The following is a 249,978-nucleotide window of genomic DNA, read 5'->3' on the forward strand; positions in this document are numbered from 1 at the left end:
AGTTCCAGGATTTCACTGGAACTGTATTAAGGAAGGACTCGCCCTGGCCACAGCTGCCCCCTGGTTCCCTGATGGTAGTCCACAGAAAGATAATATGACCTAGGATGGATTACCTTTTCTACTCCTTCCTCCCAGACCTTTGGACTGTGGAACAACCTCCGTGGGGTCTGAATGATGCAAAACTCTCTCCTGACTTCACTGGACTTTGTCTATGTAAGAAATACCAAGCGGAACCCACTACTGTTAAGTATAAAAGCCAATTAAGGACATCCTTGATACAGTATTTGGCACACTACGTTGGACATGTTTTTATGATTAAGTGTTAAATCTAGTCACTCAAAATAAACTTGCCACTTATTAGAAGTGCTCTAGTATTTGCAAACCATAAAGGCTTTGTGTTCAAGGATGTAATATCTTTCATATTTGTTTGAATTTTTAAAAAAGAAAGATAGACATCTAAATAACATCTTACATTAAGAAATACTTGAAAAGTGAAGCTAAAAACCAGTGTTATGTAATGCATTTAAAGGCACACTTAGCACTTCAAGTTTAGAGTGACTAGCCAGTCATAACCTGCGGTTGAACCCACAGCTGAACTCTATATGTAGAATTACTGAAGAGGGGGGGGTCGCTTTCTTTTTATACCTGAAATCTGATAACCATGGTAAAAGAAAGCCCCCATTCATTCTTTCTTTGTATGACTGTAAAGCAGCTACGAAGTACCAATAATAACCTTAAGTATACAGATCGAGCAAACGTCAGCCTAATGAACTTGCTTGTGGATTTGAGATTTGAACCTGAAAATGAAGAAACTAGATTCTGATATTAACATAGAGAAAATTAAGAACAGAGACATAAATATGTTTTTGTTCAGTGCATAGCACAGTGGAACCATCATCTCTGTGGGGTCTCTAGGCCCAATAATAATTAGTAATAATTAATAAGATTTGCCAAAAATAGTATTTGTGGCAATTGTCAGATTTTTCCTCAGAAAACATAAATATAATCCTGTTGCCTAAAAGAGCTTCTTTTACAATGATGCAGTATAATTAAATTAATTTCACGTCAGAATTGTTACATTCATTTAAAAGTGCATATTATGTTTTAATAACATATGTAAACAGTCATATTATCTGGAGCCATGCCATTTAAGGCTGGTAAATCTCGGTAGATTTCACAAGCTAAGTAGGGTTGGGCCTATAGTACTTGCATGGAAGACCTCCAAGAAAATTCCAAGTTATTGTATGAACTGTATTTGTGAATCAGTAGGCAACATTCCTTCCACTGACTCTGTAATGAAATGTGCCACAGCTTGGTGTGAACATCATCATCCTGTCTTTCAGATAAGAGGTAATACTAAGATTCTGACCATTGGTGGTCCTTAAAGAGCCTATGGCACTTTTGCAAGTGTAGGAGTGCTGTTCCTGGCCAATACCAACCTAGGATAGTTACATCCTGCCTACTTACATGCCCCTGTTGCTTTAAATTGGATACGGTATTATTTTTCTATTCTTCTGTAAAAATGGATTCCATAGCCCTCCTTGAGCTGCCCTTGGCCTATTCTTCATGATCTCATGTATGTTGGGCCAGCACAGGGAACTCACTCGGGTTGCATAGGCAGCCCACATGGCCACGTAGCTCACTTTATGGGATTTAAGTGACATGGAGAATGTTGTGCTTGTTCTTGCACTAGGTACCTGAATCCAAAACCTGTGGAAATCAAGAGGAGTCCTTTATTGGATTTCAATGGGATTTGAATAAGCCCCTAGATCTGAACTGTGTCCTCTACAATTAAATTGTTGTTCAAAGTCCACCTGTGGCACACATTCATAGTTATAATAATTCATTTAATTATCCTGTCAATGACCTCTTAATAAAGAATATTTGTTTCATTATGAAAACAATTCCCTTGGGGCTACATTTAGCATTCCTGATGTGTCAAAACTCCCATTGTCCTTTGGGCTTGTCTACATGAACATTTAGTTTGCTGCAATCGGGGGCATAAATCTACCTTGCACTAGCCTTGCCGTACACTAAGTGTCCTTATGGACCCTGCTGATGTGCACTAGCAGTTTCTCAGTGCACTGAATTGGGATGAAGTGCAGTGAAGGAACTGTTAGTGAGAGTCAGCAGGGTCCACGCCCCCTGTACAGCAAGCAAGTGCAAGACAGATTCATATTCCAGATTGCTGCAAACTAAATATTCATGTAGATAAGCCTGCCTGCTCACATGGAAGTCAATGGCAAACATCTATATTCTTCAGCAAGGACAGGATCAGGCCACTCAGGGTATGTTTACACTGCAATAAAATACCTGTAGCTGGTACCAGTCAGCTGACTCAGGCTCGTGGTCTTGGGCTGCGGGGTTATAAAAACTGAAATGTAGATGTTTGGTTCAGGCTGGATCCTGGGCTCTGGGAGCCTCTCCCCTCGCCGGGTCTCTGAGCCCAGGCTCCAGCCCAAGCCCAACATCTACACTGCAATTTTACAGCCCCACAGACTGAGCCCACGAGTTACGAGTCATCTGATCCAGGCGCAGCCACGGGTGTTTATTGCAGTGTATACATACCTTAGTAGGAGATTTGGCAGAGTAACAAATGAGCCAGGAATACCTAATAGGGGGGAGGTTTTTTTCCTCTTCAATTGAAACCTGTGAACAACATAACTAATGCATACTGCATTGAACAAAGAACATGCATATTCTTTTAAATCACTTACAGCATACTATTTTTATAGAGGGTGAACAGATGGTTAAAAGCTTGCTTTAAAAAGTGATGTGTCTATTAAAACAAGCCTTGTTACTATGTGATTGTTCACTGTAACAGGCATTTGCTTCACTAAAGTAAATTGGAAGGAAACCAATCTCAGAAAACCTTCATTACAGGGATCAGCTACTTTGTAGTAAATATACTGCTGTTCACAAATCTAATAGAAACAAATGAGTTAGCAACACTTTTTTCTTATAAAAAGTAGTCTGTTAATAGGATGGGTACAACGATCACTAATTTCATTCTGCATCAGAGTTGTCAATTTCAATTATTTTCTGCAAAATCTGATTTTTTTAACCTTTGGCCCCAGTTATCCTCTAAACTTCGTATTCAAAATGCACTTGATTTTTTCTGGCTTGTTTCTACGCTGTGTCAATTTAATGTGTTTTTTGGGGGTGGGGGAATAGATTAAAATGTTTTTCTTGCTGAATTCTTGAAGGTCAAAGAGTTTTCCAAGGCTGCTTCTCTCTTTGAGTGGCAAGTCTCTGAAGACAGCAAATATTGAGTTTTATAAACTTGTTTTCATGAGGAAAGAATTCCCTAGGGAGTTACTACTAAACCTGTGCATTGCATAGCTCATATAACAAACAATTGCACTAACATGGACATCTTCCTACCAAATTATTTCAGAGGTACGATGACTTAGGTCCAAATTTTCAAAAATAGGTGTCCAAATTAGGCTCCTAAATCCACCAGGCATCAAAATATAGAGACCTGACTTTCAAAAGCACTGAACACCTCACAGCTTCCATTGAAGTCATGAGTTACATAAGGACTGAAGCACTACAATCTGTACAAGTTGGTTCCCATCTACCTCCTACCTGCATTATATCCATTGGCATCATTAAGCAAAAATGGTTTGCTCCTTCAGCATGGCATCAAGTTTCATTACAATATTTTCCCTTTGCAGTAATTGGTTTACCAGTTCCCCCTTTGACATATAAATAATTGTAAAGTTTTTTAAAGTAATTATCAAGGACTAGATGGTCCTCGAATTGCCCACAAACATTCGTCAAAAATCCTAAATTGGGCCCTCAAAGTCATGGGATTGGTTTAAAAATAGCATGAGTTTAACATATGTTTAGGGTTCTTTATTTCCTTCTGTTTATAAGCCTTTTTAGGTTCATGGTTTCATATGTTTTTCACAAGGTAGGGGCTAGAACCTTGCTTTTAAACAAGTGAAAACTGAGATTTGTCATGTACGAGCACTACTGTAAGTGCTGGAGCTCGGGAAGAAAAACAAAAATATCATCAGACTCACTATAAACTGCAAGACTAGGTGAGGAAGAGGGGGGAGGGTGCAATAAGTCTTCCGCTCGTCCTCCTCCTACCCCTTGTGTGCAGGGAGCGGAATTAAACACAGTCCTTCAACTCCCAGCACATAAGGATTGGGTAAACTTTGCCCCCAGAATGCACTGGGCAAGGGCCCCCTTCCACACTGGCCAGGCAGAAAGAAGGGAGACAACTGCCAACGCTAAAAGGGTATAGTGGCAGGTGCTGTTGCACGTTTCCTCAGTGCTCCCCATGTGTATCTGCACATCTCTGCTTTCGCCTCCCCAAAGTAGAGAGAGACTGAGTTAGAGCCTTCCTTTTTTAGAAGAACTAGAGAGAAAACAGATTACAAAGCAAGGGCCAGCTTGTGGTACCTGTACTCATGTTAGGTATATTTATCTTACCTGAGGCTGGATTGTGATCTGTCCTGTGCATCATCAGTGCAAAGGAGTTGAGGAAGTTTAAGGCGTTCCCTTATTGCCTTGCACTCTAGCCACTACTTCTAGTGTACAGGGGACCGCGAAGGCTCTACACAGGTAGTTATGTGCAGGGGAGAGGAGAGAGTGGGTTGACGCTGCTTTTCCCAACACACCCAGCAACGGTGCTCCCTCTGCCCCCCCCCCCACCACCGCCAGTGCCTTGGGGGAGCTTATGCTGCACCTAAAATAGTCTATGCCCTGGGCAGAGGTAATCTCTCGAATCAGGGCAGTGCAAACAGTTTGCTGACTAGTGGGCCAGAGTCGCAAGTCACCTCGCCCCCTATGTAGTAGTGCCAATTGCATGTCAGGCAGCAAGGCACTAACTCACCCTAGTAAAGGTGGCACGAGGGGGAGAGAAAAGAGAGAGTGTTTGTAAATAACGAGCAAATGCAGCCCCCAGGTGCGTAATTGCTCAGTAGCTAAACCCCTGGGCAATCCTGCTCAGGGCGTCCAACGGAGAGGCCTGAGGCCGCGGTGAAGACGACAGGTCCGGGCTGGAGGGGAAGTCGAGTTAAGCCGTGACACCTGGGCGACGGGGGCTCTCCTCTCGCCGGCCCGTGCGTGTGCAAGCAGCAGCTCTTCCCGCGCTGCTCGGCGGGCCCAGGGTCAGCGGTGGACGGCCGGAGCGGCGGAGGGTGCCGGGGGGGGGGCGCTGCTGGGGCAGCAGCCACGTGCGCGCGCCGCGCGGGGGTGGGGTGGGAGGCGCAGGAGCAAGCCCCGCTCCGCACGCTGCTCGGTGAGCTCACTGGATACCCACGCGAGGAAACAACCAATGGCAACATGCAGCTCCTGGGGCTGCAGTAAATACGGCCACAGGCTCAGCCCCCCCCCCCCAGCACCGTGCTGCTGCTGCTGCACCCTTGCCCGGCTGCCTGCAACAGCTCCCTGCACAAGTGCAAAGCAGCGCCCGGGGCGGGGTTGTAGCGCGCGCGCTGTCCTCGCGCTTTGGGAAACCCGCACCCCATGGGGGTTCCTCTGTGTGAAATAGTTTCCTTGGCGGGGGGCAGCTGTGGGTGAGGGGGGCAACCATGTTGCAAACGCCCTAAAGTAAGGAGAGTGGTTGCTTTCTCCCTTACCAGCCCCCCTCCTCCCCCCTCAATCCCGTTTTGCTGTGGGTTGCGGTGTGTGGCGAAGGGGGGGGGGGGAAGAGCCGTGGAGGGAGGGATGTCCTGTTGTTTTGCCGGAGGAGCAGCGCAAAAGGGGAACCTCGACTTGAAGAAGGGGCGAGAATCAACAGCCCCGCGGCAGCCCGAACAGAGAGGTAGCGGCGTGTCCCCGCACCAGAAGGTGAGTGTCGCTGCTCCGCTCCCCTTCCCACGCCGCCCCCCTGTGTGTGTGTGTGTGTGTGAACGCGCGCGCGCGCGCCCGGGTTTGTGCCTGAGCCTTGGTTTCTTCTTCTCGAACCCGGCTTGCCGGGAGACGCGGCAGAGATCCCCGCCAGCAGCGGCGGAGGGCTCTGAGCCCTGCTGGGCACCGAGAGCGGGGCTTGTCCAAACCCAAGCGAGGAGCCTCCTCCCCGCAGGGGGAGAGATCCTCGCAGACTTCGGGTCGCTCCTGGGGCCAGGCTTTTCTGCCTCTCCCCAGGTGACCCGGGGCTGGCGGTTCGCCCCCACCCTTCGATACTGCTCTCCCTGGAGCCCCGAGGCCGTGCGGGTTTTGCCCGTTCCGATGCGGTTTCGCTAGCCCTGGGCTCTTGTAGCCGGAAAGGCAGATCGGTGATGCCGGCATGAGCGTATAGCAGGAAATTCCCCAGCCTTTTCTTGTCACCCCTCTTAGTGCCGCTTTTTGCAGGCGATTTCCCCCCCCCCCCCTCTTTCAAGGCACCTCCTCCCCGCCTTGTGGAAGTTTTGCGCTTAGTGGTCAGGGAGACCTACGCGGCCGAGTTTGTGTCCTCGCTGCTAGGGCAGGGAATGTAGAAGATGTGGTCAGAGATTGAAATTCACACGAGGTTTGTTGCGCTAAACTTGACTAGCGAATCCTGCCGCAACCTGAACGTGGCAGCGTGAGTTTTGTAGGACGGCAAACCCTTGGGGGAAGGAGAGTTGCCTTAATTTATGGCAGCTTTTGTAAGAACATGCTTAGCTTTCAGCACGGTAAAAACGCAGATGGTTCAATCTGGTCCGGAAAATATGCCCTTTTGTTCAGTTGTACATCCTCTGCCATGCAACTTCCAAACTCCCTCCTACCCCCCCAGACTCTGGCAGCATTTAAATCGAGTTCCTTTCTTAATAGAACGTTTACAGTTTGCAGTCATTAGAAAATATCTGCTGATGAAACGAGACGGTCCCACAGTGGCAATAAATAAGGAAAATATCTTCATTTCTGCAGCTTCTTTCGCAGTATTTGGAGGGAGTGGGGAGCCAGGGCTCTTGTTTTTGTTCCTCTCCCATTTTCTTTTTCTAGGGGAATATATATATATATGTGTGTGTGTGTGTGTGTATATATATATATATATTATATATATGTGATTTAAAGCCAGACACAACCGTATGTTCTCCCTTTTTCCCTCTCCCCAGTTCCCTCTAACTCTCCACGGTAGACGAAAGCACAGGAGTAATAGCCCGTTCCACCGAGATGCATCAGCACCGCATGCAGGGGCTTGTGTTTTGGTTGAAAACACTTTCCACGTGGAGGAGAGTCTGTGTGTGGTTTGTACTTAATCTGAGGTGGTAACAGGATTCTCCGTGTTTAAACGCAGTGGGCTGTTGGCCATTAATTTGCCTTTCTGGCTGTCATTACGGACGCTTCCAAAATCTGATACCTAAGAAAAACTGCAGGTTAGATTTCACATTAAGGACTCGTAGTTAACCGTTTTGTTTCTCCTACCTGTCTTTTTTGGCGCGGGTACATAGCATCCATTTAATCAATAGAGAGGAATATTAGTGGGTATGGCAATTAAACCCAAAGTCGCTTTGACTTTTTATTTTTAAGCCAAGGCGACTGTTTGCAGGGCTTATGTTTGTGTCCATTTCGTGTTATGCAGTGCAGGGGGTTTAGGTGACACCCAGGTCTTCAGCATTTGTAACAAAAGTGAAAGGGATCCCAGGGTAGAGTCGCTGCCAGTCAGTAATTGGCATCTAAAGTTTCATTTGTATTTATAAACTGACTACTATTAGAAACCAAGTGGATACATTGTTGTTTTCCCCGTAATCCTGTGAGCAAGATTCAAAAGAAAGCACAAGGAGATATATATATTTTTTTTACGAGTAATAATTATTTTGCATTGCATAGATCCGATTTAGGCAGGGTTACCTAAAAACCAGAGCATTTTAGGTCGTTCGAATTTAAACATTTTAAATAATGAAATAGTTTTGCATTAAAATAATAAGAAATCCATATACATTTTAATTTAAGGTCTGATTTGCACATATAAAATAGTAGAAGCAGTAATATAAGCAGACTAATTAAAATATATTTAACATAAAGCAATAGACAATTCAGAATTACATTGAAATTTACTGAGAAGTATGTTTTCACCATATACAGTTATAAATAAAGCATTTTATCTGATTTCTGTTCTCGAATCCATGTGATCTTTCACTGTATTATATATATCTTTTTATGTATTAAGGATTTGGATATAGCATAACTTCAGTTTCCAAATACAAGTTAATAGTGTTTTGTTTCATGTTCAACATTTTTCTCTGATTTCTTACCACAACTCATCACTTCTTAGTGACCATGTAAATCAAAATCTTAACATCACTGTAGACTTTCCACTTTTTCCCCCTTCAATGCACCCATACAGTGCTGCAGAATGTAGATCTTACATACCTACAACTTATGTTGTAGTATAAATGATATCAAGTAAGTGGAAATACAAATGGACAACTTCTCCCCTTCTTCCAGTACATTTTAACATTTAATGTTATCTGGGCTACATCTAAAACAAACAAACTAAAAACAAATCTTTCCTGTTTTGTTCTCTGAATGCTGGTATTCATGTTACCAACTGTTTTTTAATTAATTGTAGTATCTTAAAAGGAAAATACAAGGTGAAAATGTCAAATAGTTACTTTGTACTTGTTACATATTTTAATATTTTATTTTTTATATCTTTTAGATTGTTTAAATTATACTATTATATATGCAGTTGAATCATATGCTTAGAGGATTCTTTTATGTAGTAATGTCTTACAACATATTACTACTCTTCTGCAATAGAAATTTATTCTGATATAAGTGACTGAGAGATCATGGACAAAATTATAGATCAGGTTCCCAGTATCACCGAGTTCCTTGTTACTCATACTAAATAAAATGTATTGTGCATGACTATTTGAAATACAGAAAGACAATGTCCTATTGCATATTTTCAGCATCTGATACAAGCTTTGAAAGCTACTGTTAAGTTGTTTGCTCTTGTGTACCTTAGTTTTACTTACAATATTATAATAAAGAACTTTATGTATCAGAATTTTGTTGAGAATGGGCAAAGATAATTATGCACTTTTGAGAAGAGTTGATTATATTGAACAGTGTTCATTCTATTTTTCAGGTAATGTAAACTACTTTTTCTGTTTAATATAAAATTCAGTCCAGGGAATTTCCTCTCTCTTCTTCCCCCCCCAACTTATATCTGTCAAGTGCTGTTGAAGCAAATACTAATTATTTATGTGTTATCTTTTTCTGTTTGAAAGTGAGGATTTATGAACTCTGGGTAAAACGAGTCTCCCTTTTTATAAATGATAGTTTATTCAGTGTAGTTCTACATTGCAGCTGCTGATCATATTTCATAGAGCTGTTAAAGCACTTAAAATCTAAAATTAGGTACTGTCTGGTAGTAAATATTTCAAATCACTCCTTGAAGAAATAAATAGAAAAGTGTGTTTTCAAAATATGACATTTTGAAGTCTTTAATCATATAAAAGCAATCATACTTTGCTTTTATTAAAAATAATATGCTTACACCTTAAACTATACACAAAATGTGTTTTCAATTTCTTGATATCTTCTGAACTATCACCATATAAAGAATCTTAAACTAATTGTGTATGAGACCATAATTAGGTATTTGTTACAGCAGACAGGAGGCATCCAAATGAATTTCTAACATACCTGTATCTCCACTTATTATTTCTTACTGGTCTTAGAAGTGAAATGTATATTCAGTTGCTTGTTTTCATGAAAGTTTATGTAGGGCATTTAATAACGGAAAGTATAAAACTTACTTTTTTTTAATCCAGACCTGTGATCAGCTGTTTTATATAACTGCATTCAATTACTATATTTTGCTTTTGTTTTATAGTAGTTATTTTGTTTTCAGTGTGGAACATGGAGCCAAGCTCACCTATCCATTCATAATAATATAGTTTGGATTTCAAAAAGAACGTAACCCAGACAGAAAAAGTGAATGATTTGCAGATAGTTGTCAAGTGTTTTTAAAGCTTTATAAAAGCCTAGCAATAAACCAGGTTTAGTAGCAGCACCACATGTACTAAAATGCCTTATGATGATACCCTAGGTTTTACTGCATAGTTTAATGTTCCCTGTGATTTCTGGCCATCTCAGAGTACACATTTATTGTGACGGGCAGAAACAATTTATTTCAATTAATAAATGTTTTAAAAATTGTGCAACAGAAAAGCAACTCTGATACCATGTGAATTAAAGAGAATGTTTAACATTTTGATTGTTGTTTTAAAAGTTTATAAGTAAATGGGATATTAAAAGCAGTTTTGTGAAAGGCACTTTTCTTTTTTAGTTTTGGATATATTGTATAAATGTGAGTCCAACTGTAACCTTTCCTGGCATTGAAAAGCGCTAATTGATCTTGCGGACCCTGACATAATAATATAGTTTGATATTTGAAACCATTCAGCTTTGGTATGGCCCCTTAATCACCCCTGAGATTTCAGGACATGGTTCTGCTGAAGACATAAAACTATTACCCTTTTTGAAATCAAATAAAAATGGTTTTTAAAACTAAACTTTGTATGTGTTTTCTTCCTTTTGAAGTCAGTGGGAGTTTTGCCTGCCTAAACTCTGAACTTGACTGTTTAATTAGACTTTATTGTCTGCAGTTAAAAATACTGTTACTTGTATTTACATGTGTTTTATAATGATATTTTAGATATTAATGTATAGAAATAGGTTGTTGGGTTTTTTTGTGCAAGAGATTTTTTGCCAAGTCCAAGCTTCTGTCTGAATATAAAATTAAATCAGAAGTGCTTAAAGAAACCTGGGTCCATCTTACTTACCATAGCAGTGTGAAAGCTTAAATGTGAGGAGCACATATCTGGTGAGTATAAAGTAAATTTTATTTGGAAAGCAAGTTTATTTAATATTTTCATTTTGAGTGCATATTATAAATTATTTTTGGCAATATTACAACCTACTTGGGACACCCATAGGAGGTGCCTCCATCTAAAATAGCCATTCGACTCAAAACCTGAGAACTGTATTGGGCACATGTTCTACCTTCTGCTTAAATATTAAACGTTTTGTTTTTTCTTAATCCTGTATTAAAACAGACTGGACATTTCTGCACAATCTCGCCACTGAGCTTTCATGCTGACAGGTTTATATATACTACTTGTCACATTTTTCAGCAAAATGGCCACTGTTAATGGCAGGCTCAAAATGCCAAGTATAAGCACTTCATTTTCAAACTTGTCATAGTGTTGTATGGCAAGAAATGATTCCCATAAGAGCTTTCAGTGCTGTGTTGAGCAAGGTCAGTGCAGTTTTTCTGTTTAAATTCCTACTCCCTAGAAAAAGGGGGAAAATCATTGTGATTCCATACTGGGCAGCTGTTGCTAGAAGTACAGTAGAATGAGTAAGTTTATGGAAAAATGGTTAATTGGTGATTATGTGTTGCTTGAACAACACTTCTCAAGCAATTCATCTGTACAATAATGGAAGAGTATTGTAGCTCTGTTTTGATTGCCTTATACTGTGGCCAGACTATACGTTTTTGTAATTTGTCTCCTCCATTCATTATAAAGACGTGTCATAGACACTGTCTCCCACAAAATACTTGCAGGTAGGAGTAATTTCATACGTGTGATAGCTCTCAACTTTTTTACCTGAAGGTGAATATATTTTTAATTAATTTGACAATGTAATATTCATAGTGTTACACTTTGATACTAACCTGAGATGACCCACTTACATTGACGTTGTCAGCAATCTAAAGAATTACTGCTGCCTTTTTTTTAAATTGGGTTGAAGAAGAGAGTCAGTATTCTGCTACTGACACATCTATAATTTAAACCACAAAAATCTGAATCAACATATCAGTAAGGGTCTGACTGAGACTACAAAAGAATAGAAATATAGAGTTAAGCTTGAGACATTGAACAGAATTCTGCTGGTTATATGCATATAACTCTACTGAAATCAATGCCTTTGCATGGATGTAACTGGAAACTTGATTTGACTAGATCCTGAGCTGGTGTAAATCAGTATAGCTGTGTTTAAATCAGTGAAGCTATTCAGCTTTATACTAATTGAGGATCAGACCCTCTAGCTTTATCTTTAACCCAGTCTCTTATGCCTCAGATATTGTCGTACACTAAGGCTACATGCACGGTTTGGAGATTTCTGCAATATCTAGACAGAACAAAGTGAGTTAAAGATAAAGTTACAGTCAAATCTTTGAATTTTCTACTTTTTTGTGCTTTTCAGATTTATGAAGAAATATTTTGTTTTAATAATTTTTTACAACCATATTTAAAAGAGCATAAAACGGAGAACTGTGAGCCAATTACATCTCTGGAGCATTGGCTCCATTAAACATAGTACATCAACTGACTGTTTTCATTCGTTTTAGGTAATTTTGTACTCATGAAAGTGAGCAGTCATAGAACCAAGCATAATGTAGGTGGGTTAAATGCAAATTTCCTTGCCAAGTTCAGTCAATGCATCTCAGACCCAACCTGCTATTCCAGTTCTGGTCCTCTCAAATGCAGAGAATAATAATTGTGCTTAAAACTATAGTGGTTTTGTGAACTGGATAACTTTTTTTAGCTAATTCATTTTCAGTTTTCACTTAAACAAGATTTGGATCTACAGTAGGTCTCCATAGGTAAAATGTTAAGGTGGTAATCCATTCTACTGCTTACATTAATATCTATTTTACAATGGTGTGATATAAGGAACTGATAGTCTATCATGTTAATTTTGGTTAGTTAATATCTCTTTCACCTCTCAGCCAGATGATTATGTATTCAATTACCATACCAGGAGCTGGCCTTATAGCTGACTCTGCCACTTTAGAGCAATAATATTGGGTGTGACTGCAATGAAAATGGTAATGCCTTTCAGATGAGTTTCCATCTGCAGACTCTCCTACTCATTTCTGGTAGCTATTTAGATGGGTATTAACAGTTAACTTGTTTTCATATAAAATATTTTATACTTATGGTATGTGCCATTTTCATTTCTCTGGGGGGTAGCTGGTACAGTAATCAAATTTTGACTTAGCCACAAGTGAGATTGACTTTGGAATGCTCTACATAATCCTTGATGGATACTTAAAACTACCTGCAGTTTTTGGCTTATTTAGAAATCTATACTCAGGAAGTCACAATTAGACTAGAGCTCAGAGATGCTTCAGAATCAGGAGTAACCTGCATTGGGAGAGATCTGTATGGCACATTTTGGAGGTAACACTTCTGGGAAGTTCTGATAGGTTTCGTTCTTTTTTCTTTTTCTTTTTTTTTAAGGTGACTTTTTAGAGGTGGACAGTTCTAGGATTTATTCAATAACTGTGCAGAAATTTAAGTGCAATATGAGATGATGATGTAAATTTTCCATTTGGATTCACTTCTGTTTTGAACCTGTTCTTATGAAGGAAAGACAAAGCATACTTTTATTAGAAGAAAACTTTGTCACCAAAACTTATAGCAACAGCTACTGATGGGGTTCTTTTACTGCTGTCCCATGAAATGAAGTTGAATCATTTCTCAAAAGTGGCTGTTACTTATCCTTCACCATAGAAAAGGGTTTAATTTATGGCAACTATTTTTTATTAGTCTCCACTGTCGCAAAGTACTAACTTACACAATATCATATTGCAGGTGTGTTTTGTTTGCAGATAATATGGTACATCACATCATTTGTTCGTTTTTTATGAGAGCAATCAGAAACTTTCTAGTGGAAAATTGTAGTTGTCTGTCAGATGTGTCATTTTATGCTATGCCTACAGAAGGCACACAAATGGTATAGTGCATTTTAATATCCAATGCCCTAGCTGTTGCCTGACATCTAATATGATTATCTGTGTGAGACTTTGTATGCAAAGGTCTTGGAGGACTGACCATTTTTTTTTTAAACTTATGTTTGATTTTTTTCAATACACTGCTGTGCAATATATTGTAAACATATCTAGTTTTTATAATTACAGTTGCATAGTTAGTGCCCTTCTTTATGGTTTGAAATTCACCAGTGGTGTGGTACATTTTCCTAAGGACTTCCATATCACTTAAGTTCTGCACAGGGATTGCTTGGAGGATCTCCTAGGATCAGAGTGTCCACTGAGGGGATTCAGTATACCGTCTCTATGCCAAAGAAGGGGACTCTGAGCCATGGGTCAGTATGGAAAACCTTCATTGGAGAGAGAGAGAGAGAGAGAGAGGCCAGAACAAGCCTATTGGATTCTCGTTTTCATGGATTCCGTGGCCTCAACATCCCCCACAAGTGGAGCAGAGGAATTGTAACCACTGTTTCTGTTCACATAACTAGGGTAAAGGTGCTGGCCTTTTAGGTGGTGAGTGGATTTCACCTTCATAGAAACTCTGTTGTTCACCTACATAGAGCCTAAATATGGTATTTCAGTTTTAAAGGGTGGAGTGGATTTCACCCATTGAACCTAAACCAATCTTTATGGTTTTTGTGGGTTTGTTTTTTGTTCTCACAAAGTTGATCTCTGAGTACAGATTTATGCAAAAGCCATGTTACACAAATGAGAACCAGGCCCCAAGTGTGTGTGTGTGTGTGTGTGTGTGAGAGAGAGAGAGAGAAACCTTTTGAAAATCTCGATGTAAATTTAAGTGAAGGCTATTATATGCTTTCTGCATCAAAAGCCCATGATGGAAAAAATGTTCAACATCCAACACTTACTGATATTTTTATTAAAAATTCTTAGAAATGTCCATTAGTTGGCACCCTAACTGTTCTGTTGTTTTTATTCAGATTAATTCAATGCCTATCTTGAGGCTACTGTAACAGAAATGATAAATAATGATTTCCCTTGTTTTTCCTCAATTTCTCTAAGAAACAACCTCTGTTCTCCAAGAGTGGTTTTAACAAGAATTACTTATCCTGAGACTGTTTGTACACAGATTTTTACATTTCTGATTGTTTAAGGCTTCACAGAGAATGGAGCACCTTTATTCCCAGATCTGCTATTTCAGGAATACTGCCAACTTGTACTCCAATACATGTTTTTTTAAAGTTTAAAATAGTTACCCATAACTATTGAGTTCCCCAAAAACCTGAGTACGTCTGCCAATTTTTGTGGCTTTACAATCACATTTTTCTATATTTCAAAATATTTTCTTCTCTTCTGCTCTGTTAAAGACCCACACAAACAGTAGAACTGACCATTTAGAGGAAGAGTGAAACTGACTGTATGCAAAGTGTTGTCAAATGCTCAATGTAAAGAAGCTAAAAAGGAAACAGAATTTTTTTTTCCTTGAAACACTTTCATTTCTAGTAATCTTGGGTGTTACTTCAATAGTTTGTGTTCATGTTCCTCCAAGTCAGAGGATATTACTGTTGAATACCCATTAATATTGTAGTATACTGCTTGAAACAAATTGAATGTGTTCATAGTATAGTAAGTAGACTTGAACATGAAGATAAATGGTGGGTTTTTTTAAGTTATAAAAAGTTTGCTTTTGTTAGAGTTCACATCTGTTTGGGTTTCACAGAAGTTCCAATATGACATGCTAAGGGTTATTATCCTAGAAATAATTACATTATCATTTGATATTATACAATCTGAGTTGTACATCTAAGGTACTATTTTTTTGTATTTAAAAACTGTGGAAAAAAATCAGATGTGTGATTCTTTTTTTAAAAAAAGTTGATTGTGTTTAAGTATACAGGGTATCCAATGGTTATTTTCTCAGGGGCCTGTTTAAGAAAAACAAAAAAATGATTACCTTATAGTTATTTGTTGTCAGTTATTTTCCACAAAAAATAAGCAACATGCTTCAGAAAGTCTCCAAAATATGTAATTTTGGAAAACAAAACAAAACCATTGACCCACAAGACCAAAAATAACGTAACATTAATGTTTCAAATGGAGTTCTTAGTCTTCTCTTTTTGTTTCTCTGCATTACTCATTCTTGAAATTCAGCACATGCATCTAGATATAAAATAAATGTAGTAGAACATATTCATTTGTAAATTAGCTTTTCTTTATTTTTCAGGGGGAGAGCAATGGGATTACAGATTAGATTTGTTTTCAAGTAGTCTGGAAGAACTCCTAGGAAGTAGTCTAGAACTGAGGAGACCCAAGTTCAATTCCTTACTCCACCCCAGACTTCCTGTGTGACTTGGGCAAGGCACTTAGCCTTTCTGTTCCTCACCATTTGCAAAATGGGAATAATAACACTTCTCTATCACAGGGGTTTTGAAAGGATAATCACGTTAAAAAGTTGTGAAGCCCTGTGAGATCTACTGATTAAAAGTGCAATGTAAGAGCAAGGTATTATAAGAGCTAGGCACTGTACAAACAAAGAACAAAAAAAAATGATCGCTGCCCCAGAGAGCTTACAAATGAAAGCACTAAGGCATTGTTTCACCAAATGTAAACATCCATGCATAGTTTCAATGCTTTGGTAAGATTTCTTAAGAGATTTTTCTATCTTTCCAGCATCCTTTTTACTTGTCCTCTGGTACCATAGCCATGGACAGCAAGCAAAAAAAATTATTCTATGGGCATGCATTCTTCCAACTTTCCACCTCCCCGGTACTTGTATTACATATGGAACTGATGTATGGACTTCACTTCTTTGCACTCATTGATGACATTGTTACCAATACTGAGTTCATCTGTTTGAGTTCTTATTGCTGCTGCTCTACCAAGTGGCAGCAGATTTCAAAGCCTTGCAGGTCAGTTAAGGTCAGAATCAGTGATAGAGAGTATGGATATATTTTTTTAGCTTAATTTGTTTAGTCACACACACACACACACACACACACACACACAGAGTCCTTGAACAGACGGAACACAAGCAACCACCTCTTTCAGAGAAAACTCAGCCCAGACATCAGTGCTCAGATCCTACTATGCACAAGGGCAATGGACTCTAATTAGAGAGATGAAGGCAGAAAGCAAATTCTTATTATTTTCAAAAACTTCCCTCCTTCCAAACAAACTGAAATACAAAATTAACACAAGCATACAATAAGGCTGAGTACTGCTCGCACATTAAAAAAGAACTTGTAAGACTGTGTAACAATACCATGTAGTTATGCACGTTAACACTATGCTAATAATTAAATTGATGCAAAAAAACTTGGTGCCATGAACTAGATATTTACTTGTATTGCCATATTTCATTTTCTAGTATCAATTCACATGTCTGAAAAAGAAAGTGGAAAAATTAAGAGGCAAGAAAAGATTCATGGGACTATTTTTGTAGGAAGAATGCAGGGAGCATAGAATACTTAAATTACGGGTGTAGCAGGCTTCTCTGTCTACTTTAACATTCCTGGCAGTCTTACTGTAGGAAGTTCCTTTATTTCAAGGTGTAGGGATAACATAATTAATGGAAAATGTTGTTGGCTAGCTGCTAGGCTCCTCCCATGAGAACAACTACCAGGCAAAAGTAGTAGGGCAGTTCCAGACTTTCATTTACCACAGAGCCTTGAGGACACCATTTTTCTTTAAAATGTACTAAAAACTTTTTTTCCTAATAACTTTTATTTTTACAATGGGAAATGCCTAATTCTCCCTCTCAGGAGGGTCATTCCTCTGGTATGTTAGCTAAACTTGCTACCCCATTTCAGCATATGCATATGTTCATATACACATACATACCAGATATTATGTTGTATAGGAACAGGATGGCCAAGCAGAGCCCGAGGAAGTGTTCCTCCTGCACTACCTCCCTTCAGGCACTTATCAAGGAAGATATATGCTTATATGCTCATGTTCCCAGTGTAAGTTATCTGTTACTTCCTTTTTAAGGCATTTATTGATGCAGGAAGAGACTGGGTTTCTCTGTCATTGTGTAGGTCCCACAATGTCTCCTACACTCCCTCTACATATATAGTTAACAAGGTGGTATGCTTCACTCTGAGGTAGTGGGAGCCAGGGATGCACTCATTGGCAGGAGAAATTTTTTGGTGAATTCCTAGAATGGTTGCACAAGCTCAAAATAAAGAGGGAAAAACTCCTTTTGATAAGCAATCCCAGTTGGACTGCCGGTATCCTAGATGCAGGCAACTTTTCAAGGTTCTGCAGCACACAAAAATGAAACACAAGATGTTTTCTCTGTTAAGGGTCACTGGACAGATTCAGGGGTTAGCAGGGCTTGCTCAGATGAAATAGGCCCTTGCATGATGCCTTTTCCACTCAGTTGCATATCAAAGTCTAGATCGAGGGAAGAACCTCAACATTTTGCACGTCATTAGTAGACAGAGAAGTGAGTGTTAGAATTTGTACCAAGAGCTCCACAGAGCTTTCATACTCTTCCGATAGAAGATTCCCATCTCCACAAAATTCAGAATGTCTAAAATAAGAAAGATATGAAGGATGCAATATCTCATTGTCTAGGAATGGGAGCAACAGAATAAGTCCTGTAAGAGAATGTGATATATGCCATCATGTGCCAGCAATGCCCCTCTGCCATGTACATTGGTCAAACTGGACGGTCTCTAAGTAAAAGAATAAATCAGACGTCAAGAATTATAACACTCAAAAACCAGTTGGAGAACACTTCAATCTCTTTGGTCACTCGATTACAGACCTAAAAGTGGCAATACTTCAACAAAAAAACTTCAAAAACAGACTCCAATGAGAGACTGCTGAATTGGAATTAATTTGCAAACTGGATACAATTAACTTAGGCTTGAATAGAGACTGGGAGTGGATGGGTCATTACACAAAGTAAAATTATTTCCCCATGTTTATCCCACCCCCCACTGTTCCTCAGACCTTCTTGTCAACTGCTGGACATGGCCCACCTTGATTATTACTACAAAAGGTTCTCCCTCACCTCCGCTCTCCTGCGGGTAATAGCTCACCTTAAGTGATCACTCTGGTTACAGTGTGTATGGTAACACCCATTGTTTCATGTTCTCTATGTATATAAATCTCCCCACTGTATTTTCCACTGAATGCATCCTATAAAGTGAGCTGTAGCTCACGAAAGCTTATGCTCTAATAAATTTGTTAGTCTCTAAGGTGCCACAAGTACTCCTTTTCTTTTTGCGAATACAGACTAACACGGCTGCTACTCTGAAACCTCTCAAAACTGGATACTCTCATAAAAAAACAACCTTCCACACAAACTTCCTCGTGGCTGGACTTTACAAAAACTAGACAAGCCATTTACAATACACACTTTGCTTCAATACAAAAGAAAAAGGACACTAAACTATCTAAACTACTACATGCCACAAGGGGCCACAACAGTGGTTCCCTTAACCCACCCAGCAATATTGTTAATCTACCCAACTATACTCTTAAGACAGATTCTTCTGCTGGGCTATCTTGGGGCCTCTCCTTCTATCCCTTCACCCCCATGAACATGGTACAGTTCTGTGGTGACCTAGAATCCTATTATTGACGCCTCCGACTCAAGGAATATTTCCAACACACCTCTGAACAACATACTAACCCACAGAGAGCTTCCTACCAAGACTACAAAAAGAAGGATTCTGGGTGGACTCCCCCGAAGGTTGAAACAACAGACCGGACTTCTACATAGAGTGCTTCCGCTGACGTGCACAGGCTGAAATTGTGGAAAAGCAGCATAACTTGCCCCATAACCTCAGCCGTGCCATCCACAGCCTCAGAATGCCACACAATGCCATCCAGAGCCTCAGAAACAACTCTGACATCATAATCAAAAAGGCTGACAAACGAGGTACTGTCGTCGTCATGAATAGGTTGGAATATGAACAAGAGGCTTCTAGGCAGTTCTCCAGAACCACTTTCTATAAGCCATTACCCTCTGATCCCACTGAGGGTTACCAAAAGAAACTACAGCATTTGCTCAAGAAAATCCCTGAAAAAGCACAAGAACAAATCCACACAGACACACCCCTAGAACCCTGACCAGGGGTATTCTATCTGCTACCCAAGATCCATAAATCTGGAAATCCTGGATGCCCCATCATCTCAGGCATTGGCACCCTGACAGTAGGATTGTCTGGCTATGTAGACTTCCTCCTCAGGCCCTACGCTACCAGCACTCCCAGCTATCTTCGAGACACCACTGACTTCCTGAGGAAACTACAATCCATCGGTGATCTTCCTGAAAACACCATCCTGGCCACTATGGATGTAGAAGCCCTCTACATCAACATCCACACAAAGCCGTCAGGAACAGTATCCCCGATAATGTCAGGGCAAACCTGGTGGCTGAACTTCGTGACTTTGTCCTCACCCATAACTATTTCACATTTGGGGACAATGTATACCTTCAAATCAGCGGCACTGCGATGGGTACCCGCATGGCCCCACAGTATGCCAACATTTTTATGGCTGACTTAGAACAACGCTTCCTCAGCTCTCGTCCCCTAATGCCCCTACTCTACTTGCGCTACATTGATGACATCTTCATCATCTGGACCCATGGAAAAGAAACCCATGAGGAATTCCACCATGATTTCAACAATTTCTATCCCACCATCAACCTTGGCCTGGACCAGACCACACACAAGAGATCCACTTCCTGGACACTACGGTGCTAATAAGCAATGGTCACATAAACATCACCCTATACCGGAAATCTACTGACCGCTATTCCTACCTTTATGCCTCCAGCTTTCATCCAGACCACACCACACCATTCGTTGTCTACAGCCAAGCTCTACGATGCAACCTCATTTGCTCCAACCCCTCAGACAGAGACAAACACCTAGAAGATCTCTATAATGCATTCTTACAACTACAGTACCCACCTGCTGAAGTGAAGAAACAGATTGACAGAGCCAGAAGAGTACCCAGAAGTCACCTACTACAGGACAGGCCCAACAAAGAAAATAACAGAACGCCACTCGCCATCACCTTCAGCCCCCAACTAAAACATTTCCAAAGCATTATCAAGGATCTACAAGCTATCCTGAAGGACGACCCATCACTCTCACAGATCTTGGGAGACAGGCCAGTCCTTGCTTACAGACAGCCCCCCAACTTGAAGCAAATACTCACCAGCAACCACACAACAGAACCACTAATCCAGGAACCTATCCTTGCAACAAAGCCCATTGCCAACTGTATCCACATATCTATTCAGGGGAACCCATCATAGGGTCTAATCACATCAGCCACAATATCAGAGGCTTGTTCACCTGCGCATCTATCAATGTGATATATGCCATCATGTGCCAGCAATGCCCCTCTGCCATGTACATTGGTCAAACTGGACAGTCTCTACGTAAAAGAATAAATCGGACGTCAAGAATTATAACACTCAAAAACCAGTTGGAGAACACGTCAATCTCTTTGGTCATTTGATTACAGACCTAAAAGTGGCAATACTTCAACAAAAAACTTCAAAAACAGACTACAATGAGAGACTGCTGAATTGGAATTAATTTGCAAACTGGATACAATTAATTTAGGCTTGAATAGAGATTGGAAGTGGATGAGTCATTACACAAAGTAAAACTATTTCCCCATGTTTATCCCACCCCCTACCTCCCACTGTTCCTCAGACGTTCTTGTCAACTGCTGGAAATGGTCCACCTTGATTATCACTAGAAAAGGTTCTCCCCCAGCCCTGCTCTCCTGCTGGTAATAGCTCACCTTAAGTGATCGCTCTGTTCTCTATGTATATAAATCTCCCCACTGTATTTTTCACAGAATGCATCCGATGAAGTGAGCTGTAGCTCACGAAAGCTTATGCTCAAATAAATTTGTTAGTCTCTAGGGTGCCTCAAGTACTCCTTTTTCTTTTTGTGAATACAGACTTACATGGCTGCTACTCTGAAAAATGGAAAGGAGAGTATTCTATGTTAATCACAGTTCCCAGCACTTGGAAGTGAGTCTACTAAATTTTTTCCATCAGCTTGAATTTGTGGTGAAGCCTGTTTACCCCAACTAATTATAGGGCTCTCCTACAAACCTGTTTTCTGCCCCCTGCAGGAATCCTTATCCTTCAAAAGAATGTTGAGAATACCATATGAGGTAAATCTCACTGCATTTTCTGTGTACTTTCTCTCCATGTATTGGTTTTCCTCAAAAGAGCAGCATGTGCCTATACTATCAGACTGTCATGATAGCTATTTTTTTCTTTATCGATTATTTATTATATTTAAAATCTTTAATGTTCTTTAGTGATTTGTTCTCCTTTGCCATTAGAAATAGATAACATCTCATTTTGTTGTAGGGTTATTTTTAGTCGGGTCAGGATTTCTTTCTACAAAGTACAGCATTCACACTACTCAAAGGGAAAATATAAAAGTTAAGCCAAAAAGTTAAAAAATATTTAACTGCAAGCTATCCAAAAACAGCTATTCTAAGACTTCAGTATGAGACGCTAAGAGTCTTTATAAGAACACACTGTAGAAAAACTAACATGCTTTCTACTCTTGCTAAAAACAGGAAAGAGAGACAGCTGGACACTTTGCGTGGAGTTTCCAGAAGGGCTCATCTTTGGCCTAATATTGCTCCATGGCTTCCATAGCACATTTGAAAATCCCATCTTTTATGCATACATTTTTGAAGACTCTCCAAGTTGTGGGTAGAAGTGCCAGAACCCCTAACAGTGTGTAAAACTTAAGTACCCAAAGTGAAATCCTGATCTCTTGAAATCAAATAGTTTTGCCATAGACTTCAATGGCTCCAGGATATTGCCCTGAGATTTGAAACAGGTTGGAATATTTCTGGAGAGAGAGAGACAGAGAGAGAAGACAGAGGGTGTAGGATGAGCAGTGCAGCAGTAGGCATGCTCTGAGAAGCCAAACCAGAAGAGAGAGCTAGAATTGAACTTTTATTTTCTTATTGTTAGTTTAATTATTAGTCAAATTAAAACCCAGGAAAGGGGCAATTTTTTTTTACTTCTGCACAGTGTGTGGACATTGTTTAAAGAGCGGGTTGGGAAAAATTAACTGATAATATGTACAAGCTTTCCTAGGAGCACCAAGATATGAAGAGTTTAAAATAAATAAAAAGCTTCTATAGTCCTTGACTTCTAAGACATTTTAATCGGATTTAATTATTACACATGCTGATCGTGATCATGTAGTCATTACTGGACATGTCAGTGGGAGTTTTGGCTATAGCTTTAAAGTAGTGTTTTGTTTGTCAAGCTAATTGTTTTTTCCTTCCAGAATTTAGAGATGATAACTATTAGGTTTTTGTTTCCACAAAATCCTTTTCTTTCATGAGGTATGCTTTAAAATTGTATAGAATAAATATGACCCGTTGTTTTGCGTCTTACTAGTCGAGTTTAAAATGGGGAGTGAACAAAATAATAATTATTTATTATTGGTTGGATTTCAAATAAGTGGGGAATGGTTGAAAATAACACCTTATTTTCTGTTGGGTAAGAACACAAAGCTTTTTATTTTTTTTTCTTACACAAAACAATCATAAAAGAAGAATTTTAGTCAATAGGCAGAAAAAGTTTCTATTCTTACTTCTTAATCTACTACCCTCAATAACAAAACTATTGTTTACATTACTTTATATTTGTCCCAGACACGTCGCTCCCTCAAAATTACTCATCCTACTCCTCCTTTGAACATGATGCCATGGGAAATTCTGAGAAAGCAGCATAGTGCTTTTCTGCCCCTTCAAAAGATTCTTTTACAGTGAAATCGTTATGTTGGAACAGTATTTTTTAATTTTGTTGAATAGTATTCATTGCACTGGAATACACAGCTTCAGTGTTCAGTGAAATCAAAAGCTTTGAGTTGCTTCATGCACTTTATTTTCATGAATATTTTCTTTTAACACCAGGGTAAGTTAACATTACAATAAGTCACATATATATCATGTATAATATACAGAAAACTAGGTAAAATAATTTTATAAAATAGGCATTTCCAAGTTAGGACATGCCAATGTATGATTCCCTGTGCATCTTTAATTCCCCCTCCTGTGCATCCATTCTGTGCACTGAATAAGGCAGGCGTCGTATGAAAAAAATAGTATGTGATCACGTAATTAGCATATATCATCATGTCCCCCCAAAATCCTCACCAAAACCTTGCACCCCCCCTTTCTGGGGAAGGTTTGATAAAAATCCTCACCAATTTGCATTGGTGATCACAAACCCAAACCCTTGGATCTTAAGAACAATGAAAAAGTATTCAGTTTTCTTAAAAGAAGAATTTTAAGAGAAGAAAAAGTAAAAAGAATCATCTCTGTAAAATCAGGATGGTAAATACCTTACAGGATAATTAGACTCAAAACACAGAGAATCCCTCTAGGCAAAACCTTAAGTTACAAAAAGACATAAAGACAGGAATATCCATTCCATTCAGCACAGCTTATTTTCTCAGCCATTTAAACAAACAGACTCTAACGCATATCTAGCTAGATTACTTACTAAGTTCTAAGACTCCATTCCTGTTCTGTCCCCGGCAAAAGCATCACACAGACAGACCCAGACCCTTTGTTTCTCCCCCCTCCAGCTTTGAAAGTATCTTGTCTCCTCATTGGTCATTGTGGTCAGGTGCCAGCGAGGTTATCCTAGCTTCTTAACCCTTTACAGGTGAAAGGGTTTTTCTCTGGCAAGGAGGGATTTTAATGGTGTTTACCCTTCCCTTTATATTTATGACATGCCCCTCAAATTACAGATAAGGTGAAACGCTGGCTGGGATTTCTTCCTGGAGCTCTAGGAAAAAACAAAGTTAATAAGACACATGCACCTCTAAATATACTACCAAGTATATAAAGACTAACAATATTTTCCACATCTCAAGGACAATTTTAACCAGTTGATTCTGGGAAACTTTCACGGGAGGGTGCATCATCCACTTTGTTAGAAGCTCCTGAGATGTGTTGGCTGTCAAAATCAAAATCTTGAAGAGCTAAACTCCAACGAATAAGTTTTTTGTTATTTCCTATGGTGGTATGAAGCCATTGTGGCGCGGCATGGTCAGTTTTCAGGTGGAAACGCCGTCCCCAAACACATGGGCATAGCTTTTCCAGAGCGTAGACAATGGCATAACATTCTTTTTCACTGACTTACCAGTTGCTTTCCCTCTCAGACAGCTTCTTGCTGAGAAACTCTACAGGGTAGAATTCTTCATCCGGTCCTTCCTGCATTAAAACTGCTCCCACACCACACTCGGACGCATCTGTGGTTACTAGGAACGGTTTGTCTAAGTCTGGGGCCCTTACTACAGGGTCAGACATGAGTGTCGCTTTAAGCTGGTTAAAGGCCTTCTGACACTTTTTGGTCCACTGAACGGCATTTGGCTGTTTCTTTTTGGTTAGGTCTGTCAGTGGGGTGGCAATTTGGCTGTATTGCGGTACAAATCGTCTGTAATAACCAGCCAAGCCTAAGAAGGATTGAACCTGTTTCTTTGACCTTGGGACAGGCCACTTTAGGATAGCATCCACTTTGGCCTGTAGGGGGTCGATAGTTCCTTGACCCACCTGGTGTCCAAGGTAAGTCACTCTGTTTAGTCCAATTTGACACTTCTTAGCCTTAACAGTTAGTCCTGCCTCCCTTATGCGCTCACAGACTTTTTGTAGATGTTCCAGGTGTTCTGCCCAGGAATCTGAAAATATGGCCACATCGTCAAGGTAGGCGACTGCATAGTCTCCTAATCCCGCTAGGAGACCATCTACAAGTCTTTGGAAGGTGGCAGGTGCATTCCGCAGCCCGAAAGGGAGTACTTTAAATTCATACAGCCTGACATGTGTGGTGAAGGCTGACCTTTCCTTGGCGGATTCATCTAGCGGTACCTGCCAGTAGCCCTTGGTTAAGTCCAAGGTAGAGATGAACTGGGCCCATCCCAGTTTCTCTAATAGTTCATCTGTGCATGGCACTGGATAGTTGTCTGGGTGAGTTACAGCATTTAGCTTACAATAGTCCACACAAACATGTCCACACAAACATCTCTCCATCTGGTTTGGGAACTAGAACCACTGGAAATGCCCATCCACTGCCAGAGGGGCGGATTACCCCCTGTAATATATCCTGGATCTCCCGTTCTACAGCAGTTTTAGCTTGAGGAGACACCCAGTAAGGTTGGGCTTTAATTGGGTGAGCATTACCTGTGTCAATGGAGTGGTATGCCTATTCAGTCAGTCTTGGGGTGGCTGAGAATGTCGGCGCTTAGCTAGTGCACAACTCCTTGATCTGCTGTCGCTGCATACGCCCAAGGGTCAAGGAGCGGTTCACCTCTTCCATGCTACCAGCACTTTTCCCTTCGTAGTAGACACCTTCAGGCCACTCAGTGTCATCTCCTCCCTGGGCTATAAAGTGACAAACCTTTAATTCTCTGGAATAAAAGGGCTTTAGAGAATTAATATGGTACCCCTTAGGCTTTTGGTTGGAGGTGGGGAATGCTATGAGATAACTAACAGCTCCCAGGCGCTCCTGCACCATGAATGGCCCTTCCCACGACGCTTCCATTTTATGGGCCTGGAGCGCCTTTAAGACCATGACCTGGTCCCCTACTTTGAAGGAATGCTCTCTGGCATGTTTATCATACTAGGCTTTTTGCTCTTTTTGGGCATTCTGTAGGTTTTCTTTACTAAGGGCTAGAGAGGTTCGTAGGGTGTTCTGTAGGTTGGTTACAAAGTCCAGAATGTTAGTTCCTGGAGAAAGTGTAAATCCCTGCCATTGCTGCTTCACCAACTGTAATGGCCCCTTAACCTCGTGGCCATATACAAGTTCAAACAGTGAAAACCCTAAACTGGGATGTAGTACAGCTCTGTAGGCAAAGAGCAAGTGCTGCAACACTAGGTCCCAATCATTGGAGTGCTCATTTACGAATTTACATATCCATGGCTCCCAAGGTTCCATTAAACTTCTCCACCATGCCATTTGTTTGATGGTGGTAAGGAGTGGCAACCAAGAGATATACCCCATGAGCTTCCCAAAAGCTTTCCATAGTTCCTGCCAGGAAATTAGTTCCTGCATCTGTGGGGATGTCGGAGGGACCTACCCTGGCAAAAATGTCTGCTAGTGCCTGGCACACACTTTTAGCCCTGGTGTTGCTTAGAGCTACTGCTTCCGGCCATCGGGTGGCAAAATCCATGAAAGTCAGTATGTACTGCTTTCCTCTGGGTGTCTTTTTCGGAAAAGGACCCAGAATATCCACAGCTACTCGCTGAAATGGAACTTCAATGATGGGGAGTGGCTGGAGAGGGGCTTTGACCTGGTCTTGGGGTTTTCCCACTCTTTGGCATACCTCACAAGACCGGACATAGGTAGAAACATCCTTGCCCATTCCCTCCCAGTGAAATGACCTCCCTAACCAGTCTTTGGTCCTGTTCACCCCAGCATGGCCACTAGGATGATCGTGGGCTAAGCTCAAGAACTTGACCCGGTACTTAGTTGGAACTACCAACTGTCTCTCTGAGGATGCCAGTCTTCCTGGTGTCCACCAGAAAGAGTTTCGTTGTATAAAAGTCCTCTTTCTACAACAAACCTGGATCGATTAGAAGAGCTGAGAGGCGGTGGGTTGCTCCGTGCCGCTGTCCAAGCTCTCTGGAGGCTTTCATCTACTTCCAGTTCATTCTGGAACTGTTCCCTTGATGCTGGAGACATCAGTTCCTCATTGGATTGTGGACCTATGCTTGGTCCCTCTGGAAGCGATGTAGGGGATGGGGTGTTTCCGTTGACTGTGAACCACTCTCCGCTGGTGCACTATGTTGGGGTTCAGGCTCTGGCTGAGCTTCTTGTTATCAGCTGCTGCCAGTTCAGGTTTGGTGGAGCCCTCTGGTGTTGGAGTTGCAAGTACTGGATTCAGTGCTGGCAATGGGTCTGGTGCTGGTTGTTCCGCCAGTTCCAGTTCTGGGACTGGCTCTGTCTGGGTCTCTGACTGGATCCACTATTGCTGTTGCAGACATTGGCCTAGGGTCTGGGTCCTGGTAGAAGTTTCTGGAACAGAGCTAGGCATGACGGCTTGTTTAGCCTGACTGCAGGTGACCATTCCCACCCTCTTGGCTCGCTTCACATGATTGGCCGAGTCTTCCCCCCAACAGCATGGGCATAGGATAATCATCATAGACTGCAAAAGTCCACGTTCCTGACCAGCCCTTGTACTGGACAGGCAACTTGGCTATAGGCAAATTGAAAGAGTTGGACTTGAAGGGTTGAATCGTCACTTGGATCTCTGGATTGATTAAATTGGGGTCCACTAAGGAAGTATGGATAGCCGACACTTGTGCTCCAGTGTCCCTCCACGCGGTGACCTTCTTCTCGCTCACACTCAGTTTCCCTCCACTCCGAGGGTATCTAGGAGGTATCTGGGCCTGAGGACCACTGGTGTGATTCCAGTCCAATGAACTGTAATCTGTTGGGGTTCTTGGGGCAGTTGGCCTTTAAATGCCCCGGCCCATTACATTTAAAACATCGTCCAGTTGTCGGGTCACTGGGGCGAGGTGGGTTGCTGGAGAACACTGTGGCAGGATGATAAGGTGGCTGGAGGGTTCCTTGGGTGGCCTTGGACTGCCCCCGGAAGTAGGGTGTGGTCTGAGGTGGTCCCTTCTGGTATCCGCTCCCACTGTGACCAGTTTTTTTTTCTTCTCTGCCACCTCCACCCATTTGGCTCCAATCTCCCCCACCTCAATTACAGTTTTGGGCTTCCTATCTAGGATGTATCTTTCTATTTCCTCAGGAATACCCTCTAAGAACTGTTCCATTTGCATTAGGAAGGGCAAATCTTCTGGAGATTTAACACTTGCTTCTGATATCCAGGCATCCCATCGTTTCACAACGTGGTAGGCATGTCGGGTAAATGACAAGTCTGGTTTCCACCTTAGGGCTCTGAACCGCTGACGGGAATGCTCGGGGATTATCCCTAATCTGACTCTCGCCTTGGTTTTAAACAATTCATACTGGTTCGTTTGTTCCTTAGGCTTTCAGCCGCCACCTCAGCTAAGGGTCCACTGAGCTGTGGCCTCAGCTCTACCATGCTCTGTAGAGATGCTGTACCCAAGGGCAGGTGCTTTCGAAGTTTTCTAAGAAGGCCTTGGTATCATCGCCTGCCTTGTAGGTGGGGAACTTTCTGGGACGGGAAGTGGAGAAGGATTGCTAGGGTTTGTTGGTATATTCTGCTGAGCCTTTGCCTTCTCCATCTTGAGTGTATGCTTCCTCTCTTTCTTTCTCCTCCATTTCTTTGTCCCTTGCCTCCATTTCCTTCCTATGGGCAGCCTCCCTTTCTTTTTCCCTTGCCTCCATTTCTTTCCTCATGAGTTCTATCTATCTTTCATATTCCTTTTGTTTTTCTTCAGCCTCAAATCTGGCTAATTCCAGCTTTTGTTGAACCATGGAGTCTGTCATCCTAACCTCCCTGTTTTTAACTAACTTTACACCCGAGAGTTAAAAAACCAAAACAAAAAAACTTGGCTTGTAAAATTTTGCTGTGCTGTCCGGATACCTATGTTCTCTGTTAGTGATTGTCAGCCTACAGAGAAATCCTAAAAAAAAAAAAAAAAAAAAAAAAAAAAAAAGAAACCTAACACTTTTGTCTCCAGGCAAATAGGCAGACACTTGTTTTCATGCAGGTCCCCACATCTGTACCCTAGAGTTCAGAGTGGGGAAGGAACCTTTACACATGCCCTTCTTACTTCTGATGCTGTCAATTTCTGAAGACCAAAGTACCTTAATTCTAGTTCCCATTGACATCAGTTGCAGTTGAGTACTGAGAACTTCTGTATCTTTGTATGAGGTATCTCACGTTGGGCACCCAGGAAATGAGGAATGCACAGTTCTAGCCACCTGTCAAACTTTTATATGAAGTGGCTTCCTCAACATCAGATAGAAAGTCTGTGGAAAAGAGAAATCTCTCTGTGGCTGTCACCTGCCTTAATCATAAAACCAGCCTTTCTCTTTATTTCCCTGTCTTATTCTCTACTCAACTTCCCATTTCTAGAGCAAATGAGGCAGTGATCCTACAAACAGACTAATTCACTACATAACCCTTATTACTTCCCAGAGCATCTATCCTGTGCACTGAATGAGTCAGGAATCCCTTGGAAAAAATTGGTATATGACCATATAATTAATCACTACCGTAATGCATATTCATAATGGGGGCCAAATTAAGGTTGCATGGGCAGGTTATTATGGTAGGCCCCACAGAAGTACCTATACTTTTACTTTGAAAAGGTAATTTTTATTGAAGCAAGGGGAGGGCACATTCTCCTCCTAAATGATCTGTGTTAGAGGGAAAGGAAGGAAAGATGACAGCTGTTTTGGAGCTCCATTTACCTACGTTATTCTGGAGGCAATTTGAGACCCTGGAGCAGTCTAGAAATGGAAGGGTGCAAATGGCTGAAAGCTACCTTGGCTCTCCAGTCCCCATGGCTGAAAGTTGTGTTGCACCTCCAAGAAATGCAGCATAAAATCTCACCCTACAGGTTTTGGATCAACTGGAACACTCCCCATCAATCTGATTATTTCCTCATAACCCTAACTTTCTGCTGAATAGAAGATTACAATCAGTCACTGTTACTGGACAGACCACAACCTTGCTATCTTCTAAGCCAAAATCATTTTTTAAAGCATCATATGTGTTACTTACAAGCAGCTAAAGGGAGTTTATAAAAATTGTTTTTTTCATTGCTCTTAACTTATGTGTGCATCACTAGGAAGAAACACATGTTTCTGCTCTAGATCCAGTTCTGGATGTTGCAGCTTTAAACCTGATGAAGTGTTTTATATACCAAGATTAAAAAAAATGCATTTGTTGATCAGGAAGTCAGGAATCCTCCTAATTAAGACACTTCTTGCAAAGATAAAATTTTTATCTTGAAACATAAAACACTTCATCAGCTTTAAAGCCACATCTGTGAGGACTGGATCAAGAACAGAAACAGATGTTTTTCTTCTTACTGGCTTGTCTAAGAGTTTAAAACCATTAACAATTTTTTTAAAAAATGGTTGAAAACAGTTAAAACCACTTACAATATAATAGGGATAACAGTACTATCCCTCTTTTTAAATCTGGTTCTCTTGATAAGATAAACTACATGATTGAACTGGTAACTGGATTATTGGCTCATAAAACAGCACGAGGTTGCTATTATCCCTTAATTTTATAGCTTTATTAGGGAATAATGCAGGTCTTATTTGAATCACTGAGTTATCTAATAGCTTCCCCCCCTCCCCCTGGCCCCTTACAAATTTGTAGAACTAACTCTAAAGAATATGGTCTCAATGCAATTGTTATAGTCATCATTATAATATTATTATATAAACAATAATGTGTTTGTGGTTACTTACGATGATAGTTTTAACTTGGTTCAAAATGTAACATCATTTGAGCTCTTAAAATATTAAGAGTACAGTACAAGATATTTACCTGAGTATTAATTCAGGAATTATTTAATCATAACAGCTCACTTGAATTTTGAGACAACAGACAGATAAGCAACATAGCTCTCCTTATAGTATCTTAGTACATTTGTGCAAAATTAGAATAGATGCAACTGAGCCAACAAAAACGTTTTGAAATTGATTAAAAATATCAGGCATATTCAGAGTAATACAACTTATACAAGTGACATCTCTAATTATACATTCCTGTGGTATTATTTCACTTGTAAATCATTCAATAAAGACCAGTTAACTAATCAAATTCTTTCCAATTTCTACATGGCACTGGCACATATTTATTCATTTATTTGCCAGTGGTGACAGTGTAGATAGAATTCATTCATGTGTATATTTTTGGAAGTGTATACATAAACTGTCTAGGTGAAATCCTAACTGCACTTAAATTAATGGCAATAGGGGCAGGATGTGTATATTTTAAATTATTTAAAATATCAATAAGCTCTGTTTCTTTCAAGAAAAGGTGACACCTGTCTGTATTGACTTCAGTGGGATTTGGATCCAGCTCTTAAAGATGTGAAAATGAGCTCACTAGTTTTAGGTATTATGGTTCCATAGTTAAGGCTGAGTTGAGTTTTGCACTTAAAGCAGGGATTCAACCACTTTGTTTATGTATGAAGCATTAGTCTTTGAGTACAGAATTCATTTTCTAAGTGTTTACAAGTAATTGATTAATTAGTGTTTGTGGGGTGCAGGATTGGAGGTAGATTTGAGAGGTAGGAAGGGAGGGAAATGTAGAGAAGTGCAATTGGCAGCTGGAATTTGAGGTTTGTGTGCACAGGAGAATGTGCAGGGCAAGAGGGAGAGGGATAAAACCCCAGCTGCTTTTGCAGTGCTCTGATGGTGTAAACGCAGCTTAGCTGGCAGATATGCTCGAGCTGCTTTGTGCTGCCCCAGAAGGACATAAAGTAGCTGGAGCATACTGGTGAATATTGTCATAGAAGTTAAAATTTAAAATAAATTATTTAAAATTGCTAATTCTTATCTTCAAATGATTAGAAATATCACCTTGTAACTTTTTCTTTAGATTTCTTGTTTACCCTTCATGTATACAATTTTTGATTAAACACAACCAAAAGAAAGAAACAAACAAAAAAACAAAGGGCAAAAAGTACGTTCAAACAGACAATGAAGTATGTATTTCCCTACTTTAACATGTTTGGATTTCTTTGCAGGTTAACCTGACTCTGAGTTTCCTACATTTATTCTGCTTGGCTTGGGGATAATTCAATACTCCCATAATGTATTTTACTCTAAATTACTGCTGTGTACTCTCAACCTTAACTTCATGTTGACATCATTTTCTTTTTAATAAAATGGCTGTGGCTCTGTAGTTAGGGTTGCAGTAGTCATTACAACACTGATCTCTTAAGTCACAAAATCTGCATACTTGAAATTACATCATTTGATTTATTGATGTGTGTCACTCATCCTATTGGAGAAGGTATAGAGACAGAAGATAATTAGGGTAATGCCCATCATTTAACATACTGTACGGAGCTGCCTGCTTTAAATCACTCTGTGTATTTTGTTTAATCCAAAAGGAGTTTAATGGACGTTGGAAAGAAGATAACATCTGATGATTACATAATAATCTTTTTCTGCTAGCTGCGTAATGACTATCATTAATAGTTATCTTTAAATGAGTATTATGTGTTTTTGTTCTGTGTTCTATAACAACTTTTGGATGTAAATATTAGAAAGGTAATCTTTTGCTGTCTATTTAAACAGCTGCTTTCATCAAACATTTTTAGCTTTTCTACTGCTTTGTTTTCAGAATTGTTTTTTTTTTTTTTCTGGCAGGAGCTGAAGAGTTATTACTTAAGTGTGTGTTTCTGATTGTGTGTTTCAAATAGTTTCTGCTTTCCAAAATGACACTGGGCATGTTGAAACACAGAGAATAAAATCCAGGCCCAATTGGAGTCAGTGGGAGCTTTGCCATTGACTTCAGTGTACCCAGAATGTTTGTTAATACTGGACGTGCTTTAGAAGTAAGAATTAGATCATGACATTTTTTTTCCTTTTTTTTGAATTTAGAAACCCCAATTGTAATTTAAAGGGAAGATACTTCTATTGTGGGTGGAAAGAAAAAGAAAAGCTACCTCCATGGAAGACTCTCAGGATTTAAATGAACAATCGGTAAGTACAAATTCAGTGAAGTTTTATCAAAGAAATTGCCATAATGTTCTGTATGCCATGTTCAAAAGGATGCTTTCAGAAATTTCTCTTTGAGAATGGATGTGAGAAATGTATCAGTACTAGTTTCTTTGAACAAAAAGACCCTGGGGACCTTCTGGGAATCTAGGTTCAAATAACTTTTTAGGTCAGAGGTGAAGTGAGTTTTCTGGTCTCACCTTTGTCTATTCTTGCACATTACAAAATCACCACACAATTCAGCAGGGTTTGGCAGAACTGAAATAGTAAGCGTTGATGGACATAATTGAGGTACACTGGAAGAGCAGTATGTGAAGACCTTGCATAGCATCTGCCTGCATTGTGTCTGGCTCAAATCATTCTGTCAAAATATACTTTCATATTGTATGTATTGTGAATTCACACACACACACGGAGCTGTTTCAGTGAGGTTAAGATTTGATAAATGTTAACATTTATTGAAAATTAAGGCGGATATTCCTTGTCTTACTAGTTATGATGGATGAAGATCTTGCATACGGTGGGCCAAATTCTGTAGATATATTGGTACGTTCCTATTGAAACCAGTATATTGCACTGGTATAAGTGAGAGCAAAATATACGCTGCTATGCACAGGCCAACAATGTGAGTTCATGAAAGAACTGGTAGCTTTAACTCTGCAATTCATTGCTTTTACTTTGCTAGATCTTTTAGAACATAAGAACATAAACATATTATAAGCATGACAAAATTTTTGTGGGAGAATTTTAAAACACGAAGCATTTAATTTCGCAACGAAGGGAGCAATGTGTACAAGGTTCCTTACCATAAAGATAAGAACATTTATTCCTTAGGCTGCATATTAATCTCCCTTCCTACCAAAGACCATTCACTTTATTGCTGAATAATTAGCCTGCATATGTAATACCTATTCTAAATTAATAACTTGGGGCTCTATCATGACTCAAAACCCTTCACATGAACCATACAGAGGGAGGGCCCCCTGCTCCCCACAGAGGGAGATCCATGGTCTGGAGACCTATTTAAGGGGCGTAAGGAGATAGAGCTATTGGTCAATTGGGAGAAGTGAGCAGGCGAAGGGGGGAAGTTGTGCATCATCTTCCCTTGGTCCTGCAGAGATCATCCCAAAAGATAATACAGTGGATCTGCTCCATTGGCCAGGATAGTGCATGGTAGTGTGGCTACAATGGAGCTTAACTGCTAAGTACCAGGAACAAGAGCTGCAGAGTAGCTGGACTGCTGCAGAGATGCAGAATCATTGTATGGAAGGCTTTGATTCATTCTGATCTTCCTGGGACTCCAAGCATCTGAGGGGATCTGCAGGGATTGGGGACTGGTTTCATGTCCTGTTTTGCAGAGTGTACAGAGAATCCCGCCACATCCTCCTTTGACAGAAAGATTGGGAAAAACCTTGGAGATTTCTTGTCCTTTTTTTTTCCTAAGGACTAATCGGGTGGCACAATATTTTTATGTCTGATGCAGACAGTGTATCTGAATGTATAATGGACTAGTTGTAACATTTTATTATAACAAAGACTTTCGTAGGTAATAGGAGTACAGAGAAGAATTTGATAACAGTACCTTCAGTTTTTCATTCTTAAAATTTCAGTCAGAACAGAAGGGTTTCTTCATTATTGCATAGTGGGGAAAAATAATTCACTCCTCGACTGACAACCTTAAGTATGAGATTTTATGCTGAAACATGTTTTCATGGATGATTTAAATATCCTTTAAAATAATTGTCGAATCATAGTGGTGGCACTGCTTGGTACAGCTGTATTTATCTAACACAAGCGTTCTCCAGCTTCATTGTGCTGCAACTCCTTTCTGACAACAAAAATTACTATAAGAGCCCAGGAGGGGGGACTGAAGCCCGGCCGAGCCCTGCCTTCCTGGGCCGGGGGTCAAAGCCAAACCCCAAGGGCTTCAGCCCTGGGGAGGGGGGCTGTAACCTGAGCCCTGCCACCCAGGGTTGAAGCCGAAGCTTGAGCCCTGCCGCCTAGGGCTGAAGCCTTGGGCTTTGGCTCTGGGAAGTGGGACTCAGTCTTCGGCTTCACCCCCGGGCTTCAGCAAGTCTAACACCAGCCCTGGCAACTCCATTAAAATGGGTTTGTGACCCACTTTGGAATCCTGACCCACAGTTTGAGAACTGCTGATCTAACATATTCCCAACCAGAACTCTGGAGCATGTAAGAATTAAATGGCATCCTTATTAAATAAATAAAGTTATATAAAGGTCATAAAAGACTTTAAGTAAAGATTCTTGTCTTTTCATATCTAAGGTAATTACTCTGTGCAATTACGTAATAGAAATATTAACAGAAAATAGATCTGTAAATTTAAACTTAGTACAAAAAGATATATACTTCATGATGGTTAAACTGTTTTTGCAACATTGGATGTTTGATAAGTGCATATTTAACAGCCTTTTTATATTAAGGGTAGTTTAATTTCCATAATCTTCATAGTTCAAATGTAGCTTTCAACTATTATATGAAAAACATCTAACAAATTACAAGGTAAGGTGAAAGTTGAGTTGTGATAATTATTGTATATGGAGGCAGCACTTGCTGTCATTACACTGTTGTTAATGGTATAATGCTTAATGGCACAGAGGATCATACATTCAAGGCAGGATTTATGCTTTTTAGCCCTGCTGACATTATATGTGGTGGTGTTAGTATTTACACACCAATAGACCCCAGCAGATTTCTGGGTGCCATTATGCTAAGGCAGTATTCAAACATAGTAAGAAATAGTCCCTGCCCTGAAGAGCTTACAGTCTAAATCAGGGGTTCTTAAACTGGGGTTTGTGACCTCTCATGGGGTCGCAAGGTGGTTATGTGGGGAGTTGTGAGCTTTCAGCCTCCACCCCCAAACCCTGCTTCACCTCCAGCATTTATAATAGTGTTAAATGTGCTTTGAATTTGTAAGAGGGGTCACACTCAGAGGCTTTGCAGTATGAAAGGGATCACTAATACAAAAGTTTGAGAACCACTGGATAAATAAGACAGACAGGGTGGGAGAAAGGAAATACTGTTTCCTCTGGTGCCTAACAAAGTAGTGTCACGTTATTCCCCTATGCTGCCAATGCAATTGTTACGTGCTGGACAGTGGTCCATTTTAGTTCAGGACAGCACTATATTGGTATTGGGTGGGAATGCATTCTTTTGTAACTGTTTTTTAGTTACAGATGATGATGATGGATTGCTTTACTTTTAGAAGTTTCCGGAACTGATAGGTTGTTTGTTCAGAGTGATAGGAGGGCAAGACAAATAAATTTTAAACCTGTGAACCACTGCATCTAAATTAACCCTATTTTTATTATGCAACAGTCTCAGCAGGAATTTAAAGTGATCCCCTTTAGTTCTAAATTGCTTACTAGTGTATTTTTGAAATGATTGTCCCATCCTCCTGATTCAACCTTTGGAGACCGAAAACAACAAAACAAGGTAAAGGGGAAAAACAAAGCTATATAAATGTATTTACACATTAAATAATTCTTCCAGGTGGTGACAGCTGCAACAAGGGCCATGTTCAATATCTAGGGGTTTCTCTTAACATTACAAAACAGAACTGGCTTGAGCCCCCATCCAGTAATCTGGGAAAACTGAACACCACCCCGAGGCACCTTGAAGGGTATGTCTACAAAGAAAGACATACTGCTGGTCACTCAGCAAAGAAAAACCGGCAGCTGGCCCATGCCAGCCAACTCCGGCTCACAGGGCTCGGGCTGTGGGGCTGTTTCATTGCTGTGTAGACTTCCAGGCTCAGGCAAGAGCCCGAGCTCTGGGACCATCCCACTTTGCACAGTCTAGAGCCCAGGCTGCAACCAATACCTAAACATCTACACCTCAATTAAACAGCACCTTAGCCTGAGTCAGCTGGCACAGGCCAGCTGTAGTTTTTAATTGCAGTGTAAACATACCCTAAGATTTCAGTCTAGCAGGTAGAAACTCCTGTCCTCACCTTCTCTAATTTCTATTTGGCTTTGGCATCACCACCCCCTAAATTAGGGCATACTAAGTATAGTTCTGCTGCCCTTTAGTCATGCAATGAGGATAACAACATTTTATTATCCCTGCATTCAACAGTAAAGTGAATTGTTACCTAAAACAGCCAAAATTGATCACTTTGCCAAAGCAAGTCTGTCTGCTGGTCACTCAGGCACAGTAGTTGTGTCTATGCAAATATGGTCTGCTGCTGAGGTCTTTTCCCCCAGTTCATCACTTATGCATGACTAAAAAACCCATGAGCCATTTATGTATTTATGGACTGAAAAGAATGATAGAACCACCAGGTTTTCAAAAGTAATTACCATAAAATTAAAAAGAATCACTCTAAAATGGACAATGCTAAGCTTTCCAAGCCTGTCATAAGTATCAGCAGATTTTTATATCAGTGACCACAATGTGCCGTTGACTCTTTAGGGAGTAGAGAGACTATGTGGGTAAGGTAATATCTGTTATTGGACCAACTTCTGTTGGTGAAGGAGACAAGTGTTTTGATCTACACAGAGCTTTCCAGCTTCTTTGGGGAGTAGATTTTGTGTGTGTGTGTAGTGGTCCCATCCTAAGGTTTTAGGAAGTCACTGAAGAAGATTGTGAGGTATTTTGGGCTGCATTGTCATTCATAGGCTGATTATACTCATTTTGACTTTTTTTCATCAAACCCAAAATTCTGTAATCTCAATAATGTCTGACTGTGGATCTGAATATGAGTGAACCGGTCATAATTCAACCCAAATAAGGCAGGTGGATGGTGGTTGGAGGGGAAACTGAGCAATGGGTATGTGATGAGTTGTTTGGGTTAAACCTCATCTAAACTGTTGTGACCCTCCTCCACCCCCCCCACCGGCACAATAATTTAGGACAGCCAGGAGAGACAGCTAAGCAGTCCCACCTAAGATAACAGGGGCATGTATGTGAAGCCACCCAGATATTTGGACTTTGTGAGTGGAGAGCTCCACAGTGCATTGTCCCACACAAACAAACATAAGTTGGTTGAACGTTTCATGAAGATTAGCTGGGCTTTCTCATTGGAGAGCCCCCTTTTAAAATTCACTCCCCTGAGCAGTCCATTAGATCCATGTCCAGCAACCTGAGAACAAGACACATTTATTTTCATTAGCCCTTACATAACTGTTTTTGTGTGTTGTTTTTCTGTTATTCTGTCTATCTGTCATAGTAATAGTTGCTATAGGAATCGGTAAAATGCAATAGTGTGACTTCCTGGTTCTGTAGCGCAAAAAAAAAAAAATTAAAGTCTGCAGATAGCTGGTCTTCATGAAGTGAGACAGCCTACATTTGTAGCCTTAATTCTGATAGCATTTTTTGGGATTGTGAGATCACTAACATTGGGGTTTTTTGTGGTTCACTTTCTCTTTTTCTTTTTTTAACCATACCATTAAGAAAATAATGCCCCAGTGATTTGTATCCTTAAAAAAAAAAAATCTTTTAGGAATCACATTGAACTGAAATAATCCAAAAGGAACGCATATGGTTGAAGAATTGAGTCTTTCATTCCAGATAATGTGTCGGTCAAGTCTCCAGTATTTCCACTTCAGTTTTAAAGTTGTAAAGATCCTCCCACCTTTTGTCCCCATACTAGATTCTGCTATTCTTGGTACACTGTAATCTTGGCTCCAGGTACCAGTCCTCTTCAAAGAAATGTCATTTCATTTCAGATTATGCCAAACTACTATTGAGGTCTGTTCAGCAATGGTGATTCAGTAAAGTACTTAGGGATATGCTTAACTTTGTCACTATTCAGGAAAGCACTTAAATATATGTTTAAGTCCTGTTGACTTGAAGTAGTTTTTCTCTGCAGCCATGAAGGTTGAAATGGAAGCTGAAATTCTTGTATAATTACTCATCCAGGAATTGGGGCTTTCAGAAAAATAACAAATGATGCAAGATTTGTGATAAATTCACAGCAGTTGGTGTTGCTGAGTTAGAGAGAATCAGAGAGGTGCTTCCTGTCGTCCGTGCAAGGGAGACTGGCACTGCTGGATGAAGTCTTTGGTTGAACTGAAAAACATTGCTGTGTTTTAGAGACAATGGTAGTATGTTTACAGAGAAAAAGTTCTTCACCGGCTTGAAGCCTTCTAGCGCAGGTAACAATAGCAGTGAAGACTGCGCAGTGGGAGCTTTACAGTGGGCCAGAGAGCCAAATACATACTTGGGGTCTGCACTGAATCCTGCTTTGTAGGGTCTTCACTGCTCTTGTTACCCCCACTCGCTGCATTGAAGCTAGTGTAACTTGACCAGCCCATGCACAGCTTTTGTTGTGTAGACATTCTCAACAGCTTATTCATTCAGATACTTCTGATGCTACATTATGAAAAGAAAGCAATGGAGAAAGGTTAACATAGGACCATTTGAAAAATAAGGGAGGAATCCTTGATAAGAGAATTTGAATAGCTGAGAATTGAAGAGTTTTGCAAAATAGTTTGTTAATGTTAGGAGATGGAATATTTTAAAGCCAGAGCAATTAAATTAGAAATAAGGAACAAATGTTTAACACTGAGGGTGGTTAACCATTGGAACAAATTATCAAGGAAAGTGGTGGATTGTCCAGTCTCCATTTTTTGGAGTCTTTAAGTCAAAACTGGATGCCTGTCTGGAAGATATGCTTTAGCCATATGCAAGTTATTGGGCTCTATGCAGAAGTAACTGGGGAAATGTGTAGCCTGTGTGATACTGGAAGTCAGGTACCTTCTGGCCTTAAAAATCTATGAATCTATCTTCATATAATTCTGCTGAACATTGAGGTAGGGGCTGAAGATGGCCACAGGACTTGTGTACACAGCTAAAAGTCTTAAATCTTAATAAATAAATGTATGTCTTACAAATAGCTAAACAAGGATCTGGCAAACCCATTATTGAATATATTCACTCTGTATTACTAAGCATGCATATCAGAGAGAGTTCACATTATTTCTATCTTTATAAGGGATAACTGTATGAAGCAGGAAAATGCAAGTTACGTACTGTGCCTGGTTTTGTGCACCTTATCACTATCGAGATGTAAACATTCTGAGGCATGCCCAAGGAAAAGCAAATCTTATTTTTATTTATTGATCTAGTAGCATAGGTGTTCATGGTGTTTTACAAGCAGATTAAAAGGCCAGAGACCAAATTCTTTGTTGATTTTTATATCTCATCCTGTAACCCATTGGAACTCAGTGGTGATGAATGGGGTTTAACAAAGAACAGAATTTGGCCCAGGATCCATGTCCCCCTGAAGTTTATAGTCCATTAACCCTGTCCTGCAGAGAGCCGCACTGACTTCTATACTGAGGCATCTGTTCTAAATTTAGATCCATCAAATTGTGAAAAGACTATGATGGCTAGTAGAGAGGGGATGAATAATTTTGTCCTTAGAATTTATCACTGCTTTGTGCCTTATGTACTCATTTATACTACTGCAATGTGACTGTAAAATGCTGCCATTCTGATTTGGTAGTCTTTTACACCCCCTTCGCTCATTGTAAATGATTGGGCCATCAGTTTCTACCTTTTAGAAAAAGCTGCTAAATTGATCCGCATATGGAAGTTCTCAGCTGCTATAGGACAATAGGCAGAAGAACTCAAAAGGGCACCGGTTAAATTAAAATAACTTATTCTTAGTTTTGTTAATAACAATACGTTATAAACTTAAAACTACAATCTGTTTTGAAATGGAACGTTTTCCAATAATTTTGCAACTTTTTTGCTGAATTATTGCAAATGACTCACCGTTTGTGTATACATCCTGATATTTGGAAACTCCTCATACCAATGGGATGATAGCATGGTCACACACTGCTCCTGAAATCTATGTACACTCTTTCATTCAGACTCAGAAGGAATAGAATTTGATCGAGATGAACAGCTGTTGTGTTTGCTGAGATGTCTGTGTGATAGCTTGTAATAAATACTCTTTATTGTGTCGTGTCACTAATGCATTTATTTTTCCTATTATTTATGCTTTAAACTATGTACCCATGGTACATTTCAAATCTTTATGCACTGCTGAGAAGTTGCCTTCTCCTTGGGGCCATGGTGAGGGGGCTAGTGCTGTAGCCAAGACCTTCTATTTGTACTATCTTGGAGCGTAGTATGGAGAGAGCACAGTATCTGTACTGCCTGTTGCATGGTGGGAGAAAAGGCTCTCTTCACCCTATGCTCCAATCCCATGTGGCAGAGGGTCTAGCAATATCTAAACTCATAAACACACACATATATGAGACTCTCAGGCAACCAGGACGTGGACTGTCTAGCACAGTGATCAGTGTGGGGGTCAGGCTTAGTGATTAGAGTGGATGTCAGGAACTGGGCATCAGAAACCAGGAGCTGGAGTCAGAGGTGGTGGCTGTAGGCAGAATCCACAGCCAAGGATCAAGCCAGGGGTCAGGAACTGGGTTCCAGAGCCAAGGGTCAAGCTGAAGGCAGTAGTCAGAAGCCAGAGCCAAGGGTCAAGTTGGAATTACTTAGAGCAAGAAGATTAACAGGCAAGATAGGGGTCTCAGGCAGAGACAAGGCTGGGTGCAAGGCAGGGGCATCAGGAACAGGGCAACAAAGGAGTAGTCACAGTGGTGGGCATTTAGCATTGAGTAGCCAGTGAGATGCTGCTGCCTTAGGAGCCAGTCTTCTGGTTCCACAGCCAATCAGGGAGTCTGCGTGGGTTGCCTGGGGACTAGCTGTGATTTCTGCCAGTCTCTCTCTCTCTCTCTCTCTCTCACACACACACACACACACACACACACACCCCTTGAGGGTGCTGTCTAGGAATCTTGGGGCCTGTTGTTTTGGGGTATGTGTGGTGGAAGGCATGCAGGGATGGATGTGGTGTTCTTTGTGCTTACACATGTCAATCCCAATGTAGGTGTGTATGTGTCCCAAGCACAGTTGCCAGAAATGTTTCCCTCAGTGGTACCTGTCAGGTCAGCTCTGGGGCCTTCTGGGGCCGTGTGCTCATAGCACTGGTATAAAGGACCCGGCTGACGCCATGCCCCCTCAGTTCTTTCTTACTGCCCCTGATGGTCACTGGAACTGTTCTACCTTGCTGTTGAAAGTTTCTCAGTGGACTGCCAGACATTCAAGGGCCCTAATCCCTTGGATTCCTGGATCCAACGAAATGTTAGGCTTCCCTTGATTTGAGAGATGCCTACTTTTCTATATTGATGTTCCAAGGCCACAGAAGGTTTGTCACGAGCCATGTGCACTATCAATTCACAGTTCTCCTATTCGGCCTGTCAGTGTCCCCATGATTGTTTGTTTACAAAGTGCCTAGTGGAAGTAGCAGCCTACCTGAGGAGACAAGGGGTGCAAGTCTACCCGTATCTGGATGACTGACTGGTCAAAGGTCAGTCCAGGGCCCAGGTGGAGTCCAGCATCCACTCTATACCATCAACTGTAAAGGCCCTAGGCCTGATAATAAATGTTCAGAAATTCACCCTCACTCTGGTGCAGAGGATAGAGTTTATTGGAGTGGTGTTCAACTCTACCCAAGTTGGAGCCTTCCTCTCAGAAGGCCAATTTCAAACTATCATGTCCCTGACTGTACAGCTCAAAGACCACCAGATTACAAGAGCCCAGCATGGTTTGAGGCTTCTGGGCACATCAATGCATGTATGTACGCAGTGCAGCATGCAAGACTACACCTCAGGCCCCTCCAGGCATGGCTTGCCTCGGTGTACTTGCCAAACCACCACCATCTGGACTTGGTTATCACAGTACCTCTCCCAGTTCTTGCCTCCCTTGACTGGGGACTGGATCTGCTGGCGGTTTGCACAGATGTTCCGTTCTCATGGCCCCAACCATTGGTATCCCTGGTCTCTGATGTGTCAGCACAAGGTTGGGGGGCACTCCTGGGGCCCCTCAGGACTCAAGGTCTTTTGTCTTGGGCTGCTCAATCTGTCAGGTAACCACACTATCGGTGGTCTAGCCTAGTGTTTGGCATGGGCATCAGGCCTAGTGTTTGAAGCAGGCATGAGGCCTAGTGGTTGGAGCAGGTATCAGAAACCGACTGTCAGAAACTAGGAACTAGGGTCAGAGCTGGAGGCAGTAGTCTGAAGCTAGAGTCATGGGTTAGGCTGGAGGTATGGAACTGGGTACCAGAGCCAAGAGTCAAGCTGGAATCATCGAGAGTGAGTGGGGTAACAAGCAAGTTGGGGTCTCAGGCACGGTCAGGGCAAACAAGGATGGGTGCAAGGCAGGGTCAGCAGGAACAAGGTAACATAGGAGCAGGCAAAGCAGTAGCAGAGCACTGAGCAGTCAGCAAGCTGCTGCTGGGCCCTCCAGCCAATCTGGTGATGTAGCCAATCACACAGCCAGCTGCAGGCTAGCTGCACTAGTAGGCAGGCCTTGATTCCTGACATAGAAGGAGGGAACTTCTTGTTCTCTGGCAGTGGAACAGATATTGACAGCTCTTCATCTGTAATTCCAGTTAAAAGGGAAAAAAAGAAAACAAGGGGAAAGAAATAATTCTTTTTGCTTTTAATCTTTAAGCATTCTTTTGGCCTTAAAATAATTCTATGCCTCTATTTTTTTGTGGGTAGCTATTTATCCAGTAAAAGAAAAGTCACTGCCACAGGTTTCAGAGTAGCAGCCGTGTTAGTCTATATTTGCAAAAAGAAAAGGAGTACTTGTGGCACCTTAGAGATTAACTTTTTGTCGCTGCCACAGTAACTTGTTTTTGTATAGCCTTGCTAATCAGATATCCGGGGGGGGGAGGGGGAAGCTAGTTTTAATATTGTGCATGTAATGGGTTTTATGGACAGTGTTTTAACCTAGAATTGAACAATAGGTTGAAGTCCATAAAATGGGGGGTTCTAGCGGATGTGCACAGCTATAAAGTTGGATAAAAGTCTTTCATTTTTGTGAGGTGAGGACAGCATTAGAATTGTGCATTGTATAAGTTGTTTGTTTTCCATCATACTGTATAGCATATGGTGCATGCCACTTATATTTGTACAGTAGTTATGGCTGGACAATCCCTGGCAGCCCTTGAACCAATGTTGTTTTCATGTTTTTTATGAGTGAAGGTATTGCATGTGTTCCTGTTGCCATCAGTTTTCAGTTACAATTTGCAAGTTCTTGCTAATGCCCTGACCCTGCAATTTACAACAGACGTACAATGTTGCGTGCACACAGAGCCATATAGATAATGGGGGCCCCATGTAAGTGTGGCAGTCAATATCAGACATTGTAAATTGAAAGATTAGTGCCTTGAGTGAAGCAGATTTCAATAAAATTAGATTTTTTTAGTGTTTTTTCTTAATTTAAATAAATCATATTCTGCAAAACTACCTTGTATTTAACCATAGCAACAGTGTAGTTCGTAGTGACCGTATTGTTGTTCATAGTTAGTTACTATTTTTATAGTATTTTGTCATGTAGTCAAATTTCTGTCATGCAAAACTATTTCACTTAGTAGTAGTATTATGTCACTTTGTAAAAAGAATGAAGTTTCATTTAATTAAATATCAACAATACATTTTGAAAGAACATTCTGAAGAAATGATTAAAGTAGAAACAAAAAATAATGAATCTACAGGTGGTCGTTTTCTTTTAAAATTTAAAAAGATGTACCAAAGCAAAGTACTGTTATTTGAAAGACATTTGCAGAAATATAAATGAAACTTAGCACTTGCACAAAGCTTTTCATTGAAAGATCTCAAAGCACTCTCCAAAGATGAGTAAACATTTTGTTACCCTTTTACAGTTGAAGTAACTGAGGTACAAACGGTAAATGGCCTGCCTAAGGTAACAAAATGAGTTAGTAGCGGGAATAAAACCACATCTCCTGACTCCAGTTCAGTGTCCAGTCCACTGAGCTACAAATGTCTCCCAGATAGCAACATTGAATGGATTTTCCTAATAAGTAAAATTTCCACATTCCATTAAGACTGAAACTGAAATTTAAGTTATTATTTCTCTTCCCTTGTACTACCTTTTCATGTGGTATGGTAATCTTGGCACATGAATCATACAGACTTTCTTCTGATTACTGTGCCCTTTGCTGTGTCAGCACTCTATGATTTACATACCATAATCTACCATAGACAGATATGATAGGGGTTTTTCCCCCACCAACTTTAGAAGTTGAGTATGTATTTTGTAATTCTCATTTACTAAAATTCTCATTTTGTTGTGACCCTAGCTATTCCAAACTTGGTAGCAGATGATGCATTTTGACATCTGTTATAATGTGAGCTCATCCTTAATTGATACGTATTGCATATGATTGGGGAAATACAAATTGGGGTTGGGCTAAGAAACAAACTTACTACTTTCATTCTTGATGTAACAGAAATGTACATCTAATAAGAAATAAAAAAGAATAATTTAAATGTTGGCTTTGGTTTAAAAACTCCAGTCTTACTGTTTACAAAAAATGCAGTGGGATAATTTTTGCAGTTTGTAAAGTTAAACAAGAACCACATCTTGAAAACAACTTTAAGTTTTAGGTATCACCGTACCTTCCCTTGTGCATCCCCCAAACCATTAGCTATAAGAAGTTATCAAGTCAGCCATATCGGAGTTCTCATTGAAAAGACGTCATTTGGACCTCTTTTAATAACCAAAGAAACAAATAAAAGAAATTTGTTCCATTGCCACACACTATCTTTAGAATGCTGACAAAAACTGATCACACAAAACAAAATTCATCATGATTGGTAGTCTCAGTTCCACAGAGCAACAAAACTGGGATTTCAGGTGTGTTGCTAGTTAGGGAAACTCGCACTATATATCTAACTCAAACTAGACCTTGTATTGAGTACCCATGGACCGCCCCTTCCCCATATATGGAGAATACCATCTTGGATTTACTAAGTTAAAGACTGAACGTGTCACAACCCCATTTCAAGCTTTGGAAACTGCATTATTAATATCAAATACAAATTCAAGTAAGTATATAAAACATATAACAGTATTGCCAACTACAAGTAATCAAAAATAATGAGGTGGATCTCCAAAAAAAATCACAAGATTGGCCCAGAAATCACAAGATTTTACAAAACATTAAACTGGGTATTTTAGTTTGTCTGTTTACTTTTTACCCCCTCTACTCTTCTGGCTATGTGTGATAAATTTCAGATTGAAAAGTCAACTTTTAATGCACACAAAAAATACTCTTCTCTTTGACTTCTCAGATGGAGACTCCGCTTACTCTCTCCTTATCCCTATGATAGGGGACCTCACCTGCCATCCATTCCCTATGACTGTCTTGCCCCCCGCCCTGCCCTGACTTGCTGCCCCCTGGGCTTCCCCCCTTCCCTGGACCCACCAACACCACCTCACTGACTCCTTTCTCCTCTGACACTCTTTCCCCATCCCCCAGGGTTTCTCCTCTACCCAGATCCCAAGAAGAGGAGAAGTTCCAGAGCAGCGGGAGACCCTGGAGCCAATAGCAGCTTTTCCCTGACTCCCATTTCCCTTCTTCTGCCCCTGGACACTCTCTCTGCTGTAGGGTCATACATGAAGGCAGGGCAGGTCTGTGTCCTTAACACCAAGGCTGCTGGGTTGGAGGAGTTTCTTGTGTCATCACAACAGCTCCTACTGCAGGCACCAGACTCCTGTGACTCACAATCAATTTGCAACAGTTAATAACCTGGTCTTTCCCTGGCTACTTGGCAGGTGGTACTCCTATCCACCACTATCCGAGCCTGGGGACTTGACATCCAATCCCCTCCCATTACTGTCCCCTACCCTCCAGCCTCCTTCCTGGCCCCACATCTATCTGCACCTCATTACCCTGCAATACCATGTCACCTTTATTTTTTAGAAAACTACTTCTGTGAAAAGTAAATGTGGAGAATGCTGGGCATCAAGCACTGGGGGAGCAGGAGGCAGATTTCTGCATTGCACATTTAGGTTGGCAGCTCTCTGGCTGCCCAACTCTGAAAGCAGCACTGTCAGCAGCAGCAGCACAGAAGTAAGGGTGGCAATACCATGCTCTCTGGCCACCCAGGCTGGGCTGCACAGGGAGGCGTTTCTGAGCCATGGGGTTCCCCCAGCCAGATGCCTCTGACCATCATGTCCACGGGAAGAGGACAGCAAGGGGCTGGCTCTGCAGGGACAAGCGCTGTGCCTCCCCCTGGCTGGCAGCTATGGGCGGTATCGTTGCCCCCTGCCTGGCTGGCCAGGGGCTCCAGACCCGGGCTCACCCATATTCATCCCCACTCCAGCAGCCCAGACCCACCAGCTTGCGACACTGGGACAGCGTCTCTCTGACCACGGCACTCTGGGCGGTCGCCCACATTGCACTCCCCTAAGGCTGGTGCTGCCAGTAGAAAAAAATCCTGAGATTTGGTAGGTTGATCACGAGATCATGGGCAAGGCTTAATTTTACTTAGAAATCATGTCTCTTGTGATAAATTTGCAAGAGTTGACCTGCTTGATAAAAAGACTTTTTTTATGCTCAGAAGTGGACATGAGGTTTCCAAGAGAGCCCACTGCAATCCTGCATGAGAGTGCAAAATATTTCAGTTTGTTCTTTGTGTCTGCCACAGTTCCCAACTAACAATTATAGTGCAACACCTTAGATTTCTGGATTTGATCTTCTTCAGGAGATGTTGCATTATATATAAAGAATTTCTTCTTTTAAAAAGTGGGCTGAGTTCCCTTGGTACAAACTAGACATTTGACAAAACAGTGTTATAAAGCAATCTACTTTTGTGTAACCCTGTTATATGGTTTAGGCTTGTAATCTCAATGCTTTTATGTCCACTAAGTACAAAGAACTCTTTTCAAGGTACAACTACAGAGTATTGTGAATACATATTTGATTTATTCTTATTAGGTTATTGCCAAAGGTCCAGATTTAGTGTTGTATTGAAGTATATGTGTAATTTTAAGCCCAAGTTGTCCCACTGACTTAAATAGGTCTAGTCATATGTTTAAAGTTTGGCCCAAGCTTTAAGTACCTTGCTGACTTGGAACCTATATTGAAAGTAAAGACAATCATTTCCAATAGATTTTATTAGCATACTCTTCTAAATGATTTGTAGCAATGGATCATGTTTATTTAGCATCAAAGAACAGATGTGGTTTCCTGTGTGCCCCATAATCTTTCTCTGAGCTGTGCCTCAGTAGCTGACTGACACTCTTGCAAATTAATCCCCTTGAGTAGAAAAAAGAAATAGCACCAAAAAAGAACTCTGCTTTGATGCAGTATGTCTTTATGATGACCTGTAAAACCAGATCCATTAAAATGAAGAGCCAAATTGAGCCCTCAATTATACTGGAGTAAATCTAAAGTAACTCAGTTGAGGACAGATTAAAAATCTTCAAACATAAGAGTTTCAGGGGGGGAAGATCAGTGAAGTTAAACCAATTTACCTCAGCATATTGGAGAGCAGAATTTGTTCCAAAGGGTCTGACATCAAGAAACTACAGTAGAGCCTCAGAGTTACGAACACCTTGGGAGTGGAAGTTGTTTGTAACTCTGAACAAAACATAATGGTTGTTCTTTCTAAAGTTTACAACTGAACATTGACTTAATACAGCTTTGATTCCTCCGGAGGTCTCTTCCAACCCTAATATTCTATGACACTTTACCATGCAGAAGAAAAATGCTGCTTTTAACCACCTTAATTTAAATTGAAACAAGACCAGAAACACTTTCCTTATCTTGTCAAATCTTTTTTTTAAACTTTCCCTTTTTTTAGTAGTTTACATTTAACTCAGTAATGTACTGTATTTGCATTTTTTGCCCTTCTCTGCTGCTGCCTGATTCATAGAAGATTAGAGGAGGACACTGAGAACAGCCTAGCTCCATCCTCTTTGGAACCCCCCTTCAGGTAGTAGAAGGCTACTATCAAATCCTCACCTCACTCTTCTCTTCTGCAGACTAAATAACCCCAGTTCCCTCAGCCTCTCCTCATAAATCATGTGCCCCAGCCCCCTAATAATTTTCGTTGCCCTCCGCTCGACTCTCTCCAATTTATCCACATGCTTTCTGTAGTGGGGGGCCCAAAACTGGATGCAATACTACAGATGTGGCCTCACCAGTGCCGAATAGAGGGAAATAATCACTTCTCTCAATCTGCTGGCAGTGCTCCTACTAATGTAGCCCAATATGTAGTTAGCCTTGTTGGCAACAGGGGCACACTGTTGAATCATATCCAGCTCCTCGTCCATTGTAATCCCCAGGTCCTTTTCTGCAGAACTGCCACTTAGCCAGTCGGTCCCCAGCCTGTAGCAGTACATGGGATTCTTCCATCCTAAATGCAGGACTCTTTACTTGTCCTTGTTGAACCTCATCAGATTTCTTTGGCCCAATCCTCCAATTTGTCTAGGTCACTCTGGACCCTATCCCTACCCTCTAGCATATCTACCGCTGCCCCCCATTTTAGTGTCATCCGCGAACTTGCTGAGGGTGCAATCCATCTTATCATCCAGATCATTAATGAAGATGTTGAACAAAACTGGCCCCAGGACCAATCCCTGGGGCACTCCGCTTGATACTGGTTACCAACTAGCTATCGAGCCATTGATCACTACCCATTGAGCCCGACGATCTAGCCAGGTTTCTGTCCACCTTATAGTCCATTCATCCAATCCAAACTTTAATTTGCTGGCAAGAATACTATGGGAGACCATATCAAAAGCTTTTCTAACGTCATGGTATATCATGTCCGCTGCTTTCCCCATGTCCACAGAGCCAGTTATCTGACCATAGAAGGCAATCACGTTGGTCAGCATGACTTGCTCTTGGTGAATCCATGTTGACTGTCCCTGATCACCTTCCTCTCCTCCAAGTGTTTCAAAATGGATTCCCTGAGGACCTGATCCATGATTTTTCTGGGGACTGAGGTGAGGCTGACTGGTCTGTAGGTCCCCGGATTCTCCTTCTTCCCTTTTTTAAAGATGGGAACTATATTTGCCTTTTTCCAATCGTCTGGGACGTCCCTGATTGCCATGAGTTTTCAAAGATAATGGCCAATGGCTCTGCAATCACATCATCCAACTCCCTCAGTACTCTTGGATGCATTGCATCTGACTTAATGGACTTGTGCATGTCCAGATTTTCTAAAAAGTCCTTAACCTGTTCTTCACCACTGAGGGCTGCTCACCTCCTCCCCATACTGTGCTACCCAGTGCAGCAATCTGGGAGCTGACCTTGTCTGTGAAGACCGAGGTGCAAAAAAAGCATTGAGTACTTCAGCTTTTTCCACATCATCTGTCACTAGGTTGCCTCCCCCATTCAGTAAGGGCCCAACACTTTCCCTGACCACCACCTTGTTGCTAACATACCTGTAGAAACCCTTCTTGTTATCCTTCACATCCCTTGCTAACTACAACTCCAATTGTGCTTTGGCCTTTCTGATTACAATCCTGCATACTCGAGCAATATTTTTATACTTCTCCCTAGTTATCTGTCCAAGTTTTCACTTCTTGTAAGCTTCCTTTTTGTGTTTAAGCTCATCGAAGATTTGTCTGTTAAGCCAAGCTGGTCACCTACCATATTTTGCCATTCTTTCTGCACATCAGGATGGTTTGTTCTTGTGCCCTCAATAAGGCTTCTTTAAAATACAACCTGCTCTCCTGGACTCCTTATTAGCCTTTCAGGTGATCCTGCCCGTCAGTTTTCTGAGGCAGTTGAAGTCTGCTTTTCTGAAGTCCAGGGTCCATATTCTGCTGCTCTCCTTTCTTCCTTTCGTCAGAATACTGAACTCAACCATCTCATGATTGCTGCTGCCCAGGTTGCCACCCACTTCTACTTCCCCTACCAATTCTTCCCTAATTGTGAGCAACAGGTCAAGAGGAGCATGGCCCCTAGTTGGTTCCTCCAGCACTTGCACCAGGAATCTGTCTCCAACACTCTCCAAAACCTTCCCAGATTGTCTGTGCACTGTTGTATTGCTCTCCCAGCAGATGTCAGGGTGATTATGTACTTCTGATTCCAAATGAGGTGTGTAGTAGACTGGTCAGTTTGTAACTCTGAGGCTTTGCTGTATATAAATACTATGCATGTTGTTCATTTATTTTATTATTTATTTAAAAGTAAAATTAGTTGTCTTCAAATAAAATTTGTTTATGGTTTATGCTCCAGACTCATGAAAATAGTCACCAAACATATATCAGAGTAACACAACCTGCATCCACACTGCAGAATAGTTGTGTTAGTGGCTTGGGTATTCTTAGCTCTCAGGCTTTCTCCTGTATCCCTTGATGAACCAGCCAGTTCAGGTGTAAAGCACCACCACACTCAAGCGAGGGTTTTGTGTGTGTGTGGATGGGACTCATGTTAGGGACAACTCTTGAATAGGAGCCTGAGTTAGCTCTGCATGAAGACAAGTCATGAGTTTATGATCCAAGTCTTGTCTTCACATGGAGATAGCTTCAAATTCGTAGAGTCATAGAAGATTAGGATTGGAAGAGACCTCAGGAGGTCATCTAGTCCAATTCCTTGCTCAAAGCAGGATCAACCCCAACTAAATCATCTCAGTCAGGGCTTTGTCAAGCTGGGTCTTAAAAACCTCTAAGGATGGAGATTCCACCACCACCTCCCTAGGTGACCCATTCCAGTGCTTCACCACCCCCCTAGTGAAATTAACCAACTAGTGGTGATGTATTAATTTAGATGGAATATTTAGGCCCAAAGAGTCAGAGGCATTAACGTGACCCTGTCACTGTCCAATATTAAACAGTGTTAAGCAAGGTCCAGGTTTTGGTATCCAGAGACCTCAGTCTGCTTAGTACCATGGCAAAGACACCATTAAAAATCCCTTTTACCCTTTATTCAACATAAACATAAAAGGAAAAGAAGAAAAGACAATTTATGCACTTGAAATGCAAAGTATTACATAAGAGTTTCATTTTAATAATATCCCTTGTTCCCTTTCCCTGGACAGAGATTTTAGAAGGCACCCCTCCCCTCCGCCACCCTCCTTGTCTGATATTCTCTTAGATGGTATTAAAGATGGTAATAACTGTCCTTTTGGGGAGAAGAGAAGCTGCTAGGTGAACTGGGCTGGAGCTCTTGTTGCTGTTATTGATAGTCCAATAGTTTCCTAGATTTATAGATTCCAAGGCCAGAAGGGACCATAGTGCTCATCTAGCCTGACCTCCTGTAGAACACAGGCCATAGAACTGCCCCAAAATAATTCCTAGAGCAGATCTTTTAGAAAAAAACATCCAATCTTGATTTAAAAGTTATCTGTAATGGAGGCTCCACCATGATCCTTGGTAAATTGTTCCAATGGTTAATTACTCTATTAAAAATGTATTCCTTATTTCCAGTTTGATTTTTTCATAGTTTCAACTTCCAGCCGTTGGACTGCATTCTACCTTTGTCTGCTAGACTGAAAAGCCCATAATTAAATACTTGTTTCTCATGTAGACTGGAATTAAATCATCTCTTACTACTTCTCTTTGTTCTGCTACATAGGTTGAGCTCCTGGAGCCTATTATTATAAGGCATATTGCTGATTTTTTAGTCATTCTTGTGGCTCTTCTCTGAACCCTCTCCAATTTATCAGCATTCTTCTTGAATTTTGGACACTCAAACTGGACATAGTATTCCAGCAGTGATTGAAACAGTGCCAAATACAGGGGTAAAATAACCTCTCTACTTCTATTCAAGGTCCCTCTGTTTATGCATCCCAGTATCACATTAGCCCTTTTGGCCACAGTATCACACTGGGAGCTCATGGTCAGCTGAATACCCACCATGGGCCTCCAAAAATGTTTCAGAGTCACTGCTCTCCAGGATAATCTCATCCCTCCTGTAAGTATGACCTACATTATTTGTTCCTAGATGTGTAAGTTTACATTTAGCCATATTTAAAACACATATTGTTTGCTTCTAGATTTGCACAGTTTACCAAGCAATCCAGGTAGCTCTGTATTAGTGACCTTGTCCTTTTCAATATTTACCACTCCCCTAATCTTTTGTGTCATCTACAAACTTTATCCGTGATGATTTTATGTTTTTTTTTCCAGCTCATTGATAAAAATGTTAACTAGCATAAGGCCAGGAACTGATCCCTGTAGACCCCTGCTTTAAACCCTCGAACTTGATGATTCCCCATTTACAATTACATTTTGAGACCTATCAGTTATCTGGAAGACAAAAGAACAAACACACACAAAAGGGGAAAGAACAGCAAAGACAGAAAATGCAGCGTCTGTTGCTTGTATTGATTCTCACAATCTCAGTGCTGGAAGAACAAAAACATAGCAGACAGTCTTATCAAGCAATCCAGCACCTGGCAAACTTGTACCAGCATCAGGCTACTTAAGGTATTGCTCTTAGCTGCCTTTCTGTTCACAGGCTTAGTTAGCATTGCAAAATTTACGGTCTTGGCTGGCTAAGACAGACTTCCCTTAGACAGAAGGCAAAAGGAGAAGGATAGGAAAGAGCACTAAAGTGAGGAAGAAAATGGACATGGGTGTGTGTGTGTATGTGTGTGTGTGACAGAGACTTATATCACAGATGGTGCTCAGGATTCGGAGCCAGTGGGGATGGTGGCTGCCATGTCACCTGGGTTCTTCCTGTGGCCTGGTCTGGTCAGGAGATCTCTTGGGATTAGGACAGTGAAAGCCAAATGGTTTCACGGTGGGCCCCAGGAAATGATGGGTGTGGCAGCCAGGATGGTGTAGGTCTCTCCTTTCCCTTCTCTCATCTTTCAGTAAGACAGCGCTGGCATCCGTTCACCCATATCGGTCAATTTTCCCCTAAAAGTCTCTCTTTGAGGATCCTAAAAGGGGAGCAATGGGTGGAGTAGCCGTTTAGTCCTCCAGTTAGACCTAATTTCCAACTCACCAATTTTGGTCTATTGATTTCCAGTACCACGGTATACTTTTTTTTTTTCCTCCTTTTCTTTTTAAGCAGGGATAATCTTAACACAGTCCTTAAATTATATCAGTAGCCTTTGTTTGGACCAATTCAGTCTTTCTTTCTTTCTCCCTTTAGCCCCTTTACCCATCAACATCTGCTCTTTGTTGTTATAGTTCATTGTGACATTTTATAAATGTTCACTCATTTTTTACAGTTGATCTCACAATTAGGATAAATTTGTAAGCCCAGTTATCACAACAGTGGCCAAGAGTCAGTGTAGCGGACTTGATGCTGACTCCTAAATGTAGACAAGAGCAGCCAATGTTTGTACTGAGTTGAGCTATTCATGGTTTAACCTTGCTAAAAGAATATTATATTTACTTATTTTCATTCTATAGAGAAGAAAATATTTTTAAAGGGCAGACAGTTTACATATATATAAAAAATTATGTTCTATTTTTGCATCAAGGATATTAAAGGAAAAAGCAAAGCCAAAATGGAATACTTATAGGCATAGACACTAAGATGCTGAATTTGTCTCCTATCTCAGCTCGGCTTTACACCACCATCCTCCTGGGCAGTGCCTTTGGAGAATCTGTGCCTGAAATTGCAGTTTGTTAAGGACTTATTTGCCTTTGCAGGCCTACTTAATCTCTGATGCAATTTCTGTTTTTCACTGAGGCCATGATTTTTACTTAATTTTCCAGTTGACTTGCCTAAAGTATAAAGAGGTTAAGTGTTTTGCATACAGTTATTCAATGGGTCACTGTCAATGTCTCAGCTGAATTAGAACTTGGGTAGTCTTGGTTCACTCTGAAATCAATAGACCACAGAGCCTTTTTTGGCAGCAGGCAGATTGTAGGGATTTGTTTGTAAAATAATTCAGAATGATGTAAATTTTAACTCAAGAAGTTAATATGCTTTTGTTTTTTGTAAAGTAGTGAGAGAAAAAGTTAGAGACTGGGATTTGTATGGTTTTAAAGTTAACTGTTTTGAAACAATTAGGTGTATTTGACTCATTGACATTGTAAATGAAAAACTATTGTTATATAATAAAAATTAATGTTGTATAATAGTACAAGGCCCAGCACATTTTGTTATGGTATACTGATTTACAGTATGAAGCTTTAGTGTATCAGGGTTCTTAAATATCCTGTTTCTGAATTTGACCTAGTTTCTGAACAGAGGTTATTGGGAGTATTACTTCCCAACACTGACTGAAATTCTTTTCTGATATTAATCCACTTTTTAAAAAAGGTTGTTCTCATTATTAAAAAAAAACAACATTCAAATCTCAGTGTATAACTTTCTTTCTCACTGCTACAAAATGCAAAGCATGGTAACTTCTCAAGTTAGAATTTATACTGGTCTCGATTATTTTATGTGATAATGATAATGATTCGTAGCTTTTATATTGCATGTCTCATCAGTACATCTCAAAGCGCTCATGATCTGTTTTTAATATACTTATCCTTACAACACTGATGTTACAAAGGGAAGCAATGTGAATCATTTGTTAGCATTTAGTGTGGAGAGTTAGCATTGGAGGAAAAAGATTTTACTTCATCACAGGTGTAAAGGGAATATTAAAACACATCGTTTGTCCCAGTTGGAATAATTTATGGATCCTGCTCATACTCCTTCCCCAGCTCCAATGTTCCACAGGCTAGCACTTTCATTTGTGTTCTTGAGGATGTCATGGTGAGAGACTTGCTGTCTGAAAATAAGATGGAAGGAACATAAGAATGGCCATAGTGGATCAGATCAATGGTCCATCTAGCCCAGTATCCTGTCTTCTGATAGTGGCTGATGCCAGATGCTTCAGAGGGAATGAACAGAACAGGACAATTGTTGAGTGATCCATCCAGCCCAGCTTCTAGGAAAAAGAACGAAAGATGTGTCTCTGTTTGATAAATATTATGAAACCTGCTATATCTTTTGATGCAGAAGAAAGGCTCATTTTAATCTCTAATGTTACTCAGGTTCCTTCTCTGTTCTCCATTCCACATCCTCTCTCTGAAGCCCCATTCTGAAAAAAATGGAACATTAATCTGCTCCGGGAGCCTAGACTATAACTTGATCTGCTAAAATCAAAGTAAAGCATTATCCTGTGTCTACATTAGGAAGAATAGCTGAATTTAGATTAGGTTTAGCTAGCTAATGTTAACTAATCCCAACCTAAACTCAGCCACTTTTCTTAGTCTAATTTAGCTCTAAAGTGGAATTACATACAATTGAGAATATTTTTTCTACTAAGTTTCACTTTTTTGCTCAGGCAGGTCAAGAAAAAAAGAATGATAGGTTTTTACAGTAGGAGCAGCAGTGACCACTGTGTTTAAGATTGAAAAAAATATTTCTTTCATAGCCCATGTCTCAGTCACTCCTGATTTTGTGAAACCATTTTTTGGGCTGAAATTTTTCGGTGTTTGAGTCTGCCCAAAAGTGAATTTTTTGTTTGTAACTTTAAACCAAAACCCACAAACAGACAAACTAAAAAACCCACAAATAACCCCCACAATCCCAAAGAACTGCTTATGAGTGAGAATGGAAAAAAATATTCTTCCCATCATTTAAATTAAAACAAAATTGTATCTTTTTTAAATATAATTTTGAACAATCCTAGTAATTGAAACTGCTATGGTTTTGAAAGTTCGAGTTTGGTATGGAAATAGTCTTCTCCAAGCAGCAGTGCAAGACTGTTCTGAAAGATACTATTTTTGATTTGAGAGTTACGTGCATTTGAAATTTGCCTACGAAGCATGCCCAGGTGTTTTTCTCAAATTGTTGAGCACATTCCTAAGAAAGGATGGACTATGCAGCTAAATTCCACCCATTTTTAAAAAACATATTGTGATCCCATTGCACACAGTGAGATACTAAGTTTATAGAGGCTTCTGCTGTTTTCAGGAGTTCTTTTTACTGAAAAGTTGCCCACTGGGGTTAAGAGTTATGGGCCAAATTCTGGTACTCTCACACAGCCTTAGTAAATGGCCCTTGTGTATTTATGGACCTAAGTGGATTAGGGAGGATAACGTACTCTTACTTGCAAAATGGTGACAAGATAAAGGAGACTCTCACAGCTGCTCTGTGGGTGCTGGTGACACCTCTTTGGCTGCAGACTCTGGACCACCTGTTCAAAGGTTCCTCCCTATTCCCAGGCCTTCCTTTGTTGGTCTGCAAAAAGAGAGCTGCCACATGTTAGTGCCCTGGAGCGCACAGGAGGCACAGTTCCCACCTCCATATGCACAAAAGTAGTGAAATTGTGTTGATTTAACTGAGTTTCACTCTCACTCACTCTCTCCAAAGGGGAGAAGAGGCACTTTGGACCTATGATGCAATACTCTTAATGTAGACCCTTTTAAAATGATGCTGAGAAGCAAAGCTATTTTGTGACTCCCGCTTACAGTGTTCTGGGTTTTCAAAATGAATAAAAACCTTATAGAAGTGAAGAACATCCTGATGTAGGATAGCTATTATGGGGTTTAGGACTCTGCATACTCTGTGCCCTGTGGTTTAAAAGTAGATTGAAACAAAAGGGGCAGCTCTTACTGCAGCATCTAAAGAGAAGGGGGAGCAGAAGAGGAGTGCTGCTTACTTGAGCCAGAGTGAGGAAGGGGAGCTCTCCCTCTGCTTTTAGCAGAGGTGTGGGAACTGTGCTCCCCTTACTACTGCTGTGTGTGTGCTATGTTTTAGTCTTTGATGGTTGTTGCTGAGAAGAAACTGATTCATAGATTTCAAGGATAGACGGGAACATAGTGATCATCTAGTCTGAACTCCTGTATAACACAGGTCATAGAATGTCTCCAAAATAATTCCTAGAGCAGATCTTTTAGAAGAAACATCCAGTCTTGATTTAAAAAATCAGTGCTGGAGTATCCACCAAGTCTCTTGGTAATTTTTTTCAATGGTTAATTACTCTCACTGTTAAAAAATGTACACATTATTTCCGGTCTGAATTTGTCTAGCTCTAACTTCCAGCCATTGGATTGTTATAATTTTGTCTATTAGATCGAAGAGCCCATTATTAAATATTTGTAGGTACTTGCAGACTGTAATCAAGTCACCTCTTACCCTTCCCTTTGTTCAGCTACATAGATTTAGCTCTTTGAGTCTACCTGTATAGGGAATATTTTCTAATCCTTCTTGCGGCTCTTCTCTGAATCCTCTCAAAGATTTCAACATTGTTCTTGACTTGTGGATACCAGAACTGGACACAATATTCCAGCAGCAGTCACACTAGTGCCAGTACAGACGTCAAATAATCTCTCTCTTCCTACTCAAAATGCCTCTGTTTATGTATCCAAGGATTTCATTAGCCCTTTTGGCCATCGTGTTTCATGGGGAGCTCATGTTCATCTGATTATCCACCATGACCACCCCAGTCTTTTTCAGTGTCACTGCTTTCCAGGATAGAGTTCCCCATCCTGTAAGTAAGGCCTACGCTCTGTTTCTAGATGTACACATTTACATTTAGCTGTATTCAAAATGCATATAGGTTGCTTGTGACCAGTTTGCCAGGTGATCCAGATTGTTCTATATCAGTGACCTTTCCTCTTCATTATTTACCACTTTGTTATTTGCCGCCAATTTTTGTGTCACCTGCAAACTTTAACTGATGATTTTATGTTTTCCTCCAGATCGCTGATAAAATTATTAATTGGCTATTAATATTAATTAATTAACACATTAATTCTCTGTGGGGCCTCATTGGAAACACTTCTGCTTGATGATGATTAAGGCTACGATTTAGTCATGGAGATCACGACAGTCACAGATTCTGTGACTTTTCCAGACCTCCGTGACTTGTACAATTTCAGGAGGAGGAGGTGGGACTGTGTGCCTCTACCCTGCAACTGGGGCTGGCTGAAACCACGACCCTGCAGCCCCAACCCCGTGGCTTCCACTACAGCCCCTGGAGAGGCTGGGGGCTGCAGCCGGGGCCGTGTGCTCCAGCCCCGCAGCACTGCAGGCTTGGCGGGGGATGCAGCTTGGGCCACATACCTCAGCCCCCCCCATCTTCCACCGGGGCTGCACCCGGGACCGTGCACCGCTGTCTGGCGTTGTCCTGGGCTTGGCAGGCCTGGGAGCTGCAGCTGGCCGGGGGACGCAGCCAGGGCTGCATTCCCCAGCCCCACAGCGTCACAGACTTGGCGGGGGCCACATACCCTAGCCCTGCGGCATCCCAGGCTTGGTGGAGCTGCAGCCGGATCCGCGCACCCCTCGTTCAGTGACTTTCGCTGGAGGCTGCAGCTGGGGCTGCATGCCCCCCTTGTGGCTTCCCAGGGCCGTGTCCCCCTCTCTTCCCCTCCCCCGCTGCAGCTGGGGCTTGGAGGGAGCTGCAGTCTCACCGTGCACCCCTGTCCTGTAGCTGGGCCAGCTCTGGAGCAAAGGCTGTGTGTACCCCGTGGCTGCGCCCCTCCCCCCCCGCTGCAGCCACTGGATTCAGGGCTGTGCCCCCTGCCATGGTGGGGGGCTTGGCCTATCAGTCCCTGTTCCCCACAATGGGACTCCATTCCTACCCGCTACATAGCCCTGCCCCCAGTTATTTTTAGTAAAGTAACGGACAAATCACGGACTCCGTGAATTTTTGTTTATTGCCTGTGACCTGTTTGGGACTTTTACTAAAAATAACCATGAAAAAAATCTTAGCCTTAATGATGATTCCACATTTACAGTTAGATTTTGAGACCTATCAGTTCAGAAGCTTTCAATCCATTTAAAGTGGGCTATGTTAATTTTATATCATTCTAGGTTTTTAATAAAAATGTTGTGCAGTACCAAGTCCAATGCCCTTACACAAGTCTATTACATCATCACTTTTATCTTTATCAACCAAACTTGTAACCTCCTCCAAAAAAGATATCCAGTTATTTTGACAGGCTCTATTTTCCATAACCCCATGTAGATATTACCCTCCTTTAATTCTTTATTAATCAAGTCCCATATTAGCCACTCTGTCATCTTGCCCAGGACTGATGTCAGACTGACAGACCTAGAATTATTCAGGTCATCCCAGTTACCCTTTATAAACATTTGCATAATAGTTGCTTTCTTCCAATCATCTGGAACTTCTCCTGTGTTCCGAGACGTATTGAAAATAAACATTAATGTTGTAGAGAGCTCTTCAGCCAGCTCTTTTAGAACTCTTGGATGCAAGTTATCTGGACTGGCTGATTTTAAAAAGGTCTTCAGTAGCTTCTGTTTAATAGCCTCCTGAGATACTAGTGGAATGAAAGGAGTGTTATCATATGATGAGAGTACATCATCTGCTTTTCCCCCAAATATAGAACAGAAATATTTATTGAACATTTTTTCCTTTTCTGAATTATTATTGATAATTCTACAATTTCCATGGACCAATGCAATTGTTAGGATTCTTTTTGTTTCTTATATACTTAACCCCCTCTACCATCACTCTATTCTCCGTAACTTTTCTGGCCATAGAGTTCTCCATGTGTCTCTTTGCTTCCCTTATCAATTTTCTACAATTCCTAGCTTCTGATTTATATTCATTATCATCAATTTCCCATTTCTTACATTCATTATATATTATTATTTTTTATAGCTGCCTTCACTTCCCCTCCTGTCCGGGTTGTTTTTTTAACCAGTACAGCCTTCTTCCTCAATTGTGGGATTGTGGCTATTTAGGATTGAGTAAAGTGTTCTTAAACTAATCCAAATTATCATTCACATTTTTCTGATTAAATTTTTTTCCCAGCTGATTTGGCTCATAATTATTTTCAGCTTTGAAAAATGGGCCCTTTTAAAGCAGCGAAAATATATATTACTGGTTTGAACTAATTCTGTTTGCATATTAGAAATCACTTGTACGTAAGCTACCATTATTTTTTAGTACTCTGTTCAGTTTTTCTTTGTCAGTCAAAACAAGATTGACTATAGAATTCCCCCATGTTGGTTGCAATGCTTTTTGAGTTAGGAAATTGTCATTATAATATTTAAAAATTAATCGGGTTTAAATCTCTCTTGTGATGGCAAGTGTACATGTAATGGTGAGTCTTATCCTCCGTTTAAAATGAGGTCCTGAATTCCAGTGGGTTCCAGAGGCTTATGTGTATATGGTAATGATTGTGAAACAGCTTGAATGTTTAACAATGAAGGGTTGTTGCTTCCTCCTCCTCCTTCCCCCCCCCGTTAATCTTGCTTTATTTCAAAAATGGGGTAAACGTGACAGTAAAACAATGGTGGGGAAACCTCTGTGAAGGTGTCCTTATAGTGTTTCTCCCTTTTTTATGCCCTTCTGTGGATTTGACCACTGGGGGGAGTACTATGGTCTACATTTATCAGAATTAGTTATTTTACCAAATGTACTGTGTCTTTTAAAACTAGAAATATAGCTTCTTTACATATATGTCTTTGTTTATTGTAAGTCAACAGAGTTAACTACATTTATTTAAATATGAACTAATTTACTTTGTAGAATGTATATTGTATCATTTCTTTTTACATTCTTCCCACTTTACCATTTTGGTTTCACATGAGTAAGCTTTCTGTCCAAAAACATTTAAACACCTCTTAAATCTCCTTGTTTGTTTAAATTCCCATTTACATGCACTTTGGCAAAGCAAAGAAACTCACATTTATTGAAAAAAATACTAAACAAACATCTCGAGAACTGAATTGTAAATTCCATACACAACATGGATTTATAGAGAGCAAAGCTTGCTACGCTTTAATGCTTTCTGAAAAGAATTACAACACAGTTCAAGTATGGATTTTAAAAAGCATTGGTGTGAGATTTTCAAAGTAGCCTAAAGGAATTAGGGCTTTCAGTGAAAGTTAGGCACATAACTCTCTTAGGCACCTTTAAATATCCCAACTTTGATCTTCATCATATTTAATTTTTTGTGTGGTGAATGTTTTTGGACTTTTTTTTGTATTTCCATGAGAGAGAAAACGAGTGCCAGTTCAGAGAAAAAACATAGCCTTAGTTAAGTGTATTCTCGCTTTAATAAAGCTCTGTAATTTCATTGGAGTGATCCCAATAAATTAGTCTAGTATATGTAAACTATTTCAACTTGTACATTTTTCAGTGTTTAAACATATAAAATTAGAAGAAAGCTTGAAGGAAATAGAAAACCAGTGTTCCCCTTAATAATCTTACAACCTCTGCAATCAGTTATCCTCATTTAACTGTACTCATATTTTATGAATTTTTGTGTGTGCTGACAAATGGAATTTATAGAAAGCAAATAGTCTTAAACAAATCAAGTGGAATCCAAAACAAATGCCAAACTATCAGGTGGCAGTTCAATCCCTTCTCTGCCCCTTGCTAATCAGTTGGTACAGTTTAAATTTTAGTCTGTTCCAAATTATTTTGGGTTTAAGTGACTCAAGCCACTCTCTTGCTGCTTCCTAGAATATGAATTGGATTTACAGTAGGCATCACTTTCATCCTATAAGTGCCTGAATAACAAGAAGTGCTGCTTGCAGTGGTTTGGATTTTCTCTGCATCCTCTTTAAAATCTCTATTCCTTCTCCTTTTCCTCTCTTCCAAACACTCTTAACATTTTTCATTATTTTTATTACCTTTTCTGATTGCATAATAATTGGGAAAAAGTATTGTGTAAAATCTTGGAAAAACTCTCATTGACTTTACTGGGGCCATTGATCAGCCATTATTTTAGAATTCTTAAGACCATGAATTGCCACCCTCAGTTTGATCCTGGGCTTCTTCAAATTTCTCTCCCTTCACAATCTTCATCAGTTGCCTGGACCCTAGTGCCTAAGTTGTTCTTCCTCCCACTCTGTCATTTGTCATGAAATGTAGCCCAGAAAGTTAAGATTGGGTAGTTTGTGCATGTGACTACCAGGAAAGTTACATGGCTGCTATAGCCTAGATCAGTGGTTCTCAACTTTTCCAGACCCCTTTCAGGAGTTTGATTTGTCTTGTGTATCCCAAGTTTCACCTCACTTAAAAACTCTTGCTTATAAAATCAGACATTAAAATACAAAAGTGTCACAGCACACTATTCCTGAATAGTTGCTTACTTTCTGATTTTTACTATATAATTATAAAATAAATCAATTGGAATATAAATATTGTACTTAAGTTTCAGTGTATAGTATATAGAGCAATATGAACAAGTCATTGTCTGTATGAAAATTAGTTTTACTGACTTTGCTAGTGCTTTTTATGTAGCCTGTTGTAAAACTAGGCAACTATCTAGATGAGCTGATTTACCCCCTGGAAGACATCTGCATGGGGTTTGCATACCCCTGGTTGAGAACCAGTAGCCTAGGTGAAGCATGGCTTAAAAACTGATTTCTTTTTCATAATTGCAAGTGGCCATCATCTTTTAGGATTATTAACACAACAGGAACACATTATTTGCTTTTAAATAGCAAATAATAATTGAAATCATATGCTATAAAAGTCACTTGGGGGAAATGATGGGCCTGTTAAGGACCCAGTGTTGAAACCACCCTTTCAAGTCAGTGGCTGTTAGAAATGTGAATTGATCCAAGAGATTTGTTAGATTTTTCCTTCAAGAAACTTAGTTTATTCCGAAGATTGTCAAAGCAATCCCAGCACTGGAAAAAATTCTTGTTGTGGGACTAGGAGTGGCTGATGTGATCAATCATCCATGCTTCACAAGTTGACCATTTGTAAACCTTTAATTCTTTATTGTTTTCTGGTAGTGAGTTAAGGATTCTGCCATAATAAAATGCTGTTTAAAATTTTTTGAAAGTGCTGAATGCTGACCTAACTCTGCTCCCACTGAAGAAACTGGAAATTTTACTATTAATTTCAGTGGGAAAGAATTTGGCCAATGCTGAGTACTTTTGTACTCAACCTACTGAGTACTCATCCTAAATTCATTATCATTCATTATTGATTCTCTACAAGAACATTGGCCCATCATCTCTGTGTATGTCAGCCAGCAAAAAAGTGCTTGTTACAGTTCAGTTGAATATAATGATAATCTGAGTTGGATTTTACCCTTCTTGGGTAATGCAGCCCGATCTATTCTGTTCTGGGCATTAATCTCATAGTGAGTCTTACTGAAAGACCTAGTGTTGAGCTCTGATAAGTGAAGCTGTGAATAATTGGCTAATAGGATATCCTGAAAATGCTAATCCTGCCTGAAGGAGTAATTTTCTTGTCTGTAGTTTCATGTTTTGGAGAGTTTCTAACAATGTTATATTTTTGTGTGTAAATAGTTGTATACTGGTGAAAGAAGGCAAAAAATTATTTTTATCTGACATCATTGCTCCTTTGAGTGCTGCATATATATGCTTTAGGCATGCACTTGACGGTAGTGAGTTGATTTTCATGTTAACAAAAATTTGAACTTGTATATTTGCTCTGATCCAGACATTAATACTTTGCTTCATTCTCATGTAACGTAAGCGTGAAATTCACCAGGTGCACAGGACCCTATCATGGGAGTTTCAGGCAGAGCTATTGTGCTGGAGGTTTATATATATACACACACACACACAAAAAAAGAGAAGAATGAAAGGTATATTTACGTTGCTGTAATTGGTGCTTTTACTTTCAATGGGCTATGGGAAGCTGTATATTTTGTCATTCAAGTAAAGTTCAAGGTAGTCTACATGCAAACATAAACAACTAATAAATATAGAAAAAACGACTGTCAGTTTCAAACAATATATTTGAACAATGTGCATTACAATTATATCAAATAACATCTGAACATTAGCTAAACTTTAATTTTTACTTATACAATTATGAAAATTAATGAAATTGAGACATTTATAAGAAACTTATTGCATGTTTGAGTTTTTTGTACAGTATTCTAAATGCACCCTGCTCTTAAATATATTGTATTTAACATTAAGTACAACCTCAAATACTAACCCCCCCCATTTAACTAAGCCAAGACCCTGAGTATTACCAGACTCAGTGTCTGCAATACTTGCTGCAGAATCTATCCATTAGGACAGAATAGTTTAAATACATATAAGATTTAATCCAAAATATGTTCTAGCTCATAGATTTGTGAAGAAAACCTTAAATGTAACCCAGTGCAATGTCCTACTGCATTTGCATACAACCAGCCTAAAACAGCTGTAAGAGAGGTCTGATCTACTCATTTATCTTAATGGGGTGTTAATGAGTAATCCTACAGATGGCATTTAAATGCCATCAAAATTGATAACCATTTCTCAGCTACAGAAAATATCCAACCAATCCATTGTTATAGGTTGCAGTGTCATTAATTGAGGCCAGATATAATGGAACATCTCACTGATGTCAAGGGTTGTTGGATTGGTAAAAGCAAACAAGTCTTCTCAAAACATTTAAATCCAAGTGCCTGTGGGCGGGAGACGAGATGCATGTACTCCTTATTGCCAAAAGCCTGGGTTCCAGAACCCCATGCTGCCCGAATGCCAAAAGCCTCAACTGGCCTCTACCCTGGTATCAGAACCTTCAGCTTTAGAACAGAATATTAGGGTTGGAAGAGACCTTAGGAGGTCATCTAGTCCACTCCCCTGCTCAAAGCAGGACCAACACCAACACTAAATCATCCTAGCCAGGGCTTTGTCAAGCTGGGCCTTAAAAACCTCTAAGGATGGAGATTCCACCACCTCCCTAGGTAACCCATTTCAGTGTTTCACCACCCTCCTAGTGAAATAGTGTTTCCTAATATCCAACCTATACCTCCTACACTGCAACTTGAGACCATTTCTCCTTATTCAGTCATCTCCACCACTGAGAACAGCTGAGCTCCATCCTCTTTGGAACTCCTCTTCAGGTAGCTGAAGGCTGCTATCAAATCCTGCGTAGCAGCCGTGTTAGTCTGTATTCGCAAAAAGAAAAGGAGTACTTGTGGCACCTTAGAGACTAACAAATTTATTAGAGCATAAGCTTTTGTGAGCTACAGCTCACTTCATCGGATGCATAAGTGAGCTGTAGCTCACGAAAGCTTATGCTCTAATAAATTTGTTAGTCTCTAAGGTGCCACAAGTACTCCTTTTCTTTTATCAAATCCTGCCTCACTCTTCTGCAGACTAAATAACCCCAGTTCCCTCAGCCTCTCCACATAAATCATGTGCCCCAGCCCCCTAATAATTTTTGTTGTCCTCTCTCCAATTTGTCCACATCCCTTCTGTAGTGGGGGGACCAAAACTGGACGCAGTACTCCAGGTGTGGACTCATCAATGTTGAACAGAGGGGAATAATCACTTCTCTCAATCTGCTGGCAATGCTCCTACTAATACAGCCCAATATGCAGTTAGCCTTTGTTGGCAACAAGGGCACACTGCTGACTCATATCCAGCTTCTCGTCCACTGTAATCCTCAGGTCCTTTTCTGCAGAACTGCTGCTTAGCCAGTCCCCAGCCTGTAGTGATGCATGGGATTCTTCTTTCCCAAGTGCAGGACTCTGCACTTGTCCTTGGTTGAACCTCATCAGATTTCTTTTGGCCCAATTCTCCAATTTGTCTAGGTCATTCTGGACCCTATCCCTATCCTCCAGTGTATCTACCGCTCCCCCCAGTTTAGTGTCATCTGCCAACTTGATGAGGGTGCAATTAATCCCATCAACCAGATTATTAATGCTTGCCCCCAGCAGCTTCTCAGTATTAAAGTCTGCATCACACTGATGACTGCATGGCAGTATAATCTAAATTTAATGCAATATTGTAATAATTATCACAGACTATTATACTGATTGTTATTCATTTTCATATTTAAGTCGATAGAAAACTCCCATTTTAATTTTCCTGAATTTGCTACAGAATTTCTTGTTTGCTGCACTGGCGCGCTGCTGAAACCAGACATTCTTGCTGTGGAGTTTTGGTCCAGCTTTGCCTCAGAGAATAGGGGGCTAACTAAAGCTTAGCAATAGCCCTGTGTAACCCTTCCACAGGTGGATCAAGCAGCAGCAAGGGCCAGGTTCAGTATCTAGGGGTTCCTTTTCCACACAAAACCGGCTCGAGCCCCCACCTAGTGACCTGGGACAATTATACACCACCCCCTGGATGCCTCTAAGAGGCAATATTTCCCCTCTCACAAGCACGGAGTCTGACTGTAGCAAAAAATTTTAATAAAAGGAGGGAAATAACTCAGCATTCATTTGGGAAAACACGGCAACTAGGTTCAGAAACATAAACCTTGAGCAAAAGACCCACCCCCAAGTAAGTTGGGCAGTATCCTTTTCCCCTCAGGTTCTTAAGTCCAGCAACCCAAAAGTCCCTTTAATGCACCTGTCCCTTCTCTTCACCCCACTCACAGTTGCTGTCCTTGGCCAGTGCAGTCCCAGAGTTCAGAGGTTCATCCGCAGAGTTCATCTCCCACCCTGGGTAGAAGGGGGGGGATAAGGAGGCACCTTACACATTCTGCTGCTCAGGCACTCGCTCGTCACCCCACCGGCTGCACCTCTTTGCCAGCCGCCCTGCTGGCTGCTTGCCCTGCTTCTCCACCATTCCCCTGCCAAGATGTCTTCAGCACCCACCACTTAATACAGCTCTGAATGATTTCAGCTGTTAGTAGGGGAAGTTTCACTGCTGGTGCACACTGGGCAGTGTCTTGCAATAGAGACGCTGTCCCACAGTAGGTCTAATACTTAGACCTAGCTATCAGTGATTTCAGCTCTTCAGCATGTAACAAAACTCTCAATTGAGTCTAAATTAGCTCTTTTATTATACCATGGTGAGAGAAAGGGTCAAATGCTGTCTAGGACCCTTAAACAGGGCCCACACCATCAAGTACCTGTCCCCACTCTCTCTCAACTCATTGGGCTTTGGAACCCATGTCCCCTCCCTAGCAAGTGCTGTTCAGTTGAGGGAGAGTCCCTCCATCGGTGTATGCCAGGTACAGTTCTGCTGCCCTCAGTTCACACAACAAGGATAACAACACTTTATTACTCCTGCCCCAATAACAAGGAGACTGGAGATCCAACACCAGCCACAAGTGATCATTTGGGCAAGCAATCCCATCATGCTGAGCACGTAGGCAGGGTGGGTGTATCCATGCAAATGAGATCAGCTCCTGAAGTCTTTTTCCACAGCTCACCACTAGATATCTGGGGAGAGCTAATTCAGACTCTGCTTACATCATATTTAAGTCAATAGAAACCTCCAATTTTAATTTTCCTGAATCTGCCACAGAATTTCTTGTTTCCTGTACTGGCGTGCTGCTGCTACCAGACATTCTTGCTGTAGAGTTTAGGTCCAGCTTTGCCTCAGAGAATAGGAGGCTAACTAAAGATTAATAATATCCCTGCATTATGCTATATTCTCTGTGCTCTGGGTTCAGCTAATCTGAAATGCAGTGAAGAGGACGGATGCCAGCTGGCTTTAAAGGGGCTGTATTAGTTGGAGGATGGTCCCTTAAAATCAGTCATTATGCAAACCCATCTGGAATATTCTAAAGTAAGGAGCTGACCTGCTGGCTGGCTCCCACCAATTTCTGAGAATCTCAGGAGACATTGTCCAGACCTATGGAGAATTTGGGGTGTAGCATCTGGCAGGAACAACAAAAGGGCTCCATAATAGTTGAGTTTTTCAGCTAATTTCTTGCCCGTGAGCTTTCCATAGAATATGAATATTTAAAAATTATACATCCAGGTAATGCATTTTCAAAAAAAAATAATAAATCACTGAACTCAATGAAAGATTTTAAAATGTAAACCCTGAAGAATAAACCATAAAACTCAGAAAGAGAAAAATTAACTACTATGTTGATAAAATCTTGTTGGAAATCTCCCCTTTATTATTCTATGGAAATACAAGTTTCCTTTCTTGGGGTTTGAAACTGCATTGCCTTTAGTAATAGCCTGTATTTTTCCAGCATACATTTTTCAAAACTAGCCATTCCCTGGGTAGTGAAAGGAAGAATATATAGTGAAGTTTATTTTTTTTCATGGGTAGTATTTTAAGCTATTGTTCAAATGAAGAGACTCAGTTTGTGAGTTTTGGCTGCATGTCTTTTTGGCCTTCCTTTCTATGTCTATGCAGTGCTAGTTATCTGGCACCCTGGATTGGAAGGATTTAACTGGAGACTCCACTGCTTCAGCATTTCAATTTTAAAATTCTTTTGAGTTAAGTCTGTTATGTAACTGTTAGCTGAGAGAATTCATAAGGGAAGACATCATCAATGCTGTTTATTTTACTGAAATAGTATGGGAGCTTTGAATCACTTAAAGCCTTTTCTTTCCTTTCAACCTTCTTTTTAGTACCAAGACTCCCAAGACGGGGAAAAATAATAATTGTTCTAGTAGAAGAATTCTAAAGAGAAGATAGGCAAAAGACCTATCTGGCTTCAAGATTAAACTCAATAAGTTTATGGAGGAGATGGTATGATGGGATAACATGATTTTGGCAATTAATTGATCTTTAACTGTTCATGGTAAATAGGCCCAATGGCCTGTGATGGGATGCAAGATGGGGTGGGATCTGAGTTACTACAGAGAATTCTTTCCTGGGTATCTGGCTGGTGAATCTTGCCCACAAGCTCAGGGTTCAGCTGATCGCCATATTTGGGGTCAGGAAGGAATTTTCCTCCAGGGCAGACTGGAAGAGGCCCTGGAGGTTTTTCGCTTTCCTCTGTAGCCTGGGGCACAGGTCACTTGCTGGAGGATTCTCTGCTCCTTGAAGTCTTTAAACCATGATTTGAGGACTTCAATAGCTTGGACATAGGTGAGAGGTTTTTCACAGGAGTGGGTGGGTGAGATTCTGTGGCCTGCCTTGTGCAGGAGGTCAGACTAGATGATCATAATGGTCCCTTCTGACCTTAGTATCTATGAATTAAATACACAAGTCAAAAATAGCAGCTAATGGACAGAACAATGACACCAACATTAGGAATTATTAAATTATTATTGTCTGTAGATCACTGAGAATATGCTCTCTAATGTACAGTAGGTGAAGTAAAACAGTCTCTGGCCCAGTTTATTTATAATCTACAAATTATACAAACTGTACTGTCCACACACAATTTTGCATATATATGCATTAAATTAAGACATAAAACATGAATAAAGTAAATAGGTGGAAGATCACTTCTTCTTTCTCTTATTTTTCATGTATAATTGTTAAGCAATTAATCTGCAATGTTTAGTTATTATTGAAAGGCCTTTTGAAAGATGTGAATTTTAAGGGAGAGATTTGAATGGTCATTACTAGTGAATGGGGTCTGAGGTGATTTTTCTTGATAATTCCTTGCACTAAAAATGTATTTAAACGTAGGAAATTATATCCATGAGGAAAATCACCAAATTTATAAGCGAAATGCAATCACAATGATATGTTTCTTCTTTGAGTGCTTGGTCATGTCGATTGCATTCTAGGTGTGCATGCGCCCACGTGCACGGCCGTCATAGATTTTTGCCGTAGCGGTACCGGTAGGGTCACCTGTATCTCCCTCTAAAGTGCCGCACTCATGCCACGGTATATCAGGCGCTGCCAACCCACGCTCTCTCAATTCCTTCTTACCACCTGTGGTGGTCAGTTGGAGCACCTCTCTTGCTTGTCAAGAGCTAGCAGTTTCTTTCATTGGACTTCGTGCCTTTGGGCCTTTGCTCGATTGTAGTTAGTGTTAAGTAGGTGTTAAGTCGTTAAGTGCATAGTTAGTTGATAGTTAAGATCCCAGCAGGGACTTTGCTTCAAGCGGGGCATGCTCTGAGCTCCCGGGTTTAAGCCCTGCTCGGTCTGTGTCAGGCCTACGCCTGTGAGTGACCCCCACGACAGCTGTGCTTGGGGGAATCACACATCAAGGAGCGTTGCCGGATCCGTAAGAACTTGCGCCCTTGCACCCAGAAGGAGAGAGACATTCACCTCAGTGCCCTCCTGATGGAGCCTGCTCTCCGCCCAGCTTCCAAGCCCTTTACACAGGTTGCACTGAGTACTTTAGTGCAGTGTGCCACCAGCATCTGGCTCCTCTCGGCACTTTCACCAGTGCCTAAGAAGAAGGTGAAGAAGTGCTCACTGGCACCGAACAAGAAGGCCCAAGGGTCATCTGGTAGAGGGACCAGGCCTGTCCACCAGCCTTTTCCAGAGCGGCGCAAATGTGCCTCCACGGCGAGGGGATTGTGCACTGGAAACTGCTCTGCCGTCCGTGGCACCTCAATGGCAGCAAGGCCAGTGGCCAACACAGTGGCCATATTGGGGAGCATCAGTGGCTGCATCGGAGTGAAGATCGATGGCCCCACTGGCACCAGAACCGGTACCAGAAGCTTGCGCTGAAGTCGGAGTGGGGATCTGGTGCCCATCTCTAAACCTCCCTCTCCAGTGGCTGTTAAGCCCTCAGCACCTCCACTGGTGGCCAGGGCCTCCCCCTCTTCCCCAGATGAGGTGGTTGCGGGACCTTCCAGGGCCAGCCCCCCAGATGACTTTAAAGAACACGAAGCCCTTCTCAGGTGGGTGGCTGAGAACTTGGGGCTGGAAGTGCAGGACATGGCGGAGCAGGAGGACATCCTTTTCAATGTCCTCTCGGCCTCCACACCCTCCCAGATCGCCCTACCTGTACATGATGGGGTCCCCAGGATTGCTAAGGCTCTGTGGCAGACCCCATCCTCTATCCCTCCCTCGAAACAGGACAAGAAAAAGTACTTTGTGCCAGCCAAAGGTTTAGAGTACTTGTATACCCTCTGGTGGTGTCGGCGGCCAATGAGGAGGACAGTCAGGTCCCCACCACCTCTACCCCCAAGAACAAAGAAGCCAAGAAACTTGATTTGGCAGAAAAATTTATTCAATAGCTAGCTTACAATTCCAAGTGGCGAACCATCAGGCCCTGCTGGGCTGATACCATTTTAACCTCTGGGACAGCATCCAGAAGTTCCAGGACTCCCTTCCTCAGGGTCAGGGTCAGGGTCAGGGTCAGGCTCACGAGTTTGGCACCCTGGAAGAGGAAGGGACCATGGCAGCCAGATGCTCCCTGCAAATGGCATGGGACATGGCGGACGCAGCAGGTGGTCACATCGGTGGTGGTTATGCGACGCAGCTCCTGGGTCCAAATAGTGGGCCTTTCCCAGGAGCTGCAGGTTTCAATTCAGGACCTCCCCTTTGATGAAGTTGGGCTCTTCTCTGATCAGATGGACACCAGGCTTCACGTGTTACAGGACACTAAGGCTACTCTTTGCTCGTTGGGCATGCACACCGTGCAGTCTGCCAGAAAGCCATTCTGACCTCCATCACTGTCAAGGCCTTGGCAAGCCCAGCACGGATCTGCAAGGAGAAGGGACACTGGGTTTAGCCATTGCTGCCCTTCCTCCTCTTGCTCTCCAGCCCAGTCCAGCCCCGCTAAGCAGCCAGGGGGCCAAAAGTGATCATTTTGAGGGTGCACTCCCCTGTCAGCCAGTCGGATCCTGCCCGTCTTTTTCTCAACCGTCTTTCTCCCTACAGCTCGGTCTGGTCATGGGTTGCCTCAAACTGCTGGGTCCTGGACATAGTAGTTCAGGGCTATATCCTACAGTTTGTGGATACCCCTCCTTCCTGCTCCCCTACTTCCTCGTCCCTCTTCAGGGACCCACTCATGAGCAACTCTTGGTTCAGGAAGTGGACAAGCTCCTGCAGTTGGGGGCTGTGGAGGCAGTTCCTCGGGGCGTGGAAGAAAGAGGATTCTACCCGATACTTCCTAATCCTGAAGGCCAATGGGGGCCTCAGACCCATCCTGGATCTGCGTAGGCTCAAGAAGTCTCTCAAGAAGTTGAAGTTCCGCATGGTCTCCCTGGAAGGTGTCTGTCTTGGTCACTATAACGTTGGCATGGTGGGTGTCTGAGATCAGGGTGCTCGCTTCAGAGTCACCCTATATGGTCTTCTACAAGGACAAGGTCCAGCTACACCCACATCTGGCTTTTCTGCCCAAGATTGTTTACCAGTTCCACACGGGCCAGGACATCTACCTGGCGGTCCTCTGTCCAAAGCCTCACGCATCAGATGAGGAGTACAGGTTGCATATGCTGGACATCAGACGGACACTGGCCTTCTACATCGATAGAATGCAGCCGTTCTGTAAGTCAATGTAGTTCGTTGCTGTCGCGGACAGGATGACGGGCTGCCCAGTGTCAGCCCAGAGATTTTCAGCTTGGATCACAGCCTGTATCCGCCACTGCTATGAGCTGGCAAAGGTGTCCTCACCCGTGATTGTGATGGCTTATTTCACTAGAGCGCAGGCGTCTTTGGTGGCTTTCCTGGCGCAGGTGCCGATCCACGAGATCTGTTGGGCCATCACCTGGTCATCCATCCATACGTTCGCATCGCACTACGCATTGACTCAGCAGGCATGAGACGACACTGGCTTTGGCAGAGCTGGACTACGAGCTGCACAATGATGAACTCTGAGCTCACCTCCATTGATACTGCTTGCGAGTCACTTAGAATGGAACCAACATGAGCAAGCACTCGAAGAAGAAAAAACACTTATCTGCCTTCCATAACTGTTGTTCTTCGAGATGTTGCTCATGTCCATTCGATTACCCACCTTCCTGCTCCTCTGTCGGACTTGTCGCCAAGAAGGAACTGAGAGGGCGTAGGGCCAGTAGTGCCTGATATACTGTGGCAAGAGTGTGGCACTCTAGAGGGTTCTACAGCTGGCTCTATAGGTACCACGAAGGCAAAAATCTCTGACAGCCATGAACGTGGGTGCGTGCACACCTAGAATGTAATGGGCATGAGCAACACATCTCGAAGAAAAACAGTTATGAAAGGTAGGTAACCGTTTTTTAACTCTTCACTTTACATATACACAATATAGCTTTAAACAAATATCTACAGTAACTCAGAAATGTGAAAAGCATAGTGTCTGCCTGGCTGCCAAGATGAATAATATGAATAAAATGTTTAGACCTGGATATTTGGCTGCATCTCTATTAGGTAACCATCTTTTTTTTTTCATGTGCTTATAACTGTTTCTGGTGTAAATGTGCTAGAGTCTGGTAAGAAAGATGTGGAAAGAGACATTGGTGAGATCATAGGGTAATGACTTGGTGATAAGCACAGTGCCTTGCAGTCCCCAGCTGCTGAGAAGTATTTATACTAGGGCAGGGGTGATCAACCTGTGGCTTCGGAGCCACATGCAGCTCTTCAGAAGTTAATATGCGGCTCCTTGTATAGGCACCGACTCTGGGGCTGGAGCTACAGGCGCCAACTTTCCAGGGTGCCGGCGGGAGCTCACTGCTCAACCCCTGGCTCTGCCACAGGCCCTGTCCCCACACCACCCTTTCCCACCCCCTCCCCTGAGCCTGCCATGCCCTCGTTCCTCCTCCCCTTCCCCACTGAACCTCCTGCACACCATGAAACAGCTGATCAGGAGGTGCGGGGAGAGAGGAGAGGCGCTGATTGGCGTGGCTGCTGGTGGGTGGGAGGTGCTGGGAGCAGGGCCGGAGGAGCTGGTGGGAGGCTGCTGATGTATTACTGTGGTTCTTTTGCAATGTACATTGGTAAATTCTGGCTCCTTCTCAGGCTCAGGTTGGCCACCACTGTACTAGGTTCATCTTATTCTCGAGCACCATCTTTAATATCAGCTTCTAGCTAGTAAGTGTCTGGTAAATTCCCAGATTCCCCTCCTCACAGATACTCTGGTTGTGAGAAGAAGGGAATTTCTCTCCCTCTCTTTCACATCCTTCTCCGAGCCACTGGTGCTGTGATGCACAGTAGCTGACTACTCTACCATCTTTCCCTCAGCCTCTTGTCTGCATGAAAAGAGGGTCAGTCACTCTGTGGTACTCTATCCCTCCCAGTGTCAGCTTTAGCATTGTTTTTTCCCCTAGGACTGTGAAATGTCTTGAGTTAACCCACTCCTGCTACCACACCACTCCCGCACCCAAAGGAGTAACTCCTGTGCCCTTCTTGTCCAATCCCTGCCCAAATTCAGATTTTTGTCCACCATATTTACATACCACTCTATTAATGTGAACGAACAAGACAATTTCTGGTTTTTATAAATTTTTATTTTTAAACAGGTTTCAAAGTAGCAGCCGTGTTAGTCTGTATTTGCAAAAAGAAAAGGAGTACTTGTGGCACCTTAGAGACTAACAAATTTATTTGAACATAAGCTTTCGTTAGCTACAGCTCACTTCATCGGATGCATTTGGTGGAAAATACAGTGGGGAGATTTATATACACACACAGAGAACATGAAACAATGGGTTTTAACATACACACTGTAAGGAGAGTGATCACTTAAGATGAGCCATCACCAGTAGCGGGGGGGGGGGGAGGAGGAAAACCTTTCATGGTGACAAGCAAGGTAGGCTATTTCCAGCAGTTAACAAGAACATCTGAGGAACAGTGGAGGGTGGGGTGAGGGGGAGAAATAACATGGGGAAATAGTTTTACTTTGTGTAATGACTCATTCATTCCCAGTCTCTATTCCAGCCTAAGTTAATTGTATCCAGTTTGCAAATTAATTCCAATCCATTACCCTCTGATCACACTGAGAGTTACCAAAAGAAACTACAGCATTTGCTCAAGAAACTCCCTGAAAAAGCACAAGAACAAATCCACACAGACACACCCCTAGAACCCCGACCTGGGGTATTCTATCTGCTACCCAAGATCCATAAACCTGGAAATCCTGGGCGCCGCATCATCTCAGGCATTGGCACCCTGACAGCAGGACTGTCTGGCTATGTAGACTCCCTCCTCAGGCCCTACGTTACCTGCACTCCCAGCTATCTTCGAGACACCACTGACTTCCTGAGGAAACCACAATCCATTGGTGATCTTCCTAAAAACAGCATCCTAGCCACTATGGATGTAGAAGCCCTCTACACCAACATTCCACACAAAGATGGACTACAAGCCATCAGGAACAGTATCCCCGATAATGTCACGGCTAACCTGGTGGCTGAACTTTGTGATTTTGTCCTCACCCATAACTATTTCACATTTGGGGACAATGTATACCTTCAAATCAGCGGCACTGCGATGGGTACCCGCATGGCCCCACAGTATGCCAACGTTTTTATGGCTGACTTAGAACAACGCTTCCTCTCGTCCCCTAATGCCCCTACTCTACTTGCGCTACATTGATGACATCTTCATCATCTGGACCCATGGAAAAGAAGCCCTTGAGGAATTCCACCAGGATTTCAACAATTTCCATCCCACCATCAACCTCAGCCTGGACCAGTCCACACAAGAGATCCACTTCCTGGACACTACGGTGCTAATACACGATGGTCACATAAACACCACCCTATATCGGAAACCTACTGATTCCTACCTTCATGCCTCCAGCTTTCATCCAGATCATACCACATGATCCATTGTCTACAGCCAAGCTCTACGATATAACCGCATTTGCTCCAACCCCTCAGACAGAGACAAACACCTACAAGACTCTATCATGCATTCTTACAACTACAATACCCACCTGCTGAAGTGAAGAAACAGATTGACAGAGCCAGAAGAGTACCCAGAAGTCACCTACTACAGGACAGGCCCAACAAAGAAAATAACAGAACGCCACTAGCCATCACCTTCAGCCCCCAACTAAAACCTCTCCAACGCATCCTCAAGGATCTTCAACTATCCTGAAGGACGACCCATCACTCTCACAGATCTTGGGAGACAGGCCAGTCCTTGCTTACAGACAGCCCCCCAATCTGAAGCAAATACTCACCAGCAACCACACACCACACAACAGAACCGCTAACCCAGGAACCTATCCTTGCAACAAAGCCCGTTGCCAACTCTGTCCACATATCTATTCAGAGGACACCATTATAGGGCCTAATCACATCAGCCACACTATCAGAGGCTCGTTCACCTGCGCATCTACCAATGTGATGTATGCCATTATGTGCCAGCAATGCCCTTCTGCCATGTACATTGGTCAAACTGGACAGTCTCTACGTAGAAGAATAAATGGACACAAATCAGACGTCAAGAATTATAACATTCAAAAACCAGTCGGAGAACACTTCAATCTCTCTGGTCACTCGATTACAGACCTGAGGGTGGGTATCCTTCAACAAAAAAACTTCAAAAGCAGACTCCAACGAGAGACTGCTGAATTGGAATTAATTTGCAAACTGGATACAATTAACTTAGGCTTGAATAGAGACTGGGAATGGATGAGTCATTACACAAAGTAAAACTATTTCCCCATGTTATTTCTCCCCCCCACCCCACCCCCCACTGTTCCTCAGATGTTCTTGTTAACTGCTGGAAATAGCCTACTTTGCTTGTCACCATGAAAGGTTTTCCTCCTTCCCCCCCCCCCCCCCCCGCTGCTGGTAATAGCTCATCTTAAGTGATCACTCTCCTTACAGTGTGTATGATAAACCCATTGTTTCATGTTCTCTGTGTGTGTATATAAATCTCCCCACTGTATTTTCCACCGAATGCATCTGATGAAGTGAGCTGTAGCTCACGAAAGCTTATGCTCAAATAAATTAGTTAGTCTCTAAGGTGCCATAAGTCCCCCTTTTCTTTTTTGCGAATACAGACTAACATGGCTGCTACTCTGAAACCTGTTATCATGCAAATCAAAGTATCAGAGTAAAAATATCTAAAATCAGTACCTAAAAAATCGTCTAGTCTAGACGCGATAAATCAATCCCTGAGTGCTCTCCCGTCGACTCCGGAACTCCAGCACTGCGAGAGGTGCAAGCGGAGTCGATGGGGGAGCGGCGGCAGTCGACTCGCTGCCGTGAAGATGCTGCAGTAAGTCGATGTAGGTATGTCGACTTCAGCTATGCTATTCTCATCGCTGAAGTTGCGTACCTTACATCAACTCTCCTTCCCCCCCCCCCGTGTAGACCAGGGCTAAAGGTTTGCTGCTGCCTGCTGAGGCTGGAAGCCTCTCTCTGCTCTCCACTCTAACAGGGAGTCTTCAGCAGATCAGCTTAAACTGGGCTACACTTCCTGGGGTATTCCTCCTCATCTCTTTAGTTCTTAGGTTCTTTCTGATTCTGCGTCCCCTCCCAGAGGACTTCAGCCATCTTGTTGCTCCTGCTTTACTGCCTCCCCTCTGCAGGTTTCCCTATTCACAGGGAGCAGGCAATGAGAGCCCCATCTCTACTCTTTCTGCCCTTTTCTTGACTGACTCTCAGCCTGATACACCCAGGCTCCTCCTCACCAAATCTTTCTCCTTCTCTATGCCAGGTGTTGTCTGTTAAAGCTCATTTGGGTCAGCTGATGCTGCACAGGTATACTGGCCCTGCTCCATCTTTGGGGGCCAGTGTCATCCTGTGACCCCCGTTCTACTTTATGAAAAAAAAAAAAAGAAAAAAATAACATAAGTTACATAGAAGAAAAGGTTTATTATTTTGGAAGATATGCATTTACTGTGTGTTAACTGCATATTTTGGATCCTTTGTTCAATAGTTACATTTTGAAAAACATCCAACCCCTGAGGCTCTACCAAGAGATTTGCAGAGTATTTCAAGTAGACTGACATTCACTCTGGCCTCAAAAAGAGCAAAATCAATTAACAAATGAGTTTAGATAACATTTAGATTCTTTTAAGCCTTAGACTCTAGTCAGATGCACACAATTCCATCTTTTAAAATCACATCAGACCGAATCTTATATGTACGGTATACCACCAGAATATCAAATTTTATTGTGTAGCAACCACATATTCAGAAGGGAGCCTACCTCCTTGTTGTTGTATCAGCAGAGATGATGGACAGTCATTGGGTATAAAATGTACTGTATGGGAAATGACATAATTCACCATCTTAAGTTTAAGATTATTCTTTAAAATGCCCAATGAGGATTTCTGTATTTTAATCCCTTAATCATCAACTATTTTGACTAGTTCTTCTGCTATTCTATGTAGAGTTGAAATATTTTTATAAATGGTCATTCTGTTTAAGAAGGAAATATTACCTATGGTGCTAAGATTTTATTTCCCTCCAATTTAAAAAAAAATAAAGTGGTTCTTATTATATGAATCTCTCTTTTATAAGTAGATATCTGTTTTAGTAAGAAGTCAGTACAGCATATATTGAGTAGTAGCTAAGTGTATAAAATCAATATTACCTTTGGCTTAAGTGTTATTGCTGCTCTGGGACTTAAGTAATTTGCTAACTCTCTTTTTTTTTAAACAAATATTTAAAATCGTGCATTAAAATGAGCACTACCACCTTTTTACAACTGCCTCTACCCTTTCTTGGAGCTGCCTATTCTTTTGCTATGCAACTAAATAATGTTTGCATGTATGCGGAGGAAAGATGGTTTAATGAATTGCAAAAATCTCTTCATCATAGGGTGAAAAGAAGTTTCCACACTTGCTCTCAATGTAAACACCTTAATATGTAAAGATTCAAGTGGGAATTTTTTTTAAATGAGCCAGGTTCTGCATCTGTTAAGTGTTCAGTAAAATCCCTCATTGTTTGATCAATGATCTCATTTGAATGCTGAATTATGAAACAGTGTTGAATATCCATAAAACTGTCCTTTTCTTATAAAAAAAAAATCTTAGGTCTTAAATTTAAAACGGAGCAAACCACAAGAAACAAATGAATGTGTTTGTGTTCTCTTCCTATTAGTAGTAGATTGTTTCATAGTCAGTGAAGGGAAGGGGAAACATTGACAGAAGCCATGGAGATTTGGTGGTGGTGGTCTTGGTTTTAGTGTTGCATCCTATACAGAGAAATCTGTCTCGAGAGGAAATTAAAAATTGACAAGTGTGAAGGAAAATCTAACCTGAGAAGCTGGATGGAAGTTCCATAGCCTATTTCCAATTAACATGGCTTTAAGAAGTGTTGCTTTTGAAGATAGTGGGAAAGGGACAATCCATATTCTAATAATTGGGGCATTTTCTCACTGCTCAGAAAAGAGGGACTGTAAGTCATCCTTATTTGGCATAGTGAAAGCACAAAGTAAAAAACGTATATGTGATTGCATAGCATTGTGATTTGACATTTGATGCTTGAGAGGGCCTTCAACAATTGTTGCATAGTGAAAAGTAAAGCCTTTGGTAGCTGTAAGTCAGTCTATGGTAGCAATGCTGAATCGGTATGCAGAAATCTCAGCACCCTGCTATTTCTGTCCTATTTACTTGTCATGTTACTTTGACTTGAAAAGAATCTTGCTTCACTTTCTTAACTACATCTGCAATCATGTACATATTCATATTATACACCTATTAATTAAACTGAGTTAGGTTGATTCCTAGGTTCTTAATTTCTGAATGCAGCCTTCTCAAAGACCCTTCTTTATGTTTAATTCTGTGAAAATCTGTTTTTATGTCAGTTCAAGTCTCTCTTTTTATTCTGTGTAAATTGTTAGTGTATTAGTCAAAATCCTTTAACATTTAAACTGATTTCAGAAAAGTGGTTTAACTAGTTGCTATATAATTTACTTGAAATGTTGAAAAGTTTTCATAAACTATTTTGTAACAGGTGACTGGGTGGTAAAATGCTTCGGGTTTATTGTAAATGTTTGTTGTAGCTTCTTGTATGGTATTATATCAAGATGTATTCACTAAAGTTTCTGCTGTTTGAAGGCTAAAAGGAATGAAATTATCACCCTGTAGTTCATATTTCTATATTAAAATGCAGTTATCTTGCACCGAGAGCAATTCAGAGTCCTTTAAATTCAGAGCTTTAAACTCTTTGGCCCCAAAGTGTTGAGGCAAAGGGTATTATTAAACTTTGAGGTTTACAAGATAAAGGTTCAAATGATTCTACTGTAATATACTTTTATTCAACTTAATATTTTTAAATGATAGAAAATCAACATAAACTAGACTAAAAAAGCAATATCTTTTAGTAAAACAGTCGTTTGATACTAAATAAGGGGTGTGATATTCCCTTACATACACACAACTTTTTGACTTGGCTTGCTTCAGAACAAACCACAGGGTTTTCCAACTTGCTGATGATAATGCATAGAAATGGCAGGATAATGACATGCAGAAATCACAGCCAATCAAAACTTAGCATTTTCAGACCTAGCCAATGGCTCCGAACATTTTTTTTCCCTGTCTGCCCACAATTTGCTTGTTGCTTTGGTTAAAGCAGCTTCTTGGCAACCCATTTGCCTGTTGTTGTTTCACTCCCTTTGTTTGTTTGTTTTTAAGATTTCTCATCACAGAATCAGCCTTGAAAAAGGCTAACAATAAATAAACTTTGCTTTCAGCTGCAACCATTGGGAGAAACTGCAGGTGGAGTTGTAGCCTACTTGCATGTTAGGGTGTATGAATTTCATTCCCTCCCAATTCCCAGTTTACAGCAGCCTTATATCTGGTTGCTGATGGGCTTCCTCACAGCCCGGAATTTATAGAATCCTAGCAATGAAGGGCTGGAAGGGAGCTAAAGAGGTCATCTAGTGTAGTGCATCCCTGTTCTTAAAAACCTCCAATCACAGGGATTCCACAAACTCCCTGGGCAAACTGTTCTAGTACTTAACTAGCAGGGTGACCAGATGTCCTGATTTTATAGGGACAGCCCTGATATTTGAGGCTTTGTCTTATATAGGCTTCTGTTACCCCTCCCCAGCTCCGTCCCAATTTTTCACACTTGCTATCTGGTCACCCTATTAACTAGCCGTATAGTTAGAAAGTTTTTCGTAATATCTAACCTAAATCTGCCTTGCTGCAGCTGAAGCTGATTACTTATTGTCCTACCTCAGAGGACAGAACTGAATTCCTGAAATGCAAGGAGCTCTGGCCACTCCTCACCCATCCCAACCACATCCTTATGCCTGCAGCTGCCCATACACTGAGAAAATTCCCCAGGGTACCACTCAGCACCCTTTTTGGCACCTGTACACTGCTGGACCAACATACTGGGGACTTAGTGGGGCCTACAATCTGATCACAGGTTTCTAATATGGCAGGTCTCCAAGTCTCCGCTTAGTCACGTTGCATTTTGGGACGAATGTGCATGATTGTACTGTATAACCAAAACATCATACTCCCCTCCAGATATATCTCAATACATAAATGAAAGCTTACATTCTGGAGCACAGTGCTCAATTCCTTTACTCAAGAATTTTGTGTCTTGTTATAACCATTTCCTATGGTACTATGGCCCCATTCAGGAAAGCACTTAAGTACCTACTTAACTTTGAGAATGTTCTTAAGTGCCTTCCTGAAAAGGGATGCTTTCTTGAATTTGGATCTATATGGTGTTTAAGCTGAAATCTCTCACTTCGGGCCCACTGGGGGTGGAAATTGTAAGCCAGAAGGGAAAAGATATGCTTATCTGTCATAACTTTTTTGAGAGCTGCAGATGACTGCATCCGATGAAGTGAGCTGTAGCTCACAAAAGCTTATGCTCAAATAAATTTGTTAGTCTCTAAGGTGCCACAAGTACTCCTTTTTCTTTTTGCGACTAGACTAACATGGCTGCTACTCTGAAAACTGGTAGAACAAAAGTTTGATACCAAAGCTTTTGGGAGCCCTATCAATGCTTTAGACTATTTCACTTTTTGATAAAAAAGTGCATCTGGGGGCAATATTAAGTGTATATATATATATATATTTTTAATTTTGGTTTTATTCAGTTAAATCCATTTGAATTAATACAGTTTATAATTGATAGTACATATAGTTAAAATTCATGTTAGAAAGCTTGATGTCATGAACCCTATTAAAAAATGTAAAGCTTCCTTTTCCAACTGGAAAGCACTTATCTACTCTTTGTTTTTGAAATTTAGTGGTTTTACTTTTTTATTTTTACAATGAAATTAATTTAGTTAGTTTGAAGATCAGGTGCTCAAATTATATTCATTGGCACAAATCCAGACCTCTGTTCTCTTTTAGAAGTGTTACAGCTGCAATAAATTTGATTTCACCCTTGATAATTTCTATAATATATAGCAATCATGTATTACTGATTTAACTCTGTTGCCTTTTTAGCTAGAAAAAGTCACAAATAATTTAGTTAAGATAAAATGTTATTATTTGCTGTGCATAATTATTTGTATCTACATAATATTTTTAAATTTAAACCAAGATTTGTTTGATAGCTCATTTGGGAAAGGAAGGGTGAAATATACATTAGTTTGTATTTTGCATGTCATATGCCACTTAAGGTAATTTCAGTGTGTCCCTATATTTCATTTTAGGATCCTGTTTAGCACTTTAGGAAAAAATACATATCAGTCATGATGGCTATCTCATTATACTCAGGTCACATGTATATTTGGACATGTTTGCATGGTAGTAAAACAGAATATGATATACATATTCAGTATAAGAATTCAGAATTCAAATTTTGAGTTCACTAAGGTGAGGATACTGCACTGTAATTAGGCTTTTATATTTTAACTTTGTGGCTTTTTAAAAAGCTTTTGTATGATTTTTCTCTGGCTGCTCCCATTTCAGACTCGTAGATCATTTCTGCTAACGTGTAAGTCAGACATATCCAGCTGCTATTTTCAGTATTTCCCTTTTCAAACAGGAATGTCTCACATGGTGTGTTATGTGCTCCATTTTTTTGTTTTTGTGTTTTTTTTTTCCTCTTTCTGCAAACATGCTTGGCTTAATGAGCTTTGCTGAGGAGAGTTCCCTAAGAGAAGAACTTAAACTGTGAGCAAAAAGGAAGAGGGTAAAAAAAGATGATGGGGTGCCCTGCTTGACAGTATTCTTGAGTCTTGTAAAACACATATAATTCGGGGTGTGAGTGGAATTCTGTACTTCGTGGCAGAATTCTTCTCTGAGGATTAAGCTAATACTGACTGGCTGAAATTCACCATCCCTGTGCTTAGCTTTGATTAAAGTATAGGGATAATTGAATGTTAAGGTGGAAGGTATTATCCCTTCATGCAGCATACCAGCGCTGGAGCCAGTCAAAACTGCTAAAATATGCAATGCAGCCACGGAGTCCCCTTTTCTTACCTCTGTGGGAAGGTTTGTTTAGTAGGTCAATATAATCACAGATCCATGCCATGTCCCTTCACCTCTCCCAATCCACCTTGTCACCCATCCCTCCTCCCCTCCATTTTACCTTGATGAAGCCCCCATTAGTAGATTCTCACGCTTCCTTAGAACAAAGTATAGTGCTACAAAATACAGGGGCTATGGACTCCTCCCCCTTCATGGCCTGCCCTCCTCTAAATAGTAGGACTGCCCTGGTTTTGCTGGTCTTCACACCATAGATGCTTGTGGAGAGCAGGAACAATAAGATACAGACCTTTATCGGAAGGGAACTGTTAATTCTAAAGCCTGTTCCCTTTCAACTTCCAAAGGTATTAAAATAGCATGAGAACAGGTGCTTCAGTTCATTATTCTTCCCTCTGAAGTGGTAGAGTTTGAATAAAGATTATCTGAAAACAAAGGCTGAAGAATGGAATCGGGAAGAGGAACACTCTCTGTACAGGAAAACTTTGAAAACAAAATGTGACGCCACTCCTGGTGGTTTTTTTTTCATTTATTTATTTATTTTGTTCTCTAAAGACTTAACAATAAGGCAAAACATGAAAGAAAACACTCAGAAGCAACTCTTTCCCTCCTCTTCTCCCTACTCCCCTCCCCTTCCCCTTCAGATTCTGGGAACCTGGAGTCCTCACTTGCTCCATTCTCTGCAGAGGAAGAAACATCTAATCTTTGTTCTTCGGAGCACTTTAAATAATTTAATAAGTGCAAGTGATTAAGACATTAAGAATTAAAGTAGTTTCAGAATCAGCCCCTGACAATGAGGAAGCATTGCCCAAGTTTCTAGGTGAACACACAAGTAAAAAGGCCTTATTTGCTTTTTCTAAACTGGTGAAGTTGTGTTGAAAGTTAACTGACTACAAAACAAGATTTTAGAGACGCTATACAAAATAAATATTGTAAGGCAGTAATGCCTTAAAATGGTACTTTAATTAACCAACAGTGAACCTCTCAAAAATGACATATGTTGGAAATATATATTTTACCTAAAGACTCTTGGGAATAAAAATAGGTAGGTTTCTATGCTTCTAATATTTGAATTGTCAGTACCATACTAACTAAAAGGTATCCAGCACATTTTTTAGTAGTAATACATATTTCAACTTATTATCAGAACCAACCAAAAACAAACAGAAATTTTCAAAGTAGAAACTTCTGTTGAGAATGTTATCTCTAGCATCTAACAATTAAGGGTAAGACTATCTTTATTATGAGGGGAAAATGGGAAAATATTTACACCAATAAGTGCATATTATAATTTCATTTTTAATTAATCTGTGCAGCTTTAGATTTTGCCTAAAAGATGCCAGTTAAAAAACAGACCAACTGTTAGCCACTTGAAAATGCTGCTGAAAATTATGATGGTTAGTCCAGTTATATTAGAAGATAAATTGCAAGGAGTGGGGTCTCAAGCATTTGACATGCTGATAAAATCATGGGAAATTTGATCAATGTTAGATCTGCAATGGGAAAATCTGTTTCTTACTAGGATTTCTTATCAAAGGCTAGCTAGACTTCCCATGAGTTTGTGTACTGCAAAAAAAAAATTAGTTCTAGCAATTCACGTAGAAACAAGACATTATTTATGTCCTACTTAGATAAATGACTGATAAAAGCCCTTCCAAATGTATCAGTGGAATAAACTATCCATTGTGCCCAGATTTTTCTTGACCATGGGTCTAGTTATAAACTGGGGGAGGAGGGAGAGAGAAAGAAAGAACTTTTTATGCCATCTCTAAAAGTTCAGTGTCTGGAGACCCAAATAATTATTTGGAGGTCTGTTATGGCTTTTAAGACGTATCCCTTCATATTAGGAGAGTGGACATGAAGGTGAGGGCCAAGGAACAAGGAGAAGAGGCAAACCTTTCAAGTGTGAGCTCCTGGAAGAATTCTGCCTCAATCAGGCGCTAAGAAATTAAAAATGAAGGGCTAGATTGTTTTTCCTGTGCTGAAATTCATTTGACATGAGTTTGGAGCGGAAAGGTGTTTAAGGTAGTTGTGGCTCCCTAATTCAGCACCAGCCCAGCCTCTCTGTGAGTGAGAGCCTAGGGGCTGCTTTCTCTTCCTTCACTGGTGTACAGTTCCTTCCATTGACATAAGCAGGTGCAACTTGATTGAATTAATGTCGTTTCCCCTGCTTAAGTCCATGGTAATTTTGGCCCTGTGTCACTGGTGCAGTTTACCACACAACATGCAGCTGTCTACACCTTTTGACTTGGAAAATAAGAGAATACTGAGCTTTGCAGATGTCTAAGATAGTCATCAGCACTGTATTTGTTTCATATATTTGTGACTTCTAATGTTGGATAGCAATGGCTAGAATGTCTTCTCAACTTGGTGTTAAATCATCCATAACAAACATTCCTTCAGGACAAGATAGATAAAAATCTGGCACTCAGCACCCCAGTCCAGATTGAAGGCAATAAGACTACTCATGCTTACAGTTCAGCATGTGCTTAAATACTTTGCTGAAGACTAAATGCAGCCATTTATAGGAATGGATAGAAAAATGGACAGAATCTCAATTTCTTGCTTTCAAGTTTCTTTTTAAGACTGTCTTAAATATTAGACATAGGATTAGACAGAGGTGGTTATGGTGCCTCCCTTATAACTTTTAGCCCAGTGGTTAGCACATTCACCTGGAATGTGGGATTGAGAGTTTGTTGTCTCCTCTGACAGGGACAAAAATTTGGACAGTGGTCTCCTACACTTCTTAGGAGAGTGCTCTAGCCACTGGACTAAAAGTTATAAAAGAGCTTCTGGCATCACCAGCTCCTGCTCCAGGAATGGCTGAGGCACCTTTGCTGTCTAACTCCAGGAGAGGGACTCCTGAGTCTGATTTCCTAGCTTGTGTATGCATAGTTGCACTAGCTCTCATAGAGTTAACGCCAGTATAAATAGCAGTGTAGCTGAGATCGCAATGGTAGCCACAGCGAAGGAACGGCTGAGCCTGGCTGAGTGCACACTTGCCTGAAAATGATGGGTATGACTCAGCACAACTCAGCCATGCCTCTATCAGTGCTGCTGCGGCTACAATGCTATTATAAAATGTGCTAGCTTGATGACACCCCAGAACGTAATGTAGATGTAGCCTACATCACTTTTGCACAACCTGTAACAGTGTCTGTTGCCTACAGGAGTAGAAACAATGGTGAATTCTAAGGTCACAGTTCCATTGAGGGTTTTTGTTGACAAACCTACAGCAAAGCCTGAATGGTTTTGTGTTTGTGTCAGAACCCCTACTACAGATACAGCTTCAAAATTTAAAATTTGCCAGTTTTACTTTTACATGAGACCTTCTGGTAACACTACAGACCCTGAGAAGGAAGCTGCAGGGTTTTTTTCTGCGAAATGGATCTTTAAAGGAGTTATCTTGTAGGTGAACTGCTGTCAGAATCAGAAAGCTGTAGTTTTACCTTTTAACATACTTTTCTTCTTTGGTGCATTTTAGTGATCATGAACTTTAGCGTAAGTGGAACCTTTTTATATTGACTTATCCTTTACAAAAACATTAAGCCACAGCAGGTTGTGAATTAGAAGGTTATTGGTGGTGCCTCAGGCAACTTTAGCAATGTAAAATTAGCAGCATTAGCTTATTAATGAATGCTGCTATTACAGTTGATTTCTTAATTTTTCATTTAATGAAAAAAATTCTTTTAAAGAAAGTCTTGTGGGGTTCTGTGCAATGTATCCTTTGACTATGGGATATAACACATATGAGAAAATAGTAGAAATGCCTTTTCCCCTCTGTTCTGAATATTTTTGTCATAATTTTTTTGGAAAATATTTTTATATGATCCTTGGTTTTATGAGAGACCCTTATCACTTCCCTCTTCCTGGCCCCTATTCTCTTGGCTGTCTTGGCTTTCTATTCACCTGTGGTTGGTGTTTCAGCGACTACTTGATGTCTTGTTTTCCATTTAAAAAAAAACTAAATTAGAAGCAAAATTATTTACTTATTTACTTATCTTTTAATAGAAAGAGAGAGTTAAAAGTAGGAATTGGGCCACTGACTACTAATGCAGCCTGAAGAGTTGGAGAAGCAGTTTATAGCTGCCATTTTCTCCCCCTGAAGATACCTTTCTCTCTCTTCTTCCTCTTATCTTCCCTGATCACTCTCTACCCCCTCACCTAAAATCTTAAGAAGATGAATTTGGAGTCTTAAACTAGCTCAATTCAGGTCTCTAACCTAAACTTCAATTTTAAAACTGTCTGGCCACCTTTGGAGCAGTGCCTAGGCTTGGAAGGTAAGCAATGGTTTCCCTTTGAAGTTCTAGCACACCTTCTCCACAAGGGCACTAATGTTAGAAATCTTGTTTGTTTAATAAATTTGAAAACCCTTTTTTTTTAAAAAAAAAAAATTCCCAAGTGACACCTTTGTGTCCAGATCTTCCTTCATGTGTGTCAGTAGCAAAAGTAGTGAGCAATGGCCAGTCCTGCTGGTAAAATGGCAAAATCTGTTGATTGATCCATCTAGCAAATCTGTGTCATCATCAGCATTATTTAAAGGATGGCACAAATGGTGACATCTGGGAGCCAATTCATCATTTAATTAAATTAGCCTGTAATGAAATCTGCCATAATGAGATTAATTTTAATTATTAATCAGGAGCTGACATGGGCACAAGACACCATAAATAATAAATGGGAGCTGTGTCTGCTCAGTTCCTAAGAAAGGACTTTACAGCAGCAGTGCTTTTTATGAAGCTGTGCTGGGTTTTTGCACTGTCAGAATTAGTTGAGTTGGTTTTCATTTCAAAGTATAAAGAGACAATATTAGTCAGTATTTACATATTTGATGGCAGTTTTGATGTTTTAATTTTGTATTTGATTCAGGGATTTTATTGTTAGTCACGTCCCTTTTTCCAAAAAGTAACTTAATTTGAATGTATGTAAATAAAATATTTTAGAGAGAAATGTTGTAAATATTATTTTTAGTGTGGCAGTGCCCAAAGTTTGCTGTGCACTTTCCAACAGATGAAAACAGAGTCTGTGCCTCCATATATATATTGTAACAAAGTTCCTCCTCTACCTTGGTGGGTCTTGCGCTTATTGGCGGATTTGCTTGCCTTGGAGCTTCACAGCAGCCCTCAGCTTGGCTGTTTTTGTGAACCCACAGCCCAGGTCAACTCCTCCTGTGTCTGACCAGGAGTTGGGAGGTTTGGGGGGAACCCGGGCCCGCCCTCTATTCCGGGTTCCAGCCCAGGGCCCTGAGGAATGCAGCTGTCTAGAGTGCCTCCTGGAACAGCTGTGTGACAGCTACAACTCCCTGGGCTACTTTCCCATGGCCTTCTCCCAACACCCTCTTTATCCTCACCATAGGACCTTCCTCCTCATGTCTGATAATGCTTGTACTCCTCAGTCCTCCAACAGTACACATTCTCATTTTCAGCTCCTAGTGCCTCTTGCTCCCAGCTCCTCACATGCACCACAAACTGAAGTGAGCTCCTTTTTAAACCCAGGTGCCCTGATTAGCCTGCCTTAATTGATTCTAGCAGTTTCTTGATTGGCTGCAGGTGTTCTAATCAGCCTGTCTGTCTTAATTGTCTCCAGAAGGTTCCTGATTGTTCTGGAACCTTCCCTGTTACCTTACCCAGGGAAAAGGGACCTACTTAACCTGGGGCTAATAGATCTGTTTTCTATTACTCTCCTGTAGCCATCTGGCCTGACCCTGTCACAATGCATACTAATAGATACCACCAAGTTCTGCTCGAATTACCACCATGATTCAGGTTGTGTCAGTATTTGCATCATAAGTACTGTGTGTTAGGGGGTTTGTGACTTGACCATAAAACATTTCTCTGGGAAGTACCTTAGTATATAAAGGCTGATACAGAAGAAATGAGTCTTTGTGGGTACTGGCCACAGACACTGAGTGAACTTTAAATAGCAATACTAAATTTGGGGGTGAAGGAAGGGTGGCATGGTATGGTATTGCGACCCTTACTTCTACGCTTCTGCTGGTGATTGTGCTCAGTGGCCAGAGAGCAGCAGCTGGCTGCCGGGCACCCAGCTCTGAAAGGGCTGAATGGTTGGAGAAGGCAGCGCTGCTGCCAGCAGCAACAGTGTAGAAGTAAGGGTGGCAACCATGAATATGCTCCTATGAGTATGTACAGTAATTAACTATCACTTTTTGGGGTGATATATAGCATGAAATATTTACAAAGGGGGGGCTCAGCAAAAAAAGTTTGAGAACCCCGATCTAATCTATGGTGAAATAGCATGGTGCGGTCCACTGAGAGAGCCTCTGAAAGATATGACAAGAAATGTGTATTTAAGACTTTGAAGTCTTAAACCATTGACCATTGGTTTGACCATTCTTGTGGCTTATGATGGTTTAGGACAAAAATGGAAAATACTTCTAGGATATTGATACACAACTTAAGTGTTGGCATGAGAATTTTTGTGAATTAATGAACTGAGCGCTATATAAACTGAAACTTAATCCAGAAATTAACCCAGCAAAAAACATGCCAGTGACATTAGAGGAAGTGATGCTAACAGTCAAACAGTACAAAATGATAAAGCACCTGGTCACGATAATGTTTCATTAGAACTGCTAAAAAGTAGAGGCCTGGATTTAGATAACCAGCTTCATAAAATTGATTTAAGTTTGGAAAACTGGTCATATTCCAGAAGATTGGAAAATGGTCTGCATCAACCCTTTTTTCAAAAAAGGAGAGCCATGAGCAAACTCAAGTTATAGGGGAATAATGCTGGTGTCAGTCCCTGGGAAAGTGTTTATGATCATGCAACTGAACCTGCTGAAATGTCTCAACCCAAAAATGAAAGACAACCACTGTTGTTTCTGTACAGGTTGATTTACAATCCATGCTATATAGGCTTTGTGGAATGATATTGTAAAATGACTAGTGCAACAATAGGAAGTTCACATCACATTTATAGATTTTGCTGCCACTTTTGACTCAGTGCGTTGATCGGCATTATGGATACTGCTACCAGTATGGGGTGTCTGAGAAATTAATGTGCCTACTGGAGGAACTGTACCATGGAATATTTAGCTGTGTGAGGATCAACAGTTGTATTACAGACTGGTTTTCAGTAGAATCAGGAGTATGCCAGGGATGTGTTATCTCAGCTATGTTAATTAATAGTCTATTAAGAACATTTATTGACAAACCTTCTGAGCCAAAGTAGGAGGTGTAAAATTCAAAGATTTACCTATAAAGGATCTCAGGTATGCAGATGGTATTGCTTTACTGGGAGAGACTACTGACCAGCTACAGATAATGCTCAAATAGTTGTGAAAAATTGCATAATCTAGGGGATGCAAAATTAGTGGTAATAAAATCAAAGCTATGTGTGCCTCCTATAAAACAGAAATGAGTGACCTGCTGATGCTACATGTAGCTAGCAATTACATTGAATGGGTGAATAGTTATATCTATCTGAGTAGTCGGTTGATAGCAGGAGGTTCTATATCCGAAGAAGTCACACATCGGATTGGTTTTGCATCCGTGGTATTTCAACATCTTCAAAGGCCTCTGTCTGGGAGGCAGAATGTTTGTGTGAGAACTAAGATATGGGTGTTCAATGTGGTAGTGATGATGACTGTTATATGGAGCAGAAACATGGTTGCTAAAACAGCAGAAGAAAGAAAACAAAACAGTTTTCAGTGTCAAATGTTATGGAGTATTCTTAATATCTCTCGGTTTGATTTTGTCACAAACAAGGAGATACTTAGCTGATCCCAGCAAGTTGGAATCTTACCCCAGTTGAGGACAAGATGACTGCAATGATAGGGTCATGTCCAATATGCTGGAGTAGGTATGCTTTAAAGAAGGTTGATAGAGCTGAGGTTGAAGGAAGTAGAGCATGAGCATAAATGAGGTTAGAAGTTGTAATTTTGAGGGATTTAGGAAACTAAATCCTCCCATACTGACTCCTGCTGAGGGATGAAGACTGGCAATGGACCATTCGAAATGGAAGTCCATTCAATGTGTTACCACAGCTACATCATAGCCATGTGAATCTGGTGATAGTGGTATATGATCAGCAGGGTCCAGTGCTGAAGAAGAACCAGACTGAAACAGTAAGAGCTGCTTCTTCCTTATGTTTCACTGACTTGAGAGGTGGAGGGGAAAGATGTGGAGGTGTAGAAGTAGACACTTGAGGTGAAATCCTGCCATACTGAAGTAAATTGGAGTTTTGCCATTGACTTCAGTGGAGCGAGGATTTCACCTTTGGTGCTCATTCACACAGTTATGTCCTTGTCCAGCTAGATTGCCACATTAACAATATCTAATCAGATCCTACAGTGACACAAAGGAATTACCTACCTACCTATCATTCCAAAATTTAACCTGGGATAAGAAGTATCATGTAGCCTGAAGTGTATCCACATTTGCTCTCACTGCCTAACAAAAAAACACAAACAAATAGAAACCACAAAGGTGATTAGGAGAGAGTAGAAGCATCTAGCACTACCTTCCTGTTGCAGATTGGTTTCCTTCCCTCTAACCCATCTGTTAGACTGGCAAATAATGAAACCACACTCCCAGCAACAGACTAGTGATAGGAGGAAAAGTATTAGAAATGATGCACTAAAATTACTTACAATCAACATTTTTTGTGGTGTTGGAAATTTCATGTAGATGGGGTTATTTATTCTTTAATCTGTGTTAAGATCACAGAGAATTTATTACCTGGAGCATGGGACTTTGGGGGTGGTTCTGACTATTTAGTTTGTGTGTTCTTCATAGCAGGATCTGTCACTCATTATTTGTTTGTACAGCACCTCACCCACTGTAGCCCAGATCTTGGATGGGGTTTCTAGATGTTACTATAATGTAAATAAAAAATAACAGTGAATGATATAATTAGAGGAAAACTATTTTTTAAAATACTTATTAAAAAGCAAATAAACATTATCCCTAAAAGGAGCTATAGTTTGCCTAAAAGTAAACATTGAAGACCTGGAGGAAAAGAAATCAAAAAGCTATGAATGTCAGATTAAACAGTCCTCTGAATTCTAGATTTCCTTGCTGTATGACCATTTAAATCATAACTCTAAATTCATTTTGCCATAATTTCTTTGAACTTTTATATATGTATAGTATAGTACATACAATGGTATTGTTACAGGGTCAGGCCAGGTGGCTACAGGAGAGTGATAGAAGGCAGATCTATTAGCTCCAGGATAAGTAGTTCCCTTTTCCCTGGGTAAGGTAACAGGGAAGGTTCCAGAACGATCGGGAACTTTCTGGATACAATTAAGGCAGACAGGCTGATTAGAACACCTGCAGCCAATCAAGAAACTGCTAGAATCAATTAAGGCAGGCTAATCAGGGCACCTGAGTTTTAAAAAAGGAGCTCATTTCAGTTTGTGGTGTGCATGTGAGGAGCTGGGAGCAAGAGGTGCAAGAAGCTGAGAGTGAGAAGGCGTAATACTGGAAGACTGAGAAGTACAAGCATTATCAGACATCAGAAGGAAGGTCATGTGGTGAGAATAAAGAAAGTGTTGGGAGGGGCCATGGGGAAGTAGCCCAAGGAGTTGTAGCTGTCACATAGCTGTTCCGGAGGCACTCTAGACAGCTACATTCCACAGGGCCCTGGGCTGGAACCTGGAGTAGAGGGCGGGCCCGGGTTCCCCCCATCCCTCTATTCCCCCAACTCCCTACTTGATACCGGAGGAGTTGACCTGGACTTTGGGTTCCACCAGAGGGAAAGGTCTCTTGCCTGTTCCCCGATCCACTAGGTGGATCAGCAGAGACTGCGGGGATTGTTCTTCTTCCTTTTCCCCATGCTGGCCAGTGATGAGGCTAACTGAGTGAACGGCAGATTTGAGGCATAAAAGTGGTCAAACTGAGGCCTGCCATGAACCTTTGAGGCAAGCAAATCCGCCAATAAGCGCAGGACCCACCAAGGCAGAGGAGAAACTTTGTCACAGTATATAAAATATAATAGATACTTTACCCTAATAAATTACTCCTGTTTGCTGCCCCCCCCCCAAAAAAAAAAGTTAGAAAAGACTTGCACAAGCCAAGGATCATAATCAACTGTAATATCAAAGTCAAAACTACTGTTGCTACCCTAAGGTCTTTCACAGAAATAAATATAAATCGGTACTTTGCCTCCTGGTTGGTTTATTAGCAAAGTAATTTGAGTATATTATTAAACTTTAGCATCAGTGGTGGGTTGTTGTTGTTGTTGTTTTGTTTTGTTTTGTTTTTTTGTCTGATGGGTTATTAGTTAAATCAGAAGTAAAAGGAAATGGTGTGTAGAGGGGAAGTTCAGTGGGGAGAAACCTGTATTAACATGGACTTGTTTCAGACCCATGTGGAACACACTCAGGGCCTTTGATGGAATCTCTCAAGCACATCCTCGGACATATTCAACAATCTAAAAGTGTTATCCACAGAAAAGTATCTCCTCATGAATAATATTAAGGAGAAAGCCTTCCCCTTTTTCTCCCCCATTACTACAAATAGACTCTCCTAGGTGCTATAGCTTTTCTAACACTATTGAGAAGGCCCCACAATAGCATTCCAGTAAGGAAACCATATTCTGGTCAACTGCAGGATGGCTATGATGGCACAGAATTGTTCTGCTTTAGATTATATTAATAATCAGGTTTAGGGTACATCTACACAGCAAAGAAAGACCCATGGCAGAGCTGGTGTCAACTGACTCAGGCTTGAGTGGCTCATGCTGTGTGCTGAAATAGACATGTAGACTGGAGCCTGGGCTATGAAACCCAGGAGTGGGGGCAGGTCCTTCAGTCAGGTTGAATGTCTTAATACAGTATGTACGTTTAAGAAGAGTTTAAATGTTTAAAGAAGAGTTACATTTTAAATTTATTTATTTATTTGGAATTTAGACAAGTTCAAAGGATTTACTAACCAAATGCTATATAGAATATTTTGTTCAATAGTTTTCAGTAAAAATGCTTATGTTCCTCCTCCTTACTCGGTCAAAAAATAAAATAAAGATCCCTCCTGGTGTGAATGGTGGTCTGCCAGACTCTAGGAATTCTGCTTCTCCACCCCCCGACCTTCCCGCCAAGGTAGCCCGTTAATCTAGTTCATTTCTAGATTTTGGGGAGGGTTACTACAAAGACTCCATGTTCATGTGGATTTTCTTTTAAAGCTTTTGCTTTTCTATCCAGTTCATCCCAGATGCATTCAACAGATGTCAGTATGAGGTCCATAGTGGCTAGTCTTTACATTTTTAACAGGCTGTCCTTTTTCTATAAATACATGTTAGGGTCTGGACAAATGTTTAGTATCATTGTTAAGTTGCAAAATTAAACCTTGGCCAGTTGGACACAATCTATCTGGAAGAACATACCTCTGAAGCATACTGTAATAGTCCTCTTTGCACAGGACAGCTGCAATTTTGTACAGATTCCTAATTGCATTGGCTCAAAGTCAAAACAATTCCCAGATCATTAGGTTAACCTCTATTTAACTGCCAGGAAGTGTCTGTTCCCCAAAATTTGTAGGCTGAGATAAACTCTGCATTTGGACTTACACTTTTGTAACTTTTGCCAGGTTAAAAGTTCTAGAATGGCTCTCTTTAGCGGTTCAAAGTAGTTGCTATTTTTTGAAGCTGCCTTTACAGTAGGCTTATCCAGTAGCACCTGGATCTTCTGATTAGGTCTCTGGTTATTTAATTTGTGATTTGTCCATATTTGCTTCATTTGCAGGAGGATATAAGTTGGCATAAGGAAGCCAAGTTGGTGTCGCTAACATGCAAAGAAGCTGTAATGTGTAAATGTGACCAACCTAGACTTCCTTAGATGTGTATGTATGAGTATAAGGGGGTTCAGGTTGGTTTAATTTACATACCTAAGAGACAGAAGAAGGTGTAAGTTAGCATAGGAGATGGACTACTTATTAATGTATGTTCCTTTTAGATGCTTTTTCTTGTTATACCCTGTCTTCTAGCCCTTCAGCATGTCAGCAGACTCAGTGAAACTGGATAAGCCAAATTCAGAGGCAGTACAAAAAGGGGTTTACACATTTGTAAATGGGTGTGTATCCAAGTCTAAATCACAACATTAGACTCACCTGGAAGATTCTAGAAGGAAATTTTGACATCACAGGACTCAAGAGACTAAAACTGAGCAATAGAGCGGAAAAGGTATTTTGGTCAGACTGCTCAAAGCTCTTTTTGGGTCTGATCCAGTCCCCACTGAAATCAATGGTAAGGGTCCCATTGACTTTAATGGTATAGGACCAGACATGTTACTGTTTTTAACACCTACTTTACTTAAACAATAAATGAACATTTTAGAGAAAGTGCACCATTGTGAAAAATTCAGTACCCCAACTCTTTCGTTTAAAGTGTGAAAGCTTATAATATACTTGCTCTGAGATTCCCAGGAGTTTCTCCATGGAGGCCAGGGAAGACCAGGCTTAACATTCCTGATAGCTCTAAGGTTTAAAAAAAGTTAAATTCAAATAAACAAACAAAAACCCCACCACACACAAAAACACCTGAAATAGTGTTCCCCAATATCCAGTTCTCCAACTTTTTAAAAAAAAACATCAACCCTTTGCAGGTCACTTTTAGGGTAATCATTGTTAGAGGTGCCCAGGTTAGTTGTTCTTCTAAAAAGAAAACAAGTCTGCTTCCTAAAACAGACCTGAGCTTGAGGAAGGTATGTGAAGCTCTGTAGGACAGACACATCTTATCCCAAGATATCAGACCTCAAAACAGACTAATAAAACCGAAACATGAATATAGTAAGTTTCCTCATTCATTGAATTTGACATTAACAGACTGAAATACAGGGAGGAGGTAAAAGCAAATAGAATGCTAGCAAACAGTCTTAAATGTCACTATTGTCACCTTAGATTCCAAGTGCGTTTCTAAACTATCTGTGAAAGCTTGTACAAATTTGAAGTAGTTGAAGGAATCAAATCTGTTGGAGAACTTCACCCCCTCCCCCCATCTCTGCTTCCTTATCCCAATAGGCATTCCTTGATCACGAGTTCTCGGGAGAATTAATTCAAATAATCATATAAATATCCTCAAGCAAATCCAAGTCTTGATAACATTTCCATCAGAATTTTATGAAACTTTTAATAATTTGTGCTTGTTCTTCAAGACTCTCTGCTAAAGTTTTTGAAGAAATTTTACATCTTTGGATTGACATGAGGACAGATGTAATCATAGTCACTTAAAACGGCAGGAATTTCTTTACATGGGTGAACTTTAGGTCTATATCCTTCCTCCAATATAGACCTCAAAATTGTACCTGAAGCACTTTAAGTAGTCTCAAAAAAGGCCTGCCTGCACTAAACCACCTCAGTAACATTCAAAAATACATACAATTGAGAAACCAGAATAAAATCTCAAAGATGCTTCCTTACTACCAATTTCTGCTTAGTTACCATTTGACATAGTTGATTATCCTTGTTTATTTTTAGCTTTAGGAAATTTAGATTTGGCTAATCTTTCGTCAAATAATATAATGTTATAGTGTTTGCAATCCTTTTGTTTCAGTTACTATGAGCAACCCCTATCTTCGTTATACGGGAGAAAGGAACTAATCAGAATTATGCCTTCTTTTCCTTTCTGTTCAATGTAACTTTGGAATCAATGGCCATGAAAACCCAGTTTTTCAGGCACCAAGGTCAGGATATTTTCCCCTCCAAAATCTACGAGATTTCATTCCTAAATTCCTGCACAATCCTCAGAGTCTTCACAGATTAAAAACCATTTGTGAAAAACGTACTTTTTAAGCAATTTTTAACTTCATCTTCTGTTCAATCCCAGTGTTAAATTGCCAATTAACTGAATTAATTGTACCTAAATCTTCCATCTGACTTTAAGAAAATGGCTTCTATTAACACTGATTTATCTTCAAAACCAATCCCCAATCTCCTATAATGTGGGAATCTTTGTAGCTTTCTTTTTGTGGTCTACGTAGTAATTTAATGAAGATCGAGCTGTACATTCCTACTCTGAAAGTATGACTTTAGGAAGAATTTTCTGTAATATCAGTCTTTACTTCATTTTTATTTTTCTTGATAAACCTACAAGACTTGCTCACAAAATTCTTGAAAGTCTTGCCAAACGTTTGGCTCAACTTACCTTAAAGAAGTCTTTATCATCTTTCATATAATGTCATATGAAGAGAAATCATTCGTTGTTCAAACATTCAAAGTCACTGTAGTCTTTTACAACTACTCTTCTAACAGAATGTGGCTGATCCATTTTATGCATTACCTGCTATTCCATATGCTGTGCTACTGCTCCCTCCAAAAATCCCATTTTTCATTTGCTTCTGGGTCATTCTTAAAAGAATCATGGTTAATTTCTGGATCCTGTCTGTGTTCCTCTCTCAAGAACTTATTCCAAAAGAATGTATCCCTTCTCATTTTGAAAACCAAGCTAGTCATTTGTGGTGTCACTTTTTGTTCTCTGTATGATAAAACTTATAGAATCCATAAATTTGGATTTCTCCAAATTTAAAAGACAAATATCAACTTCAAGAATCTCTGAATTTTTACAATAATGTAATCAGTTATGGGACAGAATTCTTCATCTCTTGAAGATGTGATTGAGATGGAGGATCAAACCTACTGTGCCACCTATGCTGGGGCTTGCAGTGGGACCCTTTGTAAGGAAGTGTGAACTGCCTTGCACAAAAACCTGGCCAGTTATGAGGTTCTGCTACAACAGTGTACAAGGGCTGTAGCAGAGGGGAAAATCCCTACCACAGGGTAAACCGAGCTGAACGCCATCTCTGAACAGATATAGAAGCAATAGAAAGAAGGTTCAGAGACAAGCTACAAAAGGTATTATATGCGTGAAAAGACTTCCCTGTAAGAAGAGATTGAAAAGTTTGTGACTTTTAGTTTTGAGAGGAGACAAATGAGGAGTGGGTACAGTAAAGTTATACACAGCAATGTATGGTTGTAGAGAAGGTAAATTGAACACTCCTATTTACCCTTTCTCATAATAAAGGAATTAAGGGAAATTCAATGAGATTGAAAAGTAGCAAAATTGAAACTGATAAAAGGAAATACTTTTCTGCACAATGCATAATTAACTTTTAGATTCATTGCTGTTAGATATAATTGAAGCTGAGATTTTGGTGGGATTGGATAGACAGATTGGACATTTGTATGGCTAATGAGAAGCTCTGAGGTGATATTAGATAGACTTGAATATTTTTTAGATGAGATATAAACATTTGTGCTTCAAGATATGCTTCAAATAAACCAGTAGCTGATGGGATCAGCCTGTGGATAGGTGATTCCATAATTTCACTGAACAGCATAGATTCTTGCATCTTCTTCTGCACCATATGTTACCACTTTCAGAAACAGGTCACTGGGCTACACAGACCAAAGATCTGATCCAGTACAGCAGTTCCTATTCAGTGATCCAGGAATAACAAAGACATCTTCTGGCTGATATCTTTAAAACTGAGCTGTCAGTGAGCACTAAAATGCATAACCCATTGGGGTAAGAGAATTTTTCTTTCTCCCACTGTCCACTGCCCCTGCTTTGCTCTTATATAGACATTTGTAGAAGCACTGCCTAACAAGTCTGGTTTTGGGCTAGCCACTGCCTCAGTTTCTCCCTCTTAGGTTTCCCACTAACTTTGACAGAGGTTTTCACATGTCGTATAATCCCCCTTCTTGGGATCCTGGTTTAACAAACTTCAAAAGGAAACAAGAACTCCTGCCCTACTTTCCTAACTGTCTCAGAACCATTGGTGCAGGGTCCTTAATCGTGTCCTTCTTGAGGCTTTCATCCAGTAGACTTGCTTTCCAAACTCCTGCTTCTTACAGGCTTACACTCCGGAGGCCCTCTGCCTGTCAGCTAGGGAGTATTTCTTTGTGTAGAGCACCTCCTGCAGCCCTCCTATTCCTTTGAGTCTTTCTCTGCTCTTTCTCAAGCACAAACTCCCAAAGCTGCCTACCCAGAGCCTGCCTCCCTTCCCTCCCCCCCCCCGGCTTCTGTGTTATGTGTGCCCCAGAAAGCCTAATTTAGCCATAAAAACAACAAGGAGTCTGGTGGCACCTTAAAGACTGACAGATTTATCTGAGCATAAGCTTTCATGGGTAAAAACCTCACAAAAGTTTATGCTCAAATAAATCTGCAAAAAGAAAAGGAGTACTTGTGGCACCTTAGAGACTTGCCACAAGTACTCCTTTTCTTTTTGCGGATACAGACTAACACGGCTGCTACTCTGAAACCTGTCAAATCTGTTAGTCTTTAAGGTATCACCTGGACTCCTTATTGTTTTTGTGGATACAGACTAACACGGCTACCCCCGATACTTGACACCATGCAAGGCACTAATTTAGCCATGTGACCCACCTGTCATGTGACATTATTTATATTCTCCACCTCGGAAGCTAAATTAAGGGTGTTACAGGTGGGGGTAGACCCATCTCCCCTTAAAAGACCAGTCACCCTCTGATAATGTTGTAAGAGGAAACAACCTTTTCCAGTGACACTCTCTTCCCATCCCACCCACCCTCTCATACCTAAACCCCTTAACATCACAAAGATATTTAAGTTTTCTAAATACATTTTTGGGACCCATTCTAGACTCCCTCTTCTCTCTCAGCTTTTCCATGGCAACTCTCAGAGGATTGGTACTGTGGAAACAGAATCTGTGTAGAGCTAGATTTGCTCGAGCTCTCTGCCTTCGTGAGCAGTTCTGTAGGCTGTGAACAGACATAGAATCCCTCTCAACACCTTGAATGCGGTGCCCAGCTCTGCTGAGTTTTGGCTGCATTGGTGTGGAGCCTGAACGTGTAGCTTCAGTGCCCATTATTTACACATACATTGTATATGTGGCAGGATTCGTCCCATAGTAAAAGATAATGTGTTATTGTTTTACTGTTGATTTTAGTCAATAATGGTAACTTGCCCTTTCCCTCCTCTTCCATACATCTCAGAATATCTCAGCTATTACTTAATATTTCCAAACACTTCCTTGAGCTCGTTTGGTGTGCTGTTGTCTTTGTTGTAGTTTCTATTAGTGCATTTCTTTATTTTCTTTCTTTATTTCCTTTTTCTGCTTTTTCATCTTTTCCTTCTTCTTTAAAAGTTTTCCCTGATCAGATTGTGTTACATTCCTGAAAAATTTGAATCCGGTGTTGTGGTTCAGGCCCATCTCTAACTGAAAGTACTTTGAATTAATATACTTGTATTAGAATGGTTACAAAACCACTGGAACAGTATTTTGATACACGTGTTTTGTATGTTTTTTCAAGACTATCGAGGTGCATTTTGTATATTTCTAGATTGGTCTTCACCATACATTACTTGCTTTTCTGTTTTGAGAACATAAAGTTTTTGAAAATTTGAATAACAGAATATAACTGATTGGAAATCTGAAGAAGGAGCCTACAGCTGTGTTTCAAATTAAGGCCATATTCCTGCACCAAATTACACAAATGTTTAACCCTATGTACTGTGAGTAATCCCATTAAAGGCAATGTGACTAATCACAAGCAAAAAAACGAGTACATGCATAAGTCTTTGTATAAGGTGTATTGTATATACTTATTTGTATATAAACAATTTTATTTTAAAAAACATAGTTTAATTAAATGTAAATCTCTAAACTTTTTTGAGGTTCACTAAAACGTTATGAAAAATATAGTTACACATGTATGTGTATGAGAAAGAAAGCAGGAGGGAGAGAGAATATCTGTACTCATTTTGTGTGGCCAATGATCGGTATCAAAATACTACCTTCAAAGCTGAGAAAAATCTCTTGGCTTACTACAAGGAAATACCATTAATGTTTTTTGTCTGTATTCCATTAAGGCTTGGCAGTTGGTTTCTAGTTTGGACAGATACTTTGTTCACCTGAAAAAGTAACTGGTTTTCCCTCGAATTCTTTTATTTTATGTATATTTCTCACTCAAAACCAAAACAAACAACAACAAAACCCTAAGAATAGCCTTATACATTTTGTGCTCCATATTGAAAATTTTCACTGTTTGCTTGTTAGCAGTCTTTTAAAAGCCTGTGGAATAGAAACCTATTCAGCACCAGGAAGCTGGTGTCCAGAAAACACTTTGTGAGAAATGTTCTAATTACAGCTATGTAGATAGGAGAAAAACATCATATTACAGATTTTTAAAAGTAATGCTGTTTATATATTTCCCATTTTGAAACAGTTTTTTCCTAATGCATGTTATAACCAAGTAGTAGTGTATTATACACCACCTCAATTTAAACCTCTTAATTATTTTATAAATGTTATGATTTATGACTCTTTTATTCTTCAGTGACAGTATACAAATCCAAATGCCTTTTTTATGGTTAATCTGCATTTGTACACCTAGCATATCCAGGACTAGATCTTAGACCTTATTAAAACTAAATAATAATTCCAAATGTATGTGCTGATGCTGAGAAATTGGTAATGATGATGAAGAATGTTTGCTCTCCAGTGATAGTTGCTTGTACGATAATTTACCTTTAAAGTTGTGGTGAAACTTCTGAAATCACATATTTTTGAGTAGGTTGGTGTTGAAATCCATATCCTGGTCCATATTCTATTCTCTGTTATAGCAGTACATCGCTATTGACGGTATCCTTATATGACTTCAATAGGATTGCACCACTGTAACTGAGAAGAGAATTTGGCTCATTGTATTGTAACTTTTTTATTCATAGAAATACTATGTAAAGTATAAAGAAAAGGAGTACTTGTGGCATCTTAGAGACTAACAAATTTATTTGAGCAAATTTATTTAAGCTTTCGTGAGCTACAGCTCACTTCATTGGATGTATGTGCTGTAGCTCATGAAAACTTATGCTCAAATAAATTTGTTAGTCTCTAAGGTGCCACAAGTACTCCTTTTCTTTTTGCGAATACAGATTAACATGGCTGCTACTCTGAAACATGTAAAGTATGTAATAAAGAACAAATTTTGCTGATACATTGGGTATCAGTGTAATTTAGAGAACTATTTGAACATAAGTGGAATTTAACAGTATTGTCCTTCAGTACTAATTTTAAGGTAGATTGCTTATAAAGTGCTATAGAATTCTTGCATATAGAAGAGTTCAGAAATGTAAAATTTGTTGTTTGATGTGTTCAAAGGACATTGTCATTTTTACTTCTTACCTAGGTAGTTTTATGAGGGATAGGTTTAGTACAGTACTCTCTGTTGATAAAGCTGTTCTTGGAAGCCACATTCTGCTCTGTTAGGCCCTAGCATCCCAAATGAAATCAATGAGTTTACATGGGTGTAACAAAATGTTTCTTACAAAGGATTTTTAATTGGGCTGTCGATTAATCGCAGTAACTCATGTGATTAACTCAAAAAAATGAATTGCTGTTTTAATTGCACTGTTAAACAATAGAATACCAATTGAAATGTTTTTAATATTTTGGATGTTTTTCTACATTTTCATATATATTGTATTCTGTGTTGTAATTGAAATAAAAATGTATATTATTTTTAATACAAATATTTGCACTGTAAAAATGATAAACAAAAGAAATAGTAGTTTTTGGTTCATCTCATACAAGTACCGTAGTGCAGTCTCTTTGTCATGAAAGTGCAACTTACAAATGTAGATTTTTTTTACGTATCTTCACTCCAAAATAAAACAATGTATAACTTCAGTGCCTACAAGTCCACTCAGTCCTTCTTCTTGTTCAACCAATTGTTAAGACAAACAAGTTTGTTTACATTTACAGGAGCTAATGCTGCCCTCTTCTTCTTAACAATGTCACCAGAAAGTGAGAACAGGCATTTGCATGGCACTTTTGTAGCCGGAATTGCAATGTATTTACATGCCAAATATGATAAACATTCATATTCCTCTTCATGCTTTGGCCACCATTCCAGAGGACATGCTTCCCATGCTGATGATGCTCGTTAAATATATATATATATGTTCATTAAATTTGTGACTGAACTCCTTGGGGGAGAATTATATGTCCCCTGTTCTGTTTTACCCACATTCTATCATATATATCATGTTATATCAGTCACAGATGATGACCCAGAACATGTTGTTCATTTAAGAACACTTTCACTGCAGATCTGACAAAATGCAAAGAAGGTACCAATGTGAGATTTCTAAAAATAGCTACAGCACTCGACTCAAGGCTTAAGAATCTGAAGTGCTTCCAAAATTGGAAAGGGATGGGGTGTGGAGCATGCTTTCAGAGGTCTTAAAAGAGCAACACTCAGATGCAGAAACTACAGAACCCGAACCACCAAAAAAGAAAATCTGCTGCTGGTGGCATCTGACTCAGAGGATGAAAATGAACATGTGCTGGTCCACACTGCTTTGGATTGTTATCAAGCAGAACCCATCATCAACATGGATGCATGTTCCCTGGAATGGTGGTTGAAGCATGAAGGGATATATGAATCTTTAGCGCATCTGGCATGTAAACATCTTGTGACACCAGCTACAACAGTGCCAGGTTTGTTACAGGAGTTGGTGGGTGAGATTCTGTGGCCTGCGTTGTGCAGAAGGTCAGACTAGATGATCATAATGGTCCCTTCTGACCTTAAAGTCTATGATTCTATGAGAATGCCTGTTCTCACTTTCAGGTGATGTTGTAAACAAGAAGCAGGCAGTGTTATCTCCTGCAAATGTGAACAAACTTGTTTGTCTGAGCAATTGGCTGAACAAGAAGTAGTACTGAGTGGACTTGTAGGCTCGAAAGTTTTACATTGTTTTATTTTTGAATACAGTTTTTTGTACATAATTCTGTACGTAATTCATAATTTGTAAGTTCAACTTTCATGATAAAGAGATTGCACTACTTGTATTAGGTGGATTGAAAAATACTATTTCTTTTTTACAGTGCAAATACTTTGTAATCAAAAATAAATATAGAGTGAGCACTGTACACTTTGTATTCTGTGTTGTAATTGAAATCAATATATTTGAAAATGTAGAAAACATCCAAAAATATTGTCTAATATAAATAAATGGTATTCTATTATTGTTTAATGGTGCGATTAATCATGCGATTAATTTTTTTTAATTGCTTGACAGCCCTAATTTTTAATATAGTTAGAAACCAGAATACAGTAGCCTTGAATTAGAGGTTGCTTTTAAAATGTTACAAAGAGGGAGGCTTTTATTTTAGTTGAGCATTAAGCTGTTGCTAGATTTTCCTGATAGAAAAAGTAATAAAGGACTATCGTGCAGAACTGCAGAAAAAGGAGCAAGTTGCTGAAAGCTGGATAATTTGGGGATATAGAGATGTCACTTCCTCCCTTTGCTAGGCTGTGAAATTCTTTGTAATTCCCACTGGTAAAGCTGCCAACACAAACAAAAAAACCCTGAAACTTCCCTTAACTCCTTTGATGAAGCAGAAAAACGTATAATTGGAGGAATGCCTTTATCAGTGTAACGCTTGATATTTGCTCTTAGAAGCCTCATAGATAGAGTAGAAAGGTGTTATGAGGATCCAGAAGGAATATAAAAACCTAAGCAATAGTGAAAAAAGGTTGATAAAATATGTTCCCAGTCAAATATTTTTTACTAAGAGACTTTAACTGAAAAATCAGCCTTAAAAATGCAGAGCATTAACTTGTCTCAAAATTGCAGTATTAATAACTTTAGAGTCCAATGGACTACAAATGTATATTTCTGTAATATCTTAAGTTTTTTTGTTAACTACTTAGTTTTAAGTGAAGTATCTTTAAAAGAAAAAGGTTGAGAGATCAGTATTTAGTTTAAACTCTCAGCAGTAACTGTTTTATGATATGATTTATCTTCAACCTTAAACATAAATGTAATTCTGTGGAAAAAGCTGTAAAAAATTCCCTTTATGAAAAAGCAATGGTCTACTAACCTATCCTTTTCCCTAATTCAGAATTTTATGAGAAAGTTTGACTATATGCCCCATATAACAGCATAAAAAATCAGAAAAAAGAAAAAGGCTATTCAGTACATGAAGCTGTTTCCAATCAAGGGCCAGTTAACGGGCCCAGCTTAGCTAGAGAGAAAGGGTATCATTCTCACCACAGCTCAAAGAGGAGCCAGACTATTTTCACTGTGCTGAGCTGTGTGACTGAGGCATGACATTAATTTTTAGTTAAAGCTCCATTGCAATGCTTGTATGCAGCACCGTCTGTCTCCTTAAATGATAAAATAGGCAAAGCATATACCATTCGGAAGCATTGTTTTTTCTATAAGGTTGTTTAAGGACCCTTTTGTAGTACTTCCAAAAGTTAGTGTTCCTATTATAATCCCCTATTTTTAGTGACTCTTTTTTTATATGGGTGTAAAATATTGTGCAGTGCTGAAACTTTGCATACAAAAAAGAGGCCAAATAAACTTTCCTACTATATGTTTTGGACATGGAATTTCACCTAAAAGAGAGAGACATCTAAATGGAAAGACAAATATAGTGAAACCTGTACAAGGGTCCACTGTCATTAGGTAAACTCTTAAAAGTTTGCCCTCAAATATCATTTAATTAATTTAAAATACCGAGTGCAATTCTCTGCTATCTTTCATAAGAACACCACCTCAGTTAAGTAATTGTTTTTTTGTTAGTCCCTTGAGATGGCCACCTAATTCAAGTTTTACTGGAAATGAAGCTATACTTAGGATAGGGTTAAGGGCTAGTTGAGATGAAGGTCTCTTAAGTATTAATTCACATGCTTCTAAAAACACAGACTAAATGCTACTGAAGAAATCAAAATCTTATTTCAAGCTATTCTTAAAGTGAATGGACTCCTTTGCACTGCTCAGGTGATACGAAGGAACCTAAAACTGGCCATAGCTAGCCAGCTGAGAATTCTCCTGGTGTGTGGTTTCAGGAGTTTTCCACTGGTGTAAAGATGGCATAGGCAGCTCCTTCACCAACTGGCCTTCAGCCCTGGAATTAGGCGTATGTCAGGAGTGGAAATGTTGGGCATGGGGATAGACTACCTCTGAACTCTGCCAATTCTCAGATGCCTTGTGGTCCTTTAGGCACCGTAATGAGTGGGTGTAAATTGCTCTAACTCATGCTGGGCCCAGGTGCAGTTTGGCCCTCCATAACAGGGAGCAGTAGCTAGCTCCCTGATGGCCTCCCCCATCTGTGCCATGTAGAATAGGATCTGGTCCTGTAAATTCAGCAATTGTCTAGTGAGTATCTGAGTATGCTTAGGCTTCCATTGGGTATTTTAATTGTAGGTTATGGAGATGCCAGATCCAGCTTCATATTTAAGTTTGAGTTTTGCACTTAAAGCAGGGATGCAGCCTCTTTATGGTGTATGAAAAATACAGCATATTCTCCCACAAAATAACAACACTAACGCTTTTGAGAATATAATAAGTTTTCTGAGAATATACTACAGCTTGCATGTATTTCTTTTCAGAAGAATAGGATAGTTTAATCTAATTGATCAGAACAACACTACAGAAAAGTGCTCAACACAAGAAATAAAGTATCTTGCATCTATTTGAAAAAATGGAGAAACTTGAGGTGGGCAGAATGCAAATTACTCAGATTTAAACTTGTCCAGGACACTAACCCCCTACTCTTACTAAAGACTCTTTGCAAAAAGAAAAGGAGTACTTGTGGCACCTTAGAGACTAACAAATTTATTAGAACATAAGCTTTCGTGAGCTCCAGCTCACTTCATCGGTAGCTCACGAAAGCTTTTGCTCTAATATTTGATATTTGTAGCTGGTGAAACTATCTTTTGAATCAGACTGAATCAGTGATCACCATATGAACAGGTGCTATGCTGCTGGAGGCATTGACTTTCAGAAGCAACGCAGGAGAAGTTGCAGAAATATTGTACTAAATGAACTAAGTAAAAACAACAGATGGTAAAGTCTTCAGTGCAGAGATCGTGTCTTCATACACCTAGTACAATAGGGCCCTGATTATGATTGGGGCTTTTGGACACTATAGTAAAGTAAACATCTACTAATAATTAGCTATATTTAGTGGGTTGGAATTAAACATTTTTTCAGCTTCAGTGTCTTCTAAATCTGAACCACAACATTCTAACCTATTTTTTTTAGAAGAAATAATCTGTAAAGTGTTTTCACAGAACAAGTTCTTGAAACTGGATACCTATTTCCAAATGCGAGTATTTTTGTAAGGCATCTGGATTAATTTCAGTAGAATAACCCCAGATTAGATGACAGCATTGCATTGTAAAATGCAACGTGGAAATCTAATGTAAATTTGCAGATTCTGGGGACAGTCATTATTTTACTGAAGCCAATGAAAAAAACTCTCATTAAGTTTTCAAGGGATGGAAAGATTGAAGCATTGTCAACTTTAACAATTTTATCATAAATCTTCTGATAGTTTGTTTAAAAAAAAAAACAACCTCCAACTCATGAAGTTTTGTACTTACATTAGAATCTCAGTTTTCATTTTTTAAAAGTAAGTTTCTAGCCCTCATGGTTATGGAGAAAAGTTGGAATATGTGACACCTAACGGCTCACCAGAAAGCAAATGAAAGACCCGATATTTATTATATTTTCTAAACTCAGGAATTTAAAGTCAGTTTCATGATTTTTGGGGGATCTAATGGTTTTTGAATGCTTGGTGTTGGCAATATTGGGATTGGGGTTTCTGTCATATTAATTTGCATTTACAATGTATAATGCAAATGTGAGTATATGTATGTATAGACACAACATTTTGGGCAGTTTAAATGTTGCTTCAGTTTTTTAAAGCATTTGTTTGCTTTAAAGAGGATATTTTTAAAATAAGATAAATATTTTGAAAACAAGAAAAAAAAACTTTTTGGAAATCCACTGAAGACCACTGAAAATCAATGGTACTTGTTCTTCTCAGTCACTTGGGTGCTTTTGAAAATCCCACCTGTTATAATTAAGTGCACTATGGGGTGTTCTTTATCGGGGAAGGAGGCAAAAGTACCACAGTAGTGGTAAAGGGTTTGGAAGAAGAGAGCATTGGCTCTGCTGCAGCTCTCCTTTTTTCTGTATAGCTCACAAAACCCCCTCTGTGATCTCTGTATGTTGTTGCAGTTGTGAGAGAATTAGGGAGTGGAGCAAAGTGGTGGGAGGTGATAGATCGTGGGCAGACTCAGTGTGGTCTGTTCGTCTTCTGGCTGCAGTGATGTCCAATCAAATATCCAGGCAGAACGAATATTTAAAGTAGCAGCACAAAGGGGCCAGGGATCCATGATTGGGGCTCCCTCGTGCTACAATAACCCACATATTATATTAACAATAACAATAAAGCATCAGGGGATAGCCGTGTTAGTCTGCATCCACAAAAATGAGAAGGAGTCTGGTGGCACCTTAAAGACTAACAGATTTATGTGGGCATAAGCTTTCGTGAGTAAAACACCACTTCTTCAGATGCATGACCATGCATCTAAATAAGTGGGTTTTTTTAATCCATGAAAGCTTATGCCCAAATAAATCTGTTAATAACAATAAAGATATTTATTTAACTCACCCTCTGCATTTGCAAGCAAGACCCTGCAAAGAAGAGTTAGGATGTAACTATTAGGAGGCAAATCTAGAGGTAGCATGGGTTCCCCAAGATCATGAAGACCAGCTGGGTTTGCAGGAAATACCTCTTCCATAACTGTGTAAAAGCAGAACAAAATCACAGGAGAGAAATCACATCTGTGGAAAATGGTTCCTTCTTAGTAATTTCAGTTTGCAGGTGCAGTAGTTTGCTAGTCATGGAGATAACCTATGATAGAGGCACTATGGATGGTATTAATCATAGGATTATTACTACTTTGTCTGTAATTTTCTCTTTTTTTATACATGTAAAAATATTACCTTTACAATTTTATTGGGCCAAATATTGCCTTCATCATTCAAGGCCCAAAAAACAATGGAACCATCTTGATTCTGCTGTGCCGGGAGGAGGCCAAATGCCCACACACTGTAGTAGTGGGTTGTGTGAGCAATTGCACTATTGCTCTATGCATAATGTCAGGTGGAAGGGGGACCTGATTCTGTTGCTCACCAACTCCCATGGGGTTTCCCCTGTGATAGTCCTTTAGCTGGGGTTTTTCATCAGACACCAGGATGTGGCTCTTAATTCACATTGTCTATATATTTTCTCTGGACTTCAGTCTTTACTTTCACAGTATTTTCCATGGAATCTTTTCCTTTGTTATTTATTCTAATGGTGAAATAAACCACAAGTGCTTACTCATGCTATAACTTTAACATCTGACATTTTGGTTATTATAGCAGTTAAGAACAGGGATAGGTCTAATACTAATGTCTAAAACAATATTTGAAAGCCGATTATACTCTCCCCAAAACTTTACATATGCTTCAGTAGATTTCCATTGTCGGAGAGGCAGGCCCATATTATACCACGTAATACAATAAAATGAGGATTAGTTGGTCTTTTAATACTTGAGATGATTACAGCTGACAAGCACCTGTTTAAGGAAATGCTCTTAAGTACACTGAGTTAAAAATCTAAACAATATTTCCATGAAGTTTTCAGTAGGAGTTTTAAGTACACAAAACAGGTATCTGAATATAAGTATTTATTGCAGTCCTGGCAATCCTTTCTAATAATAAAGAGTTGGGGCTGTCAAATGATGGCACAAATATCCAAATCTGAAGTGACATAGCAGCCTGGCTCTGTTAAAGCTAACAAAACATGATTGATGAACTGGGCTAGAAAGCTATCTGTCATTTAAATGTTGTAGTGGTAACACAAACTGGTGCCGAAAATGTGCTGCAGGTGTAACTTTCACTCAAAGACTATTTCTAAGCAGCAAGTTGGTTTATACTCAGGTGGGGAGAGAGTGCCATCTTCAGTTTCATGTGTCCATGTAAAATAGCACTGAACTTTTTGACTTTGCCTGGTGGCAGAAGGTGAAAACGCATATAGTGGTGGAGCTCTGGAAAAAAGTCCCTTAATTAAAATACACGCACGCACGCATGCATGCACATTATACCTCACCAATAAAAGGTTTAAACATGGCACTCTTCCTTACATTTTAAAGTACAGTTTATTTAGACATGTTGGTTGAGACACATAACTTGCAATACAGTAAAAGTCTGTATTGTGTGGGCCAAGAAGTAGGCTTTGTTTCCATCTTTCGGTCTATGAGTATATGTGCTATAAAGAATAATAAAAATGCAGAGGGGCAGGGAATGCTAGTGGATACACAAAACAGTAGCAACCAGATTTTCATTTATTGTGTGTAGAAGACATGAAAATTATTTTTATTTACCCTGTTGTACTTTTATTATACCTTTTTAAAGTGCAGTCAATTCTGTGTGTTCTATAAGAATAGAATTGACTTCATGGTATTTGCATTGAGGTTCTGGCATTTGATCCTTGTTTTTCTTGGCACTTTTTTATTTTACAGTGGAGCTTGAGGATACTCCCTGTCTCTTGTTTCCAGCATGTTAACATAGTCAAGTAAATATTATTTAGTGCAGTCACATACATTATTCTTGGGGGGAGTATTTTAAAAAAGTTTTAAAGTCCAGATCAAAGAATGGAATTCATTATCCTTGTGCCTGAATTTCTTTTATTTATAAGATGAATCTTTTCTGGGCAAACTTACGTTCTTTGCCTAAAATAAATCTTATAACCTTTACAATATGTTTTGTTCTATTCAAATGTAAGTATAACAATCTTAATGTATCTAAATTGCTAGCAGTTTGTAGGCTAAATTATTTCATTTCTATATTTTAAAACTTAGTTTCTTCATATATTAAGGAGCAGATGTGTCGCAGCGACAGCAGGCAAGCAGAGACTAGGAAGGTGATTTCATTAAAAGAGCCTTGGGATAAATGCAGCACATTAGATACCCACTGAAAGACAGGAGCTGTTGATGGGGGTGACCTCTGAATGCAAGTCATCTTACTATAAACAGAAGGGTGTGGAAAGCCATTGGTCAGAGCCAAGCTTGTTTACTATCCAGATCTCCTCTTAGTTAACTTAAATAACTGAACTGAGCTAGGCACAGTGACAGTACAAGGGAGAACAAAGTGTCTTTAGGAAGAACAAAGTGTCTTCAGTAGTTTCTGAATCTAAATACAATACTGCTGACTTACACAGAGTTTCCTGGTCCGGGAACTGGCTGCTCACCTTAGATGCTGTACAGTGGAATTAAATTGGTGCTAAACATAACACAAGTATATTTTTCTGGAGACTAAGTTTACACAGTTGGGGAATTTGTTTCAGTTCTTCCAAGGCAAATGAGGTAAGCTTATGATGGATTTTAATGTGAGAGATTGATATGCATGTAGTTTAGTGATAAATTAAGAGATACTCATGGATACTATATTCACACTCAGGTCTCATTACAAAAAGGACATACTTTCTTCTCTGTAATTCGTTGTTTTGAACTTGGTTTTAACACATACATTTGATCATAGTGACTCTTGTGTAGCTCATTACTATGAGTTCCTGAAACTCTCTGATTTTTGGTATTTTCTCAGAAAGCTTCATTTTCATTTTTTCCATTATACTTTAAATTCTGTAGGAAATAAAATGAATTTTAGATAACATGCAACACAAGTCTCATACTTCATATAATCTGTAAATAGTTTATTTATTAATTTTTGGATAAATTTAATATAGGGAATCCTTAATGGTTAAAACATTATGACAAGTGTCTTGATGGGAAATTATCATTTTTCAGAGCCTACGCAATAAAATTAATTAGCTGTATTTGGGAAAAAATATTTGTTGTCAAAACTAATTAAGTATATATATTTTATTCATATTACATTTTAGGTTATTTCTAACATGATTTGACATTTGCTTAGAACAGAAGATAATGAAGTGTAATCATACTAATGTGTCAATGCTAATTTTTCTTCAAAAGGCTAGCTTTCACCTTTCCTGGTAAACTTTTCTGAAGTGTTATATAACGTTCGGGAGCAAAACTGTGGTGTTCACATTTGATTGTAATTTTACTGCTTTGCAAAATCTTTGAGAACTTTTTGCTGTGGTTTGTAGTAACATAGTTAGTTTTTGGCACATGAATTCTGACTGTCAAATGTTTTTTTATGTAGGTTCCTGCATAGAGTGTTGCTGTACAGCGTGTTCAAATGCATTTTTCTACCTTTGAGTCAGAGTAGTAGGCGAGTACAGCAAAGCTGTTGCTCTGCTGCGTTCAGGGGCCATGATGTGAGTTGGCGTAACGATTACTGCTTCTTAAATGTCTGTTTCATTCAAGACAATCAGTCAGGGTTTGCTCTAGAAGTACTGTTTTATTATCCTAGTAAAGGAAACAAAGTTCAGGGGAAAAATTACTTCTGTCCATCTGTGAAAATTGATTTACTGCTACAGGGAGCTTTATTGTTTAGGGAACCTGTTTTGAAGAAAGGTATGATAAATTATTACAGCCAATAAGTTCTTCAATTTAGTTTCTAGGGTCTGGTTAACAGCAAGCGGCAGTATCCAATTACGTGTTTCTTTTCTTAGATTGCTCACTATTTTCTGAAATACATTTGAGTTGAATGACTTAACTGTCTCACCACTTTTTGTTACTGTGATTTTTGTCTTCTAAACTAAAATAAATGAACATGCTAAAAAGAGATATAAATAACATATCTTTTTTAATTCCTTGCTTAAAAATTTTGGTTTTCCCAAGCATTTTTCTAAGACAAGTTTTCTTTAAGGCAAGAATTATTTGTTTGCAAGTGTTCGAATGCTTAGAATTACATAATTCATTAAATCATTTAATATATTAAGTAGCATCACCACTGTGGGTTATGGCCTGCAAGTGATCTCAAATTTAGCTTTGGGGAAATAATGTGTGTATATCGAGAAAGTAATTGCAGCTGTTAAAGAAATACAAAAGCCAGATGACTTCATAAGTGTATGTTGAGCAAGATTTAATAACTTGTCCAGGCATTCTTTAAAATGGAGCAGGCAAATAAGAGAATTCTGTGTATCCTAATTATCCCTTATAGGTATGCTACAATAGCCTATTCCTCCTTTATCTTCAGCTGCTTTTTTTCCTTCCTCAGCACATAAATATATGTACATTTTGTAAGTATTAATATGGACTTTGGGTTGCTTGAAAATGGCAAGCTGAAAAAAAATGTTTAAAATATGCAGTTTTCAACTTCAGAATAAATCCTAATTTATTTGACATTATAATTGTACTATAATATATTTTTAAATAAAACAATTGTATGTCTATGTTACATTTGTATATAAAATGCCTGTATATGATGTGTGGAATTTTTTTTATCAATGATACTTACATTTCCAACTAACAAAACAATACTGGATAAAACCAAATCAAAAAATACATTCCCATAGAAACTTAATAGGAAGATTTATATTCATGTATCACCATCCGTGTTCCATATGTTCTCTCACTTAATGCAATATTTAAAAATTAGCTTAAAGTAGTAACTAAAAGAAATACAGTATAATTTGCAAGAAAACTATAGCACAGTGTCTTGAAACATAATGTGAATTTTAAAAACCCTATTATATAATCATTCTTTAAGAAGGTATTGATTAAAAAGTACAGTATTCATACTGTTTGTATAGAACTGAAAGCAAAATGTCAATAAAATCTCAAAATGGTGGAATTCAGAAAGATTTAGTGTTTAAGCTAAAACAAACTTGTGAGTTCCCTAATAAATATTCAGGTAAAAATAAAGTTCTGTTTGACTGATCATATGAATAAATCTCTGAATCATCAAAATTAAGATACTTTAGGAATATTTATAACCTGGCTACTTATCCTTGAAATATGATAACTATGGCTGGTAATTAAATATATCTAGCATTAAAAAGTTTAGAATGCAAAAATAATTTCAAAATGTCTTTTATGAAGTATGGTAATCTATTAATATCTTTGATGTATGAATTTGAATTATTTGTATGCACATATAATTTTGATATGCAAAAGTTTGATTTTTAATCAAATAAAAAAAGGTAAAAGGTTTTGTTACATCTTCAAAAATCAATCTGTCAGATTTTTGTTGTACTTACTTTTGCTTTGAGAAAGTTACAGAAGTAGTTGCATTGATATACCAGGTAAGCTCTGCATTCAATTAGAGTCAGGACTGAGGAGGAAAGATATACATTATTCTGAATGTGCAAAATATGAGCTCCACTAAAGCACCATTTAACTTGATTGATACTTGAGTTTTAAAGCAAATAAGAACTAATTTTTGCCTGTGGCAAAAAATCTTTGAAGTTTCATGCTTGTGATGAAGCTGGATTAGTTAAGTGGTAGAATTCTGGCTTGGTGTGACCCTGTTGTGCTTGGCAGGTTGTGATAAATGGGAGAATCTTTCTTAACCTTGTGGCCAAAACATTCCAACATCTTGTGTAGAAAAAAAGGATGTGGATGACTTTTCAAGTTAAGTGTGAGAAGGAGACTCTTTTCTCTTTTAAGGGATGAGCATGAGTGCATACTGTGTTTATTTTCTGAAGTATTCAGATACGCTTGAGAACACCATGGAAAAAACTAATGCATATGAGTGGCCAGATACTTTTATCATTGTTCCATATTCAGTGGTCTAGCTGTCAGAAACACGTCCTTCAATATTAAACTGTATTGAACATTTTCATGTTCATAATCCTAGTTGTTTTCACACTTTCTAACTGCAATAGTTTTCTTTAAGTAATGCTAATTATTTTTATAAAATAGTCCAAAACAAAGTGGAAGGATTCCTGTTTCAAAATAATTGCCTTTTCATTAAAGAATCTACAGTAGGATTGAAAATATTAACAAAATAGAACAAATTTGAGAAAGAATATAAAATAATTGCTGTTGGAAAATTTGTTTGATCATCAGAGCACTTTTGAAAGATAAATATTTTCAACATGAAAATATATCTGTCCAGAGTGTTAAGCCTGGACATATTAGTGTAAAACAACAAACCAGTCAAATTTTCAAATCTAAAAAAGAGAGCAAGAGAAATACTTACATATGAGCGGAAACATTATCTATCAAAGCATCTTGTGGTTCTTTCTGTGGTATTTTAAGTGCTATATTACCTCAGATATAGTCCCTATTGACTAATAATGAAAAATCTACCGTTAGTTGATGGTCTGAGATTTACTTATATATTTCATACTGTAAATACAGATATTAGTGCAGGTATCAAAGAGCTATCCCATAGTTAAAAGGAAACAGCACTAATATTTCAATATGTTTCTTAATTGTGACTTTGTTTCTATATTGCTTTAATGTACATGCACATAAAAAGTAAATAAAATAAGTACATAATCTACCATATTTTGGGGTGTTTTATGTCAGCAAGAGTTGGTTGTGTATCCCACCATGAATAAATAAGATGAATAACAATATATTATATTACTATATTATATTTATATTTTTGATATGAATGTAAATTGTAAATGGTGTAAATGTTCCCAGAGCATGAGATTGATGCCTATTGACTGAATGAGTAACAAGTCAAATTACAAAATAAAAATATATATCATAGCTATGTAATATACATACTTTATAGCATATAATATCTACAACATAGAATAGGCTTATGTATGTATTTAGATTTGATCTCCTATGTATTTATTGGAGAGTACTTTTTAACCTGCATTCCAGTACATCCTCGGGCACTGTCGTGAATGTGAAAATTATTCAGACTGGTATGATTAATTAAGCACTCTCAATAAATATTTTTTTCAAAAATAATTTCTTTCCCAGCATCTGTTGTATGACAGTACAAATGCACACTATTAGTCCTTGCACTGGATCCATTTCTCTTGTGAGGTTTTATTTGTTAAAATTCAGTTTGACTAATAATGAATGTAGTTTTTGATAAGTAAGGATATATATATGACTTAAGAAAGTAGTTATCTTATTTAACTAGCAGTTTATTCAGCAGCAGATTTTTAATGTATTTAATGTAAGTAGTTTGTTGAAATTTTCAGTTATCTGACATGGTTTATTAATGTGACAACAGCTGTTAGAAATTATTGCTATAATACTAAACAAATTAGTGTCACCAGTGAGCAAGAACTGAAATATATCAAACTGAAGAAAAGGGACAGCTGTATATTGCTTTTGCACTGTCAATTTACTTCGTAATTTTCAAGGTGGAATATAATGCCTGAATATTTATTACTTTCTCCCACCATGTCCAGATTTCCCCTTTCATTGATTTTTAATATAGCATTTGTTTAAAATTTGAGTGTTTTTTTTTACTGGAATGTATTTGTTGTGTTGTCCAAATATGCAAATATTGTACAACATCCCAAGTGTTGCAGGGTAAACATGAAAAAGTAAAATTATTTATTGGTATTTTAAATCCCCAAAATTACACTACGGCTATGTTTTATATTTCAGACAGTAAGAATGAAAAAGACAGGAAATTCCAAGGCTACAGTTTTTAAAACAGTTATCTCCTAAACATTGTCTATTATCATTGGTGCTGAGTGCCCACAATTCCCATTAAGTGGTGTCTGAAAATTAAGTCTAGGCCAATAGTGTACACAGTAGTGGACCCTAACGGGCCAATACCTCCAATCCTCCAGCAGGTGCAAACCTGATGCAGGTACAGGGGATTGTCCTGTTGTTCTACTTTGTCCTCATTCAAATCCATCCTTCAGATTCACTTTTGCCAGGATGCCTACAGAACTCGCCTACCCATCATCTGGCAAAGTGGTGAGCCAAACTGTGTCCATATTACATGGTCATGTTACTGTTACCTCATCCCCATTCTCCCCAGCCTGTTTGTTTTGTCCACCTGTTGCACCTTGGCATTAACCAAGGCCCTGGTCCTCCAAAGACTCAGAGAGAGAGAGAGAGAGAGAGAGAGAGAGAAAGTAATTGCAGTTGTTAAAGAAATACAAAAGCCAGATGACTTCATAAGTGTATGTTGAGCAAGATTTAATAACTTTAACTGTAATAACTGTACATGCTTACCTTTGCACACTGTGAGTTTTACCAATGAGGACAATGGGACTACATACAGTGCATATAGTTATGCAAGTTCACAGATTTTTGCAGGATTGCGTCCCAAGATTAAATATTCTCTGGAGTAGGGACAGTCTTTTTACTCTGTATATGTACAGCACCTAACACAATGTGGCCCCAATCACGCGCAGCTGTAGCTCACAAAAGCTTATGCTCAAATAAATTTGTTAGTCTCTAAGGTGCCACAAGTACTCCTTTTCTTTTTATAATTCTACAGCTACCCTTACTATTACTAAGTTGGACAGCCGAGTGTATCCATGAACTAGCCAACCCAAATTTGAATGTGATGGGAAAACTTCCTGCCCAGGCAATTAATAAGGCTAGAGGAGTAAATAAACAAAGGGCTCAGATTCATCAGGGGACTTAAATTGCTTAAATCCCAGATTTACTTGCTAGTGTGATCTACAACCCTACCTCTCCTGGCCCCATTCCCTCAGCTGCTTCCTAACCCTGTAGGTGTCCAAACTCACTAGGTGCCTAAGTTTCTGCCTCTCGGCATGCGCACTGCGGTCTCAGGCAGGTGTCTGGACACCTATCTCATGCCTAAGCCTCAGTGCAATCCTCAAACCAGGGGAAGATGGGCAATACAACACCTATCTTGCTTTAGGGGCCCAATCTGTTAGTTGTGCTCAGAGCACACCTCCTCCACACAAAATAGCCAGAGAGGAGTGGGAGGCGGGGGACGAGGGTGAATTTCCTAAGCACTTGGCTAAAGGTTATAAGGAGTTACGAGTGCGCAGCTGCCATTTTTGCTTAAGCCACCGCACTCCAGGACATGGGCTCCTGGCTGTGGATCAGAAACAGCAATAAGAACCTCCCACCAGCCCGGACTTAGGGCCTAACATTGTGAGAGGGATGGGGCTTAGGGAACACCATTCTAATCTGCGTCTCTCATTGGCTAAAGCAAAAGCAAAAATGGGAATTGGAAGCACTTTGCATTAGCATTGCTGTGGAAACATTAACTTTTGAACTTCTCTTTGCTTAAATTTTCTACTTGAAAGTTTCATTATTATTTTTTCTTTGCATTGAATTGCCTTGGTTTGTTTTGAATGAAAGGAAGAAAGAAAAGGAGACGAGAAATGAAAAAGAACCTGGAGAGTCCAGTGGTGGTCTCTGGGTTTCTTACATAGCATTGAAGGATTTACTCTGTCAGTATCTTCTTATTAAATTATTAATTGCAGCAAAGAGATTCCTTAACTCATTATTACGTCTTTGGATTACTACCCCTCATGGTCTCTTGGTTATGTCTAGTTTGCTAGCCCTGTGATCTTTCTATGGAGCCAAAGTGGGATCTGTGAGAGAATGGGACTATGGGATTGTTTCCCGGGGTCCTGAGAGTATTTATTCAATACCTGAAGAAAGGTTAGATGATTGGAAAAATCTTTGCTAACAACCCTAGAAAGAGATTTGGGAGCTATTTAGGTGTAAAACAGCATATGCACAAAATGAATGCATCAAGGATGTGCCCAGGTGCATTATCTGTTTCTCAGCAGACCCTAGACTCCTATAAAAGTCCAGAGAAAGACTTGAGCAGCTCCCTAACTTCTCTTAAATTTTCAACTTTGTTTTCAATGAAAAGAAGAAAGAAAACTTTCATGCTGAAAGTGGAAAAGGGGTTATAATGCTCTGGTGCTCTCATCTCCTCCCCCCCACCCTTTCCTACCCTCCAACCCCACCCTCAGACACAATTATCCTGTCCCAACAACCTGATCTGCAGTGTTCTTGTTCCTTATATCCGTATGGCCTCTGATGTCTTCATAACTTTTGAAGTGCTTCAGGTGAGATTTCATATGCAATAGTTGATTTCCAAAATCCACTTTCATACTCGTATTTGAAGTCAATGAGGCATTATTTCACCCCAAGGTTTGACCAGGTCCTTCAGCGTTTGGTTTATTCAAAATGGGATTTATTTAATTTTTAATTACAATAATTAACAATTATCAACTTTTACTTGCCGAAACAATGTTTCTTCCATAAGAAAATGGGATGGACTGTATATGGTAGGTGTGCAGCAGGAAAACAGTTAATTTATTAGCTCAGCTGAATTAGTTAATTTGCAGGAGAGATTCATATAGCCAACAGTATTACATAATATTTCCTTTAGGTTCAGGCTTCTCTGATTTTCAGCATAACTAATTCCCTTCTCCTTTATAGTCATTTTAGTTGCTCGCACCAAATATAAATTCTATGGCTAATCCCCAAATTCATTTTTTGGTCATCAATTCTGCCAGTATTTTGCAGTATAAAGTTGCATAATCATCTACATTAGAATCTGGCCTTATAATTATAAATTGATTGAATCAGTGACTGACATATTTATGACAGTGGATGAATTGATGTAAATATTTTAATAATTGGTAAATATCTTTTCACAGAATATTTCGTATCAGCTCTCAAAGTTAATCTCATTTAGAGCAAATTTACACTGGAGCTTCCATTTTGTTAAAGAATAAAACACTTACTTTTTAAGAATTGATGAGATATGATAACGCTAATTTTAGGGCCCAAATCAATAAATCAAAGTATGTCCAGTCTCTGCATTCTGGAAAATTGTGGAAAAATCAATTTTCTTCTTCTTCCGTGATCTTGAACACAACAGTATCATCAAGATTTTTTTTTAAACTGAATTGGGCTCTTGGTCATTGCCTATTCAAAAGTAAACTCTAAATAATTTTGTGTAATCAGCTAAGTAATTGCATCCATTATAAGAAGTTGGAAGTACATTATACCCAAGGATTTATTGTGACCTATTTATTTAAGAGTTTGGTGGTGTTAAGGACTTTTTTTCGGGGGATTTCATGTGTGCAACATGTATTTTTGTTTCTTCCTACGCAAGCTTCATTCATTTTTGCTTTTAAGTCTTAAGTAAATGGAACAGTATTTCTACCATAGCTCACCAGAAAACTAGTACATAAGAATGTCTATACTGGGTCAGACCAGTGGTCCATCTAGCCCAATATGCTGTCTTTTGACCGTGGACAATGCTAGATCCTTCAGAGGAAATTACTAGAACAGGGTAATTGTTGAGTGACTGTCCCCTGTCATCCACTCCCAGCTTCTGGCGGTCAGAGGTTTAGGGGCACCCAGAGCATGGGGTTGTATCCCTGAATATCTCGGCTTATAACCATTGATGGACCTATCCTCCATGAATTTATCTAATTTTTTAACGTAGTTATACTTTTGCCTTCACAACATCCCCTCGCTATGAATTCCACAGGTTGATGGTACGTTATGTGAAGAAGTACTTCCTTATGTTTGTTTTAAACCTGCTGCCTATTAATTTCATTGGGTGATCCCTGGTTCTTGTGTTCTATGAAGGGGTAAATAACACTGCTTTATTCCATTTCTCCATACCAGTCATGATTTTATAAACCTGTGTCATATTCCCTTCTACTCATCTCTTTTCTGAGCTGAACAGGCACCGTTTTTTTACTCTCTCCTCATATGGAAGCTGTTCTAGATCCCTAATCATATTAGTTGCCCTTCTCTTTTCCAATTCCAATATATTTTTTTGAGATGGGACGACCAGAACTGCACACCGTATTCATGGTATGCCTACGGATTTATGGATTTATGTAGCGGCATTGCGATATTTTCTGTCTTATTGTCTATCCCTTCCCTAATGGTTCCTGACATTCTGTTAGATTTTTTTAACTGCTGATGCACATTGAGCAGATATTTTAGAGGACTGTCCACAGTGACTCCAAGATCTCTTTGTTGAGTGGTAACAGCTAATTTGACACCCATAATTTTTTATATAGAGTTGGGATTCTGTTTTCCAAAGTGCATTACTTTGCATTTATCAACATTGAATTTCATCTTCCATATTGTTGCCTAGTCACCCAATTTTGTAAGATCCCTTTGTAACTCTTTGCATTCCACTTTGGACTTCATTATCTTGAGTAATTTTGTAACATCTGCAAACTTTGCCACCTCACTGTTTACCCCCTTTCCAGATCATTTTATGAGTATGTTGAACAGGAAATTTCCCAATTCAGACTCTTGGGAGACCCCATTTTTTTATCTCTTTCCATTGTGACAATTGACCATTTATTTCTACCCCTTGTTTTCTGTCCTTTAACCAGTTACTGATCCATGAGAGGACCTTCCCTCTTATCCCATCCCAACAAAGAGCTTTTGGTTCAAGGTTCAGCACGCTCATGGATCTGTCAGTGGCAACCCTGATGCCACTGCCCTCTGGCCGGATCTCCTATTGCAGAACCATGACCAGTTGCTGCACCCGAATCTGGCAGTGCTGCACCTCACAGCTTGGTTGCTCCATCGTTAACTGCTGAGGAACGGGAATGTTTGGCCCAAATTCAACAGGTCCTACTGGGAAGTAGGAAGCCTTCCACAAGAGCAATCAATGTGGCCAAATGGAAACGTTTTACGTGCTGGGCCTCAGCCCACGAGGTTAGGCCTGAGAAGGCCTCACTGCTGCTGATCCTACATTATGCATCTCAAGCTCCAAGGTTTGTCTCTTTCCTCAATTAAGGTCAACCGGGTTGCTATATCAGCCTTTCACCCTCTGTTCCAGGGCAGGTCGGTCTTCGCACATAGCATGACGGTCCGATTCTTGAAAGGCCTGGTGGGACCTGAATCTGGTGCTTGTGTGACTCATGAGGGACCCATTCAAGCCCTTGGAATCCTGTTTCCTTCTTTTGCTCTCCTGGAAGGTGATGGTCCTGGTAGCAATAACTTCTGCCCGAAAGCTCTCCAAGATTAGGGTGCTTACATTGGAGCTGCTCTATATGGTGTTCTTCAAGGACAAGGTCCAGTTGCGACCAGCTTTCCTGCCCAAGGTGGTTTTGCAATTTCACATGAGCCAGGACATATTTCTGCCAGTCTTCTGCCCAAAGCCTCATAAGTCAGAGGAGGAGCATAGGCTGCACTCTCTGGATGTCAGGAGGGTGCTAGTCTTCTACATCGAGAGGACCAAACCGTTTTGCAAGAACATAAGAGCAGCCATATTGGGTCAGACCAAAGGTCCATCTAGCCCAGTATTCTGTCTTCTGACAGTGGCCAATGCCAGGTGCCACAGAGGGAATGAACAGAACAGGCAATCAAGTGATCCATCCCCTTCGCCCATTCCCAGCTTCTGGCAAACAGAGGCTAGGGACACAATCCCTGCCCCTCCTGACTACTAGCCATTCATGGACCTATGCTCCATGGACTTATCTAGTTCTTTTTTGGACCCTGTTATAGTCTTGGCCTTCACAACATCCTCTGGCATTGGCAAAGAGTTACACAGATTGAGGGTTGTGTGGAAAAAATGGTGCCTTTTGTTTGTTTTGAACCTGCTGTCTATTCATTTCATTTGGTGACCACTAATTCTTGTGTTCTGTGAAGGGGTAAATAACACTTCCTTATTTACTTTCTCCATACCAGTCATGATTTTATAGACCTCTATCATATCCCCCTTAATTGTCTCTTTTCCAAGCTGAAATGTCCCAGTCTTATTAATCTCTCCTCATATGGAAGCCGTTCCATAGTCGACTCAGTTGTTCGTCATGGTGGCAGATAGGATGAAAGGTCATCCAGTGTCCACCCAGAGAATTTCTTCCTGGATCACAGCCTGCATCTGTTTCTGCTATGATCAGGCAAAGGTGCCTTCACTGGCAGTTGTAACCACCCACCGACTAGAACTCAAGCCTTGGCGGTGGCTTTCCTGGCCCGTGTGCCGATTTTTGACATCTGCAGGGCGACCACATAATTGTCCATGCATAAATTTACATTTCACTATGTGCTTACCCAGCGAGCCCGAGATGACGCTGGCTTCGGTAGAGCAGTGTTGGAAGCCACACATCTATAAACTGCGAGCCCACCTCTAGGGATTCTGCTTGTGAGTCATGTAGAATGGAATCGACATGAGCAAGCACTCGAAGAAAAAACAGTTACCTATCTTTTGTAACTGTTCTTGGAGATGTGTTGCTCATGACCATTTCATTACCCGCCCTCCTGCCCCACTTTCGGAGTTGCCACAAGAAGGAACTGAGAGGGCGTAGGGCTGGCAGTGTCTGATATACTGACGCACGAGCACAACACTCAAGGGGGCACCGCAGCCGACCCTACAGATACCGCTAAGGCAAAAGTCTCCAACAGCTGTGCACCTGGGCACGTGCACACCTAGAATGAAATGGCCATGAGCAACACATCTCGAAAAACAACAGTTATGAAAGGTAGTTAACCATTTTTGTGGGTTTGTCCTTCCCCCAAGGAGGATAAATTTAATTTAATTGTGGTCACTATTATCAAGCAGATCTGCTGTGTTCACCTCTTGGGCCAGATCCTGTGCTCTACATAGGACTAAATCAAGAGTCACCTCTCCCCTTGTGGGCTCTACAAGACTAGCTGCTCCATGAAGCATTAATGGTGACCAGAAGTTTTATCTCTGCATCCCATCCTGAGGTGACAATATGGGGATAGTTGAAATCCCCCATTATTATTGGGTTTTCTGTTTTTGTAGCTTCTCTAATCTCCCTGAGCATTTCACAATCACTGTCACCATTCTGGTCGGTAGTATATTCCTATTGTTATACTTGTATTATTCTAGCATGGAATTTCTATCCATAGAGATTTTATGGTACAGATTCATTTCAGATTTCCACTATATTTGACTCTCTGCTTTCCTTCACATATAGTGTCACTCCCCCACCAGTGCAGCCTACTTTGTTATTCCTATATTTTTTGTACCCCGATATTGCTGTGTCCTATTGAGTGCCATCATTCACCCAAGTTAATTATACCTCATTTAATACCAAGCACTCAAGTTCACCCATCTGAGTATTTATACTTCTAGCATTTGTATACAATTATAAAATTTGTCAATATTTAATTATCGGCAGAATAGGACTCTTTTTTGTTTGACTTTCTGATCAGTTCCTGCCTGTACTTTATCAACTTCTGTCCTCTCTTCTGTACTAGAATCTAGAGTATCCCCTTTAATAAATCCTCCCTTAGCTCTTGTGTGTTTTGTAGGCCAAGAAGTTATTAATATTTTGATTAATTGATTTATATTACGGTAGTGCATAGAGGCCCCTACCAAAATTAAGGCCCCATTTTGGGTATCCGACTTGAAACACCTACGCCTTCATTTTCCAGAGTACTTAGCATTTTTATACCACTTCATATGTTTGAAATACAGCCCCCATTGACTTTCAGTTGCGGCTGTGAGCGCTCTGCACTTCTGCAAATCTAGCTTTGGGTCCTCACTTTGAGCATCCAGAATGTGAGGTACAAAACAATTAGTGGCCAACTGTTAACATTTTGCTTTAAATGAGTTGCTCAGTATCCCATAGAAACTCTGTGACAGAGACGAGAATAAAATGAAATTATCCTTGGCAGCTTTCATCTGCAAAGGCCATTCTTTCTCTTCCTGCATTGCCCCTGCCCCATTCATTACATACCTTCCTAGAAATGAGCTTACCAGTAATTCATTATACAGCCTTTATTCTTTCCCATAATTTGGTTCATCTTGTGCCCTGAATGAGGCAGCAATTCCCTAGAAAAAATGGGATGTGGTCATATAATTAAAGACTGTATGATACAGGCAATCTTAATTCTGGTATTTCCTACATTTTGGGTGTTTGACTTTGCAACCTTAAATGTTGTTTTAAGATAGGTTTTTTTTTTAATGTAGTTTCCTAATTAAAATGAAAAACACACAAAAAACAAAAACCTTGAGAAAACAGATATACTGTCACTTATTGTCCCCCCAACTTGGGGCATCATCAGTGTTTGGGCGTTTAGATCTACAGCAAACACCACTACCAGTTGATGTAACAAATAATTGATAGCAATAGTAGCCCGTGACCAGCCACTTGTGGGAACCAGCCACTGGGGGGAACATGAGACACATACTTTGCCAGTCTCAGATACTTGCAGGCAGCAGAGAAGTATAGAGGCTCAGGACTTCTGGGTTCAGTTCCAGGTTTTGGAGAAGAGTGCTTGCTAGTGGCTGTGTCCCAGCCTACTCCCATCCCCCTCTCTTCCTATATACTCCCACCCAGATCAGGTGTAGGAAAAAATCAAATAAATCAGGTATTTTAAAATTTAACTATAAAGTTAATTTTAAAAAGTAAACTTATATAAAATTAAATTTGAAATTGACAACCTATGTTAGGGCCTACATTTATAACTATTAAAAATATTTAAATTAAATGCAGAAAAAATTAAGCTGTTCTCTACGTACAGAGAGAATATTTTCTTCATTTTAGTTTGTTCAGTTAATTCATTTCAATGACTAGTTCATTCAAAGTTAAGAAGCCAATTGGAAATCAAAAAAGCAGGAAAGCTTGTCTTCCTTTTCCAGTCTATGAATAAAAATTAAAATAAAAATTAGGTGTGAGAGGATAAGCTCTACTGGGTCTAAAACCTTGAAGAACATGGTGACTAGAAACAATCACTTAAGTTCACTAACTACAGATAATATTTCTTTTGTTTGACTTTAATAAATCAGTTAGTTTTGATAAACTTTTTCCTTATACATCCAGCACATTTAAGTAGTTGGTTTAATTAAAAAATAATTGAATGCTGTTTTGTGCATTTTTATTAAATTTCCATCCAAATAGAGCTTGATATAAATCACAAATTAATTAATTGCCATCTAGTAAATAAATGCATCAGTCATCATTTTTTACCATAATAAAAATGTAAAAATTAAGAATCTAAATAAATGTAAGTTAAGCTATACAGTTGCTCAAATCAGTATGTATAGGTAGAGTGTATAGGTAGAGTGTATCCTGGGGTTAGCAAAAAGAAGCACCAAATTTAGTGTAAATACAATATTTAGTTGTAAATCAACATGTTTTAATGGTTACTAGCCACTGAGAATCATCCTTTTATATGAAAATAACTAAGAAGTACAAATGCAAGACAAGATTAAAATTGATTATTTAAATCAAGGTTTCCTGATTGATGTTTTAAATGATGATGAAAATACTGGGTTTCAAGTAAATCCACCCTGCCCCCCATTTCCTGCACCACCACCCTTCTGCTCCTTCCCACCCACCACGCTCCTGTCCCCTCCTGCTCTGCTCCTATCCAAACCCACACCCCATCTTCCCAGCTCCTGTCTCCCTCCCTCCCCTATCCATTTGCCAGCCCCCTGACTACTGCTCCTTCCCCTTCTGCTCCTGTCTTCCACCATTCCCCCAGCTACTGACTCCCTCTCTATGTGCACCTATAAACCGCTTTTTATCCTTCCCTCTAGTGCCTGTAACCCTCTCTTCCTATTCTCCCTCTGTTTCCCCTTCCCCCCAATTCCTCAGCTCCTTCATCTGAGTCAACCTGATTTCTCCTCTTCTTCCATGCCTCCTGAATTCCTATAAGGGAAGATTTGAGAGAGAGAGTGTCTGAAGTGAGCTGTAGCTCACGAAAGCTTATGCTCTAATAAATTTGTTAGTCTCTAAGGTGCCACCGGTACTCCTTTTCTCCCTGCTTTCAGTCCCTGTGCTTGGCATCACCAGGAGGAGGAATTATAGGGAAAGTTCTGCTCAGCCCCTGCAACTTTGGGGTGAAACATGATCAGTGCAGGTAGACTCTTCAGAGAATTTAGCTGCCAGACTCTAACAAGTCTCTACTGACCCATCTGCAAAGTGAATTTTTTAGAGGCTTATAACTTGAGCAAATTTGGACAGATTTTCACAGGAATAGCAAAAGACCCAGCCCATCGCTGGCACCAGAGCAAGCCCCCTGCCAAATTTCATGTACCTGCAGCCCGTGGGCTGCACACGGCCCATCAGAGTAATCTGCTGGCAGGCTGGTTTCAGAGTAGCAGCCGTGTTAGTCTGTATTCGCAAAAAGAAAAGGAGTACTTGTGGCACCTTAGAGACTAACAAATTTATTAGAGCATAAGCTTTCGTGAGCTACAGCTCACTTCATCGGATGCATTTGGTGGAAAAAACAGAGGAGAGATTTAACAGCTGGCAGGCTGAGAGATAGTTAGTTTGTTTATGCTGACCATCCACAGGCATGGCCGCCCGCAGCTCCCAGTGGTTACGGTTCATTTCTCAAGAAAGAATTGTAAGATTTTTTTTTTTTATTGTGAGCAAAAGATATGTTCCCAAATCTCATGTTTAAAACTGGTTGGACCATTTTAGTTCGGATTTTCTAAAAAGTCAGCCTGAAGCAGACACCAAATGTGGAAACATTTATCCCAAATAGTTAAAGTTTGGCAAAGTCATAACAGCTGAAAACAGGGTCTTATCATTACAAATATTGACTTTATAGTTGTATTTGACTCAGATAGTGAGAACTGCACATGTATTTTTTCTTTTAATGGAAAAAACAGTAACAAAACAAAAGTCATCTTCTTAATGCATATAAATACTCATGTGCTGTTAATAGATATTGGGTATTATGAAAACAACAGAAAAACAAATTAACAAACAAAAACCAGAAAGAACAAAGGCAAGGATATTTGTAGTCTTTGATAATCAGTTTTCGCAATAATCCCTCTATTCACCTCAAAATCTAAAATATTTTTTATGGTCAGCAAAGTGTATTTTACTGTACTGTTGGGATAGTTGTAGAGAAGAAATTGTTTGTTTCTTGTAACCACTTGAAAGAGCATCCCTTACACACACCTCTCTTAAGAAATAATTTTTCTATTTATTAATTTTTTTCTCAGAAGGAGAGCCCTTAGTTAGTTGCACAATTTAGATTGCGTGAGATCCCAGAGGTAAGGGCAAGTGCACGGTATACTCATACTGCACATTTCCTCACACATCAGTCATAGACAAATAGCACCATCTATACCAGATACTTAAACAAACTTCATTTAAAATTTCTGTCACTCCTCATTTTGCTTTTGTTGAGCGCCTGTCCACCTCACAGGGCACACATAATACAAGATTGTTTTTTTATACACCAGTGTTCTCTGTTTTTCTGTCACTCTCTTTTTATGGTAAACTAGTGTTTTATATTTATTAACGTATACTGCAAAGGAATATCACAATATTTTAATGCTTTGAGTTATTCAGTAATATGTGTTTATTGTCTATGTCCACAGCACTGAATTCAGATATCTTAGAGCATAAGTAATTTATCTTTTAACTCCTGTCAAAGTAGTAGTTCTGCCCATCAAAGGACATGATATTGTTTTTACTTGTTCTATTGATCCATTGATGATAACCATTTAAAGAGTTATGAAATGGGAAAATATTGTATAAGTGATAATTAATACAAATGATAAGGAGATACCAGCAGATGGTTTGCAACTGAGTACAAGTTTAAGAATGGCAGTGTGAGTAGTTTAATTGGGAATTTTTTACCAATAAGTTACTAAACTATGTAAATTAATATTTTGAAATATGCATTCATTTTATATGCAAAGTGGAGGGATCCTTTTCCTACCAAGTTAATTTTATACCTGTTTAGTGAGATACTGTGTTTATGAAAACAGTCTTCCTATCAAGAGAAAAGATTAGTGACATTTCAGTTTCTTTTAATTATTTTGAATTTGTTTTCTGAAAAAATCTCCTGTACTTTGGATATTTCATGTACTGTATTTGTACATGTACATCATGGACTTCTGCTGCTATCTAGGATAGCTAGGTGTCCAGTTTTCAACCAGAATACCCGGTTGAAAAGGGACTCTGGCGGCTCTGGTCAGGACCACTGACCGGACCACTAAGACTCCAGTTAGTGGCACAGCGGGGTTAAGGCAGGCTTCCTGCCTGCCCTTGCTCCACATGGCTCCCGGAAGCAGCCAGCATTTCCCTCCAGCTCCTAAGCACAGGGGTGCCATGGGGGATCCACACACTGCCCCACCTCCGAGCACCAGCTCCACAGCTCCCATTGGCCAGGAACCACAGCCAGTGGGAGCTGTGAGGGTGGCGCCTGTGGGCCAGGGCAGCGTGCAGAGCCCCGTGGCCACCCCTACGCCTAGGAGCCGGAGCGGGGACATGCTGGCCACTTCCGGGAGCCACCTGAGGTAAGTACCACTCAGAGCCCACACCCTCACCCCCTCCCACAACTCTGAACCCCTCATTTATGGCCCCACCCTGGAGCCCGCACTCCTAGCCGGAACCCTCTCCCGCCCCTCATCCCCGGCCCCACCCCAGAGCCTGCACTGCCAGACAGAACCCTCACCCCTTCCTGCATCCCAACCCCTTGCCCCAGCCCAGTCAAAATGAGTGAGTGAGCGAGGGTGGGGGAGAGTGAGTGACGGAGGGAGGGGGTAAAGTGAGCAGGGGCAGGGTCTCAGAGAAGGGGCGAGGCCTCAGGGAAGGGGTAGGCAAGGGTGTTTGGTTTTCTGCAATCAATTGGCAACCCTACTGCTATCATCTTAATGCCAGTTTTGTGTATTATATACAGTATTTGTTACTTGGCTGTGCAGTGTGTTTGTGTTCCAAACTTACCTTGCTCACATGCCTTATCTAATATCAGAGGGGTAGCTATGTTGGTCTGGATCTGTAAAAGCAGCAAAGAGTGCTGTGGCACCTTATAGACTACAGATGTATTGGAGCATAAGCTTTTGTGGGTGAATACCCACTTTGTCAGATACATGTAGTGGAAATTTCCAGAGGCAGGTATAAATAAAGCAAGAATCAGGCTAGGGACTACATAGGGACTGTCCAGTTTGGCTGATGTGCCAGCAATGCCCCTCTGCTATGTACATGATGGCATATATTACGTTGGTAGACATACAGCTGAATGAACTGGTGGTGTTGTGGTTGATCTGATTAGGTCCTGTGATGGTGTCGCTGGTGTAGATATGTGGGCAGACTTGACATTGAGGTTTGTTGCATGGATTGGTTCCTGAGTTAGAGTTACTATGTTGCGGTGTGTCATTGCTGGTGAGAATATGCTTCGGGTTGGCGGGTGGTCTGTGTACATTGGCCAAACTGGACAGTCCCTGCGTAAAAGGATAAATGGACACAAATCTGATATTAGGAATGGCAATATACAAAAACCTGTAGGAGAACACTTCAACCTCCCTCGACACACAATAGCAGATTTAAAGGTAGCCATCCTGCAGCAAAAAAACTTCAGGACCAGACTTCAAAGAGTAACTGCTGAGCTTCAGTTCATTTGCAAATTTGACACCATCAGCTCAGGATTAAACAAAGACTGTGAATGGCTAGCCAACTACAAAAGCAGTTTCTCCTCCCTTGGTGTTCACACCTCAACTGCTAGAAGAGGGCCTCGTCCTCCCTGATTGAACTAACTTCGTTATCCCTAGCCTGATTCTTGCCTGCATATTTATACCTGCCTCTGGAAATTTCCACTACATGCATCTGATGAAGTGGGTATTCATCCACGAAAGCTTATGCTCCAATACGTCTGTTAGTCTATAAGGTGCCACAGGACTCGTTGCTGCTTATTCCTTATTTAATGTTTCTTTAATAATCAGCAAAGTATTGTGGACAGCAGGCCTTTGCAGTGGTATCTTTATCTGAATGTTTCCAAAGCCCTGACCATCTCATTTTGCTATGCAAGAACTTTCTTCACTTTTTAAGCTGCACCACTACTCTTATTGCAGATTTTCACTGCATTACCTAATTACAAAACCTGTTGTTCTTTTTGCAGTTTGAAAAAAATCACACATTGAGAATTAAGCAAGATGATTAAGCAGATATTCATGTTGCTGGAGTGAGATTTATGGCAAAAATAAAACAAAACAGATATTGAATCAGATGGGTTTTTTTAATTTGGTTTTATTTTGTTTTTATGATTATTTGTAGCTGGCATCTGTTACGGTAAATGTGCTGTTAAAATTAGCACCAAAAGAAAATTTCCATTATTGCTACTGACTAGTACTCTGCACAATTTACATTGTATGTACCATGATTATTCTTTAAGATCCAGAAATTAAATGAGTAAAAATGGCTTTCTAGAATCATTTTTGTATTTGCACATCTCTGAGTAGTGTTGCATGGTATCCATTCGAAGTCTTGAAAGGTGGCATTTTTAAAAGTGCTCAATATCAGCCTAACTCTACTCCCATTGAATTCTATAGGAGTTTTGCCGTTGACTTTGATGGGAAAAGTTTGGCAGTGTTGTGTATTTTTGAAAATCCCACCCTAACTGTCAGTCATTATTTTTAAGACAGTATAACAAAAGGGGGATTTGACAATAGAAGTACCCTTTGATCAAGGTACTGTAATTGTAAATGATCAGAATTTGAATATTTATTGGTAACAGGGGAAGTGCGCAGTAAGTATAAGTGATAGTAAGTAAGCCTGAGTGTCTGTAAATTAGTTTAGCTGGTCTTAATAGGAGGAATTTTGATATCTCAACCAAGTCATTAGATTGTATGTTCAACAAAATGTTTGTCTCACTTAAAGTGCCTGAAATTTAAATTACCAAAAGGTGCAAATTGCACTACTCCAGAAGCCCCAACACCATAGAGAGCCTGGACAAGAGTAGTTTATATTTTTAATTGGAGGGGGTTTTTCCTCCTTTCGTTGGCTTACAGCAGTATATCACAAAGATGAATCTGAAGGTTGAACTAGAGTATATATAATTGTATATTGCAGATATATGTGAAAAAATGTGTACATGATATGTAAACTTCATTGACACATTATGAAAATACATTCAACATTTAGTTACTGGATTCAGAAAATGAAAATTAATGTCTGAATTATTTACACTGCACTTTGCCCCAGAATCTGGTGTTTATTATTGTGAGCTTTAGCAGGAAACAGAAGCAGTATCAATTGGGAAAACATTTCTTTACTGAACTGAGAACAGTATGGCTTTCTAGTTTTTAAGTGGGGAACCTGGTTCTTTGGTTTCTTTGTTCCTAGTTAGACTACTCCCAAGCTATTTTAGTTGACAATTTTACATACTAATGGAGTCTAGGGAAGTGCAGTTGGCAGCTGTTCATGGGATAATAATGAAACACACTGTTTAGTACTGCATACTGCTGCTGTAAAATGCGGGAAGTATTTTATAGATATCATGGTGAGCAGAGCTGTATCCACTTTAAGCGATGTAAGTGCGTGAACTGTGAGTGAGGAAGTTGTGTTTTCATATGAGAGTAACTGGCAATCATTTTGCTTTTTCAGGTAAAGAAAACGTGCACAGAATCAGATGTTTCAGAGGCTCAGAATTCCAGGTACAGTAACTAAAGTAAATACTTAATGAGAAGAACATGGTGATATGAAGCAATACGGAAGCTATATAGCAAAAGGCATGAGAGATTAGTATTGCAAAGAGTTAGAGTCTGGCTAGATTACTTTTAAATGTATTTCATCCCAGAGGTGGTATTGATTTTTGCAGTTACTGATAAGCATTGAGATTGGGGATGGATGGGGGGGTGGAGAGAGTTTTGATAGTGTATTAATAGTGATTTGTCACCTTCAGTTTAGAAGAGAATCCCCTTTAAAACAATAAATATTGTATTAAAGTCTCTAGATCAATTTTTTTTCTCGTCCCTTTCTGCACCTGTGATTGTTGCCATTCATTTAGTATTGCCATTTACTTTCACTGCCAGCAGATCAGTTTTTATTTGGGTAAAGATCCTTTTACCATTATTTTTTTAAATGTTTACTTGTGCAAAATATGCTAATGTTCATATATTGGGAAAATTGCATACACTCCTCAAAAAGTATGTATTAAAATGAATTTTTTTCCTAATGTTATATGTAAGCAGAAAAGGAAATCAATGTAACTTAAATGGGGTCACTATCCCTGTCTATATTTTGGACAAGTGATGCAATAATTACTGCAAATGAGCCATCCAGCATGTACAGTACTGGTGGTTATTAAATTCTTAAGACACAGGGCATTGTTTTGTCTAAGATTTGTGGAGTGAAACATTTTATAGGCTGTCATTATGTCTTATTTCTGTTAACAAGAGCTATATTTCAGTTTCACAGGGAAAAAAAGTTTAATCACGAAAAGAAAAACACATAATAAACCTAAAGTAACATTAACAATCTGATTGAAACACAAAAATACTAAGAAATTAAAAATTACTGAAACTTTACTATGCTTATGTCTGGGTATTGCAGCTTTAATGTATGCAAAACCTCTGACTGGCTGGGACACAATAATACCTATGGACAGTAGAATAGTTGTGAATAGTGCTGTACAGTATGTCAGAATTTCTTTGATTTGCTTTTTACGTTATTCAGTTGCACATGCACAGCTTCCATTAGGTTCACTAGGAGTTGTACTCATAACTGAGCACAGACTATGAGGCCTGATCTTGCTTCCATTGAAGTCCATGGGAACTTTGCTATGGACTTCAATGAAAGCTGGTTTGAACCTTTGATCTTCTTTTAATAATAATCTAATATAAATTTTGTCCTCCCCCCCCCCAGCCTGGTATTTTTGATTGAAAATTAAGTTTCAGTTTTAATAACCTCACAGCTCTATACAAGTACTTTCAATAGCATTAGGGTCCTGATTCATCAAAGTGCTTGAGCATGAGTGTAACATTAAGCACATGATGGATCTCTAAACATGTGAAAAGTTACGCACATGCTCAAGTGCTTTGTTAGATCAGGGCCTTGTATTGTAACAAGTCTAAGGGCACTTCATGACCCAGTATGCTTTCATAATCCTTATTCCATTGTGAACTTTCTGTTGAATGGTCGTTACGATGATTGTTATACTAAATAAAAGAAATCTATAGAGAAATCCCAACTGCAAAAGTGACCCACACTGTGGACGATCAAACTGTAAATCTTGTAAGATTTCATTTACTGAAAAAAGGAAAATTTTGAACAAAAAGTATTTATTTTGTGTCCCCCCTTATTTAAGGAAATGTATTTTCAACCAGATCTAGTTTAAATAAAAGAAAATGCTCCTGGCCTGAGAGTTTGTAATGCTGTATTTATAGCTAGAAGCAAGTTTTTATGCCAGAGTTTGATATACGATGCAACTGTTGTCTTAGAGTGGAATCACTGACAGACCTTTGACAAGAGTGGCGCTAGAGGGCACTGCTATAGCCCACAAAGTTTTAAAGCCTGGAGCAAGGTAATTCTTCTCAAATAAGTCTTAAGTGAAAACACTGCACATAAAATGAAACATCAGCATAAAAATGAATGCTGGAGACACATTGCCTTACCGAACGGCTGCTGGCTTGGGACTTAAGGCCAATATCATTCATTTATTTAGCTAGCTTTATAGTGTGTTGGTTTTGGATTTGAAACTATTACAATAAATGCAGATGGAAAGTGTTTTTACAGTAGGGAAGTAATTAAATTGGGTGTGGGAACTTTGTCAGGAGAATTCTTGGAGTGACGTGTGTATCAGCAAATTCTTTGTCTTGCTTGGCGTTGGTTCCTCTTTCAGTAAGAAACTTTCAAGGTACAGATGTGACTAGTAAATTTGGGCATAGAGAATCTACTAGCTTATGCAATGTATCAGGGCAAAGAATGCCTTACAGAAGTATCCTACCATATGTGTGATAAAGCTCAATCATCAACAGCAGTCATTTCTCATTTATACAAATGGTTGTCAAGCTGACGGATGTTTAACAACAAACATGCGCAGGCAACGACAGTTAGAAGATTTGCAAGCATGATAGATGGAATGATTTTCTCTGAACACACAAATGTGCAAGAAAATGTGCATTAATCTTTAATATCTCAATCACACACAAATTTTGACCCATATATTTTCAAGCAGGACATGAGAATTTAGACATGCAAATTTTGTGAAAGTTTCCTGGGAGTGATTGGCTAAATCTCCTATGTCCTGTTTTGAAAGTGCTTTCCTTTATCTCGCTCTCTCTAGATATTTATGTTTCATCCATTGCTGTGGTATCTGGGGATATCCGTATTATTAAATTCTTTCCTTTTGTTTTAAAAATTAAATGATCTGTTAGAAGGTTTAATAGCTTCCCAACATAATAAATTTTTATCATTTAATTTTGAATCTACTGTTGTTAAATTGAGACAGAGGTTAAGACTTGACAAGAGTCATACTGCCAATAAGTGGCAGAGTCAGAAATAGCACATAGTAGCACTAACTCTCAGGCCACTGTTCTAAACTACAGATAACATGAACACATAATCAGATTCATCCGTCAGTAACTTTGGAGATGTAGTTCAGGGGTGCAGCGTATGTAATATGCATCTGCACAATGTACATTGCACTGCATTTTCTCATGTTCTCAGTTTAATTTACTATGGGTGTGCTATTGAGAGTTGCTGACGACCTTTTCCCCATGTTGAATTTAATGTAATTTAAGTAAATGCTGAGTTACTGTGCTATGCATGAGATGCTTAACTTCACGGTTCCCAGTGAGAATTTTAAGAAAAAACTTAAGCCACATTTTGTTGATACTGTATATCAAAGCACAAATCTAATCTCCTTACATATAATATTTATATAGCACTATGTGCTGTGGCACTTTCGTCTTCATTGTTTTACAAACATGAGTTAATATTCATCATTTTCAAAGTTATGACGTGGTTTTTTTTTTTAACCAAACTGGATGCCGGCTAGATCTAGTTATTCCCTTCCTCATCCAAAACCAAACCTCGCGGGCAGAAACTGGATGAACTGTAAGAAATGAGCGAAATATTAGACTATTTCAGATTCTGAAAACTGGTAGATTGGTAAATATCAAAAATGTAGAGCCCCATGCTCCCATCTGCTTTCACACCCCTTCTTATGAAAGGGAGAATTTCATCCCTTTTGCCTAGCCCAGGGAAGCTCCTCAGCCAAGGCTTTTTAGTGTTCTAGCTCCAGTCAGCGTGGGCTCCTCTGGATTCTCCTCCCCCACTCCGCAGATGCCTTTCCTCCCCACCTATTCTGCTCAATTAATGGGGTTCTAGAGAGAACTGTAGTGGTGGTGGTCCTGGAAGCATGACTTCGGCAAGAGCTGACTTGTGCCACCAGCTGAGCCCTTGTAATCCACGTTCAAGGGAACAAAACTCCTGTTTTTTCCCCTCTGGTGGAGAGGGGTGAGAAATCATAGCCCACTAACAGAAGAATAAGTAGAACATTCAGAGAGCTGAGTGTTAGAGAGTTTCTTCTGTCCTGCATGAGGTAATCCCGCTCCAGGGAAGAATAGAGGCAGAGAGAAAATATGTAATGTGTCAGGATGGTATCTATGAATAAAAAGAACACTTTATTTATTTATTTATTTATTTATTTTGAAGATCTTGGGAAATCATTTTGTGGCCTGTAGATGGAGGTTAGCTGACCTTAAATTACTTCTAAAAATACATGGAGGTGGTAAAAAAAAAAAAAAAAAAAAAAAAAATACCATGGCTTCTATTACTCAGAAGCATGCATCTTTGTGTTGGCAAGGTGCAAGGGGGCACTGTGCTTCACAAACTAAAATAAATAATTTGTATGCATATCTTTAATATCAATCTGACAGATCAATTATCTAATGATATGCACTTTCTCCCCATTTATCCTTTTCCTATTTTGAAAATCTGGTCACTAAATGGGAGCTTTAAGACACCAAGATCTTCGGGAAATCTGGCCCTAAATGTCCAAAGCAAAGAAGCATAGGGTTATCATAGGGGAAAGTACTGTGACTAACCATAGAATTATCATTTGATAGAATTATTATATATTAGACATCACCTTCAAATGGAGGATTTATTCTGACAGACATGCGCAACAGATCTGACTAAAGTTTACTGAAACAGCCTTAACCAAGAATTGCAATGATCTTTAGGTTTCTGTCATGAGAGTCTTTATCTTATTGTAATATTCTGTAGTGTAATAGACTGCGCCTATTTACCAGACTGAAACCTCACCTTGCAATTTCTGAGTCTCCGTCCAAGCAGATCTCCTCTCCAATCCCTTTCCCTGTAGCTATTGATTTCTACCACTAAATATCAGACTGCTGGGATCCAGCTGCTACCTCCAAATTTTATATTCTGTGATCTAATCTGCATTGCATTCTGTGGCACACCAAATCTCTGAGCATGCCAGTTTGCATGACCTTGGGGCTTGGAGCAGCCCACTCTCCCTCGCAATTGAACACAAAGCAGGTAGCTCATGAGTCTATATATACATAATGAAGAAGTTCTAAGATTAACCACCAAGAAAGGGGTGGAGAGTTATTAGAGTGCCAATGGCAGTCTCCAGAAATATAGCTGTTGGTGGTGATCCCAGTAGTTGGAAATAACAGCTGTAAAAGATTACATAAAAAATATTGGTTTGTAGTTAGTATGTGCATACTCATGCTTTAAATTTCAGGTGTGATACCATATATAAACGAGTTAGTTCACTTTCTCTCTTTCCTATTTTAAAAGCTAGCACTAGGTAGAACATATTTTTCTGTGTGCTATGTTTAGTCTTATCTAGGCTAGATTGGCTCATCTAGGCCAGGGCTAGTCCACATGACAGAGGCTGTGGAGACTCAAAGCACTCTAGTGGAGACTCAGCATGTACCAGGAAAAGGAGTTTGACTGGTGTACTTAATTCACTTCCCTGAACAAAATATGCTATACCAGCAAAAGGACTCCTTTGCTAGTATAAGGACGGTGGTCTTTTTTTTTTTTCACACCTCTAGCCTGGCACCGTTTTGTAGTGTAGACCTGGCCTCAGACACTGTCCTGGTAGGGGATGGTGCGGAGCTGCACCGTCCACGGAGAACTTAGGGAAGCTCATTGAAGCATTGTCCTTCCCTTTGTTTCCCAATGAACTACTCATGGCCCCACTTCCTTTTAGGAATAAGGCACTGCAGCTGTGCCTGCCCAATCTCCTGTCAGCCTACTGAGCACAGCTGGACTGCACAAGCTAACTTGCCTGATGGAATGCCTGCCTGTGATTGGCTGAAAAAGCTAGCCTGCTTGTTCTTGAGCCCAGCAGCAGTAGTAGCTCTCTGACTGCTTAAAGCGTTTGCCCACAGCTGCGAAAACTCGTTTGGCTGCTTGTTCTCAGCCTTGCTGTAGTCCCGCTCTTGCCTTGTTTGAGCCCTGCTGCTGCCTGGACCCAGCTCTGCCTCACCTCACCACCATTCTTCTAGGTATCCATGAAATAGCCTGTGACAGATAACTGTTGTGGAGCTGATGCAAGGAGAATGAATGTATATGTAAGTGGGGGATTAGTCCTGCTATTGTGGGGAACTTCCCTGGCTTCTGCACTACCCCGGTGAAGTTGGCTAGTGAAAGGATCTGAGTCCTTGCTCCCACTTCCTTTACCCAGTGGCCTCCCTGCCCTTGAGGACTCCTCTTCCACTCTCCTGTCTGGCAGAGTCCTCGTAACCCCAACAAGGCTGTCCCAGGATTCCTGGGGGGCTTGACCCCCAACCCTGCTGTGGTCACCTAGGACAGGGGCTAGGGTGTCCCCACTCCGGGGTACTCTCTCTGCACTGGGCACTTCTCTGACCCACTGACCATTACATACAAGTTAAAGCAAATACAAGTTATTTAATCAACAATTAATTGTAAAAAGAATAAGGAAAAATGGGAAAGGTTAAAGGAAACACATCAACCCGCTCTGTGGCAGGGAACATCACAAACAGTGTCTCTGGAATGACAGGGCAGTTCACAGGCTGTTCCTTGTAAGTCCCAGGCCTTCGTCCCAGGCCCTGGCTGTGCTGCAGGGATGCTGTGGGTTGGACACTTGCTCTGGTGGTGGCCACACGCTCTCAGGCTTTAAGTGGTAGGACCCTTCTTCCCAGTGTCGCCCCCACTCTGTTGGGGTTACGATCCAAGCCTGGCCTGTAGAACCTCTTGGCTGAGGTGTCTCCCTATGCTGGGCCCACTGCCCAGGGTCCCCCTCGGCGTCCCCAGCTGCTCACCGCACCCAGCTCCAGACTGCTCCAGCCCCAGCTGCACCATTCGGCCTCAGTGCTGCTGCTCTGCCTCCAGCTCCCTGGGCTGCTTCTTTGGCCCCTCTGGCTCTGGTTGCTACAGCTCTGCTCCCAGGACAGGTCTGCTCTGCAGGCTGCTTCTGTGACTCTGCTCCCAGCACTGACCTGCTTCCTGGGCTGCTTTTCTGGCCCCTCTGGCTCTGGTTGCTGCAGCTCTGCTCCCAGGGCAAGTCTGCTCTCTCTGGGCTGTGCCTCTGGCTTGGGGCTGCAGCTCTGCTCCCAGGACGGGCTGCTCTCTCTGGGCTGCTTCTCTGGTCCCTCTGGATCTGGCACAGCTCTGCCCCACAGCTCAGCTCAGGCCCCTGCTTTCTCCTTAGCTCGGCACCACTCTGTCTGACCCAGGCAAATTCATCTCACGTGGAGGATGGGACCTCCCTGGCCTCCTGACTCCCTGATTAGTCTGCCCACCCTGTCATTCAGGCTGACCTGGAGGATTGGCCTCTCCCCATTGTACCTGGTGGCTGTCAGTGTCAGGGTCCTGGTTTCCCATAGACCCTTCCCCTTTTAGTACTGGGAGCTAGCCAACCAAAACACCCCCACTGAATGTTAGTAAGGAGGCAACAGTTCCCTTAGATATATACTTGCATAACCAATGGCAGTGAAAGGGTTGGTTTTATTTTTAGATTAGTGTCTCCTTTTTTCTCCAAAGCTATTTAATTCCAGGAGGGAATAAATGCACCGTAAAAATATTTAGTTGCCAGGAAAATAGTTTAGCAACAGTCGGTACATAATGTTTTTTTAAAGAAATGTATAAGCAACAGATACACCAGCACAGATGTTTTGTATGAAAAGTTGGTAATAGAATTAAGTAAGTTGAAACTGAAAGTCTGATATAAGTGGTTGTGAAAAGTATGAACTAATGTTTTCAGTCAACCATAGGACCTGATTTTGCAAATACTTCACAATGTAGTGTTTACTTCAATGGGAATACACACAGTTGAAAACACTACTCCCAGCAGTAAGTATTGGCAGAACTGGGCCCAGATTTCTCAGGCAAGATAATGGCTCACACAAAAGTATCACAATTTTCCAATTTTAAATTGCTATGTTGTGGAATAAGGTTTCTATTAAATGAGTACATTGCGGAATTTGTACATTTTAATTGTAATTGATTTCTATTTATTATTTACCGAAAGATCAGTGTAATTATTTAGTCTGAATCCATCAAAATAATTTAATTTGTCAGATGGTTATGCAAATGTATGTAGTGCAGCAAAACATAAAATTTGTGACAACTATATTACAAAAAAAAACCCTAAAATTTTTTGTTACCTTACCATGAAAATATCAATATGTGACTGTATCTAAGATATGTATAGAGAATCAATTTGTGTGCTCCGTATCTTACCTGTTGGCTATCCTCTGACATACTAAGAAGTTAACTTCAGAATTTTAGTCTTACTATTATTACAGAAGAGACCTGATCCAAAGCCCACTGCCGTCAGTTGGTGCCTTTCCACTAATTTAAATTGGCTTTGGATCAGGCCCCAAAAGAGCTCAATAAATATATATGGGATAATTACATAAATTACTATAATCTATTTAGAGTACAAACAAAGGGATAGGGAGGAATCACGGAGAGAAGTCTGAGTGGCTTGTGTTCACAGAATCTTGAAATATGTGTGTCCTTATTCACAATTTTTTGATGCAGCTTTATACATTTGAGGTTTGTTACAAAAGAAAACATTATTTTTATTAAAATCATGCACAAAATCTCTGTCTCTGTACCTTTGTTAATAATTTGTGGGCATGATTCCAAGGCCATTAAAGTCAGTGGAAAGACTCCCATTGACCTGAGTGAACTTTGGATCAAGTCTGGTAAAAGTTTGTAAGAAATCAGAAAAATAGGAGACGAAGTTTGAAAAGATGCTTTTCAAACATAGAAAGTTCTCTTTCAAACAATTTATTTAAATATTTGTGTACAATGGGATGGTAAAAATGGTATCATATCAAAAATAAATGAGCCATTTCTCAGTTACCTGAAGTTCAAGTGCATAAATACTGGATAATATCCTATGAGGTAAAAGCTGTGAGGGTTTTAAACTAATTACTATAATACAAAAACAAACCAATCACCAACAACAATAACTAAAGTTAAGAATACTAAAGTTTATATTTGGAGATGGAAGAGTCCTCTCTGACAAAAACAACATATGCTATACAAGTTCTTAATTTTTCTTTAACTGTTGGTGAGATTTTACCATTCTATTTGTGAACTGTGGTAGATATCATATAATGCACACAGTGCATGCTGCAGTTTTAAAATATGAAGTGTTTATTAAGCTGCACAAAATATTTCCCCCTTACAATATACAGTCATCATTCCTCTCACCCATATATGTGAAATCTGTTTGAATCCATGGAATATTGGTTTGAATGATGGCTCTGATTTTTTTATACTGTACTTTTCCAAAGAAAGCACAAAAAGCAAACATAGTTATCATTTGCCACATAGCGCAGATTCCATGAGTGCTCCAGGACTGGAGCACCCACAGAAAAAAATTAGTGGGTGCTTAGCACCCACCGGCATCCAGATCTCCTCCCCCCACGCCTGGGCGCCTCCCGCCCACTGCAATCAGCTGTTCTGCAGCGTGCAGGAGACACTGGGGGGGAGAGGGAGGAGCAGGCATGGGGCACGCTCGGGGGAGGGGGCAGAATGTGTGGGAAGAGGCGGGGCAGCAGAGGAGCAGGGATGGGAAAAGGCAGGGTGGAGTGCTGGATAGGGAGAAGGATTGGGGGCAGCCCTGGGGCGGAGCAGGGGCATGAAGAGGTGGGGCGCGGTAGGGGCTTGGGGAAAGGGGACAGGCGGGGGGTGAGGCCGGAGGCAGAGCGGAGGTTTGAGCACCCCCAAGGCCCAGACGAAGCCGGTGCCTGTGATTTGCCATTTCTTATTTATTCACACACAAGTAAGCATCTCTCCTTAAAACCAATGAAATTGAAAAGCGATTTAATGGCTTATAAATAGGCCATTCTTTAGCTTGATAGGAGAATGCATCCCCTATCAGTTTTATAAAAGCCACAATTAAGCAGCTTCTTAGCCCAAGCCCAAGAGCCCGAGTCAGCTGGCATGGGCCAACTGTGGATTTTTAATTGCACTGTAAACATACCCTTATTGCAGTAGTTCTCAACCGGGTGTCCAGGGCCCTCTGGTAGGCCATGACCAGGTTTTAGGGGGGCTGCCAAGCAGGGCCAGCATTAGACTTGCGGGGCCCTAGGGCCAAAAGCTGAAGCCCCACCGCATGGGGCTGGGGCCATGAGCTCCACCACCTGGTGCTGAAGTCAAAGCCTGAGCAACTTAGCTTCACTGGGCCCCCTGTGGTGTGGGTCCTCAGGCAGTTGCCTTGCTTGCTTCCCCCTAATGCTGGCCCTGGCTTTTATGTGCAGAAAACCATTTTTATTCCTGGGGAAATTCTGCGCCGTTGTGCAGTGCAGAATTTTTCAAAAATTAATGTGTTTTGCGCAGAATTTCCTTTCCCCCACAGAAATGGGCTGCAGTGCTGCTAGCCGCCACTAGGGGCTGCTGGAATTGGCAAAGCATAGAACTCGCACATAGAAGACAGTGCCAGTGGGGAGCAGGAGAGAGCTAGAAGATTTCTGGCAGCTGTAGTTCCCAGCATGCTCTGAGGGAAGGAGAGGGGGTACACAGGAAACTCTGTGCAAGACTGGGTCCGAGCATCAGGCTGTTTCTCCCTCTGGATCCATGGGTTCGGGGCGGGGGGGAATGGGTGTCTGGTCTAGGGGGCCCTATGGCTGGGCTCTGGCGGGGTGGGGGTTCAGGTGTATTGGCTGGGGGAGCATGACTGGGCTCTCGGAGGGAGGGGTTGTGGGTGTCTGGTCCCCCAGCTTGGCTCTGGAGGGGGAGGGGGCAGACAAACAGGAACTGGGTTGTCATAGGGGTTTCTTTAACTCTCTTCTCCTGGGGGAATTTTTGGGTGTGTTTGTATTGTTACAGACATACTTGTTGACAAGTATTTTGAAATAAATTACCAAAATAACCTGTAATTATGTAGTGTTATTTTGACAAATAAAATTTGCAGAATTTTAAAATATTGGGTGCAAAATTTTTAATTTTTTGGCACAGAATTCCCCCAGGAGTAAACTATTGTGGCACAGCTGAGTTGTGGAGTTTTAATAGCATGTTGAGTGGCCTCAGAAAGAAAGAAGCTTGAGAACCCCTGCCTTATTGGACCCACTTCTGTTAATGAGAGAGACAACCTTTTGAGCTTACACAGAGCTCTTCTTCAGGTCTGGGAAACATACTCAGTTAAATACATGGTGGAACCAATTTTTTAGTAAGTAAAAATGGACCATTCAAGGTGAAGTAGCCCATTAACACCCCTCCAGTCATGCGGGGAAGAAAAGGTGTCTGGGAGGGATGGTTGTTAGTGAGTCATAGATTGTTGTAATAAGTCATAAATCCAGTGTTTCTATTCTGTCCATGATTTTCAGTGTCTAGCAAAGTTATGAATTTAAGCTCCCAGGTTTGTCTTTTGTCATGTAGGTTTCCTTTGAGAATGAGTGACATATCAGATATAGAGTGATGGCTTTGTGAAAAGTAATGTAAATATAAGGCCACATCACAGTATTTTAGTATATCAGTATATCAGATTTTTTGAGACTGTCTGTTGAACCAGATTACCCAGCTCTCATTTTGAATTCAACCGGATTTATTCACAATCAAGCATGGTTTTATGTGCTTTGCTAAATGGGGGTCTTTATGAGTCTCTCTGTTGAGATTGACATGGCTAAATTTGAAAATGATTTTTGGATGTAGACACCTGTCCACAAGAAACCAGACTGAAACCACCAACAGCACAAGTTTATTAACCATTACGGCACGCTGAGATAGTAATCTTTTTTTTTATTGAATTTCTATGGAAACTGGTGGGTTAAAAAGTTGGGGATAGTTAGATAAGTGGCCTGTTTGATGTTCTTATAGAGACAGTGGTAGTGACTCCATAGTTAATGTTGTGTCTAGCAGTCTGTTTTAAACTGCTTTCATAGCTCCTTCTCCTGTGTACCTTTTCACAAGTACCTTTTAACTTTATACTTAAAGTTGCTCCACTGCAAACTACATAACACAAATATTACTTTTAAAATACATAAATATTAAAAATATGGAAATAACCAGAGTAAATGATTTATAATTGACTTTCACAGTTTAATAATGATACTGATGTGTAAAAAATCAATGTGCAAAACTCAATCTTAACTCTGACCTATGAGACACTTATGCAATTGCTTTTATCACATTTATTTATAAGTATCTAAAATATTATCAGTGATGTATAAATTAGTGATATGGGTGTGTATATATGTGTGTGTATATATAATGTTGTACGGTTTATAAATAGTGATGAGCAAATAAGGGTTTTTTAGTTTGGTGACTGAACTGAAAAATCTGGGGGGAAAAATGTGTTTGGGGTCAGATTGATATAGAAATTCTTTGATTTTCTTCTCGCCAAAATAAAAGCCAAAAAAATTTTGGAAGGGATTAATGAAACATTCCACTCTCAATGAAAAAGCTCTACCTGAAATTAAATGTTTAATTTAGAATGAAACTATTTATTTTACCCAATGCATTTTTGTTTGTTTTGGGGGATGGAGATATATAATATTTGTGTGTGTTTTAAATTGTATCAAGTCATACACGTGTTGGACACTTTTGAAACATTTAAACTTTTTTGATTTTTAAAAACGATTTTGGGCAGAAACTATTCACCCAATTTGATCCCGAATTCAAAACTGCAAATTAACTATTTTTCCAAAAAAAAATTTTCCCAGCTCTATTTATAAATGTCTTGTGAGCCAACATTAAGGCATTTATTGGATTGTATAAAGTAAATGTTTACCTAACATTCTACTGTTAATAAAGCCCTGAAATCAGTTGATTTTCAGTAGGCTTTGGATTAGGGCCTAACTACATATAAAAAACCCTGGCCTCTATCCTGCAAACATTGGTGCTTAACTTTAAGCATGTGAGTAGTCCCACAGGTTTCAATGGAACTACTCACATGCTTTAAGTTAAGCACATACTTAAATACTGTGCTGCATCAGGGCCAGAGTGCTCAGTATCATGCCATATTGTACCCTGTAATAATGTAAATAAATAAATTATATATATAATACACATACAGACACACACGCACTTCAAATGTTCCCCAAACAGCCATTACAATGCCAGTGTCAACTGGTGCCCAATTTGAATTAAGGCATGTCTACATTTCCAGCTGGGACTGTGATTTCCAGCTTGAGGAGACATACCTACACTATCTGTGATTGAGCTAGTGCACTAAAAATTGTGTGTGTGTGTGTGTGTGTGCGCACGCGCGTTAGCGTTGCCAACTCTGACTGAAGCTCTTCCGTGAGATTTTTTTCCCCGAACATGATGTAATGTTTTTTTCTTAAAATATCCTATTGAAATATCCTATTGCTTTCAATAGTCTCTGGGAGATCGATGCTGGTTCCGGGAGACTCCAAGCCAATCCTGGAGAGTTGGCACCCCTAGTGTGCATTTGTGGCTGTGGCTGTGGCTGCGGAAGCAGTGGGAGGGTTTAGGATGGTAGTTCTCAAACTTTTGTACTGGTGACCCCTTTCACATAGCAAGCCTCTGAGTGCGACCCCCCCCCTTATAAACTAAAAACACTTTTTAATATATTTAACACCATTATAAATGCTGGATGCAAAGCGGGGTTTGGGATGGAGGCTGACAACTCGTGACCCCTCCCCATGTAATAACATCGCAACCCCATCTGGGGGCCCGACCCCCACTTAGAAAACCCTGGTCTAGTAGCCCCAAGTATTACCTGTCTGAGACCACAGGTGTGTACTTAGGGTAGCTAACCCCTCCCTTCACTTGCCCTGCTGTGGCTACGCTTTATTTTTAGTATGCAAGCCTGATCAGAGCAAGCTGCAAGTATGTCTCCTCAAACTGAGAACCATGCCCCCAGCTACAAGTATATCCTTATTCGTAACACAGAGGTGAAAGGCGTATTAATCCATTACTGTTCCTTGAATCATGCACTACATTCACATACTCCTCTTTAGGAGGAAGATCTGTGGGTAAAATGTTTTACTGAATAAAATGTAAAATCCCCTTCATTCAATTAAAAAATAAAGTATCTGATAAAGGGCTCAGGTGCTTCAGCCTCTGCAGCCACAGCTTTATCTTATCTCCTTTCATTGTCTTTCAACCCTTCACTCTTGGAGTTGCGCATTTTATAAGCTATGCTCTCTTGTTGGTTGGTCTGCTTGGCTTTCCCACAAAGGGAGAAAGAAAATCTTCTCTGTTGTGCTGGGCAACACCACTGCCACGTTTATAATTACAACTTTTCTTTTACTTAGTGAACTGTTCTGTCAGAAAATACAGTCTGCAACAGATGGTTTTCTGGTTTTGCTTTTTAAGTTTTCCGTGAAGAAAAATTTAGGAACAGACACAGAACAGCATAGTTCAGAGATTCTTATAATGTGGGTTAAATCTTAATAGAGAGATTAACTAGTCAATGCCTCCTGTGCACAATGGCATCACATAATTTGGACAACTATAGCAACAGTGTGTGAACCAGTAAACTTTGTTGAAATTGACTTCTGCTTAAAGAAAGAAAATAGGTCTGTGGTGATGGTGCCACTCTGGAGAGCTGTTTACTGACCATTAATGAGTGAGGATTTACTTTCTGATTGACCATTCTTTATGTCTGCCCCCTCCCATACTTTTTAAAAATCAAATCGTACCAAAGCTGTTGATTTGATTATCCATAGCTCTTTTCATTTCACCTGACCTGTTTGAATTTCAAAATCTTAAAAGGGGAATACACCTTATTTAGTGTTTATTAAAGTACCATACTTTTAATTAATAGTTCAGTGTTGTGAAGCTCTTGAAAACTTGTTAGGAAGAGGGTAGGTACTATCTTTTCAGCAGAGGAATAAATCCTAAAATTATATTTTAAGTAATCCTATTTATTCTTAGGGCTGTAAGAGTTTCAACAGTTTTTATCATAAAGTTGAATGCATTTTGAGCCAAGAAATGGCAATGTTGGTTCATGAAGCCCAGCAAATGTAATCACAGTGACAAGGAGTTCTCTCTTGCTTTTCTCCCTTCCCTCACAGTCTATTTTTTGCCCTTGTGGCATCACATTACAGCAAAGCATAGGAGAAGTAATTCAGACTCCATGCCAGCTTCTCTGACCTTCTTGGATAATCCAAATATACTTTTGCCATAGACAACTTTTAAATAATAAATGTGTTCAGTTTCAATTACTTTCTACTCCAAGTCCAATAAATGGATTCTTAGTGGAATTTGTATATTAAACCAGGGTTAGCCCTTTAATGTATATTTACACGAAAGTACATATTTGGATTTGGATCTTTCTTCAAAGTTTGGTTTGGATTTCTAGTTAAGAAAAACATTCTCTGCTGGTTCCCATTTTTCAGTGTGCTGGTTACTGATTGATATTTCACATTCTAGTCCGACACATTTCAGCTACTATATTTGTCAATCTACTCTAGGTAATAAAGTAACATTTAATATCCCAACATTTTTACAAATCTCCTGTTAACCACCTTGCTATATCCTGGTTAGATGTCGTAAAATGGACTCAATGGGCAACAGATAAGAAAAGAAAAGAGTAGAGTAATCCCAAAATGTCTTTGATCTAAAGAGAAACCATTCAGGAATATGAAAAGGAGTACTTGTGGCACCTTAGAGACTAACAAATTTATTAGAGCATAAGCTTTCGTGAGCTACAGCTCACTTCATCGGATGCTGTAGCTCACGAAAGCTTATGCTCTAATAAATTTGTTAGTCTCTAAGGTGCCACAAGTACTCCTTTTCTTTTTGCGAATACAGACTAACACGGCTGCTACTCTGAAACCTGTCATTCAGGAATTTAGAAATCAGATGTCATAGCATTTTCTTTTTATTATTTTAACATCTTTGTCTCTAGCTTGTTTCATGAATATGTATTTTAAATAATTTTTTTTAATTTCTGGGTTCAATTTTTTTATCTTTTTTAATTTTTCTTAGAAAGTAGGCAGTGAACGGTTGAATTAAGTCAAGGTAATGTATTGTATACTTGGGCTTTTTTTACACACTACTTAATCAGATCACTATTCTTCATTGTCCTCCACTTCGGATGGCAGTGAGGGGATCCAGATGACAATCTGTGGAAGATATTCTTCCAGAGGCAGCATCTGGCTCCTTGGCAGATTCCTCAAGCACTTCTACTAATGGGTTTGGATTTGCCCATGGGTCTTTTATGTGGTTACATTGCAGATGGGCTGTCTGCACAGCTTTGTCCCTTTTGAATGCATTTTTTAAAAAACTTTCATCCTACTTTTAGATATTTACACACTCTTTTCCAATTGATATGATTCTTTATGAGTCTCATAAGATCCCTGTGCTTGATTCTTTATGTAAGAAATCCCAAAACTTTCCATACATCTAAATGCGCACCTTGAGTTGTGTTTGCGATTCTGGATTAACTTCTCCAGTCTCGTTGCCAAGTGATATAATTCAGCATGATCTGAGTCTTTATTGTTGTCAGATTTCTTTGGGAATGACCCTACACTATCACTTTTAGAGCAGAGTAACTTACGTCCCCTTGAATCATGAAATATACTTGCCTTCCCCCTTTGAAAGCCTATGTTCAAATCTGGATTTGGTTATAAGTGAAAATGAGTATGGTGGGCTCAACCTGCCCCTTAGGGGAGCCTGGTCTGCTGCTTAGCAGAGTCCTGGACTAGAGTAGCAAAGTTGTTGCAAGTGATGACTTCCTCCAGGAATCAAAGTGGCATTAGTTGTGTCTGTGTCTGTCACCTTCTCATCATGACTGCCCTCATTATCTTTGCTTCCTGTGCTCACATTCCAGTAGGAAAAATTCATGTAGATGGAAATGAAATGTCAAATAAGCATCCCACCACTATCCTTTGACATTTATGTGGCAGTTCCTGCAAATGGCTCAGCAGATATTTTCTGGATTGATATAAACTAATTGCCAGACTGATGGTGACCTCACAACAGCAATTACTGCTTGGAGTGAGTGATGTTATCCTTCAAAAGCCCACCCTCGAAGACTGGGACAGAATCTTTAATATCTTTTATTCTTTTCCTGCCTAGGTACCTCCAAGATTCTCTATTCTTCTTTATGGTGCATTTGGTGATCAAAATGAAAAAAAAAAAAAACCTGAAGAAAAAAAATTGTTTCAGGTTGAATGAAACTCTCTTTTTTTACCCAGAATATTTTCTTTGGTTTTGTTTGTTTGTTTGTTGCATTTTGAGTGTGTTTTACCCCTTTAAAACAAAATTTTAAACAAATCTAGCTAAATTTCTAAATAAAATATTTTGAAATGAAAAGTCAAAATATTTTGTTTAGAAAATATCTTAGCAACTATTTTGATTTTTTTTAACATTTTATATTCGGCTGAAACCATTAGATATGGATAGCTGCAGTCTCCCTGAAACTGCATTTTTGGGTGAATGAACTGTTTGACAGAAAAAAATTCTCCCAGCTCTACTGGTTTACTCTTTGACAGAGTTAGGGATAACTTATACATTGTAGTGCTCGGTGTTCCCATCTGTAATAATTATTATTATTATTATTTGTATTACCATAGCATGGCTATAAATTATTTAGTGCTTCTTACCACAAACCAGGTGCTAGTCCTGACGGGGATTAAGAGAGACTATCTGAAGGAGAATGAAGAGTTGGGCCCTTGTTAGCGTTTAGTATTATTACTTGTTTTTTCCTCTCAGGTGGACAGCCAGAACTGACACTGTGCTGTCAGTGGTTGTGCTTTTGGTGTATAGTGCCAGAGTGACAGTAAACAGAACAGTAGCGGAGTTGATATCATGCCCTTCTATTTCAATTTGAGAAATGATGAAGGAGAAGAAACTGCGCTGAGCCTGCAAGAGAAAAACAAAGTAACTTCAATGGAGAAAACTTTGTATTATCAGTTTTACTGTTCCTTCGCTGGATTTTGCAGTAGCTTGAGGCTTGGTTGGTTTAAGACTTGGGGCATGGTTACACTGGAAACTTCAAAGCGCTGTGACAGGAGCACTCCCTTGGCAGTGCTTTGAAGTGCGAGTGTGGTCGCGCATGAGGGCTGGGAGAGAGCTCTCTCAGTGCTCCTGGTAATCCAACTTCACCTCCCAGCACTCGGAGCCTGTTTACGCTAGCACTTTAAAGCGCTCTGACTTGCTGCGCTTAGGGGGGTGATTTTTCACACCCCTGAGCCAGCAAGTTAGAGTGCTATAAAATATAAGTGTAGCCAAGCCCTTAAACTGGAGTTATATCAGTATCTTGAGCCACAACGAAACATGGCATACACAGTGAATGTTCAGTAAGAAAACCCATATTTATTTCCTTCAATTTCTTTATTTTTTATTGATATGCTAATTTGGTTTAGGACTTGCTGCTCATGATAGTGTACTAAATCAAAGAGAGAAATCCATTTCCTGGATAGAGTTATTCATAGATTGTTCTAACTGGCATATTCTGTACCAAGTCACCCTTGTAAAAAAATCACAGAGATAGCCACCCACGAAATCAAAGCACCTGCAAAAGCAAATGTTCCTGTTAGTCTAGGAATAATATAATGACTGGGAATGTAATACATTAAAGTATAATTTTTAGGCTTCATCGTCATAACGTACTCTACTTTTGGCAACCTATGATATAATAAATATATATTTTTCCCCCACAAAAATCTTTATTTTTGAGTAAAGGCTGCTAAATAGCACATCCTAACAACATAAACGATAAAAACAAGGAAATAAATATTAAGTCCCACAATACCCCATCTGCACTGAGTGGGTCAGTTTTCCTTTATCAGCTTCAACTTTCTCCTGTCCACTCCCCAGAGTCCACATATATCCGCCCTCACTAAGGCCATGTTTATTGTCTGGAATGTTTATGTGCTTTGATTCATAAAGGTTTGGTGTGGCTTTCATAAATTACATTGTATATGGGTTATATGCCAATGTGTAAGTGAGGTTTGGTGTGAGATAAGTTTTTCTATAGCGTTAAGGTAAAGTTATATGAATGGGTCGTCTGTATCGTTAGTGATCATTAGACATTTAGGTAGAAGTTACAGAACTGAAGTCTGCGTCTGGGTGCATATGGATGTGTTATATTTTTTTCAGAGTAAAAGCATTGTGTTGGTTGTTCAGAATAAAGATGAAGAGATATAAGTTGTTATCTTTGCTCACCAGGCACATACTCTGAGCACAGCTGGAAAATGTTGACAAAAAAATGAAAGTTTGATGAAAAACAGAAACAAAAAAATTTGTTTCTGTTTTTCATCTAAATTGAGCCTCTGGTTAGAGAGCTGGGCTGGCAGCATTAGGAAACGGAAGTAGTTGACAGATCTGAGCAGTTCTATCAGCTAGCCTTCTAGTCGCTCAAAATGATAATTTTAAACGAAGGGAAACTCTTTCTTTAATTTTTGAAGTTCAAAAGCAGACTATGTCTGAAATATTATAAGATTGTGTTTTTGTGGGAGAGAAGTTTGGAATTTGAGGGAACTTTGGTTCTAGCTAGAGGAATATAAGAAACATAATAAAATCTTTAAAAATCGAGCATTTTTAAATGATTCTTTAGCAAAAGTTAGTAAAGATTTTTATTTAAAAAATATGTAGAGAAATCAGTTGTCTTCTAGGGAGTTATTGTGATAAATTTAGAGAATAAAGTAAATTATTTAAGTGTGAAACAGAGTCCTCCTTTAAGTTCACTTAACTTTGGAATTGCTACCAGTGTTACCTGGTATAGAGTTTGTGCTTGCAGAGCATTTTATTTAGAGAAAGTGTTTTATTTATTTAGCTTTAATTTTAAAGTATTTTATTTAGGAAATAATGTGGTTTGTTTTCTGTTTTCCTGTATAGTTTCATAGTTGATCTGTATGTGCTTCAGAACTTGCTGATAAAAAGTAGGTTTATGTACAGGTATGTTTTTTAAAAAAAAAAAAAAAGTTTTAGCCATTTAAATGAACACGTTAAAGAAGACACAGTTAGGGTTAATGTGGTGTTTTCCTGGAAGTCATGAACACCACTCGAGTGTTCTGAGTTGGAGAAGGGCCCAAAGCTTGCTCTAGTTCTACCCTATTTAACTTGTCAATTTAAATAGGTAACACTTTTCTAAAATGGCTAATATATGTACTCCAGGTGTCTGAATTATTCTATTTTTAAATCATTTAAAATTTTGCAAATAGATGTTTTTGCTGTGGAAAAAAGTGACAAGAATGAACTTATAGTTGTACTGAGAAAAAATGGGAATTTTAACAAAAAGATATGTCAAAGGTTTGAACTTACTATTTCTAATACATTAAAAGCAGAAAACTCCTATATTTAAATAAATGTGACCATTGCCAAGTCAAGCATTCAGAAGTTAAGAAATGCCACAGGTAAAGGTTCCCATACAGTCTTATTTTGGCCTCCTTGTGAATATATGTTGTGATAGTTTTGCTTAAAATCATATAGAAGGTCTGTGGCAGAGTCAGAAATACAGCCCTGCTCCACTGCTTTAAAACCACAAGATAATAGCCTGTGCACTGAATGAAGCATGGGTCCTATACAATAAATAGTGTTTGATCACATAATTAAACCTGTGCCATACTATACATGCGGAAGAGGACCAAATTAAAATTTCATGGTCATCCTTAATGCTGGCATTTCCTAACTTTTGGGGTGTTCAATTTTGCAACATTCTCATCCTTTAAATTTAATTGCCTAGGTTTTTTTTAAAAACAAACTATAGTAACAGAAATTTCTAATGCTGGCTTCAGAAGGGAGTGTGGTCTGGTGGGTACAGATGAGATAGCTACAGACATTCATTCATTTTGCAAAGGCTGCCAGCTCTGGATGAGTCTTGGGTCTGCCATATTAGCAACAGGGTTCTATTCCCAGCTCTGCCTGAAGTGACCTTGTGTGACCTCTGTTACCCTAACTGTCAAATGGGAGGAATGATAATTGCTTGCATCTTACGTTAGGAGCATGAGTCCTTGCTCATTGTAAAGGTTGTGGAGTGTACAGAATGGTGGAAGAGCTAAGCTTAGGAATCACAGTTCTTTCTAAAGGCTGCTGCTTCTGGGTTCCGTCTAGAGCTCAAGCTCACTGTGGGCTGGGACCATGATCAGTGCAGATGCAATGTTTAGAGATTTGAGTAGAAACCCTCTAAAAACCTCTGCTGAGCATGTGCAAATGCCAATTTTCATAGGCTTATAGCTAGCCAAACCTGTTTTTTTTTTATGGGGCAGCAGAAGATGCCTCTAACCCCTTCCTATATTTCAAGTTTCTGGTCCAAACCATGGTAGAGCTAATGCTCTTAAAAAATACAATAAAGGTCAGAAAAGTTATAACAGTAAAACTATCTATTCATTCTTCACACTTATTCTCTGAAAATTGCAAATCCATTTTTGCTGGGCTGGTACAAAATAAATTCAGGCAGAGTCTAAGCATGGAAAACGTAAGCTCAGATGGTTAAAAGTGTGGCAAAGTTATAAGCAATTGAAAGTAAATATTTATAATGAAAAATGTTAGGCATCTTTAACAATAGACATCACTCTGCCTATAATGAAAGAAACACTTTATCCCTAGAAAGCAGGCTATAGTAAGCAACCATTATGTTTAGAAACACTAATTTGTACTTCAGACTTCACTCATCTTTTTCTGTCAGTGCAAGAAAAATATATTGAGCCCAGCCGTGCTCCTGCTGAAGTCACTAATAGCAGAAACCTACAAAGCATTTAATTTGAAAAAAAAATCATCAAGATGTTGGAATAATTTAATCTTTTTTAGAAAATTTGTTTAGAACCTCTTACCTGTTGTCATTACCTAATATGCAGTAGGTTTCTTGTACCTTAGCTGAGATTTTTTTTTTTAAGTTAACGGTGAGCAGAATGAGAAAGGTGAATTAAAATCCATCCCACAAGAAGTAAAATCTAAATTTAAGGTACCATACCTTGGAAATATTTAAAGGTGCTGCTTGCTTGTTTATTGGGGGCAAAGCCATTGTGGATAAATACAAATATATGTAAATAGTTTTATGAAATAATTTTAAACCTTATTGAGACTCAACAAGCACAGTGACACCAACCTAGAGTACATCTTTTTTTCATCCAAACACAATTCCTATTCATGCATTGATCTTTTTAACACAATACTTTTCAAGCATATTGGTAAAATATGGAGTAATATACTCTTCTATACGATAGATTTCAGAGTAGCAGCCGTGTTAGTCTGTATTCGCAAAAAGAAAAGGAGTACTTGTGGCACCTTAGAGACTAACAAATTTATTAGAGCATAAGCTTTCGTGAGCTACAGCTCACTTCACCAAATGCATCCGATGAAGTGAGCTGTAGCTCACGAAAGCTTATGCTCTAATAAATTTGTTAGTCTCTAAGGTGCCACAAGTACTCTTTTTCTTTATACGATAGATGACATAAATATGTGGAATCACAACCACATATTGTGGTATAGAAGAGGGATGATCTGTTTATATTCTCTGGTAAACAAAAAAAAGCTGATAAGATAATTGTTTTCTGTTTAAATAACCCTGATTCTATCAGAAGTAAAAGGTGTTTGGAAACTTTAAATTATGATATTTGGGGAAGTTTATTATTATTATTTATTTATTTATTTTATTATAGTGTGTGTAAGTAAGTAAGAGAAGAGTAGAGTTTTTACCCTGACTACAAAGAGGGAACAACTGCTGTTTTGTTTCTAAGCTGGAAGCATCCATCAGGTATCTCCAAGCTGGTCATTTTGAGCAAGAAATCATGACATTGCTTGAGTGAACACATGGGGAGAATTAAACTGTATATGCAATGAAATACCAGTTGTTTATCTTGGGTACCCTCTTGCTTTCTTAAACACATACAAGATGGAAACACAGACTTTCTTTAACCTTTAGATGCATAGCTTCACTGTACAGAAAACTGCTAAACAAAACCTGACAGAACAGTAAATCATTTATGTTAATTTTATTTCATCAGTGATCACATTTCCCATAGACAATAAATGTAATGCTCTGTTGACAGATGTATGGAAATGGATATGCAGTTAGATGATGAAATCTGGGTCAAGACCATTTAAATCTAAGTTTATGCCTTTGCATTATGGAATATTAGTATAAATTTTGTACATGCTGGTGCGTGACCTTCTCCCTACATTTATAAGATTCCCACTACTCATCCAGACCATTGCTGGGGAGAGTATCCTGCCGAAAGAACTCTGGTGCATAGAGGGCTCATCTCAAATACTCATTGAAGTCAATGAGATTCTTTCTATTGGCTTTCAGGGGCTTCGGGGAAGGACCTTAATACATTGCCCCAGTTGTGATGTGGTGATTTCCAAAATGAAGGGCTTTCAGGTCTCATATATAACCCTATGCCCTGGGACAAGTGTATCTGAGGTAACTAGAATGTTCATCAAGTTATTTCTACTATTAGGAGCACAAAATTAGACTCCCCTTTGAGAGACAAGACAGGTTCAAACAATGCAAGTTTTTTCCCCGGAACATGCAGGAGATCAGATGGAGGACAGAAAGCTACAAAGGGAAATTTTCAATGATTTCATTAGGGACTAGACAAAAATTGACACAACTGTCCCCTGCTCCTCCTGCCCCAAATAACAATTTAAATAGGAACAGGAGCTCCTATTAAACTGCCTCTTATACTCCATCTCCCTCACAGCCATCCTCACTCCTTTACAGAACAGGAAAATTGGAATCCCAATGAGATTCAAGATAATCTCTCTACTGGCCTTAGTAGAATACACATGATAAATTATTTTTCTGTTGCAGCTGGCCTGGCAACTATGTGTACAGTAAAGATGTTTTGGAGGCAGAGGGGGAAGATCCATGTAATTAATTTGCAAATTGAGAAAGGAAAAGCAGCACACACACTGCAAAGTGGATTGCAGTTGCCAATCTAACATGGACTCTCTCTCTGCATGCCTGGAGGCATTCTGTTTGTGTTGTGAGTGAGGCAGCATGTCTCTCTTAGACCTGTCACTGGTGGAGAACTGTCTCCTTCCCCTTGACGTGGCTGTGACATTAAAAGTCGTGGTGGGGCTCTAAATTTGTTTGAAAGATCTAAATCAGTGATACCATGTTTTGGAAATCATGACTTTCTAGGCTATATGGAAATAACATGGAATGAAAAAAAAATACATAAAATCTAACCAAACAAAAATGCATAAAATAATTGAATTAAATAAACTTCCTATAGGATATTACAAATTCATTCTTTCTGTCGTCATTCTGTTCTCATTTATTAGGCACACAGTTATGACTAGTGGTTAGAATACAGAATGAGGAGTTGGGGGGCTTTGGAGATTATTTTCTTAGCTCTGCCGTGTTTTGCTGTGTGACTATGACCTATTCCTTTAACTTCTCCATGTTTCGGTTTCCCCCTTTTCAAAAGAAGGATGACAATATATCTACCTAACTTATAGGTATATTATGAGCCTTAATAAGTGTGTGTTAATTATATTGTGATACTTGTTTGAAAAGCAGAAAATATATTATTGTCTACATCTAATTATAAATAATTTATTCTTAAGTCAAGTATCAGAGGGGTAGCCATGTTAGTCTGGATCTGTGAAAGCGGCAAAGAGTCCTGGTGCCACAGGACTCTCTGTCCCTTATTTTTAAGTGTGGTGATGCCAAAGACTTCAAAGAAACATACATACATATTTTATTAATCTAAGAATATCTAATTGACTTCTAAAATGGAGTATAGTTATGTTATCAAATTGTTTTTAAAAATTCCTGAACTTTGTGTGCTGCAATACATTTGCTGCTTGCTGTCAACATGTGTTTGATTTCTTTGAGTATAGCTTTCAAGTAAGAGTGGTTCATGTTTCATAAAAGTAATAATTTAAAAATAAAAAATATGTTTTCTATGGGTATTTAACATTGAATAAGTGTGGCTCACAAAAATAATAAATGAATAAATTTAAACATTTCTGATATCATCATGTAAACTACAAACTTTGGTAACAGTATTTTTGCTAATAAAGAATAGCTACGGGTTTGTTTTCCCATAAAATAATATTTTTGTCTTTTTTTTAAGGTGAAAATGCTGATATTTAGATTGTAAACTCTTTAGGGAAGGAATCATATTGGGGTGTGGGGTGCGGTGTGGGGGTACAGTGCTTTACACAACGAGAGCTCAAACCTTGATTCTAGGTATTGTTGCAATAAAAATATTTAAATGTTAATAAAATAAAATATGTCCCTGTGTTGCTTCCTTTCTAACAGGTCTATGGAAATGCAGGATCTAACCAGTCCTCATAATCTTGTTGGAAGCAGTGATAATCCGAGTAGTTCCAAACTGGATAAATCTAATCTCAGCAGCACATCCATCACAACAAATGGAACAGGAGGTAAGCGTAAGAAGACATCATCAATGCACAGAAAGTTGTTATATGTCCTTTTTCTATTTTTAATAAACTTGTTTAAGTTTAGCATTTCAATTTAGTGATGAGCATAAGGCTTATAGATAGATAGATATCAGCCCTCAGCAAAAAAGATGAACAATAGAACATTCTGAATTTGTACAGTTGTTTCCATTTAATTCAACAACTTGAAACTGAATGAGGAAAGACATGGGGTCTGGAGACCCAGTTGTCTGCAAGTATTGAAAGTATAACATGAATAATGGTTGTACCATACCAGTCTTTCTCAAATCTTCATTGTATATTGCTCAAACCATAGAAGTCCTAGAAAGAAACCTTGTCAGGTCATCTAGTCCAGCCCTCTGCACTGTATACCAAGTATACGAAAACCATCTCTGATAGGTGTGTGTCTAACCTGTTCTTTAATGACTACTACTCATTACTTAAATTATTACTTAAATGATTACTGTTCCATGTACCTCTATAAAGACATTGCTGAAGTTTAGATCAATCAGAGTTATGATGTTTCAATGCTGCTAATGGATTTTGCTGCCCTTGGTCTGGTGAACAGTCTGAATGTGACACTTCACAGTGTGAGCAAGGGTGTCAGAATATAAGGTGAAATCCTGGCCCCTGTTGTGTCGGTGAGTGTTGTGCCATTGATTTCAACAGAGCCAGGATTTCACCCACGGTTCTTAGATTTTGTACATTAGTGTGCACTACACTTGTATTTTAGCATTTTATACCAAAATATTGGTCATCCAGTTCTTTCTTCCCACAATATAAAAAGTTTTATTCACTTCTCTGTATGCAAAAATTCCATTAATGTCTGTGAAAATTTACATGTGAGCATGGAGGGAATAGACCTCTCTAGTGATATCTTTAAGATTCAGTATATTCACATTTAAAAACCAAATAGCAATATTCCAGAATAAGGAGGGGCTGAAACTAGACCCTTAAGAGCACTAATAATTATATGTGTATATTTTACTTAAATAAACCAGCTAGAATAGTACTCACAAAAGCAATACCATGCAGCTAAAGACTAGGCTCAAAGTGCAAAAACACCTACTGGCATTGAAGAATATTCATGTATATTGAGCAGACATTCAGACAATGAACCATTATACTATTCCCATTCTCAGGAGACAACATGACTGTTTTAAATACTGCTGACTGGTTGCTGAGTTGCAGCACTCCCTCTTCTGCAACAAGTATGAGAGATCATGGTACAGTGCATGTGTGTGACTTTGTGGCTCCATGACTGCTGTGTTACATTTATCTTCTTTTGTTTCATTCTTTTGTTCTGTAGTTTAGAATATTTTTATGTGATTTCCTACTTCTTAGAGTCCTTTTGCAGAGTTGGAAAACCAGAAAGAAGCAGTAACAAACATTTATTTTACCCTATTTGTTAAGCCATTTCACTAGTAACAAGAATTTTAATTGTCCTAGAATGAGGTTAACTGTATACATCCTCATCATCTGATGGCATCGTTTTCAGAAAGGCTGAGCACCCACAGCTCTGATTGACATCATTGGGAGCTACGGATGCTCAGCTTCCCTTGAAGCCAGATTGTTTTTTTCCACAGAATGTCCATTTATCTTTTTTTATTTTTAGGTACTATATTACATGCTTACCTGAGCACAAATCAAGGTTGTAAAATGTAGCATAGTTATAATTTAAAACATATATATGTTTACAAACATTTTTATGATCCTACAGCCAGTTACTAACACTTATTCCTTCCTCCCATATGTATTATTATGATTTACTTTTCATTGTAGTAGAATCTAGGGGCCCAATTGTAGATCATGGTTGTACTGTGGTACGATAAAAACGTATAAGAAAATGATGGTCTCTGCCTCAAAGAGATTACAATCTGAATTTAATTTAAATGCGGATATGCATGGTAGTAACTGTTTACAGGATTGGGTTGAGAGGCATATACCTGTTTTCAAAGGGGTATCAACCTAGACTTTTAAATTTGCAATTGCAATTTTGTGCACACAAAACTGTGCAACTAGATTTATACACAAATTAGTCATACTTCTGCTTAAACAAAAATGCAGGCCTTTACACTTACAATTACATGTGGAAATACAAAGTATGTCATTATTGCAGAGTTAACTCAGGCTCTTACTTGCGTCTGTTACAACACCTCCGCCCGACACACACAAAGCTGTCTAACTGGCTTGTCTGCAATATTGGCTAAATCATGGATGCTGCTTTCACTCAGGTTGGAAATCTATCCACTTTGCACTGAGGACTCCATATAAATAGGATGATCAGATGTCCCGATTTTATAGGGACAGTCCTGATTTTGGGGTCTTTTTCTTACATAGGCTCCTATTACCCCTCACCCCCATCCCGATTTTTCACATTTGCTGTTTGGTCACCCTAAGTATAAATCACTCAAGTGCTGGTAGTTCTCCAGTGCCTTCCTACATTTCCTGTCATGTGCACAGAAGGACAGACGAGTTCTCTCATAATTCATTGTGAAAGAATCATAGAGTGGCTCATCTTACAGCAAGACAAATCACCATGGGATATGCCCCCAGAAGTCCGCATCATACCTGAGTGAGTGCAGTACCAGCGAGGACACAGAAACATGGGTTGGGCTTTGCAGTATGGCTGCTCACACCCAAGTGAGGCTAACGCAGGTGCTCAGACCCAGGTGCCGATCACCTAGGGTGGCCACTCTCATGTTCCTGGAATACTGGACATTCTGGCAATTCCTGCTTGCCCCAACCAGGTTTCAGAGCCGTAGCCATGTTAGACTGTATCAGCAAAAACAACTAGGCATCCTTATGGCACCTTAGAGACTAACATGTATTTGGGCATAAGCTTTCGTGGGCTAAAATCCACTTTATCAGATGCATGGAGTGAAAAATACAGTAGGCAGGTATAAATATACAGCACATGAAAAGATGGCAGTTGCCTTACCAAGTTGGGGGTCAGTGCTAATGAGGCCAATTCCATCATGGTGGATGTGGCCCATTCCCAATGGTTGACAAACAAGTGTGAGTATCAACAGAGGGAAAATCACTTTTGTAGTGACCCAGCCATTCCCAGTCTTTATTCGGGCCTAATTTGATGGTATCAAGTTTGCAAATTAATTCCAGCTCTGCAGTTTCTCGTTGAAGTCTGTTTTTGAAATTTTTTTTGTTGAAGAATGGTGACTTTTAAATCTGTTATTGAGTGTCCAGGGAGATTGAAGTGCTCTCCTACTGGTTTTTGAATGTTACAATTCTTGATGTCTGATTTGTGTGCATTTTTGTGTAGAGACTGTCCGGTTTGGCCAATGTACATGGCAGAGGGGCATTGCTGGCACTTGATGGCATATATCACATTGGTAGATGTGCAGGTAAACGAGTCCCTGATGGTGTGGCTCATGTGGTTAGGTCCTATGATGGTGTCCCTTGAATAGATGTGCGGACAGAGTTGGCAACACAGTTTGTTGCAGGGATTGGTTCCTGGAGTAGTGTTTCTTTGTGTGGTGTGTAGTTGCTGGTGAGTATTTGCTTCAGGTTGTGGGTCTGTCTGTAAGCGAGGACTGGCCTGTCTCCCAAGGTCTGTCAGAGCGAGGGATCATCCTCCAGGATAGGTTGTAGATCCTTGATGATGCGCTGGAGAGGTTTTAGTTGGGGGCTGTAGGTGATGGCTAGTGGCATTCTGTTACTTTCTTTGTTGGGCCTGTCCTGTAGTAGGTGTCTTCTGGGTTCTCTTCTGGCTCTGTCAGTCTGTTTCTTCACTTCCCCAGGTGGGTACTGTAGCTTTTAAGAACGTTTGATAGAGATCCTGTAGGTGTTTGTCTCTGTCTGAGGTAGTGGAGCAAATGCAGTTGTATCTTAGAGCTTGGCTGTAGACAATGGATCGTATGATGTGGTCTGGATGAAAGCTGGAGGCATGTAGGTAAGTATAGCGGTCAGTAGGTTTCTGGTATAGGGTGGTGTTTATGTGACCATTGTTTATTTGCACTACAGTGTCCAGGAAGTGGATCTCTTGTGTGGACTGGTCCAGACTGAGATTGATGGTGGGGTGGGGTGGAAATTGTTGAAATCATGGTGGAATTCCTCAAGGGCTTCTTTTCCATAGGTCTAGATGATGAAGATGTCATCAATGTAGCGCAAGTAGAGTAGGGGCATTAGGGCATGAGAGCTGAGGAAGCGTTGTTCTAAATCAGCCATAAAAATGTTGGCATACTGCGGGGCCATGCAGATACCCATAGCAGTGCCACTGACTTGAAGGTATAAATTGTCCTAAAATGTGAAATAGTTGTGAGTGAGGACAAATTCACAAAGCTCAGCCACCAGGTCTGCCATGGCATTATCGGGGATACTGTTCCTGACGCCTTGTAGTCTATCTGTGTGTGGAATGTTGGTGTAGAGGGCTTCTACAGCCATAGTGGCCAGAATGGTGTTTTCTAGAAGACCACCAATGGATTGTAGTTTCCTCAGGAAGTCAGTGGTGTCTCGAAAATAGCTGGGAGTGCTGGTAGCATACGGCCTGAGGAGAGAGTCCACATAGCCAGACAATCCTCCTGTCAGGGTTCCAATGCCTGAGATGATGGGGCGTCCAGGATTCCCAGGTTTATGGCTCTTGGGTAGCAGATAGAATACCCCTGGTTGGGGTTCTAGGGGTGTGTCAGTGTAGATTTGTTCCTGTGCTGCTTCAGGGAGTTTCTTGAGCAGATCGTGCAATTTATTTTGGTACCCCTCAGTGGGATCAGATGCCCCAACCAGGGTGATCTTGTATGCATGGTGCATTCCGTTTTCAAGAGCACCCACCCCCCACCAGCTGCACATGTGGCCATGCCGGCAGGAATGGAGCAACATGCTTTTCAAAATGGTAATTCCTATCCAATACTGCAGAAAACCACTTCTGGTTTTGTCCCACTACCAGACGGGGCAAATCTCTCAAAAAGAGAACCGTCCTGTATAAAACCAGACACATGGCCTCCTTGTGATCACCTGATTTAACTCTGTAATGAAGACGTACCCTTAGAGGCTGATTTTTAAAGTTTAACTGAGCCAAATTTTCAAACCCTTTCTGTGAAGTTGGATTTTCATGCTTTGGTCACTTGAGTTCTTTGCATTTACAGATATAGGTCAGTGTTGAGGCCCACTGAAAATACAGTCCCATATGGTATCCATTTTAAGTAATGAAACCCATTTTTGTATTGTATATTGTATAATTTAAATATCTCAACATAATGTGTAAATTGTTCTTAGTACGCACACAAATTCCAACCATAATCTGTTATTCTGAAGGGCCCCATCCTGCAGAATATGACACACATGCTTAACTTTGCAGGTTTGGGACCAAAGTTAATAAGATTTCAGAAAGTTGACTTTTAAAAAAAGAAGTTTGAAATGACTCTGTATATGCAAGTCAGCCACATTAAGATATTACAAAAATATCTTATATGTGTTCCATGGAGGAAGTGCTGTGCCAGAATAAATGGCTTACTGTGCGGGTTAGACAGCTATGTGAAACAGTAATGCATTAGTCTGATTATGGAATATCTCATCTATTCTAATCTGTTATTTTAGTAGGTAGAGGTGAAGGAAAAAGTACATTGCCACATACAGCTTAATTCCTAACTAAGCAGCAAGAGGGAAATCCAGTGGGCAGGTACATGCTATCCTGGGAGGTGCTCAGTCTAGTACATAGGTTCTCCTTTGAATCCCATTCACTCAGAGGGCAGTTGGATCACTAGTCCAATGCCTTTTAGATCTCTGTGTCTTGTTGGTAGGGCCTCTTTATGTTCCCACTGCCTAGCTGCATCTGTGGTTGCATAGTATTTGCTTGGCAAACTGTGTGATAGAGTATATGCCACACCTACTAAATTATGACATTGGATGTGGATGGCTGCCCTTGGTCTGTTCCCTTCATGTATTTTCCTCACTCCCATCAATCTCAAATGTTCTGTAATTATCTTTCTCTGCCAGCCCAGTTATACTTGGTCAGGTCCCAGCTAATGATAACCCATCCCAGCATGTACCCTTCCATGGTTGCTTCTGGACTCTGTAGTGAGATGTCTTGCACTGGAGTCACAGGCTGCTTCTCCCATTCCAGTCAGAGTATAGCATCCCACCCTAACTCCCACATCTGGAAAGGCTGCTTGGCTATCCTGACTTTTTCCCAACCCTCTACTACTGGTTTTGGGAGATACTTTGTGTAGCCTATCATTTCCATTGGTCTTTGAGCAACATCCTCACTGCTTGTCAGCTACTTCTCTCCATTATCACTGGGATCTCCCACAGCAATTTAAGGTTTTCTAGGAAAGTCCTCAGGCATGGATGTTATGTGAAAGGAGAGCATCAGACATCTGGTTAACGGCCTTGGACACGTCTCTGAACTGACCCTTTAAAAGAGCCATACTCACCTGTTCTCATTGGCCCCTCCTCTCCCTGATCTGCGGTCGCTTTCAAGTAGAGTAGAACTTCAGAGTTACAAACACCTCGGGAATGGAGGTTGTTCATAACTCTGAACAAAATGTATGATTGTTCTTTCAAAAGTTTACAACTGAACATTGACATAATACAGCTTTACTATGCAGAAGAAAAATGCTGCCTTTTAACCATCTTAATTTAAATGAAACAAACACAGAAACAATTTCCTTACCTTGACATCTTTTTTTAAACTTTCCCTTTATTTTTTTAGTAGCTTACGTTCAACACAGTACTGTACTGTGTAGTATTTGCTTTTTTCCCTCTCTGCTGCCTACTTGTGTACTTCCAGTTCCAGATGAGGTATGTGGTTGACAGGTCAATTCGTGATTCTGAAGTTCTACTGTATAGGGGAGGAGAACAGTAGTAGAATCTGCTGCCCATCTGATTATATCATTTTGCATTCTCAGTCTTTAAAATATAGCTTAGTTGTTAAAAAATGAAACTTTGCGGGTCATTAGTTCTTCTTGGAGTGCTTGCTCATGTTGATTCCATTCTAAGTGTGTATGTACCCACATGCACAGTCATCAGAGACTTTTGCCTTACTGGTATCCGTAGGGTCGGCTGTGTCACCCGCTTGAGTGTCGCACTCATGCATCGGTGTATCAGGCGCCGCTTACCCTACGCCCTCTCAGTTCCTTCTTACCGCCCGTGACATTTGGTCGGAGCACCTTGTCTTGCATTGCAAGAGTGTTAGCGGGTCTTTCAGCCCATTGTTCTGTCTCCTTTATAGTTAGTTCTTAGGTATTTAGTTTCACCATTAAGTCAAGTATTAGATAATAGTTTCAGTAGTTAGAGTCCCAACTAGGACTTTGCTGCGGAACGAATGCCCTGTTCCCCAGGCTTCAAGCCATGTTCATCATGTACCTGGCCAATGCCCATTACTGATCCCCATGATAGCTGTTGGAAGTGTCTGGGGGAATCACAAAGAAGAGACAAGTGCAGGATCTGCAAAAACTTTCAGCCTTGAACTCATAAGGAGCGGGATATCCACTTGAGGGCCATCCTCATGGAGGCTGCACTTCCTCCTGCCTCGAAGCCCTTCTGGTCGGACTCCATGCGTAGCACTTTGGTACCAGAACCCACCTGGCACCGTTCCCCCTTGCCGGTGCCTAAGAACTGGCTGAAGCCCAAGGGCCCGTCAGCACCACAGGACAAGGGGGAGTCAGGCAAAGTACCCATATTAAACCACGGCCTAGGATCCTGGCACCGCAGCTTCAGTCTCCAGGTAGAAGACTCCGGTCTCTAACACCAAGGTCGTCACCTACGAGGCATGGGATGCCCGAGTCATGATGCCGATCCCCATACCTGCAGTACCACCAGGCCTCCCACCGGAGATCACCACACTACATATCCCCATCACTTAAGCAGTCTCCCCCCACTCCATCCCCCCCCACGGCATCGATCCCCCTCAATGCAGGATTGTTCCTGGTCGTGACACCGGTCTCTGACTCCCTGGTACCATTCTTTGGGCAGGCACCATTCCTCGCCCTTTCCTTACTGTTTGCTGACAAGGGTCAGCTGACAGACTCAGGCATCTACAGTGGTCCGAGCTGGAGGGAGAGTTCAGCCTCTCACCTACGAGAGCCGAATCGCCAACGACCTGCAAGATGGCCCTGGTAGCAGGGGCAGTGGCCCACACAGTGGCAGTACTGGAGCCCATGGGGTGTACCCATCATGCCAGTCCAGTACTCCCACTGTTCCTCTCAGGCCGCATCGGACAAACTGCCTCCAGCCCAGCCAGCACCAGCATCAGAGCACAGTGCCATCAACAAAAGGGACAGGCAAGGCCAGGCCAGTGGCAAACCCAAAAATAAAGACACCAAGAGACTGGACTTAATTGGCAGAAAAATTTATTCAACAGCCAGCAGCAATTTTGGGTGTCTAACCATCAGGCCCTGCTAGGCAGGTAAAACTTCAACTTCAACTCCATCAGCAAGTTCAAGGAGGGCCTCCCACAGGACCAAGCCCAGGAGTTTGTCACCTTAGTGGACGAGGGCAAAGCAGTGGCCAGAGGCGCCCTCCAGATGGCCTGCGATGCTACGGACTTGGCGGTGGTCAAGAGGCACAGCTCCTGGTTACAATCCTCCAGGCTGTCCCCGGAGGTGCAGACTGTCCTTCAGGATCTCCCATTTGAGGGAGCAGGGCTCTTCTTGGAGCTGACTGATGCACAGCTCCACAGTGTTAATGACTCCTGTGCCACCCTCCAGTCCTTGGGCCTGCACACCCCTCAAGAGATTAGAAAGCCATTTCGGCCTCCACCTCGTCTGCCTCTGTCAAGGTCATGGGGTGTCCCCCGGTCCACCTCCTACAGAGAAAAGGAAAAAGACAAGGGGTTTAAGCCATGCCAGCCTTCATCTTCCCGCTCCTCTGCCCAACCTGGCCCCTCCAGAGACCAGGGCAGCCAGAAATGGGTATTTTGAGACTGTGCCCAAGGACGATGCCCCAGCCACTGCCCAGGATCGACCCCCCCGCCCCCACACACACACACACTTTTTCCTCGACCATCTACACCCCTTCTGGTCGGCCTGGTCGCAGTTGACCTCGGACTGTTTGGTGCTCGACACAATTTCTTTGGGCTACTGTAGCGAAGCGAAGACTCCTCGGTGCAGTGCCTCCTGCTGGTTGTCTGGGAATTAGCTCTTTCCAGCCTTCAGAGTGCCCTCTGCAGGCTGGTGTCTCGCCCACCGCTGGCCCCGTGTTCCTCCCGGATCCCGATGCCCTTTACCCTGGGGTTCTCCCCCAACAATACCCCTACTCTGGGTCTCCCCTCCCAGGGGAACCCCCAGCCCTCTATCCCCACCTTGCCTCAGTGGCTACTGCCAGTCCTCATCTAGCCCCTGCTCACTGGGGCAGACTGCAGTCTGTAATGGCCACTCATCATTGGCAAGAGGTTAGGACCAGATGCCTCTGCCTATTTCCAGGTTGCCCCTCTGCAGCCCAGTACCTTTCTGGGCCTTTACCAAGGCCTGCAGCCTGGGGGTTTACCTGGAGCTCACCAGCTCCCTTTGCCCTTCCCCAGCACTGCTCCGCTTAAGGTACCTCCCTCTCAGCTAACTACCCTTCCCACTCCAGGGCTAGAGTGAGACTCCTCCAGTTTCTGGCCCATAGTCCTCTTAAAAGGGCCAGCTGGGCGCTGATTAAGCCAGCTACACCTGTGGTCAGCTACATAGCCAGCTTCCCCCAGCTGTTCTTAATCCCTTTTCCCAGCCGCAGCCCTCTCCAGGGCTGTTTTTACTATTGGCTCCCCCAGGCAGCCCTCTCCCAGGGCTGTTTTAATCTCTTCAGGGTCGGTGCAGGGTGACCGCTCCACTACAGCTCCACTCTGCAATTCATGGCCGATGACCTCCCCCTTTCCCTGTCTCTCTTCAGGGACCCTTCGTATGAGCATCTACTAGTGCAAAAGGTCGAGAACTTCCTGCGCCGGGGGGCGGTGGAGGAGGTCCCTCCAGACATGAGAGGGAAAGGGCTCTACTCCTATTATTTCCTAATCCTGAAAGCAAAAGGAGGCCTCAGACCCATTCTAGACCTGTGACATCTCAACAAGTCCCTCAAGAGGAATTAAAGTTCCATATGGTCTCCCTAGCCTCCATTATCCCCTCCCTGGATCTGGGAGACTGGTACGTCACCCTCTACTTCAAGGTTGCATATTTCCATTTTTCCATTTTCCCAGGGCCCAGGGGTTTCCTCTATTTTTTGTTGGGCCACCGCCATTTTCAATTGACGACGCTGCCCTTCTGCCTCTCGTCGGCACCAAGAGTGTTTACGAAGTGTATAGAGCCAGTGGACGCTTACCTGAGGCACAATGGCATGCAGATTTACCCGTACCTTGACGACTGGTTAATAAAAGGTCCATCCCAGGATCAGGTACAGCATCATCTTGACCAGGTTTGCTCCACCTGTCGCAACTTGGGGCTGTTAATAAATAAGACGAAGTCGACCTTAGTACGGACGCAGCACATAGAGTTCATTGGAGCAGTTCTCGACTCTATCCAGGCCAGGACTTTCCCCCCCGAGGCCTGGGTAGATGGGGGACCTGATCTCATGTATACAAACTCACCGTCTTCCCATCGCTCATACGTGCCTGTGGCTGTTGGGCCACATGGCAGCCTGTACTTACGTGGTTCGGGATGCGCAACTCCACCTCAAGCTGCTGACCATGCCTGTGGTGTGGCTGGCATCTTTCTATATCCCCAACAGACACAGCATGTACCGTGTAGTCAAAGTCATGGACCGCGTTCATTTGTCACTTGCATGGCGGCAAAAACCTGCATGGAGGGCTCCCACCCGCCGTCGGTTACACTTGTCTTCAATGCTTTGGACTTGGGGTGGGGAGCCCACCTCGGTGATCTCAGCATGTAAGGTCTTTGCTCCCGCCTTGATTGTTCACTACACATCAATGTCAGGGAGCTCAGAGTGGTCTGCTTGGCCTGCCACGCCTTCCTACCTCACTAGAAGAGCAGGCTGGTCCAAGTCCTGACGGACAATACAGAGGCTATATTCTATATCAACAAGCAAGGTGGAGCCAGGTCATCTGCCCTTTGCCAGGAAGCCTTCAGGCTTTGGGACTTCTGTGTGCAATACGACATCCATCTTGTAGCCGCGCACCTGCCTGGGGCTAGGAATGCCTTAGCGGGACCTTCAGGCCTCGCCACGAGTTGTCTCTCCGTCCTGGAGGTGGTCAGCATCATCTTCCACAGGTGGGGTACTCCCCAGGTGCACCTGTTTGCATTCAGGTACAACAGGGACTGTCACGTTTTCTGCATCTTTTGGGGGTCTGACAGAAGCTCTCTATTGGATACTTTTCTGTTACCATGGTCAGGGACTCTGATGTACATCTTTCCCCCAGTTCTGTTGATCCACAGAGGTGGTTTAAATACTGGCCCTCAAATAAAGGCATTTGGCCCAAGCAGGCTTTTCTGCAGTTAATTCTGGATTACCTTCTGCACCTCAAGCTCCAAAGCCTGTCCCTGTCTTCCATTAAGGTCCATCTAGCTGCTAGTTCAGCTTTCCATCTGCTGCTAGAGGGCAGGTCAGTTTTTGCCCATGACATGACTTCCAGGTTCCTCAAGGGCCTCGAGCTCCTCTACCCGAACATCAGGCACCCAGTCCCTCCTAAATCTCATATTATCCAAGCTCATGGCACCCCCCTTCAAGCCTCTGGCTTCCTGCTCTCTTCTCCTCCTTTCTTGGAAGATTGTGTTCTTGGTTACAATAACTTCAGCCCGCAGGGTCTCTGAGATTAGGGCACTTACCTATACAGTCTTTTACAAGGACAAGGTCCAACTGCATCCACACCTGGCCTTCCTGCGCAAAGTGGTCTCCCCGTTTCATATAGGCCAGGACATTTATCTGCCCGTCTTTTTTCCAAAGCCACATAAGAGGGAGGAGGAGCGTTGGCTGCATTCCCTAGATGTTAGAAGTGCGCTGGCCTTCTACATTGAATGGACCAAGCCATTCCACAAGTTTACACAGCTGTTCATCGCAGTGGCCAACAGAATGAAAGGTCGTCCAGTGTCTGCCCAAAGAATTTCTTCTTGGATCACTGTTTCCATTCGCTACTGCTACGACCAAGTGAAGGTGCCACCTCCAGCGACTGTCACCACCCACTCAACCAGGGTGCAAGTCTCTCTACGGAAGCTTTCCTAGCCCAAGTGCTTATCCAGGACATCTCTCGGGCAGCCACCCTAGTCATTTGTCCACACGTTCGCATCCCATTACGCTTACCCAGCAGGCCAAGGACGATGCTGGGTTTGATAGAGCAGTACTAGAAGCCACTAGGCTGTGAACTCCGAGTCCACCTCTGAAGATTCTACTTACTAGTCACCTAGAATGGAATCGACCTAAGCAAGCTCTCGAAGAAGAAACGGTTATCTACCTTTCATAACGGTTGTTCTTCGAAATGTGTTGCCCATGTCCATTCCATTACCCGCCCTCCTGCCCCTCTGTCAGAGTTGCCAGCAAGAAGGAACTGAGAGGGCATAAAGTCATCAGCGCCTGATGTACCGACGCATGAATGCAGCACTCAAGGGGTGCCACAGCTGACTCTACAAATACCGTTTAGACAAAAGTCTCTGATGACTATGCACATGGGCACGCACACACCTAGAATGGAATGGACATGAGTAACACATCTCAAAGAGCAACAGTTACGAAAGGTAGGTAACCATTTTCTCCAGAATGTGAGTCAGACATTTTGGCCATCTTAAGCCATTAAATCAAGTAAATAATTTATGTTGTAAAAGATGTTACTTGTTGGGAGCCACATTCTAGACTAGCTGTCACTGTTAGCAGCACTCCAATATATTTCCATCTGAGATATTTTTTATTTTTACTACTACTGTTTTGATTTTTTAATTCATGGTTTTAAAAAATAGGGCATCTGATTTATAATCTTTAAAGCAGTAATTCAGAATTATGGTTTGTAATTCAAATTTTTAGGTCACCCTGCTCCCCTTACGGGAATATATATTGTAGCAGTGTCAGAACATTATGTGATGCCACACACTGTATTCTGTGTGCTACAAAACCTAGGAAAAACATTGTGTGTTTAAATGGTGTGATCTTATATTTTGATCTCAACTTTAAATTTGATAGCTTTTTTTTTAAAGTTAAACTGGTTTTTGGTTAGTTTAATGCTGTTTTTTCATGGTTTAATTATGTGCAACATGAAAAATAAGGGCAGTATTCCAAAAGTCTAGCCATGCAGAGAAAAGGTCTTGATGACTTCCTTACTCTGATAAAATCTGAATGTAATAGACTAGAGCTGTTTAAAATCAAGGATATCTCAAAAGATATTTTCCATATGTATTGTTGACAAAATGTAATTCTAGCTTGGTATTTTCTATCAAATTAAATTAATCTGAGAGTTAGCGGAATGGGGGAAAGTGATTGTTTGACATGGAGAGGAAAACTTGGTGAATATTTGTGCCCAGGAAAGTGCGCTGCACATCACAATGGCTGGAGCTAGGGATAGTTCAGTACAATACTTTTCAACTCAGTATTTAGGCCCCAATTCAGGAAAGCAGTTAAGCACATATTAAGTGCTTTCCTGCATATCTATCAGTCTAGCTACAAGAGAAGAATGATGGTCCATTGGCTAGGGCATTAACCTAGGACTTGGGAGACGTGGGTTGAATTTCCTGCTCCTCTAGAGTCTGTGTATGACCTTGGGCAAAGAATTTAGCATCTCTGTGTCTCAGTTTTCCATCTGTAAAGCTGGGTTAATAGCATTTCCCTACTTTGTAGGGTGTTGTGAGAATAAATACATTAAAGATTTTGAGGTAGTCATAGACTACTGTGATATAGAGAGAGAAGAGGAGACTGTGGCAGTCGTAAAGGGACTGCAAAGGAGACCAAATTAGCAAGCTGCATACTTTCTGATACATGTAGAGACAGAGGTGCAAGCCCTGAGCCTCTTCGCAATTAAGTCAGTAAAAGGTGTTCCCTTTGACAGCACAGCTGTCATTTATGCAGCAGATAGCCCTAGGTTTTATTAGCATTAGCAGCAATGCAGGACAATCTTTTATGGAGAAAAGCTTTCCTTAATTTCTCATATGTATTGTATTTAGTATAAAAACACATTACCCAAATTTTGGCATACATTTCTTTTAATTCCAACTGCTTTCTCATTGCAAAAACTATTTATTATCAGAGCAGAGAAAAGTCAGTCCTTTTCCACATTTATATTTGAACCCCTCCATCTCTTGGAAATTATCTCAGGACAGAGATGCGGTGAAACATAGGATTTGATTTTAAAATATGTTGTTGCTGTTAATTTTTCTTTTTCTTTTTCTTTTTTTTATTCTTCAAAATTCTGGTGCTGTGGAACAATTTCTGTGGCCTTATGAAGAAGTAATTCTTTCTGTTGGGCACTTAAATTGATATCCCTAACATTGACATGTGCAGAGCAATCTCCATGACCCTGTTTTCCAGGATGGTGCAGTGGAGAACAGAAGGACCATTGGTAGAAGTGAACTATTTTGACCTCTCTCTCCCATCCTACACTGTGAAGCCAACCAACTACACTGCATTTGTTCAGGCTGTCCATTTGTTGGCACCCTTTAAAATGCACATTTTACATATTAAGTTTTACATAATTCCCATAAATAATCAAAAAGTAAATTTCCACTGTCCTTGTTTGAAATTTGCATGTATACACAATGTTCCAAATTCCATCCATATTTCCTGTAGTGTTGCTGTTAAGTATCAATCACCCAACTCACCCATATGCCTATGAAAGATCCATTATGGATGGGGGACAAAGGCAAGTGTGTGTAATTTTAAATAGCTATTATAGATCTCATAGCTTGTTCAGATAAAAGCCACCAAAGAATTTGGCTGAGATTTTGAAAGGGGCCTAAGGGAGTTAATTCCCCAATTCACTTATGACTTGTCAATATGGTGAAATCGATCAGCTGAATAATACTGATATAATTATACCGCTATTGTTCTGCTGGTAAATTTCTCAGTGTAAGCTCTTAAGTGTCTTTGAAAATTCCAGACTTTTTTGTTCTTAGAATTAAAATGGACGGTATACGACATGTCTAGTAAAACATACAAGGTGTGATTTTCATATGCACTTAGCCCCTCTATACCATTCTCACTGTGTAAAAGAGCCTTCTCATAAATGAAAATCAGGCCCCCAGTATTTATCAACTGGCAACTAATATATGATGTAAATATGCACATCTACCTAACTGTATGAGTGTTCTGAATGTAATTGTGGTGCAGCTATAATTTTTTATTTTCCTAGGGCAGCTTAGCCTCTAATAAAAGCGGAAGTCTATGTTGTACAATTATTTCTTAGCAAATTAATTAGAAGCTGGCTTTTCATGACTATCATTTGTGCGCTGCCTATAGATCTTTTCTTTTTCTTTTCTTTACTTTTCTTTTCTTTTTCTTTTTCTTTTTCCTTTGGGGAGAATAAGTCACCAATTTCAGTGTGGATTAGCTTTGAGGTAAGAAAAAAACACTGGGGTGGCAGAAAGCTTGCACTGTGAAAGCAGTATGCTGCTAGAAGAGAACAAAAACATACTGTACTGCCTCTCAAGCATAACTATTTTTTATGTGCTCTCCTCTCCTTCCTGTCCACTAGTTTTTGGAAATTGCTAGAATCAATTAGATTTAGATTGAAATTAATCCAGATAATTATAGCAGTCTTTCAAAGAGATACATAAATAGATGCATGTGTGGCCATTTCAGAAAGCGCAGTAGCAGACTGTTCTCATAAAATTCTAAACTTTTCAATCGCATGTCTGTTCTAGCTGGACTGCCACTCGTGACACTGGCATGAGGTCTCTGATGTAAATTTAGAAGTAAAATCTCATGTCTACTTATTCTTCTATGTGTAGTGTCTCTTCTTGCAGTCAAAACAGAGCCCATGAACAGCAGTGAAACAACCACCACCACCACAACTGGAGATGGATCGCTTGACACTTTTACTGGGTCAGGTAAAGCCATAATAAGATCACATGTTATGAGATACACACTAATGTAGCATTGTAACTTTCACTAATGAACATGTCAGTGCATGGAGGACACCTCTTAAACTTTGTGAAAGTTATAAAGTAGATTTTAATATCAAAGAGGAGTAATACCTTTTTTGAAAACACCTTAACTTGCAATTCTCATCAGCTGTGTTCTTAAGAAATGTATTTACTACAACCATTCTTGTGTGCAAGAATATTTAAGTAACAATGGTCACATACTGTAGCATTTTTTATAGTTTGTAGGCCCATATAATATCAGCAGGAGTGAGATAAAATTAGATTGTATTAGTATTAGCAATTATAATTTATAAAATGTAAATCTGAAGGCTATATTGCTTTAGTAATCCTAAACTTCACACCAATAGTGCTCATTAGCTGATGAGGCTGCCCTAAACTAACTTATCTATGGGTCTAAATATAAAGTATCTGTTTGATTCAATGTAAATAATCTTTTCTTCCCAGTCGGGTTCTGAAAAAAAACGCACATTATTTGTAAGTAGCTGCCTGAAAAGTATTAAAGATTACTGAAGTACAAGAAAATACATATTGTTTGCATTATAACACAAAATTGGATCTTGGTCATATTATTATTAATGCAGAGAAGAGAATAATTAATGGATCAGGCCCATTATGCCTGAGTTATCATGGCTCTTACAGCAGGCTGAGAATAATTTAACTTTGTTACTGAATGTAATATGTCCCCAGGGCTGTTTCCAGAACATATGTGTATACAATATAAAGGTTCAGGTCAGATGAAACTTTTTGTGAAATAATTCCAAAATGTTTAGTTTTGATTTTGATCTTTTTTCTTTGTTTAACCTTTTCTTTCTCTAATTAGTTTAAATTTTGAAACAAAAAGTCATTTCATTCAGGAAAACTGAAATTTTTTGTCTAAAAGAGGTCAAAACAAATCATTTAGACAACTTAACTTTTTTCAACTTTTTTTAAGTTGGGAGATTTGTCAAAATGGACTCTGTTTCATGGACAGTTTTGGTTTTGCCAAATCAGAATTTTTTAGACAAAAAAGCGATTAGTTGAAAAATTTTCAAACAGCAAAAAGAATTGTGATTTTTTTTATTGATAGTGTACATTTGTTGACCCATACTGTATATTTAAGAAATCTGGGCTTTACTCCATGTATTGCAAAGTCTAGGGCAAGAATTTCCAGAAGGGATGCTTAGTTATATTCCTAAATCCATATTTAGGCACCTAAATAAGGGCCTGATTTTCCAGTGTTGAGCACCCAGCAGCTACCATGAACTTCAAGAGGGTGAAGAGTGTTCTGTGTTTTTGAAAATCAGACCACTTATATGGTGGCTGCAATGAACCTGGGAATCTACATGTAGGCACTGATTTTTTAAAATCTTAGTGCCTATGTATTAAAGTAAAACGTGAGTCTACTCCCTGACTTGGGCCACAGAGTCAGATACAAAATGATTGAGGGGAAAGCACTATCAGGAGGGAAGACAGGCAGCCCTTCTGAACATGGTACAGACTTCTTCAGTCACTAGCTATTGTGGGGCCAATAATGAGTGAGTAGCACGTGCACATAGCTGCTTTTGGGGGGGGGCAGGCAGGGGGGAAATGCAGAGCTTTCAATGTGTTGTTTTTGTTATGTTTTAGTTTGAATTTTAGTTATTTTATCTGATAAAATACAGTAGTTACCTTGACACTATTTAAGGATGTGTGCATGTGGGTTTTTTTTAATGGCAGCTACCAGTAATTTTTCAAATATACCAGCTGAAACAATCAAAGAAATATTTTTTTCCATATTTTTTGTTGTTGTTTAGCATCTATGCCATAAAACTGGTCAAACCAGGCTGCCAAATTTGCAGTCAGAGGGATCCTGGCTTAAGGGGAAGGTGAATACAGTGGATCTAATTGTTCTTAAAGCAGCAAGGTGTTCTTATGAAAAGTATCAGCTGTTCGGAACACCCCACCACCTGAGAAAGTCATAATGTCAGTATTGCCCTATTGTTTTTAAAACAATGAAATCCATCATGAGGCATCCCCTCTTCTGGAGCAAAGTTTCCCTATGGATGCAGACTTGGCAGCCAGAGATAGCCAGCTCTAGGAAGGGGATTTGTGTGGGAGGGTGAAGAGGGAGGGGAAAAAATTCTGTGGATTGATAAAATGCCCAGGTCTGTGAGCTGAAATCATCTAATCTGTTAAATTAATATGAATAGATATAAGTATGTGACATTGGACCACAGTCAGGAGTATTTCCTACTCTCAGGAACCCTGATTCAGCACTTAAATACACACTTAAGCGCCATTAAAGGGACTTAATCAATGCTTAAAGTTATTTGTGCTTAAATGCTTTGTTCAGTAAGGATGGACTTAAGCATGTGCTTAAAAGCTTTCCTGAACTGAGGCCGGAGTGAAGTGACTGATGAATTCCCAGTGCTGAGACCAGTCTGAGAGTCCACCATTGTGCACTCTCTTTGTTTCGGGTATTCAACTGTTACACCCTATTTTCCTGACTTACAGACAGTAGACAATAGGCAGTGCTTTGGATCTGAGAAGAGGCTGAACAAGCCCTGCAGAATGTAGTGTATCCACTGCTGCTTGGCGACCTTATTGAACACTAGAAGTGATGAACAGATAGACTGTTCCGTGCTATATACCAGGGCAGGATTGGGTTTATAGTGTATTGAGAGTTGAGACTACATAGATGATTCTATAATAAATCCTCGTTTTCAAAGGTTAACATTTTGACTCTCTGAAATCACACTGGGATGAAACTTGCCAGCAAGCATGCATGCTAGTTACTTTTCATAACTATTTTACAGTCAGAAGTACCTGTGAACTTGACTTCAGTCATTAACTTTTTGATCTCATAATATAATTGCAAACTTAGAGCCAAGTAAAGGTTAAATAGCATAAATGCCACATATTAAAATAAATAGGAAATGTCACATCTCGGACTCAATAAACTAATGTTAATGGTGAAAGAAAAGCCGCTCAGTTCTAGTAAATTTAGAGTTAAACTCTCACAGACCCCTTAATTCAGCCTTTGGTATTACAATACATACCGAGTACTCTCTCAGAGGATTCCACAACGCTTTATGACATTACCACTGAAAAAATATTTCTCTCCCCGGTAAGATGTAACTAAGTAGACAAATCATTTCGTGCACCACTTCTACTGCAATAGGATGGTGTATCTGTAAAGAATTGGTTTTGGTATTTAATATTTTATAAAATCCAGGAAACTCTGTGATACTGTAGAGGGCTATATTGTGCAATACCAATGTACTGTACATGGGGCTGCAGGACACTGAGAAAGTTTAACTCCGAATTTTCTTGCTTTGACAAATTTGCCTTGACTGTAGCGTTAGTTCAGTATACAGTTTTGTGTTTAAATTGCTTGGAAAGTTAGGTGAATTTGAGAATTATTAACAATTGTAATGGAGTAGCAAGCAACTTCTAGGCTTTCCATCTTCATCCATTTTCAGTAAATATTTATTATACACAAAAAAAACTGGGGTTAGAAGAACATTATGATGGTTACAAAATCAAGCATTCAAAAGTTAGGAAATGGAGAATTCAGGTTGCCTGCACAATCTCAGTTTGTCCCCCTTGTGCATATGCATTATGATACAGGCTTTCATTAGAAGATCACATACTATTTTTTTCCACTGGATACCTGACTCATTCAGTGCATTGAATGCATGGTGCTCGCTTAATGAGCAGCTTTTCAATTTTTTGTATTTTCCTCATTGTTCAGTGTGTGGCCCCAGGCCTTATTTACTGCACGCTACTCAAACCCTGCCCAATATCACACAAGAACTCTGTGGCGGAAGCAGGAGTAGAATCTAAGCATTCAGCTGTCTTAACCCAGAGATCTTCCTGCAATCCCCCACCTCACTCATGCTGTACCTTCCAACTTCTGCAACAAAAGAATCAGGGGGTTCTATACATAAGTCTCCATCACTACACATCTCTGATTCATCCCCCAGTTAGTCCATCCTGTGAACTAGGCTCAGGGGTGCAAGTTCCAAGTGGCGCTTACCTCAAGTGGCTCCCGTCTCCTGAAAGCAGTGGCATGTCCCTTCTCCAGCTCCTACATGGAGGTATGGCCAGCTGGCTCTGCATGCTGCCCCATCTACAGGCACTGCCCCTGCAGCTCCCATTGGAGCGCCAGAGGGGGCCATTGAAGCACGTAGGGGCCGGAGTGGGACCATGCTGTGGCTTCTGGGAGCCACGTGGTGTGACTGTGACCCTGCACCCCAGCTGGAGCACTGGAGCAGGGCAAGACCCCAGACCTCCAGACCCCGCTCCCCAGTGGGAGCTTGTGGGCCAGCTTAAAATGGCTTGCAAGCCACATCCAGCCCACGGGCCATAGTTTGCCCACCCCTGTGTTAGGTGATATACAGATACATAAAATATGTTCCCCAAAGTTCTTACAATCTAATTCAACATCTACAAATTGGTGTAACAAATATCAGAAAGGTTTGAGAAGGGAGGAGAATAAGCTCTGGTCTACACTACGAGATTAGGTCGAATTTAGCAGCGTTAGGTCGATTTAACCCTGCACTCATCCACACGACAAAGCCTGTTTTGTCGACTTAAAGGGCTCTTAAAATCGATTTCTGTACTCCTCCCTGGTGAGGGGTTTAGCACTGAAACTGACTTCGCTGGGTCGAATTTGGGGTAGTGTGGATGCACTTGGACAGTATTGGCCTCTGGGAGCTATCCCAGAGTGCTCCATTGTGACTGCTCTGGACAGCACTCTCAACTCAGATGCACTGGCCAGGTAGACAGGAAAAGCCCCCTGAAGTTTTGAATTTCATTTCCTGTTTGGCCAGCGTGGCAAGCTGATCAGCACAGGTGACCATGGAGTCCCAGAATCGCAAAAGAGCTCCAGTGTGGACCGAACGGGAGGTACTGGATCTGATCACTGTATGGGGAGAAGAATCCGTGCAGGCAGAACTCCGTTCCAAAAGACGAAATGCCAATATATTTGCCAAAATCTCCAAGGGCATGATGGACAGAGGCTACAACAGGGGGACACAGCAGTGCCACGTGAAAGTTAAAGAGCTGAGGCAAGCCTATAAAAAAACCAAAGGATGCAAACAGTCGCTCCAGGTCACAGCCCCATACATGCCGCTTCTATGATGAGCTGCATGCAATTCTAGGGAGGGCCCCTACCACTACCCCACCACTGTCCGTGAACACCAGCAAGGGGGAAGTCTCATGCAACAGGGATGAGGATTTTGTGGATGGAAGAGGAGGAGATGGTTGAGGATAGCGCACAGCAGACAAGCGGAGAATCCATTCTCCCCAGCAGCCAGGAACTGTTCATCACCCTGGAGCCAATCCCCTTCCAACCCTCCCAAGGTGGCCTCCCAGACCATGAAGCCGGAGAAGGCACTGGTACACTCTGGTGAGTGTACCTTTGTAAATATAATACAGGGTTTAAAAGCAAGCGTGTTTAATGATTAATTTGCCCTGAAGACTTGGGATGCATTTGCGGCCAGTATAGCTACTGGAAAAGTCTGTTAACGTGTCTGGGGATGGAGTGGAAATCCTCCAGGGACATCTCCATGAAACTCTCCTGGAGGTACTCTAAAAGCCTTTGCCACGCAGTATGGGGAGGCCCGTTCATGCTGAGCTGTTCATATTTGGCTGAGAGGGATCTTCCCTGATACTAGCCACACGGTGGGGGACCTGAGGGTGAAGCACATGTGCTATGTAATGTGAATTGCTTGATTCAGTGTGAAATAGTCTTCTCTTTGTTCTCTAAAATGTATCTTTTTAAATACTACTCTCCCTTTTTTCCTCCCACAGCTGCAAATGTTTCTACACTCCTTCTTTCATCTCCGTCCCAGAGGCTAACGCAGATTAGAAGGTGAAAAAACCACACTCACGATGATATGTTCTCAGAGCTCATGCAGTCCTCCTGGACTGAAATGTGTTGAGGCAAACAATGGCAGAGTCCAGAAAAGCGTTAAATGAACACAATGAGAGGAAGGAGGAGCACGCTAAGAGGAAGCAGGATGCAATGCTAAGCCTAATGGGGGAGCAAACTGACATGTTCAAGCAGCAGGAGCACAGACCACCGCTGCAGCCCCTGTATAACTGCCTGCCCTCCTCCCCAGGTTCCATAGCCTCCTCACCCAGATGCCCAAGAACGCAGAGGGGGGAGGCTATGGGTACCCAGCCACTCCACCCCAGAGGATTTCCCAAGAAACAGAAGGCTGGCATTCAATAAGTTTTGAACTGTAGTGTGGCCTTTTCCTTCCCTCCTCCCCTCATCCACCACCCCACCCGGTGCTTCCCTCCTCACGGACTACTTGCGAGTTTTCCCCCTATTTGTGTGATGAATTAATAATGCATGATTTTGAAACAATAATGACTTTATTGCTTCTGAAAGCAGTGATCGAAGGGGGGAGGGCAGTTGGCTTATAGGGAAGTAGAGTCAACCAAGGGGATGGATTTTCATCAAGGAGAAACAAACAGAACTGTCACACCATAGCCTGGGCAGTCATGAAACTGGTTTTCAAAGCTTCTCTGATGCACAGGGCGCCCAGCTGTGCTCTTCTAATTGTCCTGGTGTCTGGCTGTGGGTAATCAGCCGCCCGGTGATTTGCCTTAACCTCCCACCCCACCATAAACGTTTCCCCTTACTCTCACAGATATTGTGGAGCACACAGCAAGCAGCAATAACAATGGGAATATTGATTTTGCTGAGGTCTAACCTAGTCAGTAAACTGTGCCAGCGAGCTTTTAAACGTCCAAATGCACATTCTACCACCATTCTGCACTTGCTCAGCCTATAGTTGAACTTCTCCTTGCTACTGTCTAGGGTGCCTGTATATGGCTTCATGAGCCATGGCATTAAGGGGTAGGCTGGGTCTTCAACGATAACTAGGCATTTCAACATCCCCAATGGTAATTTTGTGGTCTGGGAAGCAAGTTCCTTCCTGCAACTGTTCAAACAGACCAGAGTTCTTGAAGATGCGAGTGTCATGCACCTTTCCCGGCCATCTCATGTTGATGTTGGTGAAACGTCCCTTGTGATCCACCAGTGCTTGCAGCACCATTGAAAAGTACCCCTTGCGGCTTACGTACTGGCTGCCAAGGTGGTCCGGTCCCAAGATAGGGATATGCTTTCTGTCTGTCGCCCCACCACAGTTAGAGAACCCCATTGCAACAAAGCCATCCACTATGACCTGCACATTTCCCAGAGTCCTTGATAGCAGCAGCTCAGTGTTTGCATTGGCTACTTGGATCACAGCAGCCCCCACAGTAGATTTACCCACTCCAAACTGATTCCTGACTGACCGGTAGCTGTCTGGCATTGCAAGCTTCCAGAGAGCTATCACCACTCACTTCTCAACTGTGAGGGCTGCTTTCATCTTGGTTTTCTTGTGCTTCAGGGCAGGGGAAAGCAAGTCACAAAGTTCCATGAAAGTGCCCTTACACATGTGAAAGTTTTGCAGCCACTGGAAATCATCCCAGACCTGCAACACTATGCAGTCCCACCAGTCTGTGCTTGTTTCCCAGGCCCAGAATCGGCGTTCCATGGCAGGAACCTGCCCCATTACCACCATGATGTCCAAATTGCCAGGGCCGTGCTTTGAAAGAAGTCTGTGTCCCTGTCCTCATCACTACCGTGATCGCACTGTTGTCACCTCCCCACCTGCTTTTGCAGGTTCTGCACATACTACAGGATAATGTGTGAGGTGTTTACAATGCTCACAACAGCAGCAGTGAGCTGAGTTGGCTCCATGCTTGCTGTGGTATGTCGTCTGTAGGAGAGCAGCATTGCAGCGGAACTGGTGGATGATGACGGATGCCATGAGAATAGATATTTATACAGAACGACAAGAGGACCTGCAAGGTGGATTCATGGCACCAGGAGAGCAGAGTTGCAACAGAAGCAGTGCATGACGATGGTTAGCAGTCCTACTACACCGTCTGCTGACAGCAGTATGGTGGCTGCATGGAAAAAAGGCACGAAACGATTGTCTGCCGTTGCTTTCACAGAGGGAGGGGCAACTGACGACATTGCCCCATGAGGCATTGGGAGCTCAACCCAGAATTCCAATGGGCAGCAGAGACTGCGGGAACTGTGGGATAACTACCCACAGTGCAACGCTCCGAAAGTCGATGCTAGCCACGGTATTGCGGACACACTCTGCTGACTTAATGCGCTTAGTGGGGACACACACAATCGACTGTATTAAATAGCTTCCTAAAAATCGACTTCTATAAATTCGACCTAATTTCATAGTGTAGACATTCAATGTCTTCAGAACATTCAGAGACGTGTTGAGGTTTCTAATATTATTAACTATATGCAAATAAAAGAGAGATATGGAATACTTTCTGGGCATCTATATTTTTTTTATCCCAATATAAATCAATTTAGGTCCATGAAAGAAGGAAAACTACTAGTACAATACTATTTGTACAGTCATTAAGGTGAAATGTAAAGAAAATGAAAATCTGAAAACAAGACACATTCAAGAATATTTTCTTAAGTCTTTCTGAATGCACAAAATAGAGAGAAGGGTGTGCAGAGCTGTTTAATTACATTATGCGTTTTGCTGTAAAAATGCTAATTTCACTATGAGTGTTTTGATAAGAAAAACAGTTTATCCACTGTAGCTGTTTTAAAGTTTTTGTACCAGTTATAGTAGTATGATAACGTGGTTTGTTCTTCAAAGTTGGTCAATTAGCTGGTTCTCCCACTTCTCAAAATACAGTTCAGTAAATAAGAGAAAAAGAAATGGCCTGATATTTAATCTAATTACATTACTGGTCAAAAAACAGCAGAGATGCCATTAGTGGATCACTGAAGTTCATTGACCTGAGAATCTGCAAAATCACCTTGTGTAACTGTTTTGTCTGCATAAAGAAAAGAGCATTGAGGTGTTCTAGGGAGAGTAATTATCCTCCAGGAGTTCAGCAAATAAGAGAGAACCCTTTATAATTTTATAAGTAGCTTGCTTTGATATATGCTGTGCAACTTTCAAATTGAAACTGGTACCACAGGGTCTAGAAATTATTGTCCAGTATTTCCTAATTTTCAAGCTAACCTAATGCATATTTAAGAGGAATTAATTCTTTTCCTTCTACTACATTTTCCTAAATGTTCTAAATATGTTTAAAATAGCTTAAAAACTATGAATTTCTGCATGTGATCAAAGCAGTAGATCTTAAAGGCATTCATTAGACTTGGATATAGAAATATATCATATTTCATAAAATATATAGGAACCCAAACCTATTTGTCACTTATACAATTCTAAAAGTTGGTTTGCAGTACCATTATGAACAACTCAGGAAGTGTATACTTTGAAGTACAACTATGATTGATTAGACTACAGAAATTCCAGTGCTTCATTGTGTACTACTTTAATCTTTTGAACAGTGAATGAACAGCAGATGGCCTAATAAAGACACTCTGTATATTTGCTCAATATGGATTTGCTCTGAAGGGATTGGTTCAACACTTTAGAGTACATATATTTGGAATACATCTGTCTTAATCAAGACAGATGGTTAAAGGAAAGTGAAACGTCCAAACTCTTGGAATTAGTCCAATTTGGGTGCTGCTTTTGATTGAAAATTTTAATAGGATATGACTATCATTCTGTAAGCTTTTTCGGAAGAATACAGCTGCTAATAGTATAAGCATATAAAAGGTTGACGGCGACTGAACTGGGATTTGTTTTACTTACATTTCAACTAAAAATATCGCCAGTGTCTTGCTCTAACTGATCTGAGGATAAATAGGTGACTTTGTTTTCCCGGGCTATCAATTTGATATCTTTCGTGATTGTGAAATTCACTAAAATATTCAAACTTGAAAGAAAAAATATTTTGCAAATTCCAAATTGTATTTAAACTTGCAAGTGTCAGGTTTTTCAAGGAGATTTTATAATTTTTTCTATCCTATGTAATACTATACATTAGATCACAAGCTTTTTTAAATGGCAATTTTGTAATACATTATAGGAAGTTTCATGGCTTGTGGATCAAATATTATGTGTGAATTGTATACCTCTAAAATGTATGCAGAAATATATAAATCAAATTTAAAAGGTGCTGCATGCTGATATTGGGAGACAATGATTTTTACAACTTGGGTTACTTGGGAGTTTACTGTATGTTTTCAGTTTGCATATTAAAAATATGGTAGTTTAGCCTTGATGAAAGGTTGTCCCATTTTAGTTAAATACTCTTCAAACGTAAATATTTCAGCATTCATTATCTCTGCAAAGGTTTTGGTATCTGAATTAAATCCATTTTTGTTTTTGTTAAGTGTTGCACTCTTGTTTTCTGTTTTGCAGTAATAACAAGTAGTGGCTACAGTCCAAGATCAGCACATCAGTACTCGCCGCAGATATATCCCTCCAAGTTAGTGACTACATCTTTTCTAGCCTATCATAGTGAATGACCAAGACTTCAGGCAATTCTGTTGTTCAAAGTTTCCAACAACTACCCACTTAAAATTGAGATTCTCATGTAGCCACACGACTTTAACAAAACATCAAATATTGTGAGATTTGAGATAAAATCACTAGAGTTGGCAGCACTGTAGTGCATGGAAGTACTCATTTGTATGTGGCACTACCAGTTTTGTGCACACATGTTCCTGATTGCAGTGTGAAGTTTGTTTGATTCTGGATACTTGACAAGGCCGGGTAGGAGGCTATGTTTGAAAATTTGGCATTATGTTTCTAAAATGAAAACACTGAAACATTAGCAGGTTATGCTTTCTTAAGCTACTTTGTTTTGGTAAATTTGTATTCACATTATGATATAACAAATATGTAATAAGATGACAAGTAAATGTCTGAACTCTGTGTATTAGAGAGACTCTCTTTAATATACTGTGACCAACACGGCTACAACAACACTGCATATTAACGAGACAAGGTGAATGAGGTAATATCTTTTATTGGACGAACTTCTGTTGGTAAAAGACGCACGTTTTCAAGCTTACACAGAGCTCTTCTTCAGGCAACTACAACAACACTGCAAACAACAATGAACTAAGCGTAGTCTTTCTTATTTCACTTACAAGGGGATTTGGCTAACAGTGCATCAGATATTCTTGTCCAAATATATTACAAGGTCTTATTGAATTTTTGATTTACTGTAATAATTTTTGGCATCTAAATTAAAGTGTAATCTTTTCCTGATAGCAACTGCTTCCAACTATGCTGAAGTAATTAGGAAAAAAAAGCAAAACAAATTAGTATTTGATATTTAGTCATGGCTTTTAATGGCTAGGTTTCAGTTACAATAATTCTTCAGAGTGTGTTTGATCACTCTTGGTCCATAAAATCTTATTTGACTTATTAAACATTCCATGACAAATATTTCTGAATACCTTTTTGCAACTCTGGAGTGTAAAATTTTTAAACCTGATTTTATTCACAAACAAAAGATGACTTTTATTTCCATTCTTTTTCTGTAACCCAAATTTTCCAAATGTTGAAAGCCCATCTTGTTGTTAAAGTATTACTGTAGGCATTTTTAATGCCACTCTATATGGGCTCGATCCATCTCCCATTGAAGTCAGAGGGCCAGATCCTCAGCTACAACTGAACTGCACACAGTACAAGTTTGTGTATCTTGGCGCTCACGTTTGTACTTCCCTGATCCTGCTGCCACTGTGTCTAGAGTAGTTCTCCTTCACTGGGTTTGAGCAGCCTGAGGGCATCTCTGATTGACTTATGCCAGATGCTCGTTGCTTCAAGGGGGGGTGGGGTGCAAAACCCTGTAGAGCTATTTTGACAGTGGGATGATCCACCTGAGGTTTGATACAGCAGCTTTAAGGTTATATCATGCTGGTGGTATGGTACAAAACATATATGTTGCACCAGAGAATGTAACCCAGAGAGTCTCCATTTACTTCAGTAAGGTTAGACTGGATTCTAGAAGAGTAATTGTTGACAAAACTGTTTATTGACTTCTTGAAACCTTTTTCTTTTATTGCTTGAATCAACATGCAAAGCATCTGTTGCCACAGTAATGCTATTTTTCCTAATATTTAGGCCCTATCCACACATTCTTTCTACACCAGCAGCTCAAACAATGTCTGCATATTCCGGACAGACCCAGTATTCAGGAATGCAACAGCCTGCAGTCTATACAGCCTACTCACAGACTGGACAGCCTTACAGTTTACCTGCTTATGGTATTTTGCCTCTCATTGTTATTCCTTCTTAGCTAGTAAGATTAATTGTCAATATGAACATTCTTTACTTTTCTCCCCATCTACAAGAAAATATTTTAAAGAATCGGTTGAAAATTAATTTCTCACACAGACTTGGGTGTAATGTTGCCAGGCATCAAGACGGAAAGCGGGCTTTCGCAAACACAGTCACCACTGCAGAGTGGGTGCCTCAGTTACAGTCCGGGGTTTTCCACACCACAGCCAGGCCAAACACCATATTCTTATCAAATGCCAGGTCAGTAACCACCATTGTCATTTTTTCCATCTTTCATTTCAGAGGCACTACTCATGAGTGAGGTGTTGCTCAGTGTGAGTAGGAATATCTGAAGTAGGCCTTTAGGTTCAGATGTTCAAAGGTATTTAGGTGCCTATGTCGCATTAAAATAAGTGAAATGTATATGCAGGCTGATATCATTTGATTTCATGCAAGGTATTATCTTTTAATGTAGCATTAAATGATGTGCATTTCTTCATAAGAAACAATTATCAAAAGACCCAGGGCCAGTATTTAAAGGCTTAAAGTTGCAGATAGGCATCTAGTGAGATTTTCAAAAGAGCTCAAGCAGGTTAGTCACTTAATTCCCATTGAAATCAATAGGAACTAGGGGCTAGATTCACAAAAGGACTTAGGCCCCTGACTGCCACTTGAGGTGCCTAAATCTCAGAATCAGGTCCCACTAGGCTTCACAAAATCCCCGCTCAGCTGCCACTACACCCTGTAGGTGCCTAAACTCACTTGGCACTTTACATTTTTGTTGCAGTAAAAGTTCCCTTGGCATCTAGGTTTCTGCCTTTCAGCATGTGCACTGCAGCCCCATTCCAAACATGCCTAAGCCCCAGAGTGATGCAGAAACCGGAGAAGGTAGGCGTTCTTCCTCCTAACTAGCTTGCCTGCCTATAGACGAGCTTACACAAAACAGTGGGAAAAGGAGGCCTGCTTCCTTCATTTCTTAATCCAGTGGATAGGGTATTCATTTAGGATGTGAAAAATCCTTGGTTCAAGCCTCCCTTTTACCTGAGAGGGAGAAGGGACTGGAACTGTTTTATGCCGAGACTGGATGGCTGCAAGTGAAGGTGAACTAAGCAATGAATATACATAATGAGAGAAAGAACAAGAGAAAAGAAACAAGGGAGTGGTTGATGCACTGTAGCAAGCGTGAAAAGGTTTTTTTGAACACAACCATATATTCTCCAAGTTTCCGTTAACAATATTAAAAGGGAAAAATATATCTGGAAGCAGTTTTTCATTTCTGTTGAGCGTTCATTAGAAATTTTTATATTTTAAAGTCAGAATCTCAGTTATTTGTGCTTCTGATTTGTCTGTGTAGTAATAAGAGAAATTTTCTTTTGAATACACAAATAGGTTCTTTTAACAAATTATTTCCTTTATCTTTAGGTTCTAGTTTTACACCCTCATCTACTATTTATGCAAATAATTCAGTCTCGAATTCTACAAACTTCAGTGGTTCACAACAGGTATGAATATCAATATTTATATGTGCAACAGAATAAGAAAATATTTTAAGTGATCAGGCAGTTGCATAATTTGAGGTTAAAATAGGACTATTGTGATTTAATCTTTAATATGACAGCAGGGTACTTTAATATCTAACCAAATACTGCAATCTTCATGAAAAAATCTAATCAATCTTTTCATTTAAAATACATGATAAAGAAATGGGTTCACTTAATAAATTGCCTTTACTTTTTCCAGGATTATCCATCCTACACAGCTTTTGGCCAAAACCAGTATGCACAGTATTATTCAGCATCAACATATGGAGCATATATGACCTCAAACAACACAGCTGATGGCACGTCTTCATCATCATCAACCTATCAGCTACAGGAATCTCTCCCTGGCCTGAATAGTCAACCAGGTACAGATCTTCATCCAGGTGAAAAACTTTTGTGTATTTGATCCCATCAGTTTAGATGCATGAAAGCGGAATTGGGTAATTTTTCAACATAGGTAATTTTGAACCAAATTGGGATAAGCATGAACTTTTATACTCAGCTCAGTGTCTCTAAAAGAAAAAAAAATTATTATGGAAACAATCATGAGATATTAAAAAGGTGTATATTCAGGTTATATATTAAACCACAGCCAGTAATTTTGGCAAACTGATATATGTATCATTGTGGGAATGAGAAAAGACACAACAATCAAGTATGCATCTTTGATTGTCCGAAACTGCTTTGCTGTAGCAGGATCTCTCTAATTCACACTGAGAAAGGCAATCCCTCTTCAGCTCTCAGCAAAGATTTAATAACAGAATGGGTCTGAGATCTTGTGTTACTGACACCTAATAATAATAGTACCTAGATCTTTATCCATAGATCTCAAAGTGTTTTACAAAGGAGGCTAGTATCAGAATCCCTATTTTACAGATGGGGAAACTTAGGGCATGTCTACACTATACACTTAAGTTGACCTAGGTTAGGTCGACTTACAGCCACCGCAGTAAATACTGTGGGGATTCTTATCCACATTGCCCTTCTTCTGTTGGTGATGCATGTGCTTCCACCAACTTAAAAGGGGCAATGCAGGGGGCGGAGAACCAGGGCTGTCAGCTCTGCACAGCTCCTTGCTAGTAGCCTGGCATCCCCCTGGGCTGCCCCTCCCCTCTTGGCTCCCTGTTTCCCACCGGGAATGGGGCAGCTGACCAGACACTGGGCATAGATCTCCCCACCGGGAGTCATAGATACTAAGGTCAGAAGGGACCATTCTGATCATCTAGTCCGACCTCCTGCACAGCTCAGGAGTCCTGCTCCCCTCATCAGCAGTGCCGCAGCCAACTGGAGTCTGGGTGCAGAGCTCCCCGCTGGGCACAGCTGAGCCTGGGCAGCCAGGCTCCTGGTGGGGTGACCAGTCAGCTGCTATGCTCTCAGAGAGGAGCCAAGAGCCCGGGGACCCTGGATGGCAGCCGGGCTGGAGTGGAAAGCCAGGATCTTGGGGAGCAACAGGGCTCACTGCGGGGAGCAGGGAGCTGGGAAGCCCGGAGCCGGCTTTCTTGTCAATTTCACAGCTCCATGAAATTGACGAGAATGATAACCAATAGATATACCTAATGCAGTGTCTACAGGGACACTGCGTTGCCCTAAATACACCAACATAAGCCTTACGCCTCTGGTGGAGGTGGAGTTATAATGTTGGTGTAGTAGGGCACTTACATAGGCAGGAACAAGGCTGTAGTGTGTACGCTGACATAATTAAGGCAGCTTGTATTGACCTAACACTGTAGTGTAGACCAGGCCCTAGGCACAGAAAAGTGAAGTGACTGGTCGAAGGTCGCCCAGGAGTCCAGTGGCAGAGCCAGGAATAGAATCTACATCTCCAGAGCCAGTCCAGTGCTCTATCCACTAGGTCACACTGCCTCCCTTATTACAGCATATTTACAGTATATTGTGAAGTATTATCATAAATAATTAAAACCAAACTACAGTTGTTTCTTTATTTAGACAAGCACTTATTAATTTGCATGCCATATTGCTAATTCACAAAATTCAGCAAGTCACAATAGACTTATCAGGTATTGGTATCAATCTATTTAAATTATATTAAGAGAGTTACAGTTGCAAAGTAAAGCACTCAGAAGCCAGGACAAGAACAAATTAAGTTTGCCTGACCAATTATGTGCCCTTGGGCATAAAGCATTACAGTATTTTATTATATAATCATGCTAAACTTTTTTACAGGACCCCATCTCATTCAATGCATGAGGTGAACACTGCTCTGTGAATGAGGCAGCTGTTCAGTTTTTCTTGTTATCTCCATCATTCACCTTATAGCTGCACGCCTGCTTCCTACACTGCACACTATCCAAACACAGCTGCCCATAAAGATTGCTTTTCCTTCTTTGTAGACTTTTCTGTGATGCGCATTACATTAGTAGGTGAGCATGTCACAGAGGTTAATGAATTGATCCTTGCAACACCCCTGCAAAGTCAAGAAGTATTATCCTCATTTTACAAATGTGAGACTATGGTACGGAGAGATTCAGTGGCTTGCTCAAGCTCACATACAAAGTCTATGAGAGAGACAGTGAAAGACCCCAAATTTCCAAGGTCTCTGTCTAGTGCCACAGGAGCTTTATTTGTCTTCCAGGGGACCCTGCTTCATTCATCATACACTATACAATTTCTGCAGTGTGGACCTGATCCAAAACCTATTGAAGTCCTGGGAAAACTGTCATTGCCTTTAATGAGTTTTGGATCAGTCCCTGAATGCAGAAGGGGTGCACTGGACCCCAGACCAATTCACTACACAAAGCCGTTTCATTCTCTTTCTAGTGAGTGAACTGAATGACACAGGGTCCTTCAAAAATATGCAGTATTATATTAATAATAATGAATAAGCAGAAGGGGAGGAGTTAAGGTTGTGCAAAAAATTATACACAGATCTGGCAGTATTACCTACAGTTGAGATTGCCTGACATTTCCCATTACAAGACCCTGTTTTCAGTTACTTATAACTTTAACTGTATGGGCTGAAATTTCCCATGCCAGGTGTCTGCCTCAGGCTGAATTTTTTTGGAAAATGTGTGTTTATATAAAATAGGAAAGTATATTTTATTCACTCCCTTGGTTCTTGAAACCATTTTGGCACAAGCTTAAAAAAATATTAACTCCTGGACTCAGAACATCCTGCCAAATTGAAGACAGAAAGATAAAATTATGTTGTAATCAACTGAAATTAGAACACTTGAGGAATGAACATTAACTGTAGATGTTGCTCCACATATAATTCAAAAGATTATGTTGTATGCTGAAAGAATGTAATGAATACTCATAAAATTATGTTTTGAGAACTCTGCATGCTTCAGGACACTTTATATTTCCTGCATACTTAACAATATTTTGTAGTGAGTAGGTTTGCACATTATCTCATCTTGTAGCTGTGCTTCTTAGAAGTGATCTGTTAACATACTGTATTTACAGAATCTCTTATGATAGTGTTTTATAATCTGTATTCAAAGTACTATAGAAGGGAACTTTATACAAGCTAAATAACGGAAAACCATAATGAGTGTGTAAGTATAGTGAAATAGTAAGAAAGGTTTTTATGTTTAAACACATGAGCATGTCTCCCTTTTAAATAGTTATGCATCTGAACTTGTACATCTGCCCATGCACTTCCCATTTCTGTGAAGTGCTGAATGAGTCATGCGACACTATGTGCACAGTGCAACACCCATTTTGAAAATACATCGCATGCCGGTGTTCTTGTGTGTTACTTTAAAAATACACTTGCATAAATGGAGTGCAGCATTTTGAATGCTTAGTCCAGGGATCAGCAACCTTTGGCATGCGGCCTGTCAGGGAAAGGGGGTTTGGCAGGCTGGGATGGTTTGTTTACCTGCAGTGTTCGCAGGTTCGGCCTATCGTAGCTCCCACTGGCCACGGTTCGCCGTTCCAGGCCAATGGGGGCTGCAAGAAAGGCACGGGCCAAGAGATGTCTGGCCGCCGCTTCCTGCAGCCCCATTGGCCTGGAACAGCTAACTGCGGCCAGTGTGAGCTGCGGTCGGCCGAACCCGCAGATGCTGCAGGTAAACAAACTGTCCCCGCCCTCCCGCGGCTCTCCCTGACGGGCCACATGCCAAAGTTTGCTGATCCCTGCACTAGGGACATCATGGCTCAGAGGTAGCAATTGCAAAGAGCTTCTGGTTACTGCTTCACCTGGTGCATGGGGAAAGGGCAGAGTGAACCTGCTGCTGATATACTGGGATAATAATGCTAGGGCCTGCCTGTGCACAGGAAGGAATAAGCATGTGCACGAATCAGTCTGCGTTGACTTTTGTTTGCACACTAGCCTATTCAGAAGCAGCACACATTGGAATTTTCACTGGGTTTGTGTGTATGCCTGGGTCTTCCCTCCCAGAGGGCCCTTTGCAACAACTGTGCTCTTACTCAGTTCAGTTGTGGCAGGTTCAGTGGCAGGGATACGTCAGTACCTGAGTATCACTATGTCTACAATTACAGGTCATACCATGTTCATGCTTAATGCTTTCCTGTCACTTTATTGTAGCCAGACTCTCACTTGCCAGTGAATGAAGTTTCCCAAACAGGATCCTTAGTTATGTGTTGAATATAGAAAAAAGAAAAGAATTTCAAGCATTGCAATTAATATTTCTAACTTCAGTGAACTGCACTAGGACTTCCCAATCTCTAAATAAGTACACACATTTTTGGGTCCTTCCGTGTATGAACAGTTTGCATTTAGTTTGTCAGATTTGAGACACATTCTTACTACACCAGAGATCTGTATTTTGGTCAGGTTTTTTTAAGTTTAAGTTTTCTGAAGCCATTTAAGGATAAAAAAAATAAGTTCCCCCTTTAATATGGATGAGCCTGTTGTTTGTAAAAAGCAAATCCAGCAAATTAAGCGTACAGTTGTTCAAAAACCCATGCACTACTGACTTCTGCAGTTCTAAAATAGAAGCATGCCTTGCATTCAAGTAAGAGACAGCTGGTCATTCTGATTTAGAGATTAGTTTAATGAAATAAAGTTGGCTCTAAATACTCAGAACTTAAAAGGTACAGTGATTACTTACAATACTGATTAATGGATAATTATTCAATCATGTACAGTGTTGGTCCAAGGAGAAGCCACTGGTAATAATTAATTAATGTTAAATGGAAATTGTAAATAGCATTCAGTAGTTTACTTCAGCTTTTAGGAACTTTCATAGAAGATTTAGAAAGATTTTTTTAATTTTTGGAAGAATTAAGTAAATTGAATAATTGGGAACAAATGCTTTAATATGTTACTTTGTAATTTAATCTTGATTTTATAAAATATTACATTTTTCACATATATTAAATTTTCTCATGTGTTGGAAATAATTAAAAGGTTCAAGCCAGAAATTTGTTTTTTTTTTCTTTTAGTCTGTTTTTTATGTAGTCGTGGAAGAGCTAGTAAATTAACATTTCCCTTTAAAAGGGTCCCCTTCTATGAGACACATATTCAGAACTTTTGTTGAAGTCGATAGAAGTTCTGGTTGTGCAAGGAATCCAGTTTCGAGTTGTCATTTTGTACTTCTTCATTTAACCGAACATATTTTCTTCTCTCTCTTATGGAGGACAAGCCAATACTCCTTGACCTTATTTACTTCCCCATTACCTTTAGTGCCTTTACTGATATTTGCAAAAAGAAAAGGAGTACTTGTGGCACCTTAGAGACTAACAAATTTATTTGAGCATAAGCTTTTGTGAGCTACAGCTCTCTTCATCACTCAGGGAATAGAGTTGGTTAATTAATCAGAACTCCCTCTCCTGACTAATTCTGCAACAGCAAAAGCAAGAATACTACAGAGTCATGATTAAGCAGAAGTGATTTATTTCTGTTTAATTTCCCTATCATTCCTCAGCAAATTATAACAATTTTAGATTCGGGTAAAATTTTCAAAAGTGCCTAAGGACCAGATTTTTAAAGGTATTAATTTAGGTGCTGGTATTTATAGAGATGCAGATAGGTGCCTAAATGCCTTTAAAATCTGGCCCTCAGTAATTTAGGGATATCTAAGACCCGTTTTCAAAAGTGATTTATGCATTTGGAAACATAAGCCACATTGAAAGTCAGTTGGATTTAGATGCCTAAGTCATGTTTGAACATGGATATTAGACTCCTAACTCATTTAAGCACTTTTGAAAGTTTATACTAGGTCAAATTTTAGCTTTGTTTTCTTGCCTCTATCAGTCTGTCCCTGTTGCCCCCACCCCCCAATCTTCCTGAGAGTACATGTGCAGCTTTGTCATTTGTGTGTAATGCAGCCCTCCTAGTGAATGGAGTAGATGTGACTTTTCTATACAGTTTATAGATTCATAGATACTAAGGTCAGAAGGGACCATTCTGATCATCTAGTCCGACCTCCTGCACAGCGCAGGCCACAGAATCTCACTCACCCACTCCTATGAAAAACCTCACCCATGTCTGAGCTATTGAAGTCCTTAAATCATGGTTCAAAGACTTCAAGAAGCAGAGAAGCCTCCCTCAAGTCAACCATGCCCCATGCTACAGAGGAAGGCGAAAAACCTCCAGGGCCTCTCCAATCTGCCCTGGAGGAAAATTCCTTCCGGACCCCAAATATGGCAATCAGCTAAACCCTGAGCATATGGGCAAGATTCACCAGCCAAATACCCAGGAAAGAATTTTCTATAGTAACTCAGATCCCATCCATCTAATATCCCATCTCAGGGGATTTGGCCTATTTACCCTGAATATTTAAAGATCAATTACTTACCAAAAACCCATTATCCCATCATACCATCTCCTCCATAAACTTATCAAGTAGAATCTTAAAACCAAATAGATCTTTTGCCCCCACTGCTTCCCTTGGAAGGTTATTCCAAAACTTCACTCCTCTGATGGTTAAAAACCTTCGTCGGATTTCAAGTCTAAACTTCCTGGTGGCCAGTTTATACCCATTTGTTCTTGTGTCCACATTGGTGCTGAGCTTAAATAATTCCTCTCCCTCTCCTGTATTTATCCCTCTGATATATTTATAGAGAGCAATCATATCTCCCCTCGACCTTCTTTTAGTTAGGCTAAACAAGCCAAGCTCCTTAAGTCTCCTTTCATAAGACAAGTTTTCCATTCCTCGGATCATCCTAGTAGCCCTTCTCTGTACCTGCTCCAGTTTGAATTCATCCTTTTTAAACATGGGAGACCAGAACTGCACACAGTATTCTAGGTGAGGTCTCACCAGTGCCTTGTATAACAGTACTAAAACCTCCTTATTCCTACTGGAAATGCCTCTCCTGATGCATCCCAAAACCGCATTAGCTTTTTTCACAGCCATATCACATTGGCAGCTCATAGTCATCCTATGATCAACCAATACTCCAAGGTTCTTCTCCTCTTCCGTTACTTCTAATTGATGCGTCCCCAACTTATAAACTAAAATTCTTGTTATTAATCCCTAAATGCATAACCTTACACTTCTCACTATTAAATTTCATCCTATTACTATTACTCCAGTTTACAAGGTCATCCAGATCCTCCTGTATAATATCCTGATCCTTCTCCGAATTGGCAATACCTCCCAGCTTTGTATCATCTGCAAACTTTATTAGCACACTCCCACTTTTTGTGCCGAGGTTAGTAATAAAAAGATTAAATAAGATTGGTCCCAAAACCGATCCCTGAGGAACTCCACTGGTAACCTCCCTCCAACCTGACAGTTCACCTTTCAGTAGGACCCATTGCAGTCTCCCCTTTAACCAATTCCTTATCCACCTTTTGATGTTCATATTGATCCCCATCTTCTCCAATTTAACTAATAATTCCCCATGTGACACGGTATCAAATGCCTTACTGAAATCTAGGTAAATTTAGATCCACTGCATTTCCTTTATCTAAAAAATCTGTTACCTTTTCAAAAAAAGGAGATTAGGTTGGTTTGGCACGATCTACCTTTTGTAAAACCATGTTGTATTTTGTCCCATTTACCATTGACTTCAATGTCCTTAACTAATTTCTCCTTCAAAATTTTTTCCAGGACCTTGCATACTACAGATGTCAAACTAACTGACCTGTAGTTACCCGGATCACTTTTTTTCCCTTTCTTAAAAATAGGAACTATATTAGCAATTCTCCAATCATTTGGTACTACTCCTGAGTTTACAGATTCATTAAAAATTCTTGCTAATGGGCTTGCAATTTCAGGTGCCAATTCCTTTAATATTCTTGGATGAAGATTATCTGGGCCCCCCGATTTAGTCCCATTAAGCTGTTTCAGTTTTGCTTCTACCTCAGATATGGTAATATCTACCTCTATATCCTCATTTCCATTTGTCATGCTACCATTATCCCCAAGATCCTCTTTAGCCTTATTAAAGACTGAGGCAAAGTATTTGTTTAGATATTGGGCCATGCCTAGATTATCTTTAACCTCCACTCCATCCTCAGTGTTAAGCAGCCCCACTTCTTCTTTCTTAGTTTTCTTCTTATTTATATGGCTGTAGAACCTTTTACTATTCCATAAGATGGTTTTAAAGCTTATAGAAAGTATTTTTCTATTCATTAGGTATTTAAAATAAATGCTGTATAGCCCTATTTAATTTCTATAGACCTCTGCTGGTTACATCTATACAGAAATTTTCTCTGAAGACATTATCATAGGTAGTATGTATACATGTAGAATAAAATATTAAACTAAATACAGAGACATGGATTACTGAATGGTATAAAGAAACACTTTGAATAAAACTTACTTTCTAGGGCTTTCAAAAGTTATCAGTATTGTACTTTGATTTTTATTTGATGTTTTTGATAAGAATCAGTGTTTACAAATTACTTGCTGCTTAGTTCACCTGTTGGGCTATTTTGCTGGGGAAGCAATAAAAAAGCTAGACTTGGATATAATTTTGTTTTTATCTTATGTGGGGCAAAGAAAGAAATGTGAACGTGCATTATATTGGAATAGTCCTGCTTTTATGAAATGATTGTGCAGCCACTACAGCAAATTATTGGAAAATAGGTAAATACGTAATTACTTTTCATTAGAAACTCATGCCATATAAAGAAAAGGAGTACTTGTAGCACCTTAGAGACTAACAAATTTATTAGAGCATAAGCTTTCGTGAGCTACAGCTCACTTCATCGGATGCATTTGGTGGAAAAAACAGAGGGGAGATTTATATACACACACAGAGAACATGAAACAATGGATTTATCATACACACTGTAAGGAGAGTGATCACTTAAGATAAGCCATCACCAGCAGCGGGGGGGGGGGAGGAGGAAAACCTTTCATGGTGACAAGCAAGGTAGGCTGTTTCCAGCAGTTAACAAGAATATCTGAGGAACAGTGGGGGGTGGGGTGGGAGGGAGAAATAACATGGGGAACTAGTTTTACTTTGTGTAATGACTCATCCATTCCCAGTCTCTATTCAAGCCTAAGTTAATTGTATCCAGTTTGCAAATTAATTCCAATTCAGCAGTCTCTCGTTGGAGTCTGTTTTTGAAGCTTTTTTGTTGAAGGATAGCCACCCTTAGGTCTGTAATCGAGTGACCAGAGAGATTGAAGTGTTCTCCAACTGGTTTTTGAATGTTATAATTCTTGATGTCTGATTTGTGTCCATTCATTCTTTTACGTAGAGACTGTCCAGTTTGGCCAATGTACATGGCAGAGGGGCATTGCTGGCACATCATGGCATATATCACATTGGTAGATGCACAGGTGAACGAGCCTCTGATAGTGTGGCTGATGTGATTAGGCCCTATGATGGTGTCCCCTGAATAGATATGTGGACAGAGTTGGCAACGGGCTTTGTTGCAAGGATAGGTTCCTGGGTTAGTGGTTCTGTTGTGTGGTGTGTGGTTGCTGGTGAGTATTTGCTTCAGATTGGGGGGCTGTCTGTAAGCAAGGACTGGCCTGTCTCCCAAGATCTGTGAGAGTGATGGGTCGTCCTTCAGGATAGGTTGTAAATCCTTGATGATGTGTTGGAGAGGTTTTAGTTGGGGGCTGAAGGTGATGGCTAGTGGCGTTCTGTTATTTTCTTTGTTGGGCCTGTCCTGTAGTAGGTGACTTCTGGGTACTCTTCTGGCTCTGTCAATCTGTTTCTTCACTTCAGCAGGTGGATACTGTAGTTTTAGGAATGCATGATAGAGATCTTGTAGGTGTTTGTCTCTGTCTGAGGGGTTGGAGCAAATGCGGTTATATCGTAGAGCTTGGCTGTAGACAATGGATTGTGTGGTATGATCTGGATGAAAGCTAGAGGCATGTAGGTAGGAATAGCGGTCAGTAGGTTTCCGATATAGGGTGGTGTTTATGTGACCATCGCTTATTAGCACCGTAGTGTCCAGGAAGTGGATCTCTTGTGTGGACTGGTCCAGGCTGAGGTTGATGGTGGGATGGAAATTGTTGAAATCCTGGTGGAATTCCTCAAGGGCTTCTTTTCCATGGGTCCAGATGATGAAGATGTCATCAATGTAGCGCAAGTAGAGTAGGGGCATTAGGGGACGAGAGCTGAGGAAGCGTTGTTCTAAGTCAGCCATAAAAATGTTGGCATGTACATTGGCCGTTTGTTAGTCTCTAAGGTGCCACAAGTACTGCTTTTCTTTTTGCGAATACAGACTAACACGGCTGCTACTCTGAAACCTCTCCTTACAGTGTGTATGATAAACCCATTGTTTCATGTTCTCTGTGTGTTTATATAAATCTCCCCTCTGTTTCTTCTACCAAATGCACAGCATGCCATCCGATGAAGTGAGCTGTAGCTCACGAAAGCTTATGCTCTAATAAATTTGTTAGTCTCTAAGGTGCCAGAAGTACTCCTTTTCTTTTTGCGAATACAGAGTAACACAGCTGCTACTCTGAAACCTGTCATGCCATATATATACAGATAGATTTCCATCTTTTTGGTTGTGTATAATTGAAGATCTGTATCAGATCATAATTGTGCCGTTATCATTTGTGTGGGCTTTAAATAGTTTCATAGATTTTAAGAAAGTTTGGAATTCTTTTAATTCTCACATATGACCAACAGTATTTTATTCTAATCGGGACATAATAAAAACTTTGAAGGCACTCTTCATTGTTCCATTTTACTTATTTAACAACCTTTGGCACATTGTTCACTAAGAGGAAAAATGAACTAAATGATTTACTTAATGGCAATAAAAATAATTATTTTTTACTAGAAATGTGTAAATTCACTCAACTAAGTGTCTGTAATTCCCTGGGTCCTATCTTTTTTCCCCTTTTTAAAGATAGGTACTATGTTTTCCCTTCTCTAGACCTTTGGGACCTCATCTATCCTCCACGAATTCTCAAAGATAATGATTAATGGTTCAGAAATTGCTTCATCTAGTTCCTTAAGTAACTTAGGGTGAATTGTGGCATGCCCTGCTAATTTGAATAGATCTAATTTATCTACTAGGGCTGTCGATTAATCGCAGTTACTCACACAATTAACTAAAAAAAATTCATTGTGATTAATTGCTCTGTTAATCGCACTGTTAAACAATAGAGTACCAATTGAAATGTATTAAATATTTTTGGATGTTTTTCTACATTTTCAAATATATTGATTTCAATTACAACACAGAATACAAAGTGTATACTGTTCACTTTATATTTTATTACAAATATTTGCACTGTAAAAGTTATTAAAGAAATAGTATTTTTCAATTCACCTCATACAAGTAGTGTAGTGCAATCTTTTTATCATAAAGCACAACTTACAAATGTAGAATTTTTTTGTTACATAACTGCACTCAACAACAAAACAGTGTAAAACTTTAGAGCCTGCAAGTCCACTGAGTCCTATTTCCTGTGCAACCAATTGTTAAGAGAAACAAGTTTGTTTACATTTACGGGAAATAATGCTGCTCACTTCTTATTTACGTCATGTGAAAGTGAGAACAGACATTCACATGATACTTTTGTAGCTGGCATTGCAAGGTATTTACATGCTAGACATTCATGCTTTGGCCACTATTCCAGAGGACATGCTTCCATGCTCATGATGCTCATTAAAAAAAAGTGTGCATTAATTAAATTTGTAACTGAACTCCTTGGGGAACAATTGTATGTCTTCTGCTCTGTGTTCTACCCACATTCTGCTATATATTTCATGTTATAGCAGTCTCAGATGATGACTCAGCATGTTGTTCGTTTTAAGAACACTCACTGCAGATTTGACAAAACGCAAAGAAGGTACTAAATGTGAGATTTCTAAAGATAGCTACAGCACCCGACCCAAGGTTTAAGAATCTGAAGTGCCTTCCAAAATCTGAGAGGGACGAGGTGTGGAGAATGCCTTCAGAAGTTTTAAAAGAGCAACACTCTGATGTGGAAACTACAGAACCCAAACCACCAAAAAAGAAAATCAACCTTCTGCTGGTGACATCTGACTCAGATGATGAAAATGAACATATGTTGGTCTGCACTGCTTTGGATCATTATCAAGTAGAACCCCTCATTAGCATGAACGCATGTCCTATGGAATGGTGGTTGAAACATGAAGGGATATATGAATCTTTAGCGCATCTGGCACATAAATGTCTTGCAACACTGGCTACAACAGTGCCATGAGAATTCCTGTTCTCACTTTCAGTGAGACGTAAACAAGAAGCGGGCAGGATTATCTCCTGCAAATGTAAACAGACTTGTTTGAGCGATTGGCTGAACAAGAAGTGGGTTTGTAGGCTCTAAAGTTTTACATTGTTTTATTTTTTAATGCAGTTTTTTTTACATGAATCTATATTTGTAAGTTCAACTTTCATGATAAAGAGATTTTACTACAGTACTTGTATTAAGTGAATTGAAAAATACTATTTTTTATTTTTACAGTGCAAATATTTATAATAAAAAATAAACATAAAGGTGAGCACTGTACACTTTGTATTCTGTGTTGTAATTGAAATAAATATATTTGAAAATGTGGAAAACATCCAAAAATATGTATATACATTATATTCTGTTGTTTAACAGTGCAATTAATCGTGATTAATTTTTTAATCACAATTAATTTTAATTGCTTGACAGCCCTATTATCTATATATTTTTAATCTGTTATTTCCCTATTCCAGTCTGTGTTTCTTCCCCCTTGTTGTTAATATTGTCTTAAGCAATTGGTCACAAACAACCTTTTTAGTGAAGACTGAAGCAAAATAGGTTTTTCACGCCTCAGCCTTCTTGATGTCATCCTGTAGCTCTCCTTCCCTGCTGCTAAATAATGTAATTAAATTTTCCTTTGTCTTTCTCTTGTCCTTAATGTACTTATAGAACCCCTTCTTAATGCCTGTTATGTCCCTTGTTAGGTGTAACTCATTTTGTGCTTTAGCCTTTCTGATTTTGTCCCTACATGCCTTTACTATTCTTTTGTATTCATTCTTAGCAATTATATTCATGCTTCCACTCTTTGTAGGATTCCTTTTTGATTTTCACATCATTAAAGAACTACTGATAAAGGCATATTGGCCTCTTACTGGTCTTCCTATCTTTCCTTATCATTGGGAGAGTTTGCTCTTGTGCCTTTAATTTTGTCTCTTTGAGAATCTGCCAATTCTCCCAAACTCCTTTTTCCATTAGATTTTCTTTTCATGGGACCTTACCTACCAGTGCTCTGAGTTTGTTGAAGTCTGCTTTTTTGAAGTCCATTGTCCTTATTGTGGTGCTTTTACCTCTTTTTTCCTTAGATTCATGAAATCTATCATTTCATGATCACTTTTGCCCAAATTACCTTCTACCTATCTTTCTACCTTCAGATTAATAACCACAAAAAATAACTCTTTATCAGAATCAAGCCTAGACTGGCTGCCACTGGATACTTCCTTCACCTTTTTAATAGTCTGTAAAGATATTAATATGTCAGTATGTACGTTATGACTAAATAGTGTAGGGTCATTGACTGGCCAATTTTGAGACAAAGTTTTTTCTGATTTTGATTGCTGTGTGGACAGTGATGGGGGCAGAGTTCAGGTTGTGTGTTTAACCTCAATACGTACATGTTATTGAGTTACTGTGGTTTGACTACAGCTTTTTAAATGGTTTGCCTTTGTGTATGTAAACTTTAAAATGTTCTTAGTTTGACCTGTGTGACCTGTTCTTGCTCTTGGCATTTTATACATGTAGGTGCAAATGGTCTATATTATTCACTTATGACCCGAATAAAAATGTTCTTAGAAAAGAAAATCAGGAAGAAAAAGAAAAGAATTGCCAATTGAATGTATACATTCCTTAATATTGAGCGATTTGGCTTGATTATAAACTCTGTGGGGGGAGGGACCATCTTTTTGTTCTGTGTTTGTATAACATTTAAAGTACAATGGGGTCCAGGTCCACTCCTAAGTGCTATGGTAATAATGATACTAACAATTAATAAAGAATTGATGCTGCCCGCACTAAGTCACCCTTGATTTAGGCCTCCCAAAGCCATCTCTTTGTTCCAATCATCCAAACTGAAAAGTGTTTCATACTGCCCCCACAGTGGGTGAGTTAATAGCGCTTATTGGACCAGCTTCTGTTGATGAAAGTGACAAGCTTTCGAGGTCCACAGAGCTCTTCTTCAGGTCTGGGAAAGGTACTCAGAGTATCACAGCTAAATATAAGGTAGAACAGATAGTTTTGTCCCGACACCATCCTTCAATATATTTTAAAGAACCATCTGTAGTGCAGCAGCATAGAACCCAACAGATTAGAAAAATTGGATGGCACCCTTGAATCAGTTCATTGAAAACTTCGGAAGATGTCAGGTATAGCTGTACTCCATTGCTGTTGTGAAATAGTCATGAAATCATTATTAAAGCAGACAAAGGGGGAGGATTCATGTCTTTTCACACTTAGGAGACTCGCTTAATTAGCTAGTTCCTAGATACGTCACCAGACATTTCTGGAGGTGCACTAGGAGAGAGTGCTTGGAAGGAAGGAGGATTTCTGGTTACTGGGAGTTGGGGTGGAGCAAGTCTCAAACAATCCCTCATAGGTAGCTCCATTCTCTTTCCCCATCCAACCTTCCCAATGTGAACTTCCTTATCCTGCTCACAGCTCTTGGTTGACTGCTGCCTGTGTTTGTGACCAGCAGTGGTAAGGTGGATTACAATGGGGAAATCAGGCTGAGAAGGTAGAGGGATAACCTGGCATAGAGCTGGTAGCATGAGAGAGTAAGGAGGTGGATGAGGAGATTAGGCTGTTGGTCTGTCAGAAAGGAGGAGGTGGTTGGGGATTCTGATGCCTGCAGGAGTATTTAGAATGTCTTCCATATTTAGGGATAAGGATGGTGGGTCTCCTGCTGGTGCGGAGGGGAGTTAAAGTTGAGTCTTCACAGCAATAGAGGATATTGAAATCTGTCTAGCGGACACCCTAACATAGGAAATGAGATATTTTTCACCATAAATTTAAAAAAAAAAAAAAAAAAGCATGACATGACCATTAGTATGGTATTTCAGAAAGCTTACTTTGATGCCTCACTATTTTATATATATGTGCATATTAGTGCATTTAAACCCTCTCTCCATTTCTCAGGAGATTTATTGAAGTTTGTCTTTGGTGAAATCAGAATGTATTTGTGACATCTGCAATTTCCTGTTATGTAAAACTGAAATTGAGAACTGCTCTTCTGCATTTTATGTTTATAGCATGTGCGTATCTTGTGTTTGGGTTGGCATATAATCTGTGTAGAGAGACATTTTTAAAGCTTTTATACCTTCTTTAAAAATTAAACACTGACCTTTTTCCGTGGATTTTTGTATTTTTAGGGGAGTTTGACACAGTACAGAGCCCCTCAACACCGATCAAAGATCTTGATGAGAGAACGTGTCGGAGTTCTGGGTCAAAGTCTCGGGGTAGAGGGCGGAAGAATAATCCATCACCCCCTCCGGACAGTGACTTGGAGGTATGCCCTCTGATAACTGATGAATGGTAAACTGAAGGTAGATTCAGCAAATTAAAGCAGCGGAAACCGTTTTTAAAAAATGGCATGAACCATATGAATCATTAATTGAAAGTACTAGATTTTGAGTAGTTACTTTAAATTTATACAATATGGGGCAGATACAATGTATACCTGTATACACTGAATGTAAGATAAGTGTCAACATAATACATGTGTGCATATTGTCTCTTCCAATTTAATGTGGAATAGGTCTACAAAACAATTTAAGGTTTCTTTGTTCATATTTTTTCTGTTTAACTTCTATTTTGTGTATTATTTAATTTTCTTTTTAAAAATAAGAAAATTCAGATGTATCAATCCAATTATCTACATATTCAGTCTAAAAATATGCATTACAAAAAGGAATGCATAAATATGAGACATCCATATTTGGCCCTAATCCTGCAAACACTTATGGACTATTTTAACTTTACCCCTGTAGGTAGTGTCATTGACTTTAGTAGTTATGCTCCACTATTTGAGAGAGCAAGGCCATAGCAAAGGAATATATCTGCGTAATTTACAAGATGATGTTTTAAAACACGAGTGTCCCAGCAGTGGAGTGATTATATTCTTGTTAACCCTACTTTAGCAGTCTTCTGACAGTGTGACAGAAGAACAGCACTCATTGCATGCATGGTATATTCCAGCACTGGGATCAGAGAAATGTTCTGCACATTTATGTGATGTGCCTCCTCCCACTGTGATACTGGTACTCAATGCTAATATCATTGGACTGCTCCACTCCTTGTGCATGTAGTGCATATCTCCACATATATCACCAGAAGTCAACTTTATCACTTGGCTGTTCCTGCCCCTACATCTATTCTGGAGGGACAGGGTTGACCGTAGCACTTTGCATCAATCTCAGATGCCATAGCTTTTTGTACAGAGGGTAAGGAATTTTATCCTGATTTTGGACAAACTGTCTTTGATTTTTTTGTAGTTTCCCACAAACTTTTTTTTTTTAAATAAGCAGTTGTAATTTTTTACATTTATGGGAAGATTTCCATTTTCCTTTCCTTAGTTTCATTTTCACTGGTAAATTTCAGAAAAAAACAGCCTCTTACCAACACTAAGAAATTTCCCTTAAAAATGAAAACAAAATAAAAAGTTAAAATAAGACATTTTGTCCAAAAATATTATTTAAATTCCTTATTCTGTGTGAATTACTGTGGCATAATAGTAGTTGTGGCATGTAGAACTAGCACCAGGAGTTGATATTATCTCTATTGGAGGAACACACTAAAATCAGTATGAGTTGTACATAAGAATCTGAGAGTAGAATTTATCCTTAAATTAATAGCTCTTTACAACAAAGTAATTGACCCAAAGTATACTGACATCTGTAGTATGTTAAGAGAGGCGAAGTGGATGAAATAATATATTTTATGTACCAGTAAAAGATTCTTTAGTATAGGTTTCAGAGTAGCAGCCGTGTTAGTCTGTATTCGCAAAAAGAAAAGGAGTGCTTGTGGCAATTTGTTATTCTTTAATATGTGACATATTTGAAACCTTGTAAAGGTTATAGAGTAATTAAAAGATTGGAAAGTATTGAAAGGCTTAATGTCCTCCGTGTTTTTATTGATTATTTTAAGGTACACTGTCAATGCTGATTTTCAGAATAAACCTACTCACTTGAGGGCTTATTTAAAGCACAGGACATGACTGATTTGATTTTGGATCATAAATCTTATTTCCTGATTACATACTGATTTTGTCTCCATTTCTGTTTTCAGCGTGTATTTGTTTGGGATTTGGATGAAACGATCATCGTTTTCCATTCGCTGCTTACAGGATCCTATGCACAAAAATATGGCAAAGTATGTGACTCATGAATTCCATAATAGATTCAGACTACTGATACACTTGGCATTTTTACTGTGCTTTTCATCTTCAGTGTGCCTTACAAAACTTAATTAACATTCATATGCCCTTGTGAGGGAGGGAAGTGGGAAACTGACTGGGAAACTGAGGTACAAAAGTTGTGATTTATCCAAATGGAGCAGCCAAGGGGACAGATGAGGTGCCTACCCTTAGATAAGATGTGAGGTCCAATAGAGGTAGAGTTGCTGAGGTAGGTGCTATAGCTGTAAGGAGGAGGCTTCATTGAGGTGGAGGTGCTGAGATTTCTGGTGCAGCTGTAAAAAGCTGGTGCAAATGGGTACTAGATTTGGGGGGAAAGGGGAACTAACTGGTGAATTTGGAAGCAGGGCAGGGAAAGGGAATGAGTAAACTGGATGATGAAAAAGGAAACAGAACTGATGAATTTGCAGGGAAAGGAAAACGTTAAGTCAGAGTAAATGGGTGGTAGGCAGACCTGTCTAACCTTCCGCTTTAGGGTGGAGGCTCTGGGTTTATGATGTACTCTCTAACACCTCAGCTTTCCTGGTGAGTCGCTGGTATTCTTGGATGGCTGTTGCGTTGGGCAAGGCCAACACCAAGGCCAACAATGGCTGAAACATCCTCTGCTGCGAATCAGTTACTACTTTCATTGTACACAACTACTCCCCTCTCTGCCACTGAGAAATCCAAAGGTTGCTGGAGAAGAAGCCCAGAACAGGGAGCAATGAGCAGGCAGCAGTGAAAGGAGAGAGAGGGAGAAGCAACCCAAAATTACTAGCAACAGGAATTTCCTCACCTACTGAGCAAGGAACATGCATGAAGTACATTTTAATACAGATTTTCTTGAGGGTTTTTGCTGCACTGACATTGGCAGGGCTGATGGCAGAATGAATGCTGATGATTTGGGTGGGGATGGCAGCTGAGAAGATAGAGAAGTCCATGAATTGCAGGGTGGCATGGTTATGTGGTGTGTATAAGAAATAAGTGTGGGACTGTGTGAGAGCGGGAGAGAGAAAAAGTGACAGGTGTGAAGCATGTTTCTGTTAACGAAAAAAAGGAGGGAAGAGAGTTTGGTGTTAATGCTCATGTGGAGGTGTTTGCAGGAGCATGTGCACAGATATGTGTATTTGGAGATACAAGTAGTTGTTTTTCCTGGTGTTTATGAAAAGGGTGGGCTAGTACATTTTTGTCTGTCATGGAAATTCACCAGCTCAGTTTTGGAATGCTAAAATAAGATTAGCTATTCGGCTCTGGTACAAATGACACTTGTTTTACACCTTCACAGTGCCTAATCAGTGCATGTTGTACTATTTTGCCACTTATATTACCATACATCCTACACACTCTTCTAATGCTATTTTTACAAAAAATATAATTCCATTCACTTTGACAAAAATTACTCCTTTTTTTATATCTCTATAAGTGAGAGAAGAATCAAACCAAACATGCAACTTACATCATTTATGTCACCATTGAATGTGGCCCACAGACCTTCATGGGAGTTGCTGTATTTGGCCCAATGATTCAGTTACTTGTCATTTTAATCCAAGTGTGCTTGCGGTCTTTTGGATGGTATAACTATTCTGATGAAGGTTTTTTCTCCATCTCCGATATTAACAATTAAGAAATTATTTATCCTTGTTGGTGCAAAGCTTTTTAAATTGAAATATGTTACAGAGCTATCAATCCTTTCTGGGTAACTTTGAAAACTATTCTAGCGATAGCTGTGCAGAGATATCTTCTTGGTTTCCTTCTCTCTCCTTTTTTTGTCTCTTTTTCTTTCCTACTCCCCACCCTCCATATCTGCAGGGACATTTAAATGAAAACAGCATCACTGCTTTGTAAAAACTCATCTTCTCCTGCAATTTATTCCCCCTCAAAAGCCAGAATATGTGATAATGACTAATTACAGCAACCAGTTGTGATATCAGATAGAGATTATGAATTTATTTCCATAGGTCAGGAGTAACTCGAGTGAAAGTGAAATGAATTGATATATGCTACTGAGATTAGAATCAGGATCCAAGATTTCAAGTGATGATGAACCAAAAGAGAGGATTTCTTAAATAAAAGAGATCCTGTTTTCATACTGCTAGACATAGTAAAATAAAAATCATAAGGATACAGAATCATTCCCAGAGTAAATTAAGAAATGGCAGATACTTTCTTTTCTAGAGTAGTTTCTTCCTAGTATTATGGTAAACATATTTAGGATGATGATGTATCATTGAGACTCAAATATGTAGTAAATTCTTGTCTGATATTTTATATGTTGCTGCATATATTCTTTTTTTATATGGAGGAAGGATGGTTCAGTGGTTAGGGCACTAGACTGAGGCTTGTGAGACTGCAGTTCAATTCCTTGCCCTGCCACAGTCTTCCTGTGTAACCTTGGGCAAATCACTTAGCCTCACTGTGCCTCAGATCACAATCTGTAAAATGGGAATAATCATCCCTACCTTGAAGAGGTGTTGTGAGGGTGAATACATTAAAGATAATGAGGTACTTATATGGCCTCTATTACCATAATATCTAAGTACCTAAAATCTAGTTATATTTCATTGTTTCAAAAAACATCTTGGGCATTGATCCTTTCTTGTGATTGTGCTGCTCCAGTGGCACAAAGTTGGTTTAAGACCAGTTTGAACAGCCAGTGGTATAGAATCATAGCGGTGAATCCTACACCTTCCCCTATATTGTCTCCTAGTATTGGGGGCAGCACAGCTCCCAACCTGTGCCGTGATGTGTGGCTTTAAACCGTCGGAGTACTTTACCCTGTGTCCCCTGATTCTCAGCTCTTTTTGTAAATATGTTTTTTTCTGTATATTTTGTTGTCATGTTGTTTATTAAACAAATTTTCTCCCAAAAGAGAAAAGACGCGATAACATGAAACAGAAGGATAAGGGTCTCTCAATATGTTTTTCAGGGTTTTGTAAATGTTAGTGAGTGATTAGCATGGTGCTGCTACAAATAGGGAGAGAGCATTTTATGGTGAACAGAGTGGTCAAATTGCATTTTCAAGGTGTGAAATTCTGGGATTATGCATCCGATGAAGTGAGCTGTAGCTCACGAAAGCTTATGCTCAAATAAATTTGTTAGTCTCTAAGGTGCCACAAGCACTCCTTTTCTTTCTGGGATTATACTGATACTTAGATGGACCATTTTCCAGGGTTTCACCTTTGTTCTACTATTCTAACATTTATACAGACACTCTGAATGTACAGATGGATATATATACACACCCTCAACTATTCCCCATCAAAACACAGACCTGCCATCTCTTGTCCTTCTCTTTGCCCTATTTCTTGCTGTGACCTGGGGGAAACAAAATATCTATCTTTTAGGCCTTACTGCTCTAATGTCATTGTGTCTGTGAATGGAAATGCAGCACAGAGTGGAGAGCTGACTTAGCTCAGTGTCACAGTCAGACTGGCAAACTGTTCGTATGCAAGGCCGGTACACAGCCATAGAGGGACCAGCAGATTAAAAATTCTTCTTTTAAATCTCACCCTCCTTTCCCACAGGCAGTAGCCTAAGGGCGAAGAGAACGGTGATCCTGATCTCATTTTGGACTTCTAGTGGGACTGCATCATAGAAATCTAGAACTGGAAGGGACCTCAATAGTTCATCTAGCCCAGTCCCCTGCGCTGAGCCAGGACTAAGTAGTATATAGACTGTCCCTTACTGGTGTAATATAAATAATACTGTAGTAGCATTAACAAACTGTGACAGATTGAATGAAGATTTTTTTAACATGAGCAAGATTGTAAGTGTCTCATTAAAATATATGGCAAATTGCTTCTTCAGGGGAGGGAGCCAACTGAAAGAATAGCTTGCAGTTTTCCCCTGAAGGAAGAGAGGCTTTGTATGTCAGAGTTTGATCAGTGCAGAGCTACAAGATATTAATTAAAAACCCCAAAGTGATTAAGTGATTTTGTCTGATTTTTTTTATTGGACTTTCCAGAGTTAATTATTTTATGTTATCTAAACATGTCTGTCTCTCAGCTTGTAAGGTTACTTTGCTCATCTCATTTGTTGATGCTCTTCATGCACCATAAAATTAGTACACTTCTATTTTTAATTATTTACTGCAGTAGCAAATTATGATCATTGGTATCTGAGCTGTTCGGTTATGACCTGTGTGGCTGAGGATGATTTTTGCAGCTGAGCACCAGTTGGCACATAGAGTTTTCTACAATGCTAAACTCTTAAATAAGGATTTGTTGATGTGACAGGACATATGTTAGGAGACTGTCATCATCTGTTACATTTTATGAGGTACATTCCTGTTCTCTTATTAACAATATATATTCTTCTTTCTACAATGTCCCAGGGATTTCTCACTGTTTTGGAGCTGATTAAGCTGTACCCAACGTGGTAAAATCATTTATTTCTTTAAAGTCAATCCAAAGGGCAAAGATTTTCCAAAAATACCACAAGTCAAAGTTCAGGCTGGTAAAAAGGAATGACTGCCTTTCATGGCACTGCAGAGGGAAAAGTCTTAGTTCTCCAAATTTGAATGTGTGTTACTGATGATTCAGGATGATGTTTTCAACAGACTTAAAAATAAGTGCAAAATTTGACAGTACAATTGAACAGACAAACCCAACAGTGTATTTTAAAAGAAAAGTCAAAATTCTACTCTATGGTAAAAGTGTACGGAACTTTTTTATCAAGTAGATAAGTACTGTGACAATTTGAGTCAGATGTAAGCTAGTGCCAAAATATATTCTGCTTTTTCTGACAATTTTCCGATTTTTCTGATCTACCTACATCTTTTAGTTGTTTCCAGTTAATCGCTCCTTTTTATTATTATTATTCAGTGTACAAGGGGCTCAGGGGATTGATGATTGTTGGGGCCCTACCAAATTCACAGTCCATTTTGATCAATTTCACAGTCTTGGGATTTTTTTAAAGTCAGTCTCAGTTTCAGATGTTTACATCTGAAGTTTCATGGTGTTGTAACCATGGGGGTCCTGACCCAAAAGGGGTCATGGGATTTCACCCTTACTTTTGCACTGCAGCTGGTGGTGGACACTGCCTTCAGAGCTGGGTGGCCAGAGAGCAGTGGGGTCACAGGGCATAGGGAGGTTGTTACTTGGGGTAGGAGGCAAGGCTAGCCTTACAGCTGGGCAACTGCCCGGGGTGCTGTGGTTCTCCCCCAACCTACCCCCCCACCACCAGTCCAAGGTTCCTTTAACACCTGAATGCTGGGCCCGGAGCCAGGAAAGGGCAAAGCTGGGGATGTCCCAGCTGGGGCCTCCTACCGCAGATGGAGACCAGTGCATTAGTCCCTGCCAAGCTGGGGAGGGACAGGACTTCCTGCAGGGACCACTCCCAGGGCCAAGTCAGACCGACCTCTGGGAACCTCCCGTTGCTGCAGGAAGCTCTGTGGGTGTGCTGCCTTCAGAGCTTCCTGCAGCCGGGGGGAAGTTCCCAGAGGTAGATCTGACCTGGCCCTGGGAGTGGCCCCGGCAAGGCAAAAGGAAGTCCCATCCCTCCCCAGCACAGCTGGGACAAGCAGCTGGAGCCCGGCACATAGTAGGAGCCTCGCTCCCCTACAATAGCCAGATTTTATGGGGGCAATCAGATTTCACAGTCCATAATGTGTTTTTCATGGCCGTGAATTTGGTTGGACCCTAGTGTTCTGGTTCAAATTTGGCCAGCCTTGTTTGTGATTGAAACCTGTCAGCTGTTTTGATGGCATATGATAACAAGTTGGTGGTATCTTAGAGGACAAATGCTCACACCAGAAAAAATCACCACCAGTATTAACACTTCATGATCACCCTTTGATGACAGTCTCTGAAGAGAGCCCAAAAATAGAGAGTGGCCCATGAAGACCAAGCTATCCTCTTACTCTCAGTGATTGTCCGTCCGGGTCAGAGTTGAGTCACATTAGCTGAGAGGTACAAGGATACTTGTTACTACCCTCGCTATACCATCTCCCAGCTGTCACCTTTCACCAGCACTAATATACTTTAAAAAGATCATTCAGCTGCATTGATTGTTTCCTGTATTTTGGTCAGATGTCTCAGGACCTCTCATTTTGCTCTTATACTCTCTTGATGTCACCCCCCTACTTTCATCCAAAAAGTGCGAGACAGGAACTCCCTGTGGAGTCCAGCAACAGCGCACTCTCTTCCTCTTCTCCAGCATCCATAACACCCTCCCAGAATGAGTCTCCCCAAAAAGAGGGAGTTGGACTTAAACCTGAGGCTCCCACCTGACACTAGGAGTGCCATTAGGCCAGCAACATTATCATTTAACACTAACATTTCCACTTGTGAGGCAAATGTTTTCCAAGGGACAGTACTATTCCTATTAAGTTCAGCAATACTGCCCTTTTATAGGTGTGTTCTCACACTATTGTTCAAGTTTTTTATGTTGATTTATATATAACTAGAGAAAATAATATGAAAATAGTTTGTTTTCATTGTATTTGAATACAATAAATAAAAGGATTCAGTGAGCATTTCTTGCCAACACCTGCTCTTCCTGGTGGTATTGAACAGTATGCTGCACTAAAGAAACTAAGAAGTTTGGACTTTATCTGGGACCCTATCATGATTCTCTCCTCCTCAAAACATATAAATATTGGTTCTGCTGAGATATTTTTACTTAGTCTCCTAGGAGGCATTCCAGTGATGGCTCAATCTAGCACAGAAGTCCAGACAGTCTGGCTCCAATTTATACCCTCTACTAACGTAACTAAAAGCATTGGTATTTTTGCTATAGAGAAGTGCTGTAGCTGATCTGGACTCCATTGAATACTAGTAATATCTGGCTACAGAGGATGCCTGTAAAGGCCAAAAGGCTGCTGCTATTGTTTTTTTTTAATTCATCTGTGGAAAGTTACCAAATTTTTTAATAATAATTTTTTTATATGTGGAGTAATGCAGAGTATATTAGCAAAAGTTCAGTCTGCCTCATTAAATTTCTTTTATAGCTACATTGTGTATCACTACTGTGGGTGTCTCTTTGCTTCTTTCCTCAAATTTCTTGCTCTCTTTTCCATATTTTTCTCTTGTCCTGTTTTAGTTTGTACTCTAGTATCTAAGTCTGTGTCCTCAGATACAAGTTAAGAGACAAAGTGAAGATTAGGCTATTCCTCCACATTTTGAAACCCTTTGATTAAGCTGACCAAAGTATGTGAGAGTGCTTCTTACCCCCTTCCTTCCTCCCATTTGTGTGGAAAGTACTGGAACTTGGTCTCTACTGTTTGTTAAAAAGTGCATTATGGAATTTGGCAAATTTGGTTAAGGAGGCCAGATTTTCTCCTGAAGAACTCAGTAAATATACCTTGACAGAATTTCATTATTCTGAGATCAAAAACTGAATATATGAGAAGCTGAAGTATCTTAATTTTGTTTTTACTTTTTATTATGTATACCAAAATGCTACATATTATTCTATGCAGTGGTGTTGTAGCCATGTCAGTCCCAGGATAGTAGAGAGTGGGTTATAGATTGTTGTAATAAGCCATAAATCTGGTGTCTGTATTCAGTCCATGATTTTTTAGTGTCTAGCAACCTTATGCTCCCAGGCTTGTCTTTTGAAAATGTTGTACAGGTTTCCTTTGAGGATGCGGACTGAGGGGTCAGAAATGATCGCTTTGTGAAAAGTGTTCGCCACAGATGATAGGATGGTTTTGTATGTTGTTATTTTCTTCTGAGTTCATTTGAGAATATAGTTATTATCTGGTATCACCCACATAGTTGCTATTGGGGCATTTAGGTCATTGGATGAGGTACACCACATGTTGTGACAGGCATGTGTCATTTATATCTTTCAATTACACTATTTTTTCTCTCTTCCAGTAAAATGTAACTGGAATATTGTGTTAAAAACAACTGGATTATGATGCAGTCATTTACAGTGTATTTCCACAATTAAGTGGAATCTCATGCACTGCTACAGACTAGGGACTAAGTGGCTAGGCAGCAGTTCTGCAGAAAAGGACCTAGGGGTTACAGTGGATGAGAAGCTGGATATGAGTCAACAGTGTGCCCTAGTTGCCAAGAAAGCTAACATCATTTTGGACTGTATAAGTAGGAGCATTGCCAGCAGATCGAGGGACGTGATCATTCCCCTTTATTCGGCATTGGTGAGGCCTCATCTGGAGTACTGTGTCCAGTTTTGGGCCCCACACTACAAGAAGTATGTGGAAAAATTGGAAAGCGTCCAGCGGAGGGCAACAAGAATGATTAGGGGGCTGGAGCACATGATTTATGAGGAGAGGCTGAGGGAACTACGATTGTTTAGTCTGCGGAAGAGAAGAATGAGGGGGGATTTGATAGCTGCTTTCAACTACCTGAAACGGGGTTCTAAAGAGGATGGATCTAGACTGTTCTCAGTGGTAGCAGATGACAGAACAAGGAGTATTGGTCTCAAGTTGCAGTGGGGGAGGTTTAGGTTGGATATTAGGAAAAACTTTTTCACTCTGAGGATGGTGAAACACTGGAATGGGTTACCTAGGGAGGTGGTGGAATCTCCTTCCTTTGAGGTTTTTAAGGCCTGGTTTGACAAAGCCCTGGCTGGGATGATTTAGCAGGCGATTGGTCCTGCTTTGAGCAGGGGGTTGGACTAGATGATCTCCTGAGGGCCCTTCCAAGCCTGAGATTCTATGAAGTCCAGTTCCATCTAGAAAAGAGAAAACAAATGAAAAGAGCTAAGACCCCTATCTTGCAAGCAATGTTCCTAACTTTACTCACATGAGTAGGCCCATTGACAGCAATGATATTACATATGTGAGTAAAGTTATGCATGGGCATAAGGATCTGCAGGATTGGGGTCAATCAGCATACTGCAGAAATAAGAGTTATGAATTTCATATTTAAGGGGGGGCAATTCTCTTAACATTCACTGAAAAGGATTTCAAGTGGTTAGAGAAGAAAACTAGATGTTGTCTCATGTATCTAGCCAGTTGGTTCTTTTCTAAAACTACTAGTCTATGTCATGATGATGGTTAACATCCAGTGGTTATTCCTTGTAGACAGCATGGCCTAGTGAGGAAGACACGGATCTATCATCTCTCAGCTCAGGATTCTGTCCCCAGCTCTCCTATAAAGATCTCATGTAACCTTTGGTAAATCACTGAACCCATGATTCTCAATCACCTCCTCTGGAAAATATACCTGTGCACTTCCTGCACTTTTCACCCAAGTACTCTCGATGCCAAATGGGCATTTTAGTGGAGAATTCAGGAAGAAGCCATTTTATAAGGTTCTAGAGTTTCCTTTTCTTTTAGAAAAATAGACAATATGAAAATATTGACGTTGAATAGTGAAGTTGACAGAGAATTTGGTCTCATTTTCAACTAATGACAATTTGTTAAACACTTCACTCTTCTTGCTCTTGAAATCTGCTTCTTGCCTGGGCCAGTGCCAAAATATGTCTGTTTCAAATTTTCCCATTCGGTTTTAAGTGCTTCAGAGCAGGAAAAAGTTTTTACTCTGTGTTTGCAAAGTGCCTACCGCAATGGTGGCCTGGTTCTGATTGGCAAAATCTTTGTTCATAACATAAATAAATGATGATTTGTGGTTTAGAGTGATTCTGCTGACAGAGGGATACAAAACATTACATTATTTCTAAAGACAGCAATTTTAAGTCTTTTAACCTCAAAGTACTTAATTTACTAAAAAATTTCAGAAAACTCTGTAGCTGTCAGCGAGTGAAATGTGGATTTTTTTTTAAATTACAAGAGGATCAGATCAGCCTTATAATGGGAGTATGGTGGCAGCCTAAACTATGGAGAGTCTAACTCGTGTCTATAATAAACCACAAACAGCTGCAGACCGTGTCCAGCAACAGGCATTTACAACTTGAATTAAAGGAAGAGCTCTGTTAGCTGTGAGTTACAAAAAGACCTTTATGTGTTTTCCTGGTACTGTTGGTCTCCCAGTGAGTAATGCCACAGAGTACATGAGATTGGCTAAGAGCCTACAGTGAAAGGGGACTGGATCAGCATTTGTTGGGGGCATGAATTACAAACATAGAGGGAGAGTTTGGAATTTGGTCAGGTGAGTGCCTGCAGTGAAAGGAGGATAGATAGTGAGGTTGTGTGGGAGGAAGAACAGGTGTTCAGTTGGAGTAGTTGTGAATTAGGCCAGGAAGTGTTTTTGGAGTAGCAGAAGGTGTGGGAAGAGAACTGGTATTGGAAAAATCCATAGGTGGGATGAAGGCTATTTCTCTAAAGTGAAACTTGTTTGGGGGATGGGTGAAGATTCAGACTAGTTTTTGTTTTGTCATAAGGCGTAGACATTAGAAAATGAAAAGACGTTTTAAGTCATCTCTCCCTTGCACCATATAGCATTATTCCATACAATACAATAGCTAGTGAGTTTTTTCAGTTTTAAATGTCCTCACTAAAGAGGCTTCTGACACTTAATTTGAGAGACTATTATGCAGTCAAATGTTGGGAAGATTTTTCTGATCCAAAATGAATGACTATGGTGTAATGGATGGTGTAGCAAACTGGATGTCAGAGGATGTGTTTTCTGTTCCTGGCTATGTCACTGACTCACTGTGAATGTGGACAAGTCACTTAACTTCTCTGTGCCTCATAACAGGTTTCAGAGTAGCAGCCGTGTTAGTCCGTATTCGCAAAAAAGAAAAGGAGTTCTTGTGGCACTTTAGAGACTAACAAATTTATTTGAGCATAAGCTTTCGTGAGCTACAGCTCACTTCATCGGATGCATTTGGTGGAAAATACAGTGGGGAGATTTACATACACACACAGAGAACATGAAACAATGGGTTTTATCATACACACTGTAAGGAGAGTGATCACTTAAGATGAGCTATTACCAGCTCCTTTTACCGGTACTCCTTTTCTGTGCCTTAGTTTCTCTGTCTGTAAAAGGGGAATAAAGATCTGACCACACCTTTGTACAATGCTTTGGGGTCCTTGGATGAAAAATGTAAACTATTCTTATTAAAATAAATATTTCCTTTACTAAATTCATCTTATGACTTCTAATGAGCAATTCTCCTCGTTGGTACAGCTGTAAATAATTTAGTTAGACTTCAATATTTCACCTTCTGCAAATATGTAAATAGTTATGTTTCTCCTCAGCCATAGGTTAGCCAATCAATATTTATCTTTTTAAACAGTTTTTCATAAAATAATCCTTTCAGCATCCCAAGCGTTTTGCTGTTAGTCTGTGAACTCCCTTCAACGCATCAATCCCTAATCGTAACTTTATAGTAAAAGGTTCATACCCAGAGAATTTTAGAGAAATTACTGCAGAATGTTGGCATACGTCAACTTTTGAATAACTGCTACCTGAATGAATTGTAATTAAATATCTAACCTAATTTTTCATTTTCTAAGGATCCACCAATGGCAGTGACCCTGGGCCTGCGAATGGAAGAAATGATTTTTAATCTTGCTGATACACATTTATTTTTTAATGACTTGGAGGTAAGAATCTACAGAATGTAACATTGACTGTTTCATCCCAGAACATGACATTAAAGGTTTCCTACCTATTAGTATTTCTTACACATAGCAATATGGACATTACTCTGGGTTTGATCCTACTCGCTGAACAATCACAGGCAGTCATACTGCAATAATTTCTACATCATCGGAGTACTTACATGAAGAGTGGGGACATCCTCAATATGTCACCTCTATCCCCTGCAACAGTTCTTTTCACTGTAGCTGTTTAAGTCAGCAGATTTTGCTGCATCTGCAATGTTCTCATGAGAAGGAACCCATTTGTCTCCCACCTCTTCTTTCTCAGCTTAAGTAGTCCCTTTTTGCCTCTAAAAGACCTTGTCTGAACAGAAGAGTTTGAAGTCCTCTCTTTAAAGTCCTCCTTTGTTGCCTGCCTCTTGGCTTTCCCATATTCTCAGGGTAAAGAGAGCTACCCTTCCTTTTCAAGGGAAGAAGGAGAGATTTCATTATTCTTCTCAGACTCTCATCAGTGAGTTTTGATGATAGTAATGACAGACTTTTAGTCATGAACAGGCAATCTGGACATAATCATCATTCATGTCTCTAAAGAAATAGAAATTGAGAACCAACCCTAAAGTGCCTCCAGATCTCCAATTTCAAAACCTTGCCCTTAAAATAAGAAAACTCCGGTGCAAATTTTCTTTTCCCATTCTCACTCTCTGAAGAGCATTGTGGGTTTATGGTTGAAGACTCCAGACAAGAAAGGCACGTCAGTACCTTTATACAGTATACAGTTGTACATAGTATAAAAGGAAAAAATCCCTATGTCTGTTTCATTATTAAAATATTCTATTTCCTTCCCCTCAGCCAATAAATAACAGATAGACTTTGCTAAATCCTGTTCAGAAGCTTCTGGATTCCCTTCAGATTTATTTTTGGTCCAAAAGAAAAAACTGGGAGTTTTCAGACTTTCAGACTTCAGAGTTTTCAGTATGTCGTCTGTTTAGTCAGACAAGCTATAATCAGGTTAATGAACCTCAGTCTCCTATGTCAGGTGTCTCTCAAGGGAGGTGCAAATCCTTATTCACCCATCCATTTCAAATTCTTCCACTTATGAGTTGGCCTTTAACATGTTTAATTCATAGTCCTTAACCCTGCATGTCTTCTCCTCGCAAAATGTATTCAACAGATCAAAGTATCTGCTCCTGGAGGCAAGTGCCCATCTCATGTTTTTCATCTGGTTGTTTCTCCAATTCCCAGCCTCTTTGTGCCATGCACAGACATGCTTCAGCGAATCATCACCTAGTCCAAGTGTTCTTCCTCATGGTCTGAGATCACAAGGAAGTGTCAATGCAATCAGTCATGCTATTACTCAAGTCATGCTCTCCTCCCTCTGGTTATAGCTGGCAGACCACCAGGGATCACTCACCTGTTAGGGTCACCATAGATCCCCTGCTAAAGTATCAACTATTTGATAACCAGAGCCATCAGCAATACTGTTTAAGCATTGTGGTCCACTCATGGAGTCTAGTTCTCTTATTATGGAATGTGACAACCTCACAATTGTCAGTTTTTTTTCTGAATAGGCAAACAAGACTTTTCAGATCTGCTTCTAATTTGGATCAGAATACCTTCCCCATGTAGACATTTTTACCACCCGTTGCAATCAAAATTGACAAGGTTTTGCTTCAAATTCTGAGAGAAAGGAACCTGATGGATGGATGTATTTTCCTTCCATTGGGGCAGGGACTCCCTTAATCGGCACTTCCCTTTGTTCCACAGCCAATAGGGAAATCAAGAAGTACCAAGCTGATGATGTCTTCATTGCCCTTCGCTGACCTCATTGTCTCTGGTTCTTCCAAAGTCACAAAATAACAGTGTCCCAAGCTCAGATCATTCCCCTTACCTTCAACCTTTTGTCCCAAGACCTGTTCTTCACCTGAGCTTTATCTCCTTTCTCCAGCAGTATGAAATCTGAGAAGTGAAACCCTGGCTATTCCTCAGCTAGTGCGTGTTTTATTGCAGTCTAAGTGAGATATCACTTGACCATGCAAAAGCATTTGGTGAATATTCTCTTTCTGGTGCCCCACAGCAAGGGATAGATTCTAAATCAATTTTTCAAAGCATTGCTTAGTTTTCTTTGTAATGAACCTTTGCCCTGGCATGCTCAGATTTCAAGTGGCAGTCGTAAGAACCCTAAGTTCCTCATTAGCATGTGTCCAGGTTTCTTCAAGCTTGTGCTGAGTTCAAGGCACCAGTAAGCTCCCTCTTCCAAAGTGGAACTTCACCTTGATTCTATAATGGCTTTGTTTTTTCTCTTTGAGCCATTTGCTGAAGCTTCACTTTGTTTTCATTCTCACTATGAAAGTTGTCTTCTTTGTAGATATCGTGTCAGTTTATAGATTTAGCAAATGGGGCAATTTCCATGCAGAAATACTACCTCCTGATTTTTCCTAATAAGGTTCTTTTAACACCTTACCCTATAAGTCATTCTCAGACTCCTTTTGGCGTTTGGCCTGAATCAAAACATTTTCCCATAGATTGCAAAGTTTCTTTTGGGATGTAGATGAAGCTTTTTGTCCAAGAATCTAGCATTCCAATGAGATTAGTTTAAGCCAAATTTCTTGAATGTCTGTACACAATTAAGTATTTTCTAGCCTCAACACTATTGCAAAACCAACTGTTTGTATTACAAGGTAGGGCCAAAAAAAGTTTCCAAGACCTCTGTTTTGAAATATATCAGAAGGCCAACAGGACTCTCCACCTTTCCTGAAGTCACAACTTGGGAAAATCCGTGTCCGCCTCGGAGTTAGTAAGGATCTGGACAACATATGCAAAAGTCTGCGGGATGGCCACTTGGGAATCCCTTTACCTGTGGAGGGAATCTCTCAGCTCTCAAGATTTTTAATAGTGCTCCTTGATTAGGGAATTTAGATCTTCACAATGACTGGCCAATCTGCTGTTCCTCCTTTCTAAAAGCTCTACTAGGGTTCTGTTTTATTCTTTTCCCCTTCCCTCTTGAGTTGAGTACAGTTGTGGTTGGATACATTGGGTTATGCAGGATGTTCTAAAATCAGTCACTCTTGGTTTAGCCCAGTCTCCTTTAGTCATTCCTTCCACAAGCTCCGCTGTCCAACATCTCTGACTCTCAACATGCTTTGTGTCCTAGGTTTTATGCCCTGGGTAGCATTAGCCAAGAAGAGTACATCTGTCTCGGATGGGGAGACGTTCTCAGATATAATTGGGTCTTGAGTTGTTGATGATCTTAAACATCAAGACCAAGGCCTTCAATTGGCATTAGAGGTAGTGAAATGGGAGGCAGTGGAGGGGCAGAGCACCAGTTTTCTCATCAGATGAAGAGCTGAGCCACCATGTTATGCCTGAGCTGGAGCTGCTTTATTCCTGTCATCTTCATCCCTAAATATAGCGCATGATAGTAATACAGTCTGGAGGTGATCAATGTGTGGATTACATGCCCATCTACTTGTGATGCTACCTTTAGTCACCAGGTCCTCCAAGATGTTCTCTTAACCTTTTTTATCCTTTTCCCTCTTGTTCGATGCAGCCACTACTTGCCAACTGCTAGTAATAACATCCAGATTATTGGATATTACTACCTGCAAAATCTGCTCCCTATTTGTTGTCTTGTAATTTCCAGAAGTTCCCATGCATTCAGGTATTCCTCTGGAACCTAGTAACCAATGTTCTAGTCAGTAAAGCTTCTGCTATTATTTGAGGCTGGGTTTTACTTTTCTCCAGCAGTTTCATTCTTGAAGTATAAATTTTAGGTAGCTCGAAAAGTATCATTTGGGACCATAGTTGGTAGCCTTGCCTTATATACAGTGGCTGCATGCTCTAGAAAATTCTTGCAGCAGAGCCATGTTAGACTGCTTAGAGGGTGGGGCCAGCCCAGTAGTAATGATTGGATTAGTGGCAATTACATTCATTAGAAAACTGTTGTACGGGTAAGGAATACAATTATATATCGTCCTACACAAATATTAAGTCTAAGGATTACTGAAAAATTTTGGTAGAAAGTAATTCAGTTCTATTGCTTTCCCCACCACCATAAATACATGCACTAAAATCAGTGTCTACAAATATTAATAATAGTAATTGGGACTTAGGTCCTGTATGTGTGCAGCAGTAAAATAGCCTATTGCTATTTATTGTAGTTTTATCATAAGTTGTGGGAAATCCAAATTCATATAGTTTAAAGAAATATACATACGTAATATTGGTTTAGAGAGTAAGAAGGGTAATGGGATATGAAGAATCTGTAAATTTATTTCTTTCTCATGTTGAAATGAAAAAAAAATCAACCTATGCTATTTTTTCTTTCATATAAAAGAGGGGAAAAGTTCAGGTAGCAGTTTAAATAAGCCTGAAAACTTGGCAGGCAGTTCAGTCCAGTTTTAATAGAGACTGAGGCATGTACATGAAATGTGTGGTTCTGTACATCCTGAAAATGTGTAGTGCTGAATATCTGCAGTATAATAGCATTTTTGTTTTCAGTGCAGTGAGTCACTGTTTTTACTGGATAATGAAATTACTATCCATTCCAAGAGGATAATTTTTATGGACAATTTGTAGGCTCTGCACTTTCAGTAAAATTTTCAAGCTCTAAAAATTCCTATAGGTAATTAACTGCATTGAGGTGTTATTTAAATAAATATTACTGCAAACAAAATTCAGTTATTGTACCTGGACTAATTCACACACAGTAATAGAAAATATATTTTATCTTTCTTAGTTTTGAACTTGCACAGCCAGTGACCCACTGTGACTTGAGTGTAGCCAGTACTGTAGCTGTTATGAAAGGTATTTTACCTTAAAATTCAAATTAACAGAGAGCTTCCCCCCTCCCCCCATTTCTATCCCATCTTTCCTATAAACAAGTTACAATCTCCTAATGTTGTGCAACATGCTCATTGTTTCCACTGGTAATAGGAGGGAACTGACTAAAATCTGTACAAAATTTCTGGACTTGGCTTTATGATGAACTTGAACATTTTTGGTATGAAAGTTTATCCAAATTTTACAAATACTTTGGTCTAGTGTGACTTTAAAAAGAATAGAATAGAAAGAGCACATGAGTCCACTCTAAGGTCTCCTTTGTAAGTGTTCGATAATGCACCAAAGAAAGAAGCAAGTAACAATGCTCCCATAGCTCTGAAACAATTGGTTAAGAGGGTGAGCCATAGACTCAGTGAGGAGGGGGAATTGGAAAACCACATGTATTTTGATCCTATGGAAACTGAAAAACCCTCCTGCAGAGACCAGCAGCAAGGAAGTCCGAAAACTGCATGCTCTTGAACCCTCTTTCTTTCCTCCCCATAAATTGATGAATTTGGATCTGCCTTTCAAGTTGTAAGACAAAAATTCGAAGTAGAAGAAAAAGCCTGAGCCTTTGCCACCCACTCTTATTCAATTTTGCTGATAATTTCATTAAGTCAGTCTCTGGAATTTTAGATGTTGGTTATGTGCCAATTATTGGGTCTATTCCAAACAAAACTATTTTCTAGTACTAAAATGTACTCTAACTCCAGTACTCATTATAAAATAGCTGAACAGTTAAACAAAATTCAAACAGCTATACACACTCATTTTTATTCGTGCATACTTTGTGTATCCCTCATTTCCCCACCACATACAAACTCACAGAGTCAGATACCTTTACACCCTTGACTAATATGTTACTCTGTGAGCAATCCCACTGAAATCAGTGGAGTTGCTCTAGAGTATGATGACTGCTTAACATTAGTAAAGATATCAGAATCTTTCCCAATGCAATATGGAGTCTGATTCTAGCATGCCCAAGATCAGCTGTGTGCTATATCCACCACTGGCACTTCTCCATAGGCACAAACAATAGTGAGGGCAAGAGAGCAAGAAAACACTTTTTTCCCCCTTCCCCCTCCCCCCATTTTCATAGAAAAACCTTTGTTTAAGGCTCTGAATTCCAATAGCGTTTTGCTAGTTCCTGTCAGAACCAGGAAGTCCAGAGGTCCACACAAAAATAAACTGAAAGTTGTGGGTCACCTGAACTTTTTAAAATGCCAAAAAAAGTTCTGTTTAGAGTGGGTTGTTTTTTTATTTTACCAGCATCAGTTTGTGCAAACCTACTATTTTTCCCAGTGTCCATATTTATATTCTATAATATTCTGCACCCTGCGGTAATCCCATCTCATTTAGAGAGAGAAAAAAATGCATTGTATTACTCCCAAGGAGAGAATAGTCCTTGAACCCAAGGAGCTCTTACACTTCTATGGTAATTACATGACGGGGTTAAGCCAAACAAATAGATTTTGGCTGCTAGTTCTTTTGGGTATATTACAGAATGATAAATCATAAATACAACTATTAAAATTATGTTGTCTGCACTAATTTTGTCCACAAATTGGTTCTAAAGTCGAATCTGACTTTAACAGGCTTACTTTGCATGGGAAAAAAATCATGTTAACATGATATTAAGGCAATAAAGTGTTGGACAAAAAATTCTTATGAAAATTCTAAAAATTACATCTCTAATTAGATGTCCTGCCTTCCTGGTTTAAATTCTCAATTTTCAATGCATATATTCTGAAATTTCTCCTTTCTTGAGATTTTAAATTTTCTTAGCAGTTGTACTAGACTGAGCTTTGAGACTTCTAAAATGTGCACATCTTCACTGGTGATTTTGTTTGACGATGACTGGGAGAGTTTGTCATTTAAGGGTATGCAGTTCTGTAAGTGTAAAATGTAACTATCCATGCAGGACTTGTGCACACATTCACTGAGAGTATTTTCTTGTGATCCCACATTCACCTCTTTTTCGCCGTAACTCTAAACAATGGAAAAACCTTAATAAAAAAAACCAGCGCCTGAATAAAGAAAAAGTTCTTTTTAAATTATACATTTTCTCTTTATGTTCCATACTTCCTGTTTTTTTTTTCTGGGACTGGATGTAGTCAAATACTACAGGACAGGCTGTTTCTGTGGTTTTTTTTCAGCCCAGCTGAAACCAGGAAGTAGTGGAGCCCTCAAGAGCTTGATTTTGTGAGGTTTCCAAACCAAAGAGGTTTGGGTAAGTTCAGATAAGACTTGGATAAGCATCCAGACTTTTGGAGGCTTAACAGAAATGATAGATCTTTGACATTTGTCCATTACTAGCTTTTATATAGAATGGAGAACAATGGTCTGAACTGATTTTTGAAATGCTGGGTTAACACACATCTTACCAACGCATTGGAGAGAGACTAGGACAGGGTTTTTTAAAAGAAATTCTGTCTAAAATCACATTGAAGTACCTTATAACTTTCTTTGGCGACTCCATTTTAACTCTTAATTTGAATAGTGTCTGAGGAGTTGAAATTTCTTTTGTTTTGAAAGAAAAGTTTATCATGATTGAGTGTGTAGACACTGCCATCTTCTGGCACAATCAATGCTACACAGAGGTTGTTTCATTAATGCCTGTACTAAAGACATAATGCATCCGATGAAGTGAGCTGTAGCTCACGAAAGCTTATGCTCTAATAAATTTGTTAGTCTCTAAGGTGCCACAAGTACTGCTTTTCTTATTGGGAAGTATTAACACATACATGAACCTTTAAAACAAGTTATCTTTTTACTTTAATTTTTTAATAGGAATGTGATCAAGTTCATATAGATGATGTTTCTTCTGATGACAATGGGCAAGACCTAAGGTAAGATATACTCTCTTTCAAAATTTTATTTTTTGCAAGATTAAAAAAGTTAATTTTACAGGAATAAATTGTATTTATTTTTAATATATTTTGGGTGTTTGCAGTACCTACAGTTTTGCAACTGATGGCTTCCATGCAGCTGCAAGTAGTGCAAACCTTTGTCTGCCAACAGGTGTAAGAGGAGGGGTTGACTGGATGAGGAAGCTGGCTTTCCGTTACAGAAGAGTAAAAGAATTGTATAATACTTACAAGAACAACATAGGAGGTAAGGTTAGGACAAGTTGAAATATTATGAAGTTACAGTTGAAGACATTACTGTATGGTTATGGTAATTAAGTAATGCTACCTTACTATATCCTTGGAAACTCCACAGTGGAATTAGTGCTATTAAAATGTAATATAAATGACCAGTCCAGAGTTGTGCAAGATACCCTGCCATTAAGAGTGACTGCTAGAATTTTGCTTCTAAGGGACGAAGAGGGAGACCCTGGAGAATTGTGGTAGCAGCATACTTAGAGTGAAATTCTGGCCCAATTGATGTCAATGGCAAAATTCCAGTTGAGTTCAGTGGGGCCAGAATGTCATCCTTCAGTCACAGTTCCCACTGACTTACTGGCTGTTCCAACCACCTACAATATTTTTAGGAGAGAGGCCAGGTGTCCTTCTGCTTCCTCCCCGCTGGTGCCTTCATGCTGAGTCTGACTGGCCTATTCCCCCATCCTGCTCTTTTGGTGGGCTGGGTGGTAGCCACACTCTCTTCCATATCCCATTGAAGAAGTCCACTGGCAGCCAGCTAGGTCAGTCCACTGCATGCTGCAGCTTTGAAGCCAGAAAAGCTCTTCTAGTCCTGCTGCTGTGCCCTTTCATAAACTCTGTAGCAGACTCCCCGACCTGCAAGTTAACAGTCAGCGTCTGATCTCTCACAAGATGATGGCTTCACACTCTTGGGCATCCAAGTGCCAGTAATAGAAGCAGTATTGAAAGAGTCTTTGAGTTCTACTGCTGCAAAAGAAGGCTGAATGAACACAGAGGATTCCTCCTGTAAGATTTAGAGGGCCAGCCAGCCCCAATCTGAAGAGCCCTGAGGGATATAGATCAATCATCCACCCCAAGAAGACATGGTCTTCTCTCCATTCCCCTGTTCCAGACACGATTGAGTGGGAGACCCCAGGCCTGTGTGATGCTGAGGGTCCCAATGAAGCTCTCAACTATTGTAACAAGACTGACTTCATTTGAGGCTCATTTAGAGAGGAGCCTAAACTCAAAACTCACCTGTGAACAAAAATATGTAGGTTTGGCACTGTTTAGAACCAAGTCCCACTGTCAGAAATGGGAATAATGAATTAGGATGATTTGGACAATGAGTTTTAGGCACCATAGTAAACATTTCACTGAGAATTAGACTGATGTATATCTTCGCATTTTTATTATTGAAGAGTATTTACTTACAGAAAAATTAAGCAGTAAGAGCATTGTAGGTGGTGATTGTTGCATGTCTTGAGACCAAGTGGCTTAAAATACCTGAGAAATTAATGATATCCCAAGAAATTATCCTGTCCAGAGTGTCATATTACTATTATGAAATGGAATTTTATACATTAAAAATACAGGAACAAACTGACCTACAGATTTACTGGACATTCATACAAAAGCTTCCTACTGTGTCGAGAATTCTAAAGGTGCTGTATTCCATTTTCAAAAATGGGTTACTGAGCCACTGTGCAAGAACCTAAAGTAAACAGGATGGTTGTAATAGCAGGTATTAGTATAAGGGTGGAGTCCATCTACCTAGTGTATTCTGTATGTATTTTTCTTTTCCCCCCACAAACATTGTTTATGCTTTGATTATCTAATGTATTCCACCCTTTGTGGCCAATTCACACATGCATCCTGCTGCCTCCAACTTTTGTAACATTATTTTTTCCTCGCATTGTGGTCTTGTTGACAGAGAAACAGAAAACCTGACTGGGCTAAGTTATGGTCAGGAGTGTTCTGCCCTTCACATCTAAAGGGACTACAAAGAGGTTGGAGGGAGGCTTTTATAGTTTATATGAGACATGATTAAAGGAAGGATGACATAGTCTACAAATACTTCAAGGCTGCAACAGCTTCACATACCAAGGTTGGATAGAAATTGTTTAGGGTCCATAACTAGAAGTAATGAGATAGATAATTGGGGTTGCATTTTGGTAGGATGTATGGTATTAGGCTGTGGATAATCTTGCAACAGAAGTGGTGATAGTCTAATTGCTTTGGGGAAAGTACTAGAAAATGTACTGTAGGGAAGAAACTCACACACACACACAACTGGGTATCTAAGCTGGTTATTAATGAGAGCTCAGGTGTCTTTCAAACAAAATTATTTAAGTCCTAGAATCTTAAACATCCCCATTACAGTGTGGAGAAGTAAAACCCCAATCCAGTCATCACTGAAGTCAGTGGGAGTCTATCCATTGACTTCAGTGGATGAATTTTATCAAGCCTTAAAAGTAGAATTCAAAATAGGTTAAATTACTGCAAAATCTGCATGTTCCAGCTAAAGCACAGTTTAATTTGTTTGTTTTTCCTTACTCATTTATATATAAGGTCTCCTTGGCCCTGCTAAAAGAGATGCGTGGCTGCAGTTAAGAGCAGAGATTGAAGCTCTGACCGACTCCTGGTTGACAAATGCACTTAAATCATTATCAATTATTAGCACTAGGTATGTACTTGTGTATATTGTAAGAACATTAATATTAATTTATTTTATATTAAAAATACAAGTGCCACAGCAGAATAGCCTTCATAAGTAACCCTATAGTAAATCTGTGAAGTGGAGGGGTGAAACTCTTAAGTTAACAGATTTCAGTTCTTTAGATGTACATTAAAGGGACACTTACAGTTAATGTGAGCCTAAAATGGACTTCACCTTTAAATTATGTCCTCTAAATTAAAAATCTCTCTATCTTGTGTTTCTGCATAGTGTCTGCTTGTAGTGGTATCCGAGCACTGCACAACATTAGAGCACAAAAGCCCAGAACTCAAAGGTCTCTGTCCATTCCTGCAGAGATAATTATCACTCTGGGGGTACGTCTACACTGCAGTGTGAGACCAGAGTTCAAACTTGGGCTCATGCCTAACCCGCCTTCCACCAACACACAAATTGCTCTGACCCAAGGTCTTAGGGCACCATAGGGGTAGAAGGACCAAGCCAGGAGCGAGGGTTCAAGCCATATTGCTTGCAGTGTAGACACAGCCCTTGGATTTATGCTTTGGGAGTCCACCCATAGTGTCCCACAGGTTGACTTTCTTTGTTCTGTAGACAGTCAAGTTTGGAGGACAGTCAAGTTTTCACACACTACACAATGAACAAAAGGCTAAGGCAACCACATTTTGGGATGGCTCTAGGAAGTCTGGGATATGCGTGGTTGTACTCAGACTGCACAGTGTGTTGTAGACACTGGAGCCCCAGATTGGGACTGAAGGTTCAACAATTCCTAATCTGGGGTTCCAAATTATTGTAGATGCTCAAGCCCTAGGTTAACAAATCCAGGATCTGCGAACTCATGTGCTATTAACCCTGGGCTTACATTGAAATATAAACATGCCCTGAGTGGATATGCAAGTTTTTTTTAGAGCAACTGTCTGTTTAACCAAAGTAATTAAAACCCAGCATTCCTACCCCTAAGAAATAAAAATAACCTTCATTGCTGGTTCTCCAACAATGATATTCACAGAGCAGTACCCATTCCCTCTGAGCTAATCAGTACTGCAAGTGCAAAACCATGGAAATGAACAACATGGAGCCACATTGTCTTCCATTTCAAGAGTAACATGGTTGAGAGATGAATTGGTGTTAAGGAAAAAGAACAAAATGAACAACTATTTTAAACATCTACATGTTTTTAATAAACAGCAGCTAAACTGGAAAACTGTTTTTAGCAGTATCTAATGAAAGAAAAAAATAGAAGTACAAATAATTTGTGCATGTGTGTTTGACACCATACTACTTATTTCTAAAACTATCATCCACACAGTATTCAAAAATGGCATTGTCATTTAAGCAATAATGGCTTGCTGGAAATTTGTTACCATTTACGTAAAGACCAGTCAGAGATGTTTAAATAATTGTCAAGTATTTCGTGAGTACTGTACATTTATCAATCCTCACAATATATCTGAGGTAGATGGGTATTAGCTCCATTTTACTGAGCAGGAAGCTGAGACATAATGAGATTACATCACTTGCCAGAGGTCCCACGTTAAGTCTGTAGAAGAGCCAGAATTAGAACCCACAAGTTCCTGGTCCATGTTAACACCAGTAGGCTACATTAGTGTTCAAGCCCTTCCTTATCTGACCTTGTACTAGTGTTAAATTCCATTTCTGGTTGTACAGTTGCTGCCATCTGAACTCCTCAAAGCCAGACTGAAGTAGCTGAAATTTCCAGTTTCATCACTGATTAGGTTTTTCTCTCCCTTCCCCTTGTAAAGATTGCTCTTTCCACGCTTGAAATATTAAGATGGTGATGTTCAGTTTTGAGGCCACCATTAATTTACAATTCTTGGGTGAGAAAATATGTATTTCTCTATTGTCCCTGTCCTTCCCTTTAAGGCAGAAATTATAAGTCATTTTTCCCCCTCCAATCTCTTTTGCATCTGATTGTTCCTTAGTCACCAGTCACTGCCAATTTGAGAGTGCTGTTTTAGCAACATTTTTGAAAGTGAGTAGTGATTTGGGGTGTCTCAATTTTTGAGCACTTATTTTGACACATCTTAAAGGGAGCCAGTTTTCACAGCACTGCAGACCTACGCACTTGCCTGAAACAGAAAAACCTTCAGACAAAGGATAAGATTTTTTTAATAAAACTGTTTTCAACGCTGGTTAAGTGATCGTAATGCATTTGGATTGACTGTTAATGTCAGGAAACCCTGAATGCCATCCTCGGCAGCCAGTTTTATTTAGCAAAATAGGAACTGTATAATTTTTTTGAATGATGTACCATTATGCAGATTCAACAATTATTTCTCTCCCTTTAGGAGTAACTGTGTAAACGTTTTGGTAACAACCACCCAACTCATCCCAGCACTTGCAAAGGTCCTATTGTATAGTTTAGGAGGTGCTTTTCCTATTGAAAATATTTACAGTGCAACCAAAATAGGTAAGAAAATTACTCTTTAGTCCCCAAAGACTGCATTTGCTTTATCATATGAAAATATTTTTTCTTTTTATTAGTTATGGATGGATTCAAAGCCACTTTTCTGATAGTATGAATGTTTAGGTAGAAAATAAAGTGTGCGTTGCTTCAGTTTTTAAGATTTATTGACTGTTTAAATACTGTTAAGAAATTTAAACATCTATGTTTGCTATGAGTACTTCTAATCCCAGTACTTGTCACATTTATATATAGAATATGTACGATCTAAATATATAACTCTGTCACAGGGTGACACTGGTCCTTTTAGAGAGAGCAGGGTAAGTGCACCTGATCAGTATGCTCCAATTTGGCTAATTAAGAGGGCACCTGGGTATAGAGCAGAAAAGGAAGCCAGAGAGAGAGAGAGAGGTGAATCAGAGCGGCCTGTGTGGGAATCAGGGACAGGTGAGAGCTACCAAGGACTATGGGACAGTGGGAGGTTCCTAGAAAAAAAGCAGAAGGTGTTTCCTGGGGGGAAAGCTGAAGGCAAGAAAAGCACCTAGAGGGGTTTGTTGGCGGACTTCCTCAAGCAAGAAGGCTTAGGTCAGAGAGTAGGAGGAGCCTGCTGGATACAGGCAGAGCTGAAGACAGAGGAGTAATGGAGGGGCTTACCTACTGACATCTCTAGTGCTGGCTGCATGGGAACTGAGAGGCTGCACTGGGGGTTCCTATTGGGAAGAGCAGGATTATACTTCAATTGAGAGGGCTGTGGTGGCTGTCCTGGTACAAGGACAGGGGATGACTAAAAGTCCAGGCAAGGTTGAAGAAGCCAGTATGTTATGTGTTTCATCATACAACAAGTTGTCTTTAGTTTTCATGAATGCTTACACTTGGGTGAGAAATGGACTATGTGTTTGGGACTTCAGTTTTGGACCATTTGCACAAGGTTTTATAATAAATCAACCCCAAGCAGGATATTTATTATAGCAAGAGAAACTGAAGAGGAGTTACTGGGGACTTTGGAATGGAAAACTGAGGCAGGCATGCCTATCATGCCATGGCCTGCCACAAGAGGGCACTCCAGGAGGGTCTTCCCTCTTACATTCTCCCTATTGAATTTCATCTTTTATATGTTAGACATACATTATGTAATTCCAGTGCTTTTTATGAAACAGCATTTTTATAAATTCAGCTACCTCATCAGCATTATAAGAGAGGCCCAGCTAATTTCTATTATAAACTAAGATCTTCATTTCATACACCGCAGTTTCAGGCATCCAATACCCTTCAAGTCTGTTAAGTAACTTATAATTAACTTCTTGTACTATACAGTGACAAATTATACTCTTGAAAATAGCAATCTACAAAATAAAAATTAGGCTTGGATTTTCAAAGATACATCTGAGACTCCTTTGAAAATGCAAATTGTAGTGCATGCAGAGTGATTATAAAATATAAGGAAAGAGTGAAGGTTTCCAACTGATGAAAGGTTGTATTAAAAATTCTTAAATGATTGTGACTTTTAGGTCACAGGACAACCCAAGTTTCTATTGAAAATCTAGGGAGAATTTCCTGTCGAATATGATATGGCCTCACTTTTGACTCCTGATGGTTTCAGAAGAACTTGCATCTGAACATTAAAGGTCACCAGAATGGTGATTTCCAAATAGCTAATAATTTGGAAGAGTTCATATCTGACCATTCATCCATTCTAAATTTTAACTAAAAGATATGAAGATTGATTGTTAAATTCAATCAGATTTCATTGGCAAAGTATCATGAATATATTTGTTTTTAAATATAAATTTAAATATTTTTTAAATGTGCCTTTCAGCAGCACAAAGAAAAACTGATATTTTGATAACTTAATTAGCTACATCATTCCATAATGAGGAGATGCAAGAAATCATTTAAAACTTTCTCAAAGAATTAAGTATAGCAAATAGCCTAAGTTACATTAAACCGCCAATTTAATGGGATCTCAGTTATGGCAACTTGTACATTTTAACCAGTGTGCAAATTGCACTCAGACTACAGCAAGGAGTGATATTCAGAGTAGCACCATCTGCCGCAGGAAAGTAGAACTCTTGCCTGACATTCAGCGGAATTGTGCCCAGTACTACACCTCTTCCCTCTCCCCACATCCTTTCAGGTGGGTTAGGCTGCTGGAGTTGTACAAAAGGAGTGGTCCCTGCCCTCGGAGCATAGCATCTGTAATTGGAGCTGGCCCTTAAACTCACTACAATCTGGTCCTCATTGAGCAGTTCCAAAACACAGTGTTTTCCTAATCAAAAGCCTCCTTTCTTGTCATTGGCTGAGCCCACCTAATCCACAGTCTTGCAAAATGACACGTGTTTCAGGGGCATCGTCTCAGCAACTTTCTGCCTCATTTCATTCTTCCCCCTAGCTTTGAGTGCCCATCATCCCATAATGACAGCTCTTCGCCTTTCAGTAAATACATTTTAAATGAAACTGCTACTGTCCTTGGGGGGAAAAGTTAATCTGCAAGTATTGAAATTCAATTTTATGTTTTTACAATGGTGGCAATACCATCCTCCTGTTACGGTCAAAATCTGTACCTAATATCAGATAAGTCTGCTTAGTCTGACCAAAGGAATTCAACTGGTTTTTTTCTGGTTGTATCTGTGAAACAAGCCAAAAGCTGGGAGTTATGAAAAAAATACACACTTTTTCATAGGATTCACTTAACTCTTTGTAAAGCTTCAGGATAACTCACATGATGGCTTGAATAAGTAGTGCGTTGTTTTTCAGGCAAAGAAAGCTGTTTTGAGCGTATAGTGTCCAGATTTGGCACTAACATAACTTATGTTGTGATTGGAGATGGACGAGATGAGGAGCATGCAGCTAACCAGGTAACTTCACTCTGAACTCTTATCTCATTTATCTTCCAGGAAAAGAAAGTTGCTTTGAACGAATAATGCAAAGGTTTGGCAGAAAAGTAGTATATGTTGTAATTGGGGATGGTGTAGAAGAAGAACAGGCAGCAAAAAAGGTAACCTGTCTCATGAAATGTTGGTGTGATGTATAGAAAGGCTTGCATTAGTATCTGTTTCATTTCCGCTAGTGTTGTATAATGGCAGATTGGCAAATAAGTTAAATATTCAGAGGCACCAAGAGCATGATAAGGCCTACACTTACATTAAAATAAACCATTTGGATTCTAGCATTTGCTTTATGACAATCTGGGTAAGAAATGTACCCCACAAAATTAAATGAATGTTAATGGGGAGAACAAAGCAAATGAAACCTAACAAGATATAAACTGAAGTAATAAAGCAAGAGGGGTTTGGGTTAAAACAACACATGGAAATTAGTCAGAGCTATTGGAGAGAAGGCAGAAAACCAGCAAAAATATTGTGCCCAAGTTCTACTATCATGAAGGGAAAAAAAACATCATTAGACTATACATTGGGAAACATGCTTGATTTTAAAACCTAGTTTGTTTCAAGAAATACTTCTGCAAAAGGAGGACACACATGTACAAATAGTTTCTTCAAAGTAAAAAAAAGTTGATTTTCTGCACAGTTTTCTCAAAGTAGAAATGTGTTAAGTATGACGTATAAGCAATTAAATCGTCAATATCTGAAAACAGAAGAAGTTGGAAATCTTTCAGAAGTCAGACGCATTCCACTGTAACTCCCAGTAATGTAGAAGTGCTGTACTCTGAATGTTGTGCTCTTTGCCTCCCGGAGTTATAACCAGAAACACCAAGAATTAGCGCTATGGATAGCAAAACTTAAATCTTTCTAGTATTTCGATAGGTCCAATGTGTTGTTTTGACATTTACACTGTAATGGAAACAAAATCAAAATGCTCATTCCAAATGGTTGCTTATAGAGGTGCAGTATTGGTGATGGGTCTGTGCTGAACACAGGTGGTTGGTTTCGGCAGTTTCCAGTTGGCATGCTTCTCTCTAACTGCAGCTGTATTTGCATGAATAGATACGGTTTTCAGAGGAAGAGATGAACACAGCAGTTTACAAATAGATCTGAACTGAGCAAAAGAAAGGTTCTTGCGTAGTTCCAGGGAGCTAGTAGAGTGTCCAGCAGCAGCCTTTGAAGAGTGAACTGGCATAGGTAGATCTGTAATTCACTATACTGCATCTACCAGCAGACATTGATGCTTCCTGCAGCGTTGGTCATCTTTATTTAAACCAGTGTTTTGAAAGTTTCTCTCTAGAAGAGTTTTTCCCCTGCTGGGGGGGAAAAAAACAAAAACAAAAAAAATACTTAGCTCTGTCGCAAAACGTTACATATGAGTCTTTCCTTAAGGACTGTCCTATAACCCTTTCAATGGGAATTGAACCATTTTTAATAAATAAATTGTGATCATCCTTTTTCTAATACATTCCATAGTAGCAAATGAGTAATGTCCCTTGGCCAAATGAAGGGAGTTGCATTCAGTGAGTTTTGGGCTATTTCCAGTGTGAATAGTGAAACCGACTATCTGATTATTTCCTCCTAGTTATAAGAATTAAGCTCAGATCTATTTTGGTCTGATTTTTGTCGGTATTTTACTAACAAACATCAGGCCGCAAACATAACATTACAAATATATTGTTGCAAGTTTAACTATTTATTTGCTGTGCACCTTCTGCTGTAGACAAGGTGTTCATTTTTCCTCACTTTTTCCCCCTAACAAATGTAGCACAACATGCCTTTCTGGAGGATATCCAGTCATTCGGACCTCTTGGCTCTACATCAAGCACTGGAACTAGAGTATTTGTAACTGTGTTCTATAGTCAGCAATCCTTTTTTCTATTTCAAGTACACTGAATTTTTATGTGTGATTCGATGCCTCTGGCTTAACACATATGAATTGTCTTAAGAAGGGAAGAAATATTTGGAATGAAAATTCCACAATGAAGAACTCAGATTGCTGAATGGAGTTAAAATGTTAACGCTACATAAGGAAGCTCTATGGTCTTATATATGCAACATTTTTAACGAATAAAAACTATGGAGGTTGCTGATACACACCAAATCAGCCCTAATGGGAGCGAACAAAGGACTCATGATGGCAAAGCACCAACGTGCATTTTCTGACCGACAAGGTGGTGGTCAACAACATTCCTCAATATGGGGTATACTCTCAGCACTGAGGTTTGAACCAGACTTTAGCCTACCTAACCCAGAAAATCTGAATTGGAATGCACTCAGACTGTATAATGACAATCCTGTCTAGATCTGTAATTTGTGTAAATTATTGATGAAAATAATTTACTGTGACTTTATTAGCAGCTGATTTTTGGAAGTGGATGCAATTTTTCTTTTTTGGGGAAGGGGGTGGGGAAGGGTTATATAATGTCTCTTTTCTAAGTTTGGCAAACAGAATGTGCATAATGATGTGTTGTGCCTTAAAGACAAGACTGTGTTTGTGTGTTGCAATGTAATTTTGGTTAAAAACTATGTAGATAAACAAAAAAAATTGTGAAATTTTTTTTGACATGACCAAATTTCAAATTCAAGTAATCAAAGAGCAGGGCTGTACCAAAAGCATTTGTTTCAGTACGGAAAAAAATAAAGGAAAGTTTGTGGTTTTTATTTGGCTTCTGAATAGTTCCACTAAGGCAAGTTAAGAGGCTTTTGGGAGGCTGAAATGATATTGGGGACAGTTACCTTCAAAGCTAAAGCAATTACGTAACATCTTGAACATCCTTTCTTCATTCTCACATGAGAAAACTAAGACCCATATTCATTAGTTACTTACAGGATACTGGAAAAACCTGCAGAGAGCGCACCTGCCATTTACAGAAAACCAAATTAAGTCTCTTCCGTTTCCCTGTTTCCCCGGTTAGGAATGGCCTGGAGGATCATATTCCACACTAGTCCTACCACCTCACATCTGATTTCAGTGTCATGAAGCAATTGGAAGTGTTAATGACTTTAGTTTATTGTGGAGGATGGAAATTGCTCTTCCTTGATACTAATATGTGTGCCCACTTGTTCCAACTGTGTAGTGAACTTGTCATGATAGGATGTGAAATGCAGGGACACCTCTGTAAGGACAGTACTCAATGATATGCAGTCCTCCCATTCTTTGCTGTGAAACCATTCAGGAGGTGTTCATAGGGAAAATACTTGTTGCTTATTTAAACTACATTGACCATGTCAAAGTCAGGTGTTTGGGTGAAATCCTGGCCCCACTGAAGTGAATGGCAAAACTCCTTTATAACTCACTAAGTAAAAAGGAATTCCTTTGCCTCCATTGGAATTTTGTACACAAGTCATTCAGACAACAGACTGGTATGCTATTGCCACCCGTTTAAAATGTGCAGTCATCACACTGGTCTTGCCACATATTAAATTATTATATGCCTCCACTTACAGGAGAAATTTGGGGGGGAGGAGGGGGAATTCCTTTTTCCCCTCCCTTGAAAAAAGTCCTATGGCTGTGAATTATTTACAAGTAGTTTATTCTTACAGTATGGTACCTTACCAAATTTGGCCTAAAAATAAACTGATGTAAAAAGGTTAAAATTTTAAAGTTTTCATTTTTTATTACAGTGGAAGTTTAAGTGAAGAGCTTTTAAATATACTGAAAAACAGTCTTCAAAATGATTTTAACATTTGTTTTTAAAAGGAACGTGGCAGCTCTAGTAATATGTAGTCCAGAGCCTGCCATTTATTTAAAAAAAAAAATCACAACTTCATGGGAGTTATGCATGTGAACCTATGGGAGGGTATGGCTCAGAGAATAAAATTTTGATATGTTTTTGTACAGCATCTAGCACAATGAAGCCATGATAATATTGGGACCTCTATGCATTAGCTTCATACCATAAATAATACATAATTCACAAAAATCTTACAGCACCTCTCCACTTAAGGGTTTAGCCCTAAATCCTTTACACTTCACACATACAAATATACCAAAGCTCTTTCCAGAAATCCAGATGCAGATATACTTTACTTAAGGAAAAAGTAACACGTGGTATCTTTAAATACAGTCTCATAGCATATACTTACTTTGATAAGGCTGCCTGCATGAGAACTACAGGCATGAATAACCAAGGCAGGTATTTTACTCAAATTGGACAGTTCCAAATAGGTATGGTTGGACCTAAAGTAAGCTTTGAGTGCATTTTAATTCAATGTATCTAATACAATAACAACTGCCTCCCTTCAACCCCACCCCCAAAATGAATACAAATGTTATATTTGCAAATACTGTCTGCAATTAAAATATAGACTGTTTTGCCTTTTGCAGTTACTGTAGCAATCTAAAGTGTGTTCAGTACTTGAACATTAGGCACTTTTAATACTGCACTTGCAAGATATAAACACAGTGCAATTTCAATCACAGAGTAAACAATATCTTAAATACAATAAAGGGTAAGCTAGTACAGTTAAATATGAAGAAGTAAAGTGAAATTAGAAGCAAAGCTGTCTTAGAAACAGTTGTTGATTGTGCACAAAGATATAGGTGGTGGCTGACTCCCAGAATTGGATTTTATGAGTATCCAGTATAATATATGCGCCGAAAACAGACGCAAAAGCATGTTCCAGTCTAAGCACTGACACAGGAGATTTTCCCACATCAAAATCCTGTATCCAAACACACCTGAACATTGCGGGGGAGAGAGGGTGGGGGGAGGGAGAGAGAGTTGAAATCCAAATCCCAAATTTGAATGTAGTCTTGCCAGGAAGACTACGTTTTAGCGGTGAATTTGGATCCAGCTCCAGGGTTTTAGTTCAGGAGCCAGCTCTACCTTATACCAAGCACATGCTTTAAATGAATATGGTATTTAGTATTTCCAAAGAGGAGCTTTTTAGTGACATGAGCCAAAATTGCATTACGACTCCCAGCAATAGCAGCATTTTGGAAATTTAATTGAAGCCAAGTGTCTCTGTCATGTATTAGCAAGTTCTAGTTTATTTGGGCCTACATAATTTAAGAAAATGTAAATTAACATTAAAAGCTTGTAAAATATATGTACATCTTTACTATTTCTCAATAAATACATTTGGAACTGTTGTCATTTTCTGCACTATACTGCCCTGCAAGATTTCTAGTTTTGTGTTTGAAACCTCATTGCACAGTAGTCTCTTCTAAGGGCAGGATCTCAGTCACTATGTCTTAGCCGTTTTCTTAATATGAATTCCTGATTCATTTAGTTATTACCTGTAACATTTTTATGCTGGTGTCTTTTCTACATGCAAATGCATCAAAACTTAGGTTGTTTTACACCGGAGACCGTTTGAACTATAGGTAATCTGGTCGACAGGTCAGCCCTCCTCATGCGAGTTCCCATTACGGCAGTATCTTTGTTGTTATTGCTTTGTGACACCCTGTAGCTCAGAAGTAGTGATCCTGAGCTTGAGGAAGGAGTCACTCTGTAGCAGTTTCCCATCATTTGATTTATAGATTGTCATTAGTACTTACCTGCTCACTCAGGCTCCTGCATGAAGCAAGAGAACAGCAATGACAGATGTTTTTTAATAGGAAGTGGGTTCAGGGATATAATTTGAGGATTGACCATGCCATAAGGCCCCAATCCTGCAAAGAATTAAGCATATGCATAACTTTATGCAGGTGAACCAGTCCCATTGACATCAAAGTCATGAACATGCTTACATTTTTAAAGGGGGGGAGACCTAAGTCTCCTTATAAACCAGTCTTCTCTTTAGTGTCTAGAATTGTCAAGGGCCAGATCCTCAGCCCATAAAAATCTGCTTTTATTGAAGTCAGTTGTTAGTGGAGCTATACCAGTTGAAGACCTGGCCCTAGGTAAACAACAGTAAGGAGGGGGAAATAATTAACAGAAGGTGCAAATTTTCATAAGTCTTGTTGATCCCAATTAATTCAAAACAAAGGTGCATATCCTCATATCCTATAAGAAACCCTGAAAGAATGCTAATCAAAAGACTAAAAATGGTTGTATTAGCTTGTGCTGGACTAAGGATGTGGGGGAAGAGAATATTCACCTTCTCCTGCAGAGGTCAATGGGGGGTAAATGTCACTAGACCTCTACAGAATATATAAGCATCACTCTGCCACAGCACTTACTGTCCATGATTTTTAAACTAGTGAAACACACGTAGATGAGTAGATTTATCAATGGTTGTTACAAAGAGCTCCAGCCTATGCACAAAGCACACGTCACCAAGCAAAGGCCTTCTAAAAAGTTCACATCCTTTATATTTTCATATGCTTCATACTTTTAGTTTCTTGTTGGAGACCTAGGGATGTAATTCACAACGTGAGTGGGTAGGATGAATAGTAAACTAACATAAACCTAATCTACACTAGTAAATTGAACCACTACTGACAGTCTTCAGAAACTAGTCCCTGAGAGCTCGGATATGGCTTAGCATAAATCAGACAAAACCACATTAGTACCATTTCAGAAAACCCCACGGAGCCAACCTGTTCTTATTCACTAGTCATTAATGGAGATTAAGAACATAAGAATGGCCTTACTGGGTCAGACCAAAGGTCCATCTAGCCCAGTATTCTGTATTCCAACAGTGGCCAATGCCAGGTGCCCCACAAGGAATGAACAGAACAGGTAATCATCAAGTGATCCATCCCCTTTTGCCCATTCCCAGCTTCTAGCAAACGGAAGCTAGGGACACCATCCCTGCCCATCCTGGCTAACAACCATTGATGGACCTGTCCTCCATGAATTTTTCTAGTTCTTTTTTGAATCCTGTTATAGTCTTGGCCTTCACAACATCCTCTGCCAAGGAGTTCCATAGGTTGACTGTGCATTGTGTGAAGAAATACTTCCTTTTATTTGTTTTAAACCTGCTGCCTATTAATTTCATTTGATGACCCCTAGTTGTTGTGTTATGAGGATTAACACTGCCTTATTCACTTTCTCCACACCAGTCATGATTTTATAGACCTCTATTATATCCCCCCCCAGTCATCTCTTTTCCAAGCTGAAACGTCCCAGTCTTATTAATCTCTCCTCATATGACAGCCATTCCATACCCCTCATCATTTTGCCCTTTTCTGAACTTTTTCCTATTCCACTATATGTTTTTTGAAATGGGACGACCACATCTGCATGCTGTATTCAAGATGTGGGCATACCATGGACTTGTATAGAGGCAATATGATATTTTCTGTCATCTTATCTATTCCTTTCTTCATGATTCCCAACATTCCGAGTGGATGTTTCAGAGAACTATCCACGATGACACCAGGATCTCTTTCTTGAATGGTAACAGCTCATTTAGACCCCATCATTTTATATGTGCAGTTGGGATTATGTTTTCCAGTGTGCATTACTTTGCATTTATCAACATTGAATTTCATCTGCCATTTTGTTGCGCAGTCACCCAATTTTGAGAGATCCTTTTGTAGCTTTTCACAGTCTGCCTGGGACTTAACTATCTTGAGTAGTTTTGTATCATCTGAAAATTTTGCCACCTCACTGTTTACCCCTTTTTCCAGAGCCTTTATGAATACGTTGCCTAGGACTAGTCCCAGTACAGATGCTTTTTTTTTCTGGATTAGACCATTTATTTTAACAAACAGATGAGTCCTTAAGATGATGCTGCAATGGCAGCTCTCTTGGGCTTAGGTGTTGTTCCTTCACGGAATCCATTCCTGAATAGACGGTAGACATTTTTCAGGTGCCTCATACGACCAGTGCCAGTGGTGTTGCGTCTTTTAGCCTTGGCACTCCAGTTATACTTTCTCTTGCGCTTAGTAGGATACCCACATTTCCCACAGGTGGATTTCTGGAGATGATATGCGTTGGATCCGCAGCGACGGCACAAAGTGTGGGTCTTATTGCGGCGCTTACCGAATGATGATGTTCCCTTAGTCATCTTCCTCCGGCCGCCAGCACCAAAGAGCCCCAGTACAGATGCTTGGGGGACACCACTATTTACGTCTCTCCATTCTGAAAACTGACCATTTATCTCTACCCTTTTGTTTCCTATCCTTTAACCAGTTTCCAATTGATGAAAGGACCTTCCCTCTTATCCCATGACAGTTTACTTTGCTTAAGAGCCTTTAGTCAAAGGCTTTCTGAAAACTAAATACACTATATCCACTGGACCCCCCTCAAAGAATTCTAGTAGATTGGTGAGACATGATTTCCCTTTACAAAAACCATGTTGACTCTTCCACAACAAATTATGTTCATCTGTGTGTCTGACAATTTTATTCTTTGCTATAGTTTCAACCAGTTTTCCCGGTACCAGCCTATAATTGCCTCTGGCGCCCTTTTTAAAAACTGGCATCACATTAGCTATCCTGCGGTCATTTGGTACAGAAGCAGATTTAAATAATAGGTTACAGACTACAATTAGTAGTCCTGCAATTTTCACATTTGAGTTCCTTCAGAACTCTTGGGTGAATACCATCTGATCCTGGTGACTTATTTACTGTTTAGTTTATCAATTTGTTCCAAAACCACCTCTAATGACACTTCAATCTGGGACAGTTCCTCAGATTTGTCATCTAAAAAGAATGGCTCAGATTTGGGAATCTCCCTCACATCCTCAACTGTGAAGACCGATGCAAAGAATTCATTGAGTTTCTCATTCACAATGGCCTTATCATCCTTGAGTGCTCCTTTAACATCTTATCATCTCAAAGTCCCCACTGATTGTTTATGAGGCTTCTTGCTTCTGGTGTACTTAAAAAAAAATTTTGCTATTACTTTTTGAATCTTTGGCTAGCTGTTCTTCAAATTCTTTTTTGACCTTCCTAATTGTTTTTACACTTCATTTGCCAAGAGTTTATGCTCCTTTCTATTTTCCTCACTAGGATTTAACTTCCACTTTTTAAAGGATGCCTTTTTGCCTCTCACTGCTTCTCTTACTTTGTTATTTAGCCACAGTGACACTTTTTTGGTTTTCTTACTATGTTTTTTTTAATTTGGGGTATACATTTAAGTTGAGACTCTATTATGGTGTCTTTAAAAAGTTTCCATGCAACTTGCAGGGATTTCACTTTTTGGTGCAGTACCTTTCAATTTCTGTTTAACTAACCTCATTTTTGTGTAGTTCCCATTTCAGAAGTTAAATGCTACAGTGTTGGACCACGATGTGTTTTCCCCACCACAGGGATGTTAAATTTAATTATATTACGGTCACTGTTACCAAGCGTTCCAGCTATATTCACCTCTTGGATCTGATCCTGTGCTGCACTTAGGACTAAATCAAGAATTGCCTCTCCTCTTGTTGGTTTCTGGATGAGCTGCTCCAAGAAGCAGTCATTTATGGTGTCAAGAAATGTTATCTCTGCATCCCTTCCTGAGGTGACATGTACCTAGTCAATAGGGGATAGTTGAAATCCCCCGTGATTGAGTTTATTTTAATAGCCTCTCTAATCAACCTGAGCATTTCACAGTCACTATCACCATTCTGGTCAGGTGATCAGTAATGTATCCCTACTGCTATATTATTATTAGAGCATGGAATTACTATCCATAGAGATTTATGGTACAGTTTGGTTCATTTAAGATTACTTCATTTGATTCTATGCTTTCTTTCATATATAATGCCACTCCCCCACCAGCACAACCTGTTCTGTCCTTCCGATATATTTTGTACCCTGGTATTAATGTGTCCCATTGATTATCCTCATTCCAAGTTACTGTAATCCCTATTATATCAATATCCTCATTTAATTCGAGACATTTTAGTCCACCCATTTTATTTAGATTTCTAGTATTGGTATATAAGCACTTTAAAAACTTTTTAGCAGTCTCATTCAATTACATCATGTAATAGGAGACTTTTTTTTCATTTGACTGTTTCTCATCAGATCCTACCTATATTTTATCATCTTCCATCATCTCCTCCTTACTAGGACATAGAGATCCTCCTGCAAGGGATGTGTCTGTCTGAACTGCATGCTCCTTTGCGCCTGTTTGTTCTCTCCCAAAAACCGGTGGAAACATCATGCACTCTAAAAGTGTTTTGTTTGGTCTACAGCCTAGCACACCATTTTCAAGAGCAGTCCTGGTAGACCCATTACAGAAAACTGGATCTGTTTCCCAGTATAAATATCTTCATCTGAGCCACAATCCACAAACATGGTCTGTAGATATAAAGCAGATATCCGCAGATTTGCAGGGCTCTACCTATAGACCGGGCTTCAGTGGGCCTTCATAACAAATTCCTGTTGAGAATCTCTTAGCTTCTATGCTAACAAAAAATACCCCAGTCTTACTATATACGATGCAAGCAGGAATGCCTGCTGCTTCCCATTAAAAGAAAATCTAACCGTAAATTACTAACAGAGTCCTATTACTTGCTATTCCAGCAATTGCAACTGCATTATAGACCCACCTCTGCAATATGGCCCCATGTGAGGCATTCACATTTAAGGGGTTAATCTGATTCTCCAATTTCCATCCTCCTGACCAAATAATTGATTCAAATCAAAATCAGAACTTCATTAGTGTAACTATGGTGCTCTGAGTTGATAACTGGATTTTGGCAAAGAGCCCAGGAGGCTCTGAAATAAGGCCATGTAAGGGAGCTAGTCTTTTTTGCTTCTTGCCTATTAATGTTTTTGCATAAAGTACATGTTTGCACAAGATGCCAATAATGGTACCACTAATATTTGGACTTCTGGATTTCAGAGGTCTTCTACCAATCATTTGTTTTTTAAAATCATTTAGCAAGTGTGATTATATTTTACTGTACACGCATTTATCTCTTTCAGTGTATTTAATTAGATAGTAACATATTTGCAACAATAGAAGTAGTATTACTATCGCACAACATGGTAAGTGCTGTCCGAACATATAATAAGATATCCCTGACTCAAAGGGTAAGATGTCTGCACTACAAAAGACCGGAGGCAGCGAGAGTCTCGGAACTTGAGTCACCTGACTTGGGCTTGCAGGGCTCACACTAGGGGGCTGAAAATAGCAGTGTAGATGTTCCGGTTTGATCTGGAGCCCAGGCTCTGAAACCCCACAAGGGGAATGGGTCTCAGAGCCGGTGCTGAGCCTGAGCCCAAATGTGAAGTATAGAAATACTCAAAGAGTTCACAGTCTAAGACACATGACTAACATTGGACGGGGTGGGGGGAGGTGAAACACATTGTTGATGAAATAATTAACTTGACTGTTTCCAAATGGTCCCCTCAACTGAGCCATCATTAGCTGGCCAATTTCACCAAAGGTATCACAATAGGGTTATATCTAAAGAAGGAATTTCAAAGAGGAGATGGTAGCAACTTTCCAGTCTAGCTCAGAGTGGGGAATTTTACCTTGGCAAATGGGGTTTTTAATTGCTACAAGAAGTTTTCTCGTTTTCATTTAAACAACAAACAAAGGAATTTTTGTTGTTGGTTTTGGCAACCAAAAACTGAAAAATTTTGATTTTGGAAAATTTGCTTTTTCAACAAAAAAGCTGAAAAATGTTGAAAATGGACATTACTTCTTCAAGATGTGTTGCTCATATCCATTCCAATTAGATGTATGCATGCTGCGTGCACAATCGTCAGAAAGTTTTTCCCTTAGCAGCCCCTGTTGGGTCAGCTGTGGAGCCCTCTGGAGTGATGCCTCCATGGTGCCCCCTCAGTTCCTTCCTACCACCACTGTGGCATCTTGCTTCGCAAGCTCTCCCTGTTTTCCCTAGCTTCTACTTCCTACTGTTTGTATTGCATAGTTGATTAGTTCATAGTTGGTTCATAGCTAGTGTAGTTCTAGTTAGTCAGTCAGTCAGCTGTTGGGTTGGGGGCTTTACCCTTCACCCCAACTGCAATCTTCTTTGGGGATTTACATGCCTTTTCCCCTGGACACCTTTGAGGCTGCAAGAGAACTCATTGCGAAGACAGCACCGAGTTCCCCAGCCCTTCATCCTAAACCTCCGATACTGCAACGGGCGGCATCGTCCCGAGGAAAACTGGGGATGATCCACCCCTTGACTCAGCCTCCAGAAGCAAGGTGCTGCTTAGACTTGCGATGCTGCTTGGACTTGTGGCACTAGTCCAAATCCCACCAGCACTCCTGCTCACAACGCCAATCGCCTTTGCGCAGTAGGTCCCAATTTCAGCACCGTTCGTATTGGCGCCGATCTGGCTATCCGCACAGAACCCTGCTTGCGGCACTGTTCCTCAGCCTCACGGCACCACTCCCCAGCCTCATGGCACCACCATGGCCATTGTGGTCTCAGTCCCCATCTTAAGCTTGGAGATGGGGTCCAAATATTCACAACAGCCCCAGCACAAGTCGGCATGGGATAGACCTGACATGGGTGCAGGGCCATGGCCTGCGCAGTGGCACATACCAGTGCAGTGGCTATTTGGGACCTCATGGGCATACCACCAGGCCCAGGGCACACAGTCCAAGGCTTCACACTTGGTGGCATTTGAACCTAGGGTTCCAGAGGCAGCGGCCGGTCATACCACCCCTAGGGACATAGAGGATTTGGCGGTCGCACTACCTCCTCTGGAACCCACCCCTGTTCCTAAGCCAGATGCTGGAGTGGCTGGCAGGGAACTAGAGGCAGGGCAGAAGGTCCCCGAGGACCAAGACGACCTCGTCATCCTCCATGAACAAGGCAGAGGTGGGTGCCTCTGGCTCAGGGCTGCCCCCTATAGATAGCCGTGCTCATCAAGAACTCCTATGCAGGGTGACACAGAATATGAACCTGCAGACCGAGGATGTGGTAGAGTCGGAGGACCATATAGTGGCTATCTTGGCACCAGAACCACCATCCAGGGTCACTCTACCCTTCATCAAAACTATACAAGCCAATGCAAGGACCATTTGGCAGACCCCAACCTCCATCCCTCCCACCGCTAAGGGGTGGAGAGGAAGTACTTCATACCCTCCAAAGGGTACGAGTACCTGTTCACAAACCCGGAGCCTTGCTGGTTAGTAGTGGTTGCAGTGAATGAGAAGGAAAGGCAGGGATAGCAAGCCCCAGCACCTAAATCCAAAGATTTATTCGGCTGCAAAGTATACTCCACTAGGGGCTTGCAACTCATGATTACCAACCAGCAGGCAATCCTGAGCAGATACAGTTTCAACTCCTGGAACTCAATGCTGAAGCTTAGGGAGCTGGTACAGCAGAGTCCAGGGGGGAGTTTGGGGCCATTGTCTATGAGGGCAAGGCAGTGGCAGGGACCTCTTTACAGGCCTCACTGGATGCTGTGGACTCGGCAGCATGCACCTTATTCTCAGGGATAGCTATGAGGCGTAGCTCATGGCTACAGGCCTGGGGGCTCCCGCCCAAGGTTCAAACAAACTATGCAGGACCTACCCTTTGACTGGGTGAGTCTATTTGCCAAACAGATGGACTCCAGGCTGCATAGCCTCAAGGACTCCAGGGCGACAATGAAATCTTTAAAAAGAAAAAGGAGTACTTGTGGCAACTTAGAGACTAACAAATTTATTAGAGCATGAAGTGAGCTGTAGCTCACGAAAGCTTATGCTCAAATAAATTTGTTAGTCTCTAAGGTGACACAAGTACTCCTTTTCTTTTTGCGAATACAGACTAACACGGCTGCTACTCTGAAAAATGAAATCTTTGGTATGCATACCCCAGCAACCCAACAAAAGCCCTTTAAACCCCAACCTCTGCAACAGCCCCCATATCCTCCTCAGCCAAGGCAGGATTTTTACTGGCATAGGTGTAGGAATGGCAGATGTAAGCCTTCTCATCCCCCATCCGGACAGGGCCAGGGCCCGAATAAGTTTTTGTCGGGCTCAAAACAGACATTTTGAAGGTGCATCTGAGGCTGGGGCACCTGTCTCAATGCCAGATCCTTCCTGTGTTTTTTGAACTGTCTATCCCACTTCTACCATGCCTTGTCTCAAAATAACATCGGACCGCTGGGTTCTTCGCACGGTAGAAGTGGCATATTCTTTCCAATTCTGCTTCTACCCTCCCTCCCACCTCCCTTTCCCGTCCCTCTTCAGGGACCCTTCTCATGAGCAACTCCTTATCTAGGAGGTGCAGGTGCTCCTCGTCACGGGAATGGTGGAGGAGGTTCCTCAGGAGCAGGGAATTCTAGTTCCTGATACTTCCTAATCCCCAAAGCCAAGCGGGTGTGGGACGGTCTCAGACCCATTCTAGACCTGCAAGGACTCAACAAGTTCATGGTAAAGTTGAAGTTCCGAATGGTCTCCCACAGTACAATTATCCCTTCTCTGGATCTGGGAGACTGGTTTGCCACCCTTGACACGAAAGATGTGTACTTTCACATAGCGATTCGGTCTGCACATAGAAGCTTTTTAAGGTTCGTGATTGACCAAAAACCATCATCAGTTCATGGTCTTCCACTTTGGCCTGCTGATAACCCCACGAGTGTTCACCAAGTGGACGTCAATGATAGCAGTCTTCCTCCGGACGACGGACCTTACCTCAACAACTGGCTGCTCGGGGGCACACCAGAGAGCAGGTGGCATGGCAAGTCTGTTGAGTCAGATCCACATTCGAGAGACTGGGTCTGCTTCTCAACATGAACAAGTCAACCTTGTCACTGACCCAGAGGATAGAGTTTATTGGGGCAGTGCTGGACTTGGTCTAGGCAAGAGCAAGTCTGCAAGAGTCCCGATTCTAAGCCATGACAAACATCATTCGAGGCCTGAGAAAGTACCTGACCACTACAAGGAGGAATTGTCCGAGTCTCCTCGGTCATGTGGTACAGCATGCGAGGCTGAGGCTCAGGCCTCTACAGACATGGCTCACTCCAACATACTGCCTGGGGTGGGACAGCCTGGGACTAGTGGTCATGGTGCCACAGCAGGTGCTAGAGTCACTCCGGTGGTGGCTCGATGCTTGAATAGTCTGGCAAAGGAGTCTCCTTCAACAGCCCTCTGCTGTCCTTGTCTCTAGTTATGGACACATCAGCTCTAGGTTGTGGTGCACATCTGGGAGATCTCCAAACACAGAGCCTCGGGTCACAGGGCAAGCTCTCTCTCCATATCAATGCTAAGGAGCTGAGAGCTGTGTGATTTGCATGCCGGGCCTTTCCAACTCAACCACAAGGCCAGCACATGGCAGTCATGACAGACACCACCACTGCAATGTTTTACATCAACAAGCAGGGTGCAACCTGTTCCTCACCCCTCTGTCAGAAGGCTCAGACTCTAGGAATTCTGTAAAGCCTGCTCCATTTACCTAGAAGCATCATATCTGCCAGGAGTCCAGAACATTCTGGTGGACCACCTCAGCAGGTCCTTCCACAACCACAAGTGGTCCATCTAGCCAGATGTCATTTACTCCATCTTCCAGAGGTGGGGGTTTCCCCAGGTTGACCTGTTTGCCACCTGGAGCAACAGAAAGTGCCCAGTGTTTTGCTCCTTCCAGAAAAGCAGCCTGGGCTCAATGGCAGACGCGTTCCTGCTACCCTAGGGAGGCAGTCTGCTTTATACTTTTCCCCTGATCCCTCTTGTGCACAAGGTCCTACTCAAGGTTCGCAGGGATGTGTGTGGAGATAATTATGGTGGCGCCAGCATGGCCTCGACAACACTGGTACACCACATTCCTGAATCTGTCAATCGACATGCCGATCATGTCGCCATTCCTCACCAACGTGATCATATCAATTCCAATTAGGTGACTCCCAAGCCTTATCTAGGCGGTGGGGTCAGAGTAATGGAATTGTGATCACTCAGGACCAAGGTTGTCTTTATTACCCAGACCTCCGGTCCCTCCACTTCATGGCCTGGAAGCTTCATGGCTGAATTCCATGGAACAACTGTGCTCGGAGCAGGTGAGGGAAATCTTACTTGGCAGCAGAAAGTCCTCCATGAGGTCCACGTATCCAGCAAAGTGGAAGAGGTTCACCTGTTGGTGTGTCCAGTGTCATAAGCCCCCACTTCAGGCTATGTTACCTCTTATTCTGGAGTACCTTCTACACCTTAAACAGCAAGGCCTGGCAGTGGCATCCATAAAGGTACATCTAGAGGCTCTCTTAGCTTTCCACCCAGGAGTCTTGGGACACTCCGCTTTCCCCAACCTCATGGTTGGTCCGTTTCTCAGGGGTCTGGACCGGCTACATCTTCAGATTAGACAGCCTGTTCCTGCATGGACCTTAATTTGGTCTTTTCCAAATTAATGGGGCCCCCATTCCAGCCACTGGCAACTTGCTCCCTCCTATCTGTCGTGCAAGGTAGCCTTCCTAGTGGCGATTACATCAGCAAGAAGAGGGTATGAATTAAAGGCCCTTACCTCGGACCCACCTTATACAGTTTTCCACAAAGACAAGGTGCAACTGAGACTTACCCGGCTTTTCTGCCTAAAATGGTGTCTCATTTCTATACCAGCCAAGACATATTCCTGCTTGTTTTTTATCCAAAGGCACATACCCGTAGCTGTGCGCAGAGACTGCCCTCCTTGGATGTTCGGTGAGCACTGGCCTTCTATATTGAATGCACCAAACCATTCAGAAAATCGAACCAGCTGTTCATTGCAGTGGAGAGCCGGATGAAAGGACCACTGGTCTCATCTCAAAGAATCTCTTCCTGGATCATGTCCTGTATCTGTACATGCTACAAGCTGGCCAAGACACCAGCCCCAGCACTTACGGCACACTCCGCAAGGGCACAGGCCTCATCAGTGACATTCCTGGCCCAGGTCCCGATCTAAGAAATCTGCAGGGCAGAAACTTGCTCCTCAGCGCATACATTCACCTCTCATTACACCATCGTCCAGCACACCAGAGATGATGCAACCTTTGGCAGAGCTGTGCTCCAATCTGCGATTCCATAACTCCGACCCCACCGCCTAGATAAGGCTTGGGAGTCACCTAATTGGAATCGATATGAGCAATCACTTGAAGAAAAAATGGTTACTCACCCTCTCTTCGAGGGTTCTTCGAGATGTGTTGCTCACTTCCATTCCAGACCCACCCACCTTCCCCTCTGTTGGAATAACCGGCAAGAAGGAACTGAGGCGGCGCCGGGTTCGCAGGGTCATATATTGAGCACCATGGAGGTGCCACTCCAGGGGGCTCCACAGCTGACCTGACAGGTGCTGCTGGGGAAAAACTTTCTGACGACTGTGCACATGGTGCACACATGTAATTGGAATGGATATGAGCAACACATCTCTAAGAACAACAGCTATGAGAGGGTGAGTAACCGTTATTTTCCACTTAAGTTTGTTGTGGAGAAAGAGCCCTTTTTGTCTAAAAATACATTTTGAATGAAATTTTTCACTGGTGCTACTTTTCACATATAGGGAGTAGCATGGAAGAGTGATGAGAGAGTGGGAAAGGGGGTCACCCAATGGGGTTGGGTTGGTCTTGTCTTTGTGGCAGAGCAGAAGACTCGGAACTGGTGATGAGCCAACGCTACTAGCCTATAAAAAGCTGAAGACTATTAAACAGCTAGTGAAATTTTTGTAATTGTACAGTCTCATAAAATTAGATCAAACAAATGTAAACAATAAAAAGCTTGTTCCTTGGACCTTTCATTCTAATACTCTATTTGCATTCTTATACTAGTCCTGTAGTATCTGAAAGCTTCCTGTGAGTGAGACCAATAACGATATCTGTCTCTTCTTTCTCTGAACTTACTCATTCATAAGTTGGTGTGAAACTTAGGTGAAGCTGCTTACTTCAATTGTGTGCTGCAGAAATGTCACCTTTAAATATACCAATAAAAT

General features: G+C 40.2%; 2 protein-coding genes across 16 annotated transcripts; one reads left to right on the forward strand and one right to left on the reverse strand.

Moving 5' to 3' along the window:
- Nucleotides 1-5,239: 5,239 nt before the first annotated feature.
- On the forward strand, nucleotides 5,240-236,916 carry EYA4 (EYA transcriptional coactivator and phosphatase 4). Of its 15 annotated transcripts, XM_038397083.2 has the most exons (19): nucleotides 5,676-5,805; nucleotides 33,213-33,314; nucleotides 132,717-132,766; nucleotides 157,702-157,826; nucleotides 173,645-173,743; nucleotides 184,090-184,156; nucleotides 185,803-185,945; nucleotides 186,076-186,219; nucleotides 187,381-187,460; nucleotides 187,699-187,882; nucleotides 203,191-203,327; nucleotides 205,106-205,189; nucleotides 216,547-216,636; nucleotides 224,242-224,300; nucleotides 224,405-224,565; nucleotides 226,887-227,001; nucleotides 229,317-229,438; nucleotides 232,327-232,427; nucleotides 234,083-236,916. In XM_038397083.2, the coding sequence occupies exons 2-19, from the start codon at nucleotides 33,282-33,284 to the stop codon at nucleotides 234,161-234,163; spliced, it is 1,875 nt and encodes a 624-aa protein (XP_038253011.1). In that variant the 5' UTR covers nucleotides 5,676-5,805; nucleotides 33,213-33,281; the 3' UTR covers nucleotides 234,164-236,916. The 15 variants fall into 15 exon arrangements, with proteins under 15 accessions (XP_043366938.1, XP_043366935.1, XP_043366929.1 ...); XM_043511003.1 differs by lacking the exon at nucleotides 33,213-33,314 and having other exon boundaries at nucleotides 5,240-5,805; nucleotides 173,660-173,743; nucleotides 186,097-186,219; XM_043510994.1 differs by lacking the exons at nucleotides 33,213-33,314; nucleotides 232,327-232,427 and adding an exon at nucleotides 232,187-232,287 and having other exon boundaries at nucleotides 5,241-5,805; nucleotides 187,699-187,864.
- A 3,011-nt stretch (nucleotides 236,917-239,927) lies between these two features.
- Nucleotides 239,928-240,248, reverse strand: LOC119853702 (60S ribosomal protein L37-like). Its single transcript, XM_038397096.2, has one exon. The coding sequence runs from the start codon at nucleotides 240,217-240,219 to the stop codon at nucleotides 239,932-239,934; it is 288 nt and encodes a 95-aa protein (XP_038253024.1). The 5' UTR covers nucleotides 240,220-240,248; the 3' UTR covers nucleotides 239,928-239,931.
- Between the last annotated feature and the right edge of the window lie 9,730 nt (nucleotides 240,249-249,978).

The sequence above is a fragment of the Dermochelys coriacea genome, chromosome 3, assembly GCF_009764565.3.
Source record: "Dermochelys coriacea isolate rDerCor1 chromosome 3, rDerCor1.pri.v4, whole genome shotgun sequence".
NCBI lineage: Eukaryota > Metazoa > Chordata > Testudines > Dermochelyidae > Dermochelys > Dermochelys coriacea.

Bases quoted from the DNA above. Each gene is read 5' to 3' on its own strand.
- LOC119853702 (XM_038397096.2), bottom strand. From the start codon at position 240,219: ATGACTAAGGGAACATCATCATTCGGTAAGCGCCGCAATAAGACCCAC.
- EYA4 (XM_043510992.1), top strand. From the start codon at position 5,683: ATGTCCTGTTGTTTTGCCGGAGGAGCAGCGCAAAAGGGGAACCTCGAC. The intron at 132,767-157,701 runs GTACAGTAACTA...CCTTTCTAACAG, and splicing joins TCAGAGGCTCAGAATTCCAG to GTCTATGGAAATGCAGGATC. The intron at 186,220-187,380 runs GTCAGTAACCAC...CTTTATCTTTAG, and splicing joins ATATTCTTATCAAATGCCAG to GTTCTAGTTTTACACCCTCA.